This window comes from Bos taurus, chromosome 29, assembly GCF_002263795.3.
Source record: "Bos taurus isolate L1 Dominette 01449 registration number 42190680 breed Hereford chromosome 29, ARS-UCD2.0, whole genome shotgun sequence".
NCBI lineage: Eukaryota > Metazoa > Chordata > Mammalia > Artiodactyla > Bovidae > Bos > Bos taurus.
Genome location: NC_037356.1, coordinates 32,013,600 through 32,301,957, shown reverse-complemented (window position 1 = coordinate 32,301,957; position 288,358 = coordinate 32,013,600). Strand labels below are relative to the sequence as shown.

General features: G+C 47.6%; 3 protein-coding genes across 8 annotated transcripts; 1 reads left to right on the top strand and 2 right to left on the bottom strand.

The window, feature by feature from the left end:
• Positions 1–11,251: 11,251 nt before the first annotated feature.
• KCNJ5 (potassium inwardly rectifying channel subfamily J member 5) lies at positions 11,252–39,540 on the bottom strand. 3 transcript variants are annotated; one of them, XM_010820964.4, is made up of 4 exons: positions 39,304–39,540; positions 20,438–20,513; positions 19,028–19,966; positions 11,252–15,619 (listed from the first exon to the last, which is right to left on the bottom strand). In XM_010820964.4, the coding sequence occupies exons 3-4, from the start codon at positions 19,962–19,964 to the stop codon at positions 15,297–15,299; spliced, it is 1,260 nt and encodes a 419-aa protein (XP_010819266.1). In that variant the 5' UTR covers positions 19,965–19,966; positions 20,438–20,513; positions 39,304–39,540; the 3' UTR covers positions 11,252–15,296. The 3 variants fall into 3 exon arrangements, with proteins under 3 accessions (XP_010819266.1, XP_005226885.1, XP_002699270.1); XM_005226828.5 differs by having other exon boundaries at positions 20,449–20,513; XM_002699224.6 differs by lacking the exon at positions 20,438–20,513.
• A 17,692-nt stretch (positions 39,541–57,232) lies between these two features.
• On the top strand, positions 57,233–89,069 carry KCNJ1 (potassium inwardly rectifying channel subfamily J member 1). Of its 2 annotated transcripts, NM_001192207.1 has the most exons (3): positions 57,233–57,442; positions 70,250–70,410; positions 86,380–87,519. In NM_001192207.1, the coding sequence occupies exon 3, from the start codon at positions 86,401–86,403 to the stop codon at positions 87,517–87,519; it is 1,119 nt and encodes a 372-aa protein (NP_001179136.1). In that variant the 5' UTR covers positions 57,233–57,442; positions 70,250–70,410; positions 86,380–86,400. The 2 variants fall into 2 exon arrangements, with proteins under 2 accessions (NP_001179136.1, XP_005226881.1); XM_005226824.5 differs by lacking the exons at positions 57,233–57,442; positions 70,250–70,410 and adding an exon at positions 83,281–83,674 and having other exon boundaries at positions 86,380–89,069.
• A 28,629-nt stretch (positions 89,070–117,698) lies between these two features.
• Positions 117,699–249,564, bottom strand: FLI1 (Fli-1 proto-oncogene, ETS transcription factor). 3 transcript variants are annotated; one of them, XM_059882942.1, is made up of 9 exons: positions 249,474–249,564; positions 178,884–179,095; positions 170,059–170,213; positions 165,881–166,084; positions 156,932–156,997; positions 125,455–125,520; positions 123,699–123,758; positions 120,944–120,991; positions 117,699–119,693 (listed from the first exon to the last, which is right to left on the bottom strand). In XM_059882942.1, exons 1-9 carry the CDS (start codon positions 249,525–249,527, stop codon positions 119,164–119,166), a joined length of 1,395 nt encoding a protein of 464 aa, XP_059738925.1. In that variant the 5' UTR covers positions 249,528–249,564; the 3' UTR covers positions 117,699–119,163.
• Positions 249,565–288,358: the final 38,794 nt, after the last annotated feature.

Here is a 288,358-nt window from a genome sequence, read left to right as displayed (position 1 = left end):
AATGCACCTTTCTGCCCACCAGCTATTTCAAAGAATTCAAGGATCTTTTCTCCAGTTGATGTGAAAAATGCAAATCTGTCAGGAGAATATGGAAATTCACTCTTTTAAGCTAGCTACATGTCAGACATCACAATAGAAAGCAGAGAGGTGACATGGAGCTTAAAAGGATGCTTCAAAAATGAAAATAGGGCATTTAAATGGGCAGTGGAAATCAAAAGAAGTTGCAAAGCTATAGTGTGAAGAAGAAGTAATTAGGAGAGAAATTCAGAGCAATCTACATCATGTGACACACAGGAAAGAAAGAATAACAGGCCAGATTCAGAGGGAAAAGAAGAGGTTATCAGCTTTGCAAACACATCATTTGTACAATTTTCCTAGATTCCACATATATGTGTTAATATACAATATTTGTTTTTCTCTTTCTGACTTACTTCACCTGTGACAGTCTCTAGATCCATCCATGTGGATGGATCTGCAAATGGCATAATTTTGTTCCTTTTTAATAGCTGAGTAATATTCCACTGTATATATGTGTCACATCTATACCCACACCTCTGAAAAAAAGAGGGAAAATATAGGAGTTTTGGAACAAAGCGTAGGTAGTCAAGAACATCAAAAGATTACCATTAATCAAAGAAACCGGATATGTCAAGTTAGGAAATTTAGCATTTTTATATGTATGGGAAGATGTAAGAGTCTGTGCGTGTGTGTGTGTGCACGCACGCTCAGCTGTGTCCAACTCTTTGTGACCCCATGAACTGTAGCCCTTCCGGCTCCCCTGTTCATGGGAGTTTCCATGCAAGAATACTGGAATGGGTTGCCATTTCCTATTCCAGGGGATCTTCCCAACCCAGGGATCGAACTCACATCACTTGAGTTTCCTGCATTGGCAGACAGATTCTTTACCACTAGTGCCACCTGGGGTTGGACCATCTGAGTCTGGGCTCATTGAAATCATTCGTTTGATATGCACCTCACCTATCTGGGGCCAATATTCTGAGTTTCCTCAGGGTTGACCAGCTCACACAGATGACTGTGGTATCCGTGCTTACTGCTATGGCAGGAAATATTTCATTTCTCAGTCCCATCCAAAACCATTTGGCATGGACCCTATGTGCTCATGAACGTTTAGATAAGACTGAATTTCAAGGACCTTCTGGTATGAACCAAATGGCTCATGGGGATTTTCGACACGATGCAAAGTCCCGCAAGGGGCCTCAAGGAGCAGGCTTCCACCTGCTTTTCTTTCTACCTCTTCTTGCTTCAAGGACAATCTCATCTGTGAACCCAGCTCCAACTCCCACCTTTATGCTGACAGAATCTACTGTTCTCTGGGCTCCAAACGTATATGTTCAAATGGCTAATTTTGAGTGTCCTCAAACATGCCTCGAACTTCCCTGTAGCTCAAACAGTAAAGAATGTGCCTGCAATGCAGGAGACCAGAGTTCGATCCCTGGGTTGGGAAGATCCTCTGGAGAAGGGAATGGCAATCCACTCCAGTATTCTTTCCTGGAGAATTCCACGACAGAGAAGCCTGGCAGGCTACAGTTCATGGGGTTGCAAAGAGTTGGACGTGGCTGAGTGAATAACACACACAAATATGCCTCAAAAAAGGCAAAGGCACAAATGTAGTGGTTTGGTCTAAACTCCTATTCATCTGTCCCTTTCCACCACTGCCCAGGTTAGTTGACTCTGAAAGCCAGAGGCCTAGGGCTCCTTCCTAACCTCCGTCTCCCCCGGGTCCCAGCCTTCTGTTCACTATTCCTCTTGTGTTTTCTCAAGTCCACTTACATTGTTTCAGACCCTCTGCTGCCTTGTTAGTTCAAGGCACCACCATTTCTCACCCCACTGGCTTCCTAATACATCCTCTTGCTACTCTCCACTCTTAATCAAGAGTAATTACTCTAAAACTGATCATCTTTTGATAGTGTTGTTATGGAGTCTAAGTTCACTCTGCTCACTACATGACAATGAATTGGAGACGAGGTGTTGAGGCGAGGAATATGACTTTATTCTCAGAGCCAGCTGACTGAGAAGATGGCAGACAAATGTCTCAAAATAGCCATCTTATTGGGGTCTCGATGCCAGGTTCTTTTGTAGATCAGAGATGAGAGGAGATGAGGAAACAAAGCAAAAAGGCCATTATTCTTGCAAATATCTCTTACAGATAGGTAGGGCCTGGCATGCTACAGTCCTTGGAGCTGCAAAGAGTCGGATACAACTTGGCAACTGAACAACAACAATATCTCCTGGAATGACAAGCCTCGGGTAGGAGATGTGTTCATTTCTTTCTTCCTGCCATCTACAGGTGGACAGGGTTCTGAACAAAGGCGCTTTAGTTTAACAGTCAGGCAGAGGGGCAGGGTCCTATGAGGCAGGCCATTATAACAGTTCAGTTCAGTCGCTTAGTCATCTCCAACTCTTTATGACCCCATGGACTACAGCACGCCAGGCCACCTGAAAATCACCAACTTCCAGAGCTTATTCAAACTCATGTCCATCGAGTCGGTAACGCCATCCAACCATCTCATCCTCTATCATCCCCTTCTCTTCCCTTCTTCAAGCTTTCCCAGCATCAGGGTCTTTTCTAATGAGTCAGCTCTCCGCATCAAGTGGCCAAAGTATTGGAGCTTTAGCTTCAAATTCAGTCCTTCCAATGAATATTCAGGACTGATTTCCTTTAGGATTGACTGATTGGCTCTCCTTGCAGTTCAACTGCTCCTTGAGAAGACTCTCAAGAGTCTTTTCCAACACCACTGTTCAAAAGCATCAATTCTTCGGTACTCAGCTTTCTTTATAGTCCAACTCTCACATCCATACATGACTACTGGAAAAACCATAGCTTTGTCTAGACGGATCTTTGTTGGCAAAGTAATGTCTTTGCTTTTTAATATGCTGTCTAGGTTGGTCATAACTTTTCTTCCAAAGAGCAAGCATCTTTTAATTTCATGGCTGCACTCACCATCTGCAGTGACTTTGGAGACCCCCCAAAAATAGTCTTTCACTGCTTCCATTGTTTCCCCATCTATTTGCCATGAGTGATGGGACCAGATGCCATGATCTTTGCTTTCTGAATGTTGAGTTTTAAACCAACTTTTTCACTCTCCTCTTTCACTTTCATCAAGAGGCTCTTTAGTTCTTATTCACTTTCTGCCATGAGGGTGGTGTTGTCCACATATCTGAGGTTATTGGTATTTCTCCTGGCAATCTTGATTCCAGCTTGTGCTTCATCCAGCCGGCATTTTGCATGATGTACTCTGCATATAAGTTAAATAAGCAGGGTGACAATATACAGCCTTTAACGTACTCCTTTCCCAATTTGGAGACAGTCTGTTGTTCCAAGTCCAGTTCTAACTGTTGCTTCTTGACCTGCATACAGATTTCTCAGGAGGCAGGTCAGGCGGTCTGGTATTCCCATCTCTTTAAGAATTTTCCACAGTTTGTTGTGATCCACACAGTCAAAGACTTCGGCATAGTCAATAAAGCAGAAGTACATATGTTTCTGGAACTCTCTTGCTTTTTCGATGATCCAACGGATGTTGGTGATTTGATCTCTGTTTCCTTTGCCTTTTCTAATCCAGCTTGAACATCTGGATGTTCTCAGTTCACGTACTATTGGAGCCTGGCTTGGAGAATTTTGAGCATTACTTTGCTAACGTGTGAAATAAGCACAATTGTGTGGTAGTTTGAACATTCTTTGGCATTGGCTTTCTTTGGGATTAGAATGAAAACACCTTTTCCAGTCCTGTGGCCACTGCTGAGTTTTCCAAATTTGCTGGCATATTGAGTGCAGCACTTTCACAGCATCATCTTTTAGGATTTGAAATAGCTCAACTGGAATTCCAGCACCTCCACTAGCTTTGTTCATAGTGATGTTTCCTAAGGCCCACTTGACTTCGCATTCCAGGACGTCTGGCTCTAGGTAAAGGATCACACCATGGTGGTTATCTGGGTCATGAAGGTCTTTTTTGTATAGTTCTTCTATGTATTCTTGCCACCTCTTCTTAACATCTTCTGCTTCTGTTAGGTCCATGCCATTTCTGTCCTTTATTGTGCCTATCTTTGCATGAAATGTTCCCTTGGTATCTCTAATTTTCTTTAAGAGATCTCTGGTCTTTCCCATTCTATTGTTTTCCTTTATTTCTTTGCATTGATTATGTATGGTTATACTAACAACAGCAACAAAAAAGCAAGTCAAAGAAACAGTTCCAACTGTTTGGAGTCAGAATTGGCTTTTCCCAGCAACACTGTTATCTGCATCACCCTGGAGCCTTGTTCAGCCCAGATCCTGCCACCCTCCAGCTGCCGACTCCCAGCACCTTCCCTCTGCCCAAGACAATGCCCTCCGCCTTCCCTTTAGGTCTTCCAGAACATTTTTCTCTCTTCACAGTGTGAGTCTTCCTCAAAGCAATCCCGCCCTGAGGGCTTTTCTTCACTGACTCTTCCTGATTAAGTCCTTCTCATGCTTCAGATCTCAGCTCAAATGCCGCTTCTGCCAACCAGAGAAGATCCCCTGGCATATGTTTTTATTATTTGATTGCAGCATATACACAAGACAGACAAAAGAGTCACACTTTGTGTGAACTCATTGGATGAGTGCCTGCCTCTCTGCTGGAATGGAAGCTCCTTGAAGACAAAAGTTGTGTCTTTTGCACAGTGTGGAGACTCCAGCCTTGAGTGCCGTGCTGGGTCCACGGTGTCCTCACTGCCTGGTACGGGTGCTCAGTGGAGTTTGCTCAAGTCTGGGTATGTGAGAGGACTGGCTCCCTCTGTGGCCTTGAGGTTCCTGTTGGGAAACACTGCCTCCCTCTGGCCGTCCTCAGGGATGTGAAGGAGAGAGGCTGCAAGGCAGGGAGCAGGGTGGCCAGAGCTTTTCCTGGTCTGTAGAGGAAAGGCTGTCATTCCTGTTTTCACTTGTAGAATCAAAAACAACCTAGAAACTGTGCTCACAATCGTAACATCAGAAAAAGAGGTGCATGGATCCAGTCCATGCCAATGTGTTAGCCTGGCGGAAGCCAAGAAAAAGCCCAATACTCAGACTTGTTCCTTATAGAATAAACTGAAGACAGTGACCATGATCTGAAAGTGATCGGTGTGGAGGGTATGAAGGTTTGGCATGGAATGCCTTTTAATAGCTTATTCTACATGTGCTAAATCATTAATACTCATTTGATGGCAAATCACTAATTTTATAGCCAACTCCTGCATTTGGAGTCTTTCTATAATTTTTCAAGAATGTGTTCATGTATTTCACCTCGTCCTTTCCTCTAGTCACCAACATGGGCATTTCTGTGTCTATAAACAGATTTGAGATGAATGGTCAGTGAGATGAATCTGAGAGCAACTTCCATTTAACTTGGCTGTGGGTTTCTAAAGGGCAGAAGCTAGTTCCTGGCAGGATGCTCAGAACATAGGAGGTGCTCATAGGAGGAAGTGATTATGAATTGTGTCTGGCCTGAAAGGATGCCTAGAAAGACTTCTGGGGATATCCGAATTCCACTAGTATAGAGGCATCTCCTAAACCCTTTCATCTGTAAAGGTTTCAGTTTAGTTGCTGTTTTAAATGCAAAGTTATCGGAATCATCATAGGCAGAGAAGGAAGTAAGTTTAACCTGGGGCCTAATATCCTTGGAGGAGCCTTTAGAGAAACAAATCTAGGGAGCAACTATGGAAGGGGGTGGGGAGGGTGGGCAGAGGGTGGGCGTCTCTGTATTCAGGTTTGAAACTGGGGAGGGAGAGCCTGCAGAGGGGAGGGATCTGGAGAGAGTGAGAGCCAGGTTTCTGTGGGCGTCACACATGCCAGTTTCTGAGGTGTTGCACGCATTTCATGCACGCGAGCAGCCCTTTACGGAGTGAAATTTCCTTCTTTAAAGTGGAAACTTTAAAGGCTTTGAAAAGAGGCAAGTTTTCCCTTTCGGATGCTACCTGCAAATGTTGCAGAGAAGAGAGCCTGCTGTGTGCGTGAGATGAATGGGAAGAGCTCAAGGACAGGGCCATGCAGGAGGACGGCTTTCTTCATGTTCTCTTTTTTCAAAAATTATTTATTTGTTTTTTTATGTTTGGCTGTGCTAGGTCTTCGATGCTGCGCGCGAGCTTTCTGTAGTTGAGAGGAGCAGGGCTAACTCTCTAGCTGTGGTGCTCCTCTTGTTGCGGGCCAAGGGCTCTAGGGGTGGGCTCAGTGGTTGTAGTGCATGGGCTGGGCTTAGTTGTCTTGCGGTAGCCACGTTCCGGGAAACAAACTCACTCAGAAAGACAATGCAGATGATGGAGTGCGGTTTATTACACCGGTGGGCCCGAGGCAGAGTCTCCTCTTAGCCAAGGACCCCAACCAGTTTTTGTGAAAACCTTTTATATACCCTAAGTGTACGTGCTCAAACCCACCTCCCCAAATTCCTTGAAACTAGTCTGGACAAGGTAAAAGAGAAATACGACCAAAGTTAACCCATGATTCATGTGTCATAAGCCTAGATGGTTAAACAGTGGACATTTATCAATAGGCCTGTGGTCATATCCCGATAAACATAATGGAATTTATGACTTTGTTCTGTTACAGAGGTAATTAGCATATTCTTTTAGGCGACAGAAAGTCCAAGTACAAGTCCTGAGGCTCTTTTATCTGGGGGGTCTGGTTTTCCATTGATATGCCATTTCTGTAGACACTGGGCACAAAATTCAGAGTCCATTGGGAGGATGACCATGCGTGTAGCCTAATGTTCACAGCCTGGCCTAAAATGGAGTCCAGCTCTGTCTGTTTCCTCCTTCAGTCCCTTAGCATGTGGGATCTAACCCTGGACCAGGGATCAAACGTGTGTGTCTGGCATTGGCAGGAGGATTCTTTACCACTGAGCCACCAGAGAAGCCCTGATGCATAGTTTTTAACCTCTAACCGATGAGATGGTGTTGGAATGCCTGGCACACCTCCCCGGAGCCTGGAGGGAGTGGTCAGGATGGGCCTGGGTCCAGATTTTCCTGCTCTTGTGGACCCACTGGTACTCTGGGAGGCTTGTGGAGAAGAACAGCTCCTCCACGGGATTCTCTTCTTTCCTAGTGGAAAGGCCACTGGGACCCCTGAAGGTAGGGCATGTCCACAAGGCAGAGTTCTCATCTGGCACTTACCCTGAAGAGAAGGAGGCTGAACCCGCACTGTCCCCGAATGGGAGCCGCAGGCAGGTAAGCAGCCAGGTTTCTGCCCATCAGGTACATCTGCGTTCGGCAAACATCCTTCCCCTGGTTCCCATCTGTCTCCGTGGGCCAGACCCAGCTGGACTCTTCCTCTGTGAGCAGACAGATGGTGGGTGAATTCCTAAATGACCACGGCTGATTGCCTCCTCAGCTTAGGAGAAAAAGCGGTCACTGCTGAGAAGGGTCACATCACACAGGGCTGACTGCATCTGTGAGTGGGGTTAATACTTTTTAATTTTAAATTTTTTTTAACTTTCCTTTTTTTAAAAAAAAATTATTGGCATAGAGTTGATCTACAATGTGGTGTTAGTTTCAAGCGTACAGCAAAGTGAATCAGTTATACATATCTACATCTCCACTCTTTTTTAGATTCTTTGCCCATTTAGGTCATTACAGAACATTGAGCAGAGTTCCCTGTGCTATACAGTAGATCCTTATTAGCTCTCTATTTTTATATATGTAGTGTTACTCACTCAGTCATGCCCGACTCTTTGCGACCCCATGGACTACAGCTCACCAGGGTCCTCTGTCCATGGGATTTTCCAGGCAAGGATGCTGGAGTGGTTTGCCATTTCCTTCGCCAGGAGATATTCCCAACCCAGGGATCCAATCCAGGTCTCCTGCACTGCAGGGAGATTCTTTGCCAACTGAGCTACCAAGGAAGCCGTATTTTGCATATAGTAGTGTGTAAATGCCAAAAGATGCTCAACATGGCTAATTATTAGAAAAATGCAAATCAAAACTACAACGAAGTATCACTTCACTGGTCAGAATGACCAAAAAGTCTACCAACAAGTGATCTAGTGGTTAGGATTTGACACTTCCACTGCTGTGGCCCTGGGTTCAATCCCTGGTCAGGGAACTGAGATCCCATAAGCCATGGAGCACAGCAGCCAAAAAAAAAAAGATGTGAAAAAATAATCTACAAACAAATGTTGGTGACGGTGTGGAGAAAAGGGGACCCTCCTACACTGTTGGTGCAAATGTAAATTGGTAGAGCCACTATGGAGAATGGCTGTGGAAGTGCCTTTGAAAACTAAAAATAGAAATGCCACATGATCCACGGGCATGGTTATTTAAGAGGAGATTCGGAATGTGAACACGACATTTGGAGTGTGCGTGCAAAGGGATCCTTAATGCATGTACTTATCAACCACGTTCTTACGACCAGCAGCCTCACCCATCATCCCTGGATTTCTCCACTTACACTGTTGCACTGGATAGACCAGTGATGCTCCAAGTACCGTGTACCCAACCCTCATTAATTCCTCCCTTGAGATTTCCGATGTTTGTCTCCTCTAAGGGAATCCAGGTTATTATACCAGCAGCTTCTCAGTGAAAGTGAAATAGTTCCTAAAAGAAAAAGTCTTTTCTCTCAGTTCCTTAGAGAAAAATGTTTCTGTTTCTGAAACTCCTTTCTTGACACTGATCTGCCGTCAGAAACCCAGAACCCTTTATGGCTGGCCTAAGGGACTAAAGGGATGCGCGGGCACACATCTCACACTGCTGCTCTGACTGGTACAAGCAAAGCCTGAACCTTCTAAACAAAGGTGAGTTTTTGGAGCATAATGTTCAGATTTTTGCTTTTTACTAGAAACGGGTGTGTAGTCCTCCTTCCCCAAATTGTAATCCAAGCTGTGAGTGGCAAATGTGTCTACTGAAGGTTCTTGCCCCACCTGACTTGGAGTTTTTAAATTATTTATTTTGGGTTGTGCTGGGTCTTTGCTGCTTTTGCTCAGGGTTTTCTCTACTTGCGGTGACTGGGGGCTGCTCTCTTGCTGCGATGCGTTGGCTTCTCATCATGGCGGCTTCTTTTCTTGTGGAGCACAGGTTCTAGGGATTTGGGGCATGTGGAATCATCCCGGGCCAGGGATCAAACCTGCATCCCCTGCATTGGCAGGCAGATTCTTATCCACTGAGCCACCAGGGGAGTCCTGCAGTTTCCCTTCTGATGCGAACAATATTTACAGTACGATCCCCAGTGAAGAGACATCCCCACAGCCAACAGCCAATGGTTCCCAGGACTTTCTGACTTTTGTGTGTGTGTTTTATGTCACACCATCACCACAAGGCTGTCTCAGCCTCAGTCTCACCGGGTGCTTTTACCCAGGGTTAATTTAGAGGCCCTGCACTTGCTTTTGTCTCGGTCACACGCACTAATCTGCTTGTGCTTTGTTACAAACTGAATATTTGTGTCCACTCCAGATTCATATGTTGCAATCCTAACCCTTAATGTGATGGTGCTAGGAAGTAGGGCCTTTGGAGCTGACTAGGTCATGAGGGTCTGTAAAGAAGCAGAGCACCATAGAATCGATGCCTTTGAACTGTGATGCTGGAGAAGACTCCTGAGAGTCTCTTGGACAGCAAAGAGATAAAACCAGTCAATCCTAAGGGAAATCAACACTGAATACTCATTGGAAGGATGGATGCTGAAGCTGAAGCTCCAGTGTTTTGGTCATCTGAATCATTGGAAAAGACCCTGATGCTGGGGAAGCTTGAGAGCAGAAGAAGAGGGCAACAGAGGATGAGATGGCTGGATAGCATCACAGATGCAATGGACATGAACTTGGACAGACTTCAGGAGATGGTGAGGGACAGGGAGGCCTGGCCTGCTGCAGTCCATGGGCTCACAGAGTTGGACACGAATGGGCGACTGAACAACAGGTCATGAGGGTGAAACCCTCAGTAATGACACAAATGCTCTTATCAAAGAGACCCTGAGGAGCACCCTCGCCCCTTCCATGAGAAGATATAGTGAGAACACAGCTGTCTGTGAACCAGGAAGCAGCCTCTCACCAGACACCACATCTCCTGGAGCCTTGATCTTGGACTCCCCAGACTACAAAACTGTGAGAAATAAATGTCTGTTGTTTAAGCCACCCGGTCCGTGGTATGTTTGTCAGAGCAGCTGGACCAGCCTAAGTCATGCCTGATCACCACAGGCGGGCCACAGAGTCAGACCAGCGAGATGCCTCTACACATCAGGGTTGCCCTGGCTCCCACAACTTTCTTGTCTTAAATCAAAGCCCCAGAGAGCGGTTTTATCCTTTTGGAATGGTTTAAGTGAGGAATCTTTTTGTTAACCTCCTTTGTAGATCTGAGCTGTTCAGCTGCCATCCAGGGGACTGGAGCAGAAGAGAAGGCAATTCTAAATCCTCTAATGACATCCTCAGCAGAAACTGTTTCCTTCCCTTGAAAATCCTGAAGTCCTTTGCCCATAAGACACATCCCAGCTTCCCCCGTCCTTCCCCCATCATTCAGTGGTATCAATCTGTGCTAATTAATGCCATGAATGCAGTCAGTGCAGGGACTCTCTAAGGTCGATACTTCACATTGTTGCTTAGTTGCTAAGTCGTGTATGACTTTCATGGACTGTAGGCTGCCAGGCTCCTCTGTATCCATGGGATTTCTTTTAGACACTCATTATTTAGGTAGTGTAGTCTGAATATTTAACGTAAAAACATGTGTGAGAATGATGTGGGGGATGGAATGAATGATCTAATAGGAGAAGGCACATAGCTTGCACGCTCTGGGTGATGGCGACCTCGCCCTGCTCTGTGTCTGGAGGTGGGGCCCTGATTCCTGTCTCCTCCTCCCCGCCTTGTCCAGACTATCACCTCCACTGCAATTAAGCTACTGATACCCCTGGAGAAGGGCAGGCAACCCATCCCAGTATTCTGGCCTAGAGAATCCCATGGACAGAGAAACCTGGTGGGCCAGGGCCCATAGGGTTGCAAAGAGTAGGACACGATTGAAGCAACTTGACATGCACACAGTGTCTCTAGGGGCTTCCCTGATGGCTCAGCAGGTAAAGAATCCACCTGAAATGCAGGAGACACAGAAGATGTGGGTTTGATCCCTGGGTCAGGAAGATCCTCTGGAGGAGGAAAATGGCAACACATTCTAGTATTCTTGCCTGGAGTATCCCATGAACAGAGGAGCCTGGAGGGCTACAGTCCAAAGAGTTGGCTCAAAGGGTCGGCCATGGCAGTGCACGCACTACTGAAAACAGGAAGGACAAGTTTGCTTAAACTGGCAGTGAATTGAACACCAACCAATGGCTATCTACTTAAAATGAGGAAGAGTTTTGTAAGATCAAATCCACTTTATTGGATGAATTTTCAGCAGTGCAATGCTGTTCTTTTTAATGAGAAGATTGACAAGTCTTACACAGGGAGGAAGAGATTTGACATAGGAGTTTAAGGAGATGTGTTTAGCAAAAACCAAGTTGAGCAGTATAAGTGGCTTCTTCCCCAAAGCAATAATTCCCCATCTAATCTCTTTTCACAGCTCATTAATTCCCTAAGAATCAGAAAAAGGTGTTTCCCAATTGTCCTGCCGTGGGAGAACATTGCTGGTGGATGGAAGCTGACGTCCACAGCACAGCACACAGGGGCGGCCAGGAGAGGTGGGGCTGTCTTCCTTCCTTCCTTCCAGGGAGCTCGGGAGCTGCCCTGGGGGCAGGGGTTTATGCAGGATGTTGGCCCGTCTGTGTTTGGGAGGCTCTGCTCTGGGCCCCATGGTCCTTAGACTATCTATGGCCTTGAGCAACGGAATTAACATCTCTGAACTTCAGTTATCTCTTTGGCAGCAATGGGTTCCTAAGCGTTTCTCAGCAGGCTTTTGAGAATCACACACCATCTTCCAGGCAAGGACCTAACCCACGGGCACAAAGCCAGTGCACAGTAAAGGGTGTTTGCTCAAAGATGTGTTCAGGGCATATTTTTAGGCGACAGCAGGCAACTTAAGAGGGAGGGGGAGTTGTTTTAGTTTGGGGTAACTTCAATACAGAAATTTCAAGTGTCTGTGGCTTTCAACACTCGGAAGACCCAGGGCTGAGGCCTGTATGGAAGGCAGGCATGGGGCCAGAGTGTGACAGAAGGTGCTGGCTATTACTGATCACGAGCAGCAGAGCTCTCTCCAGATGGATGAGGGCTCCTTCTCCTCCGTCAAGGCCAGCTGCTGCAGCTAGGACCTCGACCAGCAGAAGGAAATGACAGGAAGTGGGCTGACTGCACAGGGAGGGTGGCGTCTGGAGGGTAGAGTCATGGGCAAAGCTTGTTCAACCTGACCTGGGAACGGGCGTCTTTGGGCAAGGCCATGGAGACCTAGCAGGTGTCGGATGGATGCTGCAAGCATGAGTGGAGGGGACTTATCTTCTTTTGAGCTCCTGGAGGCTTCACCCTTACAGGGGACGGTTCCAGAGCACACAGAAGTTGAAGCAGGAAGTTAGCTCCCAAGGCTTTAGGGTCTGACCGATGAGAATGTTCTTTGGGATTTTGGAAATGCTGAGGCTTGTGAGTAGCCACCTCGCAGCCAGCCTGGCTCCCCTCTCTGTGACCCATCAGAGGTGATATGTGGGCTAAGAACCGTGTGGCTAACGGCTGGGACTCATAGGTGGCTTGTGGGTAGATTCAGTATTTTTAAAGTGATCCACTGAGGTTCCAACCTTCATCAGACTCTACATTGAGTGAGTTTTTGTTGATAGAAGAACTATCAGAAAATGACTTGTGGAGTGTTTCAGACTTTAGTTTGATCAGTTGGTCACCAAGAAGGATTGCCTAGGGATACAAAAGGCAGACTTCTTGCCTTTGAATTTTCTTGAGAAACAGCAGCTAAGGTGCACAGTGGGATTGCTACCCGATTCATACCAGTGCAGGGGGCTCTGGCCCCTCTGGGGACTTTTCAAGAGGATGGTGCTGATCTCTTCTTTTCTGAGGCTCCACCATGTCTGCAGTTGGCTGAAACATGATGTGGCCTGGATTTGTGGGGGCTACCACAGAGCTAGGACACAGGGGAGTGACTCATGTGGCCACCTGGGGTTGCTAGGTGCAGGCAGGTGTGAAATAGCCCAGACCCAGCCCGGCTGCAAGGCCTGCTTCTCCTGTGGTTTTCCCATCCTTGCTAACCTGCCTCACTGAGCGCTCTAAACCTGCAGGCACTGATGGGTTTTGACGAAGGCAGCATTTAGATCTGGTGGCGTGGAGGGGAGGGAAACAAAACAGTCCTGCAGTGCAAGCCTTGGATCTGGTGGGCTGAGGATGGGCAGGCACTTCACAGTTCCAGCTATAGCTCAAGACCCCAATGCATCTAATCTTAGTGTGCCAGGCTGCCTGCTCTCCTTTCCCTGGAGGACAGGATTCCAGCCCATTCCTGGTTCCCTTCACGACCTGCTTCATTACAAAGGGATGCCTGCCTGGAGTCAGGACTCAGGGCCAGCCTGTAGGAACACCCTGCTCCTCCCTGCTTCCTGGCGCCCCCTCTCCAGATCCAGCCCCTTGCCTGAGAACTGGGTCCCCTCCCCTGAGTGTGGCCGCCTGCCTCCTCTTCTTTGCAGCCCCAGCACCTGGAAAACCCAGCCTGCGATCCAAAGCCAGTCCCCCTGGCTCAGCCTTAACTTCCTACTCTTACTCCCTGGGGAGGTGCTTTGCACCCGGGGCAGAAAGAGGCTTCCCTTTCCAAAGGTCAGCCGAGAGCTCTGCCATGGTGGTGGGGAGGCCTCCACAGTTCTGTGGCCGGAACTTCTGACATCTCTCCAGGTCTACGTCAGCTGACTGGAAGCCTGTCAACCTCCACACACCAGATGTGCCCCATCACCATGACAGCTGCAGCGTCTGTCCGTCCTCTTCCTGCGCCTCCTGGCTGAAAGGGAAAGCCTTCTGCCATTGTTGGTTTTTTTGGCAGCACCACTTGGCCTGCGGGATTCTAGTTCCCCACCAAGAGGGATCCAGCCCTCAGCAGTGAAAGCGCAGAGTCCTAACCACTGGGCCATTAGGGAAGTCTCATGCCTTGCTGTTTTTAAGACTCTTCTCCATTCAGCGCTCTCTTAATGTTCACCCCTTCTCTGATTCTCCGTGTTTGCAAGGTGGGGATAGCACCCACCCCCCTTTTCTGGCCATCCTTCCTGCCCTCCCAGCCCAGCCACCTCATTAGACCCCCACCTGTCGGAGAGGAGACCCAGGGCAGCAGCATCAGCTCAGAGTCCCCCACCTCGGCTGGAAGGTGGCCCCAGCCCTGCAGGCACTTCTCCCTGGGCTTCACGTCCCTGCTTCACCTGGTAGCAAAGCTTGAAGTCAGCGATCTTGGTGACAGCTGGTGCCACTGCTCATTTTAAAATTCAGGTTTTGTTTGCCTTTCTCTGTGTGTCTTCCCTCCCCCTCCTTGCTTCAGCACCGACTGGCTCATCTTGCCCTCTGGCCACAGCATTCTCCCTGGATGGATCACACCACAGGCTCCGAGACTATGCGGGAAACCACAGTGAAGGTGAGAAGCACTTTGAGATTCTTGGGGCCAGATGTTCTAGCACAGGTCCAGCTGCTGGGGTTCTCTCTTTGGTGGGAGGTGCAGGCACGGTATGGCTGGGGCGGCCAGGAAGTGACCCCCGACTAAACATCACCCTAAGGAGAGCAGTGGTCTGCAGGCTACATCGGACCCGCAGAACACAGCGGGGAAAGCACAGACTTCACAGGTAATGCTGAGATCCAGCGGTGAGGGCCTTAGCGCTCTGAGTGGTCACTGGTGGCAGATTTGCAAGGAATTCTATGTGACCCGAACCACTGAGGTCTGTGAGCTCCCCTGGGAACCAAGGATTGGAGCCTCCAGATTGGAGAGTCTCCCACCCTGAATCCACAACAGGCTCCACGATGGCTGGAATGAGGGGAAGGGGGCAGCAGCCTTCTCTAGGTGTCAGCCCTCGGCGGGAGGGGGCTGCCGCTTGGTCTGTGAAACCCCAAGAGGAAGGTGATCTGGGCCAGTTGGCAGAGAGAGGTGTGAGGACAGAGGTCACCTGGATGTTGCACTGTGAGACAAGCCCTCCTGGTCTGGCCCTTAGCCCGTGTGACAGAGGCCAGGGAGGAGAGACAGCACTGCCATGGGGACCAGCTGGAAGCCACCTGCTCCAGTAGATCCTGGGCTGGGAGGTGCCAAGACTCGGTTACTACTCCTCCCTACAGAGCCTTAAAGGCTCCTGGCTACCCCCACCCCCAAAACAGCACACTCAGCACATTCACACAACCCAGCCCACTCAGCCCTTCGACCCCAGCCCCGCAGCCTCTGTGCTCGTGAGAAGGGAGCACAGAGGGGAATGAGGGGAGGTCACGGGGAGAGTGCCGTCCTCACGCAGAGTCCTTGGTCTCCTGGGACCCACTCAGACCCTCAGGCTCTTCCTCTCCTTCCTGCTCCGCCTCTGCACCCAGCTCTGCTCCAACGCAACCCCCTGGCAGTGGGGGGCTGGGGTGGTACTGCAGGAGCCGGCCTTCCCGCTTCATTTCTGCCAGTTCCTTGGCACAGCAGCTGGGCGTGTTGGTTTCATAGGTGTCGTGGAAGGTGTTGTAGTCCACCTCATAGAAGCCCTTTTCCAAGGTGAGGACTGGTGTGAACCGGTGGCCCCAGAGCACCTCGGTATCCATGTAGGAGCTCCGTGCTTGGCAAGTCATGCCTGGGTGCACAGAGGGCACATGTATTAGGAGTGGCCACAGCCTTCCATCCATTATCCATCCATCAGCCCATCATTCATCATCCTTCTATCCATCCATTCAACATCTTTCATCCATCTGTCCATCTGTGCATCTATCCATCATCTATCCATTCATCCAACCATCCATCCATTCATCATCTTTCATCATCCATCCATTCATCCACCCATCCATTCATTCATCACTGATCCATCAATCCACCCACCCAATTATCCACCCAATCATTCATCAAGCATATGTTGAATATCAGCTTTGTGCTAAGCACCATGGAGACGTAAAGCTGAATAAGATACAACTCTTGCCCTAAAGAGCTCAAGGTGTGATGGAGGCAGAAAATTAGAAATTAACAATGCAAGATTGTGGAGTAGGTTCCTAGAGACGGGAGTGAATAATTCAGGAATGGACATGGTTCCTGAACATGCATTAAGTTCTAGAAGACCGAGATAAGAAAAGATGAGGAAAGTTTGAACAAAGATAAATTCAGAGTGGCTCAACCCAGAGAAGCTGACAGGCATTTAGAATACACGGGGTTTGGGGTGGATCCATACGGGCAAAAGCCTACACGTGTGTACACACACCGCCCCCCACGGATGTGTGCACACACACACACACACAGCATGGCTCCTTGGTTGGAGCATGCTCCAATGCCCCCATTCCCTGTCGGCTCAGCCCTGGCTTGCCTATGTTATTTTTAGGTGCTGCTTTCTCTCCAGAGAGGACAGCTTTGTTTATGGATGAGGACGCCTCTGTCCTCAGGGTCACAGGGAAGCAGTTTTCTGATATTTAATCTTTCGGCTGAGGAAGGTCCTGGCTTGTGCTCTTTGAAAACTGAAGGAAATGTCTGCTCAGCACCCCCTCTCCCCAGTTTAAGTGTTCTCTGGCAGGGGTCTCATGCACCCCAGACCCACAGACCGCCAGGTAACCCCAGTGGACCCCACGTGCTCTTGGCTCGCGGGGTCCCGCCTGCTCCAGATGTCTTCCCTCGGTCCTTGGACAACCCCCAGCTCAGCAGAGGTGTAGAAACCGATGCTGGGCACTGACCAGTGCAGACACAAGCCAAAGATCTGCAGGCTTGAGGAATTCAGGAAACACAGCGAGACTGGACTCTGTGGGCGCTTTGGACCAAGCCCCCTGGGGTCTTCCTGCCCTTCTTCCATCCCACCTCTTAGAAGGGGGCTGTTCTATGACTGGAAACCCACCAGTGTGCCTGGCAGTCAGCTTGCAATGCATTTGGAAAGGACAGAAGCCGCTCTGGGTGGCAGGCATTGTGCTTCACATACACCCCTCCGTTTCATCATTTAACCCCTTCCCTTGTGAGCCTCTGAGGTTTGTTATCTTCATCCTGCTGTTGAGTTGAGCAACCTGCCCAAACTCACACGTGCAGGCTGCACAGAGCTGCGCCGGTCAAACCTCGGCCTGAACGCATAGCCTGTGCTTGGTTCCATGAATGTGGCAACCAAGCTCCTAAAGTGGCTGAGATCAGAGCCCATGTGGGTGGCAGTCTCCCTCTCTTTCCTCCCTGCAGAACTAGAGTAACCCAGGCCATGGGAAGAGAGGAGGGCAACCAGATAGGGCAGGTCAACCGAGGGACCTGACTCTGAGGAGCCACGCTGGGAGAGGTCAGTGAGTGGCAGTGACGGGCCGGCGGAGAGGAGAAGCATGGTAAGGCACTGCTTTCCTACCTTCCCCACATTCCCGAGCTGACCTTTGTGGCCTCGCAATGGAGCTCTTTTCCAGAATCTCAGCCCATGTTCTGGTCTGACCCTGGCTCCAAGGATGGCGTGACCTGCAAGCTCCCAGCGGTGGGAGGAGAGTCCACCCCCCGTCCTGTCCCAGGGGTTCCCCGGCTGCCACCATATGCCGCCTGGCCAGCCTGGGTCCCCGGCAGATGGTTGAGCAGCTCCCCTTGCCTGGGTCCCTGGAGCCTGTTCACACCCCAGAGGTTTTGCTCCACTCAGGAAGGTCTGTCTGTGGCTGCCCCATCTGAGCTGCCCACCCAGCCCCCCGAGAGGCCAGGAAGGCTTGTTTGGCCACCTTTACGCAAGGCCCCCAACCTTATAGGGGGCAGTGTGGTGTGGCTGACAAACTCTAGATGCCTGAGTGACAGCCCCAAATACAATAGACCCTCCTGTCTGCATGAAGAAGCTTCCACATCTGTGAAACAGGGTCGAAGCCAGCCCTCCAGTGCTGTTGCCAGATTAGAAAAACATATATATTCTCAGCTCCAGTGAGTTTTCTATGAGTCATCCTTAGGGCCAGGCCAGGTGCTCAGATGCCTCTGTGAGTGAGAAAGGAGGGCAGGAAGAAGGGGGAAGCAGAGGAGGGCCCACAGTTAGTGGGGCTCCCTTGCCCAGGGAGTGTGGTGGGGATATGGGCTCCCCCAGGCCTTGGCTTCCCTGAGCCCCACACAGAGCTGGGAGGCGGGAAGTGCTCAGCTGCCATGAGTCAGTCGCTGGGCAGGGAGGTGCTGGCCAGACACGTGTGAGTGTGATGCACTGTCTTTTGCACACACCCGTGTTCACAGAGCCACTTCCACAGGGAAGCTGAGGGACAGCCTGCCCCATAGGGGCCTAAGGGTGTGGGACTTGGGAGTCTCTCCCAGAAGAGGATTCTGTGACTTTGGGACTCACCCTGTCCTTGCCTCAGGTGGCGATTCACATGTAAAGACCTGCACATCCTCCTGTAAGAAGCCTGTTCACCTTTGTTCAACTCAGTTTCTCAAAGTCATGTGCTCACAGAACCCCCTTTGGGTGACACCTTTGGGTAGGGAAGGACAGGTGGTGTAGCCTGTTGGAAACCAGGCTTTGGGTCACCTGGCTTTGGCCTGCATCCTGGTTCAGTGACTTAGGAGCGCTTACCTCTGTCTCTGTTTCTACACCTGTACCTGAAGGAAAACCATCTCACTCAATGAGTTACTGTGCACTTAGAGTCTAGACCATGCCCAGACATTGGGGGGGAGGGGGTTCAACACACATTTTGTGTGTGTGTGTGTGTGTGCACGCACGCTTGGTTGTGTCTGATTCTTTGCAACCCCATGGACTGTAAACCACCAGGCTCCTCTGTCCATGGGATTTTTCAGGCAAGAATACTGGAATGGGTTGTCATTTCCTTTTCCAGGGGATCTTCCCAACCCAGGGATCAAACCCACATCTCCTGCACTGGATTGGGTTCTTTGCCATGGAGCCACCAGGAAGTCCCGACACACATTATCTGCTCTCGTAATTCCATCCTGAAGATCACCATTTGGGGGGTGGGGCTGATTGAGCTGCCGCCTTCAGGCTGCACCTTCTGGAATCAGCAGGGGTCTGATCACCAGGGCTGGGGAGGGGATGGGGAGGGGCTGGGGAGGAGAAGGAGCTGGGGAGGCTCACCTGTGGCCTCCACCATCCCTTCCAGGATGACCACGACCTCGAACTCCTCCTGGGTCAACTGGGCCCGCGACATCTCCCAGAAAGGGCTCTTCTCATTGATCTCGTGACAGATGATGAGCGGGGAAACCAGGAAGAGGCGGTCGTCCCCCGTGTCGAAGCCCACGTTGATGTCGGTCTGGTTCAGGGGGATGAACTCGCCCTCCTTGGTCTGCCGGGACTTGATGAGCTTGGCGCGGATGGAGGCCTCCACAATGTGCGAGTTGCGGAGGTCGCCCACCCGGAACATGAGACAGAGCTTCTCGTCTCGAAGTGAGATGACAGCGTTGTTGGAAAACATGAGGGTCTCAGCTCTCTTCTTGGGCTGGCTGATCTTGACGAACATGCACCCCACCATGAAGGCGTTGACGATGGAGCCGAGGATGGCCTGGACCAGCAGGAGGACGATGCCCTCCGGACACTTCTCCGTGATCACCCGAAAGCCGTACCCGATGGTGGTCTCCGTCTCGATGGAGAACAGGAAGGCAGACACGAAGCCGCTGAGGTTCTCTACACAAGGGATCCACTCCCGGTCCCCGACATGGTCCAGGTCACCCCGGATGTAAGCAATGAGCCACCAGATGAACCCGAAGAACAGCCAGGTGATGGTGTAGACCATGGTGAAGACAAGCAGGTTGAAGCGCCACTTGAGGTCCACCAGGGTGGTGAAGAGGTCGCTCAGGTAGCGGTAGGTCTCCTGGACGTTGCCGTGATGGACGTTGCACTTGCCGCTCTTCTCCATGTAGCGCTGCCTCGGCTTCTTGCCCTCTGACAGGAGGCGCGTGCGGTCGGTGGCAATGGGGATGTAATCTCGGGCCTGTTTGGGAATCTTCTTAGGGTCCCTGGGAGTGACCCCAATCTCCATATCCTGGTTCATGGCATTCCTAGAATCGCCAGCCATGACTGGGATGCATTGAATTTAAAAAGACATTGTCAGATGGCCAATAAGCAATGAAAAGATGCTCAACGTTGCTAATTGTTAAAGACATGCAAATCAAATCTACAAAGAGGTACTACCTAACACCAGTCAGAATGGCCATTGCCAAAAAATCAATAGATATTAATAATAAATGCTGGAGAGGATGTGGAGAAAAGGAAACCCTTCTACAAAGCTGTTGGTGAGAATGTGAATTGCAGCCACTATGAAAAACAGTATGGAGTTTCCTCAAAAAACTAAAGAAGGAGATGTCATGCGATTCAGCAATCCCACCCGTGGGCATATACCTAGACAAAACTAGAACTTCGAAAAAGTACATGCACCCCTATGCTCAAAGCAGCATTATTTACAATAGGCAAGATACAGAAACAACGCAAATGTCCATCAAGAGATGAATAAAGAAGATGTTATACACGCACACACACGCACACACACACAGGAATATTACTCAGCCGTCAAGAGTGGAATACTCTTTTGCAGAGGGTAATACCATTTGCAGCAACATGGACGGACCTAGAGATTATCATACCAAGCAAAGTAAGTCATAAAGAGAATGACAAATACCATACCATATCACTTATCTGTGAAATCTAAAATATGATACAAATGAACATATCTGAAACAAAACAGGGTGGTTGCCAAGGAGAGGTGGCGAGAGAGGGGTGGAGAGGGAGTTTGGGATTAGCAGATGCAAACTTATATATAGGATGGATAAACAACAAGGTCCTACTGTGTAGCACAGGGAAATATATTCACTATCTGGTGACAAACCATAATGGAAAAGAATATATATGTATATAACTGAGTTATATAACTGAATATATATGTATATAACTGAGCTGTACAGAGGAAATTAGCACTCCATTGTAAATCAACTATACTTCAATAAAATTTTAAAAAGACATCCTTAGTGAAGTAGACTGTTCGAATTCACAGAAACCCTAGACTTCAAGGACACTCTGCCTTTGTGCACTCAAAGGGCTCCCCTCTACTGTACACTGGACCAGAATATGTGCACCAGAGGCAGCCCGGGGAATGCTCAGGGCAGGGATCCTCTTTTCTGGATCCTATATTTGTTTTTATTCCAGGCGCCTAGTGCGGGTTCTACCATACAATGGAAGCTCAATGGTTATTTACTTAACAAATAAATGAACACATTCTAGATGCAAACTTCATGCTTACTGTTTAAAAGCTTTAAAGAAACCTGGGAGAAATTATTTTATTTTATTAATATCTATTTATTTGGCTATGCTGGGTCTTAGTTGCTTAATGCAGGATCTAGTTCCCTGACCAGGGATCGAACCTGGGTCCCTAGCTTTAGGAGCAAGAAGTCTTAGCCCCTGGACTACCAGGGAAGTCCCTGGGAGCAATTTTTTTAAAGAGTAATTGCAACACTTTATTAAATGCCTGCTGTGTTCCATGCTGGATAGGTACAGTCACTTGTTATCACCACAACAACCTGTTGAGAGCTTGTAATCTCCATTATAGAAACACCACTCAGGCATCAGGCTTATTTCTAAGTCTCTCTCCCTCCTTTAGAATGTGAGCTCCCCATGCCTCAGGCTCAATTTGGGGCCTGTTTTGTTCCCTGATACATGCCAAGTACCCAGAGCACAGCCTGGCACGTATTATGCACTTAAAAAGTAGTTACTGAATAAATGGATGAACAACTAAGAACTGTGAGTCCCAATAGTCCCATAGAGCGAAGGACAGGGAAGCCTGGTGTGCTTTGTGTCCATGGGGTCACAAACAGTTGGACATGACTGAACGACTGAACAGCAAGAACAACATGAGTCCCAAACAGGATAAGTGACATCCAGGTGGAAGAGCTGATATTGGGTTCCAGCCGGTCGGGCCCAAAGCCTGTGCTCTTTCTTTTATCCCTCCCTATCTCCTTTCTTCGGAGAAGGCAATGGCAACCCACTCCAGTATTCTTGCCTGGAAAATCCCACGGACGGAGGAGCCTGGTGGTAGGCTGCAGTCCATGGGGTCACTGAGGGTCGGACACGACTGAGCAACTTCACTTTCACTTTTCATTTCACTTTTCACTTTCATGCATTGGAGAAGGAAATGGCAACCCACTCCAGTGTACTTGCCTGGAGAATCCCAGGGGCAGGAGAGTCTGATGGGCTGCTCTCTATGGGGTCGCACAGAGTCGGACATGACTGAAGTGACTTAGCAGCAGCAGCATCTCCTTTCTTGTCATATGAGATCTTAGCAGCAGACAGAAAGGAAAAGGCAGCATGTGTCTGATTCACCCTGTGGTCACTCGAACCGTCTGAGTGGGAAGTCAGGCTGTCTGAGCACTTACCAATATAACAAATTGCTGTTTAGACTTGCCATTATAAATTCTGATACAGTAATTCCCTTCTCTGTGAGAAATCGAGACAGGCACGATGTTAATGCCCCAAGGCTTTCAAAAGGGTTGTAAAATATTTTTGGACTATATCTAGTGCTAAGTTGCTTCTGTCATGTCCGACTCTTTAACCCTATGCACTGTAGCCCACCAGGCTCCTCGGTCCAGGGGATTTTCCAGGCAAGAATATTGGAGTGGGTTACCACTTCCTACTCCAGGGGGTTTTCCAGACCCAGGAGTTGAACCCAGGTCTCCTGCATTGGCTAGCGGGTTCTTTACCAGTATGGTGCACTTTAAAGAAACACCTAGAATCCTGTAGAACTCCATCTACAGTTTTTCTGATATTTTGCTCGCAGACATTAAAATGCTCTAACCCAGATGGGAAGGAAATCTAAAAGAGAGGGAATATATACATATGTAGAACTGATTCACTTTGCTGTACAGCAGAAACTAACCCAGCATTGTAGAGCAATCATATGCCAATAAAATCACACTCCATCTTATTTTAAAAGATGCTCAAAGACTCTGATAAACCTGGGCGGGACCATAAGACTCTGTAGCCAAGAGCAACAGCTTCAGTTCCTGCCCAGTCCTGAGCCAGTTATGAAATCAATATTGTTTGATTTCATTTAATCCTCACAATAGAGTCTTACACTAGTAGTGTTATCATCCTCTGTTTTCAGACAAGGAAAAGGAATCGCAGGTGCTAAGTGGCCAACTTAGGTTTTGGATCTAGGTCTGTCTGGCTCCAGCCCAGGGGCTACAGTACCCACCAAGCAATGGCCTGCAGTCATTGAGATTCTAAGGCTCTGGCTTAGACGAATGGGCTGTTCTTTCTAGAAAGTTCTAGGAGCTTCTAATTCTGGGGATGCCATCACTCAGCCCTTCTTCTTTCTAAGCACCTTCTTGATTTTGCAGTAACTCTCCTTCCCAGAGAACCAGGTCCCCGATGGAACAAGCTGGACGTACGTTCTATAAGTCATGAGCTAACTGCCTCACTGACTGGCTGAGGAAGTTCTCACTGCTGCCTGGGTGGCTGCTGCAATTTCAAGATGACCTTTCAAATATCATATTGAAGGGTCCTCGGAAGTGCTGTTTGTCAGAGACATCCGCTGGCCATTTCCTATTCCGCACAGGCCACCTGCTCCCTGTCCTCTGCGTGGCAGTTACAGAGATAAATGAAACGAGAAAGAATGGTTGGTGCCGCTTTGCAAAAACCCAAGCATGATCTCACTCTGGCCCTTAGCTAGGAGACTGTTTGCTAAGTCCTGACCAGAGGTGCCCAGAAACAAGGAGAAATGCTGCTGATGCTGAGGTTCCAGGTGCTCCTGGGGACCCCAGCGGCTGGAACCCAGATGGGGGGTCCACTGGGAGTGCTTCCTTTGGCTTCCCCAGCCTCTGACACTGGGCAGGGCGGGCTCAGTACCCGCGAGAATGAGTCACGGACAAGAAAGCACACTCTCTGCCCTCAGCTCTTTCAGGAGGGCAGCCTTCCACTGATTTTCTGCACTGTTTCCTTCTTTATTTTTAAACCTACTTTCATACATCCTCGCAGGAGAAAGCCTTGTCTGTACTGGAAACAGAAAAAAAAAAGGCTTTCTGGGACACCTCTACCCAGATCGGAAAACTTCTTGGGTCCAGCAGATAGGAAGAGTGGTCGATTTCTGATGTGATGCTGGCACCCATTCTCCAGGTGAGCGAGAATCATCACAGGAAGGATCACCCGCTCAACCCAGGGCGAGACCTGGATTCCAGCCTAACATCCAACACACCTGCTCTGAGATCCAAAGAGAAACAGCCTTAACTTTGTCTGCCTCAGTTTCTTTTTTTAAGTTGTTTATTTATTGTTGGCTGCGCTGGGTCTTCGTTGCTGTGCACGGGTTTTTCTCTAGTTGTGGTGAGCCGGCTTCTCATTGTGGTGGCTTCCCTTCTTGCACAGCATGGGCTCTTGGGCTCTTGGGCTTCAGCAGTTGCAGCTCTCAAGCTCTAGAGTGCAGGCCGAGTAGTTGTGGTGCACAGGCTTATTTGCTCCAGCGCATTTGGGATCTTCCCGGACCAGGGATAGTACAAGTGCCTCCTGCACTGGCAGGTGGCTTCTTTACCACTGAGACCAGAGGAAAGCCCTGCTTGCCTCAGTTTGATCATGGACACTCAGGGAAAGAATATATGAAAAAAAACAAGTGTAAGCACAAACTTTCCTTGAATTGAAATTTAATGCAATTGCACAGTAACCTCATTTTATTTTATTCTATTTTTAAAGATTTTTTTTTAATATGGACCATTTTAAATGTCTTTATTGAATTTGCTACAATATTGTTTCTGTTATATGTTTTGTTTTTGTGGCTGCAAGGCATATGAGCTCTTAGCTCCCAGACCAGGGACTGAATCCATACCCCCAGCATTGGAAGGTGAAGTCTTAACCACTGGACCACCAGGGAAGTCCCATAACCCCATTTTAAAGAAGAGAGAGGCAGGGAGCATCTGAGTCTGATACTTTAAGGACCTGTGTGCGATCTGTAGGGCAGGTGTCAGGCATGGAGCCTCAACTACCTGACTCCTACTTAGTGTTAGTGGCTAAGTCATGTCAGACTCTCTGCAACCCCATGGACCGTAGCCTGCCAGGATCCCCTGTCATGGGATTCTCCAGCAAGAATACTGGAGTGGGTAGCCATTCTCTTCTCTAGGGGGTCTTCCTCACCCAGGGATCAAACCTGGGTTTCCTGCATTGCAGGCAGATTCTTTATCGTCTAAGGCACCAGGGAAGCCCCAAATTACTTAGAGTAGGCAAATTGCCCACAGTAGAAATCTCAGTCTCCAGTGCTGTGGGCTCAAGTCGAAAGGGTTTTCATGGACAATGAAGATTCTTCAATCAGATTTTCAAGATCCTCTGTATTAATTTATGCATTCACGGAACAAGCACTAATTGAAGAGCTATTTGAGTCCAGCTCCTGCGCTCAGAGCTGGTAATAAAGCAGGAAGGTGAGTGCAGAGCCAGGCCTTGTATGCTTTGTATTCTAGCCTTGCCTCTTTGAACCCAGATGTCTGTGGAGAGAGAAGCAGGGAAAGCGTGGGCCTGGCCAAGGCAAGCCGAGTGTGGGCACTGCTTTCTGCAGGGCCAGGGAGAGGCCATGACGTGAGCAAATCCTACTCAATCTCATCAAGGCCAATATTGCTCTTCATCTTTCATCCTCTCCTACATCCTGAATGGAAAGTTGTGCCCAGACATGATTTAAAGCTCCTGGGAGAGGCAGAGCTTCAAGTCCAGCAAAGTGGTTTAGTCTCTTTGATATAAAAACACAAGTGGAGAAAGAATCAAAAGAAGAAAACTCAAAGGAAGTTGTATTTCAGAGGATGCATTCGTTAATCTGACATCCATTTAAATGCACCTCTGTATTAAGAATTTCAAAAAATATCTCCCACCCAACCCCCAGTGAAGAAAACTCCGTGTCATCAGGTGTTTTAGGAAGTCGTGGACACAGCAGCTTGACAGAAACTGCCAGTGGGGACCAGCAGGGTATCCTGAAGACAGCACTGGCCTGGGAGCCTTGTCTCAGACTCAGTTTCCGACTGTGAAGTGGCCATAGCAGGCACCCTTAGCGATATCCTCCTTTCTCTCTCAGATGTGCTGGGTCAAAGTCTGAGTTCCCTCGGATTTGGGATGAGATTGGAGGAAGAGTATTGGGGGTTTCCCAGGTGGTGCTGGTGGTAAAGAATCTGCCTGCCAATGCAGGAAATGCAAGAGACACAGGTTTGATCCCTGGATCGGGGAGATCCCCTGGAGAAGGGAATGGCTACCCACTCCAGTATTCTTGCCTGGGAAATCCCAGAGGAGCCTGGAGGGCTACAGTCCATGGGGGTCACAAAGAGGTGGACATGACTGAGTGAGCATTGGAGGAACAGTATTGGAGGGGAATATGTTCACTTCTCAGATTGAGATAACTGCATACTATGCTATATGAATCTATACAATTGTACTGCTTACTAAATATGAAAAGACTCCTAATTGGCTGATGAATAAGTTGCCCCAGTGCCCTCAAGGACCCTCAATGTAAGCAGGGAGAATAAAAAGTCTTATCAGCAGAGTACGCACTGGGAACAGAGAGGGCACATGAAAGCAGGCAGAATTCTGAGAGGGCCCCACGATTCCTGCCCCCAGACACTCCCAATGCATCCCCGGGTGTGGGGACAGGATTCTCAGTCCAGTGATAGGGCTGTGTTCTGGTTCAGTTGACTCTAAGCAAGGAGGATCATCTGGGGTGGACCAGACCTCATCAGATAAGCCCTTAAAAGGACTGGGCTCTTCCTGAAGCAGGAGCCTGAAAGCACAAGAAGAATTAGATGGGCAGACATTCCCTTTGTGGCTGTAAAGATGGAAGAGGCCACATGGCAAGGGATGTAGGTGAACCCCAGGAGCTGAGTGCATCCCCTTGTTGGCAGCCAGCAAGGAAACAGGGACTTCAGTCTGACAACCACAAACAAGGAAATCTTGCCACAACCACAGGAGCTGGAAGAGAACCTGAGCTCCAGAGGAGATGCGCCTGCAGGCTGCCTGCCTGGAGCCTGGTGCAGAAACAGCAGTGAGAGAGGCTGGGGCCAGCAGAGAGCAAAGTCCAGGGGAGCCTCGGAGGGGTTGAGGGGTAGGGTGGTGGTGGCACTGGCTCAGAATCTGATGGTGGAGCCCCTCTTGGCCCAGAAGGAATCGGCCAGTGGTCCCAGCCAGTCAGAGCCTGGGCCCAAACTGCACGGATGGGCTGGCTCCTCCCAGGGGGCCAGCCCTGGTTTCCCAGCATTATAATTACTAACCTTAAAAGCAACAAACAAAGCTCTATTCAGTGCATTCTGAGACTTAATGGCAAAGAACTCAGAAGTAACACATTTTAAAAATACCCATCAGGTAATTTGTTTAAAAATCCTCTCATTTTGTAGCTATTTTTTTCTTATCAACTTAGGTGGTAGTCTATTTTTTATTTCCTGGATGTCTGGTGGTTTTACTCATTGAGTCCACGTTCAGAAAGTATCTGGGTGACAACATATGTGATTCCACACGTGTGAAAGCCCATTGGAAACTGTGACGCACAAGACTCATTCATTCATTCATTGATTCGTTCAGTGAGTCAGTGACCCTCCACTGAGCATCACCTACAAATGTACATGATGGCTCAGGAGCAGAGGTTGTAGGGGATGGAGCAGCACATCACCCCTTTTCTTTGCTTTCCACGCACAAATGTCTTGTTAAAATGCAGATTCTGATACAGTAGGTCTGGGGTTCCTAGACTCTGCATTTTTTCCCAGCAGCTCCCAGTGACCTTGAGGCTGCTGGTCCTGAGGCCAGTCTCCCCCTGCGTGCCCCCTGTGATCAATTGGGAGCTGGATGCCATGCTGACTGATGCCTGGGTCCTACACCCTGGGAGCCCAACCCAGGCCATTCTAACGGGCAACAGAGACTGCGAACCCCTGCTCGACATTCTGTCCTCGTGGAGCTTACGCACTGGTGGGGACACACAGGCAAAAGACACCGCAGAGAGTGACAGAGGGGCGAAGGCGGGGTTCCTGACTCAGCTTGGCCTGAGCGGCTGAGGAGGGCTCAGGAAAGGCTTGGTGAAGAGGGTGCCCAGTGAGTGGAGTGAGGTGAGCCTTCTTGACATGAGATACAGGAGCAGACAATCACAAAAGCTCACGCACTGGGACTTCGCTGGTGGTCCAGTGGTTAGAACTCATGCCTCCAGTGCAAAGGGTATGCATTTGATCCCTGGTCAGGGAACTAAGATCCCACATGCCATGTGGCATGGCTAAAGAATGAAAATAAAAAATTGGATCTTTAAGTAAAAATAAAACAAAAAAAAAAAAGGAAAAGAAAAGCTCACGTAGTAAACCCCCGTGACTGGCCATCTCCATGCTGCGTGCCTTTTATGCAGAGTCTCATTTAATGCTCAAACACATCTATTAAGTCAGTTTTAGCAGCTTCATGTTCAGATCATAAAAGCAGAGTGATTAAGGAACTTGCTTAAGGCCGTTGAGTTATTAAGTGGCAGAACTGGACACATTTGATTCCGAAGCCTCTAAACAAAGCTCTGAAACACCTGGCCGAGGAGGAAGCTGACGACACATCCTGATCCGTGCTTGGAAACCAGTTCATGATTTTGCCCAGGCGTAGAGCTGGGGCCAACACCCCTCTCCTCCATCCACCCTCCAGCTTTTGTCCCCAGCTAAAAGCCCCCTGTTTGTGCTTACAGCAGCTCCTGGACTTTTTCTCACTACAGCAGTATCCGCTCACACAGGTCTCGAATCGCTCCAAGGAGACAGGGTGCCAGGCAACACATTGTGTCCTGACATAGTCCCCAAGAGCTCCTTTGACTCCCAGAAGCATCTCTGTCTGGACGCCCTGGTCCCTTCCAGACCAGAGACCACGAGCTGGCAGTCACTGATCTCACCTTGAACGACTCTGGCTGGATGTTCCTTCATTTCAGATGTGCCTGCCTCTGCCAGGAGTGGGGTGAATACCTGTCCCTCCTGAGTGAGAAGGGCACACTGTGGTGACCAGAATCCAGGAGGCTGGCACCCAACTTTGCTGCCTCCAAAGGCAGGTGAGTGAGGTCAGTGAGAGGAGCTGCTGCTTCTCTGACCACAGACACACTGCAGGTGCATACTGACCAGACAACCCGCTTGCTCCTCCTTGTTTTTGTCTCATCGTGTCTGACTCTTGTGACCCCACGGACTGTATGTAGCCTGAGGGTAGGATCATCTCCTTAGAAACCAAGAACTCCAAAGTCAGGGAGGATTCTTACTGGCTTGCATGCATGCACGTGTGCTCAATCACTTCATTCATATCCAACTCTTTTGAGACCCCATGGACTGTAGCCTGCCAGGCTCCTCTGCCCATGGGATTCTCCAGGCAAGAATACTGGAGTGGGTAGCCATTCCTTTCTCCAGGGGATCTTTCCAACCCAGGGATTGAATCTGGGTTTCCTGCATTGCAGGCGGATTCTTCACCATCTTAGCCACCAGGGAAGCCCATGGTAAATGCGATCACCAGGGAAATACATGGTAAATGCAACCAAAACTTCCTCTGGGTTTTGGGGACACTATAGGGAGTGGTGGGGACTGCGGTGAGTACTCATGCACAGGGGGCAGCCTTACTCAGCTCCAGCTAATACTCTCATGCAAGATTGTGGAACTACTGCAGCAAGATCTTCTTTCTTTTTCCAGAAAAGCTACAAATGAAGACTTTTAAACAAGAAATCTGTTTTTCAATGTTTACAACTAATTGAACAATTTTTGAAACAGCAAGCGAGCCAAAGAAAATCCATCTGTGAGTCAGATTCAGTCTGTCAGCAGCCAATTCATACTCCTGGTTTCCCCATTCAGAGAGAGGCTCCTCCCCATATGGACACGTTGCCTTGGACTCTGAGTTAGGCTGATTGTGGTGTTAAGAGTTGTGGTGATGCCAATGAATTCTCCTCTGAGCTCTCCTGTTTGCACTAACGATTCTGCCGTGAACACAGCCTGTCAATCCTCAGTACAAAGGAAGCCATGAGGCCAATGCAGGTGTCACACGGGAGAAATGAGGCACTGGCTCAGTTCCCACCATGCTCCTAACCAGCCCCATCTCCCCGCCCACAGCTTTGCTCCTCCTCAGTCCCCTCTGTTACGCAGAGGGTTGCCATGGCCCTGCTCTTCTCACCATACATCCTCTGTCTATATCCCTTCTCCTCCCAATCACACATCTTGAAAATATGCTGCAGGGAGCAGGGACCCAGGGAGGCATTACATCCTCTGCTTCACTTATGGCAGAAGTGGCTCCCAGTGGGAAGAGATTCTGACTATAGATGCTTCGAGAAGGTGATGGGAGTGTCCTGGGAGGGTGCTATGGCAGTGGGGTATGAGGTAGTTTCTGGCTGGGCTGTAGTGGATGCTGATTACCAGCCACGAGGAGATCCTGGAATAGGAAGCCTGTAGGGCTCTGCAGGAGGAGTGGGGGAAACCCAGGTGCTGGTTTGTGCCTAGGACGTTCCTTGCTCTCTAGGGCTCACGGCAAGCGTGTTCCTTTTAACCCTGCTCCAGGGTTTCCCTGGTGGCTCAGGTGGTAAAGAATCTGCCTGCAATGCAGGAGACCTGGGTTCGATCCTTGGGTTGGGAAGATTCCCTGGAGAAGGAAATGGTAACCCACTTCAGCATTCTTGCCTGGAGAATTCCATGGACAGAGGAGCCTAGTGGGCTACAGCCCATGGGGTCCCAGAGAGCTGAACCTGACTGAGCGACTAACATTCTCACTTTACATTTTCAGGCCCAATGCCCAGGAAAGAGGATGCCACAGCTCACTGGATGTTGGCACCCCTCTCTCTGGGATGCACAACTGTCCTGTGACTGCACGGGGGGCAGGGCACGTGCCAGGAGAAAGGCGGGGGGCTTCCAGTGGGGTAGGATGGAGGAAGAGGCCCTGCTGAGTGGGACCCTTGGTCAGTGCGATGACTTGCACACCGCAGTCCTGACTGCTGAGCTGCAGAGGCCACTGCAGAGGGGCTGCTGTGAAAGGTGGGGGCGCTCAGGTGGGGAGCACCCTGCTGCATCCGACTTTCAGGATGACCTTCCTTGGATAGCTGTCGCAGACTCCCAGGTCCCACCTGCTCAGGCATCCCTGCCTCCCTCCCAGGGGAGCCCTTGAATCTGGCCCCTTAGCATGAGATTAAGGGGACTTAGCACGGGACCACTGTTTAGAGCAAAGTCAAGGTGTGTGTGGTTGCAGGGTGGGGCTGCTCCCAGGGTAAGTCAGCTGTCCCTAGGTTTGACTCAGACACACCCTGACCAGAGGCAGCTCCTTGGAGAGCATGTATCCTGTGTGGGCTGCTTCACCTGTGCCCTTCATACTCATTTTGTTTTTGTTTTAAATATCTGTTCAATTTATTTCCTGCAGTGGGTTACACTGACTTGTTTCTTTGGGGACTCTCCCTGGAAGTGATATGTTAATGTGTGTGTGCGTGTACTCTTCTCTGAACCAGGAACCTTACATGTATGAACACACCTAATCATCTCCACAGCACTGTGGAGTAAGCGCAATGCACCTGTTATACAGACAAGAAGACTGAGACTCAGAGAAAGTAGGGGACGTGCCCAAGGTCACGTGGCTGGGAAGCTGTAGGACTCACACTCTCCCATTCTTCCACTTGATGTCCATCCAAGCCTGGAGCACCAGACAGAGTGCAATCTTGGTCCTGAATTATAATCCCAGCTCCCCTGTCCACACATCTTTCCCTGAATTACACACTGTTTCATAGATCCCAACCCTGGGTCTCTTTTCTGTATGAGAAATGAAAATATCCACAGGAATCATGATGTCAATGAAATACCTGCTATTTGACCAAGAAAACTGTACACCACCAAACACAAGTATAAGGGACTCAGTCCCCTAATCCAAACTGTAACTGGCTGAGGACAGGTAAAGGCTTCCCAGGCGGCACTGGTGATAAAGACTCCACCTGCCAATGCAGGAGACGCAAGAGATGTGGGTTCCGTCCCTGGGTTGGGAAGATCCCCTGGAGGAGGAAATAGCAACTTGCTCCAGTATTCTTGCTTGGGGACTGCAAAGAATCAGACACGACTGAGTGAGTGAGCCAGAGAAGGAAGGGCAGGTATGAAGTATGAAATAATACCAGTATTGTTATTACATGGACTTATTATGGGATAATGATGGTAATAGGCATCTCCATGGGGCCTTTTCAGAACTCTTGGGCTGGCTCAAGAGAATCTAATGACTTTATTCCCACTTTGTGTTGGCTAATTGTCCAAGGACACACACATGCTGGTTAAGTCACTCCCACGATGATGATGCTGTAGACATGGAAACGGCCTGCAGTGTTTGGGGTAACACAAATGCTGGAAGGTTTAACAGTAGGTCTAGCAAGTGACCCTGGCTCTTGGCTGCACAGAGAAGCAGGTATTGGGTGCAAAATGGGTGAGCTGGACCCTCAGAACCTCGGGCAGCCCAGACTCGCATCTCATTCAGACTGTATCCTTGGTTTCGGGGTGGGGGAGGAGGGTGGGACTCCACGATTCCAAGGAAGAAATAAGCTTATGCATTAGTTTTGGGTAATTGGAGAGGAACATGTACCTTATTTGAAGCACAGTAGACTAATTCTAACTTAATTGGTCATTAAAGACACAAAAACACGAGGAGTTCATGATACAGATAATAATTAAAGAGAAAAAGATTAAATGGTGTTTCATTGAAGGGTTTTTAATGGAAGATGGAATTCTCATCTGAAATGAGAGTGGCATTTGAGTAAGGAGTTCAATCCTTTGGCGGAAATAGAGACAAAAATACATTCATTAATTTTTAAAAGGGCAAAAATCAGGACAAATTCGATGTATGGATTATGGATTTGAAAGGCTTAATCACATGTACCTCTCAAGCAATTTAACATTTTGTAAGTACCTAACTGTTGGGCTGTGCATCTATGGAACCGCAGTGGTAACTGAGGTTCTCATTTGCTCAAGATGGAACATTTGAGCCTCCTTGGCTTGCGGCTGTGGGCCCTTGTGGGTCCTTGCATCTGTGTGTACTAAGTTGCTTCAGTCATGACTGACTGTGACCCCACGGACTGTAGCCCGCCAGGCTCCTCTGTCCATGGGGAATCTCCAGGTAAGAAGACTGGAGTGGGTTGCCATGTCCCCTTTGGGGGATCTTCCCAACCCAGGGATTGAACCTGTGTCTTACAGTGCAGGAGATCCTGCATTGGCAGGCAGGTTTTTTACAACTAGTGCCACCCAGGAAGCCCACCCTAACATCTATTCATCCTAATGCTCCACCATGGTTCACTGGTCACAATCCTAATTCACCCTCCCCGCCCCCTGGAGTAGATGTATGAAAAGTCATAAATAAAAGCCATGAAAATCAAATTAATTGCTTTTACATTTTCCCCACATTTGTGTCTGTCCAGTATTTTCCCCTTTTAAGCTGGCTAGCTCTCTAAAAGTTAGCAGAATCGTGATAATACATCCTTTTCACCATAAACCTGCACTGTGAGGATATTGTCTGCATTAAATAATAAAGCAGATTAATAATTAAATCAAAATGAAAAGCCACTTGTTTCCTCTCAACAACCCCAGGGACAGATTTCCTGGGTTGGTGCCAATTTATCAATGACGATCAGACAATGTGAGATACAGTCGGAGAAGACGGTATCAAGAAAGCAATATAATGTGAATACAAATAGACTTATATACAAGTGAAAAAGATAGGACCATGACAGAAGGTGAGAGGACCACTGAGAAAGGACCAGAGACTCAGAGCGAGACAATAACAATCGTTGAATCCCACTGGGGGCGTATTGTGCACCGGATTGTATTCTAAATGCTGCATGCTCTGTTGCTCAGCCTTGTCCAACTCTTTGTGACCCCATGGACTGTAGCCTGCCAGGCTCCTCTGTCCATGGGATTCTCCAGGCAAGAAAACTGGAGTGGGTTACCATGCCCTCCTCCCAGGGATCTTCCTGACCCAGTGATCGAACTCAAGTCTCTTACATCTCCTGCATTGGTAGGCAGGTTCTTAACCAGCTGAGCCACCTGGAAAGCCCTCTAAATGCTTTATACTCATTTAACCACTTCAGAAAAGATGTGACATAAGTCCTGCTTCCCCTGTTTATAAATGAAGAAATACAGGCATAGATAGGGGAGAATGAATAAACTGCCTCAAAGCTAGTGTCATACATCTGGACGTGAATCCAGACTGACTGGCCATAGGATCACTTGTTATGTCTGAGGAAAGCAAGGAAAAGTGAGCTCCCACATGATGCAATAAAGAGGAACAAGAGGAACATCACAGAAGGATTAGTGACCAGGAGAAGCAGCGAGAATAAGAGAGACAGAAAGTGCTGCAGAGTAAGGAGCTGAGCACGAAGGTGGCTAAGATCACAAAGGATGAAAGGGAAAGACGCAGTGATGAGATGAGAATGGGTGGGGGGCGGGCATCAGAACAAGAGTTGGGAAGAAGAAAAGAAAGAACAGAGAAGATAATCAGTCCGTGGGAAATAAATCTGTCTTACTTGCTCTTTGCCATGTCATTATACCCATTTCACAGAAAGTAACATGAAGGTCTGAGTCACACAGTTAGTTGCTGGCAGATCAAAAAGAACTGTGTTAACTACAAAATGGGCTTCCCAGGTGGCGCTAGTGATAAAGAAACCGCCTGCCAATGCGGATAGGTGTATGAGACACGAGTTTGATCCCTGGGTCGGGAAGATCCCCTGGAGGAGGGCACGGCAACCCACGCCAGTATTTTTGCCTGGAGAATCCCATGGACAGAGGAGCCTGGCAGACTATGGTCCATAGGGTCGCAAAGAGTTGGATGAGACTGAAGGGACTTAACACGCAGCATGCACAACTACAGAATACCAATGCAAGAAACCAAAGAACATCTGAAAAAAATGGAGACACATACAGTATCCACTGATGAAAAGACAACACAGTAAAGATGTCAATCCTCCTCAAGCTGACATATAGATTTCATGTCACTCTTAGTCAACATCCCACAGATTTTTTTGTAGATACAGAGAAAATTATTCTGAAATTTAGACGGAAGAGTGAAGGAACTAGAATACAGAAAACAATTTTGAAAAAGAATAAAATGCAAGTAGCTAGTTTACTGAATTTCTCAACTTACTACAAAGGCACAGTGATCCAGACCATGTGGTTTGTGGAGCCCCTTGGAAAGCTCTCCTTGGCCCTGTGGGCCCTCTTGGCCCCTGTATCTGTCTGGGGGTGCTTCCCCTTGTCCCCCTGCCCCGGTGCTGTGGCATGTCCACCTCCCCCAGTTAGTCCTGGGAGAGAGAGAGCTCTGGCCAGGGCAGGCAAATGAACCACTCTTCCATCACCAGTTCTTCACAAGGTCTGGCCTGTGACAGGAGCTCCATACACAGTTTTGCAGCAATCTATGACAGACTTTTTAAGTCCATACAATAAAGGGCACTTTCCAAAGTGACTGAGGCAACCTGACTTGGGGCTGGGGAGATGGGGGTCTGTGTCCCCTGATGTCTGACAGGGTCATCTTCAATAGCCCAGGTGTGCCAGCTGTCATAGCCTTGCTTGTAAGATGTCTTGCACCTGGGCATCCGTGGACCTGATACCCCCGCTGGAGGGCAGCTTCCTTGGGCAGAGGCGGCACCTCATCCCTGCTGGTCTTATGACTCTCCTCTCAGCCAGGCTCTGGCTATCAAGCACTCAACAGCCCAACCTCGGGAGGGGAGCAGAGTCTAAGCACAGGACGAGGGGCACAAGTTCAGCCCCGGATGGCACTTCGCTCTTGACTTTCCCTCCCTTCATTGATGAGCAGCAAGAAATAACAGAGGATGGTAGCAGTAGGGTCTTCCTGAGTTTACAGCTGGGAACCTGAGATGCAAAAGAGGACACAAGGGCAGGCAGAACACGCAGCCCCAAACAAGCAAGACTCAGGGCGTGAGAACGGGAGCCTGAAAGCTTGTCCTTGCCACCATCGCTGTCTGAACCCCCACTAACCTCTCTGGCCACCATACGGGTTGCCCTTGTTGACCAGGAAGTGCTGTTACCACCTGCCAGACCGATCAGACATCCCCAAACTCTGCCCCTCTGCCTGCTCTGGTCTGGAGTGATGATGGAACCTAACATGGATGCACAATCCAGGATCTCCAGGGTCATGTGTTAAAGGTTTGGCTCTGACATTTAGCTCAGCACAGCCCTTGGCAAGTTTAACTGCCGTCCTGGGCTCTGTGGACTAGAATAGCTCACTTATCAGAATGTCAAGGTAGGAGGCACCAGATAAGCTGGGGTGCCCTGGCAGAGGCCAGTACCCAGTCCCTCAGCAGCCAGGGCTCAGCAAGGGGAAGCTGTCCCCTCTGTTTTAAAATTAGCCCAGAGAAAGCCACTCCACAGGTCTCTTAGAGAAATACATTCAGCTTTTTTTCTTTTCCAAATGTCTCCTTGCAATCCTTCACGTTTGAACGCCCCTTCTTCTAATCTTTAGGAAAAACAGAACAATTCCTTCATGGCTGACCAGTCTTCTAGACATCTGAGGATGGTCTCCCGGTTCTCAGCGACCCGACTGTAGCTCCGACACGGTGAAAATTTCATCTAAAAATGGCTCCTTCCAACCACCTAATGGTTTCCTGTGCCCCACCCTTCTCTCCATCACCCTCCCATCTGCAGCCTAAATATTCAACCAGAGTTGCTCAGAAAATGCAAACTTCTGCTAACATTCTCCTAAGTGGAAAGCACAACCCTTCCTGCCCGAATGATCATTTTCCAAGGTTTTCAAAAATTAATTATTCCTGGCACATGCTAGGAGATCAAATCAATGGTTGCTGAACTGATTTAAAAACAAACAAACAAATAAAAAACAGACCTGGGTGCAGTTTTCAAGTATGTGAATGCATAAGATGTCGCTGGTGGTTTTGACCACCTGAGTCACCGAGAGCCTGGCCATTTAGGGAGCAGACAGGAGGGAGGAAGACGGTGCCCCCACTGTCTGTGTTGCGCTCAGCATTCTCACAGGCCAGCTTGGCCCGTGTCTCCTGGACAGGAAACCCAGGCAGACACAGGGAGAAAGCCCCCGAGGGTTCCCGCGGTACATCCTGCTGGTGACAGGACCACACTGATTCTGCTGGACCCACAGAGGAAAGAGCTCTGCCTGGCTCAGGATGTGCCCAAAGACTCAGGGGAGCCCAAGGCGGAGAGTCCCACTGGGATCTGACTCTGTGGTCAGAGAAGGCAGCAGGGGGCTCCCGGGACGCCCTGGGACAGTGCGGGGCCCTTCTCTCCCTCCTATTTCATCCTCACCTCCTCCTGCTGCTGCCAGCCGGAGCTCGCCCATCTCTGCTTAATGCCGGCGGGCTGCTGTGCAGACAGGAGAGCCTGTATCTGAGTGATGCCCTCTCTGTCCAAGAGCCAGACAGGGAATCTAGAACACAGTTTGGGGAGGTTGGGAGCCCCGTGCTTTTGTGGAAAGCACAGACCATTTCTCCTTGGGATGCTTCCTCTTTCATAAGTGGCTCTGGTGCTGTTCTAATCGATACTGTTGTAAAAATTTATTATCAATCTAGTGATTAATGAAGGGAGCCTGAGAAGTAGTGGACACTCGATAAAGCCTCCAAACATCCCTTCCCAGGTAAGAGAGTGCTTGTCTTTTTTCTAGCCTTAGGTTCTAAGTGAAGTTAGTTTCAGATTGTGTGGGTTCAGAATGGTAGAGGGGGGTGGGATGCCGTGAGGTCAGGGGAGGCTGGGAGGAATAGTGCGGAAAGCAATGAATGGAGAGAGAAAAACAGAACCTCATCACGCACCTAAAATGCTTCAGGTCACACAGGAAGTGTTCCAGACTCCCTGATATTATTGCCAAGAAGCATCCCCCACCTGCATCCCAGGACTTCCTCTGAGGTCCCTGCCTCGCGCCTCCACATTGGAGTAAGCCCATTTCAGGCCAGATCAATAGCTGAAAATCACAGTCAGGCCCACCAGGCTTCTCACATCAGAATCCAGCCAAGGGGCTTTCTCTCCAAGGCCCACTTCGTTCTCCCACCAGATTCTAGGAAGCCCCAGGGCCTCAGCCAGTCAGTTGATGGGATTTACTCCTGGGTTTTGAGAAAAGTGTGGATGTGGGAAGGCCAAACACCTTTCAGGCTTTGTGTTTGACAGTGGAAACAGTCTGGATTTGAAGCCAGGGGACAAGCATCTAGAGGTTAACGGCTCTGCTGCTTACTAGCGCTCCGAGCACTCGGTGCCTCAGCCTCTCCACTAACACAGGTGAGATGAGCACGTCAGAGGACTGGAGTCCAGGAGAATGCACAGGAGTCTGTCTAGCTCAGGACTTGGTTCCTAAATATTAGCATCTTTTCACTGACTCACTCCCACATGGAGAAGTACTTTGTGAAGCAAACCGCCCTACAGTGCATAGCTTAGTGATGCAGTGGAGATACACGTTGGAGTCTCTCACCTGAAGGCGTGTACCTTTGGTAAGCTACGCGGCCTCGCTAAGCTGCCTTTTCTCACCTGTAGGATGAGGATGTTAGTACCTGCTCCGTTAAAAGGTTCAGAAGAGGGCAGACAGCTGGGCACAGAGTGACATAAAGCCAACACCCAAGGGCCTGTGGATCTGCTGGCATTTGAAAGGACTCCCAGAACAGGTGCTGGGCTGGCCTTGCCTGACCCAATGCCTGGCACAAGCCCTGGAACTTTGGGGGCCAGAGCTGGTCCAAGGGGCTGGCAGGGCATAGGCTGCCCCACAGGCCGGAGAGGAGAGCCCTGGTTGGTGGAGGTAGGGGATGCGCCACAGGTCTTCAGGGAGACACTCAGGGTTGGGGAGCACAGGAATAATGATGCCACTCTCTAGTCCCTAAACTTGACCTTGAAGCTTTGACCCCTGGCCTTTCTGAACAGTTTGAAAGATGTTTAAAAAGAGACAGGCAGGCACACGGGAAGTGACCAGGGCGGCAGGCGGGTAGAATCAGCAAGGCCCTGTTGCCAATTTGGCCAGAATTGAAAGAAAGCAAGATTAAGCCAAGGATCTAAGGCTGGGGGGCTCACTGGCCCGCCGCGGGGACTCTTCACACCCTCACTTTAAGGCAGAGCTGCTCCCTGGGATGTGGGAGGAGAGATGATCCCTTCCCACTGCCCCAGCCTCTCCCCTACCCAGCCCATGGGGGCTTTAGGAACCTGGGTATTGTGCTCTAGAACAGAACAGCCAAGTTCACAGCCCTCTGAGGGCTAAGTTGCCAGCCTAGGCTTGCCTGCCCGTTCTGGGGAGCTCAGCTCTCCTGGCTGAACTTTGGAGCCACCCAAAGCCCTTCCCAATCCCTGGAGCTGGCTCCCAGGACCGCCAGGTGAGGGTGAAGCCAGCTCCTCCCAGACAGTGGGCACCCTGGGAGCGTGCACCCCGCCTTCCAGAATCAGTGAGCTGGGGAAAATGGAGGAGGAAAGAAGACAACTTACTTGTTGAGATCGGAGCTTCCAAGTCCCACTGATGCTAACTTCTAGGGTGTCCCTCCGAGGCGGTGCAGGGACGCTCAGGGCCCTGGAGGGGACCCTCCAGCACCAGCCATCACGGGCTGCCTCGGACTCTGCGGAGAGCCTCTCCCTGCGTGGGTCCTGTGGGCAGAGGCTTCTAAGCCATCCCGTCTCTCGCCAGCCCCCTCCAGTCTCAGCCACTAGTCACTCCCTTTCTCCAGCGACAGCGACGGGAGGCGCTCAGTCTCTCTCCCTCCCTCCCTCCCTCCGTCCTTCCCCCCGTCCCTCCCCTCCGCCCTCTTCCCTCCGCGGCTCCTCCTCCCCTTCTGCCCCCTGTACAATGAATCTGTGTAACAATGTGTAATAACCTTTGTAAAGGACCACAGGCGACGCGGTGGGGGGTGGGAGGGCGCGGCAGGGCGGGGGTTCCCTGCGACGTGTTGGGGACACCATCAGTTCTGAATGAATCGGATGGGGAAGGCGGAGCGAGACCCGGGGCGGGGGGCGGCTGGCGGCTCTGCGCTCCTTTCCCCGCCGGCCCCTCTCCCTCCGTCCCCCCACCCCCGCCCCCCAGACTCCCGCCACCTCCCTGCCACCCCCACTGGTGGTACGGGGGCGGGGGGGCGGGATTGTGCTTCTGGTCGTGCAGGTGCCCAGGGCCGAGATCCGTGCGCGCGCGCAGGTGCGTGTGTGGGAGCGTGTGCACGCGTGAGAGCGCGCGTGTTTAGTGGGTGCGGTGCAGCAGACCGCAAGAAGGAAGAAACTAGGTGAGCAGAAATCTTGGTTCAGCTTTGGAGGGGCTGCTCTTTCTCTCCCCGGTGCGTTGAGGGGGCAGCTGGCAAAATTTAGTCGCACTTCTTAGATGGGAACCTAGCAGGCGGGAGGCTTTCCTTGGGATGTTGGAGGGGCCAGAGTCCTTGGCGCAGCATCCACAGCCCGGAGACCTTGCTCTGGTGGGTGGAGTGAGGGTCCGGGGGTCCCCGTGACTCCACTGGAGATGGAGCGGGTCTAGAAACAGCGAACAGCCTGCTCATCCCTGGCAGTTCTCTCGCCCTGGCTGGAGGCAGGTGGCCTGTGGCCTGGTAGGAGTAGCAGGAAGTACAAAGTAACCTTTCTTTGGAGCAGATAAGATGAAGAGCCATCACTTGACCGCCTCCCCCCTTCCCTCCCTTTTAGGTTTCTCCTCACCTTGGGCAAAGATGGGTCCCTGCCTTCTGTCTGTAACTTCTGTGAGTTGTTGGGAAGCCCCCTGGGAACCTCAGACCCCCTGGAAAGGGAGGGCTGCTGTCTGGGCAGGGGTGGCAGGCTTCTCTCAGGACTGGTCCATGGAGGTGGTGTGGGGAAGGGGGGGGGCCTCCCTGGCCCATCTCTGCCATTGCCCAGCCTTTGGGGACTCACGCCCCTGCCCTAGACCCTGAGAGTGTCTCCCCACCGTGGGGACAGGTGCACCCGACCAGGTGCATGAGACCAGCGTCTACCAGGGCAGGGACTCTGTCCTGTACTTTGCTGTGACCCGCACCTCTGACAGCTCTTCCATGAATATTTATTAAGTGAATACTGGCAAAAACAAGAAACCTGGTTTATTAATTACAAGGAGGTGACAAATGCTTGGGGCTGGATGCACCAAACCTGTCCCCTCTTGTAAGCATAGCAACACGGCAGCGGCTGGACAGTTTAGTCTCACGATAGCAACCTGATGGGGGCTCCTCTTGCCTTGGATCAGTGTGCACACCGCCCAGGCACCCTCCCCAGGAACAGAGCTCAGAGCAGCCAGGTAGGTTTCCTGGACCTCCCTCTCCTCTCTCCACACAGGGTCGTTATTGAGTGAGGCTGCAGTGATTCTGACTAACCAGGAAATCTCATCCCTTAGGGGATGTAACCTGTCTTCCTGCTCATCCATCACAGGTTGATCTTATGGTTTATCGCTCTGAGAAGAAAATTCTTCAGTCCTTCATTTTCTAGTTCTCCAAGAGGTCTTGATGGTGCACTTCTGTGGACCACATGACACACATTTTAAGCATGTCCTGAGCCCAGGAGATGCTCTGTCCTGGGTTCAGCATAAAGACCATGGAATTTCTTCTGCTCTGATGGTGGAAGCCTGGCTGATTGTGAAGCAGAATGTAGGGTAATAACATTTTATTTTGAAAATGTTCTCAGAGTGATAGACCTTGGGCCAGGAGGCAGAGAACCTGAGTCCAGTTCTCAGCCTAGACCTGAAAAAAAGAGAAATAGGATTCTATTCCTGACTGCTTGTTACGGATTGAGGTGAACCTTGACTTTTTCATGCTCAAATCCTTCAAAGAGCACAGGTGGCATTTGAGCACGGGCGACACAATTGAAGAACTACTCAGGGGGCTTGGAAGGTATAAGTGCATCCTTCATTGTCTGAAATTCATGAGGCCAGTGTTCAAAAGCAATGGAAAATTCTCGTGTGTCGTCATGGTAATTAGTGCACAGAACCACTGCCTCTGTGCACCCTTCCTTGCTTCTTACCTACCTCCATCGAGCAATAGATGAATTCACAATTAAAGTTTTCTCTTCAGAGTATGACACACAGGAAATTATTTTTTCTCCTATTTATAGAAATTCCATTTGCATTTATGAGGCTGGTAATGTCTCATAAATATTTCCAGCCAGATAAAATATTAATTAAAAGAGTTTGTTGAGTTATACTCTGAAGTCCTAACTAAGACTCTTCTAAGACAAATATTTTAAGTATTTTTCTCTCACGTCAGGAGAATTCTTCTTACATTAGTTGTGCATCCAGCCCATCCACAAATAGCAGATATGTATCAGTCAATGATACGTCTCTTTCTCATGGTTTCTTTATGTTAAAATCACCACTCCCCATATATACATTATATGTGTGTGTGTGTGTGTGCATGTGTACTTAGTCACTTCAGTCGTGTCCAACTCTTTGTGACCCTATGGAGCCCACCAGGCTCCTCTGTCCATTTTCTTTCTCCAGGCAAGAATAGTGGAGTGGGTTGCCATGCCCTCCTTCAGCAGATCTTCCCAACCCAGGGATCAAACCCAGGTCTCCCACATTTCAGGCAAATTCTTTACTGACTGAGCCACGAGGGAAGCCAAGGAATACTGGAGTGGGTAGCCTATCCCTTCTCCAGAGGATCTTGCCAACCTAGGAATCGAACTGGGGTCTCCTGCATTGCAGGTGGATTCTTTACCAGCTTATATATAATGCTTATATATATATATATATATATATAATGCTTATATATGTGTGTGTGTGTATATATATATATATATATATATTCAGTGAATGAATATTGACTGTATGTAAGTTAAGGTCCACTTCATTTGGGACACTTTGATAAGCACTAAAAAGTATAATGATGAGCTTTGATCTAAAATACCTAACAATCTAATTGGGAGCGTCAGCCAATGTGCAGACAAATTAACAACTTGGGATTTTAATTCCCAGGTGCTAATTGATGGAATGGTGTGTAGAATTGATCGTAACTCTACCAGAGCCAGGGGGTGGAAGGCTCTCTGACTGCAGCGAGAAGTGGAGCATGAAGAAGACTAGAACTGGAATATGAGGAGGGGGCTTGAATGAAAAGAACCTCGGGGAGGTAAGTGCTCAGGGACCCGCAGCGAGGGAGCGATTGCTACTGGGATGAAGGGCCGGTGAAGTGTGGGAAGTGATGACGGGGCTGTAATCGACCGAGTGACTACTATGTGCTAAGCTCTTCTGCCTCACAGAAGACAGTGCTTTTAAGCTTCTTAATAACCTCCTGAGGGGGGTAGTGTTATCATCATTCTCAGATGATAACAGGATACTTCTCTTGTTTGAGCCTCCTTTTCTCAGATGAGAAAAGGAGGCTCAAACAAGAGAAGAATCCTCTCATTGGCACAGAATTTTTTTTTTAAAAAAAGCAATATATTTTGTAAAGCCTTTATTGAGTTTGTTACAATATTGCTTTTGTTTTATGTTCTGGTTTGCTGACCCTGAGGCATGTGGGATATTATCTACCCCACCAGGAACTGAACCTACACCCCATGCATTGGAAGGCGAAGTCTTAACCACTGGACCACCAGGGAGGTCCCTCATTGGCACAGTTTTTAACAGTGAATTTCAGAACCCAGTTTTGTCAGGTTACGCAGTCATATTCCCAACTGCTAGGTGCTGAATTGTGTGTCTCTGCCCCAAATTCAGATGATGAAACCTTAAGCCCCAGTCCTGCAGACTGACTGTCTTTAGAAACAGGACGTTTGAAGAGGTGATTAAGTTAAAATGCATCTGTTGTAATAGGCCCCAATCCAGTGGGGCCTGGATCTTTATAAAGAGAGGAAATTGACACACAGGGAGACACACAAGCATAGTCAAGGCTGTATGAAGACTCAGGGAGAAGACAGCTGTCTGCAGGCCAGGGAGAGAGGCCTCAGGAGAAACTGAACCTGCCCACACCTTGATCCTAGATTTCTAGCCTTCAGAACTGTGGGAAATTTCTTTTGTTGAAGCCCCCAGATCTGGGGCTTTTTGTTAGAGGGACCCTAGCACACTAATGCCGTAACATGATGGATGGAACGCTGCTTCTCACAAGGATGTTGCATGCCAAGCTATGGAATTTGAACTTTACTCCACAGATGGGAAGTATCTGTTGAAGATTTCTGAGTCACAGAGAATTATGAAAGCCATTTCTGTGAAGATTTTCCTGGAGGTGGTTTGCATATTATTCACTCATTTCAGTGAGCACCTATTTGGTGACCCCCACCATGGCAGAGACCGCATTTGCCAGGGTCACCTCTGAGCACCACTGGTTCCCAAGCTTGCACAGCTTCTGGCACATAGACAGTAAGAAACTAATAGTTGTCAAATGAAAGAAGGTTAGATTCTAAGAACAGGAAAAAAAAAAAAAACCACAGCAAGATAAATGCAGAACTTGCCTTCAAATGGCTTCCAGTCTGGTGAGGAGAGCGGTATATAACTAGTTTCACAGTGTAATCAGTTTAGGTGGAGCAGAGATGAGACAGCATCATTCAATACAACTTTTGCAATGCAACTGATGTTGTGCATGTGTTCTGTTGTCTCTGGCCCATGTTGAATGTGTAAGATGTGGTTGCTGCAGATAAAAAACTGAATTTTTAATCTTATTCCATTTTCATTGAAATAAGCAGGATGGTTGGCGGCTACCATGTTGCACAGTCTAGGATAAGGGGCTGGAAGCACGTTTGTAGGCTCCACCCAGATGCTGCCCTGTGGTGACAAGGGCAGTGGGTGATGGGACCTGAGGAGGCACAGTGTCCTGAGGATGCACAGTGTGGTGCAAGTCCAGCCGCATCAGCACCACTCCCAGGACCCAGGTAAGAAACACAGAATCCCAGGCTCCACCTTAGTCTTGCTCTAAGAGAAGTTTCACTTTAACAAGATCCCCTGAGTGACTCCAGTATTTTTGCCTAGAGAATCCCATGGACAGAGGAGCCTGGCAGGCTACAGTTCATGGGGTCGCAAAGAGTTGGACATGACTGAAGTGACTTAGCACGCAACCATACACACACACAGAGACACACACACACCCCGAGTGACTCTCATGCACACTAGAGTTTGAGAGAGAGAGAGAAAGCTCTAGGTAGAAGATGCAGCCGAGAAAGATTCAGCAGACGTCAATGCCTATCAGGGGACCAGGGGGCAGAGCTGGGCTTGGAGCTGAGCCGGGCTAAGCTTCCTAGACTCTCTGGGGACCTTCAGACCTGCCTCTTCCTGAGTACACGGTACCCCTTCTACTCCCCTCCCTAAGGCTCTGATCACGTCTGCTGGGGCTTCCGTTTCCTGGCTTTCCTCTCCACCTGCAATCTACAAGTTCCTTGTATAGGTGGGACGACCTTGCTTTTTCAAGTCCTTGAAATTCCCAGTGCCTGGCATCTCTCATTCAGCAAACGCTGACTGAATGCAGGTGTGTCTGCTGATGGTAATACTAAAGGCAGGAGGAGCAGGGTGCTTGGAAAGCATAGATGCAGAGCTTGATTTCAGACCAAAGGCTGGGTGAGTTGCCCACTTGGAATTGTTGAGAAGAGGAGGGAGTGAGTGTCTGGGGTTGAGGGAGTTGGGAACAGAGGCGTGGATTTTGATATGCCATCTATGGAGAGGAGCAGGGACTCTGAGGCCAGTTTAGACACCTGAAGGAGGACAGAGAGGCAAAGAAGTCAGACCTGGGACCATGCTCATGCCTAGGGGTTGGGGAGGATGACTGGGTAGGGTTAATTTTAAATTCCCACTGGATCCGCTTCTGTGACTTTAACCCTTTTTCGTTATTATAATGCCCTGCCTCAGGGAGATAACCTGAGCCACCCACCTGTGAAGGACTGTAAGGAAGGGAAACTAACACATTCCCCTGCCATGCTGGGGGACAGCTGCAAAAATCAAGTAGTCTTTTTGCTTTGTTTCTTCACCTCCCCCCACTCTTATCCATAAAAGAACCTGGTAACCAGGCCCTGACACGATGGTTATTTTGAGGTGCTAGCCTGCCATCTTCTTAGTCAGGTGATTCCTAAATAAAGTCCCTCCCTGACCCTAACACCTCGTCTCAGATTCATTGACTTATCTTGTGGCGAGCCGAGAGAGCCTGGACTCAGTAACAGGAGGAGGTAGAGGTGGGTCCAGAACTGGATGGAGAGTTCTGATCAGAATGACCGGTGTGGCGGCCCCACCCTGAAAGGATGAGGGTGTCAAGAAATCAGAGTGGGTGCTGTACCATATTCCATCTTTAATAAAGTATTTATCTAATGGTACTCATGAAAAGTGCTTGTGCTCAACACTGCAGGGGGATAAGAAACATGTGCCCACAGCTCCCTGCTTATGCAGAGCCGGAGAAATCAAGGACAGTGGAGCCGAGGGGAAAAGCCACTGCTCTGCCTACCAGACACACTAGCGACTCTGCAGGTCCTGCTGTGTGCCTCCTGCTCCTGCCTGATCACCACACCTGTGGCCCTGCTTCCCCAGGTAAGCACTCACCTGTTGGATAAGAATCCCAGAACACCTTTCGTGGATGTTCATGGAATTCCAGTTGTAGCACAACTGTAGCTTCAGCTTTTCCAACACCAGCTTCCCATTCCTGAATTTCCTACTCCTGAATCCAGGCCTAGGTGCCCCAGGTCAACATTTACCACAATTGGCTACACAGTCGATTTTATTGAACCAGCACCTGTGCGCCTAGGAGCCAGGGCACTCAACCGCCAGAGGAGTCTGGGTTTTGTACCCAGCATCCAGCTTTCAATTATTGCAACACTAGGAGTGAATGATTTATTTTTCTCCTGCTCCACAAAGAGGGATATTATTTGAAGATAAAAGAGAACAAACAACTTTACTTCTTTCTTAACTTTATTGATCAAATCTCACTTTATTCTGTTTGGGGGAAAACCCAGTAGAATTACTGACCAGCAAGCCCTGGACCGGCAATGGCAAATTCCACAAGGGGCCAATAGCACCATCTAGTGGTTGAAAAGGATTTCTCGGTAGATAGCATACATTATTGCCTCATTGATCGCAACCTTCGGTTTTGGTTTTATTCAAGTTGCAGATGTCTTTATTCAAAGCATCACATTGTTCTAACTAGTTTGATATGAAAAAGTCAGATCTCCTCCTCCCCCTTCTCCCAGAAGCTACCATCTTTCCTCTTTTTTGGTTTTCTTTTCCCCGTGGTTTTACCCCTGTGTAAGTGCTGCCTGCGTGCTCAGTTGCTAAGTCATGTCTGACTCCTTGGGACCCCATGAACTGTAGCCCACTAGGCTTTTCTGTCCATGGGGTTTTCCAGGCAAGAATACTGGAGTGGGCTGCCGTTTCCTTTTCCAGGGGATCTTCCCAATCCAGGGATGGAACCCAAATCTCCCGTTTGGCAGGCGGATTCTTTACCACTGAGCCACTTGGAAAACCTAAGTGCTTCGTCTGTAGTAATACTTAGATGCTTCGCTCTGAGAGACTACCACTGGAGATGGAACTTTTGAATAGCTCTCTCCTCCCCATCCCTACCACCTGTGCACCCTCTTCCCATCTTCCATGCTCCCAATAGGTATTTTTTCAATAAATATTCAGGTTCAATGTTATCATGACTATACAATTCTACTCATAGCTGATCCATGCAGTAAATCAGATTACTTTTTATTTTCTGCACAACCTTTTGTTGGCATCACTAATTTTCTTGGTTTTCTTTGCTCTCATCATCAATATCAAGAAAATGTCTTCACCTACAACTTCAGTCTCTTCTCAAAATGTCCAGTAATGTGAAGTGAAGTGAAAGTCAGTCATGTCTGATTCTTTGGGACCTGGGGGACTGTAGCACACCAGGCTCCTCTGTCCATGGAATTCTCCAGGCAAGAATACTGGAGTGCGTTGCCATTTCCTCTTCCAAGGGATCTTCTCAACCCAGAGATCTAACCCAAGTCTCCTGCATTGCAGGCAGATTTTTTACCATCTGAGTCACTCTGTCTCTTGGAGAGATCTCGCCAGGAGCCGTCCACTCCCTTTGGTCCAGATGGGTTACTTACTCTCTGCTGGAGCACAGTTGGCCCCTGGCATCTCTTTTCCCTCAACCCCTCACCCTCCCACTGCCCCCACCCCCGACTGCATCCCCTGTTTCCTGTGTCTCCTGCATTTTTCTTTCTTGGTTCATGCTTCCACTTTGGAGGGACACATTCTGCAGCTGTTTCTTGGGAAAGAGAGCATTCAAAGTGAATTTTTTGAGACTTTGCTTATGTGAAAATGACTCTGCTCTACTTGATTGACAGCTTGGCTACATATAGGACTCTAGATTGGAGATCGTTTTCCTTCAGAACATTTCACGGATGTCTTGGTTTCCTTTCACCTTTCCATCGTCTTGTTGAGGTGTCCACAGCAGGATTCACGCCTGGACCTTTCACCCGTCCTCTCTTTCCTTTCTGAAAACAAGCGAGACCCTCCCTTTGTCCATGGTGTTCTGAAATTTCAGAGAAATGGGGCCTGGTTGGTGGAGAAATATTTATACCTGTTGTGCTAGACACGAAGCAGCTCTTTTCTTTTTTAAGTTTTTGGCTGTTCTTCCTGGCATGTGGGATCTTGGTTCGCTCAGAACGGATCAAACCAGCGCCCCCTGCGTTGAAAGCATAGGCTTAACCCCTGGGTCACCGGGGATGTCCCCGCGAGGCAGTTCTTTTCATCATCGCCTTGCATTCTGGGAAATGTTCTGGCCACATTTCTTTGACGGTTTCCTTCTTCCTGGTCCATTCCCTCACTCTGAAATTCCTCTCACTTAGAATTTGAAACTCAGAAAGCCCTCATTTCTTTATCTTTTCTCTCCCAATTTCATCTTTCTGTGTTTTCGTCTATGCTCCTGTAGATTTCCTCAACATTTTCTTTCACACTTTCTTCTGAGATTTTTGGTTTTGCTTTCCTATTTTTAATTTCTGAGAACCCCCGTCTCTGATTCTAAGTCTCACTATTTTGGAGCGTCCTTTCATTTGCGGTTTCTTCTCCCTGTGTAGTCTCCGTTTCCTCCAAGATGCTTCGTCATGGCTATTTGTTTTATCTTCATGTCTATTTGTTTTCGCTCCTCAGACACCTGGTAACCTGGGCCCCGAGAATGGGGTCTGACAGCTCTCAAGCTCTCTGGAGGATGCTCTGTCTGGACCATTTCAGTGCAGGACCCTCTGTTAGTACTTTTTCCTTTTGGAGATATTCAGGTTCCTCAGGACCAACTCTCTCAGTCTCTGGTTTGGAAGGTCAAGTCCTGAGTGCTGGTGTCTGGAATCAAGTTGGGGACTAGATCTGGGGGCTTTGATAGCTGGGTGTGTTTACTTAGCTTTGCTTTTCTCAGATGTTAAAGCCCATCCCAACTGGCGTCATGTCAAGCCCTCTCCACCCAGAGGCACTTTGCTTTATCCTAGAGAATAAACCTCCAGTCTTGTGCCAGGGAAGCCGGGAGAGACTTCTTGCCTGGGGCCAAGTCAGGGAGAGGATCCTTCTTAAGCAGACTCAGTCGATCCTCCTCCTTCTAGCTGCCTGTTCACCCTTCACCTCCAGTGGTGGACTGCGCTACACTTTTTTGAATTCTGATGTTATAACTGTGCTGGTCCTGGTTTCTTCCTGTCCAAGCATAGAATGAGTCAGTTTTCTGGTTTTCAAAATATTTCAAAAATATTGCTGCTATTGTCTCCTCTCTGGTTCTTTTTACTTTTGATGGCTAACAACTGTTGAAGAACTGTTATTGGATTAGGATTTCAGATGAGAGTACAAGCAGAAGCATTTCTTTAAATCACTCTCTTTAACTCAAGTCATTCATTCATTTTTAATCATCCATCCTGCAGACATTGGTTGACCCCTTGCTCTGCAGCAGATACTGTGCCAGGTTCTGAATGTGCAGGAATGAATAAGATCATAGCCCCTGCCCAGAGCGATGTCTCCCCTTGTGGTAGCAGATACATAAATAGTGATGCAAGTTTATAGAGAAAGGATACACAGCTAATGGTGATGCTCAGGTGTCTCCATGGGTGTAAAGTCGGCTGTCTTCCAAGAGACCCCAGAAAGTGACATCACTTACTAAGTGGTCCCCAACCTTTTGGGCACCAGAGACTGCTTTTATGGAAGATAATTTTTCCACAGACTGGAGAGGGAGGATGGTTTGGGGATGATTTAAGTGGGTTATATTTATTATGCACTTCATTTCTATTCATATTGCACCAGCTCCACCTCAGATAATCAGGCATTCGATCCCGGAGGTTGGAGAGCCTGACTGAGAGCATTTGCCAAGACCCCCACTGCAAGTTCAGTCACCTGATTTTTGAGCACAACCATCTCCCCAAGAACACTGGTTCAGGTCTGACTTCCTAATGTCAACTAACGCATTAATTTGCTGTGACCACTCTGTGCTGGGAGGTAGAATTCACATCAAGTCAACACATCTCTCCCTACACACGGGAAGCCAGAAGGGAGGCCAGCTCGTGATGGGAACCTTGCTAGGTGAGCCTGGAATCCAGCAAAGGGCATGAATTGTAGATCAACTAGGTGATTATTGGTCTTGGCTGTTGAACAAGAAGCAGGTCATGGTCAATGGACTGGAATGTGGGAGTCTATTGAATGAGCTTGCCCTTCCCTAGAAGGTGCATGTGTGACAGTGCACCTGGGGATGTTCTTTCATTCACATCCATCGGCTCGCTCTTTGCATGAAGATTTTTCTCGAGGAGTTCAAATTCTCCCTGTACTCCTCCTCTCTCTGGCCGCAGCTGCTCAAACCCTCCCCAGACACCCTGGCCACATGAGATTGTACTGAGCCAGGGAACCTCGTCCTTTGCTAGATGACAGGCTCTGAATGAGATGTCCTGAACCTCTCTGATGATGGTCACACCTTCTGTGGGATTGAAGAATCATGTAAGGTGGCTGTTGAGCTGTCACAGAAAAAGACTGCTCTGCCTCCTTTTCTAGTGACCTCAGAAAACACCCACTGGGCACTTGTTCCCAGAAAATTCACCTCCCCTTATCCACAGAGAACCTGGCCGTCATTTCGCTCCAGTGACTTTTTGTAAAAGAAGAAACCAAGCCCTGAAGCTGTTGGAGAGTGGTGGGTGGGACCTTTCTCCTCCACTGAGGATTTGCAAGTGAGGACTGGAGGGCACCTGGGGAGGGCACTCATGGCTTCTGGTGAGAGAGCCGGGGAGGAGGGACAAGGTCAGGACGGGGTTGGGGAGGGGAGGTTTGCATAGATAGTGGTGGTGATGAGAATAGACCGCATCACCTCTATTCCAGGGCAGCTGCCATATCGAGGACATGATTCTTAACCGGACACAGAGACGCGAGGCCAGGAACATCACTTGCCTTCTTCTGTAGCTTCTTGCCCTTGTTTAAATGATCACACAAGGCCATGTTCACAAAAGTGCTTTGCAAAGGATCAGATTGAAAACAGGAGGCTACTGTGATGGTTGTTTTACAGGTAATGTGGAGATGCTTTTAAAGAGCAGAATTCATTGGGATTCTCTCTTTTTTTTTTTCATTTTATTAAGAAAGGGCAGAAATGGTATGGACCTAACAGAAGCAGAAGATATTAAGAAGAGGTGGCAGGAATACACAGAAAAACTATACAAAAAGATCTTCATGACCCAGATCATCATGATGATGTGATCACTCACCTAGAGCCAGACATCCTGGAATGTGAAGTCAAGTAGGCCTTAGGAAGCATCACTATGAACAAAGCTAGTGGAGGTGATGGAATTCCAGTTGAGCTATTTCAAATCCTAAAAGATGATGCTGTGAAAGTGCTGCACTCAATATGCCTGCAAATTTGGAAAACTCCACAGTGGCCACAGGACTGGAAAAGGTCAGTTTTCATTCCAATCCCAAAGAAAGGCAATGCCAAAGAATGCTCAAACTACCGCACAATTGCACTCATCTCACACACTAGTCAAGTAATGCTCAAAATTCTCCAAGCCAGGCCTCAATAGTATGTGAACTGTGAATTTCCAGATGTTCAAGCTGCTTTTAGAAAAGGCAGAGGAACCAGAGATCAAATTGCCATCATCTGTTGGATCATCAAAAAAGCAAGAGTTCCAGAAGCACAACTACTTCTGCTTTACTGACTGTGCCAAAGCCTTTGACTGTGTGGATCACAACAAATTGTGGAAAATTCTTAGAGATATGGGAACACCAGACCACCTGACCTGCCTCCTGAGAAATCTGTAAGCAGATCAAGAAGCAACAGTTAGAACTGGACATGGAAAAACAGACTGGTTCAAATCAGGAAAGGAGTACATCAAGGCTGTATATTGTCACCCTGCTTATTTAACTTATATGCAGAGTACATCATGAGAAACGCTGGGCTAGAAGAAGCACAAGCTGGAATCAAGATTCCCAGGAGAAATATCAATAACCTCAAATATGCAGACGATACCACCCTTATGGCAGAAAGTGAAGAGGAACTAAAGAGCCTCTTGATGAAAGTGAAAGAGGAGAGTGAAAAAGTTGGCTTAAAACTCAACATTCAGGAAACAAAGATCATGGCATCTGGTCCCATCATTTCATGGCAAATAGATGGGGAAATGATGGAAACAGTGACAGACTTTATTTTGGGGGGCTCAAAAATCACTGCAGATGGTGACTGCAGCCATGAAATTAAAGACACTTGCTCCTTGAAAGAAAAGTTATGACCAATTTAGACAGCTTACTGAAAAGCAGAGACATTGCTTTGCCAACAAAGGTTCGTCTAGTCAAAGCTATGGTTTTTCCAGTAGTCATGTATGGATGTGAGAGTTGGACCATAAAGAAAGCTGAGTGTCAAAGAACTGATGCTTTTGAACTGTGATGTTGGAGAAGACTCTTGAGAGTCTCTCAGGCTGCAAGGAGATCTAACCAGTCAATCCTAAAGGAAATCAGTCCTGAATATTCATTGGAAGAACTGATGCTGAAGCTGAAATTCCAATACTTTGGCCACCTGATGCAAAGAACTGACTCATTGGAAAAGACCCTGATGCTGGGAAAACTTGAAGGTGGGAGGAGGAAGGGACGACAGACGATGAGATGGTTGGATGGCATCACCAAATCAATGGATATGAGTTTGAGTAAGCTCTGGGAGTTGGTGATGGAAAGGGAAGCCTGGCGTACTGCAGTCCACGGGTTTGCAAAGCGTTGGACACGACTGAGTGACTGAACTGAACTGAACTAACCATGCATCAGCATTCATGTTACACAATTGTTCCCAAGCCTAGGTCAGGCCCTATCTGTGCTCTCTGTTCACTGATGAGTACCCCAGCCACCCAGCACCTCCATTCCCACAGCCCTGAAGCCCCCCCAACCCCAGACCACCAGGGACAATGGTCTCTATTCACACTTCACAGTGTAGGGACCATGGCGTGACCTCTTCTGTGCATTCATTGGTGCAGGACTTACAACTAAACCAGGATTCCTAGTTTCTCCTTCTATTTGATTTTAGTATTATGCATAATGATGAAATAGTAAGTGGTGTTTATACAGCACTTAGCAATAACAAGGCACTTCCACTTATAAGGTGAGTGCAATTTGTCTCTTTTTCAGATGAGGAAGCTGAGACTCCGCAAGGTTATGTAATCACCCCAATGTGACAGCCAACCTCAAACTCAGATTTTCTGATTCCAAGTTCAGTGTTTTTCCTACAACCTGAGCTCTCTGAGGCTACACCCCGAACTTGAGGCTCTTATTCTAAGGCCCGTTTCGTCCTCCTGAATACAATCCTCATGACCTGGCACCCAAAGTTGCTGTGGGGCTGAGAGACAGCAGGGACCTAGGCTGGAAGGCCAGTGCCACCTGCTTTTTGGAATCCATATTTTTGAAGGCTTCTCTGGCTGGCCAGTGGTTAGGACTCTGCGCTTTCACTGCCGAGGGCCTGGGTTCAATCCCTGGTGTGTGCATACTAAGTTGCTCAGTCATGTCCGACTCTTTGCGACCCCATGGACTGTAGCCTGCCAGGCTCTTCTGTCTGTGGGATTCTCCAGGCAAGAATACAGGAGTGGGTTGCCATTTTCTACCCCAGGGTCAATCCCTGGTGGGGGAATTAAAATCCCACAGGCTGCATGGCACAGTCAAAACAGAAAAACAGTGTTGGTGAGTGGAATCCAGGTTCTTTACATGCTGGGAGAGTTTGGGCTTCATGGTCTGTCCTGTAGGTACGACAGGTTCTGACAACCATGGACATGCGTCGTGGGTGGATCTTTGAGCAATGAGGTGCAGGGCTGGTCACCCATGGTATGAAATGATTGTCACGTCCGCCACTTTGGCCACAAAGCCATCAACTTCAAGGTCGCTGGACTGGCACCTGTGCTGCATCACTGCAGAAGTCGGCAGTTTCCAGAGCCAGGGTTTGCGTGCCTGAGGCAAGAAGCTGACCCCCATAAATGTGCGAGCCTGGGAGAAAGTGCATGCCAAGTCCTGGCTTGAGGGGCATCTGCTCCCTGGGCAGCCCTCCCCGCCTCCCCTGGGCATTCAACAAACACAGGGGTGACTGGCTGGGATCGTGTGAACTCATTTGTCTTGACTTCTGATTTTATGGCCACACGTGTGAGCAACTGAGAATCTGGAACAAAATGTCCAGGACACTGGACTGAAATCCTAGGAAACCTCAGGCCAGTGTTGCTGCCACGTCGAATGAGGGGGTGCTTTGGGCCCTTCCCTCTGGGCTTCCAACAGATCTTGGAAGGACCCCTGGTCTTATGCCCACCCACATGCCCCCAACTCACCTTTGTTCTCCAGCCTCCAAGCTACTTCTCCTTCATCCACTCCCCACCTTCCAAGACCACCTGGTATAATCCTACCCCACTCCCGCCAATAGCATCCTGCTAAGCACCACCAGCTCTTGGAGGCTCCCTCAGCTAAAAGTAAAACTCTTCTTCCATTTATTCATGATGCTTCCCACGCATTTATGCCTTATTGTGCCCGTGATGTCTTTTCCTCTATAAAGCCTTAAACTCTTGAGGGCAGGCACCATGATTTATTCATGTTGTAATTCGCCAAGTGCCTGGTGCTGTGGCTTCTACAGAAAGGCCCTCAACAAGCCTTTAGTGAATGAAACAGAACTGTCAAAATTCTCCCTTTGTTCCACCCTATTTTTTTTTTAATGTCCCTTGACCTGGAATTTTTCACAGGGCAGTGGGGGTGCTACCCTCTTCAAAAGGCAGTCAGTGTTTCGGAGGAAAGCTTTTCATCTCTTGCACACGGGCTTCTCAAAACCATTCCTTGGGAAGCCCGTGTGACGGTGCTCTTGCTTTTTTGTCACCTCAGTGGGATAACCTACTTCTCTTCTGGGGCAGACATGTTCACATTGTACCATCTCTTTCACCAGACACTGGTTCTCTTAAAAGAAAAAAAAAAAAACCGAGGCACAAAGATGAAAGAACATCTTCCAGCAGAAGTCCCTCTGTCCTGCCCACTCAGGAGCTGGAGGCTGGTCTGAGGGACAATGTGTTTGCTTGTTGTGGAATGGCCTTTCCTGCCCTTCCTGAATCAGAGGACGCCAGCCACATCTGTAGAAGGCAGTAGCCTGGGACACAGGGAATCCCCTCCCCATTATGTGCAGGGAGACAGCTTGCAGGTTTATTGCTGCTGTTGTTTAGTCGCTCAGCCGTGTCTGACTCTTTGAGACCCCACGGACTACAGCCTGCAAGGCTCCTCTGTCCGTGGGATTCTCCAGGCAAGAATACTGGAGTGGGTTGCCATTTCCTCCTCCAGGGGATCTTCCCAACTCAGGGATCAAACCTGGGTCTCCTGCATTGAAGGCAGATTCTTTTACCCACTGAGCCACATGGGAAGCCCCTCCAAAGACCTACTGTTTATATAAGTTGCTCCCCTTGGAATATTAGTCATGAATGGAATAATATCTTCGCAATGCTCCAAATTTCTTTAAAGAAAAGGAAAAGAAAAGCCTTCCATGAGCTCTGGTCCCCCAGCTCAGGTGTGGAGGTTGGGGCTCCAGGCTGTGTTTGAGGAGTTAATTCCTGTGAGCACCAGCAAAGTGGGACCTGGGTAAAGCCAGGGAGAAAGGCCCTCTGCTCACTGTCCCAGGCTGCCAGGGCAAGGAGGACTGTGTCTGTGATCACGGAGGTGGAAGAAGCAGCAGATGGGGGAGTAGGAGCAGGACTTCCCCATGAAGGCAGGAGGAGAGACTGAGAAAACGATCCATGTTGGTTCTATGGAAGATGCAATATTCCATCTGATTCACCTTCCCTATTATGAGCAAGATGCCTGGAACTGGGAGAGTCAGCAGCCCTGCCCTCCAGGTTGCCTAGCAACACCCTCTTTCTAATTCCCAGCTGGTCCCCAGGGGCTGGTCTGAATGGGGGGCAAGGGGAGAGGGGGAATGGAGGTAAAATAGCTACCTGTTCTCCAAAATAATGAGATGCTCTGGCTCCATCCTGCAAGGGACCTGACTTGCAAATGAATGAGGCACTTAAGGAACCCTTTGTTTTCCTCATTTTGAGTGGTTCTGCACTGACTGGAGAATTAGCGTTTAGCTTTGCAAGAGGTGTGTGTTCGTGTTTTCAGTTATCTGGAGGCTGATTGGGAGAATGAAAGGCATCTCTGTGACTCATGCTGACCCGGGACTCTGTGGCTCCTTGGCCTCCTGCTCTGAAATTGAAGATGAGAGCCCTGGTGCTGAATTGTGGAGGACAGAGGAATCGGACAGGACTGAGTGACTGAACAACAACAGTCTTGTGAGGTGTTGAGTGGAGACCAGAGGGTGAAGGGTGCCTGTATTGACCTCCCAATACTCCACGAGTGCAGAGTGATAGTTTACTAGGGGAACCGCTTTCTGATTCTCCAGTGGTGACCCGCAGTGGAGTGAGTGAAGGCCCACAAAGACCACCAGGGCAGGGGGAACACTGACCCCTGTGTCACACCCATAAGAGAGTATAAGACAAGATGTGTGAGCCAGAGATGACCCTCGAGGGTGGGATGGGAAGAAGGAAAGAAAGCAGACCCTGGGGTGTGCTGATTTCTGGAACAGTCACTCAATGCCAAGTGCTTGCCCAGTCTGTCACCTCCATGACCTCGCTCTCTACTCTAGACTCCAGGGAGAGAAGCTAGGACCTTGTCCCCAGGTGAAAAGTTGGTCCTGTAGGGCTTCCTTCCCAGTCAGCTCTACTGTAAATCTTTGGCTACAGAGTTCTACACTGAACTGAAACTACGGTGGGTGATGATGGCCAAGGGACAGTCAGATCAGCCTGAGCTGTGACCACAGAGGAGTCATGGAGCAGAAGCTTTGAAGGGCTCCTCCCCGACCCGGCAGCATCTAGCCTTCGTGCGTGTGTTTGTCTGGGACACTCAGCCGCAGCACACTGGTTCCAGTACAGTTCCATAAACAGATCCCTCATAATTAGCCCTGGCGGCTCAACACCTCTGCTGTATCCTGCCCACTTACCCGCCACGCCTCCTCTTGTTGGATCCGGTTCTAAGTAAACTGTGTTCTTTGAGAGCCATTGCATACAGATGAGTTGGCAGCTGGTCTGAGCTGACCCACAGACTCATAAAAACCAACAGGGCCCTGGGCCCCTTCACCCGTGCCATCCAAACTCTTGGGACCAAAGGTGCAAGGACTCACTCACATCAAGGACCTGGCTGCTCTCTCGGGGACCAAGGAACTGAGCTTTTGTCTCTGCATTCATGCTGGCAATCCATGAGGTAAGCGGAGAAATGCCATATTGCCCTTTTGGGGAAAGAAGAAGTTAATTCTGGTGGAAATTTAGTCTTCATTTCCCCATTTCAGATCTAGACAGGACTGTTCTCTGTTCCCAGATTATAATGGTGTGATTTTAACTCCCTCACTTGATGCTGTGGGTCTTCTGTTTGCAAATGAATGATGAGCCATGAGCTCCGTCCTGGCCGCCCTTCGTGGTTCCACAGCCCTGAGTGTCATGCCTAGCTTCACTGCCTCCTCATGGTGGTGGAGACCTGCATGGACTTGTGTCCCTGACAGCGTTAGCCCCTGCAAGAGCAGACCTCTCTCTGCCTTTGCTGTCATTTTGGCAGAGGGTAAGGTGCTAGTCCTGGAGGAGGGCATGGCAACCCCCGGGCAGACCTCTCTCTGCCTTTGCTGTCATTTTGGCAGAGGGTAAGGTGCTAGTCCTGGAGGAGGGCATGGCAACCCCCTCCAGTATTCTTGCCTGGAGAAGCCCAAGGACAGCAGAGCCTGGCAGGTTACAGTCCATAGGACTGCAAAGAGTCGGACACGACTGAAGTGCCTTAGCACGCATGCACACAAAGGTGCTAGCGAGGTCCACTGTGCAAGAGGCTGAAGCCTTGTTTGAGTGGAACATGTTAGTATTAATAAGACGCTTGGCTTACCTGCACCCAAATGCCTTTCCTTCATTTGATGAAATGTTGCTTGATTCCAAGTTAAGTCATCTGGGATCCTCCAGGTTTGTTCAGCGTCAGCCGTATGGGTGCTCTGACAGTGCACGACACCTGTTCCCTGTGCTCTGCTTTCTACGAGCCTGAGAACAAGCAGATCTGCAGTCCCCTTCTCCAAACAACCATGTTGTACAGATGCTGTGCATAGCGGCTCCAAAAATATTTGTCTTTAGCAATTGGTAAGGTTTAGGAAGAACGTGTTTGCTTTTTACTGTAGCTGGGCATGCAAATGGAGCCAGGCACGGTGACGGGAAGCGTGCTGTTTTTGACAAGGACTTAACTTAGTCCACTGCCTGATGCCCTTCAGTCGTGGGCTTAGCTTGTCTTGCCTTACTCTGGCCTGTTTTTTGAAAATGTATTCTCACTAAGTTAGCTTCAGTTTTTCCAAACACGGTGGGGGGCGGGGGAAGGGTGCTTTGTGAAGTAATGAACCATTAGGAAAGAAAATTTATTTTAATATGTAAGGCACGAAGATGCTTCCTGTCCCCTTCCCTATCCCTCAGTAAGGAGGACCTCAAGTCAGGTCAGGTGTGGGCTGAATCTGCAGGTCAGCACAGGGGGCGGATGACTTGTAAATGGTTCTCTGAGCTTTGATGCTGTTGGTGGCATTTTTTCTGTATGTGTTTTTTTTTTTTAATACATAAGATGCTGTAATTGCCAAGAAATGCTCTGCAGAGCTGAGAGTCAGGATTTCTCATGCATGTCTTCTTTCCTTTTCCCAGCAATTCATTTTTTTCTGTGCCAGGTTACAAATCTACCCTGGACCTTTTCACAGCTCAGTGATTTCCCAAGGAATCAGCTTTGATCACATGCTTTGCCTCTTACTTGTCCCGTGGTTTCCATGGCGTGAATGCTTCTTAATTTTTCCTCTTTGAGTTCTCCCTGGGATTGCTTATAGGGCCTGAGTTTGACCCAAATCCTACTCCTCTTGGTTCTAAAATTCAAGATGCTCATCCTATTTTCTTCTCTTCATTATTGCCCTCTTCATTACTATTAGTCTTAGACATACGGGTATTTTTTCCTCATTTGCCTTTCAACAAGCTTAGAATGAGCACCCATTGTGTTCTGGGAGCTCTGCGAAGTCCTGGGTATTATTGAATAGCCCTTGTTCTCATGGCAGTTACTGTTCAGGGCTTGGGTACATGGAGATAGACTGTTAAACTTGAGTGGGGCAAGTGCCCAATGTAGTCATGATATAATCACTGCCTGTGTGGAAGGGTAGTCCTCAACTCCCTAGGTGGGCAGGATGGGACTGGTGGGGGCGAGAGGAAGGACATTCCTGAATACGAGGTAGTATTTACAAAAACACAGAGGCATGAGAAAATGTGACATCTTCAGGGGATGTGGGGCTACTGTGGCTGGAGTGGGTGGACAGGGAGGGGAGAAGAAAGACGAGGCTGCAGGGCGAGCGCCCGTGATGAGGGACCTTGTGTATGATACCCACGAGAGCAGCACAGTCTTGAAGGCAGTGGGAAGCCATGTAAGGTCATATTTACAACTTAGAAAAGCTGCTTTGTGTGCAAAGTGCCAGGTGAGTTGGGCTGGGATAAGACAATTTCTGGGAAACCAGTTGGGAAATTACTAAAAGGCAGAATGCACAAGATTTGGGGCACGCTGGCTGCGAGGATGAAGTATAGCCCTGAACATGGGAACCTGAGGGTTAGCTGGTCTCATTCTGGAAATTTCCCCAAAGTCCAAATGATGAGCAAACTTTGAGTAGAAAAAAGCATTTTCTCTATACTTACCCTCAAGCCACATGGCCTCTTGAACCCAGAGAAATAAGTTAACAGGCTTGGACCTCATGGGAGGTGGGCACTGTGTAGGCTAGGGGGCTGGCCTTTCAGGGACCCCCACCTCAGAAGTGAAATCCCTGGTCATTTGTTTTCCTCCATCACCAAAATGAGCAACTGCCTGTCTGCCGAGAAAGCACGTCTTCAGCAAAGTGAGCCTGTGTTTCCTTCTCCTTGCCCCGAGTGCCCAGCCCTAGACAGGGCATTGCTCTAGGTCTCTGCTGAGCCCCGCTGTCAACCCTTAGGAGGCAGGGCAGAAAATGTGTCCCTCCCAACTGTGGAGCAAACAGCTGAGACAATATTAGAAATAATAACAGAATCACTGAGCATTAGAGGCCTCTGTGAAGGTTCTAAAAAGATTACTCTATGCACCATTAATTGCTGCAAAGCATTCCCCACTCACACTGAGCAGATGCTGAGATGTCTTCCATGTGGGTTTTTCTATGCATGCATGTATACTAAGCCGCTTCAGTCATGTCCACCTCTGTGTGACCCTATGGACTGTGACCCGCCAGGCTCCTCTGTCCATGGGATTTCCCAGGCAAGAATACTGGAGTGGGTTGCCATGCCCTCCTCCAAGGGATCTTGCTGACCCAGGGATCAAATCCATGTCTCTTATGTCTCCTGCTTTGGGAGTCAGGTTTTTTAACCACTAGCACCACCTGGGAAGCCCTATTCCTATGAGTCAGTCTATTTTCAGGCCCATTTTGCAGGGAAGTATTGGCTTCCCTGGTAGTTCAGCTGGCAAAGAATCTGCCTGCAATGCAGGAGACCCCGGGTCGATTCCTGGGTCAGGAAGATCCCCTAGAGAAGGGATAGGCTACCTATTCCAGTATTCATGGGCTTCCCTGGTGGCTCAGATGGTAAAGAATCTGCCTGCAATGCGGGAGACCTGGATTCAATCCCTGGGTTGGGAAAATCCTCTGGAGAAGGGCATGGCAACCTACTCCAGTATTCTTGCTTGGGGGATCCCCATGGGCAGAGGTGCCTGGTGGGCCCCAGTCCATGGGGTCTCAAAGAGCTGGACACAACTAAGTGACTAAGCACACAGCACAGCAAAATGATGGAGAGAAAGGGAGGGTAAGTGAAGTCAGAATTCCTGAGTTTCTTTCCAACGGGCTACAGGGAACAGAATGACACTGATAAGATGATTATCCCTTGCTGGGGTCAGTGGAGGCACTGACATCTCAGGCATGGTCACTCACTCTGGGCCCTCCTGGCCATGATGGGGAGAGGACAGCATCTGAGTCCGTGTGACCCCCATCCTATCACAGCATCTGAGATGCTCAGGGCTGGTCCCACAGGCAGTGAGTCCGTCTGACCCCAAGATCCACCAAACGTCCCTCCCCCTTCCACTCAACAGGCGGGTGACAGGCTGTGGACTACTGAGATCTCACAGCTCAAAATACCTGGAGGAAACAGCACACTGGACTTTAAGTGTGGACGCACTCATGTCAGAGTAGCCACCTTCAGGGGCCCCTAGGACTCCTTTTCCTGGAGATGAAGTAACTCCTGGGGTCCCCACAAGGACTCACAGTGTTTCAGCTTAGTTTCTGTGAGGCCTGAGAAGAAGACTGTGCCAGAATATACTTTGTGTTGCAAGTTCAAGCCCAGTTGAGTGAATTTCTTCGCATAGAAATGAAAGTTTGTTCAATAGTTAACTGAGGATAGTTGACTACGTTAATCAGTTGTAATGGCTCTATTTGCCAGCATCACTTTCCTCCACATCAGCTCAGCCTTTTCAGAGGTGGAGGTGATGCTCAGCCTGATAAAGGCGTTAAGGAAGAGCTCCAAGGGACCCTCCATCTACCTTCATCTCAAGGCCAATAAGGTCATTAAAATTACATAGGTTGAGAAGACAGAGTACCAGGCAGTGATGACTTAGTCTAAAGCCAAAAGTAAAGAGAAAGAACCAGGGACCTCCTGGGTGATCCAGTAGTTAAGGATCTACCTTCCAGTGCAGGTGATGTGGGTTTGATCCCTGGTTGGGGAACATGCCAAGGGACAACTAAGCCTGCGAGCCACAAGAGAGTCAGTACCAGGAAAAAAAAAAAAAAATCTAAAAAAAGAGAGAAAAGGATCAGATCTTCCCAGTCTACTCTATCTCCTGGATTATGTATGATTCACGAGTAATTCTAGCTCTGCTCCAGACAGCAAAAGTGATTTGGCTTGATCAGGTATTAATAGTTCATAATCTTCATGAATAAACAGGGAGCATATGTGGGAACTGGAAAAAAAAAATGGAATAAAAGCTGCTGCTACTGCTGATAAATTGCTTCAGTCGTGTCCGACTCCGTGAGACCCCATAGACGGCAGCCAACCAGGCTCCCCCGTCCCTGGGATTCTCCAGGCAAGAACACTGGAGTGGGTTGCCATTTCCTTCTCCAGTGCATGAAAGTGAAAAGCGAAAGTGAAGTCGCTCAGTTATCTCCAACTCTTAGCGACCCCATGGACCCATCAGGCTCCGCCATCCATGGGATTTTCCAGGCAAGAGTACTGGAGTGGGTTGCCATTGCAAAAGCAAATACCTTCAAAAAAAAAAAAAGATGAAGGAAAAATTCATGGGAGACATGTAGGAGGTAGACCTAGAAAAGTTAACAAGAAACAAAACATAACCCAAGGTCATGGGGCTCAGAGAATTCTATTCCCTGCTGCATATGGAGGGTCCTAAGCCATCCTTGCTGGCTCTGTGATGAAAGATGTTCAGAGAATTCTCCCCATCATTGCCGATGCCTTGTCAGAATCCATGAGCAGACAATGGGAGGGAGGTCCTCATCCCTAAAAGTCCCTGGTTCTGTCTGAAGAACACAAAGAAGCCAAGAATAATGCAGACAATGGGCAAATTCAAGACCAACGAGCATCTAAAGATGATCCTATCAAGGAATAGTTCCTTCTCAAAAACTCTAAAAGGATTTTGGCTGTTATATAAAACCCAACCAGTGCCATCCCATTAAAAAAAAAATCATGGGAGCTAAAATTTTTTTCTTTTGGCAGATTTTAATTTTGTAGTGGTGTGTAGTTGATTTACAATGTTTTTCGTTTTAGGTGTACAGCAAAGTAATTTACTTACACACATACACATTTTAAAGAGTCATCCTAAGGGTTCAAATGCTCCAGCTCACTCATGGTAGGAAAGAAGAAACTAAGGCCTAAAAGAGTCCAAGACTTTCTAGAACCCACAGGAAAAGCAGAAATCTGAATTTACCATGTAGGGCTTTAGATTGATGACTTCCTCCCTCAAGGTAACCTGTCATTTTTTTCCTAAATTGGTCTCCCTGTGTGTGGTCTGCTCTGGTGGCCGTGTGTCTGCCCAGGCTCTAAGCTGCAGTTACCCAGACTCCTAAACACTCACAGAGGCAGGTCACCCCTTAGGCTTTAATAGAACATTCGTTTTGAGTACTCTGAAATACAAACCAGAAATTTTCATATATTCAGAATTTTCCAATGTCCATCTGCGGCCCCTCTCTCTTTTCTAACTGCACAACCATCAGTGTTTCTTGGGTCAGGTTGGGAATTTCATCTATGGGGGGCAGGGCGGTATACCAATGTGCTACTGTATCCCTAGGGGCAGATTTAAATATGCAACACAACACCACTGAAAGCAACAGGCTAAACCATCTTTGCAGCTGGAACCAGCACCGCTCTCTCAGGTGACTACCCTCGGGGGAGACTCATGCTTTGCTGCCCTTGATTAAATTCTTGGGAGCTTTCTGGCTCTGTCCAGATCTGCCACGTGTCCTTGAGGGGCTTGACAGAGCTCGGAAAGTATGAAGAACTGTTGCTAGCTTCTCACAGGAAAAGAATTCTGTGCGGTGTGGCCTTTTGGAGTCCAAGTCACTGGTGAGATGCTGGGAGAGATAACAGTAATCCCAGTCTTGTGCTGGAAGGCATTCGACCAAGTCAGGGACCAGGGGATTCAGAGGCTGGCTGGGAAGGGTGGGACAGCTGATGAATCAAGCATGGAGTGGAGACAGTCAGAGATAAGTCACAGGAGTGGTCAGAGGATCACCTAGGAAGACCTCTGGGGAATTCCACCATGTGCCCGACTTTTCCAAAGTGTGAGCACCCTGTCCCTTCCTTGCAGAAATTTCAGGCTCCTGGGAGTTCAGACAGGAAAGAACAAGGGAAGCATGAGTGGGGGCACATTCTGTCTGAAGGGGCTGGGCTTTCCCCTCCCACCCAGTCTATTTCCTGGGCTGCCCCAGTGAGGTGGGGGTGAGGGGGTCAAGGAGAGAAGACTTATCCACTCTCCCAACTGCTCCATCCCTTTTGATGGAGTAGAGAGACATCTGATGTGAAGAGCTGACTCATAGAAAAGACCCTGATGCTGCAGGAGGAGAAGGGGGTGACAGAGGATGAGATGGTTGGATAGTATCAGCAATTCAATGGACCTGAGTCTGAGCAAAGTCTGGGAGATGGTGAAGGACAGGGAAGCCTGGTGTGGTGCAGTCCACAGGATTGCAAAGAGTCAGACACGACTGAGTGACTGAACAACAGCAAAAGAGGGTACCTCTGAGAGATTCTAACTCAGAGTGCTTACCTGCACCCATCTGAGCAACCCTTTGAGTCTAGGTTCTCACACTCCTTTGTCCTAGACCACTGGGAGTGAGAGCTGTGCGGACGCTCACCACTGTCAAGACAAGGACAAGATGAAGTCTCCTGGGGAAAGGGGCTGGCTGAGAAGTAGAAGTGTGTTGTAGGTTTGGATTTTATTTACCTTTTTATCGCACATGCCTTCCTCTGGCCTCTGAAGCTGTTTGTCGTTTTGGATTTTTACAGACAAAGATGCTTCTTTAAGGAACTTGTGAGTGGGAGTGTGGGGAGGGGAGGGAAAAGGGCCCAGGCCAGGCTTGTGCCCAGAGCGATGTGAGCAGAGAGATTCATCACTCGGCATGGAGTGGGCAAATTCCTTCCAAAGGATTTGAGTCTAGTGACAGTGAAGGGAAGCTGAGAAACAGGCTGTCATTTGAGAAGGTCGATGAGAGATGTGGGCTAAAATTGCTTTCTAACATGGAGAGGGCTGGTTTTCTCACACCTGCTGAAGGTTAGGTGACAGTAGATTCAAATCTCAGCCTGAGGATGTGGGTTAGGCATCAGGAAGAAGCTGGGTGTCCAGGTGCTGAGTGGTAGGGATGGGTTTCAGAAGGAAGTATTTCTTTACACAGACAGGAACTCACACCTGGCTCTCAGGGGAGGGGTTCGGGGGCAGAAGGCAGTCACGAGCCCCTCACTCTTGATCTCATGTTCTTGAACCAGGTAGGTGAGTCCTCCACAATCCCACTCTCTCTGGTGTTTTGAAGGTGCAGCTATCTGCTTCTAAGTTTAAGCCTGGACCAGGGAGGAACAGCCACTTCTGACCATCTCCCCTGGCTAAGTTTTTCTTCAAGCAGCCTGGGTCTACCCCATAAATGAGCCACCTCAAAGCTTCTTTCCTGTCCTAGAGCTCCCAGAGATGCTTTATCCCCTCACCAGCCCCTCACTGCCTTCTTACTGTTGCTGTTCAGTTGCTCAGTCGTGTCCTACTCTGCAACCTCATGCACTGCAGCAACCAGGCTCCCCATCCTTCACTACCTCCTGAAGTTAGTGTGCTCAAACTCATATCCATTGAGTCGGTGATGTCATCCAGCATCTCATCCTCTGTCGGCCCCTTCTCCTCCTGCCCTCAATCTTTCTCAGCATCAGGGTCTTTTCCAGTGAGGCTGCTCTTCGCATCATCTAGCTGTTACTCTTGTTCTATTCCAAAGGCTCTGGGGCACTTCTCCCCAGGGTGCCAGCCCTGCAGACCCCACCCTTGCCTGGACCGTCGTCCCCCTCCTCAGCTCTCTGGGGATGCTGTTCTGGGAAGCAGGCCTCTTTAATCTGCTTGTCCGCCTGCTTCACTCTGGACAGAGCTTGGGCGAGAGCTGACGGTGCAGTGGGTGCTGTCTTTGCCAGCTTAGCCCTGCGGATGAGGGGACTGCAGGGACACCAACAGCCAGACCACAGACAGGCTAATTTCCAAATGCAGACACTGTAAAGGCCATGCATATTTTGCTGGTGACTAGTGTCCAGATGCTGAACCATTTCCAGGCCCGGCTGTGTTGGGGGACGGAGAGAAGGCAAGCACACACAGAAAGATGCTAGTCTTGCCTCTGCGCTGTGGACACTCCCCAGTCCCCCACCCTGGAGTTCATGAGGATAACCCTGGGCAGTGGGGCTGTGGCAGGTGGGGTGGGGAGGGGCCCAGGCACATCTCCACGGGTCCTGTGTAACACGTGGTCCGATGGGCAATACCTTCACTGTTGCTCATATAGAACCTTCTAGAATCCCTGATGTACTACTAGCAAAGAGACTTCCTGATTTCTTTATGTTGCCTCTTCCTGCAAGTCACGTCTACATTGAAAAATTCTTCTGTTTCTTTGAAAAATTCTGCATTATTTTATTAAAATTTTTCATTGAAATATATACTTGATTTATAATGTTTTGTTAATTTCTGCAAAGTCTGTCAATTTCTGCAAAGTGATACAGTTACACACACATATATATGTGTGTGTGTGTGCTCAGTTACTCAGCTGTGTCTGACTATTTGGCACCTCATAGACTGTATCCCGCCAAGCTCCTTTGTCCATGGGATTTCCCAGGCAATATTACTGGAGTGAGTTGCCATTTCCTTCTTCAGGCAATCTTCCTGACAGAGGAGCCTGGCAGGCTACAGTCCATGGGGTCCCAAAGAGTCAGACACGACTTAGCAACTAAACAATAACAACATACATAAGAACATTTAAAAAGAAATATATATACATACATTTCTTTTTAAATATTCTTTTCCATTATAGTTTGTCATGGGATTTTGAATATAGTATACCATAGTATATTATACTATATATATATATATAGTATTATAGTATAATACTATATATATATATATATAAAACATATAGTATATATACTATATATAGTATGCTATACAGTAGGGCTTTGTTGTTTTTCCAGTCTATATACAATAGCTTACATCTGCTAATTTGATTGCTTTTATTTTCAATGGTCCATATGGAGAAGATTCTTCATTGGAAACCTGATGCACATCATATCACCCTTTCCATCAGAGCTCTTCTTGTGTCTAACTGAACCCTCTCTTAACTACGATTCTAACTCTTATACAGCTCATCACTCATCCACGTGGACTCTCCCAAACACTACATCATTTCATTGCTATAATGGCCCGGAAGGTAGGTGTGCTATGATTGTCATTTGACAAATGGGAAGACTGAAGCTGGGTTTGTGCCCATCCTGGAGTGGAGGTAGGCGAGGTCTCCTGGTTCTGCCTGAAATGTGTCCGAGCAAAACCCTGGGCTGGAACCAGCAGGTGAGGTCAGCACCCCCCAGCCTGGGGAGGACCTGCCCCCTCTCCTCTTGGCATTGCTACTACCCCCACCATCTTGGGCTTTCAGTGGCCTTCTACTCGCTGCTAATGTCAAGGTCACCCCTTGTTGCCGCAGCTTTCTCAGCCCTTATCTCCATCTATAATGACCCTGTTTATTTAGTTCTTTTTGTTATCTGTCCTGCACTCTCCACCTCCCTGAACACCAACCTTGTTGATGCTTTATCCCCACTCCCAGCCTGGAGCCGGGCATGTGATAGACTCTCAGTAGATTATTTATTGACCGAAGGAAAACAAGGAAGGAATAAGCAAAGGAAGAGCAATCGAGGAAGGAAAGAGAGAGGGAAACGGAGGGTCTGTCTCTCCCCAAGCTCTCCTGCCTCTCCTTCCTGACCTTAGATCAGAACTCACTCAATCTTCATGGAACTTCTGGTAGGAGGATCCAGGAAGGCTTGGGTTCCCATCTCAGCTCTGCCCACCTGAGCTGTTTAACCTCTCCACACATCAGTGTCCCCACCCCATAAAATAGGGACCATTATACCTATTTCATGGGGTCACTGTGAAGATCGAATGGACTGGTTTCTGCCAAGCCGCCACCGCAGGCTCTTACATGTGCAGACATGCAACAAGCATGTATTCTTTTCCCTCTGGGTTGGTTTCAACCTTCCCACCCCCATTCTGTAAAGCAAAGTCAAACCCTTCAGTGCGCCTCCAACCACATTAGAGAGGAGTGCTGCCTGGCTGGAATGGAGACCTTTCAGGGAATACACTGCCAGCTTTCCATCTGTGCCACAGAAAGTCACAGTGAAAGAGATGCATTTTAATAAGTTTCTTCTAATTATTAAGTCAGTGGACACATATCACAACAGAGAAAGCTACAGTGAGCTGAATGCACACTTTCTAGGTCTGTGAACTCTGGTTTCCTCTGTGGCTCATTGTTAAAGAATCCACCTGCAATGCAGAAGAGTCAGAAGACATGAGTTTGATCCCTGGGTTGGGAGGATCCCCTGGAGGAGGGCACGGCAACCCACTCCAGTATTCTTGCCAGGAGAACCCCATGGACAGATGAACCCGACAGTCTATGGTCCATGGGGTAGCAAAAAGTCAGATACGACTGAAATGACTGAGCCCAGGACAGCTCTGTGAACTTGGGGTGATAACTTGGCTTCTCTGATCTTTTTCTCCTCTACCTGGGGAAAGTTGTCAGAGTGAGGAGAGAGAGAGACAGCAGGCAATTTCTATAGCCAAAGCAAGAGTGATGGTGGTTTGGAGTATGGTGGGATTGGAGAAGATGGAGCCCAGAGAGCAGGGAGGTTCTGAATGTATTTTGTAGGAAGAGCAGAGAAGACTTGCCAATGGATTGACTGTGGGGATGAGAGACAGAGAAGAATCAAGGTTGAATGAAGTTTTCCTTGATAGTTGTGCCATTGACAGAGCTGAGGAAGGCACACATTCAACAAGATAAACATATAATAAGCTGTGCTGGTGCTAAGAAAGAAAAGGGGATTCTAGAGACATTCTTTGGGAAGTGGAATTTAGCCCAAGATGCCCAGTGGAGATGCACTCACATGCCCACCCGGGGGTCACAGGACTGACCCCCTGCTAAGAGTGTTCGGAAGAAGGACATGCCAGGCGTCAGTCACAGCCCTGCACCCCAGCTGCCTCTGCTTCTGGAAAGCTGGTCACGCTAACCTCAGAGGAAATTCAATTGGCCTGGCATAATTAGATCTTCGTGGTCTAATCTAATCTGATCGTTTTATGGGTAGTGTTTTTCTTTTTGATCTTCAGTCCTTTCCCCCCAGCTTTGTTATTTTTCCCAAGCAGCCAAATAAACAAAGTCTTCTCCCTTTGGGCTTCTTGTGTACAAAAATGCTCCTTACAGGCCCCCTTAAAGCAACCCAGAGCCCACTGCCTCCTCCTCCCAGAGATTCTGAGGGGAGAGACTTCTTGAAGAGCCAGGGAAGACAGGGCTAGCAGAGGCAGAAGAACACTTCCCACGGCTGGCATCTCCCCCAGGCAGCACACCCTCCCGCCCCTGCATCTCCTCTGCAGTTCAAGGGGCCCTTCCGAGTCCGTCCTTGGGTCTGGCAGGAGAGCCGGCCGCCTGCTCAAATTCAGACCTGGGAGTTCCAATTTTTCCCCAAATGCCAAGTCAATCTCTGGCCGTCTCTTCGAGGAGGCTCCTCATTTCTGCCAGGCACAGAAGGAAGCTGACCTCATTGAGGTTTCCACGTTCTGGATCCGCTATGGGGTGCTCTTACCCTGGGTCTCGTCTCAGCCTGAGAAACAGGCGTTCTTAACTCCACGTTCACGGAGAACACTCTGGTTCAGTGAAGCAAAGCCGTTTATCCTGTTCACAAGTGGAAGGAGTAGGCTTTAAATCAAGTCCACATCACCTTGTAGCCTGACCTTCACTACCACAGGGACACCTGTTCATCCCCATCTTTGCTTTGCCAACCCCACCTGCTGGCCTTCTGCAGTGATGCTCTCAGTCTCAGCATTCACGGCTTGGGCCCCACGACCCCACAGACCCACAGCCCGCCAGGTGCCGGGGAGCTGGCATTCTGGTCAGTGCTAAACCCCTGGTCCATCTCTGGGCAATTCCTAGTGGCAGTCCTTCTGGCTGATCCCGGGGGCAGTGCAGGGGAACCCCAGTGAGGGGGACCAGACCAGAACTAAAATGATGCATGAAAACCCATCGATGAAAAAGGGTATAGCTCTTGGCAGTGTCATGGACAGGAAGAGTAAACCAGAAAACAGAGGCTTTGGCTCTGCAATTCAGGGCTAGACAGAGGAGCAAGACAGAAAAAAAAAGAAAAGAAAGAGAGAAAGGAAGGAAGGAAGAAGCAAACATAGCTCACAGTAAGCCCCAGGGTCTGTATGACTCCTAAACTTCTCTTAGTGACTTTCTGTTCTGATTTTTTCCAGGTTTAATCGATTACCTTGGGAAATTCGCCCTGTAAAAATACAGGCAGTCGGCTCAGACGGGCATCCAGGCATCCAGGCATCGCAGAGCTAGAACTCAAGTCTGACTCCAGATCCGGTGTTTCAAGCTCAGAGAGTCGGGGACACCTGCCCGTGCTCTCCAGGTAGACTGGCCCCCCTTTTGGTTAGGAATTAGCATTCATCACAGGACAGGGGCTGTGCTTTAGTTTCTTTGTCCTCAAAACATCGTTTATTTATCATGGTCCAGGCTTGGTCCTGATGGTACGTCATCAAAGAGGTCATTGCGATCTGTAGAGAGAGAAATGGCCCGTGTTCAGGAAGCATATAGAGAAATCCCACCTGGGGCCTGAGAAAGGGGCCAACCGCCAGGTCTCCACAGTAGGCAGTTTTCTGTCTCTTCCTTGAGAGGCCCCCTGAATTTGGATTCCACGCAGCTCTCTCCATAGCTGTCACCAAGAAAGCAGCCAAGAACCCCACCCATGCTTCAGCCCCACTTCTCCACCCTCCTTCATGTGTGTGCGGGGCGGAGGGAAGGACTACTATGGGAATGTGGGGCCAGGAGGGGTTTCTATGGTCCCATGGGCTTCTGGCTAATCTGTGAGGTCACCGCGTCTCCAGAGAGGTCAATCTAAGTAAGAATTTTATAGGTCAGGTTACTGACTCCAGGAACAGAGCAAGGACTATGGGCAAGGAAAAAAGTTCCAGAAAACAATGAAGATTAAAAACGTACCAAGTGAAGGAGAGGGCGGGAGGGAATGGAGCTGAGTTCCTGTGAGTGTGAGAGAGAGGGTCAGGGAGTGGGGGCGGGGGTGGCCCACACTTGCAGCCTGACAAGTTCAAGGCCCCGTGCATCCCATCAGACAGCATGAGTCCGTGCGCCTTCCATGCTTTGAGGACAGCAGACCCGGCTCCCAAGCCAAGTCCTTGGCTGGACTTCCAGCCCTGAGCTGTGCGGCAGAGTGGACAGAGCTGACGGGCTTCAGACTGAACTGCCAGGTCAGGGGCATGGTGCGGGGAGCCCAGGTCAGGGTGGACGGTGGGGCGGTATCTCACTGTACCTAGGCTGCTCCAGTGGTCACCACTGGCCGGGGTGGCAGGGGCCGAGGATTTGTCCCACACATGCTGGGAGAGGCGCGGTCCCTCTTTTTGCCACCAGAGCCTGTGTTGAGGGGGAGGATCAGCAGAAGCATCTTTCTGTACCTCCAGGCTCTTGTGACCAAGGAAATATTTTGGGTGTGGTATCTCCAGAATCACCATGGCCACTTGCTATAGGAGGAAGGGGCCAAATTCAGCCAAGGACCCCATAAAGGCCCAGGGGGTGCTTTTGTCTGGTGCTGGAGGAGGGAGGAATAGGATTAAGAAATGGAGAGACGGGACGTGGATGGTGGACAGTTTCCTGAGTCCCCGCTGAGCAAGAGGTCCTTGACGTGGATTTTTCCTGTACAAATTCTATTGAAATAATACAATAGGATGTGATAGGATATGTTACGATACAATACAATACGATACGAATGCATGCGTGCTCAGTCGCTTCAGTTGTGTCTGACTCTTTGCAACCCTATGGACTGTAGCCCACCAGGGTCCTCTGTCCATGGGATTCTCCAGGCAAGAATACTGGAGTGGGTAGCCATGCCCTCCTCCAGGAGATCTTCCTGACCAAGGGATCAAACACATGTAAGATGTAAGATGTCTCTTACATCTCCTGTATTGGCAGGCAGGTTCTTTACCACCTTGGAAAGCTGAGCCATACAGTACAATACAATAATTCCCATACCATGCAATCCATCCCTCTAAAGGGTTTCTGGTATATTCACAAAGTTGGGCAACCATCACCACCAACAATATTAGAACTTTTTCATCACCTCAAAAAGGAACAGGGTACCCATTAGCAGTCACTCACCACTTCCCTTCACCAACCCTACTGAGAGCTACCAATCTAACTACCTCTGTGTCTAGATTTGTCTATTCTGGACATTTGTACAAAGGGAATAATACTATATCTGACTTCTTTCACTTAGTACTATGCTTTCAAGGTTTTTCTACATTGTAATATGTATCAGTAATTCATTCTCTTTTTATGGTTGAATAATATTTCATTGGGGGCTTCCCTGATGGCTCATATGGTAAAAATCCTATCTGTAATGTGGGAGACCTGGGTTTGATCCCTGGATTGGGAAGATCCCCTGGAGAAGGGAACGGCTACCCCTTCCAGTATTCTGGCCAGGAAAATTCCATGGACAGCAGAACCTGGCAGGCTACAGTCCATAGGGTCACAGAGATATGACTGAGTGACTTTCACTTTCACTTTTCAATATTTCATTGTATGGACAAACCTCATTTATTTATTGATTCACCAGTAGATGGACATTTGAGTTTAACTTTCTGGCTGAGACGAATAATGCCCTACCAACATTCATGGAGTGGTTTTTGTATGGATGTGTGTATTTTCCAGTGAATCCCCTGGGCAACAAATAGGTGTTATAATCACTGATTTATTAGGAAAAGTTGCAGCTCAGAGTGGTTAAGTACCATTTCTGAGATGGAAAAGCTTCTTGTGATTGGGTTTGATTATGCTAGAAGGGCAAATAAGAGGAAGTAAGGTGGAATTTCACTTCACCTTTTGCAGGACATTATACACACCAGTGAGTGAAAAAACAAGAGAAGCCTGGGGGGACATGCGTCAGCAGGGCTGCGTGGGCTCCTGACCTTCTGGGGCGCAGGTCTGGCCGGGCTCTGAGTCTGGGAGATGCTCTCCTCATTCTCTCATTCACCTTCTTGTTTCGGAGGCAGACTCTAGTCAAGAGCAGCTCAAGACAGCTGCCAGAGTCGCCTGGCAGTCTGTTAGGAGGCAGATGGGAGGTCTCTGCAGCCTCATCCCCACTCTGGGAGGGTCTCCTGGGATGGGCCCTGCCCATGACAAGAAGAGCCCCAAAGAGAGGAATTCAGCAGGGGCCCAAGGGCGGTTCTAGGGCAGAGAGCACCCCGCTGCTGGCTCTGCTTCCCTCTGCCTCCAGGGCTTTCCCAGAAAGTTCTTGGACGTGGGAGGCTGGCATGCAGGCGTGCCGCCCCATTAATGCAACTCCTGTGCTTGGCGGAAGCCAAGCCCATGCTGGTAATCATTGACCCTCCAGGCTCCCTCGGGCGGAGCCACGGCTTCCTATGGTAGAGCTTTGCCCTCCTCAGCACCTTTATGGGAAGCGCAGTGCTACTGCAGCATGGATGCTGGGGCAGAGAAGCCCAGGATTCAAGGCATCACAGACAAGGATGTGTTGGATCTTTCATTCAACATCTGGCTGTAACTTGAGAGAGAAATCAGAACTGGAGATCGCCTTCTTGAAGGTATTAGTGGCTGGATCACTTTCCAAGTTCAAGGGCCGTCTGAGCTCTTTCTGTTCATCTGTAATAGACATGGATGGGCCCCTTTTTCAGATGAGGAAATTGACACACCGAGACGCTGGGTGGTACCCAGTGTTAGGGCCACAGAATGACTGACCAACTCCAAATTCAAACCCCACACACCCACCTCTTACATCCTGCCTGAAAGGCCCCTCCCCAGGGCTGTGACAGGAAACATAAGCTAGAATATGGGGCTGGAAGGCATCCAGATGCCCCCTCCAAACTCAGTTCTGTGCCTTCTCTTTGCGTGTTTCTTGGTGTGAGGCTGGACCCACAGGAAACCCTTCACCTGTGGTACCGCTTCATGACTACTAGTCCCGTAGGGCCAAGCTCAAGGCATCAGTTGAATTACTCCACTATTTTATGAGGCATTGAGGTTTGGGGTTCTATGTGTTTTCGCAAAAACAAAGTGTACTTTCTTGATGCAGACACTCAGTAAAGCATATTCAAGGCCCCTAGTCCACATAGAATCCATTCCTTTCTGGGCTGGAAAGACTGAATTGATGTGATACCAACCCAAACCATAGAGAACTAGAAGGATCAGACTAATAACAGGGTCTCTGGATACATAATAAATAGAACTCTTGGTAAACATTAAAATTCTTTTATTAAATGCCAGTGCCATTTGAGTTGGGTACTTGAGAGAGGTGACTTAAAAATCATTTTATCACAGATGTGTCTAGTTTTCAGACAAAACAAACTACACATCCCCACAACACACGGACTTGTACAAATCACATAAGTGAGAGGATGATATTTTCATTTGCAAAAATGATTCTTTTCTTTATAAACTATTATATATATAACATACGCTGCTGCTAAGTCGCTTCAGTCATGTCCAAATCTGTGCGACCCCATAGACGGCAGCCCACCAGGCTCCTCCATCCCTGAGATTCTCCAGGCAAAAACACTGGAGTGGGTTGCCATTTCCTTCTCCAATGCATGAAAGTGAAAAGTGAAAATGAAGTCACTCAGTGTCCGACTAGTATATTATATATTAATACATATGATTTATATAACATATATAATGATATGTATAATTATGGACAGAGGAGTCTGGTGGGCTACAGTCCATGGGATCTCAGAGTCAGACACAACTGAGCAACTAACACACATACATGTATAATAAAATATATTATAAAAACAAAATACATATATAATCATATAAATATAATGTATAATAATTCAGTAAAGGAGTCCTTTAAATGTCTAATATTCTCTGTAATGGGCTACATGGGAAAAGAATCTAAAGAAAAGCGTGGATGTATGTGTACTTACAGCTGATTCATTTTGCTGTAAAACCGAAACTAGCACAACATTGTAAATCAACTATAGTCCAGTAAAAAATTTTTTTTAATTCAAAGAAAAAAACAAACACATATCTATAGTATCCTAGTGCATACATCATATGTTACATGACTTACTATATGAAGCAATTTCTGTTCACATACTGTCTTTGTTTTTGACTGCTCAAAACATTTTGGGACATGCGGGATCTTACTTCCCTGACCTGGGATTGAATCTGTGTTTCCCCCCGCAGTGAAAGTGCAGAGTCTTAACCACTGGCCCACCAGGGAAGTCCCTCACATACTATCTTTTGAGAACACCATCTATTGATTTTGGTTTCAGCAAAAGATTATATTGGTTTCCCAGGCGGCTCAGTGGTAAAGAATTCATCTGCAATGCGGGAGACTCCGGTTTGATCCCAGGGTCAGGAAGATCCCCTGGAGAAGGAAATGACAACTCACTCTAGTATTCTTGCCTGGAGAATCCTGGGGACAGAGGAGGCTGGTGGGCTACAGACCATAGGGTCCCAAAGAGTTGGACGTGACTGAGCAGGCACACACTCATGGGATTATATACCTAGACTTGTATAATGATATTTTCATTGTAATGAGTTTCTTTTGAATAGTAATTAGAATAAAAGGCTATGAGACCAGAAATCTCTGGATCCTCTGGATTCTGAAATCTTTGGATCCTTGTGTTAATGTTCAGCTATAGGTTCACCAGACTAGAATCCAACATTTGGGACAGTGACTCTCAGGAGGTGTGGCCCGAGTGCATGAAGGAGGTCTGAGAACTGACCTTTTCACCCCATTTGTCCCCTGTGGTTCTGGGACAGACTGAAGGGAATTTCACCTGGGATTCTCTAGGGACCCCTCCTCCCTCTAGACAATGACCATGCTTCTTGTGCGTTCAGTTCAGTTCAGTCGCTCAGTCGTGTCCGACTCTTTGCGACCCCATGAAGAGCAGCATGCCAGGCCTCCCTGTCCATCACCAACTCCCGGAGTTCACCCAAGCCCATGTCCATTGAGTCGGTGATGCCATCCAGCCATCTCATCCTCTGTCATCCCCTTCTCCTCCTGCCCTCAATCTTTCCCAGCATCAGGGTCTTTTCAAATGAGTCAGTTCTTCGCATCAGGTGGCCATTGTATTGGAGTTTCAGCTTCAGCATCAGTCCTTCCAATGGACACCCAGGACTGATCTCCTTTAGGATGGACTGGTTGGATCTCCTTGTGTGTTACTAGGTATCTTCCCTACTGTGCTTTCACCCCCAGTCTGGAACCCAGCAAAGACAACTTGGTGGATTCCAACTGGAATCCCAAAACCAGCGACTCTTGGGTCACTGCAAATTCCAGTCACACACGAAGCTTTAAAATCACCTTCTGCACTTCTTTAGAGTCAAGTGGCTTCACGTCCATACAGGCTTCTCAGTAAACAAGCCAATGGACTATTCAGGCTGCACTGTGGGCTTCCTGGCCCCAGAGGTCTTGCTTCAGGGCAGCGTTTTAACTGTGCTCTAGAGGGCGCTGTTCGCACGGGATGCCGATAGGAGTTCCTCCACCCAGTTCTTAATGGCCATCGCGCACTTTGCAGAGGCTGTTCTCATTACTGGGCTTCTCTTCATTCATGTTGAGCTGTGCATCCTCACTTCCCCCTCAGTTTATCCTCTCAACTCTGACTCAATCCACGCATACCCAGCAAAGCAATGCCTTCTCTGGGTAAAGTGCAGAACTCCCTGAAGTTGAGAAGATAGACTAAGATAGACTACTTAGAAAATCTTTAGCATAAAAGGCAAGAAGACCCAACTCTGTGACTGTGAGTTCCATGAGTTCCTCTCATCCTCTAGGGCTCTCTTGCTCTGCCCACCCACAGCCCCCAGGGGTGTGTGCTTTCCCTTCAAAACTCTGAGCCAGGCAGAGATGAAGCAAGCCCCTTTAGGTCTTTTTTTGCAGAGCTGAGACATACTAGTGTTTCCAAAACACTTGAAAAAAAATTTTTTTGAAGGACAGCAAGAAAACAAAATTGAAATTGCGCATAAAATTAATGTCAGCTCCCAAAGTGCAGGTTTCTGACTCCACAGCAAAGGCAAGTTCCCACCGAAGATGGGAGAGACACCTGGCTCGGGGTGGGCCTAACAGACTCCCAGGATGGCTGGGAAATGTCGCATCTCCTGACGCCTCCTGCTGGGTCCCCATCCAGGTGCCAGGAAGTGATGCAGGTCTTTGTGGGAAGAGCGGAATAATCTTAAGATGACCAGCAGCCCTTATAAACTAGTTAGCTAGATAGAATTCAAAGCCTGAACTTGAACATTTTAACTCCTTTTAATAACTTTTTTTTTTTTTTTGCTGAGCCATGAGGCATAGGAGATCTTAGTTCCCTGACCGGAGATTGAACCTGTGCTCTTTGCTGTGGAAGTGCAGAGTCTTAATTACTGTCCCACTAGGGAAGTCCCTTAATGACTTTTCATATTTAAATTTGGTCCTTCATTTTCACATCCTGATACAAAAGCATGCACTGTGTACATATGTGAGTGTGACTTCTGGAAGCAGTAGAATGGAATCACTAATTGTTGTAAAAGTGGCTTTGTGACCTTCTCTTCTTGTGCTGTTCTGCCTTTGGGGGCATCAATGTCTTCCAGCCAAAGATCACCAGGCATACTGCAGTAGTTGAAAAGGTTGGCTTGTTGCAGCTAGTGAGAACACGCACCTCGAGGAATGGTGAGGAGCTCCGCGTGAAAGAGTTTTAGAAAGCACATAAACAGAATTTGGGCTTAATCTAGGTGATTTGGGAGAGTAAACGGAGCAATACTCTGCTCAGGATTTGATGTTAAGAAGTAGGGGTAATTCCGTGATTATGTTAATAAGTCTCATTATCAAGAAGGAGAGAAGACTTGGTGTAGGGCTAACGCTAGGAGAAGGCAAATGGCACCCCACTCCAGTACTCTTGCCTGGAAAATCCCATGGACGGAGGAGCCTGGTAGGCTGCAGTCCATGGGGTTGCTAGAGTGGGACACGACTGAGCGACTTCACTTTCACTTTTCACTTTCATGCATTGGAGAAGGAAATGGCAACCCAATCCAGTGTTCTTGCCTGGAGAATCCCAAGGACAGAGGAGCCTGGTGGGCTGCTATCTATGGGGTCGCAGAGATTCGGACGTGACTGAAGCGACTTAGCAGCAGCAGCAGCAGGGCTAACGCTGTTATTGGCAAAGAAGCAGTGATCACTCATAGTGCCAGGATTGGGGGGACATTTGGTCGTTTTTGTGGTTTGGACCGTGTTCATGTTTCTGTGTATTCAGACATGATTCTGATGTTGATGTCTTGTGAAGCTGTGTTCAACAGGAGAACACAAGACCCAGCTGTGAGCCCCAGGACAGCCCTCAGCAACAACCAGGCCAAGATGTAGTGCCAGGCTGGCTCCCATCTGTCAGGGGCTGCTTTCTCCTCTTTGACTGCATCTGTAGATTGTCAGTGATACGATCGAATCCTAGTCAATGTCTGTGGTAAGAGAAGCAGAGCATCACCCCTCGTTGCATGCCTCTCTTCAACCCTGCCAAGGAAAATTCTCTCCCTCTCCTGTTCCCAAGGCTTCCCAGATGGCACAGTGGTAAAAAAAAAAAAAAAAAATCAACCTGTCAATGCCGAAGACTAGAGTTCAATCCCTTGGTCCGGAAGATCCCCTGGAGGAGGAAATGGCAACCCACTCCAGTACTGCAGACTGGGAAATCCCATGGGCAGAGGAGCCTGGTGGGCTACAGTCCATGGGGCCACCAAGAGATACAACTTAAACAACTGAACAGCAACAATGACAACAATTGTGTCCTCACTCTTCAAGATAAGTCTTCTGCCCTGAAGATGGACAAATCCTTTATAGAAATGCTAGGCTTTCTATAGGTCTTCTGTTCCACCGGGCAGGACAGGTTCTGATGTCAGGATGCTTCACAGACATTGACACGTGGTCAGAACCTTTGTCACCCTCTATCCCAGGAACCTTGTCCCCCACCTGGCTGTCATCTCCCCCAACACTGCCCATTTGATTCTACAGAGCAGACCCTAAGTAGCCTAGCTTGGTGACGCCTGATTAAGCTGCTGTGCATGTTTAAATTTCTGAACCAGTAATAATGGTTGCTACTATTATTACATAATTGCTATGTTCTAGGAACTTTACATATGGGATTGCATTTAAAACATATGACAGCCTTTGAGAATATTTTACAGCTGTTTCACAGGCGAGGAAGTTGAGACTCAGTTAGCCCAAGTGGCTTGCTCAGGTTGCCTGGCCATCAAGTGACAGAACTGGGGTTCAAGTCCGTGTTTGCACTTCCCCGAGATGGATTTCCTCCTCTTTCCTGCTGCCTTTGCTTCTTCCCTGTGCCATGAACATCCTGCACCAGGGCTCCCACCCGCCCTTGATCCCCATGCGTGGCAGATCTTTGCAGTTATTCAGGAAATGATGCTGGACCAGTAGGCCACAGAGAAGCCCATGGAAGGCGATGGGCCTTAAGAGAGTACCAACACTCCCAGACCCTGTGATTCCCTGGCTTTTGTTCCCAACCTTTCTTCTGTGGAAGGAACCAGGCGCCCCGGATAGTCTGTGCCGCATTCCCACTCTGAACACAAAGGATGAGGTGGTTGGATGGCATCACCAACCCAATGGACATGAGTTTGAGCAGACAGACACGGGGCTTCACAGAGAAGAGGGTGTGTATTCCTCACACGGGAAAGGTGAAGTGCAGCCCCAAATCAGGCCTGGAAGTGTCCTGAGGCGCATGACCTTTCACATGCCTATGAGGCCGGAAAAATCCTTTCCAATGGCCTTGGTAAGTTCTACGTAAGAAGAACTCAGACTGAGCCCAAGTGAGCAACCTGGTAGAGCTAAAGATATCTGAGGTGACTTCTCTGGGAATACTGAACAGGAAGGCAACGATGCCCTCTGTCAACAATAGTTCTAGATGTCAGCATCCTGGGAACTGGCTGACTGGACTCTCCTTAGGCACTGAAGGTTTGCAAATTTAGCTGGGTGGCCATCCTCCAACAGCTTGAGGCCGTTTTCATAGAAAACAGGAAGTTCTCTGCGGTACCAGTCAGATGCATTTTGTGCTGAAGAGTATAAACTTGACCTTTAGCCTCTTTTATCTGCTCTCTTGTGTCCTCAACCCCTTCAGGGCAGCAAAGGTGCTGCCCTGCAATGATTGGATAATGACTAAGTTACTCTGTATCCCTGAGCAACTCCACAGTGGGAACTGTTGCCTCTTTTGCTTCCTAGGGTAGCACCTGGCAAGTAGTGAGTTCAATCAGTGGAGAGTTTGCTTGATTTCATTAAGAAGGCAGAGACCTTGGCCATAATCCCTTTCCGTGCCCTGCTACCCACAGGTCCTCAGGAAATGTTGGTTCATGTGGTTGACCGGCAGGCTGAATCCAGTGAGAATGAAAGTTGCTCAGTCGTGTCCTACTCCTTGTGACCCCATGGACTGTAGCCCGCCAGGCTCCTCTGTCCATGGAATTTTCCTAGCAAGAATACTGGAGTGGGTAACTGTTCCCTTCTTCAGGAGATCTTCTCAACTCAGGAATCGAACCCAGGTCTCCCACATTGCAGGCGGATTCTTTACTGTCTGAGCCACCAGGAAGCCTGGCTGAATTCAAGCTGTCAATTTTCATGGAAGCTTGAATTTCTTCTCCAGCAACACTGCAAAGGGTCTACAGAAAGTCACTGGACTTCTGTTCTCAGGCGCCACAGCTTCTATTTTCTACCTCTGATAATCTTGAGTCTCAGGAATGTCCTGAGGGAACCCAGGCTGTGTGTGAGCTGTGAGTGGTTGGACCAAAAGGCAGGCAACAGCTCTCTTTTCATCCACAGAGAGTAGTGATAGCCTTTGTAATTCTAAAGAATTCTATTGAATACAATAGAATTGTAATTCTACTATCACAGAAGCGATGTCTATTTTGCCATCTTCTCTCGGGTACAGTGGCTGCTGAGCCTTCTGGGGTGAGACAGAAGCAGCATTATATCAACCATGGGGAAACCCCCAGCTCCCAATGGCTTCTCCTTAGGGGGTTGCCTGCAAAAGAACAGCCTGGGTCCTGGCTCTTTGTCATCCAGGAGCCCAGAATGCAGACACCTCACTTAGAAGGCAGAGGGGTTTGGTGACCAGCGTTGTTGTATGCAAATAAAGCCTGTATTTCTATGGAGAAAAGGAGATGCAGGAGGAAAATGTGTTTATCTTCAAAACTTTGCACGGTTGTTCCCCAGAAGAGGATGACACTTATTTAGAAATATCATGAGTGGTCCTTGAGGCAGAACTAGATCAGAGTTCTTGGTATCAGTTTCTCCTCTAGACGAGAGGAGGTATAGACGAGAATATCTCGCAAGGCACACGGGCGCTGAGTGCACTGGCCCTTGCTGTCGGCCAGCCAGGTGTCTCCCCCAGCTCTCTGTCACCTATGTACCCAGCAATTCTTTCAGTTCCTCTGTGCCCCTGCCCTGGTCACAAACACAACTGCAGTTACAGCGCACAGAAATGTCTCTTCCAAATTATGGTTGGAAGGGGAACCATGTGAGTGATGGCACATTCATCACCTTTGCATGCATTGTCTAACTGACTTCCATTCAACAAATATAGAGTTCCTACTATGTGTGACTGTAAAGCCATGTCCAGGCTTTGGGTCTCCATGGCACTTCTCTGCCTTTCAAATAAGATGCTCCCAGAACATCTGCTACCCTGGCAGGTATCATACTGTTTTTGATGGTTTATCAGCTCATTTGTATCTCCCACCTCGACTAGAAGCTTCTTCCAGATGACAGGGACTGTATCTATTTGGTAAAGGATTGTCTGGCACACAAGTTAGAATCCACACATCCCTGCTGCTTCATTGTTGTTCAGTTGCTCAGTCGCATCTGACTGTTTGCGACCCCATGGACTGCATTATGCCAGGCTTCCACGGCCTTCACTGTCTCCCGGAGTTTGCTCAAACTCATGTCCATCGAGTCGGTGATACCATCCGACCAGCTCATCCTCTGTCACCCCCTTCTCCTCCTGCCTTCAATCTTTCCCAGCATCAGGGTCTTTTCCAATGAGATAGCTCTTCCCATCAGATGGCCAAAGTATTGGAGCTTCAGTTTCAGCATCACTCCTCCCAATTAATATTCAGGGTTGATTCTTTTAGGATTGACTGGTTTGGTCTCCTTGCAGACCAAGGGACTCTCAAGAGTCTTCTCCAGCACCACAGTTCAAAAGCATCAGTTCTTCAGCGCTCAGCCTTCTTTATGGTCCAACTCACATCTGTGCTACTAGAAAAACCATAGCTTTGACTAGAGGGACTTTGGTCAGATAAATCAATTAATGGACACAAAAGTGAGTTTTCTGTTGGTTGAGGTATTTTCACAGGGCGTGGATGCCCATCTAGGTGAGACCTTCAAGCAGAGATGAGCCCTTTGGTATTATAGAAACCACATGACCCTGTAATTGCTCATTTACTGAGCTCACTTCCCCCTTAGATTGTGAGCTCCTTGAGAACAAGAACAGATTTCTATTTGTTTTTGAAATCCTACACAATAAGCATACACTCAATGTTTGGAAAGTTCATACAAAGTCTGTTTTTTAAAAATGCACTGTTGACCAAAAAAGAATGCTGGAGCCCTGAAGAAAAAAAAAAAAAATGACAATAATATAATCCACTTGCTTTGCCAGGCCATTAAGAAGACCTTGGTAAACATTAGCTAATGGACAGCCCTATGCTTGCTATTAAGATTTACTGATTTATTAGAAAGTAACCTAGAAACTGTGCATGTTGCATAGTCTGGGGCCAATCTCTAATAACTCAATAGTTAAAAAAAACACATATTGGTTCTGTCTAGGGTGGGATTAAATGCCATTGTCTACTGAAAGGAGGATGTGGGCTGTGTATAATGAGTCTGCCATGAGAAAGATAGGGTTGGTCAGAGGAAGAATTTATCCTGTATTCTCACATTCTCTAGGTAGAATTCCTCTTACTGTTTGAATACATAAATCAACAGCATTGACTAACTCAGTGCATATACAAACTACTTTCAGTAAATGCCAGATTTTACAAGATCAATCCAACAATAAAGGCTGCTTTTAAATCTCAGTTTCTTACATAACAGTGAATGTTGTGTAGAGAGATTAACGGGGTATCTTGTTGCTTCCTGGTGTGATCTTATTTTTGTCTTACAAATCTGTACTTATCTTTGTCTATATTATCCGCCTGTATGTTTGTGAACACTTGGAAATCTCAGTATCCCAGTGTTTCTGAGATAGGCTGGGAGATTGACAATAACTGATTGTTTCTGGTGAAAGGCATCAGGCACAAGCTAGGAGAAAGAGCGAGAGGGCTACAGAGGGTGGCAAAGGAGAAGAAGGAAATGCTGGAACAGAATCCATGCCTGCTGCTCAAGGACCTTAGCTGGCAGCTCATCATGTCTTAGCATGACGGTATTCAAGCCATGTGACGTCTGGGAAAAAAACACATACCCAGCTTGGGGCTTGGCCTGAGAACAACCAATTGCCTTAGTTTAAATCGCACAACTCCACTATCAAATTAACGTTTTAAGGCTAAAACAAATTATCATCTGTTCACTGGCCGAAGCATACATTAAATTAAGCTGGGTTTAGAAGAAATCAGCCTGCTTACGGAGACCAACTCCCAAAACTTCTTCCTTGCTTTTCTCAGCAGTGGACGCTTCAGGACGGAATATGTTTAAGATGATGTTGGTAAGTGCAGGCCATGTGGGGAAAGCTTTTTAAGATGGTTGCTTTTTGTCTGGCTCTTTGCATGGCCAGGCAGATAATATTTTTTTAGGAGGGCAAGCATGGAAACCCCAGCTTATCTGAGAGAGTAATCAAGGGGGATTCACTCACTCTACAGAAATACTCTCATCAAAATGAAAATGAATTTAGGTGGACCGGGAGGACAAGAATGGTTAGGCAGAAAAACTCAGAGGTTGGTATGTTAGGAGCTACCACTGGAATTATAATGCATGACAAAGAGGCTGTGGATTTGACTGATGAATGTTTACTTTAAAAGAAGTTATTGTTTTAGGTGAGATCTCAGATGGTAAAGTGTCTGTCTGCAATGCAGGACACCCGGGGTTCAATCCCTGGATTGGGAAGATCCCTTGGAGAAGGAAATGGCAGCCCACTCCAGTATTCTTGCCTGGAAAATCCCATGGACCTGGAGCCTGGTAGGCTACCATCCATGGGGTCGCAAAGAGTTGGACACGACTGAGTGACTTCACTTCACTTCACTTCACCCTATGAAGAGCTTCTGGAAACAGTCTGAGCTTCCACAAACCTGGGAAAGGGAGAAAGTCCCCAGTGGATAGAAGCAAAATGAGATGAGATGTGTGCAGAGAAAGGGAAGGATTGAGGAAGAAACAGACCATTTCCCTGGCTGAGTTACTCTTGGGACCATGTACTTGGGACTCTTTGGGGGCTTGAGGTCAATGAATATTGGGTGGGATGAGAGCAGGGCCCTCAGAGAGAGTGAACTTCTGTCTGCTCTCCTGGTAATATTTTCTTTTATTTATATATATTTGTTTTTTTCTCTTTACCACTTTTACTTGGGGTCTTCTTGTGTTTTCACATAGTTGAAGGCCATGGGCAAGACGCGGTAGAATATCACTTTTGTTTAACTTTTATCACTAAGTTGGTTTCGCTTCCTAGTTTGTATGAATAAACACATTTTTGAAGGGGGATTTTGAAATCTATTTTAGAAACGTGTTTGCATTTGATTAAAAATACCACGAAGACACTGCTAACCACAACAGGCACACCTTGGGAGTGGGGTGGGCACACCTAGGGGAGGGGGCCGTCTAGTGTTATGACCCCGGGATATTGAGCTGTGTTGGCTCTTTGGGGGAAATCCCTTCAGTGCTATGCTGTAAAATGGAAGCTACAATTATGTTTTTAATGAGACCTTTGCCCACATAGTATTTTGAAGCTCTTAATTCATTCACAGAATGATTCCATTGATGCTCATTGAATAAATAGTAACCCCCATGGTCTGTGCTAACAGCTAGGATAGATGAGTGAATAAAACATGGTTCTACCTTATGTAGGATTTGTTAAATCATAGTGCTCCGTCTGTCAGCTTGGGAGCAGGGAAGAAAGTGGGAGGCACTGACAGTGACCACCTTACTCTTCCCTTTGGGAATTTTGGCATCCCAGGCTTGCCATCCATAGAGAAAACGTCTCAGATCTTACGATAAGACTTGACTAAACAGTGCTGAGGACCTCTGTTTCAAGTAATGTTGAGCACAAAATAAGGAAGTTGATCAAAGCTTGTGTTAAAATGTTCCAGAGAAATCTCACTTTAGAATATAAACAAAGTAATAACTGAGACACAAGTGAAGTAGAGATTCCTCTGACCTGGGAGCAGAGAAACTCATGTTCTGGTTGTCATCCCACCACTGGTCAGGTTCCTGACTTTGTTGTTGTTTTTAATTTTGATTGAATTATAGTTGACTTACAATGTTGTGTTCATTTTTGCTAGGGTACCTGACTTTGGATATGTCACTGAAATTTTCTCAATTCCTTCATTAGATAAATGAGAGAACTGAATTGGATTATAATTTCTCTAGCTACAAGGTGATTTAGGTAATATGTTGTGAAACTTTTCCCCATGGTTATTTATTTCTGTATATGAACCAAAAATGTAAATAGTGCATCAAGTTTCTGCTGTCACAGATATTTTTGCTTAGCATAAGGCTAAATTTATTAAAGAAAAAAGGAGAGTCAGTTTAAAGAATACTATCAAATAAATCAGAGTACAGGTCATAATTTGTTATCATAAGCATTTTTAAAATTTTATTTTATTGAAGTAGTTGACTTGCAATGTTGTGTTAATTTATATTTCACAGAAAAGTAATTCAGTTATACATACATATATAGATAGATAAATAGATGGATTTTTTTTTTTCTATGCCATTATGGTTTATCCCAAGATACTGAATAGTTCTCTGTGCTATTCAGTAGGACCTTGCTGCTTATCCATCATATATATACTAGTTTGCACCTACTAATCCCAAACTCCCTCTCCATCTTTCCCCCACCTCCCATCCCCTTGGCAACCACAAGTCTGTTCTGTATGTCTGTGTTATAAGAAACATTTTTAAGGTTGGGCGTGACTAAGGTCAGAAAACACGTGGATATATATTCTCTTAGATTCCTCTACATGTCTATCTCCCTGTAATTAGTTTTCCTCTTTATCTTCAAGCCATATGGTCTTAGAGTAGAGAGTTTTTACTGGAAATAGCATTGTGGGATGCAGAATAAAGTTGTCAGCTTGCCCAAGTGATCAGTCACACAGATTGTACTGAATGGCCTTTTCATAGACAGCTCTTCATGTGAGTCACTTAGCTCATTAGTGCAATACACATAATTTTCTTCTGTTTTGTCTTTCTCTGATGTGTTTTCAGATCAGTGTGTTGACAGAAAGAATGTTCAAGCATCTTCGGAAATGGTTTGTCACTCGCTTTTTTGGGCGTTCTCGGCGGAGAGCGAGGCTGGTCTCCAAAGACGGAAGGTGCAACATTGAGTTTGGCAACGTGGAGGCACAGTCGAGGCTGATATTCTTTGTGGACATATGGACGACCGTGCTGGACCTCAAGTGGAGATACAAAATGACCATCTTCATCACAGCCTTCTTGGGCAGCTGGTTCTTCTTTGGCCTCCTCTGGTACGTGGTCGCCTACGTCCACAAAGACCTCCCTGAGTTCCATCCCCCTGCCAACCACACCCCTTGCGTGGAACACATTAATGGCCTGACCTCAGCTTTTCTGTTTTCTCTGGAAACGCAAGTGACCATTGGCTATGGATTCCGGTGTGTGACGGAGCAGTGTGGCACTGCCATCTTTCTGCTCATCTTCCAGTCTATACTCGGCGTTATCATCAATTCTTTCATGTGTGGTGCTATTTTAGCCAAGATCTCCAGACCCAAAAAACGCGCCAAGACCATTACTTTCAGCAAGAACGCAGTGATCAGCAAGCGGGGTGGGAAGCTTTGTCTCCTGATCCGAGTGGCTAATCTTCGGAAGAGCCTCCTTATCGGCAGTCACATATACGGAAAGCTTCTGAGGACCACCATCACTCCTGAAGGAGAGACCATCATTTTGGACCAGATCAATATCAACTTTGTGGTTGACGCAGGGAATGAAAATTTATTCTTCATCTCCCCACTGACGATTTACCATGTCATTGATCACACCAGCCCCTTCTTCCACATGGCAGCAGAAACCCTTCCCCAGCAGGACTTTGAACTAGTCGTGTTTTTAGATGGCACGGTGGAGGCAACCAGTGCCACCTGCCAAGTCCGGACATCCTACGTCCCAGAAGAGGTGCTCTGGGGCTACCGTTTTGCTCCCATAGTGTCCAAGACCAAGGAAGGGAAATACCGAGTGGACTTCCATAACTTTAGCAAGACTGTGGAAGTGGAGACGCCTCACTGTGCCATGTGCCTTTATAATGAGAAAGACGCTCGAGCCAAGATGAAAAGAGGCTACGACAACCCCAACTTTGTCTTGTCAGAAGTTAATGAAACAGACGACACCAAAATGTAACGCTGAGTTTTCCACACGAGTAGAGTGAAATCTTGAAGATACCTAATTGACTAGAAACATTATGAAACAATCAACAATGTGGGGTATGACAGTAGGAGGAAAGCCTTTAAAGTCTCCCTGCACAAAGCCCCTGAACCCTCAAACCATGATCCTACAAGACACACAGCTCTACACGTTAATTGCATGAGAACGTGGGATGGATTTACAGGAAATTGAAATATGGGAGCCATGTGCTCAGTTGCTCAGTCATGTCCAACTCTGTGCAGAGCCCTCCAGGCTCCTCTGTCCATGGGATCTCCCAAGAAAGAGTACTAGTGTGGGCTGCCATTCCCTTTTCCAGGATGCGAGCCATAGGAGCTCACATAAACTCTCTAATAGGATTATTTGAAATCATGCAGTGTTGATTGGCACAGACAAAAATGACTGAAAGCCTCATGGACAGGCCAAATGAGATCTTTTTAAGAGTCTCCCTAAAGCAGTTATGAGCTTTATTGAAGATCAGGGGAAAACTATATTCTTACTTTGATTCTACTGATAAGAAAAAAATCACTTTTATTTGAACATTGGCTCTTAAAGGAAAAGTTGCCTCCTGAGTTGGGGGAGATGAACCAATTAATGACAGTGAGAAAAGACAGATGCCCAGTGAACATTTGTGAAGCTCTGATCTTCTCCAGCCCTGGCTGTTGGAGCTTTTGTATTAGTCTGGGTCATGCTGCTTTCCCAGAGCAGGGAAGACCCAGTCCATGGACCCCACATCTCTAAGTACCCAATGAGGAGAGGAGCGTGGGACACAGCCTGCTCCACGCCATCCCGACATCCTGCAGTGAAGCCAGGGCTTTGGCCCATGTACTTTTAGACAGAAGCTAAAGCACCACTCTGGGATCTCAATGGACTCTCTCCTGTAAGAAAGGATGCTTGGTTTGAAAATAGGTTTGATATTTCTTCTCATTTGTGTTCAATGGGAGAAGGCGCTGGCTTCAAATCTGTTAAAACAGTACTTGCTGATCTTCCAAGAAGGCAATGAGGAGTCTGACAGTGGAAAGGCAGTTTAGAACGGAAAACACTGCTAACACTTCCGAGAAAAACGTCTTATGTTTTTCGCCTGAGGGTTTGTAACTGAAATGCTGTTTCAAAAGGAGAAGCATGGAAGGGTGGGGAATGGGATGTGACTTCCCCATAAGAAAAGTGCTAGGTCTTCCTGCCTCTGAGAGCCAACACCACATCTTCCTCAAAGAGACCACTGTGATATCCTTAAATTATGCGTGTGTTAGTCGCTCAGTCTGTGTCCAACACTTTGCCACTCCATGGACTGGAGCCCGCCTGGCTCCTCTGTCCATAGAATTCTCCAGGCAAGAATACTGGAGAATTCCATGGACAGAGGAGTATTTTATTTTGCTCTGAAGGAGGGGATTTAACTGTGAATGTCTTGTTCAGTTCCCCACCCCCCATGTTATTTTGAATGTATTCTGGAGCGGACGGTACCCAAAACTGCGTAGGAATCAAAATGTTTTCAGTGTGTTGATTAACATATTAAATCTCTGACGTTGTGACGTCCTTTCCCCAAGTGTCAGTCATTGTGCATTAGTGTGAAAGACCAACCAGTGACAGTCTTCTTGGGGAGGGCGGGCTTTCTCCCGGGAGGTGTGAGGGGTGACCTGTTGTCTTGACTCCAGCGTCCCCAGGACATGACCTCTGGTGCAGACGTGCCCCCTTCCCTAGTGGCCCCTCAAAACTCTCCGTGTGAGTCTTGGCACAAAGTTGCAGGTACTGGTGGCGTTGTTTTCCCAGGCCTGGGGTGGAGTTTGTTCAGATGCACACACAGTCTCTGGTCCTTCTGACGAAGACGAGTGAGGAGTCTGCTGGGGTCAGAGTTGTGCACTTTGTCCGTGTCCGTAATGGTGGACCCAACCGGTCCATCACTCCGTGACTGTAAGCGTGTGGCGTTGCCATTTAATCTGCTGACAGAGCAAAAGGAAATCAGGGATAACAAGCTTGAGGAAGCTAGAATTCTCTGCTGACCCATTGCTATGAAGGTTTATGACTCCAGTGTTTCTATAGATTGGAAGGTCTGTTCTGCTCCTTAGCAGATGCTAGGGGATGCTGGCAGTGAATAGGCAATCAATAGGTCACCATAGGCGATCCATTCCTCTTGATAGTTAGAAGAGCAGAACAACCACAACCTTTGCGAATGACCTTTCTTTCCAGGTTATTTGATGGAAGACTGTCTGCTTCCAAGGACTCCTTCCTTAGGATTAAGGCATTCTACCTCTTGAAGTCTACTTTTTAATGCAAATTCCCATTGAAACTTTTGTTGTGGTCGTTATTGTTTAGTTGTTAAGTTGTGGCTGACTCTTACAACCCCATGGACTGTAGCCCACCAGGCTCCTGTGTCCATGGGATTCTCCAGGCACAAATACTGGAGTGAGAAGCCATTTTCTACTCCAGGGGATCTTCCCGACCTAGGGATTGAACCCACAGCTCCTTCCACATTTCTTGCATTGCAGCTGGATTCTTTACTGCTGAGCCACCATTGTAGTCACATTGACTCTTTAGCAACTACTTACACGCAGATGAAATAAGTCCCTGAAGGCACCTAAGGGGTGGCTGGAACCCCAAACCAGCCTAAGAATCGTGGACAAACGGAGAGAGAGAGTTATAACAGGCACAGGAGCCCATTGAGTAAATAAAATGCATAGGAGACAGAATGTTCCAGAGGGCCATCTTGCCCATAGTTTAATGCCAGTGTTAAAGGCATTAAACATTTATTCCAAGGTGGTAGCAGGGTTCCCAGCAAGGCCTGAACATACAGGGACTGCTATTGCTACCGGTGTGCTCTATGGTTCTATTTACTGATTTATCCATTTTAAAAGGTATTCAACATTTCTTAGTCCTTTCGAGAAAAACTGAACCGCATGGTGCATCACCATATTCAAAGTGTTCTATTGGCGGGGTGGGTGGGGACTGATTCCCCCTGAATGGCCTGCTTAGCTCTGCCGCCCTGTGGTTTTGACTTGCAGAGTCTGATCCTGGTTTAACCTTCCAGGTCTTAGGGTGGTTCAAGCTCCAATATTTGGAGTTAAGACGTGGGGGACTGTCTAAAATTGTATTCTTCAAGACAGAAAAGGTGGAAGGAGAAGTTCCTCTCCAAGTTGCCAAATTTAAAGAGCAAGAGGCTTGGCCTGTCTGTTTCCATGGACAGCAGAGAACTTCCCTGGTGGATCATGGGGACAGTTGAGGAGGTGTCTTCCTTGGAGATTTTACATGAAACAGGAGATGGGTCCTCAACAGGGTGACTGTGACTAGTATGGGGTCCGTCCCCTGTGCTCCGATGATCAGAATGCAAATAAGGCCTTGGCCCCGCCCCCGGGCCGTTGTCCTCCCCATTCCAGGAAGTGCATGTCAATCAAAGCTTGACAGGGGAGATAGAGCTTTTTATTTTGGAAGCCAGAAGTTTGAGAACAATGACTGGAATTTCCTCTTTCTGTCCAGCAAGGGCTGTTTGTCACTGGGGAGATAAAAGTCCAGGGGTAGGGAATAAAGGTTATCGGAATTTGCGCTGCACAGAGCCGCGTGGGGGGCGCCACACGAGGAGGGGTTACGGAGGAAATCTATTTCAATGCCTGTCATTAAGTTTCCATTAAAAGAACATTCAGTTAGGAATTCAAAAATAATTTAATCTCCCCAGCCAGATGCACCCAGCTGGACTCCTTGGAGCTGCGCCCTGCGGAGATGGAGACTTGCAAGGGGGCTGAGGTTGGGGGGGCGCGAGGCGCGGTGAGGGCGGGTGTGGGTCCTTCCACAACTCCATTCCAAGCAACTTCCACAGCCCTGGGTGTTGTTGAGGCCAGAGCGTCTTTCAGGCGAGAGAGGAACCCCAAATATGTCTTGTGCTATAGTAGGAGAAGCTTAGTACAGGAGCTACTTCCTGAGTTCTTACTATGTCTGGGGTTCCGTTTAAAGCAGTTTGTACACACTATCTGGTCTTCCCTGGTGGCTCCGATGGAAAAGAGTCTGCCTGCAATGCAGGAGCTCCAGGTTCGATCCTGAGTTGGGAAGATCCCCTGGAGAAGGAAATGGCTACCCACTCCAGTATTCTTGCCTGGGAAATCCCATGGACAGAGGAGCCTGGCAGGCTACAGTCCATGAGGTCTCAAAGAGTCAGACATGACTGAGCAACTAACACTTACTTATACACTATCTAACTTAATTTTCCCGATGATCCAGTGAGGTGCTATTATTCCCCCTATTTTCCACAAGAGACAGCTCAGGTAAGGAACTTGTCCAGAGTCACTAGCTAGTCAATGGCAGAGCTGAGACCCAAACCCACATCTGTCTTGAAAGCCATGGGTTTAAAATCACTCAAGTCTACATCCTCTAACGTGGGTCACCCTCTGGGAGGACTCGCCAGGGCTGCCAGACATCTACCTGGGTCCAGTGGATAGTCAGCACCCGTTTCTGGTTCTGTCTCATGCTTTGGGAGAAATCCCACATTGCTTGGCACTGGACTGAGCCCCTGGCCAGTGCTTGACAAGCATCTCTGGACTTGGGTGTTCTAGGAATAGCGGTATGTATCTCTTAGGTCTACATACACCCTAAGTATCTGTACTAACTAGATATATGTTGGTTTATTTCAGTCTGTCAGTAATCTGTCATTTGAGGTAGAAACAGATATTTTCATTTTGATCGATGGGGAAATGGAGCTTTGGATACCCCTGGAAGGCAGTGTTTATATTCCGTATTCACCTCTGTATACCTATAGCACCAACACATTGCCTCATGTGGTCAGTAAGGGGGTTTTGAATCAGTAAATGAATGAATGAATGATTTGCTCAAGACAACATGGGTAACGGTGGCTTTCATCCTACATCTGTCCAAAGAATTTTTGACCAAGCTACATTATTCATTTGCAGAGGGTCCTTGATAAATGACTTAGCTTCATTGAATCTCGGTTTCCTTATTAGTAAAAGTGAGCTTTGAAATAGGGTAAGGGGGAGGATTAGATAAAATAATAGATGGAAAATTTTTCTTTGTAAGAAGTAAATGACTACTGATGTATATAGTTGGGTAGGAGCGTGGGTTTGAAGCTGGGAGCCCTGGTACCCGGGGTAGGCCCCTGGCCACCTGATGCTTCATGGGCAAAGGATGCAGAGAGCTGAGTGGGGCTGTGACAAAGACCAGAGGCCTCCTGAACATAGCACAGGCTATGAGTTGGGGGAATTTGAGTAGAACCTTGGTACCCTGGACTTCATTTCAACCCAACAGATGTTTGTTGAGGACCTCTTGTGAGTCAGGCACTGGGGATGAGAGTGAGGATGTAAGGATGGTTTCTGTCACTGGGATAAAGGATCCTGAGGGGCTTAAACCAGCCTGGGGACCAGAGCTAAATGGGAGAAGTGCTGAGTGTGGAGAAAGTTTATTTTTTTGCCTTATGAAACATACTTATGTTTCCCAAAAATGGTGTTGACATTACTGCTAAGACTATTGATTATGGAACGTATAATTATTGGGAATTAAAAAAAAATTCTTTACAATATATTCTACTGGAGATGTACAGTCAGCAAAGTGCTTGTAAACTCACTTGTGGGAGTTCTTTTCTCTGCATGACCATGCAACAATCTGACACAGAGTTAGGTCCTTTTGTTCAAGTTTATTTCCATTTATTATTGTTGTTATTTAACATTTTTTGGCTGCATGGTGTGTAGGATCTTAGCTCCCCAAGCAGGGGCGGAACTTTTATCCCCTGCATTGGAAGTGCAGAGTCTCACCCACTGGACTTCCAGGGAAGTCCCTGCCTAAGCTTATTTCTGGGGATGAGAGCTTACGCATTGTTTTCCTCGATGGCTTTAACTGTTTTCTTTGATTAATCATGCAAAGACCGGTTCTATGGTTCCAAAATCATGGAACAGGATTTAGAACACTCACTCTATTCCTGTGGCCTCTCCTTTCCTTGCCTCATATCAAGCTAACCATTCTTTTTTTTTTTTATTATGCTGCTGTTTCTTTTTGAAAAATATAAGCGGTACACACATACCTATATCCCACTCCCATTCTTAAACAGAAAGGTAGCATTCTAAAAACACTGTTTACTTAATAATTCATCCTGCAGATTATTGTGTAAGGGCCATTGCTGATAGATAACACCAGCTCCTGTGGGCTCTCCCACCACCACTTCCCTTCCCCCCACCCCCTCCCCCCACTCCCCCCTCCTCCCCACCCTTCCCACCACTTGCCTTCACTGCTCTGCCACACTTGCTGGGATCTTGCTCCAGAGGCCCCCTACTCTGCTGTTATGTGCCAGAGAGATTCTGGCTGTGCCTGTTTTGCATTCTTCTTCCATTGCAGAGTGCCTCCAGCTGCCTGGAAATGAGCTGGTCTCTTGGAACCAGGGTTCTCAGTGGAAGCCGATCTGCTTGGATGAGCAGCCCTTTAAGAATCAAAACTCCCACGATCTTTGGTGAAAAAGTCAGAACTGGTGTCCTCGAGAGAAAGAGCCTTGCTCCCATAGTACCTAATCCGGGGTCTCTGCTAGGACAAGGGGGGATTGTTCCCAGGGCTTCTGGGTCATCACCTTTTGATGAGCATCCAGGGACCCTGTAGGGGATAGAAGTTATGGAACCCATCACTGTATGTGAAATTTTGTTCATAGGTACTGAGTTCAATGAATGAAATAAATAAGATGCTACAGTGGAAGTATAAAGAACATGCCAAGGGAGACAGAGAAAGGGGAAGGCTTCCCAGAGGAGATGGCAGCTGACCTGAGCTTACTGAATGGATAAGACTTAAAATAGGGAAAGGACGGGACAGAGAGCTGGGCACCAGGTGGGCACATGTTCCAGACTGACAGAGCAGGATGCATGGTTGTCTGGGGCCCCTGGGAAGTGACATACTACTTCCATGACCACAGCACAGGCACAGGAGGGCAGCATGACTCTATGGTCAAAGAAGGCTCATCGTGGGACCCAAGTGTGCACCCTGGCTCTGCCAGTCCACCACTGGAGTCCTTGAAGGACAGTGACCTGATTACATGGGTGTTTTAGGAATCTGTCTCTGGTGTCGATGTGCTGGGTAGAGTGGAGAAATTAGAGGCATAAATGAGCTTCCAGGGACTGGGAAGGGAAGTGTTAGCATTCGTTTTCCAGGAGGGGAAAACCTGCTCAGAGACCACACGCCGAGGTCACTAGCCATGCAGGGGGAAGCAGGGGCAAGGGCCCTGGGCTTCCGCTTTCGAGTCGCTCCAGGGCTCTTTCCTGGAGTCACCATATACCTCATGCCTGGGGGTCACCGTCCTTGAAGGAAAACTCACCAGGAAGGTGGAAGCCAAGGACTACTCACCAAGACCAGAGGGAGTGAGTCTGGGGACTGGAGAGGCACATCCTTTAACTGCTTTCCTGGGGACAAGGAAGCCACATGCATCTACTTGGCACTGAGCAGCCAAGGAGCCTGAGAAGGTGAGTGGCTTGTCCACTTCTCAGGGTGATGTGAAAAGTAAGTGGTCCACTGATGAGTGGGTTCTGCACCACCAGCCCATCTGGTTCCGGCTGCACTCTGAGTGGCAGTGAGAGGCCGCCATGATCCCAAGGGCTCTCTCACTTGCCCACGTTGGTAGTGGCGACCACACCCCACCTGAGCCCAGGGCTGCCTCTCAAGGACATGCCCTGCTGATAGCATGGAAGAAAAGACAGAGGTGATGAAGAGGAGAGGTGAAGGCGGCAAGGCCAGTGTGAAGTTCAGAGGCTTGGAAGACAGACATGCTTGGTCAAACACAGCTTTCCCCATTGGCCGTGTCGTCTATAACTAGTTCTTTGTTGTTGCTGAGTCACTCAGTCGTGTCCGACTCTCTGTGACCTCATGGACTATAGCCCCCAGGCTCCTCTGTCATTGGGATTTCCCAGGCAACAATACTGCAGTGGGTTGCCATTTTCTCCTCCAGATCTTCTTGACCCAGGGATCAAACTCAGATCTCTTGCATTGCAGGCAGATTCTGTACCACTGAGTCACCATGGAAGCCCCAAACTAGATCTTAACCTTTCTGAAGCACTTAAAAAAATTTTTTAATTAATTTTCACTAGAGTAGAGTTGATTTACATGATCCCCCATCTTAGAAGGTCCCTGTAAGGACAACTATATGAAATAATACATAATGAAATAGCATGTAAAGGATCCAGCAAAGAGCCTGATACAGGCTCCCAGGAGATGGCAGCTTGAGTGATGCTGCAGCCAAGGTGATGATTCTGATGATGAAGGTAAGGTGCCTGGCCCTGTGGTTGGTCCCGCACTGTGCCTTACTCCTTTAACATGAGCATCACCCCTGCCCTTTGCTTTCTTGGTCTTAACTGGAGACAAAAGAGCTCCCCTCCCTCCCATCACTGCTTCTGCTTCTACTGCAGATACACTAAATCCTAGTGGTGAAAAGACCCTATGAAAACCCTGCTGGACCCAGTCATATGTGGAGAGACTGAAGGTCACGGGAGGAGATGGTGTGTCCAGTGTGTCTTGATGGACCTCAGAAAGTGTAGGTTTCTGACTCCACCTGTGTTTCAGACACTCTACCAGGTGGCCAGGGGAGTAAAAACAGGTGTTATTACAGACCTACCTGGAGAGGAAGGTTATAGGGAGGGGAGCATACACAGGAGGTCAGTGGGTCAGTTATAAGCAAGCCTGTACCTTCCAGTTAGTGCAGCGTGCTTCTGGCCAGCAGGTGGCGCCATCCACTTCCAGATCACAAAAGTGAAAGTGAAGTCGGCCTCCAACAGTTAGCCGGTGGAGGGAGGGCTTTGGCCGACCCAGAAAGCTCTTTAATAACCATTTTGTTGTTTAAACATTGAACAGAGAGACATAAAATATCTGGGTCATCTAATCATTATTGGGCTGTTAAAACGACTGTGAAAGCCTTTGAAAAAATAAATGTGATAGAAGCAGTTTATAACTCTAGGGAGGTTATGGTGGCAGAAAAGAAAGTCATCATTTATGAAGAGTCTCCTAGAGTCCAGTTGCTTTCCATTTTCTCTACAATAAAGCTGAAATAATATTATTATCTCCATCTTAAAGATAAGAAGACTGAGGCTCAAAAAGATCAAGATATTTGCCCAAGGTCCATAGGTGGCTAGTGAGGGCTGCTGCTGCTACTGCTGCTAAGTCGCTTCAGTCGTGTCCGACTCTGTGCGACCCCATAGACTGCAGCCCACCAGGCTTCCCTGTCCCTGGGATTCTCCAGGCAAGAACACTGGAGTGGGTTGCCATTTCCTTCTCCAATGCAGGAAAGTGAAAAGTGAAAGTGAAGTCACTCAGTTATTCCCGACTCTTAGCGACCTCATGGACTGCAGCCTACCAGGCTCCTCTGTCCATGGATTTTCCAGGCAAGAGTACTAGAGTGGGGTGCCATTGCCTTCTCCGGGCTAGTGAGGGCAAAGCTTGGTATCTACATACTAAACACCTATGTCTATTTACTCATTTAATCCTTTTAGCAACACTAGGAGGTAGGAACAATCCAGCCATGCAAGCACAGGTCAAGTTGTGTCAAAATTCATGGCTTTCCTGTCTCCAGGGTCCAATCCTGACCCTTCTGGTTGCTTTCCCATGAATTTGGCAAGTCACTCACCCTCTCCAACTACACAAGGCTATGGAGATCAATGGGTATCTTCAGTGTTCATTATAAAGCATGATTCTATTTTACGGGATCATTTTTCCTGCAGCCATCCAATGGCTCAACTGACATAAAAACGCATACACAGACGTTTGTCACAGAATTATTTGTAGTGATGAAAGAGCTCAACATTCCACAACAGGGAGGTGCTGTGTGGACCAGAATACGGTGAGATGCTAGCTGCTTTCAACAGACATCTGGGCACACAGCGGAGCCCTGGGAACGGCTGGAAACAAAACGCACTTGGAGCACCATGCAGCTCAGAGTCCAGAGGCAGCAGACAGGAGACACAGTTGTCCAAGGGGAGACCAGACACAGGGGGTCCTAACCTTGTTGGGGGCACCAAAGAGAGCTGCCCGAGGAGCAGACACCAAGGTGGAGCCTGTGTGGTAAGGAAAAGTTAGTCAGGTGATGGGGGGTGGGTGAGGAAGGATCATGGTGAGGGAGGGGATGCTCCAGGGATGCATCCAGAGTCCCAGCTGTTACACCACGCTCGTTACCAACCACATTTAACAAATGTAATCATTTTACACAATCTCTGAAAAATTTCTAATGAAAGAAGTTTTAATCAAAAATGATAAAATTTTATAAAAATTGATTCATTAAATTTAAAAAATTAGACTTGAAATACTTTTTAAAAAACATACAATTTTGTTGCATATATAGAGAGACATATACACACACACACACACACACACACATATGGGACATATATACATACATGTTGCATATATATACATTGGAGCTTCCCAAGTGGTGCTAATAGTAAAGATGCCACCTACCAATGCACAGACATAAGAAATGGGAATTCAGTGCCTGGGTTGGGAAGACCCCCTGAAGGAGGTAATGGCTGCCCACTCCAGTATTCTTACCTGGCAGGCAGCAGTCCCTGGGTCACAAAGAGACAGACGTGACTGAAGTGACTTAGCACCGAACACATACACTGTTCGTGCACACACATGAAGGTGAACTCAGAAATACCCACAGATCCTCATTCACTCATTCGTTCGCCAAATGTGCCCAGAAGGCCCGAAGTTCTGAGACTCTGAGGGTCAGGGTTCGGGTGGGATGCACAGCCAGGAAGACGATCATCGTCCTCACCTTTAGGGACTTACTTTCCAATGGAGGTAAGTGCAAAATGAACAGTGCATGCATTCCTTTAGGAAGATTCTGCGTAATGATACAGGTCGCAGAGCACATTCAAGAGAGTCAGGATAGAGAATGACTGGATGGGAAGAAGGGGCTTTAACAGAATGGGGACAAAGGCCTGTCCCAGAAGCCAACGCTGAGAAATGGCCAAAGGGAAGGAGCCAGTTATGCAAAGATATGGGAGGAGAATAGTCAAGGCCAGTGGTCCTCACCCTGGGGCACTTGGCAGCATGTGGGGAGCTTCAAAAAATACTACTGCTTGCCACTCCCAACCCCCAGACTCTGACTTAATGCCTTAAGGGTGCAGCTTGGGCATTAGGATTTTTCACTTTCACTGTGAATTTTCTAAGCTTTCCTGGTGACACTAATACACGGTGAGGCTGAGGACCACTATCCAGGTGGCAGCAAGTGTATCTGACCATCTTTAGATGGTAGCATAATGGTCATTTTTACTGTCATTTTTTAATATCCTGTACTCTACAGATTTCTATTATAGCCACGCATTTCTCTCATAATAATTTGAAACAAAAGGTAACTCAGACAGTAAACAAATGAATATAATAAAAAAAGAAGCAGACTCACAGATATAGAGAAGAAACTAGTGGTTACCAGTGGAGAGAGGGAGAGGGGAGGGGCAAAATAGGGGTGGGAGATTGAGACCCACAAGCTATTATGGATAAAATAAATACAGGGATATATGGTGGAGCACAGGGAATATAGCCAATATTTTATAAACATTCCAGTACTCTTGCCCCCAAAATCCCATGGACACAGGAGCTTGGAGGGCTATAGTCCAGGGTGTCACAAAGAGTCGGACATGACTGAGCGACTGAGCATCTGAGCACACACACACACACACACACACACACAGATGGAGCATAACCTGTAAGAACTGTGTAGCACTCTATTGTACACCTGTAACTTATATAATATCATACATCAACTATACTTCAATTAAAAAAGGATAACTTAGAGGTAGTACATTGTAATGTCTAAGCTGCTGCTGAATGAATAGATAGCAGTACAATCTTGGGCAAATTCTGTTACCTCTCTGGGCCTCAGGTTTTGCTCATCTCTAGAGTGAACTCTACAATTTCATGATTCTAGGAACTAGAGTTCTGGAGGAGGAAGAGCTAGCAGACACCTAAACAATTACAGACCCGACTTCATATACGTTAACGTCTCCAAAAACAGCCAACTCCGAACCTTCAGAGTTTGGGAGAATCTCGTCAACTGCTTCTTCTGTTCTTTCATGGACTTTGCATTTGAACTTCGTTTCTATTTTCTTTTTTTAAAAAAAATTACTTATTTGGCCACATCAAGTCTCAGCTGCAGCACACGGGGTCTTTGTGGTGGTGCACAGACTCTTTATTGGAGCACGGCTTAGTTGCTCCTTGACATGTGCGGTCTCAGCTCCCTAACCAGGGGCTGAACCGGGTCCCCTGCATAGCAAGGCAGATTCTTACCACTGGACCACCAGGAAAGACCCTCTGCTGTTTTCTTATGTCAGCTTGAAGGAAGCTCTAAAGGATGAACTATACCCTTCTCTTCATCCTGTCTCTCCCAGCATGACCTTACTCTGCTGCCCACCCCTCACAACACCACCGACAATGCTTCTGAGGCCCTGGTTAGAATCATCTGAAGCCAGCTGGCAAAGTGCCTTCTATTCGGCTCCCATCTTTAGCAGGACTCTACCCACACTTCCCAGAATCACTGTCTTGCTTCTTTTGCTTTCCCCCCAGAGAACAGGATCCCCAGGAGTCGGGCACTCAGACTCTTCCCCAGCCACCCTACATTCTTAGGAACTTCATCATCACAAGGTGAAGAGGAAGGAAAGGCAGGAGGCGACACTGTTTGCTTCTGGTTCTGCTTCCTGGTTTCGTTCTGGCTGTGGTCAAAGGCACCAGGGTGTGAGGCTCACCCCAGGGCTATGTGGTCAAGATTTCTGCTGACTAAGGGGACAGCCAGGCTCTGCTGTGGGCAGAGCCCTGAAATCACATTCCTCTCCTGACTCCAGCCCCAAGGGGCCGTCACTTCATTGCTGTGGGTCTCAGGGGAGGTCCAAGTGACAAGAGCCGATGGGGAGCATCTCTTCCCCGGCTCTGAGTTCAGAGTTTTCACGCTGGTCACCTGAAATCGGCCACATAAAGTCTTTATACTCTGGAGACCAGCAAATGCTACGCATCAGGGCCCCTGCCGTCACCCCGCCCTCCAATGCAGGGATCCCTGGTCGGAGAGTTAAGATACAGTGTGCCGCAGGGCAACGAAGCCTGCAACTGGAGAAGTCTGCACACAGCAGTGAAGACACAGCACAGTCAAAAAAAGAGAACACAAGTGCAGAATCATTGGACCACACTGCCTACCTCTGGAATCAGAACTTTTAGATGCCCCAGATGATTCCAAACACCTGTACACTGGGGTTCTAGAATCCACAGATTACACATCCTTCGAGGTTATTTTTTAGCTCTAAAACAATCTGCTTCTGGTTTTCCCCTGTTCACAGACTGGAAACTGCGACTGCAAATATTAGACATGTCGACTATGCCATCTTTTTCTTGCAATTCTGGAGACTGCCTTGCCTCGGTGGCTTGAGTCGTGGTGAGATCTCCACCTTGACCAGTAATTCCTGCTCGCTAGTCTTAAGTGGGTCTGATCCTGGGATGGGAGGACTTGTAACTAGCCTGTCCTCCTGAGGCTTAGAGGGGGAGCAGGAGAAGTTGCCAGGATTTCCTTCAGAAGAGGCTTCCCAAGAAAAAGCTGAAGGAGCACAAGGCCCGGTGAGGCCCCCAGCATGTCCTCCAGGCCCTAGGAAGTGGTCCTAGCTCTATAGGGGCTGGTCTGAGGACTGATGCTGATGCCACGTTGGGCTTCAACACAGCCCTTGCTGTGATCTGGGGAGCGAGAGAATCAAAGACACACAGAGATGCCCTGGAGCAGACACCATTATATTGAAATTCTACATGAGCACTCATGGTGGCTCAGACGATAAAGAATCTGCCTGCAAAGCAGGAGACTCAGGTTCGATCCCTGGGTCAGGAAGATCCCCTGGTGAAGGAAATGGCAACCCACTCTCTCAGCATTCTTGCCCAGAGAATCCCATGGACAGAAGAGCTTTGTGGGCTACAGCCCATGGGGTCGCAAAGAGTTGGACACAACTGAGTGACTAACTTAGCACACTAGAGCAAACAGACCACTAGCTGAACAGCAGCCCCCAGGAATGTATCCTTCATTGACACGAGGGGCTGCTTGGGTTAGGGAGGGGTCTATGGCTAAGCAGGAGGGTAGCAACGGGTCTATACCCACCTCCATGGCTGTGGAGTTCTTTCTGGACCCCTTCTGGTCCCGGTCAGAACAGCAACCTGTCCTCCTGTGATCTGACCTTAACAGGAAAGCCTTATTGCATCTTATTTCTATGTCCTTAGGTTATGCCCTTGTCTCTCTTTTTCTGCCCCTAGCTGTTCTATCCGCCCTCCAGATTCCTCTGAGTTAGGCTTTTCCTGCTTCCTACGGCCCAAATTTTTTCCAGCCTCCAGCCCTCCACCCTTGGCTTTGGACAATGCCCTCTGGATGGCCAGGGGCACCTTCCCCAAAGCCTCTTCAAGATGCTGGTTATTACCCCAGGCTCTGGTCTCCCTACACTAAGAACTGGGACCCTTTCTGCTTGCTTTAACCTTCACCCACCCAACCACCCCTGACGTTGAGAAGCAGGGGAGGTTTGGGTTCTGACGATGTAGGTAAAGACTACTCAGAGCCAGGAGGAGCACTCCTGGTTGGGGTGGGGAGATGTCAATGCTGACCCTGGGCGGGATGCAGGGACCTCATTTGCCCAGAGAATGGGGAGAGGGGACCCAGTAAAGGTCAGACGAGGTTTCAGCTTCCTTCTGATCTATCCCCCAGGTTTCACCGCCAGTCACCATCGTCTTTCCAAGAAAGCCACATTATCACTGCCAGGTCACATAAGGCGGGACCGGTGAGGGACTCGGAGTCCAGCCCGATCCCACCGGCCCCACCGGGCATGGGTGCAGCCTGGCACCCGCGCCCTTGGCCGCGCCTCCCCGAGCGGCTCCCGCTGTCTGCGTGCCGCGCTCCAAGGCAGCGGGGTGGATGGCCAGCATGCAGCCCCGACCGGCAACTTGAAAATACAAATAAAACAGAGGGAAAAGAAATAAATAATAAGGAGAGCGCCAGAAAGCCAAAGAAAATACAGTTCCCAGGCTCAGGCAGGCTTGGGGCCTGCAGCCTGGCCCGGCCTCGAGCCTTTGGCACGGGAACCGGGGCCCTTTGTGCAGCCCTCGGCCACCCCCTGCGCGCCCCTTCCTAATTGCAGAAACACAATCCGGGTTTGCGCCCGACGCGCCCGGCGGCCGCGGGGCCGGAGGGGCCGGGAGCGCCCCGCCCGCAACAGGGCCCGGCTTGTTCTTTGTGCGGCAAATATTTATTTTGGTTCGAGTGGACCCCTTTCCACAAAGACCACCTGGTTGTGATCAATAACACCTATTTTCAGATAATCTGCCGCTCTCTAGGCAGAGCCCACGGAACTCACCCAAACAGAGACCTTTTCAAAGGGAATTGTAAATGGGCTGGATTCACAGCGGCCTGGAGCGGGGGGCCGGGTGGGGGCCCCGGGTGAGGGGAGGGGGAGCCCGCGGACCTGGGTGGTCAGGCCAGAGCCGGGTGAGGCTGCCAGGTGGCGGGCTCCTCTCAGGCCTGGCTCTCCACCCTGGGTAGGGGGATGGGGCTGCCCGGTGTGGGCGGGATGGCTTCCTGGGACCTTTCTCAAAACAAATTGCAGACTTTTCTTTGGTGGTCAAATGTGACTAGGGAGGTAAACGTCTAGAAACTCTGAGAGCAGCTTCCTCTTCCACCCCCAAAGAATATCTCACTTGTCAAATTAGGATTCAGGGTTGAGGTGGCTGTGGGACTTCCCACACTTAGGTGTTAAGTGGGCCTGGTCTCTCCAGACAACCACTCATACAAAGATGCGTGCCCATCCCCCAGGGGATCCCAGTGGTGCAGCAGGGGACAAAACACAGAGACCCTGCCCTCGTGGAGCTGACATTCCAGCAGGCAAGTGGGCTCAGTCATTAAGTCGTGCCTGACTTTTCTACCCCATAGGCTGTAGCCCATCCCCCCCTCAGGCTCCCCAGTTCCCAGGATTTCCCAGAGAAGAAAACTGGAGTGGGTTGCCATTTCTGACCCAGGGATGGAACTCGCGTCTCCTGCATTGGCAGGTGGATTCTTTACCACCCAGCCACCTGGGAAGCCTTCCAGCGTGGAGAGACAGACAAACCAACAGGTAAAATATTTAGTGATGCACAGGGAGAAGAAAACTGGTGAACAGGTGTTTTGAAAACTATAAAGTCCTCTGTGTGTCCCCCCTAAGGTGGAGAAGGTGCTGCCTGCGGGCTAGCTGGTCCCCTCTGCAGGTGTCAGATGAGTTATGCAGATGAGTGGCAAGAAGACTCAGAAGGTGCTGCACACTCCTGAGGTCTCAGGTAGTGGGCCCAGCAGGCTGGAGTCCAAGTCCAGCTACTAGCAAATGAATTTCAGAACCTCTGAATCCTCAAGAGGGAATTGGGCTCAAGCCCATCTCATGGAGTATTGTGAGCTGATATGAAAATTTAAATGAAAATCAATAGCCCACCTCACTCAATGTCAGTTCCTCCCAGCCCCAAATGCCATGGCTCCGTTTGGGCTCAGTAGAGGTACAGTCCCTTCTGTAATGTGACAGTATTAGAGTGTCTGGAACAGAATTTAAGATTTGGGGGGTACAGGTTGGAGATCAAATAAGTCCTGGACACTGGGCCTTGGCATCCCTTCCACTGGAGATGCTATTTAAGGTGGTCCTGCACTCGGGTCGTCATCACTCTGGCATTAGGATGGCCCAGGCTGGCCCATCCGGTTGCCCGCTGTGCCCGCAGCCCCACTCGCTTTGGGGAAGTCTGGGCTGCTGAAACAGGTGACCCTTCCCCTCCCCGTTGCCACCCTTGGGTCCTGAGCTGAGGACAGTCAATCCATAGACTTCAAGTGAACTGTGAGGGGTCAGAGTCAGGTGACGGCAATTTGCTTGGTAAGCCTTCTTTCTCAAACATTAAAAAAAAAATGAAATTCTCTCTCTCCTTTTAAAAAAACAACATTTGTTTGTTTTTTAATCTTTGGCCACAGCCTGTGGCATGTGGGAGCTTAGCTCCCTGACCAGGGATCAAACCCGCACTCACTGCACTGGAAGGCGGAGTCTTAACCCTTGGACCACCAGGGAAGTCCTCTCAAACACTTCAGCTTGGTTAAATGGAGAGGTTGAGGCCTGTGCTAGTGGGGTGCCAGGTGGGAAGATGTGGGGAGGGCGTCTTAGTCATGGGGATGTAGGATGCTCTCTTTCACACCTATGGGACCCCAGTGACTTTCTTGTTGGGACTCTACGAGGCTGTCTGTCCACTTTTAGGAGGTCCCCATCACTCCCATCACCGTGGGTGTTCTACAGTCAATTTCCAGTTTTCCAGGAAGCCTGAGTGAGCGCCTGCCTCTTACAATGCACAGAGCTCACCTTCCCTGAAGTCTGTCTCAACAGCACACAGACGCTCTTCAGCCCTTTGTGGCCAGGCTGGAGACAGGCAGGGGCAGACCAAGGGTACGATGATTGTGAACGACTGTGTTCAAACGGCAGCAGGTAAAACCGTTTCAAGAGTGTTGCTTCTTTGTAAGGGCCTCCATCTGTCGAGGGACCCGTGTAAAATTCTGAAAAATCACTTCTTGTATCCTAATGCTTTCTCCACTCTGGGACATGGCTGGAAAGAGTAGGCAGGACTGACATACGTCATCTTTGTGCTGGTTGGGTCAGGCTGGGGCTACATTGATGTCACTGGTGACATCACGATTGTGGCCTTCTTGACGTACAGATGGCCAAGAGGCACGTGAGAAGATGCTCACCGTCACTAATTATTTGTCGCTGTTGTTTAGTCACTAAATCATGTCTGACTCTTTTGGGACCCCATGGACTCTAGCCCACCAGGTGCCTTTGTCCTTGGGATTTTCCAGGCAAGAATGCTGGAGTGGGTCGCCAGTTCCTTCTTCAGGGGATCTTCTTGACCCAGGGATCAAACCCATGTCTTCTGCATTGGCAGGTGGATTCTTTGCCCCTGAGCCACCAGGGAAGCAATACGAATCCAAGCTATAATGAAGTATCACCTCACACTGATCAGAACGGCCATCATCAGAAAAATCTGCAAACGATAAATGCTGGAGAGGGTGTGGAGAAAAGGGAAAGCTCTTACACTGTTGGTTGGAATGAAAATCGATACAGCCACTATGGAGAATCGTATGGAGGTTCCTTAAAGAACTAAAAATAGAGCTACCATATGACCCAGCCATCCTACTTCTGGGTAGATACCTGAAAACTATAATTTCAGAAGATACATACACCCCCGGTGTTCACTGAAGCACTGTTTACATTAGCCAAGACATGGAAGCAAGCTAAATGTCCATTAACAGAGGAATGAATAAAGAAGATGTGGTATGTATATATAGTGAAATATTACTCAGCCATAAAAGGAATGAAATTTTGCCATTTGCAGAGATATGGATGGACCTAGAGACCATCAAAAAAGCAAAATGGCTGTCTGGGGAGGCCTTACAAATAGCTGTGAAAAGAAGAGAAGCGAAAAGCAAAGGAGAAAAGGAAAGATATAAGCATCTGAATGCAGAGTTCCAAAGAATAGCAAGAAGAGATAAGAAAGCCTTCTTCAGCGATCAATGCAAAGAAATAGAGGAAAACAACAGAATGGGAAAGACTAGAGATCTCTTCAAGAAAATTAGAGATACCAAGGGAACATTTCATGCAAAGATGGGCTCGATAAAGGACAGACAAGGTATGGACCTAACAGAAGCAGAAGATATCAAGAAGAGGTGGCAAGAATACACAGAAGAACTGTACAAAAAAGATCTTCATGTCCCAGATAATCACGATGATGTGATCACTGACCTAGAGCCAGACATCCTGGAATGTGAAGTTAAGTGGGCCTTAGAAAGCATCACTATGAACAAAGCTAGTGGAGGTGATGGAATTCCAGTTGAGCTATTTCAAATCCTGGAAGATGATGCTGTGAAAGTGCTGCACTCAATATGCCAGCAAATTTGGAAAACTCAGCAGTGGCCACAGGACTGGAAAAGGTCAGTTTTCATTCCAATCCCAAAGAAAGGCAATGCCAAAGAATGCTCAAACTACCGCACAATTGCACTCATCTCACACGCTAGTAAAGTAATGCTCCAAATTCTCCAAGCCAGGCTTCAGCAATATGTGAACCGTGAACTTCCTGATGTTCAAACTGGTTTTAGAACAGGCAGAGGAACCAGAGATCAAATTGCCAACATCCACTGGATCATGGAAAAAGCAAGAGAGTTCCAGAAAAACATCTGTTTCTGCTTTATTAACTATGCCAAAGCCTTTGACTATGTGGATCACAAGAAACTGTGGAAAATTCTGAAAGAGATGGGAATACCAGACCACCTGACCTGCCTCTTGAGAAATCTATATGCAGTTCAGGAAGCAACAGTTAGAACTGGACATGGAATAACAGACTGGTTCCAAATAGGAAAAGGAGTACGTCAAGGCTGGATGTTGTCACCCTGCTTATTTAACTTATATGCAGAGTACATCATGAGAAACGCTGGACTGGAAGAAACACAAGCTGGAATCAAGATTGCCGGGAGAAATATCAATCACCTCAGATATGCAGATGACACCACCCTTATGGCAGAAAGTGAAGAGGAACTCAAAAGCCTCTTGATGAAAGAGGAGAGTGAAAAAGTTGGCTTAAAGCTCAACATTCAGAAAACGAAGATCATGGCATCCGGTCCCATCACTTCATGGGAAATAGATGGGGAAACAGTGGAAACAGTGTCAGACTTTATTTTTGGGGGCTCCAAAATCACTGCAGATGGTGACTGCAGCCATGAAATTAAAAGACGCTTACTCCTTGGAAGGAAAGTTATGTCCAACCTAGATAGCATATTGAAAAGCAGAGACATTACTTTGCCAACAAAGGTCCGGCTAGTCAAGGCTATCTATGGTTTTTCCTGTGGTCGTGTATGGCTGTGAGAGTTGGACTGTGAAGAAGGCTGAGCGCTGAAGAATTGATGCTTTTGAACTGTGGTGTTGGAGAACACTCTTGAGAGTCCCTTGGACTGCAAGGAGATCCAACCAGTCCATTCTGAAGGAGATCAGCCCCGGGTGTTCTTTGGAAGGAATGATGCTAAAGCTGAAACTCCAGTACTTTGGCCACCTCATGCAAAGAGTTGACTCATTGGAAAAGACTCTGATGCTGGGAGGGACTGGGGACAAAAGGAGAAGGGGACGACAGGGGATGAGATGGCTGGATGGCATCACTGACTCGATGGAGGTGAGTCTGAGTGAACTCCGGGAGTTGGTGATGGACAGGGAGGCCTGGCATGCTGCGATTCATGGGGTTTCAAAGAGTCGGACATGACTGAGCGACTGAACTGAACTGAACTGAAGTCAGAAAGAGAAGAACAAATATTTATATTAACGCATATATGTGGAATCTAGAAAAATGGTACAGATGAACCTAGTTGCAAAGCAGAAAGAGCAATAGACGTAGAGAACAAACATATGGACACCAAGGGGGGAAGGGGCTGAACTGAGATGAATTGAATTGGGAGATTGGGATTGACATATATACACTACTGTGTATAAAATAGACAGCTAATGAGAACGTACTGTGTAGCACAGGGAATTCTACTCAATGCTCAGTGGTGACAAAGAGGTGATAAATGGATGCGTATGGCTGATTCACTTTGCTGTACAGCAGAAACTAACACAACATTGCAAAGCAACTAAACTCCAATTGAAAGAAAAAAATAAAAGAATGTGGCCTTCATCAGAGGGAGCTCTGATGAAATGTCCTCTCCTAGCTCTGAGTTTGCTGAGATTAAACTTGGGCTCAGACCAGCCAGTGGGGGTTGATGGCCCAGGAAAGATTATGATAAGCAAGGGGTAAGGGACAGGAAGGAGGGGGGTGTGTCGGAATTTGGGATAATTGAATTTGCTGCACAGCCAGCACAATTATGACCTGGGTCATCTGCTGCTGCATCGTTGGTTGTAAATCCACTAAGACCAGGAAATTCCACCATTAGGCCAATCTTTCCATTTTTTCTCAAGAGACCAAGAAGCTTGAAGATTTAACTAGGGATGGTTTTTATGTCTGTAAAGATACAGACACTGTGTAAACTAAGTGTTTTTACACTAAGCTTATTAAACTCATGTCCTGGAAACCAAGTGTTTGTCCCTCTATCTTTTTGTCTCAGTTTCTCCCAGGAAATCCAGCAGACACTCATAATTAAAGGACATCCATCCGTCCACCATGATTACCCAAAACGTTGGAGTGGGGAAAGTCTTCCTCCAGGGAACTACTCCGTGTGCCGTAGTTTTGACTCCAGGTTCCCTTCCATTGCCTTTTGGACATTTGTTAATGCAAAGCTGTGGGGTCATTTGTAATTAACTCAACAAACTGAATAACTGATCTCCTGAAAATGATTATTTCTTGCAAAGCAAGATATAACTTATATGCACATTGAATGCAAATATGATGTTTACGGCACCTTGAAAGTTTTCTGGAAACTCTGCAAATGCTCAGGGTTTCCTTCTTGGATTTAGCCAGAACCCACAGAGGTGAAGAGCTTGTATCTTTAGGAATACCATCTTCTGAGGTTGAAGTTCCTTAGAAGAAAAGCTACGACAAACCTAGACAGAATATTAAAAGCAGAGACATCAGTTTGCCAACAAAGGTCCATATAGTCAAAGAGATGGTTATTCCAGTAGTCATGTACGGATGTAAGAGCTGGACCATAAGGAAGGCTGAATACTGAAGAACTGATACTTTCAAGTTGTGGTGCTGGAGAATACTCTCGAGAGTCTGTTGGATAGCGAGCGAGCAGATCAAACCAGTCAATCATAAAGGAAATCAACCCTGCATATTCACTGGAAGGACTGATGCTGAAGCTGAAGCTCCAATACTTTGGCCACTTGATGGGAAGAACTGACTCATTAGAAAAGACCTCAATGCTGGGAAAGATTGAAGGCAGGAGGAGAAGAGGGCAACAGAGGATGAGATGGTTGGATGGCATCACTGACTCAATGGATATGAGTTTGAGCAAACTGTAGGAGATAGTGAAGGACAGGGAAGCCTGGCATGCTGCAGTCCATGGGGTCGCAAAGAGTTGGACATGAGTTAGTGACTGAACAATAGCAATATATATACATACATACATGTGCATATATACATATATATATTCCTTTACATATCCTTTTCCATTCTGGTTCATCACAGCATATTGAATGTAGTTCCCTGTGTCATATAGTAGGACCTTGTCATTTATCCATCCTACATATACTAGCTTGCATCTGCTAATCCCAACTCCCAATCCTTCCCTCTGCCACCCGCCTTCCCCTTGGCAACCACACATCTGTTCTCTATGTCTGTGGGTCTGTTTCTGTTTCATAGATATGTTCATTTGTGTCCTATTGTAAATTCCACATAGAAGTGATATCATATGATATTCGTCTTTCCCTTACTGACTGTATTTTCTTGGTTCTGTTTCTCTGGAGAAACCTGACTCACACAGCCAAACGTATGTCTACAGAATTCTATGTGTGTGGACACGGTGTTTATGCGTGTATACACACAGGCTTCCAAGTTCTGTCTACTAGAGAGGACGTGGAAGCAAAAACGCTGCAGTAGCATTGAGCTGATTCAGCACCCCGATATTGACTTCTGAATAGCATTTTCTGCTAAAAAGAGCCAGTGATCCTTGGAGAAGGTACTGACTCCAAAGCTGAAACTAGGAGCCCCAAATATGTGGTTGCTTGAGAAAGATTGAGAGGAACACATCAAGGCACACAGAGGCCAATGTGAATGGTGTCTTACTCAGACAATGTAATCATCAAAATAAATAAGAACTATCATACCCACTGAGTAAAATAGAAAACAGCAGACTTTAGAGATACATGAGTGAATCCACTGATGTCTGATGATGAATGGCGTATTTATGTAATTTCAAAGTACCTCCTCGCAAGATAGTTAATTACAAAGGGGGAAAGTGTAAGTTTACAATGGAGAAGATTGGCAGACACCATCCCTTAGTCACATCATCGAAATGAACATCATCAACCCTGGGGTAAATATCTGTGATGTCAGAGATGCCTAGGCTACATCTAATCATGAAGAAACATCAGACAGCCCCAGATTGAGGACCATTCTGCAAAACAGCTGGCCTGTAATGGTCAAAGTTGTCTGGAAGTTGTTTCCTGGAAGTAAGAAAACTTTTCTTGGAAGTTAAGGAAAGTTGGGAGTATCCCAGACCAAAGGTAAGTGATAGCTAAATACAAGATGTGATTTTTAAATTTTTTAAAAAATTTTATTATTGGAGTATAATCGCTTTACAATGTTGTGTTAGTTTCTGCTGTACAACAAAGTGAATCAGCTACACGTATACATATATCCCCTCCCTCCCACTTCCCCATCCTCCCACCCCTCTAGGTCATCACAGAACAGACGCTTTCCAGCAGTTTCGCACTAGCTCTCTGTGTTACACATGGTGGTGTGTATATATCAATGCTACTCTCCCAATGCAGTGTGTAATTCTGAGGGAGATCCTTTTGCAAAGGACTAGACACTCTCAGATGGTTCCCTGAAAATGTTCTTTGCGCTGTCCCAGCTTATTTGTAAGTTAGTGACTGTTACAAACTTTTACTCTTTTATGGTTAAAAAACGATATGCTTGTAACTGGTGAAAAAAAAGAGAGAAGTGTGATTTACCCCTCTGTCTTAGGATGGCAGAGAAGAGACCAGACTTTTGAGTGACTCAGGGGGACTGCTCATCAACCAAGACAGTATCTGGCATTACTGTAGGTCTTTTCAACATACGGAGTATTTTCTGTTACTCATACTTAACTCTTATGATAACCTTGCGTGGCTGTGGCTATAATCATTGTACAGATGGAAGTCAGGCTCAAAGACAGTAGTTATAATTAGTGTGGTGGAAATGCTGGGTTTGTGTCCAAATTCCCCCGACTCCATCCCTGGTTTTTACATATTCACTCAGCATATAGTTAATGACCAATTGCCGTGTGGTCAGGAAGGCAGCAAACGAAACAGTCTCTTCTCAGGAGCTGAGAGGCTATTTGGGTCTGCAAAAAAATCTGGATCCAAGCTTACTAGGAATGAAATCCCAGCTCCCAGCCTCTGTTTCTTAGCTCATTTGAAAACCCAACCCAGCATTTCTGACAAAGTGCATTTTTAGCATTCCTTCACAACAGTCTCAGCTTATTTGCAGCGTCCTGCCGCTTGGAAGCCTGGTGGGCTGACTGTAGGTGTACACGGAACCAGGGAAAGGGGGAAGCCCACGTGGGACGCGACGAGGACTGGGGACCAGAAAACCCGGTTTACTCCCACTTTTCACGCATTTGGACAATGCCTTTCTGACTGTAAAACAAAATCCATACTGTATAGAACTCCCTCCTAAACAGAGTGCTTACTGATTACCAAGGACTGAATAACAGTTCTTGGAAAAACTTAACAAATACTAACAGATAACAGTGTCTATGTATCTATGTACATAAAGAGTGTATACATATGTGTGTATGTATATAATATATATTATATATATATACAGTAAGTCCCCTAGATCCGAACCTTCAACTTATGAACTTTCAAAGATGTGAAGGTGCGTTGGCATGTCCAGTCTCGTAAGGTGATTCACATGCCTGCATCCTTTACAAGTGGTTGTGCTTTTGTGTATTCACTATAGAGTACTGTATGGAGCACGGTAGTACAGAGTCTTTATTTCAAGTCCAGGATGTCCAGAACCAAGTGGAAAAAACGGTGCTATATAGCTGATTGTGTTAGTTGGGTATCTAGGCTAACTCTCTTGTGCTTATGAAAAAAATTAGACTTAATGCGCTCTCAGCATGGAACTCATTTGGGTGTAGGGTACTTACTCTACTTTACTTTTTATATAAAATAATATTTAATAAAAATATTATATATATATATGATTATGGGCTTCTCAGGTGGCACTGGTGGTAAAGAACTGCCTGTCAGTGGAAAAGATATAAGGGACATAGGTTCAATCCCTGAGTCAGGACGATCCCTTGGAGGAGGGCAGGGCAAACCCACTCCAGTATTCTTGCCTGGAGAATCCCATGGACAAAGGAGACTGGTGGGCTACAGTCCATGGGGTCACAAAGAATTGGACACAATTGAGCAACTTACCAAGTATATATATATATATATATATATATATACACACACACACACTTATATATATATACACACACACACATACATTTTGTACAGTATTTTATAAAGGGTTTTTCATGTGTATCATCTAACACCTCACAGGAATTCTGGTGGGAGGTATTACTTAGCTCCCCAATTCGTAGGTGGGGATAAGTTGCCTGGTAGGTAGAAGGGTCAGAATTTGAACCCAGGGCCTCTGGAGTTACATCCCTGGTCACTCATCTGCCTAAATTGCCTCTCTCCTCCCACTAACAAAGCATACAAGGTCACGGTTAAAATCCAGAGTGCTAGTTGAGCAATGGTAGGTGAGTGGTCTCTCTGGAAACTTTTTCAGCTTCCCCCTAGAGCTTGTAAGCAAAGTGTAAATTGACTCTGTGCTTAGGAATTTACCAGCTCAGACAGACTGAACCAATTAGACAGGAGGCCAAGTAAGAGTGAGACAGGGAGGCAGACCCCAGGCATGTGAGCTGAGCCCACATTCCTTTTAAAAGCTTCCCTTGGCCCCTTTCTCGATTGGCTGAAACCCTTGAGGGTTGACTGGCTAAACCACTTCCTCTCAGAAGTGTCTGTCCTCCCCAAGGGAGCTTGGGATGTGTAGTCTTGAAATCAGCTGAACTTTCAGAATCCTTCAGCCAGACTCCCTGGGTGAAGAAGTGCAGACTGGATTTCAATAGCTTTTCTGTATGATGAAGTGACCAGTGTGCTTTTTGCAAAACACAGAGTTCTTCAAGGCTAAGAGTTGAAGCCTCTGTTTATGGATCAGGATCCCTCCCCCTGTCCCCTATTTCAGTTCTTTATTATCTCCCCTCTCCTTCCAAAGAGACTAAGCACCGCTGACAGCCTCATCAGTGCTGCTGATGGAGGCAGATCCCCTGACAGGCGTGGAGCAGTTCTCAGCAGCAGAGGAACCTTGCCCAAGGGTTGCTCCCCAAAGCGGTACCTTTTCAGTAGTTTCTAAGGTGACCTGTTTACATGATGGCTGTTAATAATAGATTTTAGAGGAAGTAAGAGTGCGAAACCAAGCCCACAGACCACTTACAGAAAGCACTGCATATGGTTTGGTTTGGTTTTGTTTCTAATTTCCTCCCTCACTGTTGCCTTGGCCTGGCAGCTCCTTGGCTTAGGGCAGTCAGATTTTTTTTTTTTTGCCCTGGCATTCTGAAACCTCATGCCCTCATTTGGTCTAAGCTAGTAACAACCCGTGTGAGGGTCCACACTTGATGCATTACTCATGGACTAAATGAACACTGTACACATGGATGGCTCAGGAGCATGTAGATTTCATTGGTTTAATAAAATAGCAATCATCTTAGGTGTCTTTGAACTTCCCTGGTGGCTCAGATGGTAAAGTGTCTGCCTACAATGCAGGAGACCCGGGTTCGATCCCTGGGTCGGGAAGATCCTCTGGAGAAGGAAATGGCAATCCACTCCAGTACTCTTGCCTGGAAAATCCCATGGATGGAGGAGCGTGGTAGGCTCCAGTCCGTGGGGTCCATGGGGTCGCAAAGAGTCGGACACGATTGAGTCATTTCATTTGGACTAGGTGTCATTACATTTCTAGTGGTCACTGACCATTAAGAATGTTGCAAAACAACAGATATTGAAAATATAGCTTCCCTTGCATGGGAGTCAACAACATTTTTTGACACCCCACCCCCCACACACACAAAATGACTTCTTATTCGAAAGGGCTGTTGAGAGCTTCTCAAACTATGGGGAAGACAGTTTCCATCGGAACTTCCCACAGGCTTGCCATGCTCCTCTCTGCTTGGCATGTGCTTTTGCCCCCTTTTAATTGCTTTCTTTTCTTTTTTCTGTTTTCCAATGTTGTGTTCATTTCTGCTGTACAATGAAGAAAATCAGCTATATGTACCCATATATCCCTTCCTTCTTGAGCCTTGCCATCCCTCCCACCTCTTTTGGTCACCCAGAGCACCGTGCTGAGCTCTCTGTGATGTTCAGCAGCTTCTCACTAGCCATCTATTTTACAGATGGTGGTGTGTATGTGTCGAGGTTACTCTCCCAGTTCATCTCCCCCAACCCTGCCATGTCTACGCAAGCGTTCTCTAAGTCTGCCTCTTAGACTAAGACTCAAAGCACTTCATGACATCTGTACAGAACGGTTGAGTAGGGGAAAGGTTGGATTAGTAGCCAGGATGGTGAAGTTCCTGTTTGTCTTTCGTGTCCAATCAGCCAGCTCCCTTGTAGTAAGTTAGTAAATCGTAAATCTGAGCACTGCAGGGAATAAGTGCCAGCCCTCACTCCATGCGAATGCTTCTAAGGAAATGGTGTCCTGGTCCTGTTATGAGTGGACCAGGTTTCCAAGCGTGGAATAAATGATTGGGAAACGAATTCTAGGGGCAATTGCCAAGTCGCTTCAGTCGTGTCCCACTCTGTGTGACCCCGTAGACGGCAGCCTACCAGGCTCCTCCGTCCTTGGGATTCTCCAGGCAAGAACGCTGGAGTGGGTTGCCATTTCCTTCTCCAGGGGCAATATTATATCAAATTCTAAGACTTTGTAAAGGTGATGGACCTTAGCCAGTGCTTGAATAGCCAGGGCATATTAAGAAAACCTCTTAAAAGGATGACCTCCAATGCCTCACCATCCCATCTTTCTCACAGAAGTCAGAAGTGTGTGCCTTGATTTTCCCTAATGAATACTTAGCAGATTTCAGAATGGGTGAGAAAACTGCTTGCCTGAGATAGAGATTTGCAAGAAAATCCAGCTAGACTATTCTTAAACATCCCTGGCCTTTATCATTTCTCTTTCTATGCTTAGGCCACTTATACTAAATTTTTATTTTCTGCTTTCTTAGAAGTCCACTAGGAAATCCCTATAGAAGTATACATACAAACTTATTCCTCTAAAGACTAATATCCTTGTTGAGTATTGACAGTGGGAGAAATGCAGTACAATGAGAATAGGAAGAAACAATTAGAATTTCATCTGCAATTTATTTTTCTATCACTCCTAAAATGTTTATATTTTTGTGTTTGTTTTATAAGCTAAATAACAACATAACAGTTTTATATATGCTTTATAAATTAATGTGCATATAATGAGAACGGTAACTCAGCTGGTTAAGTATCCACCTGTAATGCAGGCGACCCCGGTTCGATTCCTAGGTTGGGAAAATCCCGCTGGAGAAAGGATAGGCTACTCACTCCAGTATTCTTGGGCTTCCCTTGTGGCTCAGCTGGTGAAGAATCTGCCTGCAATGCAGGAGACCTGCGTTCAAACCCTGGGTTGGGAAGATCTCCTGGAGAAGGGAACGGTTGCCCACTCCAGTATTCTGGCCTGGAGAATTCCATGGACTGCATAGTTGATGGAGCTGCAAAGAGTCGGACACGACTGATTGACTTTCACTTTATATATACTTTATAAATTAATGTATATATAATGAGAATACTTACATTTTTTAATGGTAGGGTACACATTAAAAAATTTAGACACATCACTTCTTAGCCTTTTGGCTAAGATCAAGTGTCAAAAATTTAGACACTAAAATTTGGAACATGTCTCCTTTCGTTTTGTTGTTGCAGTTGCTTAGTTGTGTCCAATTCTTTGTGACCCCATGGACTGCAGCACGCTAGGCTTCCGTGTCCTTCTCTATCTTATGGAGTTTGCTCAAATTCATGTCCATTGAGTCGATGATGCCTTCCAACCATCTCATCCTGTCACCCCCTTCTCTTCCTGCCCTCAATCCTTCTTTCCTTTCGTTTAAGTAGACAAGTTGTCTAGAAGGTACTCAGTGTCACCCTAGGAAGTCTACTGGGTGACCAAGGCTGTGAGTCTAATTTTTTCTCACAACATCAAGGACTTTCCAGGGCTCATTCATTTTCATTATGAAATAGAGGAAATGAAAATGAGCCAACTCACAGTGAAACGACTTGAGGCAAATTTCTTCCCTGGGAAGAAAAAAGATCTTAAAAATCTGCATGAGCCATAAACTCCTGGCACAGGACCAGAGGAGGCTGGACCATCTTATTCTCTGCTGGAGTATCGATTCCAGCAGGATTCTCTGCTGGGGGAATGGCCACTTGGGTTGGAGATGCTCGGAGGATGCACGAGTGAAGTCCAAGGTATGAGGTCTACCCTGGATGAATCTGCTTGTATGGATATGTGTTCCTTGACACATATCCATGGCCTTGGCTCCCTCCTTTAAAACCTTTTTCGGCTGGAGGAAGATTTAAATAATATTTTAAAAAATCTCTGCAAGCATCATCAACAATGTAAAGGTTAATTTTAAGTATCAGTTTGACTGTGGCCAAGATTAAACAGTATTTCCGGTATGTAAGTGTGAGTGTTTCTGAATGAGATTAGCACTGAATATGTGGACCCATTGAAGAGGACTCCTCTCCCCGACGCAGGCCAGAGGGCCCCCTCTAATCACGGAGGGTCTGAATAGAGCAAAAAGCAGAGGAAGGAGGAATTCACCCTCGGGGCTCCCTCCCTGCCTGCCCAAGCAGGACTTTTCTCCTGCCCTTGAACTGAGATCTACACCATCAGCCGGTTTCCCTGATTCCCCTGAATCCCACACTACTGGTTTCCCTTGAGGGCTTCCCAGGCAGCGCAGTGGGTAAAGAATCTCGCTTCAGTGCAGGTGATACGAGTTCAATTCCTGGATTGGAAAGATCCCCTGGAGGAGGGCATGGCAAACCACTCCAGCATTCTTGCCTGGAGAATCCTTTGATGAGAGGAGCCTGGTGGGCTATAGTCCACAGTGTCGCAGAGAGTCAGACACGACTGAAGCAACCGAGCATATGCTACACATGGCTTCCCTAGTGACCAGCTTCAGACCGGGTGAATTCTTCAGCCCTCACAATTGCATGAGTCAAGTCCTCGTAATAAAGTTCCGTATATATATCCCCATTGGTTCTGTTTCTCTGGAGAGAGCTAATACAAACAACACTAAAACCCACATAATTCTATACTTTCTGCTATATGTACATGTGAAAAAGTTTTCACGGTGCCAGAAGAGGTCAGTAGGAAACTTTCCCTGGGAAAACCCTTGGACCTGGGGCGGGGGACAGGGGACAGAAGGTTGGTTGTAAATAAGAAAACGTTCTCTTCAGTTCTGAGAGAAGAAGGCACAATTTATTTAGTCAAATTATTTTACACCATAGTCTTCACGGACAGTTGTCAACTTAACACTTAATATAGTTTAAAAGAGTCAATGATTACCTGCAAAATTATATATATTTTAATATCTAAAAAATATATTGTATATATAAGGCAGAAAATCCCTCGTATCCACAAGGGAAAGTTTGGTTGCTGTTTTCCAAGTTGTTATGATTGCAGTTCAGTTATTTACAAACATCTCCAAAGCAGTTAACGGTTTAAAGGGGATGCCTTGACTCGCTTCTGCTCATTTGTTAAATAATTACAGTGATTCTCTTTCGGGTAAGTCAGTGACTTCAAAGCCCTGTTCTCTTTTCTGCAACAAGTCACATTATGCTTTTTTAAAAACCAGCTATAAAAACGTACAAGCAGCCCAAATGTACAGATTGACAAAAAGATGTACAAATTACATTTAAAAAAAATAACGACTGATTTGATAGGAACACTGTATCTGTGACCGAGGTCAACTCGTTTCTTTACTCTTTTTCACTTTTTAATTATTTACTTTTAACACTGTGAGATATAGGAAAATAACTCTGCATAATTTATACAGTAAGTTGCCTTGTGGTTGGTGGACCCGGGACTGATCGTCTGACAAGCGCACAGCACTTGCGAATCTGTTTGTGTTTAGAAATCCCTAGGACTTTTCAAAGTACTGGGACCCATGGTCATTATTTCTTTTTTTCAGTTATTTACTTCTCTGGCTTTTCAGGAATGTCTGTATTTGCATTAACATCTCTTAGTTCATATTTTGACTACTTCTAGACAGAATGGTCAGCCTAGCGCATATTTACTGCCCACTGAAAGGGATTCTGCAATGCCCGTGGCTTCTTAAATACACACTTGTTTCTTTCTGTTAAATTCCAGTTGGGTGAAAACTTCACTGGCCTTACAACCAATGTTCCAGTTGCCCTCCACTGAGTTAGGTCTTCCTAAGATAAGATGATAAGCTTCCTGCCTCTAGTTCACTAAGCCTCAAACCAGAGCATAACTGGTTAAGTCCATGACTCTTTATCCTACTGAACCCTTCAAGGTTCAAGATGAGACCCGTGTGTCTGTAAGAAACTGTTTTTGGTCCTAAAAATATAAATCTACATACAGTTTCTTTCCCAGAACCATGACACAACCATTCCAGTAATCTAAATATTCAACTCATAGGTTGACAGGAGATTGGGACTCCAAACTGGCATACTGGCCCATGGAATTATCCACCTCTTTGTTCAAGGTAGAGAAAAGCAGGAGTTACCAATGTTAAAAAAAAAAAAAAAAAAAAAGAAGAGTTGTTTTTAAAGAACAGGTACAAAAGTTCTATCCAACAAGAAAGAGCATCCAGTTTTGTTTTCTCTCCAAGGCCACGTAAGTCCAAAGGGAGGTGTAAGGGAGGGGGCTTCAGCGAGAAGGCCACCGATGAGGAAGCATCTAGTAGTAGCTGCCTAAGTGTGAGGGCACGTGGGTGTTGGGATGGCGAGGGACGTTGGGGTTGGGGTAGATGCCCCCCGTGGGGGAGGTCCAGTATTGTGACGCCGCTCCGAAGAAGCTGGAGGACGTGACGGGCATGGAGGACGGGTGGGGAGGGACAAAGTTCACCTTCTGTTGGTGGGTGTGGTAGGAAGGCACGTAGGAGATGTCGGAAGGGTACTTGTACATGGACGACTCGGTGGGATGCGGCTGCAGAGCCTGGGCGATGCCGTGGAAGTCAAATTTGTAGGCATACCTCTTGCCGTGCACTTTGGTCATAATGTTTTTATCGTAGTAGTATCGGAGGGCCCGGCTCAGCTTGTCGTAATTCATGTTGGGCTTGCTCTTGCGCTCCCCCCAGCGCCGGGCCACCTCATCGGGGTCCGTCATTTTGAACTCTCCGTTGGTCCCCTCCCAGGTGATGCAGCTGGCGTTGGCGCTGTCCGAGAGCAACTCCAGGAGGAACTGCCACAGCTGGATCTGCCCGCTCCCTGCGGGAGACAGAAAACAGGCTCCACCTGAGAAATCAGAACCTGATCCTAAGTGCAAGGGTCCACTCACCCCAGACAGGAACCCCAGGATCTCCTTCTACAGTCAGAATCCACTTCTCAACCAGACTGGCATAATCATCAAGGTTAGATCTTTATATAAGCCGCCCCCAGCCTGGTGAAATTCACCCAGAGCCAGCTGTGTGGCTTGGGGCGAGGCACGCCCCATCCCTTTGGGGGAAGATGCTTGCCTCTCTTCTTCTGTCAAGGCCTGAACCACTGTCTACTCCTTATTCAGTGCTGGCCTCCCTCAGAGTCCCAGGGGAACATGTGACAGCACTTTAGGCTGAAGCAACCTGAACTGCTCCTTAGCTTTTGTGCTTGGCTCTCTGCTCTAAGTTCCACAGAGAACATGGGCACAAATTAAAAAAAAAAAAAAAAAAGAGGAGAGCGAGCTGGTGGCTTTCTCACCCTCTGAGCAGAAACGGCCTGGAGACAGGAGCAGTGGGACCTCCCTGGTGGGACGGTGCTGGCCTCGCAATTCCAAAGGGCCTATTAACTCACACAGGAGGTGCGCTTGGTTCAGAACTCACTTGAGTTACCTGAATCACAAACCCTTAAAATACACTGTTGAGTTTATTTTATCTGCAACCTCTTACCTAGGAAGCCAAGTAATGCTGCAATACCACCTAAAGTGAATACTGAGACAGCTTTAGAATATGTATTCACCGAGAGCTTGTTCCTTGCCCTTCCCACACCTACCCCCTCTATCTTTCCCTGCTGAAACTTATCTCAACCTCAGTGCACATACATGGGGCTAAAATGTTTGTGGTCCAGAGGCATCTTCAGCTTATGGATATCATCACCGCCTAATGACAAGCCCTGTTCTCTCCTTGTGCACTAGAGAAACAGGGGTCAAACAGTTCAAGGAAAGGCATACATGTCCCTCCCTGGTCAGGTGTCTGAACTGAGGACACCTTGAAGTGAAGTCGCTCAGTCGTGTCTGACTCTTTGCGACCCCATGGCCTGTAGCCTACCAGGCTCCTCTGTCCATGGGATTTTCCAGGCAATAGTCCTGGAGTGGATTGCCATTTCCTTCTCCAGGGGATCTTCCCAACCCAGGGATCGAACCCGGGTCTTCCGCATTGTAGACAGACGCTTTACGTCTAAGCTGCCAGGGAAGCTTCCCTTAGTGATCTCATAAAACTATGGAACATTCTGGAACACAACCTCTCAGGCCAAAGTAAACTCACCAGGATTGGCTAGGCGACTGCTGGTTGGGCCCAGGATCTGATATGGATCTAAGGAGACAAGAAAAGAAATTTGCTTCACTGTTATGAAAAATATAAAAACAACAGCATTAACAATAAGAATACCCCTAAGGGTTTCTACTTTTATTTTGAGATCATAGGAAAGCCTGATTTCAGAAAACTGCACTGCTTTTACTTGTAAACCTTAAAGATCATGATCAGAGTTATGGTCTATATCCCCATTATTACAGAAACAACATGTAATTGTGATAGTATCATTTTTTCATATTTAGTGTCTACAATTTATAGATAATACCTACAATAGAATAATAAAAAACATTTGGAAAGGAGCTAGCTGATATCCAGTCACATGAATAAGAAGTATGGCTTATTAAAAGAGCTTAAAGTCTAACAGTGTCTTTGTAAAGGTCCTACAACAGTCTTTGTAAAAATTTATTTATTTATTCCTGACCATGCCATGCAGCCTGTGGGATCTTAGTTCCCTGACGAGGGATTGAACCCATGGCCCTGCAGTGGAAATGCTGAGTCTTAACCACTGGACCACCAGGGAATTCCTTTGTTGCTGTTCAGTCACTCAGTTGTGTCTGACTCTGTGATTGCATGGACTGTAGCCTGCCAGGCTATTCTGTCCATGGGACTCTCCAGGCAAGAAAGCTGAAGTGGGTTGACATTTCCTTCTCCAGGGGATTCCTGACCCAGGGATCGAATCCATGTCTCCTGTGTCTCCTGCATTGGCAGGAGGACTCTTTATCACTGAACCACCTGGGAATCCCTGACTGGCCTTTAATAGCTCTAACTATTACTAACTATTACATGTCTCTCTTTTTCTGATGCAGCATAGAAGACACATGCCTGAAAATCAAGTAGCCTGGGTTCTAGCCCAACTAAATTATCAGCTAAATAACTCAGTGGACAATCTCTGGGTATTGCTTTTCTCCTCTGCAAAATGATAGGTTTGGCTCTTGGATTTTTCAGTTCCCTTCCAGTACAACCTTCTATGATTTTAAGCTTGGAAATGTTGACACCAACCAACCACAATTTGTATTTTAGCCATAAAATGATTATATATTTATATACACACACCCACACACACACATATATATTTGAATTTCTTTTTTTAAAATAACATCTCTTTATTTACTTATTTTGGCCTTACCATGTGGCATGTGTGATCTCAGTTCCCTGACCAGGAATCAAACCCCTGCCCCCTGCCGTGGAAGCATGGAGTCTTAACTACTGGGCTTCCACAGCAGTCCTTAAAATGATTATTCTTAATATCTCAGTTTACATAAAACTTACATGATAGTTTAGCCATAAAAGAAACCTTTGCAATACTGACATAGTGAGGATTGTCTTCTTCTTTTCAGCTGAGATAGATCATGGGAGAGAGCTGGATCACAGCTTGGTGATGATGTCATATGTTTGATACAATTTTACAATTTCTATATAATTATAATTTTAAAAAATCAACATGATTCAGGGGTTTTTGCTCACAACCACAAATTAACTTGAAGAGTCCTTAAGACCTCTCAATCTACCCCTTTCTATCTATACAGTGACAAATATTTGGGGGAAGGTAATTTGGCCACCTGATGTGAAGAGTTGACTCATTGGAAAAGACCTTGATGCTGGGAAAGACTGAGGACAGGAGGAGAAGGGGGTGACAGAGGATGAGATGGTTAGATAACATCACTGACTCAATGGACATGAGTTTGAACAAACTCCCAGAGACAGTGAAGGACAGGGAAGCCTGGCGAGCTGCAGTCCACGGGGTCGCAAAAGTCAGACAGGACTGAGCAACTGAACAACAATGTCTAATTTTGTTGTTGGGGACTTTTTAAATCCTCCATGTCAAATCCTCTCTGACTTGTGTTTCACAGTCAGCAAGTTCTCAGCCTTCCTGAAGAAATGCAGGTCAACTTTCTACGCTTATCTTCAATGGAAATGGAAAACCAAGTATGTTCACCCAAAGCAACAGCATGTTCAGAGCTTACTCTAAGCTGTGTTCCAAGAGAGACTGAGCTGGGCTTGGGAGGGTACACATGGCGGTCTTCAGATTCATGAAGAACCTTCACAGAGAACAAGAAGACCTTTCCACGGGGCAAACTGGGAAGCTTGAATGGAAGATACAGCATTGGGGGGACTTTGGCTCAAATGGTGGAACTGAGCCTGGTTAGGTATTGAGCTCCCATAGCTGTAAGTATTCAAGTGGAGATGATGCAGTCACAAGACTGAGATGTTACAGGATGTTGTAGACCTCCTGAGATGTTGCAGGAGGATGTTGTAGACCTAGATGTCTCTAGGTTCCCTTGCCATACGAAGAGTCTCCAATTCCATGGTTTTCAAAGTTGCTCTGCCTTAACTGTTAAGGAGATTCATTACAGGGATGGAAGAAGGTGAAACAACTTGGGAGTCTGGGATGATAGCTCTCGTATTCCCCAAATCCACCTGTGTGGCTTCTGGCAAATCACTTCACCTCTTGAGATCTCGGTTTCTTTATTTTACAACATGAAACATGTTAATCTTGAGGTTCCTTTCACCTCTGATATGTCATGAGTCTCTCCACATTCCAGGGCTGGGTGCGCCATGGACAGATCTAGCACAGTGTCAAATACAGGACTCTATGAAGAACAGTGCTGACAAACACAAGATACTGTCTAAATCCTCCTCTGCTGACCACGTGGCACCAGTGGCCGCACAGGAAACAAAGGAGGGTTCGAACATCATGGACAGGTACCTGGTTGGGGCCGCTGCTCAGTATTCTTACTCATCGTTTGTGCTCCAGCAAGGGGGGGACCTGCGGCAAGAAGAGAAATATGGTAAGTGGAGCCATTCTCCACGAAGGGGAGGGAACGTCTCGTCAAGCACATCCCCACCGAGCGGGACAATTGTGCTTTCCCATTCACTCACTCCCTCACTCGGTCACTCTACTCATTTATTCATTTTATGTTATAAATATTTATCCAGAATCTATGTACTGGCACTGTTCTCGATGCTAAGGACCCAGCACTGAGCAAGGGGTTCCTGCCAGAGCTTACATTTTAATGGAGGAGACAATGATAAACAGCAATAAATACGGAGAAGGAGCATGTCTGATGGTATTGGGGCTGTGGATTTCATTTTTAAATAGAAAACTGAGAAAGGTCTTTAATGAGAAGGTGGCATTTGAGCGCCAGTCTCCTGCTCCTGTGTTTCCACATCTTGTGAGCTCCCCTCTTTGTGGCATCTCTTAGTACACCCTTCCTGCTCCTGCCATCATGTCACATATCCACGTTAGAGCTGTGTTGCTTCTTGCACTGTCTTTGGCTTCATCTGACTGGCATCCTCACCACTCCTCTGTCTTCTCACTGACCCTTCAAATGCTATTTAGCCAGTTTAATCTCCATAAACCACTTCACTCCACCATCCAAAAACCTCAGTGACTTGATGTTGACTAAAGCACTGAGGTCTATGGTCCGAGCATCTTTGAACCCCTTCCTCACCCTTCCAGACTTTTCTTTTCCTTCGTGCACCCTAAACTCCAGGAACCCAAGTCCTCCCTGACTCTCAGACATGTTGACCTTGATGTCTTTGCCTGAACCCGCCTCTCCTGGGAAGGCATCTTTCCCATCTCTCTGGGTCCAAATTCTGCCTCTTTCTAGAACCAACTCTTATGACTCCAGGTCCCTAAGGTGTTCCTGATGCCACCCGGAGAGAAAGGGGTGTGTGTGTGTGTGTGTGTGTATGCGCGCGCGTGTGCTTGACTCCTCTTCCCTCCTGGAGAGACTGGTGCATGCGGGTTCACCATGTGAAACCCACACTGCCCAGGGCTGGAGGCAGAGTAAACAGATAATACATATTATTAAAAGGGCTTGTGGCTATTGCTTGGGCATTAATTTTCAGTCCTAACTTCTTTCTTGAAAGAATTCCCTTCACCATCCATTTCTGTGCTTGATATTTTACCTCCTAGAGACAGCAAGATTGACACGTTCTGGGTCAGGACTTTATGAATCATTCTTTCCCCTGCACTCTTCACAGGAGATTCTGGGTCAGATTTCAACACAAACTGATGTCATATCACTAGCATCTCCTCATCCGGTTACCACCCCACCTCAACGTTCCACGAAATGAGGTAGAGATGTTGGGAGGATTCTATCCTGACAATTAGGGAAGCAGGTGAAGTCATGGAGGGTCATTATTGAAACCTAAATGGCAGAATCCAAATCCAGGGATTTTTCATTCATACAGAAACTTGTCCTAAGAAACTTGACAACTTCAAACATTCTAAAGCCAAATGCTGTGAAACAAAACTCAAAGGTCTGAGTGAAAATTCCATTATCTTTCTGGGACTAGGTATCACTGACAAGTTCTACATTGGTAATTAATTTTGATGTCCATTCAAAAAGCAGAAAAAGAAAATGCTCACTCTTCTCTTCCTTTCGCTTATGACCCTGTTCTCCGCCCCACCCCAGAAAAAGGTTTTCCTCCCAAAGAACAGAGTGACGTTTACTTACTTTTGTTGAGGCCAGAATTCATGTTACTGCCCCAACCTCCTCTCCTGACTGAGTCATAGGAAGGGTCTAGTGGAAAAAAACAGAGATACATCAGCCTCAATAGATGTGGATTTGAGCAAATGCCAGAAGATGGTGGACAGGAGAGCCTGGCATGCTACAGCTCATGGAGTGGCAGAGTCGGACACAACTGAGTGACTGAACAACAACGAAAGCATCTTCTGCTCTTCAGAAAGGTTGCCTGAAGATTATCTTTTAGTGATCCAGAAAAATTAAATTTAACTTAGCAATAACCTCAAGCATCACTAAATTCCAGAAGTGCATTTCCCTGGGGCAAATGGGGACGGACGGAAGTAACACTGCCACACTGATTGGGAGTCAAAGGGGTGGAAAGAACCCTGAATTTGAAGTCACAGGGTTGGTTCAGGTTCTATCCTTCCATCATTTGTTGTGAGACCTTGGATGAATCCAGACATCCTTGGGCCTCAGCTTTTCAAAATATGTAATTAAGAGTCTTCTCTGGTGGTCCAGTGGATAAGACTTTGTGTTCCCAATGCAGAGGGCCTGGGTTCAGTCCCTGGTCAAGGAACTAGATCCCACATGCTACAGCTAAGAATTCACATGCTGCAACTGAAAAAAAAAACAACAAAAAGATCATGTATGCTGAATCTGAAAGTAACCCTGCATGCCACAGTGAAGACTGAAGATCCCATGTATTCCCACAAAGACACGGCACTACCAAACACTTTTTAAAAAAAATATGGAAATAAGATTTTACACGATTTAATCTACCTTAAAGGGTGTGCAAATGCTATCAACTGCATATCTGTGTCCTCCTCAAACTCATATGCAGATGTCTAATCCCCAATGTGATCGTGATAGGAGGTGGAGTTTGGGAGGTAATTAAGTCTTAACCGTGGGGCCCGTAAGAAGAGGGTTAGTGCTCTTATAAGAAGAGGTCACAGAGGTAGCTTGCCTGTGTGCCTCCTGCCATATGAGGGCACAAGAAGAAGACAGCCATCTGCAATCCAGACGGGAGGGCCTCCAACACCTGACCATGCTGGCACATGACCTCAGACTTTCAATCTCCAGAACTGTCGGAAGTTAGTGTTGTGTATAAGCCTCCCAGCTTATCATTCTTTGTTATAGCAGCCCCAAGGGATGAAGACAGGTAATGATCAAATGAGATAACACGTGTGAAGCATCTTATAAGGCATTCTACAAACATAATCTAGGTTTAGAAAGAAAAAAAGTGTCCAAAGCCTGTGTTGCAAAACCCTTTAAGCAGCTCTGCGGAGATGGTCATGTCTAGATTAAAGGCTCATGGACAAACTCTCATAGCAGTGCCTTGAGGCCCCAGCAGTGATTTCAGCCTCTCATTCCAGCACATGTTTGGGCACATTCTGGACTCTCATTGGCCCCTCAGCTTTTCTGTTGATAGTGGGGAGCTGGGTGATGACCACAGCCAAAGGAAAAGGGGCAGAGGTGTGGCTGGACCATAAACAAGGGGCTGGAGAGACGCTTCCCACCTGGACTGCAGAGAGGCTTCCAAATCACCTTGGTGGACACTCCATTGAACCTGAACATTCATGATCCCAACCCTTTTCTTGAAAGAATCCACACACCTCTCTAACCTTGTGCAGAAACTGCTTAACCGACTGGCTGGAAACATCTTTTCCTTTCTCACGCTGTGAGTCCCGTGGAGACACGGAGCAGGAATAGCAGAAGAGCTTAAGGATATAGAATTATGACTTTCAAAGTCTTTCCATGGACAACAAAGAAACCATAAAAACCATCCGGACAAATGGAGTGCAAACCTCATCAAACGACTGTCAGACGGGGTGAAACGCAAACCATCCCCCTCCACCCCTTCTGAGCCTCACAAACAAATTAGAATAAGAACTGTGAAGATGGGCTGGTTGGTCCCATGGCCTGTTCTGATTGTTTCTGGCTAAGAAGAACCAAACTACAGGACCAGATTTTTGGTGGAAAAATCCACGTGCAGATGCTCATTCCTCCTAGTTTTGGAAATTACAATCTTCAGCAATTGCCATGAAAAGCAAAACAGAAAGTGAGGGGATGGAGATGGGAAGAAGGGGAGGGACGGGGCAAAAGAGACAGACCTGGCTCATTTGAGTTGTCTGTTTTTATTTTTGACTCTTTTTTTCACAATTCCTTCTGCAAATAGATTCCTGTGCTTGCTTAAAAACAAAGCAGAACAGAAACAAACAAAGAACCTAACTTGTTTACAAGCTGGGGTATGTGGTTGAAGGTTCTCATGGGTATTTTCTGGACTGTCTGGCAGGGGGCAACAGTGTGTACAAGGCTGGGGTGGGGGACCTTTGCGGAAAGGCCAGGTTCTTCCAAACTTCTTCTTTGGGGTTGGGGTGCTGGTTAGGCCTCCAGGCATTTGTCTGGGACTGATTTCTGCAGTGGATTGTGTATTTGCCTATAGAGTGCAAGTGAAAGAATATGAAACAAGTCCACTATTCTTGCCTTTATTATTTTTATTATATTAATTAGTTAGCTAAAATTTTTATTGGAGTATGTTGTGTTAATTTCTGCTGTACAACAAAATGAATCAATCATGTGTATACATATATCCCCTCTTTTTTATATTTCCTTTCCGATTAGATCACCACAGAGGACTGAACAGAGTTCCCTGAGTTGTAGAATAGGTTCCCATTAGTTATCTATTTTATACATGTGTGTGCAATGGCACCCCACTCCAGTACTCTTGCCTGGAAAATCCCACGGACGGAGGAGCCTGGTAGGCTGCAGTCCATGGGGTCGCTAAGAGTCAGGCACGACTGAGCGACTTCACTTTCACTTTTCACTTTTCACTTTCATGCGTTGGAGAAGGAAAGGGCAACCCACTCCAGTATTCTTGCCTGGAGAATCCCAGGGACAGGGGAGCCTACTGGGCTGCTGTCTATGGGGTCGCACAGAGTCGGACACAACTGAAACGATGCAGCAGCAGCTGTGTGCTTAGTCGTGTCTGACTCTTTGCGACCATATGGACTATAGCCCACCATGGGATTTTCCAGGCAAGAATACTGGAGTGGGTTGCCATTTCCTCCTCCAGGGGATCTTCCCTACCCAGGGATCAAACCCACATCTCCTGCACCCCATGCATTGGCAGGCAGGTTCTTTTACCACTGAGTCACCTGGGAAGCACCATTTTATATGTAGTAATGTATATATGTCAATTTCAATCTCTCAGTTCATCCCACCCCTCCTCCATCCCCCTTGTATATCCATACTTTTTTTGTTCTCTATATCTGTGTCTCTATTTCTGCTTTGTAAATAAATAAGATCATCTATACCAATCTTTTCATATTCCACATATATGCATTAATGTACAATATTTGTTTTTCTCTTTCTGACTTCATTCTGTATGAAAAAAACATGATTCAAAAAGACACACCGCAGTGTTCACTGAACTGTTAACAGTATCCAGGACATGGAAACAAAGTTGTCCATCAACAGAGGAAAAGGATAAAGAAGACGTAGGACATATACACAATGGAATATTATTCAGCCATAAAAAGGGACACAAATGGGTCATTTGTAGATGACCCTGTCCTTGCCTTTAAATAGGAGAAGATAACAAATAGAAGACTGTGAGGCTGTACAGGTCATGTGCCAAAGGAATGCTGGAGATCCTGGGGGTGAAGGAGGGAGAAGCCAGTCTAAGTGGGGCCGGGTGGCTTGAGTGAGGCCTCTTTGGAGAGAAGAGAGCATGCATCAGAGGTGGGCATGTGGCAGATGTGAGCAGTGAGATGTGAATGTGTCAGTGGGAGACAACCACCTGTGGGTCTGCAGTTGGGGGGATAAGGTCAGGCTCAAGACCGTGTCCACAGCTGATCAACAAGCTTAGTGGCCCTGGGTCACAGGCCGCAGAAACCAGGAGAGGCCCCTGCTACTGCTGCTAAGTCACTTCAGTCGTGTCCGACTCTGTGCGGCCCCATAGACAGCAGGGATTCTCCAGGCAAGAACACTGGAGTGGGTTGCCATTTCCTTCTCCAATACATGAAAGTGAAAATTGAAAGTGAAGTAGCTCAGTTGTGTCCGACCCTCAGCGACCCCATGGACTGCAGCCTACCAGGCTCCGGAGAGGCCCCTGGCAGGTGGCAATACCGTGAACACACGATGTGGTGGAGCAGGCAGCTCGTGGTGGATGGATGCAGTGGGTACCGGGGGGACGAGAGGTGAACCTAACAGGAACGGAATAGAAAGTGGAATAGAAAGTGACAAATTCATGCAAAGAGAAATAGCAAATCACCGAGTTCCAGGAATTGGTGTGTGTTATCTGAAGTTTTGACTTGACTTGTGACTTACTCTGCACTGATAAGATCTCTGACTCAGAGTTTTCGAAGCAGTTTTTTTTCTCGATCTTAATTTACTGGAGGAATCAATCCATTCTCTCTGAAAGCTATGTTATATTCATTCAGAAGAAACTTTTTTTTTTAAGGCCCACCTTAAGGCTTTGGCTATAGTTACCATCGACTTACCAGCTATTCCTCCTATTCTTTTTTTAATTGAAGGATGATGGCTTTACAGAATTTTGTTGTTTTTCTGTCAAACCTCGACATGAATCAGCCGTAAGTATACACATATCCCCTCCTATTCTTTTATTCTAACAGTCAGATCAGATCAGTCACTCAGTCGTGTCCGACTCTTTGCGACCCCATGAATCGCAGCACGCCAGGCCTCCCTGTCCATTACCAGCTCTCGGAGTTCACTCAGACTCATGTCCATCGAGTCAGTGATGCCATCCAGCCATCTCATCCTCTGTCATCCCCTTCTCCTCTTGCCCCCAATCCCTCCCAGCATCAGAGTCTTTTCCAATGAGTCAACTCTTTGCATGACGTGGCCAAAGTACTGGAGTTTCAGCTTTAGCATCATTCCTTTCAAAGAACACCCAGGGCTGATCTCCTTCAGAATGGACCGGTTGGGTCTCCTTGCAGTCCAAGGGACTCGTAAGAGTCTTCTCCAACACCACAGTTCAAAAGCATCAATTCTTCAGCGCTCAGCCTTCTTCACAGTCCAACTCTCACATCCATACACGACCCCAGGAAAAACCATAGCCTTGACTAGATGGACCTTTGTTGGCAAAGTAATGTCTCTGCTTTTGAATATGCTATCTAGATTGGTCATTCTAGCAGTAGAGGCATGCAAAAGTTACAGGACACCCGGATGAATTCCCTGTAACCAACAGAGGGCAGGTCGTGGCTGGATTTTTCTCTAGTGGTTGATACTCTATCAGAGGAGTGTCTGACACCTCTGTCTTTTCCTGTGATGCCCTGGGGGTCTGGGGGAAGCCTGGTTGAGAGAACTTTTGAGGTCCCCACCAACCCTAAAGTCCTATAGTAGGTACCAAAAAAAAAGTGACAGAAACAGAAAGGCCACGAGCAATCAGCCTGAAGTGCTTCCTCCAGCGAAGGTAACAGAGCAATAAATAGCATTGGTCATGCCTACAGCCAAGGGTCCTGGAGCAGAGTGTGAAATCCGAGCAGCAGAGGCCACAAGGCTCCCTTCCCACGTGCTCTTTCATTTCCACCCACTTGCATGGAAAACCCGCCCCTGGAATCTGAGTCCACGGAGGACACCTGGGTCCATTTACTGAGGACTTTAACAAATGCTGTCAGTGGGCACTGGGGTACGTGAGGGCACCTACTAAATGGAAGTCTGAAATGAAAGCCAGTGTTTTTGGATTAAGTCCTACTGCAAGGATAGAGCTGAAGATGGGGAAGGCCAAGATCAAGAGCTAAGATCTGGCATTCTGCCTTAGAGGTTGGAAGCACCAGGGCAGCCCTGCAGATTAAATGAGATACCCAGGCAAACAGCTGGCTTGGTGCCTAGCACAGAGTGAAACTCAGTGAACATTAGCAAGTAATATTATTGCAATTACTGCTATATTTGCGTCATTAAATACCTTATGAATGCTCAAACCCAGAAACAGGTTGGCCAGCCCTACCAAATATACATTAACCCGCCTCCCTTTGCTTCCATCCATTGTACTTTGCTCTACTTATTTTTCCATGTATTGCCTAATTTAATCAAGTAGGCTATGGTTTTTCCAGTGGTCATGTATGGATGTGAGAGTTGGACTACTGGTCATGTATGGATGTGAGAGTTGGACTACAAAGAAAGCTGAGTGCTGAAGAATTGATGCTTTTGAACTGTGGTGTTGGAGAAGACTCTTGAGAGTTCCTTGGACTGCAAGGAGATCCAACCAGTCCATCCTAGAGGCGATCAGTCCTGGGTGTTCACTGGTAGAACTGATTTTGAAGCTGAAACTCCAATACTTTGGCCACCTGATGTGAAGAGCTGACTCATTTGAAAAGACCCTGATGCTGGGAAGGATTGGGGGCAGGAGGAGAAGGGGACAACAGAGGATGAGATAGCTGGATGGCATCACCGATTCAATGGATATGGGTTTGGGTGGACTCCAGGAGTTAGTGATGCACAGGGAGGCCTGGCGTGCTGCGGTTCGTGGGGTCGCAAAGAGTTGGACACAACTGAGCGGCTGAATTGAACTGAATTCATGATGGTTATTGTCTGCATCTCCCACCTGAATGTCAAGTCCATTAGGATCAGGACCCCTCTTTGGTTCTCTGATAGAACCAAGCACCCAGCCCAGAGCACGCACACAATAAATATTCATTGAATGAATGAATGAATGCCCGGCCAACATTTTCTCCTTCTTGCTAAATAGACACACTTCCTCTTGTTGTTGACTATTTTCCTAGCTGATGGGCATTCTAAGCCTCTGCCCAGACTTCTCCCCACTAAATGAAGTCACCAGGTGATTCCAGTCTGGGTGTGTGCCCAGTCACTTCAGTCGTGTCTGACTCTGTGACCCCACGGACTACAGTCAGGCTCCTCTGTCCATAGGGCTCTTCAGGCAAGAATACTGGAACGAGTTGCCATGCCCTCCTCCAGGAATGCCATGCCCTTCCTGACCCAGGGATTGAACCTGAGTCCCTTATGTCTCCTGCACTGATAGGCAGGTTCTTTACCACTAGCACCACCTGGGAAACCCATTCCAGTCTGGGTGATGGGTGATATATGAGTGTACACAGTTAACCCGGGCTGTCCTCTGAGCAGAATGGCCTACAGTCCTCCTACAACAAAGCACAGGCAGAAAGCTGTCCCCACAGGAAGCCCAGGACTAGATGCCACTCATTCAGGTGACCTGCTGTGTATCTTATATATATTTTAACAATGTCAGTGTTCAAATGAAGACTTGTTTTTTATTCCTAAAAGGCATACAAGTGAGAACTCAGCATGATGGTCAGTTCTGGTACCAGACACTCAAACAGAAATATATCTACAACCAAAATGGAAAAGCCTGGACCCAGGAGCTACCCAACAACTCAGAGTCCTGCACACTCTGCCTCCCTGGTACCCAGCTGCCCATCAGCATGTGGGCCGTTCTCCTGTGGGGTGTGCCTGGCTCAGGAGGCGGCCTTGAGTGTCCCCTGGGCACTGCTGTCTGCTTTCTGAGAACTGACTTCTGAAAACACACACTTAAGCAGGCGACCAAGGGTGCGTGTGTATGTGCCAAGTCACTTCAGTCATGTCCGACCCTTTGTGACTCCATGGACTGTAGCCTGCCAGGCTCCTCTGTCCATGGGATTCTCCAGGCAGGAATACTGGAGTGGACTGCCATGCCCTCCAGGGGATCTTCCTGACCCAGGGATCGAACCCACAGCTCATGTCTCCTGCATTGGCAGGTGGGGTCTTTACCTCTGGTGCCACCTGGGAAGCCCCTGACCAAGGGTACAACAGGTGTAGCTGGTCTCAGAACTTTTGGGTGGCAGCAGATGCTTGATCAGGAGAAAATCACTTTTTACTTCAGTGATGCCTTCTGCCCCCGGCTTGATAATGAATCTTATAATAAGCTTTTTCAGAGGATCTTCCCAGAAGGGCTCTGCCTGGAGCTTATGGTTTCAGGCAGTCCTGACATCCACTCTGGCCAAAGCTGAGAAAGACTGAGCCTCATTCTGGGCACTGCTAGGCATTGTGGATAATTTAGCTTCACGTATATAATGGTCTGAACAGTATCTTCATTATAGCATGTCTGGTGTGGCTGACTTGACCTTCAATGGCCTCTTAGATTCCAGGGGAGCCTCCTGGGGTGGAGAAATATGAGCATGGAGATTTTTTTTTTTTTTTTTCTGAAAACTCCTTGTGGGAAGGGGAAGACTTTCTCTGGACGTGACCTTCTCACAGACATCCCAGTGTTAACTCAGCTTCTGTGTGAAGCTGTTAAACGGGTCCTAGAAACCTGGCCAAACATCTCAGGAAAGCTTTCTTTCTGCTCTGATGCCGACGGTTCGCTGTCTGAAGGCCCAGTGTCCCAGGCAACACGCAGCTCTACATTCTGTCATGACCTCACCCGGGGGCCAGAGATGCAGGAGACGCGGGCACAAAAGCCTCTCTCTTCCTCCCTTCCGGCATGAGCCCGTGCTCTCGATTACTTGATGGAAAAAGATGAATATTCCCTGAAACTTCTCTTCGAGTTTCTGGTTGGCAGCACCTCACCCTGTTTATCCTTGGAAAGCCCGGCTTCTGAATGCAGACCTTTCAGCAGGACAGGCAAGGCGGCTCCAGCTCAAGGTAGAGGCTTCTCTCAGTCTGATCCAGACCTTTCTTGGGAGAGCGAGGTTGCCCAAGGAAAAAGCTCTAAGAAAGGGAACCCCTGAGTCCAAAGCCCCAAGCTTCCCAAGAAAGAGCCAAACCCACCAGGAGGAAGACCCATTGCCCAAACGCCCCCATCTATAGGTAACATGTCTTTTTTGTTGTTGTTGTTTTATTGGGGGGGGGAGGGGGGTTCATGAGGCCTGTGGGATCTTAGTTCCTTGACCAGGGATCAAACCGGCACTCCCTGTGTTGGAAGGTGGATTCTTCATCACTGGACCACCAGGGAAGTCCCACGTACAGGGAAGACTGTACGTGAAGACAACATCCTTGCTGTTGGCAGAGGACTCAACGATATGGTCCTCCATAACCCCCATCCCTCTGAGGCCCTGGGGTATAAGAGGTCCAGCCTAAGAGGAGGAGCAGGTCTGGCTTGGCCACCAGTCCAGCTCTGCTTCTCTCTGGGCTCTTTCTTCTGCCCTGCCCAGCATGCCGAACCTTCCAGACTCAGGACCAGCCCTGTGCCGGCCACCATCGCCATACAGCCCCTGCCAGCCATCGTAGCAGACATCTGACCTGCTGGCCTGGCCTCCCACTTTCAAAGTTGTGCTAAGGCAATGGGCACCTGGGCTGTGCAAGGTCATACAGGGTGTGGGCCCCCTTGGGCAGACACCCTTTCTCTCCAGAAGGTCGGTGGTTATGCTTCAGATCCCAGCCCTGGCAAACGATCATCGTCAAAAGGTTACTCTGCCTTTTTGAACCCCATGTTCTGCTTCTCTAAAAATATCAGTAACAGATGCTGCATAGGATTGCTGGAAAGATTAAATAAGGATTCGCTCAATGGCAATTTAAAAAATATACACAATATACACGTAGTCTATACAATCTTGCTTGCACCTCTAAGATGTTGGTCTTGGTGAAGTGAGGTTAGAAAGCTCACCAGGGAAAACCCTGAAAAAGAAGAGAAGCTGTAAAGGAGGAAGGAGAGTCCCATTCCTGTGCTCCGAGATCAGTGATTCCCAAACAGGAATAAAGTCTCGCTCTCTTTTAGAAGAATGGATGACAGCAAGTCTCCTACATATGAATGAGTTCCTTTCTGAGAGCGCGTTCGTAAGTCCAATCTGTTTGTAAGTCCAACACACAGTTAGCCTAGGTACCCAACTAACACCATCGTTATCCCTCGGTGCATCTTAGCAGTACCGGCCACATCACTGCTGCTCTTACTCTTCTTTCTGGACATCCTGGGCTTGAAATAAAGATGTTGTACCACCATATTCTATACAAGACTGTAAAGAACATGAAAACACAATTACCTGTAGAGGATGCCGGCACGTGAACTAACTTATGTGACTTGAAGTACAAACGCACGTTCACATCTTTGAAAGCTCACAACTTGAAGGTTTGTATGTAGGAGACTTGCTGTATCCTGGATCCCAGTTTAGAATTGCTGGCCTAGAAGCTAGTGAGGGCCCGTGGCTCTGGCTGCCTACTGGTCTACTACTAGCCTAGGTTTTACCCAGCATTCTTTCCGCCGCCCCCGACTGTCAGCTCCCCCAGCTTCCTGCCCAGCCAGCGCTTGAGCTCTGAGCTGGGTCCTCACCTCTTGGCAACCTCACCTACAAGGACAGCTCAGCCTTAGCCTTGGAGGCATCCTATGTTCTAAAGGGCATCAGGGGGTCTTGGCTTCCACGGAGACCTCAAGAAGAGGGAAAAATCCAGGCAAGGCTTGCCTCAAACTTGGAATGCATGGAGAAGAAAAAAAGAACAAACATCCTGGATCAGATTTCTTTTGCTCAAGGATCTGTCCTGGAATCCAAACAGCCTCGGAGCCTCGGAGCCAGCCCTGCTGCGTGGAAGAGAATGAAGCTACTGTTTCAGATATTTCACGTGAAGAAATATCTGAAAGGACACATGAGAGAAATGCTTAAAGAATGGTCAGCTTTCAAAGATGATGGCTGGAAAGGCCAGTGGTACCTTCTCTGCACAGCCTCACCCCGGTCCCACGAGGCTGGACCTGCTAAGGCCAGCCCCTCTCTGGCTCCACTCCTCCCACGGGGCTCTGTGTCTGAATGACACATAAGCCTCAATGACCTCTTTATTTTGATAAGGCCTCCAAGTGGGATTTGGAGGCCAGCCTTGTGTGGAAAAGCAATTCATACTGACTCCATTAGTTGGGTGTTTGCCAGAACTCCCCTCTACGTTAGGCAGTGTAGACGCAACTAAATTGCAGACTTCTTGGGTCAAATCTGTCTCAGGTTTAAGACTATTTCAGGTCAGAACAAGAAAACCTAACCGGTTGCTCACTTAGGTAACAGGCTTGAGATGAATGAGTGGCCATCTGTGTTCAGCCCCCTGGGTCCTCTGAGAGCCGGGATCTGATGTGCTCCTGTCCGCTTCCTTGGGGGGGTTGCCCTCACTCTCCCTAGTTATTCGGGACACAGTCCTACATGTGATGCATGACTCAACTTTTGCATCTTTCCCTCCCAAAGTTCTGCGAAGGCTCACTGGTGAGGGTCTCATGGTATCACCCTCGTTTTGTTCAGCCTCCTGCTGTGATCCTTGGTGCACTTATGCCTCTCGCCTGGTGAGCATCTTTGGGAAGGGAGGGACTGTATCTTATCACCTGGTTTTCCTTTCCCACCCCCAGGTTCCTCTTCTCTTCCAGCATGAGCTATTGGGCCTAGCTGATATCTCATACTCCACAAACATTCATTCATTCAGCAACGTTTTAGTGAATGCGTATTATGGTGCTGGACCCTCTTCAGTGTGTGCAGAATGCATTGGTGGCCAAACACACAACCTTGCTCTGGGAGCTGACATTCAGAACACACAGTGCTGCGCTGTGCTTAGTCCCTCAGTCGTGTCTGACTCTTTGCGACCCCATGGGCTGTAGCCCGCTAGGCTCCTCTGTTCATGGGATTTCCCAGCCAAGAATATTGGAGTGGATTGCCATTTCTTCCTCCAGGGGATCATCCCAACCCAGGGACTGAACCCAAGTCTCCTGTGTCTTCTGCACTGCAAGCAAATTCTTTACCCACTGAGCCATCAGTGAAGTGAAAGTCACTCAGTCGTGTCCAACTCTTTGCGACCCCATGGACTATACAGTCCGTGGAATTCTCTGGGCCAGAATACTGGAGTGGGTAGCCTTTCCTTTCTCCGGGGGATCTTCCCAACCCAGGGACTGAACCCAGGTCTCCTGCATTGCAGGCAGATTCTTTACCAGCTGAGCCAAGGTTCAGTTCAGTTCAGTCACTCAGTCATGTCCGACTCTTTGAGACCCCATGAACCGCAGCACAACAGGCCTCCCTGCCCATCACCAACTCCCAGAGTCCACCCAATCCCATGTCCGTCAAGTCGATGATGCCATCCAACCATCTCATCCTCTGTCGTCCCCTTCTCCTCCTGCCCTCAATCTTTCCCAGCATCAGGGTCTTTTCAAATGAGTCAGCTCTTTGCATCAGCTGGCCAAAGTTTTGGAGTTTCAGGTTCAGCATCAGTCCTTCCAATGAACACCCAGGACCAATCTCCCTTAGGATGGACTGGTTGGATCTCCTTGCAATCCAAGGGACTCTCAAGAGTCCCAACACCACAGTTTAAAAGCGTCAATTCTTCGGCACTCAGCTTTCTTTATAGTCCAATTCTCACATCCATACATGACCACTGGAAAAACCATAGCCTTGACTAGACAGATCTTTGTTGGCAAAGTAATGTCTTTGCTTTTTAATATGCTCTCTAGGTTGTTCATAACTTTCCTTCCAAGGAGTAGTGTCTTTTAATTTCATGGCTGCAATCACCATCTGCAGTGATTTTGGAGCCCAGAAAAATAAAGTCAGCCACTGTTTCCACTGTTTCCCCATCTATCTGCCATGAAGTGATGGGACCACATGCCATGATCTTAGTTTTCTGAACTTGAGCTTTAAGCCAACTTTTTCACTCTCCTCTTTCACTTTCATCAAGAGGTTCTTTAGTTCTTCTTCACTTTCTGCCATAAGGGTGGTGTCATCTGCATATCTGAGGTGATTGATATTTCTCCCGGCAATCTTGATTCCAGTTTATGTTTCCTCCAGCCCAGCGTTTCTCATGATGTACTCTGCGTATAAGTTAAATAAGCAGGGTGACAATATACAGCCTTGACGTACTCCTTTTCCTATTTGGAACCAGTTTGTTGTTCCATGTCCAGTTCTAACTGTTGCTTCCTGACCTGTATACATGTTTCTCAAGAGGCAGGTCAGGTGATCTGGTATTCCCATCTCTTTCAGAATTTTCCACAGTTTATTGTGATCCACACAGTCAAAGGCTTTGGCATAGTCAATAAAGCAGAAATAGATGTTTTTCAGGGAAGCTCCCAAAATACATAGTAAACTGCATCGTAAATTAGAAGCTGGTGAGTGCTATGAGAAAAAGAAAACAGGGGAAGGAGAGGGCCTCACTGATGACACAATTTTGAACAAAGAATTGGCCTGTCTAATGTTAGGAACATAAAACTCTCCATAGTGCCATGATTTTCCTATGAAAAGTGACTGGGTCACCCTAATTGATCTCAAAGCCCTTCCACAAAGTTAATCCCTCAGTGTCAGTTCTTTAGATGGTGAGAATTATTTTATGATAGAAGATGAAAAAAAAAATTAGCTAAAAAAGTCAATAGTATCTTTTGTATGTTTGGATGAGAGCTAGTAAAAGGCGAAATAAGTCTGCTCTATTAGAGTCTGGCCACCTAATGTGAAGGGTCATTGGAAAAGACCCTGATGCTGGGAAAGATTGAAGGCAAAAGAAGAAGGGGTTGGCAGAGAATGAGATGGTTATATAGCATCACTGACTCAACGGACATGAATTTGAGCAAACTCAGGGAGATAGTAAAGGACAGGAGAGCCTGGTGTGCTGCAGTCCATGGGGTTGCAAAGAGTCGGCCATGACTTAGCAACTGAACAACAACAATTAAAGAGTTCACCAATTTTTTCATATTTAGAATCAAGGTATTGTCAAATCTATGGTCCCAGACTCATACTGACATAGGAAAGCCATTTAAACGAAGAAACTTAAAATCCCACACTTCCTATGCCTTGCTTTTGAGCCACCTCTAAAGTGGACTGCAGGAAAGGGCATTTCTCTGGGGTCACTGTGAATGAGAAATAGACAAGTGAGTTCTCCCCAGTGGAACACTCAATCTTTGTGGCCAGTGCATGAGCCCCAGAACACCCCCACCTCTGTGTTCTGCATTCACACATCAGAAGCACCGGGATTAGGGTTTGCCTGGTGGTCCAGTGGCTGAGACTCTGAGCTTCCAATGCAGGGGTCATGGGTTTGATCCCTGGTCAGGGAACTAGATCCCACATGCCACAACTAAGTGTTCGAATGCTGTAACTAAAAAAGATTCCTCGTGCTGCATATAAAAGTGGCAACTAAAGATCCGGAGTGCCACAACTAAGACCTGAGGCAGCCAAACAAATCAATATTACAGGAAAAAAAGCACAGGAGTTAAAGACAAAGAACCATGAGCAGGTGGAGTGTGGTCTCACTTACATAATAGAATCTGAGGCTTCTTTTCAGGCTGGAAGGGACTTCAGACATTATCTAAACCAGACATGCAAATTAGCACAGGCCTGGAGGCCCAAAGCCTGAGAGAAAGCATATGCGACCATATAAGAATTTTAATAGAAACTGAAAGTATGACTCACAGCAGAAAAAACTGCCTTTCTCTAAACTCCAGGATATTGGGCAGGACGGACCATTCTTTTTACAGGCAGGCCAAAGACTTTGGAAGCTCAAGGAGTTTTCAAAGTCAGAGTGAGAACAATTTTCATCTCTTTGGAAGAGGGATACCTAAATCTTATGGAGTCTAAGGTCACATGTGATGTAATTAAGGACTCTTAGGGATTTTCATGGGAAGGAATTCCGTGATTCCTCTTTTATTCATTCCCATTAGGGAAACAGTTCATTGCCGTGGAAGGAACACTACATGAGGCTTCAGAACTTCTGGGGTTGTTTTCCATCTCTGCCAGTTACCAGCTGTGTGAGCTCGCGCAGGTGACAATCTCTCTGAACCTCTCAGGCCACCTATCTGTAACAGGGGAGAAATGATTCTCCTAAAATTTAAGAATTTGGAGACGCAAATGGCCTATTTAATCCTCCCAGAGTTCTTTTGGGAATAAATGAGATCATGCATGTGAAAATGCTTTCTACACTCCAAAGTATCATTTAAGATTATAGCTGCTATTCTTTTCCAGAGTTTTATTCCATGGAAATAAGTTAATCTTTCCCATGTCAACCAAGGCTAATTTCTTTTGGTTCTTTGTTTAGGGAAGCAGAAGGATGGAGTATATATTTAATTAAATTGACAAACCAGATTTTCCCTCCCCAGTGAATCCATCAACTGTCAATGGTATTTACTGAATATCTACAGGGCTGGGAAAAGGGATACAGAACAAAACTCAGAATTAGAGATGATAAAGTAATCTGTAGTTACCTTAGCATGGTAGTTAGGTCCATGTACGGCTTGTGATTAAGGTAGGGTCCTGATAAGTGACTGCATGTAGTCTTTGCAAATAAAGAAAAAGTTATCTTGAAGAGGATGGAACTTGAATTAGTCCTTGAAGGATGTGTTGGATTTTGATAAAGTAGTAACTCCATTTAATTTACCACTCGCTCTTTAGAATATGCCTAACACAAGAATTTGAACTTCATCAGCGGCATGTTAAACTTTGTATTGATCCTCATATGTGATTGCTTACAGATCCCTGAGGCTGGAGGGGAGATGCCCACATGGGTCCTGGTTAGTGTTTCTAACTATAGCATTTCTTCCTCAAAGACGTTAACTTCTCCCAAAAGGATGTTTCACGAGAAATAATTATTATCTTAGACATGGACTTCTCTGAAGAGGGTTCGTTGTTACATCTTTAAAAAGAATTTGGGAAAGTTTTTACAATAAAATAACAACTGATGCTATTTTCACCTTGGCTTTTCACTAGAAGATTTCCCAAGTCCCTTCACCTCTGTCTGGCATAAGAGAAGCTTCTTTTTTTCCCTATTTTTTAAAATTTAAATATTAAAAAAAATTGTTACAATGTTGTGTTGGTTAAGAAGCTTCTTTCTTGAGAGAGAGAAATTTGGTTTATGAGCATGAGAATAAACAAGCACCTTTTAAATACTTTTCAGCAACTACTGTCCCTCCAAACAACCGCTGCGATTTCTAAAATCAGTGTATTTTGCAAAACAAAGGCATTTGGAATGTTCCATGTGGAGGCGCAGCGATTTATCTGGAGCACTTGTGGACCTAGCCTTTTCTTTCCAAAGTACCCCGTGACCAGACTCCTCAACAGAGCCAACAGTGGTCACTTCTAGTTTCTATTACAAACCAAGACCCCGTGGTCGTGGAAATACAGTGACATCAACGGAGGCCAATTTCATTCTGAGTCTTAGCTCTGCTATCTGGAATGGGATGACACGTCTGAGTCAAAGTGAAACCTGGTAGAGATGGGAGGTTTAAAATAGTAACAGTTAAGACTCTGGAGATGAATTGGAAATGCAAAACCTAAACGGCCCACTCACTAAGTTTGAACCGCCTGAGAAGTGGGCGGGGCTGGGTGGTGCTGCGCCCCGCCCACTGGGCACCCCGCCCGCAGGGGTGGGCGGAGCAGTTTTATGGCTGAGCCCAGTTGGAAGGGTGCTCTGGAGGTCAGTTCTGTTCAGTTCAGTCGCTCAGTTGTGTCTGACTCTTTGCGACCCCATGAATCACAGCACACTAGGTCTCCCTATCCATCACCAACTCCCAGAGTTCACTCAAACTCATGTCCATCGAGTCGGTGATGCCATCCAGCCATCTCATCCTCTGTCGTCCCCTTCTCCTCCTGCCCCCAATCCCTCCCAGCATCAGAGGGACTCTCAAGAGTCTTCTCCAACACCACAGTTCAAAAGCATCAATTCTTCGGCGCTCAGCTTTCTTCACAGTCCAACTCTCACATCCATACATGACCACTGGAAAAACCATAGCCTTGACTAGACGGACTTTTGTTGGCAAAGTAATATCTCTGCTTTTCAATATGCTATCTAGGTTGGTCATAACTTTCCTTCCAAGGAGTGTCTTTTAATGTCATGGCTGAAATCACCATCTGCAGTGATTTTGGAGCCCCCAAAAATTAAGTCTGACACCGTTTCTACTATTTCCCCATCTATTTCCCATGAAGTGATGGGACCAGATGCCATGATCTTCGTTTTCTGAATGTTGAGCTTTAAGCCCACTTTTTCACTCTCCTCTTTCACTTTCATCAAAGGCTTTTGAGTTCCTCTTCACTTTCTGCCATAAGGGTGGTGTCATCTCCATATCTGAGGTTATTGATATTTCTCCCGGCAATCTTGATTCCAGCTTGTGCTTCTTCCAGCCCAGTGTTTCTCATGATGTACTCTGCATATAAGTTAAATAAGCAGGGTGACAACATACAGCCTTGATGTACTCCTTTTCCTATTTGGAACCAGTCTATTTGGAACCTTTCCTATTTGTAACCTGTCCTGCATATAGGTTTCTCAAGAGGCAGGTCAGGTGGTCTGGTATTCCCATCTCTTTCAGAATTTTCCACAGTTTATTGTGATCCACACAAAGGCTTTGGCATAGTCAATAAAGCAGAAATAGATGTTTTTCTCAAACTCTCTTGCTTTTTCCACGATCCAGCGGATGTTGGCAATTTGATCTCTGGTTTCTCTGCCTTTTCGAAAACCAGTTTGAACATCTATTTCCGTTCACCATTCACGTATTGCTGAAGCCTGGCTTGGAGAATTTTGAGCATTACTTTACTAGCATGTGAGATGAGTGAAATTGTGCAGTAGTTTGAGCATTCTTTGGCATTGCCTTTCTTTGGGATTGGAATGAAAACTGACCTTTTCCAGTCCTGTGGCCACTGCTGAGTTTTCCAAGTTTGCTGGCATATTGAGTGCAGCACTTTCACAGCATCATCTTTCAGGATTTGAAAGAGCTCAACTGGAATTCCATCACCTCCACTAGCTTTGTTCATAGTGATGCTTTCTAAGGCCCACTTGACTTCACATTCCAGGATGTCTGGCTCTAGGTGAGTGATCACACCATCATGATTATCTGGGTCATGAAGCTCTTTTTTGTACAGTTCTTCTGTGTATTCTTGCCACCTCTTCTTAATATCTTCTGCTTCTATCACGTCCATACCATTTCTGTCCTTTACGGAGCCCATCTTTGCATGAAATGTTCCCTTGGTATCTCTAATTTTCTTGAAGAGATCTCTAGTCTTTCCCATTCTGTTGTTTTCCTCTATTTCTTTGCATTGATCGCTGAGGAAGGCTTTCTTATCTCTCCTTGCTATTCTTTGGAACTCTGCATTCATATGCTTATATCTTTCCTTTTCTCCTTTGCTTTTCACTTCTCTTCTTTTCACAGCTATTTGTAAGGCCTCCCCAGACAGCCATTTTGCTTTTTTGCATTTCTTTTCCATGGGGATGGTCTTGATCCCTGTCTCCTGTACAATGTCACGAACCTCCGTCCATAGTTCATCAGGCACTCTGTCTATCAGATCTAATCCCTTAAATCTATTTCTCACTTCCACTGTATAATCATAAGGGATTTGATTTAGGTCATACCTGAATGGTCTAGTGGTTTTCCCCACTTTCTTCAATTTCACTCTTAATTTGGCAATAAGGAGTTCATGATCTGAGCCACAGTCAGCTCCTGGTCTTGTTTTTGCTGACTGTATAGAGCTTCTCCATCTTTGGCTGCAAAGAATATAATCAATCTGATTTTGGTGTTGACCATCTGGTGATGTCCATGTGTAGAGTCTTCTCTTGTGTTGTTGGAAGAGGGTGTTTGCTATGACCAGTGCATTCTCTTGGCAGAACTCTATTAGCCTTTGCCCTGCTTCATTCTGTATTCCAAGGCCAAATTTGCCTGTTACTCCAGGTGTTTCTTGACTTCCTACTTTTGCATTCCAGTCCCCTATAATGAAAAGGACATCTTTTTTGGGTGTTAGTTATAAAAGGTCTTGTAGGTCTTCATAGAACCGTTCAACTTCAGCTTCTTCAGCGTTACTGGTTGGGGCATAGGCTTGGATTACTGTGATATTGAATGGTTTGCCTTGGAAATGAACAGAGATCATTCTGTCGTTTTTGAGACTGCATCCAAGTACTGCATTTCGGACTCTTTTGTTGACCATGATGGCTACTCCATTTCTTCTAAGGGATTCTTGCCCACAGTAGTAGATATAATGGTCATCTGAGTTAAATTCACCCATTCCAGTCCATTTTAGTTCGCTGATTCCTAGAATGTCAACGTTCACTCTTGCCATCTCCTGTTTGACCACTTCCAATTTGCCTTGATTCATGGACCTGACATTCCAGGTTCCTATACAACATTGCTCTGGAGGTCAAGGTGGCCCCATATACCTTTCCCACAGCCTCATGCCTCGTTCCCCGTCCTGAGGTGTACTGAGAGCATTTTTCTTTATTAAAACGCATCAGGGCTCACGCCTTCACTGTCACCTTCACTCATGTTGCAGAGCAAGGTGGTGCCTATCAGATTCTCGATTTCTCAAGGAAGCATGTAGGAGCAGCTTTGACAGACATGACTACAACAGATGAGCCCAAGCGGGGTGGGGGCAGGAAGGGCAAAGCGCACATTTCCAAGCAGCCCAGAATGGTATCAGGGGCTAGAATGCCTGCGGGCACAGGGATGAGGAGAAAACAACACTGCGGAATGATGCTGATACAGAGCAACGAAAACACGTTGCATCTCCATTAAGTATTCAAGTAAAGCCTGGGTCGGTGGCGGGGTGATGGAGGGGGAGAGGATTTGAGAAGCAGTGGGAACACTCAGCTCCAACCTCACCCACCAAGGATGCCTATGGACTGAGAAGGGGCTGTGGTCTAGAATCCTGGGGCAGGTGGCTTCTGTCTTTAAAATGGTCCAGGTGATGCCGACACCTTTCCTTCTCTTGGAGAGCCATGGGTCAAGGAAGCTGACCAAGGCAAGGCCTTGGTTAACTCCTGTAACTGAGGAAATCTCGCAACTAGACTTATCAAACAAACATCCACTATCCTTTTTTTTAAGTTTACTGCACTCTTTCTTGATCAACAGAGTGTTACTCAAGATAGTGTGTCATTTTCTAAATCTCTTCTTTTCCTCTTTAATTAAAAAAAATTATTTTATTTCGTTTTTTTGGCTGTACTGGGTTTTTGTTGCTGTGGGAGGGCTTTCTCTCTAGTTGCAGTGCATGGGCTTCTCGTTGCGGCGGTTTCTAGCGCAGGTTATAGAGCTTGGGCTCGGTAGTTGAGGCACATGGGCTTAGTTGATCTGAGGTTCGTGGCATCTTCCTGGACCAGGGATCGAACCCGTGTCCCAGGCACTGGCAGGGGGATTCTCAACGACTGGACTACCAGAGAAGTCCTTCTCTCTGATTTTTAATAATGTCATATTAAACACACATAAAATGTGTAATGGTGTGTAAATTATCAAGCACAGTAATGAAAAGAATATCTGTGAGGTCATCTAACATGCTTCGGGAAATGCAAGATCTGAATACCCAAGTGAGGGTCCTAATTTGGTGGGGGGGCGTAGTGGATATCAGTGAATCTCATCATATCATCTTAACAACTAGATGATGTCAGCTTCCTGAAAAATACGAGCCATGCTATGGGGTGGAGGCTGGAACAGGGAGATGCGGCCATAGAGCCCGTCACTGCTGGGTGGGGAGGGAACTGCAGAAATGGGCTCCAGTCTGCTTTAATTCCTACCAGGCTTTGTGATTTGGGCTTCATCTATCCGTGCCCCAGTTTCCTCATGTGCAAAATGGGAAGAATAATTGTGTGTGTGCTTGGTCGCTCTGTCGTGTCCAACTCTTTGTGACCTTTTGGACCGTAGTCCACCAGGCTCCTCTGTCCATGGGATTTCCCAGTCAAGAAAACCGGAGTAGGCTGCTATTTCCTTCTCCAGGGCATCTTTCCAACCCAAGTGTTAAACCTATGTCTCCTACATTGCAGATGGATTCTTTACTCACTGGGTCATCAGAGAAGTCTTAATAATAACTGTACCAACTACATAAGGTGATTATGAAGTGTAAAGATGAAGTGCATAGAAGAGTTCTTAGCACAAGCCCTCAGTGAATGGCAGCTATTATAGTTATGGGGCAAGGGGAGGGGTGATAATAAAGGTCAGGAAGGGAGGTCTGAATGAGCAGGAGTTAACCTTTCCTGCAACATGACTTTCCCTTGTTCTGGTTCTGCCCTTGGCCTCCTTCTCATCAGCACCTATAGCAAGAGGACCGAGATCTGAAGGGCCTCCAAGGGGAGTCTAAGCCAATAAAAAATGGGGCAAAAGCGTGACATGGAACCACCACCTTGTGACTGAAATCGGTTCTCAGTAGGCTCTTCCCTCTACTTCTGCCTGGAAGGACTCACGGTGGAGTCAAATGAAGGGGAAATTATGGCAAACAGAGAAGGAAAGGCAGTCCTGAGTAGAGTTCTTCAGTGGCCGAGGCCAAAACCTCGCTCTTGTCTTTAGAAACATCACAAAGGGTGAGTTTTACAGTAAGTTCTTGGGGAGTGGTTTAAGGCACTTTGTCTGCAATTTTCATCCATCCATTCATCCATCTACCCATCCATCCATTCATCATTGATCCATCCATCCATCCACTCATCCATTCATCTATCCATCCATTCATCATTGATCCACTGATCCATTCATCCATCTAGCCAACGGCCTTTTCTAAGGCATAGTCCCTGCCTACAAGATGCTTTAAGACTTATAAGACCAAAAGATGTTGGATAGACTATCGGGATGCTGTCCTGGGAGGACAGTGGGCACAAGGAAGGCGCCATGGGGCAGAGTTGGTTGAGGAGACATCATCTGACCTGGACCATCAAGCGTGAGTGTAGCTCATAGAGTGTGGATTGGGTGGGGGTGACACAACCAAGGAAAGTTTACCAGGCAAAGCGAGAACAGGAAACACTCAAAGTTCAGTTTGAAAATAGTCTAGACAGGAATCCACTCACATTTGAAGGATACAATGGGGGCGGGGGTGTCAGAACTTAAGCGTGCAAGACTTTTGCTGGCCAAGCTGTCATGCCCTGGACCCTGAATTGACTTTGGCCATATTAGATGATGCCTCTGGCCATCCTGCATGGCCGGACCCAGATGGCCTGCAAACATACACAGCCTGGAGAAGGTGGGGTTTGCCTCACAATCCATCAGGCGACTGTGGCAAAGTCAACTGATGTGAGCGGCTGGGGGACACAGGACAGCAGTGGCTGCTGGGCTCCCGGTGGTTATCCAGTTGTGCCTGCCTGGCTCCCCACCCCCAGGGCTCAGGGCTGACGTGCTCCTACCTTGGAACTCTCCTCTGCGGTGAGAGAGACCTATGATGGTGGATTTCTTTAAAAGTCATCAATTAATCAATCAAACAAAAACGGAAGGGAATGTTCATCAGAAGTCATCTTTGTTTATATGTTCGTTTCAAAAAAAAAATCTTCAAAGGAATAAAATGTGCACAATTAGAATTATTCCTGAGATGGAGAAGCTCCTTCAAGTAAGTGGGTTCCTGCCTTAGCTGAAACTAAAAACGCCCCAGCGAAATCCATCTCTACCTGCCTCTAACAGCGATGGTGCGACACGGAAAGTTGCTTGCTTCATTATCCTGGAACAAATTTACACTTGTCTGAGGAAACGGGCTAAGTGTTTCCAATCATTTTAGAGAAAGCGTGTCCTCGTCGCTGTGGAACCCACACGTGCGATAAGAGCGCACACAGCACACCCACGGAACAAAAGAACAGTTCTTTCACTCAGAGAAAGGACGGGTAATGGTTACTTAGAAAGTGTCCCAGACAAGCTGTCAAACTGAATTCAGAGAGCTGGAGTCTGACTCCAGGACAGGGCTGGCTGGCTCAAGTCTCTGGGGACTGGGGTTTCCTGCCTGCTCCAGCTTACAGACAAAGATTCTTTGTTTCCAACCCTCTCTCTCTCTCCTTCTCCCTCTCTCAATCTCTCTCTGGTGAACACACACACACACATACAACATGCAGCTCTCCAAAGAGGGTCAGATCGAAAGTAGACAAAACATTAACTCTGGAATTTCAAAGGAAAACAATTAAAAAAAAATAAAACAGAGAGAGCAAGCTACCGTCTGTTCTAGAATCATAAATCTTGCCTTTGGACGCAGAAATAGCACACACTCACACACACTCACACACACACGCACTCAGCAATCATCCTTGCTAAAAATGGATTAGGCCTATTTCATCATAAAGGAAAACATATAATGACAAAGTTCTTAACAGGCCCTCCCAGGAGGCCTCGATACCCTCACGTTTTAAGTGCACGTTAGCGGACACAGACGGAGCCTGTGGAGCCACATAACCTGCTCCATGAGAGATGTTATTTACTCCCTAAAAATAACAGGCCATTACCTCACAGCATTACTGGCCTTTTCCTTCAGGCACACGTGTTCCAGACCAACCCCGTGCAGGCAATGCACACAGGCCCAAGGCCCCGCCAAACACACGCTCACTCCGCCTAGACTCTCACTCAGGATGCTGCCTCGACCCCACCCCCTACGCTGAACCCCTAACCTGCTACCCTTGTTCACGGCCACACACACAGGGCACAGGAATCAATATTCTGCATGCATGCACATCTTCTCCATCAAAGCAAAACTTCTTGCAGCATCTTTTAAATCATGGAAAATGTCAAAGATGTAGGAAAGCAGAGAGAAAGATGTACTGCACCGGAGAGGGCCCTTCAGCTTTAACAGGCATGAACTCATGGCCAGCCTGACTTCAGCTCTCCCCCGCATCTACCCATGCCCCCTCTCCACCCCAACTACTTTGAAGCAAATCCCTAGTTCCTTTGCTAAGCTTCCTTCTCACAGAGTGACACTGTACCTGTCTATCGGTTTCATGAACACCACCAAGAGTCCCCCACCAAGCCTCCCCTACCATGCACACACATCACAAAACCGGACCTTGGCGCTCCCACGGGGCACATTAAGGTGTACCAGGGGAGAGCACTGGGTCTTGTCCCCCAAACTCAGCCCGTGCCAATGCAGCCCTCACACAGGACAGACCCAGATGCGGTGACTGGTGTCTTTGATGCCCACCTCCTCTTCTTCAATACCCATTTCCAGTGCCACCATGCTGGGTCCTTCCAGATCTTCTCCCATCTTTCACTACAATCTCTATCATTAAATCATCAAGGACACCCCGTAGGGGCTGAAAATGCAGGGGGAAGTGGTGAGACGTGGTGTTGTATCAGCCATAAACAACACATAGCATTGACTTAGCGGCCCATCTGTCTCTGACTACAACCCCTTGAGGGCAGCTGGCTGGGTACCACATTTCTGAGGCTCAGTCTGGCATTCCATACATAGTGGGTTCTTAATAAATGAAGAGACGTGTATATGGGGGGAGGAGGGCACAAGTCCTGACTAAGGTCTCTGGTGAAGCTCTTCACCCTCTGTGTGGTCGTGGGGGCACCCACGCCTTCTCTAGCCTCTCACTGCCTCTGTCCCATAAAAGGTTCAGAGTGAATGGTCCACTTTAACACTGAATGATTTTCCAACTCTTCATTACTCTTAGGGAGCTTCTTGTAGGTCGCATGCAATTTTCCATTTGATCAAAGTAGTTTCATATTATTCCTTAATCGTTCCACATGCGAATATCCCTGCTGAGATTTTAAACAACTTGTCCATCTCATCTACAGTGTTACCATGCCATCTAATATGGTGTCCTTCACAACCCTGGGCATTGTGTCAAAATGTAGTAAACCGGGAAGAGTATTCTAACGATTTTGGGATAATACTACCAATTACTACTGTAATTCATGGAGCTAAGACACTGAACACTTACTGCTGTGTCAGACAGCTGGTAAGACATTTATGCAGATGATGTCACCCCTGAAGGGGCCTAAAGCCTGTCCTCATTCTACCCATGAGAAAACTGAGGTAGAAAAAAGTAAATGACTTGACCAAGTTCACCTAGCTTGAGCCCAGAGCCTGAGTTTTAAACCAATATGCTATAAGGCTGAAATATGAGATGAACACCTGCTTTAGGGAAATTAAAAGCATCAATTAAAGAAAGTTTAAAATGTCAGATGCTTGATGCAAACTATTACATAAAGAATGGATAACCAACAAGGTCCTTGCATATTGCATGGGGAACTATATTCAACATCCCATGATGAATAGTAATGGGAAAGATGAAAAAGATTGTATAAATGTGTATAACTGAGTCACTATGCTATATAGCAGAATTAACACAACACTGCAAATCAATGATACTTCAATAAAATAAATTTTTTAAAAAGACGTCAGATGCTTAAATGCTGAGATGAGAAGCAGACCAGAGGGAGGAAAGAACGATAGGGACGTGTGTTTGAGTCCTGCTCTGTCGCGAGACGTCAGTGACTTCAAGTGAACCCTGTAACCTCTCCGTGCCTAGTTTCCATGATCTGCAGATCCAGGGTGATAATAATACCAGCCCTGCCAGCTCACAGGGATGGAGGGTGAGAGGTGCAAATGAGATAACAGACCTGCAAATGCTCAGCAAACAATGAGGGTCTGCAGAATGATGGTGCTGGCTGTAACACAGGCCCCACCATCTGGAAATCTCCTCGAGCCAGCAGAGTTCTCCTTAGCATGATCTTCAGCACTGGTTAGGCATTTCACTCTGAAGGACACGGAAAGCTGGTTTCTCCCCCTCTCTCTCCCACACTCAGCGTGCGAGCAGACAGACTTTTTATCCATCAGCTCAGGTGACTGCAGGCCAGGGTTGTTCCGCAGGCCGCCAGCGACCCACATGGAGGAGGAGCAGTTTGCATTCCACAGCAGGTCCTGAAAGGCTTCCCGGGCTGAGGGTAGAGGCTCAGGCTCCACAGGCTGGGCTTATGGTTTATGAGTTCCAGGAGTTCATAAACAACAAGCTCAGTATCCTCCGACTTTTGGAGAGTCAGAGGCATTTAAATGGATCCCGCACGAGGAGCTGAGGACATAAGGTTTAGGATGCAAAGCAGCATTTCAGGGGTGTGCTGGAAGGGCCCAGGGCAGGGCTGCAATGACCTGCATTCAGGACGGTCACTCGCCCCTGGGCGTAGAGATCAGAGGATGAGGCTGAGCGAGCCCTTGGTCACTATGTGCTCGAAACAGCCATTTAACGTCCAGAAACCCCAGTGCCCTCCTGATAAAATCAGGTTGCCAACTCCAATCCCAATTACTAATTTTTTTTAAAAAAAATTTTTGGCTGTGCTGTGTGGCAGGTAAGATCCTAGTTCCCCAACCAGGGATCGAACCCTCGCCTCCTGCATTGGAAGCATGAAGTCTAAAGCAATGGACCATCAGAGAAGTTTCCCAATTACTATTTAGATACACATGGTGAGAACATATAAGAAAGAGATTTCTGAGGGCTGAAGTGATGGACTCAGGTAAAGCTCAGGTCAAGATTAATAAAGATTAACCTCATCAATGACAAGGATGAAACAGAACAAATATTCCTGTAGTCAAGTCAACCTGTTCTTCCATAAGTACACCAGGAGGTCCTGCCCTTCCTTTTTGAGGCTGGTTTGGGGCCAGGAAAGATCAAGATCAACCATCCAATGTGTTTCCAAGAAAATCTGGGTGGCTAGGAGATGGGTCTCCCTTCCCTCTTTCTGGTTCATGTCTGCCCAGTAGGACAGCACTGCTCAATTGTGGCTGCAGGTTTAAGAGTAACCTGGAGATCCTGAAAAAATTCCCAATCCCACCTGTCACCCCTAGAGATTCTGAATCAGTAAGTTGTGTTTGGGACCTGGGCATCAGTATTTTAAAACATTTTTTATGTTGACTTTTCCAGTATTTTTTTTCAGTTATATAATACATATTCAGATTATTTACATACATATATATATATATATATACACATATATGTATAATTCATAGGCAAAGAAAACAAACTTATGGTTACCAAAGGGGAAGGGATAAATTAGGATTATTATACAGTAAATCCCTCTTGCTATTTTATACACAGTGGTTATGTATCTGTTAATTTCATACTCTTAATTTACCCCTTTCCCCTTTGGTAACCACAGTTTGTTTTCTATGCCGATGAATCTGTTTCTTTTTTGTAAATAGATTCAATTATATTATTTTTAGATTCTACATGTAACTGATACATAATATTTGTCTTTCTGTGACCGATTCACTTCACTTGGTTGGATCATCTCTAGATCCATCCGTGTTGCTGCAAATGACATTATTTCATTCTTTTTTAATAGCTAATATTCCATGGTATACATAACACTTCTTTTTTATTCATTCATCTGTTGATGGGCACTTGGGTTGACTCCCTCTCTTGGCTATTGTAGATAGTGATGCTATGAACACTAGGGTATGTGCATCTTTTCAAATGCGTGTTCTTGTCTTTTCTGGGTTTATGCCCAGGAGTGGGATTGCTGGATCATATGGTAGCTCTGGATTTAGTTTTTAAGGAACCTACATACTGTTTTCCATAGCGGCTGCACCAATTTGTGTTCCCACCAACAGTGTCGGAGGGTTTCCTTGTCTCCACATCCCCTCCAGCAGACACAGACTTTTTGATGATGTCCACTCTGATTGTTGTGTGGTGGTACCTCACTATGGTTTTGATATGCCTTGCTCTAATAATTAGCAACGCTGAACATCTTTTCATGTGTTTTTGCAGTTTTCATTGCGGTAAAACATACGTTACATAAAATTTACCATTTTGCTTGTCTTTCGGTGTACATTCCAGTGGCATTAAGTACATTCACATTGTCCAACCATCATCACTATCAGAACTCTTTCATCTTTCCAAACTGAAATGCCGTGTGCCCATTAAACAATAACTCCCCATTCTTCCCTCTTTCTAGTCCCTGGCAACCACCCTGCTACTTCTCTAGTCTCTATGAATTTGTTGACTTAAAGTTCCTCCTGTGAGTGGAGTCATACAATATTTGTCCTAGGGCATCAGTTATTTTACGAAGTTCTCCAGCTCATTCTCTGCTCAGTTAGGACGAGGGAGTAAGCCGAGCGGGGGCTTTGTATGAAGTCACTTTTGGGAAGAGAGGACAATGCATGGATGTGGTTGGAGATGAAGTGAGAAAATTGCAGGGACAGAGAAACATAATGGAAACAATTCAAGTCTCCACCCACGCTACAGTTAGACAAGGTGTCGCTTTCATGAAAAGCCAGCTAGAAGGGAAATGCTGTGTATGTCAGGAGGACGATCTGAAGCAAGGGATTCTGAATCCTACAACTTGGGTTTGAATCCTTGTTCTGCTATTAAATAGCTGTGTGTCTTTCAAGTAACCACTCACAGTCCTGGACCTCAGTTTCTCTGTCTGAAAAACAAGACTGATTCTGTCTACCTCGCAGGACGTTGCCAGACTTAGAAGCAGAGGCAAAAGGTTGTGAGAGTGCCTGGGGCATTGCAGAATCCTGTACAGGTGACAGCGGAGGCTGCTCTTGCCAACGGGTAACAACTGTTGCAGTTGTTCAGGAGCTACGTCATGTCCGACTCTTTGTGACCCCATGGACTGCAGCATGCCAGGCTTCCCTGTCCTTCACTGTCTCCTGGAGTTTGCTCAGGTCCATGTCCATTGAGTCAGGGATGCTATCTAACCATCTCATCATCTCAACAATTGCTTCCATTCTAATCTATTTTCTAACAGCATTAGGCTTGGAAACAGGTAGAGAGAGGATAATTGTTCTAGCTGGGTCCAATCTGTGACCACAGAATATTTAATTTTAAAAAGCTTAGGGACTTCCCTGACGGTCCCCTGGTTATGACTTTGCCTTCCAATGCAGGGGATGTAGGTTTGATCCCTGGTGGGGGAGCTAAGATCCCACATGCCTTGGGGCTAAAAAACCAGAACATGAACAACAGAAGCAAAATTGTAACAAATTCGATAAAGACTTTACAAATGGTCCATATCAAAAAAAAAAACTTAAAATAAGCTTAAAGACTGTTACAAATTGATTTTTAAAAGCTAGTAGTACTTCCTGGGCACCAATAACCCTTAGCAAGTATAAGGGTTTTCAAGAGACAAGCTGCAAGGGTGATTATGCCATTTTAAAGTAAAAAGGCATTCTCACTGGATAAGCACAGTGAAGATGCATTCACAGAAGCGTTCACCTCCTCAACTTCTTTCTTTTGTGCTTGATGCCAGCACCTGTCCTTTGTGAAACACACACACACACACACACACACACAGAGCTCCAGATCTCTTGAGGGGCTCTGGGTTTCTTTGGGGCTGTGCGTGTGCCTTATTCAAAGAAGGCGGAGCCAAGGTTGCACCATGCCTTCTCTTTATTTTTCCATTTAAAATTTTAAGAACTCAAGATTGCTCTTAGAGAAAAGCAGAAGAGAGAGGGGTGGGGTGGAGGGTGAAAGGGAGGGAGGGAGGAGTGTGACTAGCTTTGTCTTGCTAATGTACTTTTGTTTTGTGGACCAAGGGCCGTTTAGACAGATTTGGACCACCTCTTGAGGGGGGAGCCGCTGGAGCAGCAAGACATCTCAAGTGGAAAGCTTTACGGGTGGACAAAAGATGCACCTGCAAAGCGCAGACGTCTCCGGAGACCAGGGCCAATGCTGGGAGATAAATGCCCGGCACCACCTGACTGAGGGTCTGGCAGCGCTCGCTTGCCTGGAGGCTGCAGTTCATTCATTTCAGAAGAGGAGCAGCTCCTGCAGAAGCCCCAGACAGCCCGGCACAGCACTGTACACACACAAAAGAACCCAGGAAAGGAAGGGGAGTGGTGCAGGTAGAGGACAGGCTGAGAGCTAAGACCCCTGCAGGAGTCATGAGTCAATAACCAGAGCAATAATAATCAGCCAATAATCAGTTCAACCCAGACACACTTGCTTCTTAACAGAAATCTGTATTTAAAGTCCAATATCGGATACCCTCTCACTGCGTCCGCCCCACAGTCTCACTGGTTAGTCCTTTTGTCAGCAGCGGGTCTCAGCCTGTAGCCCTGCATGAGCTTCAGGGGTCTCCTGCCTGCCTTCTTTCACTCTTTCCTTCCTCCCTCTCTTCTTCCTTCCTTGCAAGAAGTGGATCCCTACCTGCAGGTGAAGTGAAAGCTCAGTAAGCAAACCAGATCAGAGCGGAGGGGGGACTCTGGATAGAAGCAGAGCCTCACCTGAGGCTGCAGGGTCATCTCCTTAAAACCCAAGAACTCCAAAGTCAGGGAGGATTCTTACTGGCTTCTGTGTGTGTGTACTCAGTTGCTTCAGTCATGTCCGACTGTTTTGAGACCCTATGAACCGTAGCCTGCCAGGCTCCTCTGTCCATGGGATTCTCCAGGCAAGAATACTAGAGTGGGTTGCCATTCCCTTCTCCAAGAGATTTTCCCAACCCAGAGATCGAATCCCAGTCTCCTGCATTGCAGGCAATTCTTTACCACTGAGCTACCAGGGAAGCCCTCTTACTGGCTTAATTTGGCCCTTTTACTTGACAGGAAGTTGAGGTTCGGGGCATGAAGTGATTTCCCCAAAGTGAACCAGAGGTGTTCCGACCTCAGTCTCATGTGTTTGTCATTGTAGCACATTCTTTCTTTCATGGGTGTCTGCAGCGCGATGGTTAAGTGGGTCACCTAATAAAATGCAGCTTGGACTGTACAATGAGTCAATATGACTTCAAGTTTTTTATGCCAAAAGCCAGTAACTCTGATTTTGAAAGAAAACAGTAGCATAAATAGGACTGGCCCAGGGTGGGGTAGGAGGTTAAGAAAGTTGCAGAAAACCAGCAAAGTTCACAAAACAGATTCATTATGTTGACTACTTCCTCCACAGAGCTGTCTGGTCATCATCTGATTATAAACTGTTAACAGGAAACAGGAAGTCTCATGTGATGGAAGGTGTGAACTTGGTCAAAACACCCAAGCTCACCGAGTCTCTGTTTCCTCCATGGCAATTTTGAACTAAATGGTCTCTAAGATTCTTCCCATAGAAGAGCCTTATGTTTCTCTGCAATATTATGCTGTGCTAATTCCGTGTAACCAATATCGACAGCTTCTGCCTTCATTCATTCTATGTGGCAGGTGTGCATTAAAGAAAAAGTATTAAAGGAGAGAGAGCCAAGAAGAGAGTGCTCATCGTACTCCTACTCATCCTTCAAGGCCCCACTCAAAATGCCCTTCCTCCACGAAATTTTTCTTTTGCCTCAGGCAGAAATTTTTTCACTCACATTTTCTTCTCCCTTAAACCAGGTACTATGAATTATTCACTTGTTTAAATGCCCAGAATCTAACAGTATCTGAAGCAGGAAATCTCCACAATACTGTTTCCCAAATAGAGATGATAAGAAATGTATTATAATGCTTGCTAAAACCCTCACCAGCGAAAACCATTTTCTGAGATGATTTTCTTTCTCTCTCTCAACCAAACCAAACCAAACCAAGCAAACTAGACCATATCCCCAAGTCAGCACTTTAAAAATGAATTGGTAGTGCTAAAATGTCTTACCAAAAAAAACCCTGAAAATGTGACATTGCAAGAATCCTCGAAATCTTCACTTTGTTTTCTTCAACAGAGAAAGCCCCTGCCTTTCGGCTTTGAAAGTGAGTAGCATCCATTTCCTTCCAAGAGCAACATGCTTTCTTTCATGGAGTAACAGCCTCAGGTCATATTTTTATGATATTATCACAAGGTATTTTACACCCCTGTCATGTTTTTGCAATGAGCAGCACAAAGGGGATCAGCTTAGGCTTCTAAAACAGCCGAGTGGGCAAGAGACTTGGGGCCCACACTTGAGGCTCCCCACCCCAGTCTTCCCATCACAGTCCTGGACTGGTAGAGGGGACACTTCTACAACTCTACATGCCTGAGAGAACACACTCACCTTCCTTGACGTTCAGCCGTGAGGACGGGTCCGTGTGGGAGGTTGTGTTATAGGGCAACAGTGAACCTGAAAGGCGAAGCAAAAACATCAGGTTGTGTCTCAGACTAACTTCCGAGATCAAGACCAGGAAATGGGATGGATGAGAATGAACAGGGGAGGGGAGGAGACAGTGAGAATGGAGGGACAGATGACTCCTTGAGAGAAGGGAAAAGTTAATGCCAGCCATTTGGGGGGCCAACGTGCAAGACTGTCACGGGTTCCTGGGGTCCAAGGCAGCTAGGACAGAATGCTCGTGGGTGGGTCACACACAAGCCCTCGCAGTGGCCATGATTAAGGATCTGGAGGTCTTGGGTCCACACTACAACCCAGCAGGGACACACGGCTGCAGACAGTGTTCTGGTCCTGTGACCGACTCCCTGTGTGACGATGAATGAGGGACTTTACTGGTCTGCACCTTGATTTCTTCATCTTGAACTGCAAGAAGGACTGGCAAACGTTTTATCAAGACCAGATAGTAAATACTACCTCTGTGGAACATCTCTGTTTTGTCCACGGGCAAGTGCTGGCCAGATCCAGCTGCTGCTTGGCACTGACTGCCATGCCCTGGAGGAGGACAGGCCTGGCCAGGTCCTTCCTGCTTTGATGTCCTTTGGGTTGACAGGTCGGCGAGGTGCTTGGATGGTCACGTTGGTGGAGGGAGTGCTGGGAGCTGGGAACGGGGTTGGAGTGGCAGCGCTCCTCAGAGCAACTTTTGTCTCCCTTTACTCAATTCTAAGAGAACACAACTAGACATAAGCCGTAATACACTGAATTTCCTGTCATCGAAGGCTGCTGATATACAATCTTTTAAAATTAAATGTTCATGCAGAACTACTCTTAGCAAACACTAGTCTGGGCATTTTCTAGTTTTCTCTTATCTCGCATGTAAAAAAAATTCTCCCCTCTTTCTTAAAACCTAGGCTTCCCAGGTAGCACTAGTGGTAAAGAACCTGTCTGCCAATGCCGGAGAGGCAAGTTCGATGCCTGGGTCAGGAAGATCCCCTGGGGGAGGAAATGGCAACCCTCTCTAGTATCCTTCCCTGGGAAATCCCATGAACAGAGGAGCATGGAGGACTACAGTCCATGGGGTCACAAAGAGTTGGACATGACTGAGCAACTGAGCCCATTCCTAAAACTGGGCTTGTTCCTCTGTTTCCAGCAAGCTCAAGAGCTTTATTTTGGAAATGTAGGCATTTTTGCCCTCCGCCTTGAGGCTCTGAAGTTTGATCCAGAGGGCTAGAATCTGTTTTTACAAAGGACGCGAGAGGCTGGACATGAGTGTTGGAGGCTAAAAAGTCTTTCTAAACAATCCTTTCCCTGATCCCTGGGACCAAGTGGACAGACTTAGGTGCCAGGGCTCCGGAGCAGGGAATGGACTGCCAGACATTCCTATTTTTAGCCTCAAGTCACGGAAGGGACACGGAGTGGAGCGCCTGCCTCACCCAGCCGTGGGCGTTTGGTTGTGTGCCTCAGAGAAATTGTGGGCCCTTTCAGGCCGGGCGACCAAGAGAACTTTGGAAGAACCATCCAACTGGCTAGAATCACTGACTCTGGGCTTGGGCGACTATGCCTTTCAGCTCTTAAACAGTTCCAGGCAAAAAAAGAAAAAAAATAAACAGTGCAGGGATGCTGGTGGGATTGAGATAGTTTTGTGCCAAAGTGTGGCTAGGTGGAGATACTTTTAGAAAGAAGGCAGTCACATGCCTGGAATATCCGAGAACCGGATGCATTTGGTTATTCCATTCTCCAAGAAGTTGAGCACAAAGTGATTTTTACACTTCATTTAATATAGATCTTTATGATGAGAGTTCAGAGTCAGACCTCCCTCTCACCACTTGCCAGCCTGGTGACCTCCATCAATCTGCCTCATCTCTCCAAGCCACGGGCTCCTCTTCCATGAAACAGGATAATAATAACACCTACCTGATATGGTTGTTGTGAAGACTGAATACACACAACTGACTCAAGTAATACATACAACTGTTCACAACAGACCTTGGCTCACAATGAGTGTTCAAAGCACGCTAGGCACTACCACGATTATTTTTACATCCCTGCTCCCACAGACACCACAATGACACACAATAAACTCTTTATAAAAGAGCTCGCTGGGCATTTGTCTTGTCCTCTGAAATTAGAGTTATGAATGAGTTCTGCTGCAATAAGAAGTAACCCTCTATGACTGGGAGGAGGTTACAGAAAGGAAGCAAACGTTTCGAGGGAAGCGAAAACAGTCTCCGGAGTAAGACCAAGAATGTCTGCCTCTCTGTCCCCGACATTCTCTGCCTCGGGCGGAAACCTCATGGCTGGAGCAAATAAAGAAAAATGATGGTCTCAGAGGACCGAACTGCCTGAGTCATTAGCGCAGATGCAGCAGAGAGCACGAAGCTTAGATAAACCGCATTTATTAAATTCTCCCCTTGGTGAAAGTTCTTCTTTGGGCACACGTGAATTCCACAGGAAACTCCCAGAAAGCCTACAGAAAGGGTCATTTGACCTTGGCAAAGCCTGCGTGAAATATATATTTCATGGTAACCCCGGAGAAGGATTCTACCCTGAAGACTGTTCTTGGTTCAAGTTTCCCCCCTAGAAGGAGAGGCTGCCTGCCTGCCCGTGGAGGGCTGACTCGGGGAGAGTGACCTCCTTCCCAAGGGACCAACTTTTCCTTCTCTCCTCCTGTTTTTATTTAACCAGTTTATTTAGCCAGTTCCTCAGGCTACAGAGAGTGGCAAGGCACACTCTTTCCTTAAAGAAATTCATTTAGAGGCAGAAAGGTACCCCCTGGAGCCCGGCCTTTCACTCCGTGGCTTGGGACTGTCTCTCTCCTGCTTTCGGGTCCCTTCTGTGTGCGGTGAACGCCACCTGGTCAGAGGAAACAGGCTGTGCAGCGAGAAGGGAAGCCTACGCTCTGTTGTCCTCTGCCAGATGCTTTCTCTCTGTTTTCTCACTTAATCCTCATACAGATGAGGGAATCAACATTCAGAGAAGTCAAGCAATCTGCCCAGGGTCACACAGCCAGCAAGCCCAGGAAAGAGGATATCCATTCTGGTCCACCTACAAAACCTGCTCTCAGTCCGCCTCCAGGCTTCATCTAAGAGACAGGCAGCACTCACTTAGGGTGCTGGAATCAGGGCAGTGGTTGCTTTGGGGAAAGAAGGGGGGCGGGGTTGATGGAAAGGGGACACACGGGGGCTTCCAGCCTCCTCCCTGACCTGGGGGTGCTCATGTGAGTGAGTGGCTTCACACTGTGATAATTCCTTGACTTGTGCATTTATGATTTTTGCACTTCTCTCTGTTCAATACTTTAATTAAAACGTTTGTTGCCTTCTCTGTTGATGTCTTTATTCATGCATGCGAGCATCCACGTTTATCTATGTACTGGGGGCCCTGGAAAGCGCGGAGGGGCTGCTAATGGAACAGGCTTCCCCATGTGAAAGCACCAGGACAAAATCACTTCCCATTGTCGAGTCCATCCGTCACTGGTACAGTATTTGGGATCTGAAAGAGGATGGAAATGAACAGAGGGAAGCTCGCAGGTGTGGGGAGTCCAACAATCGGGCTTTCTTCAGCCCCTTGCCCCCCACCCCCCGCCGACAACGGACCTGGTCTTCATCTGGGGCACCTGCAGCCGAGACAATGACCGTCTGAGCGCCAAAGGCTTTGTCTCCCGCCTTGCAGAGACCCCGCCAGCCCCGCCGCCAGCCTATTGAAGCTGGGCTCCCTTTTCTCTGCGTTGCCATCAATGGCTCTGGCTGGAGGGTGCAGGTGGGGAGGGAGGAGGAAGGAGGCTCTGTGCTCGAAACAGCCTGGCTGATGGCTGAGTCTGGGGAAACCCGGCCTTTTGTTCTCCTTCACCAGTCAGACCCGGCCTGGAAGGGGTAATACTTCACCCACTTAATTGCCGGGACCCATCACCTTTGCCCGAACATCTGAGGAGGCCGGTGGGAGCGCCACAAAACGCAAAATGTGTTTTCCATTAAGTTTAAATTAAAAATGGGAATCAAGATAGATACCTTTGCTGCGGTCTCCCTGTCACCCAATATATTTCATGTCTCTAGCGCTGCCACTATTTCAAAACACGATTTCTTAGCCTGTTTCCCAGGTCAGACGCAGATAGACAGACAGAACACGACTTGCCGTAGAATGGAAAAAGGCTCTTCTTCTGCCTCCAGCCACCCCGCTGGGGACCCTTCAGGCCCAAACTCCCCCCAGTGGCCCTGGGTCTGAATTGCCATTGGGGACAGCTCCCACTTCCTCTGAGGTCCGTCCCAATCTTGCCGTATGACACCCAATCTCATTTCCCGCAGCCCGAGACTGTAAATACAGCCTCTGCCAAACGAGGTATGCCTGCGAGAGATACTGATAGGGCCGCCTGGCGGGTCCAGGGTGTGGGGCACCCCGCGGAAGGCAGAGGGGCAGGACTGGCACCCAGATAGGTTTGTCCTAAGTGGCCTCATTCCAGGAGGCCACAGGGAAGTTTTTCAGAAAGCATTTATCTCTAGGTACAAATGAAAACAGAAAATGCTGTGGGGAAAGTGGCCTAGCCCTCCAGGGGTGTGTCTGTGTGTGTGGCCAGGGCCTGAGGCTAACCCCACAGCAGGAGAGGGAAGACCAGGCGGCCCAGGTAAGCAGGCACTCTCTATAAGGCCTGGCCTCTGACTTAGAGTGTGAGGTCGTGAGCCTGGCTGCAGCCTGGGACTCAGGAAACCTGGGTCTTAGATACCAAGCTGCTCTCTACAGGCTGGGTGCCTTTGAACCAATTTCTGAAGCACTCCAGGCCTCAGTGGCTTTGGCTTTAAAATGGGAATTTATAATCAGCTGTCCACGGTGTCCACAAGGGGGCATCTTGTCCCCGTAAAGTGGATGACACCTGGGCAGATGCGGTGTGAGCCCTGGTGTCCTCAGGGGACAGTAGAATGATCCCAAGCACTGTGGGCATCTCTCCAGACCTGTCCTCCTCCCATTTCAAGAGCAGGTGACATTACGGAGGGGCGGTATCAGGTACAAGCCACGTCGCCCGGGCTGGCTGAAAAGCCAGGGTAAGGAGAATAGGAGCCTCTGGGCAGGCCAGGCACATCCTAGCATGCTAGCCAGTGCTTAGGACACTGATATTTCTTCTCCATCATGGAAAATACATTTTAATCTGAAACTTGGTTTTTGAAATTTGAAAGTATAGCTCCTCTCCCTGACCACCAAATAAATACTCAAGCACCTTTTGTGAAAGTGTAAATATTATGTTGTTGTTGCTTAGTCACTAGGTCCTGTCTGACCCCATGGACTGTAGCCCACCAGGCTCCTCTGTCCATGGAATTTCCCAGGCAAAATACTACAGTGGGTTGCCATTTCCTCCTTCAGGGGGTCTTCCCAACCCAGAGATCGAACCTACATCTCTTGCACTGGCAAGCGGATTTTTTGCCACTGAGTCACTGGGGACCTTCTTAATTCAACCTTGTCTTTTTTTCCATTAAAGTTCAGAAAGCTCAGAGACTTCTGAGAGGTTCGACTGTTTTATAGTCTTCTGACCGAGGCTAAGTTACAAGGACTCTGACTCTCTTCCATCCACTTTCCTTAGCCCTGCAGTACTTCCTCCCTCTGTGCTGAGAAGCTCAGCTGTTTTCCTTCCACCTCCTCACCAAAGTGGAACTGTCTGAACCTTATCCCCTCCTCCATGAAAGAACAGATGACAAAACAAGAGGAATTAGCACCCATCTCCCGGCCTCTATTCGGCTGCCCGGGCCTCTCCCCTGAGGGCTGGCCTCCTTGCCTCCGCACAAAACATCCGCTGGAAACAAGACGGGGAAAACAAAGCAGTGTTTGAAGGCAAGTTGCAGGGCCCTGGGGAGTTCCCCATAGTACCGAAAGGGCATAGTCACCACAAACACGACCTCCTGCGGGGGTCTCCGTGGACCACTCACCACCAGGGGTCCCAGAGACTAGACACCAATGAAAAAGAGGCAAGAATCAAAAGTTATTTCCATGATAGGGGATCATTTTAAGCCTAAAGTCCTCAAAAGGCCTCCAGACTACAAGGCTATGCTGGGGCAAGTTTTTTTGAACCTTAATACAAGTATTTTAATTTTCACTTTTGCAGGCAGACGTGGTTTTCTATTTCTGCACAGACTCCTTTATATTTTGCTGTTTCACCCAACATTATATCCTATCTGTGGTTTGTTCATCTCCACTCAGCTCTGGGAATTTGCTCTGCTCCTAAGTTCTTTTCTGGAAATTTCATATTTTTGTTGCTTTGGGGCTATCTTTTTTAATGTCTACAAATATTCTGAGAAGGAAAGAAGAAATCCATCCTTTTTCATGCCCCGCTACCTACAACCCCCAAACCAAACTGTCTGGCCTCCACTTCTCCTCAGGCTGCTCGGCCCTCTGCTCTTTGTTATCTGCTCTCCTCTGATAGGAAGCCTCCTGAACGGTTTATCCACGACCACCATGTTTAACTCCTGGGCCTTCTGAGCAGAGGCTGGTTTTGCTTCAGCGTCTGTGGCTTGGGTTCTTCTGTGAGACGAAGTCCTAGCGAGGACCTGGGTATGTTCATGGACCCACCAGAAGGCAGGGGCTGGGATCACATGGCATGAATGGCATCTCCCCACATCAGTCAGGCCTTCCCAGGTGGTACTCGTGGTAAAGAATCTGCCTGCCAATGTAGGAGACAGGAGAGACCTGGGTTTGATCCCTGGGTCAGGAAGATCCCCTGGAGGAGGGCAGGGCAACCCACTCCAGTATTCTTGCCTGGGAAAACCCAAGGATAGAGGAGCCTGGCAGGCCACAGTATAGGATCCCAAAGGGTCAAACACGACTGGAGTGACTTAAAACGCACAGCACTCGCGTTAGTCAGAATGTGCTTACACACTCCCCATCAAGGGCATCTGAAAACTGGGCCCTTTAAGGGCCCCACAGTCACCGTCCTCACCTCTGTCCATCTCTTCCCCCACAAACAAAGAAAAGGGGCCAGCGATTCCTAGACCATCCGCTGTATGAGGCCAGGAGGTGCAGAAAGGCAGAATGGGTCAGTGTTTCTGTTTCGCTGGTGGTCTCTCCTAGTCACGCATCACGCTCAGCTTCCGTGTGCCCACTTCCACCCCTGCCCTGCCCAGCTAGCATCGCTGCAGGACTCTGTGCAAAGATTCTTTCTTAAAAAAAAAAACCCTATAAACACTTACAGAAATACGGATTGTTAGAAAATGCTCATTCTCCAAAGCTCAGAAAGACTGGGTGGAAAATTGCCCCCGTTTTTGAAACGATCGTTTCTTGGGCTGACCTCATGTTGCAGCAAGACTCAGACATGAGGTAATTCCTCTGCTGTTAACATACACTGCATCACCCACACAATCCCACTGCCTACCAGACGCATTGGAGGGGTGACCGGGGAGCCCGGAGGCACCAGTGGAAACTTCCGAAGGCATTTTAAAAGTTCTTCGTTTTTACAGCCAGTGTGTGTTGCCCCCCAGCCCACCCCGCAGAGTGCACTGGTGCAGAAGGAGATGGAAGCTCCCAGGACTGGCGAGCTGAAGACACACCGAACATGGAAAACAAATGAAGAACTAACCCACCAGAGCCCAAGAGACCGGGGAAGCGGCCTTTAAACGCTGTCCAAGGACTTCAGTTGTACAGGGGCTTTCAAACCACCAACCTCCCTCACTGTAAGGCTGAACTCCTGCAGCCTTGGCCACAGACAGCAAACCCTGCATCCTGAGGCTGCCGGTAGATCTTCGGGCAGGGCTGACTGCTAGAAAACCCCTTGTAGAATGAACCACATCTGTTCTCCTGTATCTTCTGCTTCCCCATCTTAGTACCATCTTTTCTGGTCACAGAACAATCCTTTGGTACTTGGGGTTATTGATGTTCCACCTGCTTGGGGCTTTCCTGGTGGCTTAGATGGTAAAGAATCTGCCTGCAATGCGGAAGACCCAGGTTCAATCCCTGGGTCGGGAAGATCCCCTGGAGAAGGGAATGGCTACCCACTCCAGTATTCTTGCCTGGAGAATTCCATGGACAGAGGAGCCTGGTGGGCTATACAGTCCAATGGACTCACAAAGAGTTGGACATGACTGAATGACTTACACTTTTCTGGTAAAGAGTTAAGGCTGAGGTTATTAGTGGGTTTCAAAAATTCTGTTCCTATCTCTGTGTATATTTCATATCAGATGAAATTCATATCAAATTGACGGGGCTTGGTTTTAGAAAATCCTTGTACTGGATAAATCCTTTGGACAACTGTGCCTTTTCTTTTACAAATTCTCCCTTTCCAAAGCTCTTTTCCTTCTCACTCTGCCAGGAGAGTCTCCAACAGATCCTAACCCATCCGTAGCATTTGCTACTCTTCCTGTTTAGCTGAGAAGAGTGTATAGGTAACAGCGGGCAGTGCCAGAGAAAACCCAAGAATAAGAAGAACTTCATGTGTAAATATTCAAAAAAGTAAACCCGTGAACCTAGAATTTTGTAGAAACTTGAAATCATTGCTCAAGATAGAACCAGCCAGGGCATCCATCTATTTCTAATGTGAGGCAAAGTAGTTTCCAGAAAGGGATTCTCATGGGAAGGGTGCGACCAGCCTCCAGCAGACTTGCCCTCAACACACACACACATGGCTGCAGTTCCCTAGTTTTTCTTCATATTTTGTTTTCCTTCCTTTGACATGGCAGGACAGGGTCAGCCCCCTCGCAGGGTCCCTGGGAGCCAATGTGACCTTAGCAACTTGACACCCAGAGGTGTCACTACTATAGCACCCACCCAGCATAAACTGAGGCAGGGACCCTATCTCCTTGCCCTGGGCTGTCACTATGGGAACCAGTCTGCATCCTGAGCGGCCAGGCAGAGTTCTCTCCAGCCCTGGGGACTTGGCGCTATAGCCTCTGGGGGTGTTTCGCTACCCAGAAATGTTAGGGACCGGGCACTTACTTTCCCTGAGGTAGGTGAGATGTGACAATAGCACTTCCGTGTTGTAGAGGGAGGTGGCTCGGAGGAAGTCCTCCTTGTTCAGTTTACACAGTTCCTTGCCGTCCATATTCTGAAAGAAAGACGTGTCGATCTCCATCAAACCGTACTCCTTTATCGCCCACTCCAGCCACTGCCGCACGTGCTCCTGTGTCCACAGCGTGGGGTCTGCAGGAGAGACAGGCTGTTAGCAAGGCTGCCAGAGGCAGGGCTCCTCCCCTTCTCTGTCTGTCTCTTCTCTCTCTCCCCACCTCCACCTTTCTCCCATCTCCTCCCTCCTCAGTGCCCCTCCTACAGAGGGAAAGCGGTCCCCCCACCCCCACCCCAGATGGTCCTCCCAGAACACGCATCTGGCGCCATCGCATCTGGTGCAGCCTGAACCACTTAGCGCTCTGAAAAGGTTCTTAGACGGTAACTATGCACCCAGATAGGATGTTCTCTTTCAAGTCTTTGGAGGGCAACTGAAACCTCTGCCTGAGAAATCATGGCATCAGAATGAAAATAAGCCCAGTTGCCTAGAGCAGGGACCAACGGCTCTGGAAAGGGCCACCATCCATATCTTAAGAACATCAGTGAGTTCATGAAGCAACAGCAATCTCTTCTATGGCTGCAGAAAAGACGGGCCTGCACACTTAGACTGCAATTCCATCTGTGCAGGTGGAAAACCCAGTGGTGTTAAGTCTTCAGCTTAACTCCAACCCGGATTTTCTCCTTTTAGGGACAGTGGTACTAAAAGCTCTTTAAAATCATCCCCCCAGAGTTTTTAGGATATTTGAATCCCCAAAGAAGGGAAATGGTGTTGGACGGAGAAAATGTTTTCACTCTTGAGGATAAACAATGTAAGCGCTGAGGTCCTAGAACCTCAAGGTATTAGATCTCCACTTGGGACCCTCAGACTCTTTCCTAAACAGGTGTGTGTGTGGTAGGGGGAAACGTGTGTACTCTGAGCGCCGTGATGAGTTCTAGCAGGTTCCACAGTAGGTGGAACCCTTATATCTTGTCACATATCACAATTTGATAACCAGCTCTCTCCTTGGCACCTAATTATTAGAGATAATTAGCTAAACCAACAAATAGTTAAACATGCTCATCACAGGAAGACCCATGCCCAGGAAAACTCAGGCAGGAAAGCACAGAATTAAGCAACAGATTTTTGTGGTGGCAGTTTGAGGACTGGTCGGCAGAAGGGGTGACTGTGAATTTGCAATCATGGAAGGTTTCCTGGAGGAGGGGAGGAGACTTAATAGTAGCCCCTAGCTTCTACTGAACCTGTTTTATTAGCCGGCTATTTGGTAGGAATATCTGTGCTACCACCTCACTTTCTCATTCTAAGGGTCTGTTAAGGCTCTTGGTAAAAATGGGAGCAGGTTTGAATGATTAGGAAGGGCCGTGGGGAGAGAAGCAGGGTTCATGCTAAGCACCCAATGCCCAGAAACTTGTAACAGTCCAGACTTTGAACACCTCCTAGGTGCCCGCTGCTTCAAGTGTGCTATTTTTTACTCATCAAGAATACCCTGAAAAATGGCTATTTTCATTTCGAAGGTGGGAAGTGGAGTCCTGAAACATTAAGTCCTCAACCTGACCTTTAATCCTAGTATGAGCCAGGGTTCGACTGAAAGCCTCCCAGGCCTGCACTTAGCTGAGGGTCCCTGCACCCTAAGTCTCCTCCCCTCTCACCATCCTGTCTTAGTTCATTCAGGAGGTGCTTTGCCATCACTTCCAAAAGCAGAGCCACTCAGGGCTACATTGTACAAGTCTGGATCTCTCTCCCTCTCTGAATCTCACATAAACTTCTTGCTTTGTTTCACTCTTTTACTCTCCAGGAACAATTAGGCATGGACCATTGGTAAATGGACATGATTTTGCACCATTTCAGAATTCTAAAGGAAAATGTCCTGGGGGAACCTGGATTATGTCACATATTATTTCATCAGCTCGCCTCTGCTTCTCCTAATTTCTCACTTTGAATATCCAAGGCCTCCAATTCAATTTTACACTGTAGGCTTTATTTATTTTATTATTTCCGCCCTTGCTTTGGGCTCTATCACAATATTATTTCTCTCCCTTTACAGCACAATGAATTATAAATCTTCCACTCCGGAGCGTGCTAAGCTCTTCCAAATGTATTTCCTGGATGATTTAGTCCTAGTTTCTTCCCATCTGAACTTGGAACTGGTGATGAACTAGGGCCCTCGTTTATGCTTGTCTTCAAATCCCACCATAAATCCAATGGGTTGTTCCACCGATGTTTTATGGCCTTGATTTGTGAGACTTTCTCTTATGTCTAGGAGGCTGGCCAGGAGGAAGCCAAAACGTGTGAGGATAATGCTGCAAGATCCCGCCAGGAGTAAAGTAATGAAGTGAAGCCCTGGCTAGGAGATCCATGACACGAAGTGCTTGGAACATTTTTTGATGGGAATTTATGCTATTTTCACTATTACTGCTCTGGTGACCTTGGCCCCCTAAGACTGCCACCTTGATTATCTTTTCAAAAGTACTTCAACACTACTTCAGAGTTGAAGGGTCAACCAGTCTGGTCATTCCCCTCCCTTCTTTCCCCTATCTTCTCCCCAAAGTGACTTCGGAAATGAAATGCTGTCAACATTTGGTTCAGAGACAACCTCTGGCCCCCTAACTCTTCTGTCTTCAAGATTTCCTCCCTATGTTGGCCACTGTTGAGAGAAGCGGGGGGCGGCGGGGGGGGGGGGGGCAGGGAGAGTTTGGTTCCAAGTGAGCAAAGGCTTGGAGAGGCTTGGCTCCATGTGGGGAGTCCAGAAGTTTCTCTCCAGGCCAGTTTTAGTTCAGTTTCATTTCTGCCTTCTCTCTATGAGAAGGGAAAAGGCACAGTTCTCTTGGCTCTCACAGATGCACCTGAGCTAAACATTCCTAGCTGGTGTCCCGAGGGAGGGGAGATCAGCTACAGATGCTTCTTTCTCGATGTTAGAGACAGAAGTAACATCACAAGGATGAAGCTGTTTGCACGGTGCCCAGCACCAGGAGGCACTCAGTATACGGAGCTATTCTTCCTCTTCCTCTGGGAGGCCACAAGTTTATGGAAGAAGGAAATAAACATGCTTTATGAGCAGTTTTCAAGTCCTGCAGGGCACAGAGACGTTCCTAAGAGCCCAGCCCTCCCGTCTCCCCTGTCCCCACCCCTCCTGCCCCTGCCACCTGGAGTCTGGCCTGGAGCACAAGCATGTGTCTGCAGTCCTAGGAGATGGTGACACACAGCTTCCCATGGAAAGGAAATACAGAGGGCCGAGGACGGAGTGGCCTGTTACAGAACCACACCTTCTAGACCGACCCGCAAATTCCTCTGGATTACCTCAAAGGGACATCTAATCCTTGGCTTTCATTCACAACTGCATTTACACGTTCCCAAATGGAAGGGGTTCGCCTTTCGGGTAAACTTATTTTGGTAAGTCATTGACTGCCTCAAATTTGAACACTCTGGCTCCTTCTACCTGGCACGGACTCTACACGGGGTAGTTTCTCCTCCCTTTTCAACAGGCAGCTGAGCTCGCCAGCCGAGGCCAGTGTCCAGCCAGCACACAGAAGGCCTGAACAATGATTTTATTTTCGGTGACCAACAGCACCGATACCTAGGGAAAAGAGCCTATTTTTACAGAATGACAAAGCGTGCTGCACACATGTTCAGGCACTCCTTTTGTTAAATATAGTCGTTTCTATTTTGGGCCTGGAAGAGATGGCTGTAATTCTGGAAAGGTGGGACCCTGCGGATGCCAGGAAGTGCATGCCCGATGGACAGGACAGACCTCCGGGCCACTCTTGTCCTTAAAGGCAAGGGTGGGCACGTCTGGGTGTTCCCAGGATTCCTCTGGGGTTCAGAAGATCTTGCCTCTCCTCTCTCGGCAGGCCTTGTCCGTGGAACCAGGCACTGAGGGTAGAAAGTGTGATGTGACCTGTTGAGGGCGGGGCTTCCCGAATCTGTGCGTCAGGGTTCCGGTGACGTTTGGGAAACTGTCATGGAGGGTGGCCAGGGAAGAAGGTGCAGCTTTCCCAGGTAAGCATTTCCATAGAGAACAGGGTACCAGGTGAAGATGTAGATGCCCCTCCCCAGGACGACGAGCTCAGAAGGCTGAGGCCGTGGGTGGCACCCAGTGAAAGGGTTCCCGAAGTACCTGCGGGGACGATGACCCTCCTCTCGTTGGTGGTCATGTTGGGGGGAGGGGGGCCGTTCTTCTCGTCCACGTAGCTGGTGTAGCTCATGGTGTTGGACTCGCCTCCGCCCACGAGCTTGCCGCATTTGCTGACACTGCAGTCCACCGGAGACTCCCTGGAGCGAGAAGAGACAAAGCTCAGGGGAAGGCATCAGTGTCGCCGTTGCCACTGCCACCAGAGCATCCGTGGAGCCTCTGCCCAGCCCTACCGGGTGGGACGAGGGCGATGGGGGTGCTGCTGACGCTGCCTTATTTCTATCCACACGGCCACTAGTTTTCTCCAAATCCCAGCCCAATCCTATAATTACGGTACTTAAAGACTTTCTGGCAGCGTCACAGCCCTCAGACTGGAGTCTGGACCTCTGAGTTCGGCTCTGCCTGCAGCTGACACTTTTAGCCTTGTTGCCAGGCGACCTACCCTCCCCAGGCACAAGCACTGGACCTAGCTCCCGGACAGGCCTCTCCCCACTCCCACTGCACCCTGTTTCGGCCATGGCTCTAGGACTTGTCACACTGTGGGATGGTTAGCCTGGCAGGTGCCCTTCCCCTGGCTGGATCAATGCCATGGCTTTTTTTTTTTTTTTTTAACCTCAAGTATCCTGTAATAGTGGGCTTCCCTGGTGGCTCAGCAGTAAAGAATCTTCCTGCCAGTACAGGAGACTCAAGTTCGATCTCTAGGTTGGGAAGATCCCCTGGAGAAGGAAATGGCAACCCTCTCCAGTATTCTTGCCTGGAGAATTCCATGGACAGAGCAGCCTGACAGGCTACAGTCTACGGGGTTGTACAGTCAGACACATGTGAGCGACTAAACAACAACAGCAGTCCTCAATAGTGCCTTCCAGAGGGGCTGAACAGTCATTGAGCCCTGAATCACTCTTTACTATTGCATGTGTATCATTTCAATGTGCTTCTCATAGAGTGTTTGAATCTCCCCATCACTCTCCAGGTCAGACATGACAAAGGTTAACACCTCTTTCCTATGGTTAAGAAAACCAGAGAAGTACATGGTTAGCCCCTGCTATTTTGCAACATGGGAGCATAGGGCTTCAGTTCAGCAAGGAGCATCTATCTGTCTGGAGACAGAGCTGACATCTCCCTTGTGGCCACCTGGTGCCTCAGCAGGCTGGCAAAACACACCACCTACCCAGAGCCTGGGGTCACAGACTCTCCTGGTGTGCCTAGGGCAGTGCTATCCTGCCCTGCCACTTCCGCTCAGCCACTCCCCCAGTGCCAGGGCCGAAGGAGATGACTAGAGACCAAGGAGAGGCTGCGGCTTTCCCACCCACCCTCCCGGTTGCCCAGAGCAGGAAGCATCAGTTCTGGCAACCTGGGAGACAGTCAGTCTTCACAAGAGCTCCAAACCAGGCCCTCAGACCCAGGAGTTCAGATAAGGTTCAGATTACAGCCGGCCAACTCTGGGCTGCAGAACCTACAACGGTTTTCCAGAGGTCTGGCCGCTGCCCTCCCTCTCTCTGCTGTGGGCAGGAACAGACCATGCTGAAGCCTAAAGGAGCAGGCGAGGAGCAGGGTTGTGCCAGATGGACCCGCCCATCCTGAAAAGGCAGCAACACGGAGGGCATGCAAGCAATGGTCCCTGAGCCCGAGAGGAGAGGGGAAGGAGGGTGGGGACACGGCAGGGGAAGGGGGAGGCCAGAGCACATTCAATAAAGAAAATTAAATGAATTTGTTTCTTAATCTGAAAGGAAAAAAATATTGAAGATCACTTATCATAGCTGGGAGATAAATGCTCCACTGAGATATTAGAAGTCAGACGGTAATTTTTTCCTGATGTCTTACAGAGGGGAACAAGGGCTGAAAATGAAAATAAGATGTATAACTTACACATGTTAGAATTTAAGGTTTTACTATTCGCCTACTGTTTTTCCAGGCAGAGAACCAAGAACCAGCCGTCGGAGCCCCAGATTGTTGAAGGTTTAATGTCCCCATGGCAGTCTGAGGGGCGGCAGTAGCACTTCGGGGCTTTGCACCAGGGTTTGGCCCTTTGGCTTCTGCTGGAGCAGGACTTGGCCTGAGATGAAGCAGTCCCGGAAAGACCCCGGTCCCGCGTCTGAGCTGAGCTCTGGTGGAGCTGGCCGGGTCCCCCCCACCCTAGTCCAAGCAAACCACAAGTGGGCGCATGCGCACACAGGCGCCGACGCCACCGGTGCAGGCACACGCACACCGGCACATACGCTAGCCGTGCAGGAGCGCACACACACATGCACGCATGCACAGGCCCGCAGCCGCACACACACACCCCACCTCCACCACGGCCTGGCAGCCTTCCCCAGCATACTTGTCCACTGTGAAACAACCCAAGTGCAGCCGAAGTTGGGAGGATTAAGTTGGCCTTTAACCAAGACAGCAACGTTTTCACTGGCTGGAAGAGGCCGTGCAGAGGGTGGGGCTGCACACGCTTCCCCCGGCTGGGCAGACGGAGAGCACTTTTCTGTGAGGGGGCGGTGTCTGGGGTTGGGGGGAGTGCTGGGGGGCGGGGGGGGGCGGGCGTGGCGGAAAGGGACTTGCCCTCCGTGGGCTGCATCTCTCTTTGGGAACAGCGGAGAAATAGATGAGTTGTGAACATTCTTTTCCACCATCAGCTGGGCCTCTGAGGATTTCTTAGCCCAGAAAAGAACTCTGGCCACTCAGAGGTGAGAAGTCGAACCTCAGAAAGCACCGCAGTGAAATGGCCCCTTATGCCATCGGCGCCGCAGGGCAGAGCCAGTCACTGGTATCAGGAAGAGAGAAAAATAAAAATGTGAATAAAGGAATCGTTTAGTAAAAGCTGCCTGGTACCTCTCCCGGTAAGGAGTCTGAGCAGCGTGGTGAGAAAGGCGCCTGCTGGGTGGGGGGTGGGGGGGCCCTGGGGAGAAAGTCTGAACAGCGTCAAGCCTGGCCCTTCCAGCTAGGGGCACCGCTGGGGTCGTCCAGTGGTGGGGCCTCTTCGTTTTGGGCCCACAGAAGTTCCCACAATTCTGTGCCCTCCTCTCTCTCCTGCTCCCGGGCAGGGCAAGGTGATCTGCTTGCCCACTGCCCACCTGCTTGGGTGCTTGTCCTCTGGAACAAGGCTCTGTCTTTGATCCCAGACTCTGCAAAGGGGCACCCTAAGGGAGACGTCCTGGCCGTCACCCTGGACCTCTGCCTTGTGCAGGCCGGCCCTCCTCTGACTCCTAGGAGAGAAGGAAGGAAAGCCATGCCTTCCCCATCCACCTGCCCACCCCACCTCCACTCTGGGGTTGCGGGACTCTGCGCCTGGGCAGACAGCACAGGCCTCCCAAGAGCCGAGCCAGCTACTGGAAGGAGCCAGGAATACAGGTGAAGCACAGCATAAAGGCTGCTCTTAAACGAGGCAGCTGGCGCCTGTGGAGAGGACTGATGAAAACAAGGGGGGCACGCATGGAGCGGGGAGGCTTTGCCATTCAGCCCACCCACTCTGCTGCTGACTTGTATTGAGACCTGCTTACAGCTAGCATGGGGCTGGGGTCTGCAGGCAGCTGACAGCATTGGGACAGGTGACAGGAGGGCCAGGGGCTGCCACATGGAGCGAGGAGGAGGTGGTGGCTCTGAAAGTGTAACTCAGAGCATGTCCTGCTCAACCATGGCTTAGAAAGCCACACTTGGGAGGCCACAGCAAGGGCATGTGGGCCCTGCAGCCTAGTCCTTTATTTTCACCGAAGGATATAAGGTCTTTGCTCCTCTGGTTTTATTTCTGTGTTCAGGGATCATTGCTTTAAAAAGACGGCTGCTGGTTTCCAAAAGTGCCTCATGGACTGTCAAGCGATTTAAAACACAATGAGAAATCTTGAGCATTTGGATAACAGGAGATTTCAAAGACCTTGCCTAAAGATTGTTGTTGTTGCTCAGTTGCTAAGTCATGTCTGACTCTTTGTGACCCCATAGACCGTAGTCTGCCAGGTTCTTCTGCCCATGGGATTCTCCAGGCAAGAATACTAGAGTGGGCTCCCATTTCCTCTCCCAGGGGATCTTCCTCACCCAGGGATCAAGCCTGCGTCTCCTGTGGCTTCTGCATTGGCAGGCGGACTCCTTACCACTGAGCCACCAGGGAAGCCCAGTTACCTGAAGATAATCCCATTCAAATATGTAAACATCTTTTCTACCTTCTGGTTCAACTGAGAGCAACTTTACTCAGAGTATGGGATCTAGACCCACAGGTCTGCAGCCCAGGCTTACAGTCAACGGATACCTAATGTTCACACAGCTAAAAGGAGGTCCCCAGGGCTATTGGAGCATTAGCAATATCTGGTGTGCCTTCTACATCACGTGCATACTGCGGAAATTGCGCCAATCTGTGTTGTCTTTAGGATTTCTGTAGGAGCCATGCAGAGATGTGTGTATGTGACCTTTTTGCTTTTGAAAAGGAGATGCAAAAGCAAACTTCAAGAAATCACCCATAGCAAAGCTCTCACTCTAACCTGTACTTAGTAGATGCTCACAGCTTCTCCAGAACCCTGAGTACCCCTCCCACTCAGCTTTCTGCCTGACAGGCTTCTCATTGCAAGGTGCAGAGTGTTAGGAGGCAGTTTAGCATGGGACTGTGTAGTCAGAGGCAGAAGTGAAGGGTGTGTGAGGCTCGTCCTCCTGTGTGTGGATGTTAAGTCTGTAGGTGTCTAATAAGGGCATTGGATCCTGCTGGCCAGGCTAGGCAGCATCAGGGCAGACTAACAGTGAACTCTGGTCCAGCAACTCTGGCAAGCGAGTCTTGGCCATTCCCCTCCGTAAGTTGATATTTTTTTTTCCTTCATGGGATGTTTTCCCCCAAACCCGTGGTTGAGACAGGATGCAGCTGAGAGTTAGTTGCAGACCACAGCTTGGATCATCTTGCTGAAGTCTACATCCAGCACAGAGCCTATGGGTCACACCGTTTGAAGAACAATTCATAGTAACAGATTCAACCACAAGCGGAAGGTAGGGAGAAAGGGGGCAAACCTGCCCCAACGTGGGCAAGATCGAATTTCTGTGAGCTCCTTGGATCTCGGTCTCTCCACCGGCGTGGATGACTTACTGGCAGCATCAGAAGCAAGAAGGACCTTGTAGCGTTCGGCGCACAGAATACCTCCTCTAGAGACATAAATATCTGTAGGGTCTCTGATAAGCATCAAGTAACTCAGAATTCCAAGTTATCGAAGAACATGGGGAGAATTCACCGTGAATCATGAACAGAAGAGAGAAACACATCTTTGGGTACTTTGTTGATCTGCTAGGGCAGCTATAACAAAGTGCCACCAATGTGTTAGTGGCTCAGTCGTATCCAACTCTCTGCTACCCCACGGACTATAGCCCACCAGGCTCCTCAGTCCATGGAATTCTCCAGGCAAGAATACTGGAGTGGGTTGCCATGCCCTCTTCCAGGGGATCTTCCTGATCCAAGGACTGAACCAGGGTCTCCTGCATTTCAGGCAGCTTCTTTACAGTTTGAACCACCAGGGAAGCCCTGAGTCGGTCCAAAACATTCTAGCCCAGCCCTGTCCAGTCGAAGGGGCACATACATAATGTAACATTTTCTAGTAGCCACATTTTTAAAATAAAAAAGGTAAAATTAATTTTAATAATATATTAAAATATATTAATTCAATACAGCCTGAAGATGATCATTTCAACATCATCAATATAAAAAAAATAATTAATGATGTATTTCACTTTTTTCCTACACTAAGTCTCCTAAAGCCAGTGTATTAACACACACATCAAGCACATGCCCATTTTGGATAGGTCATATTTCAAGTGCTCCAAAGCAGCAACTGTGACCAGTGGCTACTGCCTTGGACAGCATAGATTCAGTGTATGAGCCAAGAAATCCCAAGTTTTATACTCTGTTTTTTTTAATCTGAAGTTAGGAATTATCTTCTGCATTAAAAGCACATCATCAGTGCTACTGAGAGGACAGAAGCACAGCGTGGCAGGTGAGAGATTTAATTAGGGAGGCATCTGCTTCATCACGCTGGTTCTTTGTTGCGTGATCCAAGAATGTGATCTGACCGGGCTCCATCCTAAGCAGAGACATTTTTTTCTGAAAACCCTGGCTCCCTGCTGCCCACTCCAGCTTCCATGAGAGCGCTTAGGAGATGTTTATGAGGTGCTGGTGATGTCTAGACCTAGCCTGCCTGATTCTCAAGGGTCCACTGCATCATCTTGGTTTCCCAGAGGGACGAGGGGACATCAGTTTATGAACCTATGCTGTCACCAGCTCCTGGCCCTGGTCAAGACCGGCAGATCAAAAGCAGGGGCTGCTTTGTGAAACCAGAGCCAGGTAAATACTACGTGTGGTCTCTGGGGTCTTCACGCAGCTCCCCTCCAGCTGGTGTCTGGTGTGATGGGAGAAGCCTCGGTGGAGCTGGTGAGGAGGTTCTGAAAACTGATTTCTCTGGGCGGGACCTCCTCTGCCCAGGATTCATATATGGCAGTGCTTGAGGCTTCCCTGCAGCATAAGCCATTAAAGGATTTTGAGCAAGACAGGTAAATGTTTTGAAAAGAAGACTCAGGCTGCTGTCTGATGAGGAGACGTCAGAAAGGCAAGAGGAGGAAGAGGAAGAAGGAGGAGGCTCCCAGATGGCCTAGAAGGAGAGGTGCTGCTGGCATTGATGGGTGGGCGGTGGAGGTGAGTGGTGCTTGGACTCAGGCTCCGGCTTGTCCAAGGGTGAGTCTGGACTGTCAGCAAGCACTGGGAGTGCCGTGGTCAGGCCCATGTGGGAGGCCTTGCTGAATGCTGTCCACATGTGGGGTGGGTGCAGGTGGGTGGGGAGGGGATAGAAAGAGTGGCCACGGGGCCAGGATCAGAGAGCTGGGATGCAGGGCCAGCTCTACAACTTTGAAAAGGATTCACTGCACCTTTGAATCCTTAGGCAAGTCATTTACCCCCTCAAAGCCCAATATGCCTCTCTAGTTGTTCAGTCGCTAAGTTGTGTCCGACTCTTTGTGAGCACATGGACTGCAGCACGCCAGGCCTCTCTAGGTCAAGATGTAAATACAATATGGACCTCATGGGAGGCAGATAGACAGCAAATGGTGATGTGGAAAGATTGACAAACTCTGACTTCCCTCCACAGAGAGTGAGTCAGTACCCTCGTTATCTCTGTGGAGGGACTCACCAGACGGGCTCCTGGCTCAGAACCCCTAAGCCTCCCTGAAATCCTCTATGCCAGAAAGGTGGCTGGGATCCCAGGGGCTGGTGTTGCTTAGTGGGGTTGTAGTGTGGTGGGGCCAGGTGTATTCACAGGCAGCTCTGAGACCAGGACCTTCTGGGGGGGAGTTCCCACCACACAAGCACCCACCCCCTTCTCCTGCTTTCTCTAGTCTTGTCTGCTCCTTGACCTCATCTGCCAGCACAGGTAGAACTCTTTAGTGATGATGCCCAGGTCTAAATTCCAACTGCATCCCCTAGTAGTATCTGATCTGTTTCCAGTAACTCATAGTGTTTATCCGATGTCCTACTTACTGATGGCTCCTGATGCATCTCACAGGGTGCTGACATCCTTTCTCAAAGCACTTCCTCCTCCCACTCCTCTGGGTGCCACTGGCACCATCCTTCTTGGAAAACACCCAACCTTTGCTAATCTTCGATTCTTTCCTTGCACAAACCCCCTTCCCACCCACCCCCTGTCCCCAGTGCAATATTTATCAACCTGAGTCCTGTTAATTATCCCTTTGATATGTCCCTCATGTGTCTTCCCCTTTTCGTTTCCACAATCAGTGCCATGACTCTAGTTCCGAATTTTTGTAATTTTCTACCTGTAATATTTCACTAACTTCTTATCTTTCTGACTCTCCCCTCCCCACTCTCTGTATACAATGATGCCCAGCTTTCAAGTGTTCAGTCACAGGTCTGATGATGTTCAAATGTCATGTCAAATCGGCATCTGCACATGGAATAAATTCCCTGTTTTCTTAGCCAGCCAATCAGGGCTCCCTTGGTCTCTGTTTTTATCTCCCTGTGCTTGCCTGATGTTTCGTGAACTAGACTAAGGTTTTCTCAGCTTTCAAACTTCACTCGTGACAGTCACCCTCAGAATAGCCAGCACTTTCTGAGTCCTGGGACGGGTCACTTCCTGGGCCCTGCCCTGGGACACTTCTACAGTATCAGGGTCAACCCTCGTAACAAGCCTATGGGAAACTGATGCTCCAGCCGTGCAGAAAGGAGGCAGCTGGTCCTCAGAGGGAGCAGTGACTGGTCCACAGGCAGAGCCCGGACTCCAGCCTGGGCCCCCCTGGCTCCCCGGTGTGCTCTCCCTCTCTGTGGTCCTCTCCTGTCCATCTCTATGATCAAAGTCTTACTGGCCCTGGGCAGCACTGAGTCCCAACCCACTTTCCAAGTGTGCCCTCCCTCGCACAGGGAGCCCTCAGATTTGTTCATCTTTGTCATCATCCTAGACTTTAAATCGAAGGATGGTTTGTTCATCTTTGCTCTGATGAGACCCACCCAGAGAGGTCAAGTATCTTCAACAAGAAACAGAAGAGTATCTTATTACTGAATTATCCCCAAGAGGGGCAGTGCCTGGGCCTGACATAAAGCAGGTGTTACAAAAGTATCTGTTAGTGTCATGGGCCTGAGGGCTGCTTTGGGGCCCAGAGAACCAGAGGCCTTCCTGGCTCTGTGCCGCCCCACCTCAAGGAGCCCTCTCACCCCAGCTCACTAAAGCCTGGCTCAGTCGCCCGGCCCAGCACCAGAGGTCCGTCTGCCACAGACACACTTCCCTCCAGACCTCTGACTCAGGCCCAGGCTTCCAGCCTCCCCCGGCCCCATCCCGGCAGCACGGGTCCAGCGGGCTTACCTGGACCCATTCATGTGGTCGTACTCGCGCTTGACGTTGACCCTCACTGGCTGGTTCATCCACTCCTGCTGCGGGGGGAGGGGGTTGATCTTGTGGGGCTGGCCGTAGTCGGGGCTCCCGGAGGCGGTCATGTCGGCCTTGGGGAGGTGGGCCGCCGCTCCGTACGCGGAGTCGAAGAGGGACTGGTCGTCGCTCACCACCGACAAAGCCTCCTGGAGGGCAGAGAAGGACACAGAGCCCCAGGTCACTCTTTAGCCGGTGTCACTCCTCACCACCCTCCCTGGGAACCCGCGGGCTGGTCCACAATTATGCAAGCTTGATGTGTTCTTTGCAGATGACCCTGGGTGAGGAGGGAGTCTGGGCCGTGGAATGGGGACCCCTAGGAGTGTGTTCCTCCGTTGGTTCTGTAGGCTGGGACCCCCAGAAAGGAGGGTGGGGAGGCTGAGGCAAAGAAGAATGGTTACACAGTACACACGTGATGCTGGAGTGGTGCTTGGAACAGATAGACGGACATGCCCCTTCCTGGCCAGGAAGCCGCCAAGCTACAGGGCATATGAGAGGGAGCATTGCTCTTATAGGTGAGGCCAGTGAGACCCACCCGGAGAGGTTAAGTATGTGGCTCAAGGTCACACAGGGGAAGGGTGGGGCCCCTCTCATTTCAGTTTCCTTCTCTGTAAACAGGCATAAGAATAGCTTTTTCAGAGGTGATGGGTGATTAAATGAGAAGACCTTGGTACAGGTGTCTAGCTTGTTTGTTTAGAGGTGCTCCAGGATGTGCTGAGCTTCTTACATATCAGAGATCTGGGTAGGGGACTGCCTGCTTCCCTGGCACAGAGTGCTTCATCATCCCTTCCTGTCTGACTCCTTGAGATGACAGTTTCCAGTCTTAAGTGGGATGATTCTGCCCACCCAAGAAAGAGGGTGGAGTCTCAGCTCTGTGGATGTTGTGGAGGGGGGGTCAAGTCTGTATTTCCCACGTGTGCTATCCCATCACCTGCTGGGATGGGGGAGATGACAGATGGAGAAAGGCAGCGTCGCACTTTCCAGACATCTACCAAGCAGAGCAGGGTAATGAAACTCTCCCTTCCATCCCAGTCACAGCAGATCACAGGGACCAGGTCATGGCCTGGGGTGTGGTGGTCACTAGGTCACACAGTTCCACCAAATTAAGTTGATCGCACTTCAGAAAGGAGGTCACAGTCTATAATCTAGGATTAATTATAATCGATATCATCTGTAATTATGCAATCTGTAATCTTGGAGATGAGATGTAATATTATGGGAGAAATGCCCAGAACTGTCGCTGCCACATAGTGACACCCAATAAAGTTACCTTTGATGGTTATCAGTTTCAAATAAAAGTTCTCTTAGGCCAGCAGGTCTCTCTCAGATCTGATAAGGTCTGAACTGTTCCCTTAAAATTTGCATGTTGACACCCTAACCCCAGTTCCTAAGAACCTGTGTTTGGAGATAAGATGTTTAAAGAGATGACTGAGTTGAAACAAGGCCCTTTGGGTGGGTCCTAATTCAATATGGCCGGGAATGTAAATTGGTACAGTCACTATGGAGAACAGTATGGAAGTTCCTTAAAAAACTGAAAACAGCACTATCATGAAAGTGAATGTGATGCAATCCTATTCCTGGGCATGTGTCTGGAGAAAAACATGATCCAAAAGGATACATGCACCTCAGTGTTCATTGCAGCACTGCTTACAATAGCAAGACATGGAAACAATCCAACGTCCATGGACAGAGGAATAGATAAGATGTGCTCCATATATACAATGGAATATTCCTCAGCCATTAAAAAGAAGGAAATAATGCCATTTTCAGCAACATGGACGGACCTAGAGACTGTCATACTGAGTGAAATATCAGAGAAGGAAAAATATCCTATGACATCCCGTATATGTGAAATCTAAAAAGAAATGATACAAATGAACTTGCTCACAAAACAGAAAAGATACTCGCAGACTTTGAAAACCAATTTATCGTTGCCAGGTGGAAGGGATAGTTAGGGAGTTTGGGAATGTCACATACACACTGCTAAATTCAAAATGGGTAATGAACAAAGACCTACTGTCTAGCACATGGAACTCTGCTCAATGTTATATGGCACCCTAGATGGGAGGGGAATTTGGGGGACAATGGATACATGTATATGTATCGCTGAGTCCCTTCACTGTTCACCTGAAACTATAATAACATTGTTAATCGGCCATACCCCAAAACAGAAAGTTTAAAGTTTGAAAAAAAAATTTTTTAATAAAAATTTTTTCTATGCAAACAAAAAAAAAAGAAGAAGAAGAAGAGAGTATCTGGACACACAGGGGACACCGGGAATGGTAGGCACGGCAGGACCACCAAGTGGAGAAACAGCAAGAAGGCAGCCATCTGCAAGCCAAGGAGAGAGACCTCATAACCTGCCAGCACCCCAACTTGGGACTTTCAGCTTCCAGAACTGTGAGAAAAAAATACATTGCTATTGCATGAACCCTGTCAGTGGCATTTTGCTGTAGCAGCCCTATGACACTTTTGCCCCCAGACCTATAAAATTACAATCCACTCTACCAGCTAACTTTCTCCCAGGGCCATCCTCAACCCCAGCAGGAGGATAGCCATACTTCAAAGGGAAAGGCTCTTCTGTGGCTGTTTCCGGCTGGGATCAGGGAAGAATTACTGGAACACAGTCCAGGAAGTCTGCTCCCGCACAGGAGGCTTTGCAGAGTATAGACATGGCCAGAGACGGCAGTTTCAAAGCTGAGCTGCTGGCAGAGTGTGGAAAGGACAAGGGGGTCCCTTGACTCAGACCTGAAATCAGCTGGGTTCCTTCAATTTCCACCAGCTGTCCTATGCCATGCTGTCTTCTCTTGCAACCTCTTTGCTGTGAACCCTGGTTTTGCCATCTGCTTGGTCTGCTGACTTGACAACCTGCTTCTCTCCTTCCTGACCTGCCCTCTGCAGCGATAATGATGCTTGTTATCTTTTGGCCCTTACCAGAGCATCACGAGCCCTGGTCCTGCCTCCCAGGCCTCCTGGCTTCCATTATTTCTTCATCTTCTCCCCTAACCCAGAGGAAAGGAGATGGAACGAATGCTTTAATTGGAAACTCCTAGATTTGTGCATGATCAAGAATGCATGTGAGCCACTCTCCACGCAGACAAAGATACCTGGTTCCGTGTTCAGAGGAAAGCTGTGCTTCCATCTGTCAGCAACCATTTGTCTGTTGGTTATTTTATCCATTGTTCTTTTCAATTAAGGATCCGCCCTGACTGCACATCCCAAACCAGGGGTACGGATAGCCAAGCACATAGTGGTTCCAAGTTGAAAAGTGTGGCATTGTTATTTTGCAGAGGGCTGAGTGTGAGCCCATGAACTTCCTGGGGTTCTTTCTACACCAGGAGCCAAGATGCATTACCAGCTAGAAACTATAAATGCCCTTTTGGTGATAGAGGTGGTAAACATTCATTAGTTCTGCTACAGAAAGAGACTATACACCTAAGGATTCAGGCATTGTCTTTGGCCATGGAGAGTGGCTCACATGCATGCTTGATCATGCACAAATCTAGGAGTTTCCAGTTAAAGCATTTCTTCCATCTCCTTTCCTCTGGGTTAGGGGAGAAAATGAAGAAATAACAGAGGCCTGGGAGGCAGGACTGGCGATAGTGATGCTCTGGTAAAGGGCGAAAGACACCTAGCATCATTATCCCTGCAGAGGGCAGGTCAGGAAGCAGAGAAGCAGGGCTGTCAAGTCAGCAGACCAAGCAGATGGCAAACCCAGGATTCACAGCAAAGAGGTTGCAACGGAGGACAGATAAGACCAAGCCAGGGTTTCCAGAGGCTGACCATGGACAGACCTCTCAAGTAGATGAGAAAGAATACTCTATAGAACAAAGTGCAGTGTGGTAAACGGTACAAAACTGGTTAAAACTCATTTTGGAATAGAAGTTTCCTTTAGTTCACAAAGAAAACTCCAGTCAAGGGGCCACGTCATGGGAGGAGAGGACCCTGGTTTCCTCCAGGACATATGTCCTGTCCTCCGTCCAGTCCTGCCAGCAATTTCCTCTGCTTTTCTCTTTCGGCCTCTTTCCTCTGTCAGCATATGCCCCCTCACCAAGTTCACCCTGCTCATTCCCCTGCCAGAACCAGCTCCCTTGCGAGCTGTAGACAACCAGAGCTCAGAACCCTCCCAGAGCATCCGTGACATCAGTCATCACAAGTCTGTTCTTGTCTGCTGTGATCCCAGCACTAGGGGTCGTCGCAGCTGCCCACCATCCGTGGTCCCCGCTCATGACTTCCGCACGCAGCTCCTGCCCCCAGGCTCGCTGTCTCCACGGCTGCACTAAACAGGCCCTCAGTGCCCTCCTGTGTCTGACACTGTGAGTCCTTGCCCTCGGAGCATCCTTTCTTTGCCCTCTTGGCCGGGCGCATATCCAATTCTACCCATTTTGTAGGTGAATGAAATCTTCCTTACTCCGTGAAACCTTCCCTGATAATAATGCCCTCTGACTCACTTGAACTTTTAAAGGCCTAGTGAGAATACAGCTTGGGTAGACATACATGTGTGCGCGGGCACGTGTGCGCGTGTGCACACAAACACACACACACACCTGTTTGCAACCATTCATAGCGAAATGGCTTTTTTAAACAAATTTCATCAGAGTGTGTAGAAAAGAATTGGTGACTGGGAGAAGCTGGGAGAGAGAGAAAATGCAGGAGAATGGTTCCTTGCCTGGCCTGGACTGAATCAGAAAACCGAACACAAGCAGGGGGGACATGAGGACCATCAATGCGAATCATACATGTGGGGAGACCAGGGCCCAGGCAAGCTGATTTGGGATTCAGGTGGAGCATGAGCGCTGGGGTGATTTGCGTCTGAAATAGCAGCGCTTTGCCACACAAGGCTGAGTGCAGGGGCTTCCTGGTGGTCCAGCGGTTAAGACTTTGCCTTCCATTGCAGAGGGCCTGAGTTCAATCTGTGGTCCCTCAAACCTAGGGCCAAAAAACCAAAACATAAACAACAGAAGCAATATTGTAATAAATTCAATAGAGACTTTAAAATGGTCCACCTGGAGAAAAAAATCTTAAAAGAAAAGAAGCCTGAGCGCTTTGAGGGTGTCCAGAGACCACACCCGCAGTACAGTCTCTGTGGCCAGTGGCAGGTCTCCTCTACACTGCTTTGGGGGTGGCGGGTGCATTTCGGGGAGACAGACATAGAACAGGAAGACACCGCAGGGGCACAGTGTAGACTGATGGCTGCCACCGTATTGCGCTACAGCTTCGTGTCCCCACTGGGGGTCCCGGAAGTCCCTGGGGGTGATCTGATGGGTGCGGGCACCAAGGGGCTGCTTTTCTCAGCTGAGAAGGCAGACGGATCAATGACATGCTTGTAACGTATTACCTATGTGTAGCTGTTGCTATTTACTCCATGTCTTAGAAGCTGTTTTGTTTGTTTTTGTTGTTGCTTCTTGTATAGTCTCTCAATCATGTCTGACTCTTTGTGACCACATGGGATATAGCCCGCCAGGCTCCTCTGTCCATGGAATTCTCCAGGCAAGAATACTGGAGTGGGTAGCCAGTCCCTTCTCCAGCGGATCTTCCCAACCTAGGGACTGAACCTGCGTCTCTTACGTCTCCTACATTGGCACGTGAGTTCTTTACCACTGAGCCGCCAGGGAAGCTCAGAAGCCATTTACTTTTACTTAAATACTTAAAGCTTATAAACGTTTCAATGTGAAAGTCTTTGCTGCTGCTAAGTCGCTTCAGTCGTGTCCGACTCTGTGTGACCCCTGAGATGGCAGCCTACCAGGCTCCCCTGTCCCTGGGATTCTCCAGGCAAGAACACTGGAGTGGGTTGCCATTTCCTTCTCCAATGCATGAAAGTGAAAAGTGAAAGGGAAGTCGCTCAGTCGTGTCCGACACTGAGCGACCCCATAGACTGCAGCCTACCAGGCTTTTCCGTCCATGGGATTTTCCAGGCAAGAGTACTGGAGTGGGGTGCCATTGCCTTCCCCGGTGAAAGTCTTTACTAGTACTTAAAACTCTTTACAGGAATGAGTCCACAGTTGGTGTTCCGTTCTTTTACACTGAGGGATGGTTTCTAAATGTTTAACTCTGGGAGGATGGGCTGAATATAGAAAGAGTATCAGCATGAAAGTTCACACACTACTCTCAGAGTGGCTGGGTTCCTTCAGTTCTCCATTTGACCTTGGGAATGACACTGATCCCTTCATTCAAAGGGAGACAAGTGGTTCTTCAAAGACTTGTTGAGTCTAGGTCGCCATAGAGCACCCTGCAGGGAAACTGCCCTTAGTGGGAAGGACAGAAGCAGGGCCCTAATCCCGGGTGTGGCCTCAGTCTGAGGTCTCTCATGGTCCCCATCACTGTCCCTGCGAAGTCAGCCCTGAACTGCTTAGTAACTGGATTCTATGAAGCACATGCCTTCTCTCTGCTGCATGCTGGGAACAAAACGCCTGTTCATCAGGATGCTCTGGCCCCTCACCACTGCATCCTAGAGCCAGAGGGAGGTCCTAGAGCCAGAGGGAAGCACAGGGCTCCTGGGCTCCAAATAGGGAAACAGTCGAGCACATCAGTATCCTACTTGACCCATTTACTAGGGCACTCAGGCAAGGGCAACGTCTTGGAGCGGCAGCTTGAGTTCCAAGCTAACAGGATGGTAACACTGGCTGTAAAAATGCTGACCAAACCGTGTCAGCCTTCCTTCCCAGGATCTCCTGCTGGCTCTGGGAGCCTGCAGACATGCACAGCCAGGGGGCACTTGTCTTGGTGCAGATTGTCCTTTTTACCCAATTTGGGTAAGGTTGCCTTAAATACACATCACTTCTAGTACATCTCATTACAGAAGAAAGATCAAAGTAGCAGATGATTATCATATTATTTATTAAGTGCATGTTTCTTTGAGCGATCTAATTTAATTCTCCCTGCAATTCTATAGGGGATGTGCTGTTATCACCTCTGTTTTTTTCTGATGAGGAAACAGATACTCAGAGAAGTGAACTAACTAGCTCAGGTGACGCAGCAACTGAATGTGACCTGGGATTCTAATTCAAATCTGCTGTCTGGGCATTGAACCACGACCATCCACCTCCTGGTTAGACTGTCACCTCTTTGAGGGTAACTCTTATGTTTGTTGAAACATACCTAGAGCCTGATCTTCGGAGTCAGAGATTTGAATTCCAATTCAAGTTCCATCAATTACTCACCAATACACCACCCAGTGCAATTCATTTACAATTTACAAACGTCATTTTCTCATCTGTAGAATGGGGATAATAACAGTCCCTAAGCTGACAGATTTAGAATAAGTATAAAATGAGATAATATAAATGAACTCCCTAAATCAAGTGTCTAAAGTTCTCCCAGGTGGCTCAGTAGTAAGGAATCCACCTGACAATACAGGAGACTCGAGTTCAAATCCTGAGTCAAGAAGATCCCCTGGAAAAGGAAATAGCAACCCACTCTAGTATTCTTGCCTGGGAAATCCCATGGACAGAGGAGACTGTCAGGCTACAGTCTAAGGAGTTGCAAAAGAGTCAGACACAACTGACATGTTACTAAAGTTCTTAGGACATAGCAAACAAACAAACAAAAAAATGTTTTTAGGGACTTTCCTGGTGGTGCAATGGCTAAGACTCCACACTCCCAGTGCAGGTGATCCAGGTTCGATCACTGGTCAGGGAACTAGATCTTGCGTGCCACGACTAAAAGATCCCGCATGCCACAACTAAGACCCCATACAGCCAAATAAATATAAATAAAATTTTTTAAAAATTCAAAAAGAAGTACAATGCTGAGAGCTTCTATAGGAATGCCATGGGAACCTCTGGGTTGGAGATGCAGTTTGGAGAAGGGAAACAGATAAAACCAGAGAGGTACCTCCTTCTCAAATGTGTTGCCTACTTAAAAGCAACCAAGTTTGCCTAAGGTTCAAAACAAGCAGGTTTGGAGATAACAGATTTGTAATGTGGATTCCACGGACTTCTAGAGAAGAGAGCTTACTTCTTACTCTGTGCTTCTCCTCCATGCAAACCATCAGATTGTTTCCTTGCAGCCTCAGTCTGCTCTCTCTTTCTAGTTTCTGAATTCAGGCCTCTAGGAGGCACAGACGAGGCTCAGAAATCATCCTGCGAAAGACAGGAGGCAGTAGCAGCACCCACTCATCCCGCTGTCCCTATATCAGTCCTACAGTATCAGAAGAATGCCAGGTGCATGACTGTGAATTCATAAATAAATAAACTTCCCTTATTTCGGAATTTGTCATGTATACATTTTGTTTCTTCTCTTTTCCTTTTTTTTTTTAAATACCAGCAGATGTGTCTCCCACCATTTGTTTTCCTTAGATTAAGTCCAGGCTTATTTTCCACGCTCACATCAGTTGAGCGATGGGGGGGATGTGGTCAGAGCCTGGCCACATGACGGCCTGGCTGACATTAGTGATGAACCGAGGACCGCGTCCCCAGACAGCTTAGCAGAGATGGAGGCAGAGAGGGAAAAGCCTCTGGAGCAGCCAGCAAAGGCTGAAGAGGGTGATGTGAGATGTCCCCTATTCCCTGCAGGAGGGCAGGAAAGAAGTGTCTGCCATAGTCCATGTGCAGGAAGGACACACAGGAGCCACAGCGATGGGCCAGATGGAGTCAGAGAAGGAAGAGACCCTGATTCTTATAATGAGGCTGAGTGTTTATTTCTAGCACAGGGAATGACCCAAAAGACGGGGCCCCAGAACAACCAACCCTACACTGGTTCGCTGCCCACCTCTCCCCGGTGCTGCCCCAAATCCTGTAAGGACAACTTTCGGTGGCCAATGAGCTGTGCTAGAGGCAATTTGAAAAGATGTCAAAATCAACCAGATTGACTTCCCTGCCGCTCGCTGCCTCTGCTCCAGGAGTCCAAGACTCCCAGACCAGGCCTCTGGAAAGCTAATCCCTGGGTCACCACAGGAAGCCACGAGTTGTGGCTTTTTATTACATTCTTTGCATAATGACATAAAGTCCCTTCTCCTGGCAGCCAGAGAGCATATACAATGCAGACAGGATTCCAGGGAGCAAAGTCCTCTGGCTTCTCTGTTTTTGGAAACCAGCAGGCTCTGCAGCAGTGTGTGTAGGGGCAGGGCAGGGCGGGGCGGGGGGGTTGTGGGGGGGTGCGTGGACGATGCTCAGCACAGTCTCATCTGACGTGTCAGGAGAGGTGGCTCCTATGAGATTGCTCAAACCTTCGGCTTCCCCCTCCTTTTTAACAGCCAGCCCTGTGCCTGATTCTGGCTCATTTTTTTCCAATACAGGGAAGGCAGGTGCGAAAGGGAAGAGGAGGCACATGTTTGGCAATGATGGATCAGGAAGAAGGTGAAGACATGGATCAATCACCCAGATTGATCTGAAAGCTCTTTAGCACAGAGCAGTGGAGGTGCTCCCACTCAGGTCAGGAAGGTTGTCTTTGCCCCAAGACGGCCACAGCAGTATTTCCAATCTTGGCCACTCCCCACCAAGAGGCCATGTCTATTCCCCTCCCTGTGAACCCAAAGGAAACTTTATGATACCTCCACAAGTGGAAGGTGGCAGGGAACTTCCCTGGTTGGTCCAGTGGTTAAGAATCCACCTTCCAATGCAGGGAATGTGGGTTCAATCCCTGGTTGGAGAATTAAGATCCCACATGTCACGAGGCAACTAAGCCCACACGCCACGACTAGAGAGAAGTTCGCACACCACAGTGAAAAATGTTGCATGCTGCACCTAAGACCAAAGGCAGCTGGGTAAATTAACTATGATACGTATGCACGCGTGCTCAGTTGTGTCCGATTCTTTGTGACCCCAGCCAGGCTCCTCTGTCCGTGGAATTTCCTGGGCAAGAATACTGGAGTGGGTTGCCATTTCCTTTTTTCAGGGGAATCTTCCCGACCCAGGGATCAAACCCGCGTCTCTTGTGTCTCCTGCCTTGGCAGGCAGGTTCTTGACCGCTAGCGCCACCTGGGAAGCCCGAGGATGTTAAGATCTTCCCATTATTGAAAAGAAAACGAAGTGTCCAGAGGCTCAGCGCTTGCCTTAGGTCCTTCAACTAGCGATTCTCCAATCTGTAGCCCAACTGCAAAGCTCTTCCCCCAAACTGTTCCCAGTTTGGCAACTCGGTCTCGCCCCATCCTGGGTTGTGTCGCATAGCCAAAATGCCCCTGGAAACTCAGAGTGCCAGGCCGATTTCTAAAGTAGCTTATTGAAATTTCTAATCCCGTCCCCACCCCCACCTCCAGTCCTCCACCAGCCACCTTGTCACTTAAATCTTCACTAACTGGGGAAGAGGGGGGCTTCTGCCATGACTGGCCCGGCGAAAGGCAGTCAGCCAAGTTCCTAGAAGATGGAATTGGAATCCTTTGCAGATGAAAGTACTTTATTTAATGGAGTTTAATAAATTAAGGGAATGAACCTAAGTGCGTTCAGAGGAGAGGGGTTCGGCGTTCCATACAGGCAGGCCACGTAACAGAATCCAGAGCCGGAGGCCCCTGTTAATCATAGTCTCCCATTAGAGGCTTCTCCACGTCTCCCGTGGGTCTCTACCTTTGCCTGTTGACATTGAGTTTTCACAGTCACTTTTTTGACCATAACCACATTTAAAGGGCATCTCTAAAGATCAAAGTGAAAATCTCCTCCCACGGAGAACGAGTCTACTGTTGAAAAGAAGAAAAGTGCTGAATGTGGAAACTAACAGGAAGGCGGATTGAAGGTTAGTCTGAGCTCCAAGAAGGGAACATTTTACAGTATGTTGACCTTTCTGTGTCTTTACAGTGGGTCTGGCCACACTTCAAGCTGCTTTTTCTCAATGACAATGGGGAGCGCGAAAAGGCCAGCCATGATCTGCTGTGTATAATTTGACAATCCAGGGACCACACCCCTCTCCAATAATAAAGAGTGACCGGATCACAGAGGTGGACCCCAACGTGCCCAAGGGCAGGGCAGCATGAGGGTGGGATATGAGGGCTCACCCTGGTTGGAAAGCTTAGACGGAGCCCGTGAAATCAAGCCTGTATAATCAAGCCTGTGTTCTTCTGCCAGTTTTGATGGACTGGAAGGGTTAAATAAAGCCCTGCCAGGTACAAAGGGATGATGATGAAGAGGGAACTGGCAACCATCAAAACACAACCACAGAAGCCATGGGAGACTCTGGTAAGGAAGGCATTCATCCTGGATAATGGACCAGACATAAGGTCCCAGTAGATTTCACTGCTCATCACTTGCACTGGGACTGTCCTGCCTGGCTGCACAGCGGTGGCTGCACTCGTCATTAACAATACTGGAAGCTTCCATATCGGTGGCTGAAGGCCACTGCTCTGACCTCTTCCTGCTCTCTTCTGCCCTGGGGATGAACTAAAAGGTCAGGATTGGCACAGCAGGTCCTCCAAGACTCAGCTCCAAGACAAGAGGTTGATACCCTGGTGCCCCTATGGCACATGGGTGGTTCTCTATCAGAATGTTTTCCCTGCCCTGGAGTGCGTTTTTCTGACTGCGGAGGTGGTGGCACAAGAGGACAGTTGAGGATCTGGGTGGGCTGGGAGCAGCCTTGTCCCCCAGAGGATCCCTGAGCAGGTTTGCTGCAGGAGAGGTCAAAGGTGAATGGGTAAAGGAAGCAAACCACTTCACCACTCTCTTCACTCCATAGTGTGATGCTGTAAAGTCTGTTTCAATAAAAGACACAGTGTGCCAGCTGCGACAACGCGGGGTTTTATTGGCTGTGCAACTTCGGGCAAATTACCTAACCTCTTGGTTCCTGGAAAATTTTAACTGTCTTCCACTGAACGTTTAATGCTCTTTGACGATGATGAATGGCTGCAGTGCCCTGACCACAGAAAGCTGAAAGCTTGGAAGCAGCAGCCTGGTGGGGGTGGCTGCAGTATTTCCTTGAAGCGTCTGAATTCCCCCACAGTGGGGGTGCTGGAACGGCCTGGGAGAAGGGACATGGTCCCCTTGGGCTTGGTCTTCGTGGCTCTGGCCTGGTAGCTGGACCAAGAGGATCTCAGTCTGGTCTGTGATGACAAGGGAAGAGGGGGCAGAGGCAGCTCAGATCTGAAACGATGGGCTCCCCCAGGGGGAAGCAGACTCTCAGTCTACCAGCGGTGATGAGACTTTCTGCCATTGTTTGCAAACTCGAGGAGAGGAGGAAATGTAGGCAGTGTGTACCCTCAGGAACTTTTCCAATTCTAGGGGTCCTGAGACCTTTCTCATCCTTTCTCTCAAAGACCAAGAGAAGCAGCCCAAAGAGAGAGACCACATATATCGTAATCACTGCTTGCATCTAGCAGCTTGCACAGTTCCTGGCACACCTACTAGGTGTGCAAAAGATTTTTCGGATGGATAAGAACCCCAGAGCATGATGGGAACCCCAGAGCACGATGAAAAACACCGACAGCCTCGCTCCCCACCGCCAGTGCCGCTGCCACCAGCCAGACTTCCCACTCGCTCTTGGCCATGAGACATTAAGCCTTGCACCCAGGCTTGTCCATTTTTTTAGCCAGCCACACCCAGTGACCGTTTCTTGTTCATGTTTAAATGTGAAGCCACTGACCGCTCCCCCAACCCGCCACCCCCAACAAGGACTTGAGGTCCTTTTCCTAGAAGCTGTGATATTATCCGCTGATGTCCTCATGTGATGGTTTCCATGACAACGGGTGCCCTCATAATCACAGGAAGCCCAGGAGGAAACAAGCACACAGGGGCCCTTTGCTCTGTTCTTTCAGCTACACCCAGGGAGCGTCCTGGCAGTAGGACAAAAACAAAACCAGCCTCAAGGAGCAGGCTGTCGATGTCTGTGAGCCCTTCTGGCCCCGTCCAGGGAGAGAGAGGAGTCCACTTCAACCTTCACCTAGACCTGGGTCCTAGCACAAGACCCCTTTTGACTTCACTTCCCTCAGGGCACTGGGCAAAGAAGAGCCCAGATCCATTTCTAGGTTCTTCATGGCTGTTTCCTCTTGGTGACTCGTGCCCAGGAAGCCACACTGGGTGACCTTAGGCCTATCCCATCCTGACTGTGCAGGATCTCTAACTTTCACATCTGCATGAGTCACTCTACTCAAGGTGTCTAGTCCTTCTGTGGTCCCAGGGCATACGGTTACCAGGTTGCTGCAGGCACAGGAGAATGCGAGTGACCAGAGGAGGTGCCCATGGAGCCTGTCTTCTGGGCTGGCTCAGATGCCCCCGCCCTGTCTCTGCCCACCTCTTAGGTTGGCTGTCCTCTGCTCCTCCACTCCATTTGTCCCCTCTATTCCTTCTTGCCTTTCTCATTTCTTTTGCTGCATTTTAATGTCCTTATTAAATGGTTTCTCTTCAAATAAGACCTTTTACCTGTTTCTTCCCAGCACTCTTGTCCTGTAGATGTCTCTATAATACACATTTCTGGATTGTTCTTTGGGTGTCTGCAAACATATGGGCTTTACAGGTGGCTCATAAAGAATCTGCCTGCCAATGCAGGAGACATGGGCTTGATCGCTGGGCCGGGAAGATCCCCTGGAGAAGGAAATGGCAACCCACTCCAGTATTCTTGCCATGGGAAATCCCATGGACAGAAGAGCCTGGTGGGCTACAGTCCATGAGGTCGCCAAAGAGTAGGACACAACCGGGCAACTAAACAACAACAAAACACCTTTGTGAATTCCAGCTTTCCTGTCCCTTTGCTCAATCCAGACATCCCATAGAGCTGCCTTCCTCATCCCCTTTGTCTCACTGAATCTCAGCTCTTCACCAAACCTTTCTGGAGGACATACTCCATGCCAGCATTTGGTCCAGGGGATGCAAAGATAAATGAGCCCAAGGTGCTTAGTCTGGGGAGAAGGCTGATACGGGTACAGGGGCTCATGTCGGTGGGTAGGGGGCAGTGAGTAAAGGCTCAGGGGAGGCCCTCCTGGGACAGGTAGAGCCCAAGGTGGGTGGAGGGGACCTTCCAGAACACCTGGAGTTCCATCACCTCCTCTAGGAAGTTTCACCCTCCTGCAGTCCCCTGCAGTAAGCTCTCACTTTGCTGAAATTTGTAGTACTTTTTTTTTTTAAGATTTTTTTTTTAAATGGATCATTTTTTTAAAGTCTCTGTTAAATTTGTTACAATATTGCTTCTGCTTTATGCTTTGGTTTTTTGCCTGGAGGCAGGTAGGATTTTAGCTCCCTGACCAGGGATCAAGCCCGAACCTCCTGCATTGGAAGGTGAAGTCTTAACCACTGGACCACCAGGGAAGTCCCTGTAGTACTTTCTAACTCATCACCGATTCAATACTTTATTCTAGACTGCATTTTATTTTTGTTTAACTCTTTCTGGATATGATAGTTTGTCGTACGCTGATATTCCGTCTCTCCAGACAGCAAATCCCACATGGGTGGATTTTCTTCGTGTTTTCTGTAGACATTATTCACGCTTTCAGACACCTTGGCTTCCTCACCCGTCAAATGAACACAATGACAGAAATGACTGCAAAGGGTCCAGCTGAGCACAAGTTGAGGCGAGGGGCTCCTCACTGTGTCCCTGCTCTGAGCGGAACCATGCCGTCCCCTTTGAGATTCGGTTTCTGACACCACTTGTCAGTCCTGAGATGCTGTTATTCAGTCACTAAGTCGTGTCTGACTCTTTGTGATCCCATGGACTGCAGCACGCCAGGCTCTGTCCTCCACTATTTCCCAGAAAGAAAGTGAAAGTCGCTCAGTCACGTCCAACTCTTTGCAACCCCATGGATTGTAGCCTGCTAGGCTCCTCTGTCCATGAAATTCTCCAGGCCAGAATACTGGAGTGGGTACCTATTCCCTTCTCCAGGGGATCTTCCCAACCCAGGAATCAAACCCAGGGTTCCCGCATTGCAGGCAGATTATGTACCAACTGAGCCACCAGGGAAGCTCACTATTTCCCAGAGTTTGCTCAAATTCATGTCCATTGAGTCAGTGATGCCATCCAACCATTTCATCCTCTGTTGCCCCCTCCTCCTGCCCTCAGTTTTTCGCAGCATCAGCATCTTTTCCAATGAGTCAGCTCTTCACTTCAGGTGGTCAAAGTATTGGAGCTTCAGCTTCAGTCCTTCCAATGAATATTTAGAGTTGGTTTCCTTTAGGATTGTCAGTCCTGTGACTTTAGGCAAATTCTTCCATCTCTCTTTGCCACAGTTTCTTTTTTGGTGAGATAGAGACGATGACAAGACATTCTAACTGATGCCTGGCACATTATAAGCACTCCCCAAGCTTAACCTTCTTATTCTAAGTCACAGGTTCTAAGATAGGAAAAGCACTTCATTTCTCTAGGCCTGTTTCTTTTGTTTGTTCTTTAGTCACTAAGTCGTATCCCACTCTTTTGTGACCCCATGGACTGCAGCCTGCCAGGCTCCTCTGTCCATGGGATTTCCCAGGCAAGAATACTGGAGTGGGTAGTCATTCCCTTCCCCAGGGGATCTTCCCAGCCCAGTGATCGAACCCGGGTCTCCTGCATTGGCCGGCAAATTCTTTACTATGGAGCTACCAGGGAAGCCCTGTATCTTTATCAAAACACAGAAGACTGAACTAGGTAGAGCAAGATGCCTATCATCGATTAGCAGATGGATCCAACAGCCCTGTCTGTCTGGGACTGTCCCAGTTGATGGCTTTTGTTCCAGAAAATGCTTAATAATGCCTCCTTTCACTCTCAAAATTATCGCGGTTTGGCTGATGCACAGTGGGGCCGCCCCACCTGCGAGTAACTCAGAGATGGCAGTGTGTGCCTCAGCTCCATGGACCCGCTGCTCACCATCCCCACCCTCCCCTCTGAGATGAGGTGAGGGGATCCGAGGACAGCCTGCTCCCCACACAAGAAGCCAAGCATCGCCCCTCTCGGGGCTCAGACTCTGTCTCCGGTACACAGCTGGCCTCTCGGCTGGCAGCCACCCTCAAAGCCGTCGCCCACTGGGTTGGCCTTCATCCTCATGTGACTTGAGTGCCAAGCCCAGGCATTCTGGCCCCAGGCCTCCTGTCTCTCAGCGTCCATCTATAGGAAAAGCAGATATTTTGTGAACAAGTCCTGCCAAGGGCTTCCAATGAAAACATCTCCATGGGGTTACATGGTGGTATTTCCTTTGTCACTCTCAGTAAAGTTGGTTGAGCAAAAACCCCAGCTGAAGCCCCCTGACAGTTCCTAGGGCCTTGGGACTGATTTGGTTACTCTCTCTATAAAAGGTACTTAGTGTTCGATTCTTGGAAGCTTCAGGAGGGGCCAGCCTTACCCTGCAGGAGCCAGGCCTCTCTGTCTGTCCCAAGGACAGGAGTCATGATGACTGTGAAGCTTAATCCTTGACGTTCCAAAACCTTATGGGAAATAGGAAACTACCCTCCAAGATGGTGAAGCCATGAGGACGTGTCCAAACCTCATTAAAAAGCCTCTCGGCTCCTCTCCCTGCTTGGGTCCCTTCACTCCAGGATCCACTGTCGACAGCTGTCAGTTCTGGTGCTGTGACTTCAGCTTGGGTTTCTGCACCAATGGGGTGTCCCACGTTCTGTGGGGCTGGGTGATTCTTATGAAAAGGCTAAACCCAATGATGTCAACTTTGCCCTTCTTGGAACCTGTGGTCACCTTGCTCCTTCTAATCCTGAACCAACAAAGGTTTCAGGTCTTCTAGCCTGAGTGCGTTTTTCCTTTTATATATATATATATAAAACCACTTTTATGTCAACTTGTTCCCCCAAATTGTTTTTTCTCCCTTTTTTGGCCTGGTTTTAAACAATGTTGTTACAAACATTTACAGCATTTTCTTCTGGTAGATGAATATTCTCATAAACTGAAAAAGGGAATTTTATGAATAGACCACATAAAACACGAGACAATGTCCTGAAGGACTTTCTGAAAAGTGTTAAAGATTGTGGAAAAGAGCAATAGGTATACATATACTCTTCAACCTCAGTCTTGTGCTAAACTCAGAATTAAGAAACAGGGACTTCCCTGGTGGTCCAGTGGTTAAGAGCCCATCTTCCAATGCAAAGATCACAAGTTCGATCCCTGGTCCAGGAAGTAAGATCCCACAGGCCATGGGGCTACTAAACCTACACAGCACAACTGCTGAGCCCATGTCCTCCAAGGCCGATACTCCTCAACAAGAGAAGCCCACACACCACAACGAAGACCCAGAACAGCCAAAATAAAGTGTTAATAACATTCTAAAAAAAGAAGAATTAACAAACAAAGAGCATTTCTATAAAACCTATGATCCTTCAATGTAGAAAGAAACTGAACTCTTGCATTTGGTCCTTCAGACCAGCTCCGTCTAGGAAAACTTTCCGCTACAGGAAACCATTCTCCAATCTACACTGTGCGATGCAGAAGCCACTAGCGCTGGGTGGCTACAAACTCTGGAAACGTGGCCTGTGTGACTGAGGAACTGACTTTTTAAATTTTAGTTCATTTTAGTTAATTTAAATTTACATAGCCACATTGGCTAGTGGTTACTATATTGACCAGCGTAGGTTCTAGACATGCATGCTTGGTGGCTGGACTATATGCTACTCAAACCATGTGACGGTCACTTTGGATATTTCTTGAACATGTCCTGTCTCATTATGGGATTATGAAACGTATTTGTCACAAAAAGCATTCTTTCATTGAGGCATTCATTCATCTGACAAATATTGACTAGAAACATGCCTTGTACTAGGCACTATGATAGAAGTCGAGAACGAGTCCGTGGAAAATGGCAACAGAGAGTTTTAACAGCACTTGCTGATTACGGTGGAATTAGGAGACGGGTAGAAACTTTCCCCCACTGATCTGGTGTATCTCTGCAGTGAAGTATCTCTTGCAGGTGATTCTGTGAGCAGAGGGTCCCCTGACAAGCAAGCAGCCTCTCCAAGTCTTCTGTGGAAATCACTGCCCAGGGCGGGGGGAGTTGGTGGTAGGAGAGAGAGGAGGGAGGAAATCCTGAATTAAATAGGTAGGAATTACCGTATGTTGTGAGGATCGAATTAAAAAGGAACAAAGTCTGCAAAAGAAGTCTGGAAAGTGTAAAACACTGCCTTTCATACAACAATCCGAGCCAATGGCTTTCCCAGACACCCCGGTGTAGCATCCTCAAGAAAGTACTAGAACAGCGGAGGAGTGCCTCCTGAAAAGGTGGCAGCTCGTGAAGCACAGAGATGGCCACTGCGGAGGCAGGGGGATTTCAGGGGAGGGGAGAGCAGTGAACTGAGCAGGAATGTGGTGAGGGGAGGGCGTTAACACTTCATTGCCTGTCAACAAATGTACAGCAGGGACTTTCCTCGTCACAAATAGCCAGCGAGGACCTCCCGAAAATAATTCATCTCGTGTCTAAAGAGCATGCTGCAGGGAGAAGGGGGTACAGACGCGGCACCCCCACCCCTGGGGGCTTCTTCCTAAGGATTTGGAAGGATACTGCCTCCCTTTAGTAGAAGGTGGTAGCTCTCACGGCAGGGTCCTCAAGAAACACTGAGATTTTGAGCACTCTGGAAGCATGATGGGGAGATGCCGTGTATCCTGGCAGGTTGCTCAGCTCCGGAGCCCAAGTCCCAGTGGGCGGGTGACTGTGCTTTAAGCCAGAGCTTCACACTGTGCACTCTTGGCCCCAAGACACTTCACAGATGCTTCTCAAATGCTCAGCCTTTAGGAGAGCGGCAGCTCTGATGGGTGCAGCCTGGGACTCTGGGTGCCTGCTCTGCCTGGGAGTGCCTCTTCCCACAAAATCAACATTTGCATGAAAACAGGATCTCTGTAGCCACACCTTCTCTTCCTCCCTTCCTCCACTCCTCCTTTCTGGCCACCTTGTCCCCATCCCTCCCAGGCTGTGGCCCTACATCAGCTAAGCCACTATCCACCACCCCAACTTTAAGACGTGGCCTGACCATTAGGACACCTACAGAGTGGATTCACCCCAGGTCCCCAACTGTTAACACAGTTCTAAGCTCATTGAACAAGATTTGATCTAAAATATTCACTCTTGTAATCCAAAGAGATCTCTGAACTACAGTTTGAGAGGGGTTTCCTCTTCCCTCTGAGCGGTTTAACCCTCTTAAGTATTTTTAACTTAGACAAATGTTTTTTTAAAAATGCATTCCCTAAGCACATAGAGGACTTCCCTGGTGGTTCAGTGGTAAAGAATCTGCCTGCCATGCAGGCGATGTGGGTTCAATCCCTGGGTCAGAAGATCCCCTAGAAAAGGAAATGGCAACCCACTCCGGTATTTTTGCCTGGGAAATCCCACGGACAGAGGAGCCTGGTAGACTACAATCCATGGGGTCACCAAAGAGTCGGACAGACATGACTTAGCAATTAAACGACAACAAAGCACGCAGAAAGCTAAGCTGAGAAGGGGAAGAGCGGGGAGTGAAAGCAAGATGGGGCCACAGTCAGGCCAGCGGACAGGAAACCAGGTTGACCACATTCATGGGTCTTGGTCTTTGACAACCCAACAACGTTCAAGGATTTCTGGACTTAACTTCAGGATGCCCAGTGAGCCAGTGCTCCTGTAAGCATCAAGCGTAAGCTCCAAGTGAAAAAGATAGGGAAGATATTGTCTTTAGACACCAGTATTGGAAAAGACCCTGATGCTGGGAAAGATTGAGGGCAGAAGAAGAAGGGGGTGACAGAGGACGAGATGGGTGGATGGCATCACTGACTCAACATGAATCTGAGCAAACTCCAGGAGACAGTGAAAGACAGGGAAACCTGGCATGCTGCAGTCCCTGGGGTCACAAAGAGCCAGACACAACTTAGCGACTGAACAACAACAACAATTTGATATGATCACAGATTTACTCTTTCGGGACCTCTGTGGGTCGGTCCCTTGAGAGCTTTCTGAGCACACCTTACAGATAGAGACCTCCGATCATGCCCTACCTGTATGTGTATGCATATTCTTGAGTATTTATTTCACTATCCAGTGGCTCTTCCCACTCCAGGACAGAGGGTTTCTTGGGAGGTTACTCTCTGCACTGCTGGAGCACAGACACGCATAGAAGTCGATAGCAAGGACACCTCTACTTCCCTGTAACATCAGGGCAAGTGACTCAAAACCCACGTGTCCCTCACATGTGGGGACAAGAGGCGTAGCAGCCAGAGGGTCGGGCCAGACCTGATGCAGCTCAGACATGGCCCCTTGCTCCTGCAGCAGGAGGGAAATCCTGTCAAAATGGCTTAACGATCTTCTAATATTTCCATGCAATTAAGGCCACATCTGCCTCCCAGGCCCCCGCACTTCTCTGCCGGCTCACAGACATGAACCAAACAGTCTGTCTTGTCGATCTGGAAGGTAACAAAGAGCTCCATTCATAACTGGAGGCACTTTCACCATTTTTTTTTTTTTCAAAGTAAAATAGAGTTTTCACTTTGAGAATAACCTGTGTGGCAAGCAAGCGAAGGATTTTTCCCCCCTAATAAATCAAATTCAACAGCCTAATAAAATGCTGCCTTCCCCTTCCCCCTCTCTCCCTCCTTCCCTCCCAGGGTCCCCCTTGGCTGACCACGGCTCTGCCTTGAGAGTAGTAGGTGCAGCCAAGGAGGTAGGGGATGGTAAGCTGGGAGCAGATGAAGGGAGTTAAAACACCTTTTGAAGGTGTGATGGGTTGTTTGGCAGATTAAGGGCTGGGGTGGGTGGGGGTGAGGTGGAGTTGCGGGGGTGGGGGGTGTCGGTAGGTGGAGGTAGCCTGCCTTCCCCTCCCCAGCTTTACCTACTTTTTCAGCCTTTCAGAGCTTGTTTAAAAATATTCCTTTTTTTACGCAGCTCCCTCTACCCCACTACCCATCCTCAAACATTGGGTAAACCCCCTGCTTCCTTCTTCTGCACTAGGAGGAACAAGAGAGCCATGTTCCAAGGATGGAGCTAGGGCTGTGGAGCCACACCTGCAGCTCCAGCCCTGCAGGAGCTCGCCTTCCCTCAGAACAAGGCTGAGAGATCTCCCCACTGCTTTGAAGCCTCCAGAGAGTGAGTTTGCAAGAGATAAGTGCTGATAAACATCGGGTTGGGTGCTTATCCACAGCGAACACAATCTTTTGAGGTTCTCTCTGTGCTCACAGGCCATAGAGACGCTAATCAGAAAACAGAAGGGAAAATGCAAAACCCAGCAGTATTTGCTGCTGCTTTTTCTTCTTCTTTTTTGTTTTGCTTTGTTTGGTTTCAGTCTACTCACTGGAAAGCCCAACATAGATACTGTAACACAGGGGACTCCAGAGCAGAAATGCAGCCCTGGGGCTTGGCTTTGGTCAACGTGTTTTGTTCTGACATCAATGGAAGAAATATTTTCAGTCCTGGATATAAGAGGATGAGTCAAACGTTGATAATAATGGCAATCTATCTGCAGCATTTTCTTTTCCAAAGCGCTTTTACAGGCGCTGTGTTATCTGGCCCTCATGACAACCCTCTAAGGCAGGGCAGAGAGTTTGTGTGTAAAGTGGGCCTGTGCTGGGTTGTGTGGTTTGTCCAATGCCACACAACTTGAGGTGTAGTGGCAGGGGGAAAACCCAGGTTTTCTTTGGCTATCAAGCTGGGTTCTGTTCATTCCATCCCATGCAGTGGCTCAGTGGCTAGAAGATGTTCAGAAATTAGAATGGCCTTGAGCCTGGGCGTAGCATCTAGAAGGATTTGGAAAGCTTGGGTAGCAGTGGATGAACCAGGGTAGAGGGGAACTCTGAGCTTTGCAGCACTTGAGTAACGCAAGAAAGGTAGGGCCGTCCTAGATTTCCCTGTATTGGTAGTGGCTGATTTTTTAGTATCAGATGTTAGCGAGAAGCCCACATGGAAGATGTGGTGAGAGTAGAAGGAATCCTGGAAAAAGGGATCCAGAACTCTGGCCTCTGCTCTATCAGTGCTCAGCTATGGTGGTCTTAGGCAAAGACCGCTCCTCTGATTTTCCACAACTCCTTTCATAAAATGAAGGAGTGGGTCAAAATGGTACCTAATGCAAGAAGGTAGAAGCTAGTGAGGGTAGCATGGAGCATGTTGGCTTCCTCATGAGCACATTCTCTTAAAAATTATACAACCACGTGATACAGTTGAACTTACTTACAAAACAGAAAGAGACTCACAGACTCAGAGAAACGGACTTGTGGTTTCTGGTGGGAGGGATGGGGGGGAAGGGATTGTTTGGGGTAGACATGGACACACTGCTATGTTTGAAATGGATAACCAACAAGGACCTACTGTATTTCACAGGGAACTCTGCTCAATGTTATGTGGCAGCCTGGATGGGAGAGGGGTTTGGTGGAGAATGGATACATGTATATGTTTGGCTGAGTCCCTTTGCTGTTCACCTGAAACTATCACAAAACTGTTAATTGGCTATACTGCAATACAAAATAAAAAGTTGTTGTTTTTTCTTTTTACAAAATTATACAACCACAATAACAACACTAGAGTAAAATACTGAGATGACTTACTAGGACTAAGATGGGAAGCACAATGGTAGAAGTTTGCCACCCGTCCCAGCTCCCAAGTTCTAGGGTGCTGATGTCTTTTACTTAAGGAACTACAGATGGCTATTTACTTCCATAAAGATAATAAGTTATTTCCACGCAAACTTCAATTAAGCGGTTCTGCACCTGACTGCCAAGGCTTCAGCATTAGACATACAGTGTAGACCATCTGCATTTGGATAGAAAGTAAACTCTCCACAAAAGCCTCACAAGTCACATCACAGCAAAAGTAACTGGAACTCAGCCAAAAAGAAAGTTTCCTGCGGGAAAAAGTGATGCATCATTCAAACGATCTATCTTACGCCCTCAATAAACCCTCCATGGCCACTTGTAGGATGGGAAGTGAGACTGGGTGTGGTCTCACCTCAGAGTCAGGGGGCTCTGACTTTATCTCTATTTGACTTTTTTTTTCCCAATAATGTATTTGTATTATTTATTTGACTAAAAATCAAATTGAAAAGAAGGGTAAAAAAAGGAAGATCTTGTTCATGGTTGACTTCATGGTTTGGAGACGGAGTGCTGGATGAGATTCCCATGTAGGACTGAGTAAAATTTAAGTTCACTGACCCTGGAAGAAGCCCAGCGCAGAAGGCCAGTGAGCCGGCATAGTGGGAGTCTGGAGAAATGCAAAATAGGCCCAGGTTATGTCTATCCTACCAATCTCACTCATGAATACTTGACTTTGTGCTTCATAGTCTGGTTTTTCAGCTCCAAGTTAAGACATGTGTGCATGTGCTAAGTTGCTTCAGTCTTGTGTGACTCTTTGCAACCCCACTGACTGTAGCCCACCAGGCTCCTCTGTCCATGGGATTCTCCAGGCAAGAATACTAGAGTGGGTTGTCATGCCCTCCTTCAAGGGATCTTTCTGACCCAGGAACTGAACCTGCGTCTCCTATGCCTCCTACATTTCAGGCAGATTCTTTACCACTGAGCCACCGGGGAAGCCCCAGTTCAGACAGACCTGAGGATAATGCTGGGAGGTGATCAGAGGGTCCCCTCCATCTACAGATGTGGGGACAGAGCTGTGCTGGCCCTGGGCTCTTTCCTTCCCTCTGTCTCTATATTCTGCTCCCATCGAGAGCCCATACCATCATCACTAAGAAACTGGCTAGATTCAACAAATTCAGTTAAGGGTTTTCAGAAGTCCTCATCTATTTAATGAATTAAGTGTGCACCTAGAGTGCAGATGCCCATGTTCTTTACACTGACGGGTCCTTTAGAATATGTTTGTTTGGGGCTTGGACAGGGACTCATCTGGTTCGTATCATCCTTTGGAACTCAGACTGGGCTGGACTGGTCTGGGGTGCTGAGTCAGGTTCTACCCCCAACGACGAGAAGCCCTTGTCTTTTTCACTGTCCCCCGCACACACACCTGCACACACTCAGATACCCACAAATTACAATGCATTTGGAAAACTACTAAAAATTGAGCTATAAATATTTAATGTATGCAAATAGTGTTACAGAAAAAGAATGCACATAGGCAATCATCTGTCTCATCTAGAATTTTTTAAAAAAGCAAAACATTCTTTCTAGCTGTCTTTTGATCATATAGTATTTGCTGAACATTTGCCCCAGAAAGTCAGTAAACAGTTTACTGGTGGACGATTAGCCATAGGCTTCTGGTTTTAGATGAGGTAGCTTCAGATGAGATTTTTATATGGACCTGGCATGTTTTGGGAGTGTCTGAAATGGATGTGTCTCAAGAAGTCTCTCCAGGTTCCTGCCTCTCCAAAGTCAATCAAGTGACAAACCAATTTAGGATATCAAGTCAACGATCAGAACTTTAAATGTGATGTGCCCGCTACAAGTACGTGCCCCCAAAATTTCTAAATATCAAGAGCTGCTAATATCACCATCAAAAGCTGTAGCTTATCAATTCACAGGACCTCTTTGGTTGGAAGTTTCCTGAAGGCAAGATATCTGAGGGTAAGAATTATGACCCAGTCTTCTTTTTTCTAACAACTTCTAACTGATTGCCCTGCATCTATGAAATGAATGTACATAGCTCATCAAAATGAATGGAAAGCAGAGAACAAAGTACTTATGCTGGGTGGGGTGGGGGTGGGGCCCAGGGGGGCAGTTGCTTGTTCAGCTCAAGTGGTTTGCATTTCCTGTTTAGTGGGGTTGGGTGAAGGATTGAAGGAGAAAAGTCTCAGTCTTAACGCAGTCTCAATGCGTAAGCAGATAGATGGCTGCCTTGGAGATGTATGAGGAACTGACATTTGGCCTCTGATACCAAATGTTAGTATTAGGAATCTTCAGGATCAACCAGTCCCTAATTCTAGCTGCTTCTTTCAACTGGTCTTTGTCTTATTCCTCCCAAGGTCCTCCCTTTAAAGTGGGATTAAACAATTTCTCAGACCAGCACATGAGATCCTTAAAGGAAAATTAAAAAAAAAAATTATTCTCAGTATTATTTTCTGTTTGTGGGAATCATGTGAATTTCCAACAGGACCTAGCATATAAGGGAGGAGAAGACTCACAAAGGCCTACGAAATTCATTAGCATTTCACAATTAATTCTCCAACCATAGCCAAATACAGTCTCCTGGTTCATCTAGCTACCTGTGTGCTCTGTGCTAAGCCACTTCAGCTGTGTCGGACTCTTTTTGACCCCACTGAATGTAGCCCACCAGGCTCCTCTGTCCATGGGGATTCTCCAGGCAAGAATACTGGAGTGGGTTGTCACGCCCTCCTCCAGGGGATCTTGCCCATGCAGGGGTCAAGCCCGTGTCTCCTGCATTGGCAGGTAGATTCTTTACCACTGAGATACCAGAGAAACCCATCTAGCTACCTAGGAAATGACAATCACATAGATGTCATAAGGACACCTTATATTTGCCTCTCTTATCTATATATTTAATAATACTCATAATTACTATGATCATTTTTTAGTCATCAAATGGATCTCTATGGAATTTACACAAACTGCACAGTCACAAAATTCTCCTAAATTGAAGGTAGCTCCGTAAAATTAAAACCAAGTGATAACTTAGGAAGTACAGGCTTTTCTTGGATTTCTTCAAATCTTAGATGTGATAAGTTCATCTTAAATCTTTCAGTACAACTGGTAACCATGATTAGCTTTCAGTAGTGATACAGAAATTCCGAGCCAAGAATGACGGGGCCAGAACAGAGTACTGGGCTGGTTTAATCCCTATACTCAGCTCAGTCTCTGCTCCTCTCTCGCTTTTTAGGGGAAATGGCTGATGATGCATGTTCTAGACTGATTGCCCTCCATGCTGTTACTGTAGCAATAATAACAACTGAACTTTTAGACAATTTTATAGTGTAAGGCATTTATCTTAATGGAAGCCCTCCCATACCTATTTATTGCTGTTTAGTCCCTAAGTTGTGTCTGACTCTTTATGACCCCATGGACTGTAGCCCACCTGCCTCCTCCAATCCTGTCCATGGGATTTCCCAGGAAATAATACTAGAGAGGGTTGCCATTTCCTTCTCCAGGTTAATCTTCCTGACCCAGGGATCCAACCTGCGTCTCCTACATTGGTAGGTGAATTCTTTACCACTAAGCCACCTGGGAAGCTTCCCACACCTATAACCTTGTTTAATCACCAGAATAAATTGAACAGGTAGGTAATATTATCACCCCCCCTCCTCATTTTGTTGACGAAGAAAGGGAGATACAGGAAGGCTCAGACCTCATTTCTGGTCACACAGCCCATCAGTGAAAAAAATGTGAACCCATGTTCTGGACCCCAGACACCCTGCCCTCCCCATGGGCAGCCCTTTCTCTGACTCACGCTTTGCCCTAAAACACTGTAGCAGTGAGTGCATTTACTTTTTCTGTTGATCCCATCTTTCTCTCCCTTTTGATCATGCCCTCGGTTAGATAGTAGGCAGTCTTGAGGCAAGATCTTTGTCTGTGCGCTACCGTTTTAACTGGCAGCAGGCTCCTTGGGGGTCCAGAGACATTGCTGATTGATGGCAGGCACCGGACAGGAGGCTGCTGGCTTTGACATTTTAAAACTGCACACTTCCCGCACTGATACAGTGTGCCCGAGCGACCGGCCACACTGCCATTTTCGCAAAACCAGGAAGCGAAACTGGCCTCCAAGAGCAAATGACCACCAGCCAAAGGATTAGTGCAAACCAAGCAAAACACACTAAGATGCAGAATGTGTGAGTCAGAAAGACAAGCAGTCAGTATGCAGTCATCTTGAAGGAAAGGTACTTCTCTCACCGTGGTTTCAGTCACAACCATCCTCAACTTTTAACCTGGTTCTTTGTCTGTGTTCTCACACAAAACTCATCTTTAGACCTGCCTCACACAAAAGTTTTATATGTGTGTGTGCTCAGTCGTGTCTGACTCTTTGTGACCCCATGGACTGCAGCCTGCCAGGCTCCTCTGTCCTTGGGATTCTCCAGGCAAGAATACTGCAGTGGGTTGCCCTTCTTTCCTCCAGGGGATCTTCCCAACCCAGGGATCGAACCTGAGTCTCCTGTATTGGCAGGCGGATTCTTTACCACTGCACCAACCTGAGAAACCACACACAAGTACAGATTTCTCTAAATTTTTTCAGCTGCTTGCTCTGAGAAGGACAAGGCAGGGCTATTAAATGTGCAGGAAAACACGATTTTTCTCACATGTTTCTTTCTGCATCTCCTCTTCCCATCTCCAGGCTATCTTTTAACCAACTCAGATCACTGGCACATTGGTCTTTGGAATGCTTTCGGAGTGTAACACCAAACGAGTTTTCTATCTGCAGCCGTGGAGTACTTGGAGCTCTGGTGGGTGGGGGTGGGGAGTTACTGGGACCCAGGTGAGTAATCTGAACCTTGCCTCTTAGCAACAAGCCTTGTCTGATCACGTGCTTGGTCCTCCCCCCTCCTCTGGATGCTGAATGCAACCCAGATAGAAGGGGCCAGGGGATTCCACACCCTCTGCAAAGAGCCCATTTCTCCAGCCTGTTTCCTTCTGGTGGCCAGGACAGAAGGGAGAGAATAAAAGACACAAACTTCTGTGCATATGAATGCATCCAGAAGGGTCTTTCTGAGTACCCGTGTTTCTTGGAAAGCAAGGGAGGTAGCTAAAGAGATGGAGCTAATCAGACAAAGGCAGGTGGGTATATGCTGCAGAAGAAAACTTCTGATGGACCCAGTATTTGCACAGCTTCAGGAATTTTTGACGCACAGCATCTCATACCACACGTGATGCTCCTGCCAACCTGAGTCCAAATGACCAGGGTGGCCTTTGTAACCCCACACGGGACGCCCAGCAGATTCTAGACCAAGGGTGAAATTGCTGTCTGTAACTCATTTACTTATTATTATTATTACTTTAAAAAAGTCTATGCTGGGACTTCCCTGGTGGTCTATTGGCTAAGACCCCGTACTCCCAATGCAGGGAGCATGCGTTTGATCCCTGGTTGGGGAACTAGATCCCACAGGCCTCAACTAAGATTCAGCACAGCCAAATAAATAAATAAATGATTTTGTAAAAAGTCTATCCTGGCCCAATAACTTAGCTGTGTCCACTCAGCATGAACCAGGTTTAAAAGAACACAGAAGAGCCAGGGAGGCCAGTCATGGAAATGAGCAAAGATATGGAGATGCTCCGTGGAATTCTAGTCCTATTAGTTTTTCTTGAAGTATGGTTCCTGGATTTGCTGCCTCAAAATCTCTTGAGGTGTTGGTTAAAAAGGAAGCTAGTGAAGACCATTCTAGATGGAGAGAACCAGATTCTTGGTTTCACCATCTGTTATTCTCCCCAAGAGGGTCTTAGGCAGAATCATATTTCAGAACCTGGTTAGGTGCTCATGGAAAAACTGTGCCACCATGACATATTTTTGGAAAACACGGCAGACCGTATCAGCCCTCTCCTCCCCTTAGAGATTCACGATCTATGTCAGCATGTGTAAGGTTATCTGATTAAGTCCTGAGACATGGGCCTCTGGATATGTGCATAAGCCAGTGCTTCCCACACTAATTTGATCAGATTCCTGTTTGCATAAAGCACCTGTGAACGTCCCCCAGACTCACTCTGGAAGCAATCAGTGCCCTAAGAGAACCTTCATCATGAGTTACCAGTGGACCCTATGTCCCTGCGTTTCATTTTTTCCCCTTTGTCCTGCCATAAACCACCTCCACCACTGGGAGGAGGAGCCATGGTTCCCTCAATAGAGATAAATGCTCTTAAGCTCAAGACAGCAATCCACCCCCAACCCTTTTCTTCTTTTTGTGGTAACTAGTTGCTTCTTAGAATCATAACTGGCTTTGGTTTTGTGTTGAAAGACTGGGGATGCACGGTCCTTCTTTCCATCTTTGTCATTTACGTATAAATGTCCTATCTTCAGAGGGTCTTGCTTTGAATCTTCAGACTAACTTACATCCAGCCTTGAGTTATTCTCTCCACCCTGTCGTCATCACACAAACCATATTTAGAAATACATGTGCAAAATTAAACTTTATCTGTTCAAAACTGGGATAGTGTCTCCTCCACTAGAAAACTCTTTAAAGCAGAATCATTGGTCTAATCTGTTCACTTCTGTATCCAAGACTCAGCATCAAGCCCGCAGACAGTATGCACTCAATATTTGCTTACTGCCTTGATAAATTACAGCATTCTAGTTTAACAATTCATGTAGAACATGTCAGGCCAAGTGATTAAGACCCATGGTGATTCTGTCTGCACAACAGAATTTCCTGAAAATTTTTAAAATGCCAAACTTAAAAAATGACACTTTTGAAAAATGCCAGTTTCCATCCTGGACCTCCCACAAGAGGAGAGGGGCAGCACCTGGGAATGGGGTGGCGATCCCTGGCTTAGCAGATGGAAAACTGTGAGTCTTGGTGAATTTTACTCCAGTCTCTTCTCCTGACTTGCTCTAGGTGTGGGGCCAATCTCTGCATTTTTGGTGCCTACATTTCACTGCTTAGTAAAGTGGGACTCTGGTCTGCAAATCCAAAATTACACTGGGAGATGTCTACTCAAGCATTTTGAAATCCTAAGATGAGAGGCCACTCTCAGAGTCCAATCATGGTTGCTGTTCCTGGCATTGTGGGTTTCTAGCACATGGGCTGTGAGCCCTAGGTTTCACCAAAATGATTTTTAATACAACTTCGCTAAGGGTTTTTTTTTTATTTTACTGAAGCTGCCCCTTTAACGGAACAAGGGCCGCTCATCTGTTACCACCCTTTCTTCCCAGACCTCTGGTTCCGTGGTGCAGAAGTTACACAAGCAGACCGTTAGACATGCATGCCGGCTGCTGGCTCTTTGGTGCTTTGTGCACTGACATCTCTCTGCACAAAGGCAGCCGGTACCCAGGGAGAATGGGAGTGCACCTCACAGACACAGACAGACACCCCAGGTCAGACCTCAGGGGCTCTCTGCCTGTGGGCAGCTCTGAGCAGTGCCAAGCTGGTCCCCTTAGGGCGATCAGCAGCACAGGAAGCAGAGGGCACGGCTAATGTACATGTCACCATGCGGCTTATGGCCGCAGCCTCACCCCACCTTCGTTGTACAAGCTGCAGAGCAACAGGAAACGACCATGGTATATATATATATAGCCACATTGTGTTTATCCAGAGGTGCTGTTTTGCACAGATTATTACGTGCTTTTTCACCGGGAGACGACTTGGCATTTGCATTTTCCTCGGGGTCTCCCAGGTGCTTGTAAAACTAATCAGTCCACCTGAGAAGGAAGAGGGACCTTTTGCCTCTTTGGTTTCTTCATTTTCAAGGTGAACAGACCCATGCATTTTCTTTCCCAAGGGATTTCCGGATCCATTCAGCCGAGGCTTGGAAAGGATGGGAACCAGGGGTAGAAAAACGCAGGATTTCCAGGAGTCTCTAAATACAGCCCATCTGGGAAAATCATTGATTCCGTAAATTGAAACTCACTAATTAGGCTTTACTTCCCCTCACTCCCCACTGCATCCTCCTGGCAAATAACTAAGCACACTCTCCACCCGCCCCACTTCGTGGTGTATTCATCACACAGGCTTGGTCTAGTCCCCCTGAACTCTATCAGAGGCAGAGTCAACAGGGCAGCAGTGGTGTCAAGACTCAGGGAGTCACCCCTGTCCTCACACGGGAGTGGCCAAAGGGAAGGAGAAAGGCCTCTCACCCTGGGTCTCTCCTCTGAGAAGAGCCCTTCTTCATCACTTTGGAAGTGGCTTCCTGGGAAGGCCAGCTTATTTATCAGCCTTCTAGTACATTCTAGGCTGTAGTCCATGGGGTTGCTAAGAGTCGGACACGACTGAGCGACTTCCTTTCCCTAGTACATTCTTGAATTGGGCCATGGCTTTAGTAGTAGTGGTCTGCCCTTTACCACACTCCTCTCTCCGCTGAATGAACACCGGATGAGTGTTAGGACAATGTATGTGTGTGTATGTGCATGCGCGTGCTTGTGCTCAGCCGCTAAGTGGTATCTGACTCTTTTGCCATCCCATGGGCTGTAGCCTGCCAGGCTCCTCTGTCCATGGGATTCTCCAGGCAAGAATACTGGAGTGGGTTGCCATTTCCTCCTCCAGGGATCTTCGAAACCCAGGGATCGAACCCGTGTCTCCTGCATTGGCAGGCGAATCCTTGATTGCTGAGCCACCAGGAAAACCCCATTAGGACAATGGAGCGACTGAAATACTGTTTCCACAAAGTGAGAACGGAAGTATTTTGGTCTAATGTGTGCACTGGCAGACCTTGGGCAAGTTAGGAGACATTTCTGAGACCTGGGTTTTCATCTGTAAGATGGGGATCATGAGGTGGTGAGGATTAGATGAACGAGGATGGGTGAAGTTTTCAGCACAGTTCCCACACAACCAAAGACATGCACGGCAGGCAGAATGGAGATGGTGAGAGTAAGAATCAAAAGAGGGACTTCTGAGCAGGAAGAATCCTGCAGAATACAGACCCTGATTCCAAGATCATCAAGGTTTCTATGACCCCTTATATCTAAAACTGACTTAGTTGGCTTGGCCAACACGAATGAACTCTGTGTTGGAAGATGAGAATAGCTTGGAGGTCAGTAGAGCAGAGGGTTCCTGAGCAGCGTGCCGCTCCATAAAGGGACCCCTGAACATCTTGATTCTGCCTGCTCTGAGAAGATGCTGAAGTTAAAGATGCATTTTGGGGGAAAAAAGTGGGAGGCATCCTTTGAGTGCAAGCATTCTGGAGAATGCTTACAAGTTGTTACAAGTTGTTTACAAGTTTACAAGTTGTCCTCACATCCCAGCCCTCCCAGCTAATTTTGGGGCATGCTCTCCAGCCAGTTCAGAAGAAACCAGCTTGAGAAGCAGAAGTGACTGCCTCTCGTTTCCATCCTTTAAAAACAGGCGGTAGGGATGTGTTTCTCTTTTGTATACTTTCTCTTTGGTACAAGGAGGCCAAGGGTGTAAAAGAGACCTTGCTTGGACCGCAGCCAGTGTTCCTGCTTAGCGGGCCGCATCTCCCACGGGAAGCCCTGCATCCCTCCAACCTCACCCATTTCTCTTCCCACCTCTTTAATTGTCCCATGGCCCGAACCATTGTTCAGTCTCATTACTGAAAGTCGAGCACACGGTGGCAGGGCCCAAGGCCTGCGGCTGTGTGTGCCTGAGATTAAGACTTTTATCTGATCTTCGACAACTTGCAGAGGAAATCCTGTTCCAAAACCCGGAGCCCCGAGCGAAAGGTTGCCAGCAGTTCCTCCCTCCCACCTGCGAGATGAATCAGGACACCTGAAATGTGAACATGGGCTCATTGTTTATAAATATAATAAGCTCACTTCCTGTCACTCTATTAACCCCTCCCCCTCCCTCTTTTCTTCTAAACTCAGAGCCTAATAAGGCCTCTGGGCAGAGCCCGGTCAGGTACCCTTTGTGTCCCCATCCACACCAGGTCACAGGGCGAGGGGCCTGGGGGAAGGCAGGTGCTCGCTGCAGAAGCGCCACCGCGGCCCATCTCTAGTGCACTAGGCTTCCCCCAGGAGTCCAGCCAGCTCCTTATAGACCTAGACAGGCACCAGCAGCTCAGCGTCACCGTGGAGCCCAGCGTGGGTCACCTCGAGGAATGAGAGAGCCGCAGGCAGAAGGCGTGGCTCTGGTGGTTGGAACAGAGGTTTGGGGAGTCGTGGGTTTTCCCCTCAGCCCACTCCCCAGCTAGGGAGCTCACTGACTGTGGTTGGTTTTACATGGCATGCTGTATCCCTCAGCATGGTGTAGGTTGTACAGACCCACCTGATATCCAGGTGAAGTTGCCCACTGGGGTAAACAGGGAGTAGAAACAAGATATTAATATTTCTTGTAACTGAAGAAGGGAATCCAAAGATGGAATTTGCCAGGGGAGGTGCCCCAATTTTTTTCCTTTTCCCACCACTCCTGTCAGTTCCTTCATTGCAAATAGGAGCAGATCTATTCATCAGTTAGTCCAGCGGTTTGCCCAGCCCTGTGCTGGGTGCCTGTGGGGAACACACAAAGAAGAGAAGGCTTGCCCGAGGGAGTTCACACCCGCAGGGACCACAGGAATGAGGAAGAAATGGTTGAGGAAAATGTGTGCACATCAGCACAGGCCAGAAAGGGAGCGGGGTGTGCAGACCTGCCCCATCTGAGGGGCTCGCCCCCGTCCGACCCTCACGGCAGTCAGTGGGCACCCAGACCATCCCTAAGATCTCCTGCAGCTCCATAAGCCTGTGCTGGATGCTGCTGGATAATTCAGAGGAAGAAGGCAGATGGTGCAGCCACTTCCCAAAGGACGTGAAGCCTCATCTGCTCCAGGGGTGGCCACTCCACCTCGGAAGGACCGCAGCTCCCAGAACGAGGGTGGTAGAGCTGGAGGCTGCACCTGCTGGTCTTTCTTAAAGCAGAGCTGGAGAGAGCCCTCAGTTTGTTTTGTCCTGTTTTGGCTTGTGAGCAAAGTGAACTTGCTAGTCAGGATGGAAGTGGCCCAAGGGGAAGTGGGTCCTGGGAGGGAATCTTTACTTCTACCCAGGGGAGGATGGAGGAGACGGCAGGGATGCTCTCTTCCTTTAACGCTCACCCTCAACAAACAAACAAGAAGCAAAACCAGGCTGGCCCGGGGGACAGGCGTCCTTCCCCACGTCTGGACGGAGCCGCGGGAGGCAGCAGACGCTGGTCCAGGGTTACGAGGGGAGACCTCACGGCACATGCCTTTTCCCAGCCCCAGATTCAGGTTCAGTATCACTGGCAGCTTCCAGTTGGCCACTGTGGCAGTGTTTATACCAGGGAAACAGGTTACGTACATCAGAGAGCTGGTTGTTAAACAGTTAGAAAGGCTTCCAAGGTGGCTCGGGGTAAAGAATCTGCCTGCCAATGCAGGAGACGCAGGAGATGTGGGTTTGACCCCTGGGTCGGGAACACGCTTAGAGAAGGAAATGATAACCCACTCCAGTATTCTTGCCTGGGAAATCCCATGGACAGGGGAGCCTGGTGGGCTACAATCCATGGAGTTGCAGAGTCAAATGCGACTGAGCATGCGTGCAGGTGGGTGGGTGTGCCTACTTCTCAATCAGACGGGACTTGAACCCATGCCTCGAGGCCTCTGGCTGCAGCAGGCCAATGTTCGAAGCTGATGGGTCAGCCCTGTCCACGACCACTGCCGTGGACCCAGCACTCAAAGCTTGGCTGACTTCATCCCACTAAAAGGATGACACAGGCCTGACCTGCTGAGACCCGACGTCAAGAATCTGAAAGCCTGACACTCTAGGGACCTTAAACAGTTTTCGGTGGCTGCCTTGCTAAACTGTAAGCTATAAAATATATAGTACTGACCACTATCGATTTAGGAGCTGCTCTTGGCCAAGTACAGAACAAAGCACTTTGTGTAAGTTATTTCATCTCATTTCATTGTTGCCAATTTCCTCATTTTATAGTTCAGGAAGGTGAAGCTTGGGAGGTTCCCCAGCTTATCAGCAGCAGAGCTATGGTGTGAACCCAGATCTGTCTGATGCTAAAATGTGCTTCTTCCCAAGTCTACATCTTTGCCACCACACAGCACGCCTGTTATAAATCTTATTCTTCCTCCTTAAGAATACAACCAAATGGGACTTCCCTGGTGGTTCAGTGGTTCAGATTTCGCCTTCCAAATGCAGGGGGTGCAGGTTCATTCCCTGGTTGGGGAGCTAAGATACCACTTATGCATACGTACTTAGTCACTCAGCTGTATCCGACTTTTGCAATCCTATAGCCCGCTCAGGGATCGAACCCACATGTCCTGAGTCTCCTGCACCGATAGGTGGATTCTTCACCACTGAGCCACCTGGGAAACCAAGATCCCATATGACTTGTGGCCAAAAAACCAAAACGTAAAACACAAGCAATACTGTAACAGACGCAACAGACTTCAAGAATGGTCCACATCAAAAAAAATACATATATATATATACCCAAATGATATCAACTCTAAGTGGGACCACCAAGTGGTCCAACTCTAAGTGGCCAGCTCCCAGGGCCAGCAGGAGAGCACATTCACCCTTCCCAAAGGCCAGCCCCTCCCCCCACAGGACACACTTCCTCTTCCCCCTCCTCTGGCCCAGCCGTTGTCCCTCCCCTCCTTCAACCTCTACTCAGAACTTACTTCCTCCTTGAAGCTTTCTGTCATTAACCCCACCCAGTGCTGATCACTTCGCCAACTTGCCTCTCAAATACTGACACACTTACCCTAGATTCCTCTGCCTTGCTTTCACAACCGGAGTCCACTGGGCTCTTGTGCATTGAGCTGTGTCTTGTCCCCCCTTTTGTCTTTCCCCACAGGGTTTGGCAACGGGTGTGCTCCACGAGGGCCTCCTGGGGTGGCCTCCGTGCTCTCTGTCTGCAGGTCTATGAGTGGCCTGCCTGGCCATCCACAGATCTCCCAATGATCTGGCCGAATGACCTGAGCATCCTCTGTGTTCTGGTCAAAGGGGATAGTCATGTAGAGTTTGGGCAGGAGAAGTAGCCCAGGCCTGTCGAGGTCACTCAAGGAGCTCTCCTGTCCAGCCTGAAACTTCTGAGGACTTCTTTTTTCAAACCTGGGCCAGACCAGGACTCAGTTTCCTCCAAGAACGTCTGAGGATCTCCTGTCAGGTCCTTCCTACTTCTTACCTTGAGTGGCAGGCTGAAACTAGCAACGGAGTCAGAGTTTGAGGCTGGGTTAGGGGAGGTCCCAAAAGGTGTGAACACACTGGTGAGTGTGAGTGGGTGTTAGCTGGGGACAAGGGGACTCAGGATGCAGGTACAGGTGCTTCCCCAGCTCCCGAGTGGACCCAGGATAGAGGTCAGACCTTGGGTTTTCGGGAGGAAGACGCCAGTGATGTGGTGGTGACAGCGGGTGTGATTTGCATCTGGGAAGCCAGACTTTCAAACATCTCCTCCAAGGCGGACCGTCATTCCTGACAGGCTCCCAGCCTGCGTGGAGTCCACCCTCCTTCTCTCCTGCCTTGTCCCCCACACCCCCAGGCCCGGGCCATGCTGCAAGTCCTGCCTCAGTGCGGACCCAGTCGTGATCCCCATACCCTGGCGGCTAACACGTGAGCAGGCTCTCCTCCCGCACGGCCTGCCACTTTTAGACTGGCACACACGGTTTTCACAAGACGGGTTTTTGTGGTTTGGTTTTTTTTTTTTTTTTTTTCCTTCATAAGTTTGCAGCTGCTAGTTTTGAAACCACCAGCGCTGAGGCAACTCAGTCAGAAAGAGAGCAAGAAGAGAAAAAAAAAAAGAAAAGGAGGGCAAACACATAAAGGGAGGACAAGCTATCTTTCTATAAACCGGGCACTGCAATAGCTAGGTCTGGGCTCAGGCTTGGCCTTGCTCTGCCAGCCCCCGCAGGCTTCTCTTCAGACAGTCCCCTGGAGGCATGCGCAGGATAGATTTGAGGAAGTGAGTCTGAATCCCCTGCCTCTGCCTGCCTGTGGTCACAGGTGAGTGTGAGGGGCCGAGATGTGGGTTATGATCTGAAGGGGACCGGCCAGCCCCCTGGTACTGCTTGAAGACACGAGAGGGTGTGGATATGGCATGATGTGCAAGCTGGGACTGGAAGGGGAAGGAGGAGGAGGAAGGCACAGGAAGACCCTGATTGAGTTTCCCAGGAGGGGATGCTATTCAGGCCTACCTAGGGGGTTACTTTGCATATGCAAACTGAAGGATTTAGCTGAACACAGACTCCAGATCAGAAGAGCCAGAAATAAAGGAACCCAGAAACAACTACTCACATTTAAGTCTTCCCATCCCCCCTCCCACATCCACCAGCAATTGTGGCAGCTAATTATAGTTTTTATCTAAACCAAACACCTCGAGTCACAGCCTGGAGTCATAGCCCTGGCTACTTGTACTGAGTGGCTTTGGGGAGTCCCCCATTTGCTGACAGTCCGACCTGAACCCCACAGTTCCTTCTGGGGTTAATAAATGCAGTTTTCCTGGAGGAAAGAGGGTGAGTCCTAGGGATAATTACCAAGGAAAGAAATGAGAAATGGTAGAATCTCTGAATCGGGCCTGAGTAGGGTTCTGGGGATCTCTGCCTCCATGAACCTCTGCTTCTTCCTCAACAATCTTGCATTAGTTGTTTGTGGTCTTTTCCTCACTGTCTCCATTGCTCCTCCCCAGATTTAGAGGGTCCCTGAGGGCTAGGAATACCCAGCACAGTGTATGCTTTGCTTGTAGTAGGTGCCCTATAAATGCATAGTTAATGGAATTGAATGAATATTGCTGATCCGACTCCCTTACAAAAACAAGTATTGATTTTTTTTGTTGGCCACGACATAAAATTCAAATTCTCTAGAATCTGATATGAAAGTGATAGCTTTGGGGGTCAAGCCCAAGCTCCTTTCCAGTTTCCCCGCCCGTTGCCCTGTAAATGTGGCACACTTAACTGACATCCTTCTCCCCTTCATGCTCCCTCATCCTGGAATGTGTGTGTGTGTGTGTGTGTGCGCGTGCTCAGTCATGTCTAACTCTTTGCGACCCCATAGACTGTAGCCCGCCAGGTTCGTCTATCCATGGGATTTCCCAGAAAGAATACTAGAACGGGTTGCCATTTCTTTCTCCACAGGGTTTTCCCAACCCAGGGATCGAACCAGTGTCCTGGAATATCCTGCCAAGTAAATCCGAAGTCACTTGAAAAAGCCAACTCCATCATGAGCTGCCCTCCACGAAGCCCTCCCCAGCTCTCCCAGCTATTTCCAGCAGAGTTGGTTGTTTCTTCAGTTGGTCTCTTGTGACATTTAGTACACAGTATTGTGAAAGAAAGCACTTGCTTTCCTTCAGAGTCTGCCCGTGTCCATCAGGACACTGTTAATCAAAGACAGGAGCCACACCTTATACATCACTGCATTCACAATGCCGCACGGTGCTCAGCACGCCTCTGATGATGACTCTAATGAAAGAAAGGATGGGCTCCGTCCACCCCTTCCTTGGAAATCTCCAGCAGTCTTTCTGTTCCCATTCTCCTTCCTTCCTTCTCTTTCCCCCACCATGCCCGCTCCTGGTGCTCAGCACATAGATGGCACCAGGAACACAATTCTTTGCTTTCCACCTCTGAAATATCTCGACCCTTGTGCACAAACTCCACAGAATCCCTCACAGCCATTGCTACTCACCACTGCCCACAGGCCGCCAACGCTTGTAAAGATGCTGATTCTGCCTTTTGTTTTCCAGTGATGTGGACAGGCATGAAGATGAACCTTTCTGGATCACAGCACACCTCCTCCAGGAAGCCCTCTTGCACTAGTTTGAACCCACAGGGACTTTCCTTTTCTTCTGTTTTCTTTTTGGCTTATCCACATACACTGTCTCATCCCCCACTCGTTCCTCTGTTCCCTTTCATAGTTCCACTGTTACTTTGAACTTGTATGCAGTTGTCAGCAGATATGTTTTTATCCTGGTTCTTCAGAGACTTCCACCACCATGGTTCACAATACCTAATACACGATCAAAATACAAAATAATGCTCCTGTATTGACTTTGTGCATTGACATTCACATTCCCTGGACTATGGGTTTTCCCAAGGGAACTTCACCTGGTCCAACTAGCCGCTGGTCAGGAAGCAGTAACCAGCAATATCTCAATGACTGTAAGTTCTGTGATGGAATAAATCTTCAATAACTGACTACCTTTTACAAAGAGCCGACTCTTTTCTTTTGGAAAAGATCCTGATGCTGGGAAAGATGGGGGGCAGGAGGAGAAGAGGGCGACAGAGGATGAGATGGTTGGATGGCATCACTGACTCAATGAACATGAGTTTGAGCAGACTCTTGAGAGATGGTGAGGGACAGAGAAGCCTGTAGCGCTGCCATCCATGGGGTCACAAAGAGTCAGACATGACTTAGCGACTGAAGAAGGAACAACAACTCACATAGTTCGACTTTCATATGTAAAGCCACACTACTTAGTCCCTTGGTTCAAATATTGATAAAACTGTGAAATCTTTCCCAGCAGAGAAAGCGCTTCTCCCAGAAGCTTCATCAGGTACAGCTCTGCAAGGTGTGCTGGAGTCTAGGGGCCACAGAGAAGAGATAGAATGTCCCAAATGAGGGCCACCTGTAGCCAGGTGGATCATGGGGCTTTCTGGAATCTACACTCAACCAAACTGGTGTCACTAGACTGTTATGCTCCGTGTCTGAACATCCCCATCCTGCGCTCCCTTCTCTGGGTTGGGCTTCTCTGAGAAGCATCCTCGACGTCATCTCCTGTCCTGCCCTCCCTTATGCCCTGTTAAAACTTGCCAGATTTGCCATATTCACAGGACCTTGCTAAGGTTAGCTCAGACAGTCATGTCAATAAGTAAGTTGCATTTTGACACAAGCTTCCCAGGGCTCAAAGGAATCAGCTCATGGTGATCATTTCAGGCAGATGGGATGCTGGGGCTGGATCTTTCAGAGCATCCCAGCTAAGCTACTTGGGATACCCGCTTCTAACGCCAGCTGTGGACAGGGGAAAGGTCCCCCCACCCCTGCTCCCTCCAAGATGATCAGGGAGTCTCCGACCTGAAGGCCACTTGGCAGGAGTTCAGTTTGGGAGGGTTGGAAAGGAGCCCCCCCCACCCCCACCCCCAATAAATACCTAGTCTGAGTCATCTGATTTGGAACTCAGGGTTTGGAAAGTCACCCGAACGCCTCATTCCCAAATCTGACCTTCTAGAGAGTCTGGAGCTGGCAAGTTTCAGATTCATTTGCGTCAACATGTTGTTTGGTTAATGCAGCTGAGCATCTAAGCCCATTTTCTTAGAAACAGGAAATCCCAGTGTGCCAAGAGTAAACAGATCCCAGCCCCCAAAGTTCGAGTTCATTTAGGAACTCTCTGACCACAAGGGTCTGTGGGGCTGTGTGCTCAAGCCAGGCTCCTTTCCTGCCCGTAACTGATCTTACCCAAAGCAATAGTCTCTCTACAGCTCAGCGGCTGGAAGAGCTGTGTGCTCAGCAGAGGCTGGGGCTGGACTAAGGGCAGGATTCCACTGTCAAACCTAAGACAGGAGTATCAAGGGTCTTACTTGGGAGATATCTCCCCCGAGACTCCCACCATCGACTCTTCGATTCTAGTCACTTCCCTTTATATTTTTTGTGTCTTCCATGAGAGCAGGGGTGTTAGCTGTTTTATCCTCCATCCCATCATTAGCCCTGCAGTGCGCTGCATGCCTGCTAAGTCACCTCAGTTGTGTCCGACTCTTTGTGACCCCGTGGATTGTAGCCCACCAGGCTCTTCTGTCCATGGGATTCTCCAGGCAAGAATACTAGAGTGGGCAGCCATGCCCTCCTCCAGGGAATCTTCCCGACCCAGGGATGGAACCTGTGTCCCTTATGTCTCCTGCATTGGCAGGCATGTTCTTTACCACTAGCGCCACCTGGGAAGTCCAATCCTGCAACAGGAGGCACTAAATACCTATTAATGGAATGAATGAATGGTTGACAAAGCGGACCATGCGAGTTCAGGCTTTGATGAAGGGTTTGGCTGACTCAACTCTGCAAGGTATCATGCCGGGATAAACGCACAGCTGCTGGTCCTCCCAGAAAATTCTCCCTCACAGACTTGCCAGCACTCAGTTGGGAAAGACAGATTCTCTCGAAGCTACCAGGAGGTTCCAGCTTCTCAAGGCTGGCCAAGTGAGCTCTGGTTCATGGGGGCTGGAGGAGAAGAAGGTCATCAGCAGGGTGGAGGGGGACAGGCAGGGGGTGGCCAGAGGGGCTCCCACTGCAGAGAGGTTGGGCTCCCTCACCAGACAAAGAGCCCTCAGAAGTCTACCTCCCCCACCTCCAGCACACACGGGGTGGGCAGGGAGGCTTGGCCTCTTTCTGACAAGCAGACCGGCTGACCCTGCTGCTGGGAGGGCAGAGGTGTGGCAGACAGCCGCCGCCCCAGACGCCAAGTCGCTGAGCAGCCACGGCCGGGCCTGACGACGGAAGAGGCAGCTCTTCTGTTATTAGTGGCTGCTTTCCACGTCTGTGCAAGTCAAACAGCCTATGCAAAAACGAAGCCTTGTGGTAGCAGCAGACTCAGAGATGTAGGTGTCCTGGTGCCACCAGACTGGGCCCTGGACTGGCCTGCAAGTCCTCAATCCCGCCTCCCTCTGGGTGACCCAAAGGGGTGAACCCAGGCCCCTGTGCCTCCCGATTTCCGACTGAAGGGGGATCCTGTAGCTGCTTCAACATCCCTTTTTCAGCACTTCATGTGAGATCATTTCTAAAGCCCATAAAGGATATTTTATTAAAATAGAAAAGAAAGAATTCTAGCCCTGTTGGGCTTCCCTAGTGGCTCAGACGGTAAAGAATCTGCCTGCAATGCCAGAGACCTAGATTCGATCCCTGAGTCAGGAAGATACCCTGGAGGAGGAAATGGTTACCAACTCCAATATTCTTGCCTGGAGAATCCCATGGACAGAGAGGAGGCTGACAAGGTACAGTCCATAGGGTCACAAAGAGTTGGACATGACTGAGCCACTAACACTTTTCTAGCCCTGTTATAAAACACCACCCCAGCTTCAGAAGTTGAAGAGTAGCAAGATGACACATACTGTCCAAAAACGCGGCACTTAACATTCATGGAGGGTTTATCTGGCAGTCCATAAGACACAGTGACCTACCACAACGCCTGATGATACAGGGAAACAGCCATAATTAAATACAAAGAGAATAAAAGGAGATTGCAAAACAATACGATTCTGGTTATACAAAAACCAGACGTGGATGTATATATATCTGCATTAAAAAGATTGGAAGGAAATACACCCGAATATTAATAGGTTGTTTTCTGGGTTGCTATACTGCAGGCGCTTTGGCATTTTCCCAGGTTTTTCCATATTTTCTAAATTTTATGCGAAGATAATGTAGTACTTTGGAAATTGCTATTAAAAAATACTTAAAAATAAGCAATAGATTTAATGAGTAAAAGAAAAATGTAAGCCAAAAAACAGAGAAGCAAAGAAGTCACAGTCTATGCAGTGTAGGCTTGCCCAGGGAATGGATTAGCAGCATAGGGTGGGTTAATGCACCTCTCATTCTGGTCCCTGCCTCTTTGTGTCTCTCCTCTCATTTCACACCCCCACCCACCTCTGCTCCTTCCAGTCAATGCCTGGGCAGGGCTCTGCTCACACCTTGCTTTCCTACTGCACCCGCCAGCCTGGCATTCCTGCTAGCTTATTGCAGGAGAGCAAGAGACCCTAGAAGCAAAAGAGGATGTGATGAACATAACTCAGCTCCCAAAGTGCAAGGTAAGTCTCGCTTCTTGTTCTACACCACCAGAGATTTCTCCAGCCTCACAGAGTCTCATCCTTTCTGCATGCAGAGCCCTCGGTGCCTGTGTGTGAGGTGCCACTGGACAGTGAATCAGGGAGATTTCACTGACTTCTACATGCAGCTGCTGTCAGAAACTGGCTGCCCTAGATCCCCAGGGGAACATATTCAAGGTAAACATTAATAATACATAAACATACATGCACACACACCTCTATTTGGTATGTGTGGGTGCAGAGATAAGTATGCACCATACAGACATATATGCACACATCATACACAAGTACATGGGCAAAGAGGGGAGAGTTTGAGAGCGCGCACACACACAGAGAATTCTGTCCTCACATTATGAAATGGTATATTTTCTTCATCCAACTGATGAAGAAACTTAGCATCCAAGAGGTTAAGTCACGGCCGGAAGTGGCAGGGCTACAATTTGAACACCGATCTCCCCAACCTGGACCCTTCGGCAGAGGGCCCTTCCCCCTCCTCTATGGAAGTCCTGGCAGGCTCTTGTGGTGTTAGTGAGCCCAAAAGCTCCATAATACCGGGTTGGACTTGGCCTCCAGAATAACCATGACAAAATTTGTGGAAATGTTCACAACAGCTCTTCACTTCCAGGTTCTGAGATCAGAAACGGAAGTTTCAAAATACCGAAAGTTCGTTTATGTTGAACATACTGCTTGGGCGAAAAGCAGGAAGTCCAAGAAAGCCTGATCTCATGAGATTTTTCAGCCCAATTTGGATCCACATCTGCACTTCTGGATTTTCCACTGAGTCCAACCTCAGCTGCTCTGCAGCTTCTCCCATTTCACTGACTCTCCACCTACGGGGGTACAGATAAATAACACAGTCTGTAGCCACTAACTAAGATTTATCCAGCAATCGGCCGGCGGCGAGGTGGTCAGCTGGGCCGGGCAGCAGACAACAATTGAAATTTGAAAAATCTGCACAATTCTTTCTGTAAAGGTTTCTTAAAAACCAAACCAAAATAAACAAAAGCTCTAAACAATAAGTCATCCAAATAATGGCCTCTGTGCTTGTTTCCAGGTGCAGGAAACAAGTGGAAAGGAATCTTGCCACCTACTCCTTCCCGCAGACCTGGCCTCCCCATGGGTCAGACCCTGGCCGGGCTGGGAGAGGATGGGAAGGAAGCGGACCAACAGCGGGCCTGGGTCGCCAGCTTTGGGGGAGCCTCAGAAGATGGGGGGAGAATCATTACTGTATCCCATTTAGTTGATGGTGGGAACTGGGATTAGAATCCGGTGGATGGCTTCTGGCTGCCTCTCTTTCTAGCTGTGTTAGCTGCCCTGGCCACCTCTCTGCATTCAGATGAGTTCACAGCATCACAGAGTTTCTAACTGACTGGGTATAAAGTGAACGTTAGCTGTTACAGTGTTTACAGAAGGATGGTTACTACAGCTGATGCTATTTTTAATTGGAGTCCCCTTCCATTCCTGAGTTCCCTGGGCAAGTCAGTATCTATGAGGCTTCCCTGCCAGAGGATTTAGAGGGTCCCAGGGACACCCCACTCCCACCATCCCAGCACCACCTTAGATGCCCCCACATCAACATCTGGAAGATTTCTGCAAAGCAAGAATCTGCAGCGCCCTGTGGTCTGGCTCCTCTACTCACAGACTGGAGCACGTTCTCTTGCAGGGCAGCTTTGAATCAGCCACACCCAACTGAAACAGTCCAGGAGAAGGGCAGACCGCACCTTGCAGACCCCTCCTTCACCCTCTTTTCACTCTGAGGAGCTCAGGCACACGTGGGTTCCTGCCTCGCCTTGTGAATCTGTGCACACTGTGCAAAGGAAGTGTAGCCGCTGTGTGGCCTTGAGTGAATCACTGAACACCTCTGGGCCTCAGTCTCCCCCTCATAAAAGCTAAAGACAACATCTGACTCGTGGGTGGGTGTGGGCCCAATAGGGACGTTTCTATAAAGCGCCAGGGCACACGTGGGCGCAGGCACTTCCGGCCTGCCCTGTGGTCCAAACCTGCCCTTTGGGGGGTAAACCCTGGGGGCCTAAATGTCTTAGAAGTAGGCCCTCTGAGCTCCAGAAGAACGGCCAGAATCTAGAAGCACAAGTCCTCAAATCTGCAGTGCAATTTTCAGGGGAGGGCAGCGGAATTTCTTACACTTAACAGTCATTAAATAAATGCCACCTTAGAGCAGAACCTTAAATGAGACGGCTCTTCCATTCGAGACGGCCTTCTGGGCATCGCTTCATGCTGACACAGGTCCTGCTCTGTTTCCTTGGCCATCCTGCAGGTGCACATGCTTTACTGGGTACCCTGGCTGGGGTGCACTTGGAGCAAGCCCCCCCCCTCCCCATTGCTGTAAGCTGCAGTGGGAGGACACGGGGCCTTTCATGTGGCAGGGGCGGGCGTTTGTGCCCCGGAAGCCAAGCTGGTGGGCAGAGGCCACGGCCGCCGCCGCTTCCTCCCCACCTTGGAAAATTACACAGAGTGCCGCTCTGCCCACTGGCTGCCAGGAGATGCCCTGCTGGGTTCTGAAACGATCCCACCTCCTTAGATTGAAAAACAATAATGTGCCCGCAGTGGCCAGCTTGCCCTTTCCTCCCCCTCCTCCTCCCTGCCCTGGAAAAAGTACAGGATCTGTAAACAAGTCATTAGATTCGAGATCCTGCCCAATATAGACCTTTGTCTCAGTTTTCTCCAGAGTAAACTCGTGGTCACACCCACCCAAACCAAGCAAAGCCCAAAAGGAATGCAGAGTCCTGCGGCCAGGCTAACCACAGCTGACCCCACCATGCCCAGGGCTCGGCGCGCTCCCGGGGCTGGGAGGGGACTGAGGGAAGGCCCAGCGCTGGCCTCCATCAGGGCCAACGGCTAAAAGCTCCGTCTCTGGGTTCAATTCCCCAAAGCAGTTTTCATTTTGCAAATGCCTCCCCAAACTATCAGAAAACCAAAAGTCCACCTCCTTTGAAGTCTGGCAAGAACCCCCACCCCCACCCCCACCCCAGATCAGCTTCTCTTTATTCCTGTACTTCCCGTACAGGCAGGCTTCTAGAAAACAGAGGTTGGAGAAAATGAAAGTCAATGCCAAATACTAACCAGACAGAAGAATAACTGCTTTTCCCCACAGCCCCCCACCCCCAGCTCTGGCATTACGGGCTGGGGGACTGGGCCCCTCTCCTGCCGCCGTAGATCTGTTTATTCTGCACTCCATAAAGGGAAACCAGGCCCTTCGCTGACATTTTGGCTTGGAGGGGGTGGGGAGAGAAGGAGGTCCAGAATTTAAACTCAAAACCAGATCAGCTTCGCTAAATCTCCTAGTGCTTTTTTCTGTGATTCCTCAATGGGCCACATTGTACGATTTGGGCTTTTAACTCTCCCAGCCTGTGCGCCCCCATCACTAACAGTCTGGCTCTGAGCTGCGACGAACGCCATAAACTGCAATGACCTCTTTTTGACTTCCAACCCCGCCGGTGCTCCCCAGATGAAATTAGGGAGCAGCAGGCACGCGAGGGGCTGGGCTGCTCCCCATTCCCACCACACTCCTGGCTTTTCTCTGCCTCTTCTGTCCCTGCGGCAGAGAAATCTGTGTCTATGCCCCAAACCTGGCTCTCCCGAGTGGACCGGGGCTTCCTTTAAACAATGAAGCAGGGAATTTCCTTTGTCCTGGAAATGTTCCGCTTGTCATCCATGTTATCCTTATCAGCAGACCACAGTGCACCGAGCAGAGGCCCTTCCATGCTTGGGACCCAGGGGGTATCATTGCAAAATGTTTTCTTCGCTTTTTCCTCTGCCTCGAATTCAAAGCCTGACCTTTATGGGCGGAATTCAATCAGGTCATCGCTCAGATTCCCCAGTGGGGAAATAAAAGTAGCACAGGCAAATCCTATTGTTTCCATTTCAAGAAGGTTAGAAATGCGTTCTCCTCCGTAGCATCCAACGAAACGGGACGGGGTGGGGGATAGAGGAGGTAATAAAAAGACCCTCAGAAACAGTTTAAGATCGTGGGAACAAAATGTAGACTAGAATCCCCCGCTCTCTATTTATACAGTCTGTTCTTCAGTACTGCTTTTGCTAGTTTTCAGGCAGTTCGTTTGTACTTGAACAAGTTCGGGAAATATTTTTCCCCTTAAACAACAGAAGAGCGTACAGGCGTACCTTGCTTATTGGGCTTCGTAGATGTCGCATTTTTGACACATTGAAAGTTTGCGGCCACCCTATGTCAAGCACGTCTCTTAGTGCCATTTTTCCAATAGCGTTTTGTGTCTCTGTGTCACAGTGGCAATTTTCACAATATTTCAAACTGTTTCATCATTATCATATTTGTCATTGGGATCTGTGATCAGTGATCTTTGATGTTGCTTCTACAACTTGCTGAAGGCTCAGATCCTGGTTAGCATTTTTTAGCAATAAAATGTTTTTTAATGAAGGGTTTCAGACGCAATACAGTTGCACGCTTAATAGACTAAAGTATAAATGCAACTTTTCCTAAGAAAAGTTGAAAAATCTTGTGACGTGCTTTATGCTGATGCTGGCTTTACTGCAGTGCCTGGAACTGAACCACTATCACCTCGGAAGTCTGCTCCAATACTTAGGAAGAGGGGTGGAGGCGTGTGGGAACGCCAGAGGCCAAAGGAATTGCAAAAATCAACTGCTAATGTTAACACTCTTGTATTCTGGGGCAGAAATAATTAATTGTATATGTTTAGTCACTTAGCAACCCTGAGCCCTTATTCTGAAAAGTTCAAAATATTTCACATATGTAGGGAGTAAAGTCTCTGAAATCAGACAGACCCTATGAGTTGCATGCACTTTGACAAGAAACTTGGGTTTTCTGCACTTGGTTCCTCTCAGGTAAAGTCTAATGACAGATGTAACCCATGGGCTGTGCTAGAAATGAAGTGCCAACGTGCATTGAAGGGCTCAGGACAGTGCCTGGCTCATCTGTAACTACTTAATTAATATTATTATTATTATTGTCATCATCATCTTTTTTTAGTTGCAGCATGCGAACTCTCAGTTGCGAATGCAGGATCTAGTTCCCTGACCAGGGATCGAACCTGGGTCCCCTGCACTGGGAGTGCTGAGTCTTGGCCACTGGACCACCAGGGAAGACCCCACCATCATTTCTGACATTACTGAAAGCTCCTGGAAAGTTGTTTTAAAGTAAATAAATAGGTAGAGGACACAGCCACTCCAGAAAAGACCTTAAAAGCCAATCCCAGTCTTAACCTCTGTAAAGTTTTAGACCAGATGGCTTTCTCTGAAATTCTAGCAAACACTCGATATAGAAAGCATGCGTCTTCAGCAGGGGTTTTTATTTTCTTCTTTTTGTTTTTGATCTTACAAAATGCACTTACGGCCATTTTTATTACAACATCACTTCGAGGTAAAATTATCATTGGCAGAATCTCTTTGCTCTGAAGTTGAGGAAACCAAAGCATGAGGAGGTCCAGGACCTGCTGAAGGGCTGAGGGCAGCTCACACTGAAGCCAGTGAGCATGACTTCCAGAGCCCTGTGTGCCCAAGAGCAGCCTTACTCTGCCAGTGAGGAGGTCTGCCAGGCTGAGAACAAGTCCAATCCATATGCTGTGGAAATCATCAAAGATGGAAAGAAGCCTTAGAGAATCTTCCTGCCCTTGACATTTCTGGATGCACTGCATATTCAAAACATATCAATCCTCCACTTAAATACACTTTTTAAAAAAAGTCTATAAACCAATACAAAGGAACTCTTATGTGCTCAGTCAACTACTACTCTGATCATGTCTTTGAAACCTTTAAAGTCATTGTCCTCTTGGGATATTCTTTATTCACTTACTTGCCTTTACTGAAGAAAATGGCTTACAGACCCACAGACAGTGCCTAGAGGCACTAAATGTAGCAGAGCAGTAGGAAGGCAGTATTTCATTCATTCATTCCGTGAACACTTCTTGAAGGCCTGTTCTCCTTCATGCCTACTTGTGCTTATCTTTCAGGGTTCAGCCTAAATGTCACTTCCTTGGGGAAACCTTTGACCTCTGAGACTGGTTAGGTCCCCATAGTACACTCTCCTGAAGCATCTTCTACTTCCTTCTTCACAGAACTCTTTGCCCTTATAACAACACACTCAGTATCTCTTTTCCCATCTTGACTGCAATTTCTGTACCAAAACTGCCTTGCCTGTCTTTTTTCTAACCACTGTATCCCAGGACCTGGCACATAGAAAGTGCTCAATAAATACACAAATATCACTACCATATTTAAAATGGATAACCAACAAAGACCTACTGTACAGCACAAGGAACTCTGCTCAATGTTATGTGGCAGCCTGGATGGGAGGGGAGTTGGGGTGAGAATGGATACATGTATACATATGACTGAGTTCTCTGTTGTCCACCTGATACTATCATTACATTGTTGATTGGCTATACTCCAATATAAAATAAAAAGTTATAAAAAAATAAATAAATATACAACTATGTGCAGGGAGCTGAGGTCTCAAAGACAAACTGGTGGGGTGTCTGCCCTCAAGAAGCTGACAGCAAACACTGAAAACCCACAATTCAGTGCTTGCCATGATGTACCAGGAGTCACTGAACTATCACCATCACAGAATTATATTCTGCACACACATCCTTACTTTATTCCAGATGCAATCTGAAAAGAACAAGGATGGAAGATTTCAAACTGCAGAGATTTTTCTGAAAATGCATGAGCCATAGAAATATCGACTCTTGATGGATTCTATACATAATCAGCATGAGATGATCCAAGACTTGAATTGGGCACTCACAGGTGCCCCGGAGTTGATTTGTACTTTCTCCTTTCTACAGGGCAAGTGTAAGAAAGAAGCAGAACCACAGTGGTTCATCACCCCTAAAACCATCGTGTAGTTAGTTAGCCTGCAGGGAGCTCTGCTCTATTTTCTCTGTAACATCTGTCCATCTTGATTTTAAACAATTCAGCTCAGAAATGCACGCCACTGATTCAGGGGTAGACACAGGATGAACCTTCTCAGTGATTCCAGTTGAAGACTTCCGAAGCAAAAGCTACCACAGCTCTGCTCAAGAAGAGGCCTTAGGGGGACTTCCCTGGCAGTCCAGTGGTTAAGAATTCTCCTTCCAATGCAGGAGGTGTGGGTTCAATCCCTGGTCCAGGGCACTAAAGATCCCACAAGTTGCGAGGCAACTAAGCCTGCCAGACACAACGAGAGAGCCCACACAGCCAAAAAAAAAAAAAAAAATCAGGCGTTAGGAAGGAGGTCAGATCTCCCCAGAGAAGAACTAGATGTTTATTCCTCACGGTCATTCCAAATCCACAGCAGGTAGAGCATGTCATATGATCGATTTTCCACGGGTCAGGGTCATGAAGGAGGGAGAGAAATTGCTCCATGCCTTGGACAGATCAAGCACGTGGATCCCGGTGACTGAGAATAACACAAAGCAATGGAAGTCCAGGGAACACACACTGGAGGGACACTGGGGTTCAAAGTCACCATTCTACCTACCCGTTTGCTAAATAAGTTACTTTGCTCACATTTAAACTTAAGAAGAAATCTACTTACAATGAATTAAAGGGATCTTGGAACTCAGAAAGCCAAGTCTCTGTTAAAAGGATGGAATCTACTGTCAGAGAAAATCATATATTCGTGGAAGGACACAGCATTAGAACTGAAAATGACCTTAAAAACAATTGATCATCATCCAGCATTTTACAAATGAGGAAAATGAAATCACCTTGTTCTGGAGGATTCCCTGTGGCTGAGGTCATTTTCAGTGAAAAGGTCTACAGGAAAAGCCCACACCTTTCTTTGACAAGCCCGATATACATTTAATCATCTTTTGTGAATATCCCGGTGACAGATTCCGAGTGCATCCATTTTATAGATGGGAAAAGACAGCATTATACTCTTAGAGGCCAGTGTAGAATTGGCAATGAAGCCAAAAGACTAGATGGTAGCCTTAATTCCAGGCCCAGGCCAGCACTGGTAATATTTGGGTAAAGATGGATATCCACATTTCCTTTGATTTTGCTTTAATGTCAGTCATAAGAATCAATGGAAATGTTAGTATCTATGTGGAGCACACATTGCTGACTCAAATAAAAATAATCCACATAAATATACTCTCCAACTGAATTCAGATTTTAAGACCATTTTTGACCTGAAATATACAGACTTGCATGGTCTAATACGGGAGCCACTAGCCACATGTGAATTAAATGTAGATTAACTAGAAGGAAATGGAATGAAATTAAAAACTAAGTTCTTCTTTGCACCAGCCACATTTCAAGGCCTTAGAAGCTACCTCAATAGTTAGGTTAGTGGCTACTATAGTGGATGGTGTAGAATAGGGCATGTCCCTCCTTTGTAGAAAGTTCTACTGGACATCCCAGATGAAGACAGTTTGCTTAATCTTCCACTTTGCCTTTAAGATCAGGTTAAGAAAACTGAGAAGTATTAATGAAGTTTCCCAAATCTCTTATCCTAAAAGTTATATAAGAACCACATCTCTCATGAGGTTTCCAATGAATTAGTCTTTTCCAAAACTAGATGTTTAAGCTTTCTACAGACCAGGAAAATAACACTATCCCTTCCACTCAAATAAATTTAAAACCAGAACGTTAACAGTTATTTGAAAAAGATGAGAACGTGTTAATTAGCAATTTCCAAATCTGTAACATCTTCAGGCAAGACACTGGACGTAGCTAAGATGGTAGGATATTAAGTATGTCTAGAAAACCTTTATACAATCTAACCGCCCAAAGATAGATACCACTGTCAAAACGAATTTTCTGCAAGGTGAGTTAATTTCCATGTGTGAGATGTTCTTCATAGTTTGAAATATATATTTGAGATGCTCTCTAGTCGCTTTACCTTTACTCCATGGTTTCGGTGTAGAAAAAACACAGAATACTCCTTCAATACAGCCTACAGATCTTGGTGGTCATTTGCTTTCATGGAGAAAGAAACGGTGGGGTTGATCTTAGCTGGACTGCGGTTCCTGAAGAACTAATAGATAAACGTCTGAGGAGCTCAGTGTCCACCCTGTGGACTTTGAAATCCCAATTCTGTTGGCGAAGAAGAAAGCCCTAATACCTGTTCAGAAAAAGATGTCAGGAGAAGCTTTTCATCAGAATCCTAAATGTCTGGATGAGCCTTTTAAAATGAAAAGAGCCAACTTCATTTTCCTTTTTTGTGTGTGTCTCATTATCACTTAGCTGCTTCAGTGTGGGTATAACGGCGGTAAACATCCTTCCCCTTCATTCCACCTCTGGTCACACAGTCATACTGGTTGTGTAGGGTAGCACGGAGAGAGACAAGCTTTCCTAAAATGTTACTGATGCAGGATGAGAACAAAGACACAGCTTGCCTGTTGAGTCTCCATGCCTGGGGGAAGAGCCACCATCATCTCTGCCTTCTGCTCCAGCAGAGGACCATCTTCAAAGTAGATGACTTCTTCCACATTGTCACCCCTTCACTCACACTCAAGTCAGTTTAAGCTTTCAGTTACTTCCACACTTAAACCATCACATCCCAAACCAATCCAGATTCCTGGATCAGGAGCGTTCAGTCCTACAGTTCCTACAGGCTGGAAGACTCTTCTTTTTGGAAGTGGAAGGTAAATCAGAGCCTATGAAAGGACTGAAATGTCAGCTCCCACTGAGTCAACCCACTTCAGTCCTGGTCCTGTGTTCCCACAAGGACAGGGAGGAGACAGACGAGGTGGTACAACTGGTGGGGGCAGTGGTTGCTCACTAGATGAGCATCGAAAAACCATTCGCAAGGGGAAGTGGTACAAGATACATGGCTTATATTCTAGGAGGGTTTTTGACTCTTTAAAGGCAGAGACAAAAGTTAAAAAACAAAACCTGAGTAGCATAGTTTGGACAAGGGAATTTTGTTTCACTGGTGTTTTCAGTTGGACACAACTCTTTATCAGCAGCACAAGCCTGGAATTCCTGAAGCTGCACTCACATCCTGCCATCGGGTTTTACGTAAAACCCCCATTGATGGGGATGGGAGTTTCACGAGGAGAACAATGGCCGGATATGAGGGAGGGGAGAGGAGGAATATGGGATGTTTGGTCTGTTCTGGTGCATTCGTAGGGGAGAGTGTCTCTACTAGCAAAGAGATATGAATAAATAGCTGACGAATTTTACCAAATGCAAGTAAGTCTTGGGAACCATGAAAGTCAGAAAAAAGTAACCCATGGACTCCATTTAAGCAACAATTATTATCTCTTAGGGCTTCCCTAGTGGCTCAGATAGTAAAGAATCTGCCTATAATGCAGGAGACACGGGTTCCATCCCTGAGTCAGGAAGATACCCTGGAGAAGGGAATGGCAACCCACTTCACTATTCTTACCTGGAGAATTCCATGGACAGCCTGTTATGTTCAAACATCCACCTGGATGAGAATAATAACTAAGATAATAATAACCAGTATTTACATTGCTGTTTACTCACTAAGTCATGTCTGACTCTTTGCAATCTCATGGACTGTAGCCCACCAGGCTTCTCTGTCCATGGGATTTCCCAGACAAGAATACTGGAATGGGTTGCCATTTCCTTCTCCAGAGGATCTTCCCAACCCAGGGAATAAACCCACGTCTCCTGCTAGGCAGGCAGATTCCCATAGCTCTTTACAAAGTGTTTTTTCTTCCACTTATTTTGATTCTTATTATTGGTCAGTATGGCAGTAGAAAACTTCATATTACTTACGACTGGTTTTATTTTACAGACAGGAAGGGAGGAGATGAGAGACTATCTAGCCCAAGATCACACAGCTAATCAGCTGCTTTCAAACCTATATTTTCACACTTTGAATTGCACAGGAGCCATTCTGCCAGCATCACGGTAATCTGCAAAACACTATAGCATCTCACTGCCCACCAGAATAAAGGTTTCTGTCACCTTTCTCAGCCAAGAAGCCCCACACCGCATTCCCACATGACACTGTGCGAACATGAAGTTACACTGTGTAACTCCGGCTTAATAGGGCTAACCAGCCTGTAACAATAAAGAGAGAAGAGTAAGTTGTCCAAATAAGACTCAGAATTGGAAATGACGCTTGCTTGACAACTGACAACAAGAAGCACCATGTAAGGAGTCGCTGAGTTGCTTGGCAAATGGCAGTAATTAATTAATGCTTTTCTTCAAGAAATTCAAAGCAATCTAGCAGGCCAGATTTTCACCAAAGTCAAGACAGAAGAGGACTGACTATTCCTCTTCTTTATCCTTTTGGGTAGATGGAGAAGAGAAGTTAAGAAAAGGGGAGAAACTTGTCCAGTGTCACCCAACCAGCCAAAGGCAAAGCCAGGAGCAGAAATCAGATTACCAGATGCCCCGTGCCCTTGTAAGCACTTCAGAGGGACCGGTACACAGGCAGAGCCTGGGACTGCTTCCACAGGTCCTAGGGGGCCTGCTGCGTTGGTCTCTTTTTCATTTAGCGCAGAGGTTTGTGCAGGTAGGTTCATCATCAAGGCTTTTTATCAAGTATGAAGAAGGAGGCAAGGGATGCACTTGCTGTCACTGCAGACAATGGACTGCCTCCAATAAGAGGGATCAGCATTAGCATTGGAACACCAGTCCACCTGGTCCATCTCTGGTGAGACTGACCATCCCATGGATAGCCTGTTGATGCTGACTGGCTGCATTAAGAGGGACTCCTGTGTTTCCCGTAACATGCCCCTGACCATTCCGGAGGAACTGAGCTCAGAGCACCCTGCCCTCCCAGCGGTGGGGACACCAAGTTGTCCACCTTCCGTCATATTCTTTATTTTCCCATAAGAGTCACCTTCACCAAGGCATCTGGCTCATAAATATCCTCGTTTTGTGCGCATACAGTAAACAGTCTCTCCTGTTTCCAATTATTTTAAACAATTAAGCATGCAAATGCCTGAGCAACATTTATTAAACTTCTTTGAGGAGGAGAAAGGAAAAAAAAAAGATCAACCAACAAGAATCTGAATCATCAAAGCACTCTTACAAAACCAGCATTTTGAGCCTTTAATTGGAAGTGAATCAAAAACAGGCGTGTGAAATTTTCCATGAAATACATACAGGGCCTAAATAGTTTTTTAAAAAGGTGCTCTGGGCGGAACAGAATCTAGATCCTGCCCAGTCCAAACTGATGAGAAGAAATGATTAATTCCAAGGTGATCCAAACCCAGCCCCACTGACTGATCGTGGCTTGCCTGTAACACCTTGCAGGGCAAACTCTGAGAAGGCAGAGAAGGAGGACTGCGATTTCCCTTTACAACAGTACAGATCAGAAAGTAGATAGGGAACCACAGATCTGCAGAACCAAGGACTTTAGAGGCCCCAGTGCCCAGAGGGGCAAGTCTGCATGCCTCGATGCCTCTTCCATGAGGCACCCTGGGAAAACTCTCTGCACACCAAATTTCCTGAAGCACGTTTCCAGACAAGCAGTCTGCCTTTTCTCTCTCTTTCTTGAAAAGTGCAGAAAGTACAGGTGTCCCTCGAGTCCTTGACTTCAAAAGAAGTCCTGTGTTGCAGCAAAGACCTTATTTGATCAAGACTGGCTATACTTGTTGCCCCCAATATGCTCTTATGGTAGAGAAAACTAAGGTCCGTACAGTCTGCCCCTTGTTTGCAAGGGTTCCTCATCCCTATATGCAACTGATCACAGACGTTTTATAATAGTATTTCTGATCTGTGGTGGGTTGAATCTGCCGAATGGAGAAGCTGAGGATATGGACAGCAAAATGTAAGCGACTTGAGCATCTGCTGATTTTGGAATCCTCGAGCCAATGCACAGGGTGGTACCAGAGTGGACTGTACGTATATGGTTTTCTACAGATAGCATTTTGGGGACTGAGAGAGATAATGCATGGGTCTTTGTTCTCTAAGATTCCTGACTGGTCACAGATGTAGGTACAAGGCTGGTGGCAGAGCTGGGAAAAGAAAGATCTCATGTTTTTCTGTATCAGTGCAGAAAATTTAGCCCTTTTCTCCTGGCATCCTCAAAGCAGGTTATTTGAGGCTTAGTATCCTCACTGAGCCCTTACCTACCCTCACACACTCACCTCACACCATACAGTTTCTGAGTGACTTTTTTCTCAAGATCACCCCTTTTCAAAGCATTTACATCTAGAAATGATTACACTGAGGATTGGGTTGGGAAAAATCAATGTGAATTATCCATGATAATTCCTGTTGTCTGAAAAATACATCTTTTGCTAGGGGAGCTATATTGCAGTTTCAACTGTTTTCCATTTCAAACCAGTGATCTTTGTAAAGAGAAAGGCTGCATTTGAGTGGCTGCATGACTGCTTAGATGCATCGGCGGTTCCTATGGAAAGTGCCCTGTTTGACCCCACAGGAGAATTATACAATGGCCAGGAAATAAGACTGAAAGGCAAAGAAAGCAGGTTCACCTGTGGATCCGATGAGGCTTGATATCTTTACTTGTGGAAACACTCTTATCGTGAAATGTAGGGAATGGATACCTGCGTTCCGCTGTCCAGTTCTCATCTTTAGACACATCACACCTTGAAACCTAGATACTTCTTTGGTATGATGGCCTCTTATCTTCTAACAATCTCAGGGGTGGGTACTCAGTGCGATGTCTGCCTTGGGCAATATGACAAATACAAGCAACCTTTTTTAACTTGACTGTTTTGTGCAGCCTGTGGGATCTTAGTTCCCTGACCAAGGATAGAACTGGGGCCTGTGCCTTGGAAGCACAGAGTCTTAGCCACTGTATCACCAGGACATCCCCAGGCAGCTCTCTTAGTAGTGTTCTCAAAGTTATGACCAACCTAGATAGCATATTCAAAAGCAGAGACATTTCTTTGCCAACAAAGGTCCGTCTAGTCAAGGCTATGGTTTTTCCAGTAGTCATGTATGGATGTGAGAGTTGGACTGTGAAGAAAGCTGAGCACCAAAGAATTGATGCTTTTGAACTGTGGTGTTAGAGAAGACTCTTGAGAGTCCCTTGGACTGCAAGGAGATCCAACCAGTCCATTCTAAAGGAGATAGTCCTGAGTGTTCATTGGAAGGACTGATGTTGAAGCTTGAAACTCAATACTTTGGCCACCTCATGCAAAGAGTTGACTCATTGGAAAAAGACTCTGATGCTGGGAGGGATTGGGGACAGGACGAGAAGGAGACGACAGAGGATGAGATGGTTGGATGGCATCACTGACTCGATGGACCTGAGTCTGAGTGAACTCCGGGAGTTGGTGATGGACAGGGAGGTCTGGCGTGCTGCAATTCATGGGGTTGCAAAGAGTCGGCCACGACTGAGCGACTGAACTGAACTGAACTGAACTGCTTACTGGGAATTAAGCTAAAGCCCTTTCAGAAATAAGGTGTAGAGTAGGAGGTGAAACCAAGTGGTAATGGGTAATATGGAGTCCTCTAAGCGAAAGAGAAAAGAAACACCTTTATCCCAATTTCTGGAATTTCCTCTTCAGTGAACACCAGTGATCCTTGGGATACAATTTGAAGTTTCTTTTCTTATATGCATGTTTCTAGAGTTAGAACTTCAAACAAAGATAAGCTGACATCTCTAAGTAAGAGATTCTTTGCTGACAGATTATGTTGAATTAGGGTGACAAAAACATAAACCCTATACACAGAGGTCTTCATGTGACTCCCAGAGGCATATGTGTGTATGGGGTGGAGGAGGTGCTCAGGAGGAGAATGGGTTAATTTTCCCTCTTGGAGTAAAACCAAACTACAACTGCGATGAGTTCGAGTGCCTCCTTGACCCCTGAGAGTTGCACCCGAGGTCCACCGTGACGACGCACACAGGGCAGGGGGGTACGCCGCAGGCGGTAAGAAAACCCAAAGCCAAGCACACGGCCTCCACATTGAGAATAAAACATTTTAAATAATAGGTTCTTCAGTGCTAAATGATGTTTGGTTCCAAGGATCCTTGGAGCTATGGTTTTCTTTGTTCTGCCAAAGGAAAAAGGAAATACATCAGGAAGCTGGGCCAGTCCACAGGAAGTCTCACTTGAGCTGATAAAAGGAATTGATGTGAGGTGGCTGGGGATGCAGTTATAAGTCAATCAGCCTTGAAATAACAAGAAATGCTATTCGGGAGAAACTGGAGCCTGAAGTTAGCCTTTCTTGACGACTCCCTTTTAACCTTGCAAAATGTCCCCTTCTTTGTCTTTCATAGAAACACATCCCCCATCAGATTTTTTTTTTAAGTGTGTGTAATTTATGTGTGTGTGTGTAAGTGAAAGAGAATGAAAAAGACAGCCAGAGTTAGATCCAGAGAGGAGAAGAGAAAGCATGAAATTGTATAAGAGGAAGCATCAGAGTCAAAGAATATGCTATTCTCTACTGAGCTACAAGAGCTTTTTTTTTTTTTTTTTTTCACATCAAATCATTTTGATAGCTCGTAGAGGGTGGGACGATCTGAGAGAGTGGCACTCACATATAGGCACTGCCATGTGTAAGATGGAGAGCTGGTGGGAGCCTGCCATACAGCACAGGGAGCTCAGCTTGTGCTCTCTGAGGATCTGAGGACCTAGAGGGGTGGGTTGGGAGCAGGTTGGAGGGAGGCTCAAGAGGGAGGAGATATATGTATACATATAGCTGATTCAGTTGTTGTACAGCAGAAACAAACACACATTGTAAAGCAACTAAACTCCAAGAAAAACAAATTTAAAAAGTAAAATGGAACCTATCAGTTTCCCCTTCCCTTGCCCAACTGCTACCCAGTCCATCTGCCAGCAGAGTCAGGCAGGGACTCTTAACCTGGGGAACAGAGGGCTGAACCCTTCTTAAGGACAGGATGTGGAGGATAGAGCGAGACCACAGACCCGTCTAGAGCAGAGGGGTCACGCAGACAAACACTACTGCCTGCGGGCTCAGTTGCTCAGTTGTGTCCAGTTCTTTGTGACCCCATGGACTGTAGCCCACCAGGCTCCTCTGTCCAGGGGATTTCTCAGGCAAAAACACTGTAGTGGGTTGCTGTTTCCTACTCCAGGGGACCTTCCTGAGCCAGGAATCGAACCCACATATCCTGCATTGGCAGGTGGACTCTTTACCAGTGAGCCACTTGGGAAGCCCACCACCACCTGCAAGGCCTCCATAGATGGACTGAGTTTGGAGCCTCAGTTTTATGGATGTGCATGTGTCAAACTGGCAACGGATCACAGAGGCTAAACTCTATGAACTTCGGAGGCAAACAGGATAAGGTTCAAATCATTGCCTTTCCACTTTCTGTCCTCTTGGCCTCGGATAAGCTATTTCACATCTCCAAAATGAAAACAGTACATACAGCATAGGGTCGTTACAAGGATCAAAAGGGACTATGTCCTAGAGACCAGACTTGTGGTTGCCAAGCGGAGGGATGGATTGGGAGTTTGGGATTAGCGGATGCAAATTATTACATAGAGAATGGATAAACAAGGTCCTATTGTATAGCACAGGGAACTATATTTGATATCCTGTGATAGACCAAAATGGAGAATATGAAAAAGCATGTACATATATGTATAACTGAATGACTTTGCTCTACAGCAGAAATGAACTATCCTTGCATAAAATAAAATTTTTTAAAAAGTGAGCATGCCCATAAAGGCAAAAACAGCTATTGGTACACAGTCAGAGCTCAATGAATTGCTCCTTCTCTTCCTTCTCCTGATTCTGATCGTCTGCCCTCCACACTCTTCCCCTCGGGTGGAAGGTGAGTGTGTCTGTTACTCTCAGGTGAGGAGTAGGAAAAGAAAGGCCTTAGTAAGGGCCACTGGGGCTCATGCAAAATGGTGGCTGATATGGTTTCAAACTGAATTGGGGCTTTTCAGGGTTGACTGTGTTTGCCCAAAGCCTAGCACCACTTCCTGTTTTAAGAAGAAGAAAAAAAAAAGCCTCCCAGAAAACTCACTAAGAGGCTCAAAATCCTTCCTGGACATCAAATATGTCCTCAAAAAAAAATTTTTTTTTAAGAGTTAAGTGTAAATGAATCAAAACCAGACGAATTCAATTTCCCTTCAATTAAACAGAATTTTTTTTTTTAATCCAAGGAAAAGGCACTTGGGACCAAATGTGTTTTGGGTTTTAAATGAGACCAAATTTTGGGAAAGAGCGTAAGACCCCCAAAACAGAGTCAGGCCCTATTCTTCATTTACATTAATGCAAAGGGATTAACACAGCTCCAATGTCGCTTGGTAAGAAAAACACCAGCTCCCAGAAATTCAGGAAGGCCCTCGTGAGACCCAGCCCCTCCCTGCCCAGCCTCCAACCGGCTCCCAGATCATTCTATGAATTATCCTTGGATTATGAAGAAGAACCACATAGGCTAGACAGAACTTCTGTGAGAGCTTCAGTCATCCAAGCCCTAAAATGAGAAATGCTTTTAAAGTCTGCCTGGGATTAGAGTCTTATAAACATGGGAGGTGAAAGGGACTTTTGAAATCATACCTTCATTTTATACATGAGAAAACCTTTAACACGAGGAAATTTACACAAATACTGTTGCAGGGAAATGCCTTGTCTAAGCTCCCAGAACTCCTTTGGGGTAGAGCTGGGGCTACAATTCAGGTCCCCAGACCCTTGGCTGGACAGTTTTTCTCTGTATTTTACTGCGAAATGGAATCGCAGAGTCTCTGAGAGCAACACATTGGGGATAGAATGACAGTGTTCAGCTTATTCTTTTTTACAAATCTATTTCTAGTCCCTCTTTTACATCAGTTTTTAAAAGGATAAGAGTAATATATACTAGTGATTTAAAAAGTCAAATACTCCATGTTTATAGTGTGAAAAGTAAAAGTCCTGCCCATAAGTAGCGGCTGTTAAAATCAAAACACAAACACACACACACACATCTATCTATTATGATTATTTATGCATAGACAACCTCTGGAAAAGTATATCCATAAATAAAAAAACAAACTTTCATCTTTTTTTATAGAAATGGAACCACACATTTTGTGATGTTTTTTTCCATGTATTAAGATACTTTGGAGAATTTTCTAAGTCAGTGTGTATACACAATTGATTTTATTCCACTTAACGACTACATGATATTTTTTACCTGAGTCTTCTAAAATCAATTTGTCTAGTACCCTATTGATGGATATTTAGAGTTTTCCCAATTCTTGCCCTTACCAACAATGCTACAAAAGACATCTTGTACATTTATCTTTGGTATTTGACTGAATATGTCTGATACATTTTTAGAATTGGAATTATCATCAAATTTGTATATAAACACTTAACATCTCAATAAATGTTTCCAAATTGCCTCCTAGAGTGAGTGTACCAAGTTAGAGTCCCACTAGCAGGAATAGTGAGACATTTCCCTTTACTCTTTCTGCCATGAGGCAATAGTAAGCTGTTTTCATCTTTGCTATCCTCATAGGTGATAAATGTTGGAATTTCATTAATTTCATTTGAATATATAGATGCCTGAGATTCTTTTCATATGCTTTCTGACCATTTATATTTCTTTTTCTAGCATTTATTTATAGCATCTTTGGTCTATTTTTCTGCTATGTGGTCTACCTTTTTCTTACTTATTTGTAAACAGTCTTTATTATTATTTTTTAATTGACTTTTATTGGAGTATGATTGCTTTACAGTGTTGTCTTAATTTCTGTTGTTGTTTAGTCGGTAAGTTGTGTCCGACTCTTGGCGACCTTACAGACTGCAGCCTGCCAGGCTTGGGATTTCCCAGGCAAGAATACTGGAGTGGGTTGCCATTTCCTTCTCCAGGGGATCCTCCCAACCCAGGGATCGAAACTGCATCTCCTGCATTGGCAGGCAGATTCTTTACCACTGAGCCACTAGGGAAGCCCTGTATCAGTTTATATATTAACACACACATATATCCCCTCTTTTTTGGATTTCCGTTCCATTCAGGTCAGCACAGCGCTTGAGTGGAGTTCCCTGTGCTATACAGTCGGTTCTCATTAGTTAATGTATTTTATACACAGTGTCAATAACGTATATATGTCAATCCCAATCTCCCAATTCATCCCACCCCACTTCCCCTTTGGCATATTTGATCTTTATGTCTGTGTCTCTACTTCTACTTTGTAAATAAGAGCATCTATACCATTTTTCTAGATTCCACATAATCTTTGTGTTTTAAGACATGTGCCCTCTGCTTGATGGATGGGAAATAGTCTTTCTCGGTTTCTCATTTGTCTTTTCACTTTACTTACGGTATTTTTCTTGATGTCAATATACAAAAGGAGGAACTAGAGCTGAGAAAGGGAGAATAAGAAGAAGAAAGAGTTTCCTTGGCTGAAACCCTGGATTTCCAAAAATGTCCATTCCAGGACTAGTATCACCCCGAGTAAAAGGGCAATTAAAAAATTATAGGCTGGGTGTTACCCTTGGGAAAATGTGCCTACACTTCCTTGTAATACAAAGCCATGGATAAAGAGGCCCTTAGTGAGTACTGCTTCTTTTGGAAACTTTAAAATCAGTGAGCAGAGAAACCTCTACCCTCTAGATGCCTAAAAGAAGCAGTAAAGACATCCGGCTCTTGTTCATTTATATAAAGCTTTGTGCCTGGCAAAAGTTTTCAGTGTTTAGTTGAATGAGTAAATGCATGAGTAAGAATTAAGTGATAAATCCCTAAAGACAAAAGAACTCTTCAAGCATAAGAATTTCAACCTAGGGAACTTCTCTGGTGGTCCAGTGGCTAAGATTCCATGGTCCCAGCGCGGGGGCCCTTGGTTTGATCCCCAGTCAGGGAACTAGATCCCACACGCTGCAACTAAGGGTTCGCAAGCCACAACTAAAGATCCCGCATGCGGCAACTAAGACCCAGCACAGTCAAATAAACAAAAATTTAAAAAATAATTCCCCCTAAATACATGCATCGATATATATTGTAACAGCGTTGACAACTCACAAACTGGGTAATTTTATATCAACCTGTTTGTTCTCACATTTCTTCTACAGTCCTGCCAAACTGTTCACTCTCAGACTCCTTCTCATGGAAAATCAATGAATTCCCATATATGAGACCTAAAAAGTCTCTTCTTGGATTGTTAGATTCCAGTAGACACCTGAAACCCACAGCGGTCTAGAAATGCAGAGTGGAAGCTCCCACGGCACCTGTAACACTGATCACCTACACGTGCACACTGGGGTGTGACACGCGGTCTTTTGTTCCTGGGGACACCTGTCGCCATCTGAGAAAATGGGCCCTGCCGTGGGGAATGCATTTCACATTTCAAGTCTGCATTCTCTTGGAAGTGAAAACTTACATACTCTGGAATTTTGATCATGACCTAAACGGCAGGCACACTGTTCCCCAAAGAGGGAAAATATCTCAAATATTCAGTATTTTGGTTCATTTTTGTGGGTAGAAGCCATTTTTAAGCTGTTGAGAAGTAGATCTGAAGGCTCTGAAAAGGCGTCTGAGCACCTGATTTCTGGTTGTCCTTGGAAAGATAGTGATAAGTCACATAGGTTTTGGTTTGCACGGGTGAAATCTCAGTATTTCTAAGTGAGATGATGGGCCCGGCCAGTCTATGAAAGTATGTCAGATCTGTCTGAATTTCCATAGAAATTGGATTTGCCTTTCAGGAAACAGCTTTTCCTTTTGTCTCTTCTCATTTACTATCTGCTGACTCATTCTAAAAAGGAACTAAGTTGGTAGCCCAGGATGGATGGCCTGGTTGAAAAGACAGCTTGTGGCGAAGTCTCTAGAACACTGTGAAAGAAGACACAATCAGAGAAGGGAAGGAGAATCATATTTTTATCAGATCTGGTGAAATCGAGTTTCTCCTCTCTGCCTTGACTCCATATTTAATAATCAAACAGCTGACAACATAGTCTGGTACCCTGAATCTATGACTGGTTGTCTAATCCTTTCTGCTACTTAATTCTTGCGGCCTCTGATAAGTGATAGAGCCACTTCCATCTCCATTTCTTTTTCGTTTTTGTTTTCCATCTCCTAAGGAGCAGGATAAGACTAGGATGAGATTCCATTCCTGACAAATTTTTACAGTTATATAGATCAGCCCTCTACTAAAAATTTTGTGATTCCTCCTTTCCACATGTTTTGCAAGATCCAAATGCTCACTTACAGTATTTAAGATCATCCATAATCTATTCCATCCAATATTTCCACTTTACCTTCTCCTTCATATGCCCCACCCCCACAGTATTCTACTTTCCTAGAAAGCCCTTGACCCATATCTTCCTGTGCAAGTCCTACCCATCTTTCAAAGTCAAGGTCTACCTGGGCCAAGAGGCCTTGCGGCTGGTGTGAAGAAAAACAAACAAGCATTCTGGAAACAGAAACACACTGGGCTTGAAAACCAAGTATGTCACCTATTCGCTGTCATCTTAGGGTTACTTAACCTCTCTGAACTTTCATTTCTCCCTGATAAAACAGAGATGTGACGATACTACCTCCCAAAGGGTTGTAGTGAACATTAAATGCAAGGATGAACATGAAAATGCTTTGTAAACAGAAAGGGGCAAACACATGACTACTTCTGTCTTTTCTGTGTCTCTCCAGTTGAAATTGCTCTTTCCTTCTTCTACTGCACACACACTACTGCATTCTGCTGGGTGTGCATGCACACACACACACAGCTTCTCCTCCTGCTGTGTCTCTAGGGCAGGAGCCCTTTTGCCACCAGCCTGGTGTCTTGATAGCATTTAGTACCTAGTTCAGCCCCTGCCTAACAGCCATGCAGCAGACCTCCTGACCTGCATTAACACAGGTGGCATCAGCTTATGATGCCCATGAGACCAAGGTGACAAGTTCCCATAAGACCAGCTCGCTCTGCGCAGAAAAGGGTTAGTCCATAGACTGTCTAATTCTGTCAAATGTCCAAGCCATCTGTTAAGATGGCCCTAAGGGTGACAGTGCGGGGACAGACAAACTCCATCCATTGCCTCTAGGGGAATATCTCAAAGTCTGGGCCACTGACGTTGGGTCTACCAGGTCAGTAGAAAAAGTAGAGTGATATCATTTAGCAAAACTGTCCCACTGCTTTGCTTTCCTGTGAATGGGAAATATAGATAAGCATAAAATGCATCCCATGAATGGGATGAACACCATAGATAAATATCATTGAAGCCACAGAAAATGAAACAGGGTGTCATTTTCTGCAGAGAGAAAGACACCTGCATAGCTCTGAGATTTCAAAAAAACCTATTATGGCTGGTTGAAGATTTTGTGAGACTGTGTGTGTGTGAGTGTGTGTGTGTGTGTGTGTGTGTGTGTGTGTGTGTGTGTGTGTGCAGGTAGAGGCCAATGTCCTTTAGTCTTCTCCATTTGTCACAAAGCAACAAACAAAAGATAAGGCTTAGAAAAACTGTTTCAAGACAGGCCAAAAAAGAAAGACTTGTTATTCAAAACAAAACAAAAACATTATTCTCTACCTACATAATGCAACTGCTTGTCTCAAATAAATGAAAATAGTAGATGTTTTTCATTCCAACCCTAAATAGTTAGGTCCTAATCTGAAAATCTTTTTTATCAAGCTTCAAGCAGGATGAGACTTTTCCCAAGAAGACAAGGACCTTGCTGAGGGCCTGAGTGTTGACTTACAACATAGGGATATTTTCTGGTATTTGAGGGATGATAAAGGCCTCAGACCATTAGAAATCCAGCCTGGTGGTTCATCATTATAAAAAATTTTCCAACTTTTTCTTTTGCTGGGGCAACTCAATGCTAACATTTGTCTAACGTTGTATTTCTTTAAAAAAAATAGATTTGGTTTAAATGAACCACTTTTTAAAGCCAGTGCCAAGTTAACTGTTTGACCCCAAATAAAAAGAGACATTGAAATTCTAAATCTTATATAATGCAGCTGTTATTAAAAGACCTACTTACTACACAGACTGGAAGGTAGACCCATAAGATACATTCTAATGCATCTGAATACATTCTATTTCAATAGTCAAATATTCACTTATTAAAAGAACTGAAATAGTAATTCAGCCCACCTGTCCCTGGTCTGTAAAGGGGCCTATTTAAGTAAAATACTCTCTTTCTTTTTGTCTCCTGGTAGTGGAGACCTTGTTTGTCTACAGAAAGAGGAGGATTTGTTTTGGAGAACAGTTATGTAAAAATCCTATACAAACATTTGAGATTTTTTTCTTAAGTATGGAAATACATTTCTATTAAATAAGAGAAACAGTCTTTAGTCCAAACTGTCAAGATTCTCCATAATTTTTTTAATGGCTTATCTGCCTCCGTCTCTCTTTCTCACACATACACACCACTTCCAGGATCCTACAATTCATAATAATGTAATGAAAGCAAATGAAATGTTCCTAGGAAATGGAAAGAACACTGGCTGAGGGTAAGGACCCTCATTCTTACCCTGACTCTGTCGCTAGTCAGCTGTGTGATCTTGGATAATTCAGCAAACACCTCTGGGCCTCAGTTTCCCTCCCATAAAACAAGGATATGGAGCTAAATAACCACTAAAGCTCTAAAGTTGCAGTCCTGAAAGCCTGAAGTGGAACAACAGCAGACGTGGGAGGAAGCTTTTTTGGTAGAAATTATTCAGGAACAAAACAGGATTCACCGCTTGGTGACTCCTCAAGGGAGGCAATTCTCTGTGGTCACCAGACAGAGACACAGCTTGAGGTGCCCTGAGTTTGCATGAGTCCAGGTGCTATGAAGGTTAATTAAAGGCACAGGTAGGGGAACAGTTCACTCCCAGAGTGAAGGCAGCATCCATCTTTAAGGACAGAAGTAAAGTCTTTGTTCCCGGGTACCCCTCACTCTCAGAGAAGGCAATGGCAACCCACTCCAGTACTCTTGCCTGGAAAATCCCATGGATGGAGGAGCCTGTTGCTTTCTTCCAGGGGGCTCATCCTGAAGTTTTCCAACTGGACACGCAGTGTCCGTGGTGACTTGCCGCCTGGGCCAGTATGGCTTATGGACTCTGATGGTTTTCAAAGCCCAGCTGACACTTCAGCCCTCCTTTCCCATTTTGTTCTCCCCACATGTACTGTTGTGTGGTGCGGTGCTTTCCCGAGGTAAATGATGAAAACTGACTGTATTTATGCTCAGCTGGGACTCTGTTGGAAGCACCGTCCTGACCATCCTGGCTATCTAACCACATCCCTGTCTATTCCCTAATCCGCTTTATTGTTCTTCAGAAGACGTATCAGGTTGGGCACACAATTATTTATGTATGTGTCTGTCTCCTCCACCAGAGCATAACTTCCAGCAAGGTTTTGATTCCTATCTTGGTGGCTCAGACGGTAAAGAATCTGCCTGCAATCTAAGAGATGCAGGTTCAATCCCTGGGTCAGGAAGATTCCCTGGAGGAGGGCACGGCAACCCACTCCAGTATTCTTGTCTGGAGAATCCCATGGACAGAGGAGCTGGCGGGCTTCAGTCCATAGGGTCGCAAAGAATCAGACACGACTGAGCAACTAACACTTTCACTTTAGCCTCAACACATAAAGCAGAGCTTTGGAACATAAGAGACACCTAATTAATATTTGTAGAATTAATGAAGATGTATATAATAAATCCAGACCTATGAACTAATTTTCTGGCCAATTGATCCCCACAAGCCCTGTCCCCAAGGAGAAAGTCAACTAACATACAGTCAATGAAGGTACCAAACTTTATTGAATCCTTACTGTGACTTATGGCAAGAAGGTACTTTGGCTCCACTTTACAGATGAGAAAACTGAGTCTCCCAGAATGGAGACTGAGCCTGGGTTCTCTGACTCCAAGTCCCCAGTTCATTTCCCTATTCCATTCACCACATCTAGATTTTCTCTGATTCTTTCCCCATCTTTAATGGTAGCATACGCACTGACTGAATCAAGCTTCCACAGATGAAATAAACAGATTCAATTGAAGACTTCCTAGATCTAAGATGCAATATTTGAAACCAGGTCATTCTTAAAGCAGCAACCAGTATCACGTGCTTTTCAACAACTGATAACATCACCGTGGGGGAGCAGGGCGGGGTAAGGTGTTGTTTAATATTTAGACGGACTTGCCTGTGGCAAATGAAGAGTGGAAGGGCTCCAGCAAATGTTGGTGCTCCCAACGTGATGTGCAGAGCCTTCCCAGGAGACATTATTGGAGAGAAGAGAGCATGATACAGAAGGACTTATTATAACAAGAGCGATGAGGTTGAGGTTTTGTAATCACAAAATAAAAAGCTTCTGCAAAAAACCTCCCTGGCAAACTAGACCAAAGAGCTTCCCCAGTGATGAAACCCAGAGGTATTCTGAAATATCAACATGCTTTATAGATGAAGAAGAAATACGCAGGTGCATAAAAATCACATCCCCAAATCAGTCAAAGATGATGTGTCAAGGCCATTCAAACTACAAATACACATTCTGGATTTGTGTCTACAAATTCCACATGGTACGTGCTGTCTTCTGAGCTCTCTCAATCTAGAACTGGATTTCCTGAACTTGGAGTTCCATGTTCTTGCAAGAGCATGTGAGCAAGATATCCTAGGAACTGAAATGATTGGAAAGATACTATTGCAGAGGTAATTCAGTCCCACTGTTTCACTTTTACAGAGTCTGAAGCTCAAACTGGCTTCGTGGACTGTGCATCCTCACACAGAGACCAGAAGTCCCGGGGCCTCTCCTTGTCCACGTCCTCTCCACACATAGTGTTGGAACCCCTGTGGGAGTGGGGTCTGGGAACCCCAAGATCCGAAGGTCACACATGAACAGGAAACTGTGGTTTTCACACAATTTAAATACCAAAGTATACACTAAAGACTCAGTCCTTCAGAACGATGGGCAGTTCTGAACGCTGGGCAGAAGATGACGACCTGAAAAGCCGCTGCTCTGCTGGTCGGTCTCATATTCAGGCAAGCTGGATGGGAGATGGAAGGTGCCCCAGGGGAAGGTCTGGATGGACTGATGGGCTTCCATCACCCCTGCAGCAAAGAAGCCTGTCACCCCCACCAGGGTCCTGGCCTAAGCTTGCTCTCACTGCTGGCCATGCCAATCCCTGCGTGTGCATCTACAGAGGTTAGCACATTCTGGGTACACAGACCACAGCTTCCTCCCTACCCTCAGGGCCTGTGCTGAGAGGTCTGAGCACTGGGGAGACATTGCTTCACTTCTCCTTAGGGTGTCCACATCAAGACCCTGGAGCCATCTTACCACCCTTGCGGGTCAGAGGGGCCTTCTGGGCCAGTGGCAAGTGTCCCGGTGAGGGGAGTTTTCTAGACTGGAGCATCTTATTACTAAACCAGACATACCGAGACACTTGCACACATCCACCAAAAGAAGGGAGAGAGACATTAAATGACCAGTGACAGGACCCCCATCTACTGGTTCCCCCCCTACAGCAACCTCATCTCCTCAACTGACACCTCACCCACACACTTTAAACTGGAGGAACCCAGACTCACAGAGGCTCCTTTTAACCCAATACAATCAGTAATCTCATCTCCAGATTTTCAAGTTCCTGCTGTTGGTGCCTTTTACTTAAGTCAGCATATTTCAAACTCTCAGAAGAAAAAAAAAAAAACAACTTAGAAAATAAAACCACTACCCCACCCAAATGATAAAAATCTCTTGAATTCTCCAAGCCCAACATCTGAGCCTCCTCTTACTCAACCCTGAGCAAAGATTTGATTCCTTTGAGTTCGGGGAATGGTGGGCTCTGCCAGTCCCCTCCTCACCAGCCTAACAGATTTTCCAGACCGGCTCGGGCTTGCAGTTGTGGGGTAGCCTCGCAGCCAACTCCTGGTCCCATTCATTCCTCTCGGTCCTCTAAGGCCCGTCACATTAGGGGCTGTCCCTCCTCTCTGCTCCTGACCCCACTTCCCCCTTCCAGAGGGAGCAGGCAGTGAACCCTCCTGAAGTCTGCGGTGAAACCCAGACCCTGACCCGTCCCTCTGGGCTGCATTTGGCAAGCTGGACCCGGGCGCGAAACAAGAGTAGGAGTGGGAGTAGGAAGGATCTGGCCACCTGGCATCCCCCAGGGCGGCCGGCTCAGGGCTGCTCCCTTTAGGAGGAGCGGCTCCGCAGGCGAGGGACCCTCCTCGAGAGGCGGGAGGGAGTCCTGCCCCGGAGCTGGCGCAGCCCGGGCGCGGAGTGCCGGAGCCGGGCGTGCGGAGAGCCGCGCGAGCCGTCCGGGAAAGTGATGCCGGGCGGAGGAAAGGCAAGGAGAGTCCGGCCCGTTAGTCCCGGGGAGTCGGCAGCTCGGCAAGAGAAGTACCAAGAGGAAGGGAAACCGGCCCGCGCTGACATGTAAACAGGGCTTCCACCCGGAGGAGCCCGCGCACACAGATCCCCGGACACACTCACTCGCACCCCGATCCGCCTGCAACCAATCCACTTGCCCGCCCCTGGGCCCACCCGGCAGGAGACCCGGCTGCTGGCGGCTGCGCGCCCGCCCCCGCCGCCTTCGGCCTCGGGGGAGAGGAAGCCGCCGGCCGCCCGGCGGGTGCCCAGAACCGGGACCGGAGTGCCCGGCTCGCCGGGTGGGAGTGGGGGCCCGGGAGGTCTCCGGCCCCCGGCTGCGATGGGCGCCCGGCTCCCAGGGGTTTCACGCCGCCGGCCCCACCCGCACGCAGTCCGGCCGGCAGCGCCGTGGGAGGGGGCCGGGCTCCGCTCGGGGGCAAGGGGTGCGGGGGAGATCGCCCTCTCCGCGGAGCCCGGCGGGTCGCGCCCCCGCCTTCGAGACTCGCCACCGGAGCGCGGGAGGAGACGGCGCGAAGCCGGGGTGCGGAAGGAAGGGAGAGTGGCCACGTCTTCCGGGACCCCGGCGCCCCGCGCCCAGCCTGCCCGCCGCCTCGCCGCCCCAACCGGCTCCGCGCCCACCGACCGGTCGCTTACCTTAATAGTCCCGTCCATTTGGCCAAGTCTGCAGCCGAGCCCCCCAATATTCCACACATTGACCCGGTTACAGCCTGACCTCGCAGCCCCTTCGGATTAGCCCGGCGCGGCCTCTCTGGCGCCCTGGGCCCTCCCTGCGTGCCCCCCGCGAGCGCCCTGCCCTCGCTCCCCGGTGCACGTTTGTTGTTGTAGCGGAGCGAAAAAGAGACAGTTAACCGGATGAAACTTTTTTTTAGCTAATTTTGGGAAGTGACTTCACTTTGCGAATGGGGAGGAAGTCCTATCTCTCTCTCTCTCTCTCTCTCTCTCTCTCTGTCTCGCGCTCTCCTCTCTTCTCTTCTCTCCCCTCTGCTCTCCCTCGTCTTCCCTCCCCCCACACCCCCTCTTCGCCGCTCCCCCCCCCCCCCGCCGCCGCTCCTGCTTTTCGCATCACACACACTATATAAATATACGCGGAGATGCCCAGATACATTCATGCGCTGCGCACACAGGATACTTGTTCCCGGGAGATAAGGGCGAGCTGGGAACAATGCCGGGGTCCACGCCCGGCGCTCGCGCCCTGATTCCCAAAGTCTGCACGAACCCACCCCGCCGCCCCCCTCCCCAACCTTCCCCCAAAGTCCAAGACCGAACGCCTTTGGCCTCCTTCCTTTTCCCGGGGCCGTTGGCCGAAGGTGGCCCTCCTGACTCATTCACTTTCCGTTTCTTCCCACAGATACGTTCATTAATGTCTTTTCCAGCCGGAGTCAAACTTTTTTTGGGGGGGCGGGGGGCGGAAGAGTTTACTGGGGCTAAGGATAACCTGGAGCCTACCGCCCGGGAAGATCCGGACGCAGACCGAAGCCGACAGACCATTCGAAAGTGCATCCAATGGGAAGTTTTCCACTCCGGGCGCTCGGCTGCGGAGTCGCACAGATTCGCGGAGCACCCGCTCGCCCAGCGACGCGGACGCCAGGCGGTTTCGGACGGACCCCGGCCGTCGGGGGCGTGGACTCGGCTCTGAGCGCTGCGAGCTGAGGGACGTCCTCGGGGCGGCGCGCCTCTGCTCTGGGCTACTGGAGAGCTCCCGGCGCCCGCCGAGGGCCGGTCCTTGAGGCACCCCAGGCCACCTCTCCGCGCCTTCTAGGTCAACCCCCTGGCGCATACCCCCGACCCGATGGCCCAAGCCCTGGCGCCCGGGTCTGAGCCGTCCAGGCAATGCCACCTTGGGCCCCAAGAAACCTACGCTAAGACGAGATGATCCGTCCAGGCTGGCCGGCGGGTCTGCAAAGCCCAGCAGGCAGCATCCATGAACCGCCCCAGACTTCTCGCGGGGAGACCCCCGGGGCCGATGCTCCAGACCGTCACCCCGATCCAGTCCTGAGGCCAGCCTCCCCTCGGCCCGCCTTGCAGGGCCCTGCGACCCGGAGGCCTCCCGGGTCCCCCAGCACTGCCCCCCTCCCGCTCTAGCTGGGGCACGGAGGGGACCCTCGGGTGCTCTCGGCCTGACTCCTCGCTTCTTTCTCCCCGACTTCCGAAACAGGTTACCTTGTCCACGCTCTCCAGACCACGCTTTGGACTTTCCCACTTTTATTTAAGAGTCCATCCGGAGAAGGAGGGGGAAAAAATCCAGAGGAGATCCGAGTCAATTGGAAAGAAAAAAATTCAAAAGGGTGTCCACAGCGGCGAAAAAGGTGACTTATTAATTCTTTATTTCTTCAGGAGCACTTGAGCCCGAGAGCTCGTTGGCCTCCCTCCCTCCCTCCCCCCACCCCCCTCTCGAAATTAGTCTCATCAATTCAGCTCCAATTTTGGGTTCGAATACAGACACGGGTCTGAACGTGACCAGACCTGGAGTGGCGGGTGCAGCTTGCCAGCAATTGAGACTTGGTGTGTGTAAGGGGGAGTGGGGTAGGGGGATGCGGTGGGGGTTGGATGGGGGCCGGGCCGGCCCCCCCCACCTCCTGTCTGCTTCTCAATCCAGGGGTCTGCTCGGGGGCTCCCCTGGGACCGCCACATCTGGTTACCGCTAGCGGGGTCAGTCCCCCCCTTGCCTGGGGCCACCAGTTCTGGAGTTCAATTAAAAGAAATCAGGCTTAACCCTTTCCTCCCCTCGGCCCCACCGCCCGCCCTCTCACTCTTCTCTTCAGCGTTTCCACATGCTTTCCAGAGAGGAAAGAGGTTAAAGGGAAAGGAAGAATGAATTACATCCTTTCAAACCCCAAATTGTTTCCTTTTCAGCCCAGACTCTGCCGACCTTCAAACGACAACAAGGCTTTCAGGAGGGCGCGGAGAGACCGCTTCCCACCCAGATCCGACCAGAAACCCGGCACCCTCGGCCACATTCCCCCTCTTGCAGGCAGAGAGAACTCCACTCTACCACCGGAGGCCCCCTTCCTGGCGCTGGGCAAACACTCAGACCCTTAATGGCCACCGCAGGCCAGCCAGCGGCTCCCCTTTCTACACCCAGTCCTCCCCCCAGTACTTGAGAAGCTACCCCTGTGACAAAACATTGGCCAGGCAGCTCTTCCCAGCTCCTATCCCAACAGCTAATAACAGACTGCATTCACTGCTTTGGTCAGTAAGTCACCCCAACATCCCTCGTACCCCCTTAACTCCTTTTAGCAGAAGCTGCCTCTCTCCTTGGGAGAACTCAATGGGGGACGAGATTAAAATGAAGACTTGCCCTCCTGACTGAGCTGTGGAACTCAACAGCACTTTCTTTTTCTGCCTGTAAAACCAAAGCTTCTGGCAATTTCGTAATTTTGAAGGTGGCGGGGAGGGGGAAGAGGCTGGCATTGGCATAGCTGTCATCCTTTAGTGAGTCACTGACTGGCACTGATGCCCTGGCTTTTGGAATTTACCAGCCCCTCCATGAGGAGCTCCTGTCGGTTCACAAGCTAGTCTTCCCAGAAAGAAGAGCCCCCACCCCAACTCTGAAAAGCCTTCAGAGAGAATCTGAGCCTCCTTGCAACCCGTGTTGGCATGGTGGTGGGCAAAGCTGCCCACTTATGTAACTCTGGGTTTGAAGTCCCACTCCATGGCTGCTGCTGCTTTTTTAAATCCCGAAGGGGGAAAGAAGCCCTAACCAAACACAACAGTAAACAAGTCTGCCCTGTTTAATGTGGTTACCACCAGACATCTGGAAAGATGGTTTGATCCTGGCAGCTCACATTGTTTTCACGAGCAGCCAAAGAGAATATTTCGAATGTTTGCATTGAGACAAATTGATAGAGAGCCTGTGGTGAGGCGGCTGCAGATGAAAACTGTCTTGGAGCTAGGCAGGGGGGAACCTCTCCCCTTCTCTTGGCTCTCCCCACCGCTTCTCTATTTTGACCCCCTCTTTTGCCCTCTCCCCTTTCCCTCTCCTCTCCTTCCTCCAGGCCCAGCTAGGGGCTGGTTGGTTATCCCAGCCCACACACTTGCTCACACCCTTTTCCTGGCTCACCAGAGACTGCCCTGCCTCTCCCTTTTCCAGACTGGGCAGGGTTGGTGAGCAGCACCTGGTGCCCGCTACCATCCTGCCCACCCCACCAGCCCCGCTGGCTTTCAAGTCCGAGGAAGCTCACAGCCGAGGGAGCCCTGGACCAGCGCTTAAAACAAAAACTATCCACTGGGGGAGCGGGGGGAGTGGACTAACCAACAAACAGCCCATTACATGGTTCTAAGGTCACTTGCAGAAAGCATGCCCGGGGGGGCGCATATTCTGGAAACCTTAGGACTTGGGACCTTTTTCACTGCAACTGTGGTGGGGTGACTTGCCTCTAACCATCCGCACGCACTTGACAATATTTTCAAAGATGCGGAAGTCCTGCTTCCCCCGGGAGGGGAGCGGCGGGGGTGAAACGTGTCTTGGCTCGCTCAATGTCAGCCCTTTTGACCCGGTCAAGACTTTTCCAGACGAAGCTTCCCCGGGTTTCTTCGGCCCCGGCCCGGGTTGGGGGTGGGAGGACGCGACAACCGGAGCCGGGTCCCTGGGGTGCCTCCAGACCTCGGGACGGCCGGTCACTTGAAACCCCTGAAAGATGCCAGGCTTGGCAGAGCGTGTGGGGCGGGTCCTTCCCCCTCCGGCCTCCCTCCTCGCGGCCCCTCCCGTCCGGCCGCCTCGGCGGGTATTCGAACTGGCAAGGCGGGTGGGGGAGGGGGACGCGGGGGAGGGATGGGCGAGCGAGCGCCAAAACTCCAGACTGCACAACTGCAGCTTCAAGTGTCTGGCCCCTCGCTCGAGGCCATAATTAATTTGAGATTTATTTTTATTGGAGAACTCGAGTCTCGTCTGACCTTAGCCAAACAAGGCAGCTCGAGCCGCCCCCTGGACGCGCTTGAATGCCGGGGAATATTTCTGCAGGAAGGCTCTGCAGGCGCGCCTGCTTTGAATTTGTTTCTCAGACTTCATCTACTCACAGATTGAAGGAAGATTTAGAGCCTCTGCCGGCCCGGCCCGCTCCCCACGCTCGTTCTTGCCTTAGCGCCAAGAGGGTTCAAAACGCTACGTGGGAGGCCGCGGCGGCGGGAGGGCCCAGAGGGGGAGGGTCTCTGCGCCCCGAGCCCGTGGCGCTCCCGGGCCGGGTCCCCAGACCACGCGGCGTCGAGGAGGAAATCCCAAGGGAGTCGGAGACTGACCAGAGAGCGCAGGCTGACAAGAGGTGGAGACCAGCCAGGTGCCAGGACCCTCACCCGGTGGCGGCGCCTGGATGGGGGGCTTGGGGGAGGGGAGAATTCGGCCTCTCCCAACCTCCAGCCGCCAGCCTCCTGGCCACTCCAAACAGCGTTCAAAGTACAGACCTGTGTCCTTGAAGCGCCGTTTCAGGACCTGCCAGCCAGATGCTGCCCCTGGGCCGTGCCGCGGCGAACATTCTGGGGCTACCAGCCTCCTCTCCTCTGATTGAGGGGGGGTGTCTCCCCCAGAATGCGGGGTGGGCTGAACCAGCAGGCGAGTTGGTGGGGGAGCGAAAACTAGGAGTCTGAGACGGAACGTGGAGGACCCTGCCAGTCCCGAGTGGGGCGGCTTGGGGCCTTCAGGGATGGGCTCCCTGCGCTCGGACTCACAAGTGCCTTGTCCCTTGCGGGCACCTCGCGAGGACCGGGTCCGGGTTACTCCACTGGGTCTCCTGCCCCTCCCCGCTATCAGCAAGTGGAACGTCCTGCTCGGACGTTCGCACTGGGAAACCCAGCTCTGTGGGGTTTGTATTCTGGCTGTGCACTTACCCGCTCTGTGGCCTTGAACTGGTTGCCTAACCTCTCTGTGCCTCAGCGTGTTCGTCTGTGCGTCGGCGTTTTAAGAGGTTCTACCTCAAAGGGCTGTTGTACAGCTGAAGTGGGTGTTTAGACCTCGCCTAGCAGTCAGCACAACTTTGCCCTCCTTGTTTGTATCTTGGCTCTGTCCCTTGCAACCCATGTCACAGTCACCTCCCAATGCCTCAGTTTCTCATTTGCAAAATGGACCACCAACTAGGGTTGTTATTAGTATTCAACAAGTTAGTACAGATACAATGCTGTCCCCCTTTCCCTTGCTCTTTCCAGCCTCAAGCCCGCAGCACTCTCTTGAGCGGTCTTCCTTAAGCACTTGGAATCTAGATCGCTGCCCGGTGCAGCGGACACCCTTGGTTCCCCAGGGCCCGGCTCGTGTCCTGACTCCTGGGGCCCGGGCGCCTGGACCCCCGGGGTTTGTCAACAAGCTCGGAGCCGAGTGCCTGAAGCCGAATGGCAGGGGCTTGGCAGCCGGGGACTGTTTGTGCCCCTCTGGCGAATGGCAGGCGTAGGGAGCCTGCGGAACAGACCCAAGATTGTCCGCGCCACGCGGACCTCTCGCACTCATCAATGCACCCCTTTGTGCAACAATACAAACTTTGTGGCTGCTGAAAAATCCATTTTTTCCCCTTGAAAAGAGCTCCTGCGGCGAGCGGCTACCCTGGCGGCCAGAACTCATAGACTGCCGCCCCTAACCCCTCCCCAGCGGCCCTCTCCCAGCGGCCGGGCCCGTTTGCTGTCTCTCTGACTCTTGGCCCGGGGTCAGGCTCCCGGGCTCCCTGAGGTTTTGGGTCCCCGGGTGTTTGCACACTCGAGGGGTCCCAGAGGATGGGAGAGAGACGACAGCTGCCCGCCCCGAGGCCCTTTGCAGCCTTCGGGGCAGAGCCGGGAATGAGAGCTGGGTCAGCCGTGCCCCGCATCCCGGGATCGGCGGGCTGGGAGGGGTGACCGCGTCCTTAACCTCTCGGGAAAGCTGGCGAACCCAGCACGCGGTAGTCTAAGTATGCTCTGCCACCTCCTGGGAGACACTGGTCCACCCAGCCGTAGCATCCACTGATTCAGTCTTTCATTCATTCATCACGGAGAGATTAAACACCCCTTCCCCGCCAAGGCTCCACAACCTGGCTTCCCCAAAGTGCCTAGAGACACCTTCAGACCGCAGGCGGGGAAGACGCTACTTGGTGTGAACGGATTTCCCTTAAGAGAAACAGAAACAGCAATGGACGCATAACTGGCGCCCCCGGATGAGACCCGAGAGTGCCCACGCCATGGAGGTTCCGGATTCCTTCGAACGGTCACTCCACGGGCATTAGCGGACGCTGGACGCTGAACCGGGCGGGGTGGGGGGGGCGGTGAGGGTGGAAACTCTAGGGGCGGAGTTTCGAGAAGAAGGGGGCGGGGCCGAGACCCAAGAAGTTGGGAGTACTTTTGACGAACCGCAGTGGTCCTTCCTTTTCCGAGCGGGGGAGGCTCTGGGCAGCTACCTGGAAGGCGGGAGGTCGCGCCTGGGCTGCGAGAGGACCTCCCCGCGGTCCCCACCCCGGGCGGGTCCTCACCCTCAGCCCCGCCCCGCCGGCGAATTTTCACTAAACGTGTAACCCAGATGTCCTGGCCTCGGTTTGTTTACATTCTTGGGAACTGTTGTGGAAAAGGAAAAAAAAAACCTAACTCCCTTCGACATACTGTCAAATATAGGAATCTGAGCTTTCGACAGGCCGGGGGGGCCAAGGAAGCTGGGCTTGAGGACTGGGGACTATCGAGCTCGTAGGAGGAGCGCGCCGAGGTCACTCGCCTGCATCCGCACGCACACAAGGGCACGCCCACACCCTCACACTCGCGTCCGCGCACACCCTCGACTGGGGGAACCTGCTGTGCGCGGCGCGGCGTGGGGCGCACGACTTACAGGGGCCAGACGCTGGCCCGAGGGTCCCCGTGCGGGTCTGGGCTTCCCTGCAGGGCCCTCGCACACCATTCTCCCAACCGAAGAGGCCAAGAGTCTTAGTCCTCAACCAGGGATCCCCCATCCGATTTAGTTAGGGCCCCTAGTCTAGACACACCTGCAGAGAGAGCGGTCCGTGGCCCCCACCTCTTTAACCGGAAAAGGAGAAAGGGACTCTAGGTCTGGGCAGAAGGTGAAGGGCGGGCTGGGGTGGGGGTGGGGGGACATTACCTGTTTAAAGACGCTGTCATGTCTTACCTTGACGTAAGACGACGTGTCAGGGACTGTCTGAAACATCCTGGGTTGGTGAGGAAGGGTCAGGAAGGCCCAAGAACCAACCTGTGTGGAAGGAACCTCAGTCACTGTCGAGTGGAGCAGGGTGAGTCCGTGGGGGGTATGAAGGGAGAAGGAAAAAAGAGGACAGGAAAGCTGCTGGGTGGGGGGGTGTGACTCCAATCCCCCTGGACCATCGAGGGAGGGTGGGACGCAGGTACCCTTGCCCTTCCTATGCGTCTATCCCCCAGGCTGCATGCTAAGGCGTGTCTCTTTCCTGCAGTCCCGTAACCTTCTCCTATGGGCAATTGTAGACACCCTTCTCCCCCAGGACCTTCCTAGTTTGGTACCTGGAGGTGCAGGGGGGTGGGGGGGGTGCCTTGGCCAGAGAAGAGGTGGCAGCTAGTATAGGGGGAGACCTCCTCACCAGTGCCACTGAAGGCCCCAGGAAACAGATATTTATAGAGTTGCCAACCCTGGGGCCCTGGCAGCACAGATCGTCTGCTTGACCTACCACCCCTAGGGCTCCACCAGTGACCCTCTGTCTCCCTCTTCCCTGCTGGGGGGCCACTTAGAAAGGTACCCAGGCTAAGCTTCCAGAGGTCTACAGAGGCCCCTTTCCCAGAGTGACTCCCTCCATCACTTTCAGAAAGAAAATAGGGTTTCCTGCAGAGACAAAGACAATGAAGGAGGGGGCCTTGTTTCTAGTGGCAGGGGAGGTGCTGTCTGAGGCTTGAATATTTGGACTGAAGGGAGTGAAAACTCCTCTCGGGTGCCAGGTGCCTCTGCGTGAGTGAGTCTCTCTCTTCTTGGCCAAGTCTGGCCGCTGTCTGTCTCCTCTTTCTTCCCTTCCTCTCCTAAACCATCTCTAACGTGGCAGGGTGCAGCTTCTACGGCAGCCAATATGTTTCTGATAAAACACTTTTCTCCCCACTAACAAATTCCAGCTTTTTGGCTCCTGAAGCCACAACAGACATAGGCGTTCAGGGACCAGGTACGTCTCTCTAGGCTCCTACATTCCCATCCACGGTTCTCTCCCACTGCCCGCGCTCCAGATTCGCCCCATTTTCTTTGAAAGTTAGAGTGAAATCTGCAAGAAGAGAGCAGGAGAGGGGAAAGGACAGAAAAGAAAACCCGGGAGATAATGAGAGAAAGAAAGAGCCCAGAAAGCCTCTTGGATGCAACTCGAGCAGGCAGCTGGGACACTGCATGGCCCCCAGAGATCCTGAACCAACAGACACCCACCTTCGATACCTCATCCTGCTCCCCTTCCTGCTCTGCCAGCAGGAGCCTGACTCCGGCAACTCCAGGGTGTTCAAGTTCTTGGTGCGAATCCTCTGCCCCTAGACTCCAGACCCTTGGCAGAGTGAAATTAAATCTGCTGGCTGTGACTTGTGCCTTTATTTCCAGCGTACCCAGACAGGCGCCCTCAACCCCAGCACATCCTCGAGGCTTCAGGAACCACTCAAGTCTATGCGTCTCCTCCCCTCCAGCCTCTCTCCAGCTCTCCTGGTCCCACTCCTGCTTCCTCTCTCTTTTCTGTCTTTTAATTTGATTTCCGTTTTCTTATCAATATCTCAACTGCTGTCTGATAAATTGTTCTAATGGACAGCCACCCATCTGCCCCCAGCTGCTTTTCCAGAGACCCCCTCTGTGTTACTTGGAAATGTCCAGGATCACCATAAACCATCATGTTTCAAAAATGTAGAGACACACAGCTGAGTCCAGCAATGAGGAGAGGTGAAAACCAGGACCTTCTTTAAGCTGGCTGTTTACTTTCAAGTGATTGCAATGCAAAGAATTAGTCTTTACATTTAAACCAGACGAATGACCTCTATTTTGGTTTTTCAAGCCTTTAGTTACTTCTTTCTCTTGTTTGGTCCTCCCTAGATATATCCCTCCTGATTCACATTTTCTAGGCGGCATCTCTAAGAGCAAAGTGGATTGTGTTAGGGAACCAAGGCTATTATGGGATTTTGATTTTAAAATACACATTTTAAAACACTCTTGCTCTAGCACAACATTGTAAATCAACTATACTTTAATAAATAAATAAATAAAAGATACTCTGGTTAAGGAGTGGTTTCTGGGTCCTTAGATTTGTGTTTCCTTGAAATTTGAAGGTTGTTCAATCCTTGCCTTCCAGTGGTAGACCTGGGGGTCAAATTTGTGGGTTCATGCTCACAGAGCATTTCAGTTGCCCCATTCCAGGGCCACTCTCCACAGACCTGGCCTGGCTAATGGTCCCCTCCAGCCTGGGCCATTTTCCACATCCTGGGCTCCTCTCTCCAGAGCCTCCTGTAAAAGGGAACACAGCTCACCGGGCCCCAGACCAGAACCTTGGGGTGGGGGTGCGAGTTTCAAAGAAGGGAGTAGAGGTGACAGGTAAGAGTAGAGACTGTGTCAATTTGTAACAGCAAAACCTCCAGCTCTGTGCACCTCTGAGAATTAGTTTCTTCAGCCTTCCCCTCCTCTTCCTTCCTGGGGTATCCAGATCGGAGGCTACTTCGGTACATTGAACACTGAAATTTTGTTTAGTACCCGCTCCCTCGTCTCCGCCTCCCCGCTTCCCCCAACTGACTCTGGAAATTTCTGACCAAAAGGTAATGGCTTGGATTCCGTTTCTGGAGAAAGCACGCTTATCACCCAGATCTCCCCATGTGGGGGGTATGGACACCGGCGGCAGGGTTATTCATTATTTCCTTCTCAACAATATCCCGATTTTTCTCTCCATCCCTCCCCCAAAGCTCAACATATTGAAACATTTTGCTGCTTAATAAGAGCGGCCGGGGAGAGCTGGGAGGTGAAAGGCCAACCCTGGACCGTGACTGGGGCTGCTGGGTCTGCCCGGCTCTGCGCAGACGGCTGGGCTGCCCCCGCCCAGCACATTCCTGGCCACGGCTTAGGAAAACATGACAGCACTGGGGAGGGGAAGGGGCTGAAGTACCAGGGCCATGGCCCCGTGCTTTGGTTCTTGGGATTCTTGGAGAGCTCGTCTTCCCTTCCAAAGGGAATAAACACTACTGCACACAGCCATGAATAAAACAGAAGGTGCTTCGTTAGGTAATAATTCTACACTGATGTCATGCATTTTAAGGTAAGTTCTTTTTAGGAAAGTTAGAGATTTGAAAATGAAGAATGAAGACTTCTGCTGTCATAGAGGAGATGAAAATCTAAACAGATTGTCTAACTAATGCCTCACCACCCAGGTTAGGTTTTTCCATCGTTGGTTCTTCCTTTACTTTCTTTTTCCCTCCCTCCCACTCTTTCTCCTTCTACCTTCCTTTTATTGAAGGTGATTTCTAAGAGATCCCTTGAGTACCTGCCCCTAGATTTTTAGCCCTTTTTTCTTTATGTTTTCACCATTGGCATTACATCTTTATTTGTAAAGATCCTCTGGAGTAGGAAATGGCAACCTGCTCCAGTAGTCTTGCCTGGAAAATCCCATTGACAGTGGAGCCTGGCAGGCTACAGTCTATCGGGGTGCAAAGAATCAGACACCACTGAGCAACTGAGCACATACATACACACATACTATCTAAGATTTGCTCCCTTCATTAGACTATAAGTTTCCTGAAGGCAGGAATTGAGTCTGTTTGGATACTCAGTTTCCATACTGCAATTGACCAGCAGAGAAGTAGAACAATTATTTAGCTCATGCAAGCTCAGTAGCTCAGTCGTGTCTGACTCTTAGCAACCCCATGGACTGTGGTCCGCCAGGGTCCTCTGTCCATGGGATTTTCCAGGCAAGAATATTGGAATGAGTTGTCATTTCCTACTCCAGGGGATCTTCCCAAGCCAGGCATCAAACCCATGTCTGCTGTGTCTCCTGCATCGGCAGGTGGATTCTTTACCACTGAGCCACCTGGGAAGCCCAATTTTTTTAGCTACAATCCTCCTTTCTGACCAAAAACTAAAGAACAAATGCAAAACAAACAAATGAAACCATCACATTGTTATTAAGGAAAAACTAACAGGAAAATTATACCTGAGTGAGCAATCCTGATTCATTTTCTGCTTTGCAGGGTTACATGAAATCAATGCTCATGTATTGGTTTCATTTTTATATAAATGGCTTAACCAAGGAGCATGTGATCATCCCTTTCCCCAAGCGCTCTGGGTATGGTCAGCTGGTGGAAGTATCCCATCTCTGGGTTTGGTACCAAACTCATCAGGGCTGTGTGTGTGCATGGAGGGTAGGGATAAGGAGGTACATACTCATGGCTTGAGCATGTTGTCCTATTTTCTACTTTTCTGGTACTTTTAAGAGCCAGCAATGGGCATTCATCCCAAGGGTCATGCAAATAATAAAATCTTGTTGGTCCTGGGGAAACAGATGAATTGAGAACGAAGTGAAGAATAATCTGGAATCCCTTTCAGAAAGGGTTTCAGGGCTGGATGTAGAGCTGGAAGCCTGCCTTGTTTGTGCAGGTATGGGGGTGGGGTGGGGAGGGTTCGGGATGCCCAGAGGGGAAGTGCCTATGGCCCTAACCATGCAGTCTGGGAGCAGAGGTGGAATGGAAGTAGACCCAGGTTCCCTTATCTTCCTGGAGGACATGACCAACTCCCTTTGTCACTTGAAGCCTTCGACTGGCCAGAAGAAAATTGCTGAAATGGGTAACAGCTGCCTTAAGAAGCCATGAATGAGAGGAGCATGAGGGGGAAGAGGCAGGAAGACTCAAGAAAGCCCTTATCCTTTCAACTGTTTTCAAAGGAGAAGGGGTGGGAACTTTCTTGCTCCGGGTACCAGCCTGCACCAAGCTGCTTCCTTGGGCTGTAGATTTGCAATCCAGAGCTTTGGTGGCGGGTGACTCTGGTGTGGAATTGAGAGATCAGGCCTACCACACTGGGCCATCCATGGGTTGTTAGCAAGGCAATTCAGACCAGCTTTCTTATTTGGCAAATAAGAAGGATACGATTAGATCATCACCCGATGCCTTCCAATCAGAGCACACTATAATTCTGTGAGATAATTTAACCCCGGAAAGGCTGTGAATCAAAGGCAAATTCACACACTAGGGTTAAAAAGTCAGTTCCAGTCCTGGTTCTGCTCGTGACGACTGGTGTTAGGAGCTGAATGGTGTTCCCTTAAAATTAATATGCTAACACTCTAATTACTTTTCAGAATGTGACCGTATTTGAAGATGGGGCCTTTAAAGAGGTGAATAAGGTAAAATAGATGGGCCATAATCCAAAAGGGCTGGTGTCTTTATAGTGGGACTTCCCAGGTGGTACTCGTGGTAAAGAACCCGCCTGCCAATGCAGGAGATGCAAGAGACAGGTTTGATTCCTGGGTTGGGAAGATCCGCTGGAGGAAGCATGGCCACCCACTCCAGTTTTCTTGCCTGGAGAATCCTACTGACAGAGGAGCCTGGAAGGTTACAGTCCATGAGTCGCAAAGAGTCAGACACGACTGAAGTGACTTAGCACGGACACAGGTCCTTACAGTAGAGGAGATTAGGACACAAAAATGTGGGAGCGCAGAAGGAAGACCAATTGAAGACACAGCAAGGTGTCCAACTGCAGACCAAGGGCAGAGGCCTCAGGAGAAACCCAACTTGCCAAAACCTGAGTCTAGACCATCTAGTCTCCAGAACTATGAGAAAAGAAATTGTTTAAGCCACTAAGACTTTGGCATTTTCTTATGGCAATCCTCCCAGACTAGTACCACTACTGCCGCTGCTGCTAAGTCGCTTCAGTCGTGTCCGACTCTGCGACCCCATAGACGGCAGCCCACCAGGCTCCCCCGTCCCTGGGATTCTCCAGGCAAGAACACTAGAGTGGGTTGCCATTTCCTTCTCCAAAGTATGAAAGTGAAAAGTGAAAGTGAAGTCGCTCAGTCGTGTCTGACTCTTTGGGACCCCATGGCCTGCAGCCTACCAGGCTCCTCTGTCCATGGGATTTTCCAGGCAAAAGTACTGGGGTGGGTTGCCATTGCCTTCTCTGAGTACCACTGAGGAATGGTATTTTGCTATGATTTGGTTTCTCCAAGCAGGTAAAAGGAATTGACTATGTTGATTCAATGTTTCTAGAAACTGCTGTGATGATCAATATCTGTTTATTGTATATCCCCTCTGTTTGGGGCCATGTAAGGCCTTACGTATAAAGCAATGTTCTTGTCTTTGGGGTTCATTCTGCCCTTGATAAGGTCCAAAACCACACTGAGTTTCAGTGTCCTGTATGGATTTTTTTTTATTGCCTTTGCTCCTAATAATGAGGAAGAAAGGAAGGAAGTTGCTTCCTGCTCTTCCAAGACACAACTTCAGATTTTAAAGCATAGCCAGTGAGGGATTCTGCCCCAGATAAGATCCAAAACCACACTGAGTTTCAGTGTCCTGTATGGATTTTTCTTGTATTGCCTTTGCTCATAATGATTAGGAAGAAAGGAAGGAAGTTGCTTCCTGCTCTTCCAAGACGCAACTTCAAATTTTAAAGTATAGCCAGCGAGGTGTCATGCACCTTATCTCTCAATGTCTGTGTTCTCTGGTGGACAGACTGCAAACCTAGATTGAGCTCCTACAAATTACAAGGAGAGAGAAGGGGCGGGAAATCTGCCCAGGGAGATAAGTGCAGGAAATAGAAGCAGTGAGTTGAACAGAATGCATGAGTAGAGCAGTCAGACTGACCGGGGCTCTTTAGGTTTGTGTGACCTGATTGATTCTTTGGTTCCCATCACATAACAACACATACATACATTCACGCACAAAGGCACATTTGTACATATTCTCAGTGTAAAAGAACATCTACCTCAGCGTGAGCAGTGTGGGATGCACAGCAGGGAGCATCCAGAGCCAGGGTGGAGGATGACTGGGGCTCAGCCACATGAACAGGTATAAAAGAAAGCTCCTCCCCCAGCTGACAGAGTCACCCCTCACTCTCACTTATACATCAAACATGTGTAAAGCTTCCCAGGACTGGGGATGAAGAGGTGAGGTTATTGGAGAATGAATGGGACCATGCTTTAAAGCAAAGTGGTGCTCAGAAGACCAAAGATTTTTTGTGTAATTTAGATTCATTCTTCTACAACCCTAAGCAAGTTTTCCCTCCCTTTAAAGTTATCTCTTCGTGGATATCAGTTAACTAATTTTATTTTAGTAGATAATCCCTGAGGTCTTTTCCACCTTAAATTTTCATAACTCTAAAAACCCTGGTGGCTCAAACAGTAAAGAGTCTGCCTGCAGCGTGGGAGACCTGGGTCTGATGCCTGGGTAGGGAAGATCCCCTGGAGAAAGAAATGCCACCCGCTCCGTATTCTTGCCTAGAGAATCCCATAGACAGAGGAGCCTGGGGGGCTACACTCCATGGGGTCACAAACAGTAGAACACAACTGAGAGACTAACTTGCACTTTCAAGGGGTATATTACTAATCCCATCTATGGTTATATTTTTCCAGGTTATTGGGAGATGGTCTCCTTCCTTGCTTCTGTTTAAAAACTGTAGAATGTTTCCTTTTTCTAATAATGCCAGTGTGATTCCAGGTAGGGTGATGTTTATTCGTCACAATGAATTAAATCATTCATTCATTTGTCAGGGGTGGGAGAATGAGTCATAAAAAAGACCTGAGTAGTATCACTTTGCTATTTCTGAGAAGGCAAAGGCTTGTAAAGACTATGTCATCTTTGCTCTATCAGTCTGGTCTCTGCTGCTGCTCTCTCGTGCCCGACTCTTTGTGACCCCATGGACTGTAGCCCACCAGGCTCCTCTATCCATGGATTCTCCAGGCAAGAATATTGAAGTGAGTTGCAGTCTGGCCTTACTCAACCCTAAAAAAGAGGAAAGAGAACAGAATTAAAAGAAAGCATCAGGTTCAGGACCTCTTGTGAAAAGAGTTGCCTTCATAATTTAGAGGGGAATGAATTGGTAACTAAAGGGTTTGAAACATAATTACACAGAGTAGGGCAGCTGGTCCATCTCCTTGCAACTTTGAAGTAGAAGATAATTGTGTTGGTTGAAAAAAAAACACCTTTGGGGTACCCTCTGAACTCCGGGAGTTGGTGATGGACAGGGAGGCCTGGCATGCTGCGATTCGTGGGGTCGCAAAGAGTCGGACACGACTGAGCGACTGATCTGATCTGATCTGAGGAAAATGCCACAGAAATGAGAGTGGACTTACCCTGACTGCCTAGGATAGGATAGAGAAATAGGATTCCATATTATTTGCCCTCTTCCTTCCTTAATGACTCTAATTTAATAAAAAGAAAAGATACGTGTATATGCATAACCAATTCACTTTGCTATACAGCAGAAGCTAGCACACCATTGTAAATCAGCTGTACTCCAATAAAAATTAATTTTAAAAAAGAGAAGAAAAAAACACAGAAAAAGCCAAGTTGGGCCAAGGCCAATACTATTTGACATGAAGGTCTTTGGCTCTTTTTTTAATGAAGATGATATTAGTGGGGTGATGAATAGAAAATTGAGGAGAGATATGAACAGTATTGGGCTTTCCAGATGGCACAAGTGTTAAAGAACTCACCCACCAGTGCAGGAGACATAAGAGATATGGGTTCAATCCCTAGTTCAGGAAGATCCCCTGGAGGAGGGCATGGTAACCCAGTCTAGTATTTTTGCCTGGAGAATCCATGGACAGAGAAGTCTGGTAGGCTACAGTCCACGGGGTCCCAAAGAGTCAGGCACGGCTGAAGCAATTTAGCACGCACGTATAAACAATATTCCTCATATTTTAACACCTAAGGAGAGTCTTCTAAGAACTGAGAGACTTTTAGCCAAGCGCTTCCAACTTCCAGAGGAAAAAGATACTATGTAAATACTTGCCTGATCAAATACTGGTCTGAAGTGTCATTATTATTATTTTGGTGACCTTCAGCTTTGACGGACAGTGGACATTGGGGTCCTGAAGAGAGTATGGCCGCTCAGCATCACTTCAATGCACACAAAACAATGAACCCCACTAAACACAATGAACACTGGTGACCCACTGCCTGCCTTGTGAGTTCCTCTAGGGAACCTGGCTCTCTTAGATAAGAGATCAAAAGTGGAGGGTATGTTTTCATTTTCTTGGTGTGTGTTTTTAAGTCAGACTTTGTAAAATAAGATGTCTCCTAGAATTCTGGCTGAGGGCAAGAGGAGCATAGATGTATTCCAAATCCTATTTTATCTTTGTAAAAGATCAGACTGGTGGGTGGCACGTAGATGAACTGAGTATTTGATTCAGGAATTCTCATTGTTTCGAAGGGATCTGTAAGCTGGCTTTGGAAAAAGAAAGAAATTATATGTCACTCTCTGCGCAGCTTGCGTGATGCTACCTTGGCTCTCTTTTACAAGAATTGTCCAGAACACAACAGGGTGGGGTGGAGTGGACCTTGAGGACATAGGGCTCCCCTTCAAGTGGGTAGTGCTCCCTCCTGCCCCCTCTCACCCTCTTCCCTGAGCTCTGACCAGAGAGTGAGATGGCCTGGGTGCAGCAATCAGAACTTGCTTGATTTCAGTCCAGCCAGTCCCAATGTCCTTTGTTAACTCAGCTGGCCACCTCTGCTGGCTGGCTTGTCCTTTGAGGTCCCTACCTTTTTCAGTCCAGGAACATTTTTATCTAAGGGCCACCAGCAGCAAAAAATCAGAACCAGGCAGCAGTGTCCCCACCAAACATTGCTCCAGTTAGCTGGACAAGCGGCAAATGGACAACATGTCTTCAGCTACTAGCTAGGGGGGCAGGTACCCCAATCTTTTTACACAGCCCCAGGTGATTGCAATGTGAAGCTACATGGAAGCCAGTCTCTTCATTGCCTTAGGAATTCCTCAGGTCAGAATACCAGCCAGGGCGACCATTCAGCAAGTTGTTTGGCTTGGTTTCCTTGCAAGGACTGACAGGGGTGGGTGATGGTCACATTTTTTTCAGTTGGGCAGTCCTTTCGATCTGGAACCAAAATAAATTTTGGCCTGCATCTCGAGCAGAGAGACTAGTCATAGCTGTGGGGCCCAGGACCCAGTGACGATAAGGACTAGTAATCTTGAGTGCTTATCTCCTCCTGTATCTGGCCTTCTTGCTTCTATAAAGTAAATTGGGAAATCTCACCACAACAGGCTTTCCTGTGAGGAGGCTGGCATTTCCTGCCTGCCCCAAAGGGGACAAGGATGGAGGGAACATATTGCTGATGCTGAGGCCACGAACTAGGTGATTTTCAACTGCACCCACTGAGATCAACAATGGTGTACGTTTGAGCTACAGAGGTGGTTATTTTCCAGACACATTTTCCACATAGTTTCCTATACATGGAATAAGAAAAAAAGAATCCATAGTTACTTGCTTGAATACAAACACACACACACACACACATAAGCTCACTCATACATATGTACTGCATGGATATTCATCTGACATAAACTAATAAAACTGACATGCTCCGACAAACTTCACACCATTAAATTGGTGATATTAAAATTAGGTCATATTTTAATGCACTGGGGAAGCTGTTCTATAAACGTCACGGTTTAGCATTTTTTCAAATTTTATAAACAAATATTGCTTCTGCAAAGCGAATTGTCTCTCCTCACCTCTATTTTTATTCCAATCTTAACAAGAGTGCTACTGAAAGGTCATTTATGCTAATAAAGATTTCACATATTACTTCTATCAAAGAGACACCAGTGTACGTAGGCAATTTGATTTTGTTCTACTATCAGAACATTTACATGACATGTTTTATGCAGCCTTTAGAGTCATATGCTATTGGAAAGGACTCTAGAGAATTCAAATTCAATTGCCAAATGAAGAAACAGAATCTGAAACAGAAATTACATTTTTATGCCAATTTTTTTTTTGGCCAATTTTTAAATATGCTCTTTCAGTACATGACACGATTATTGCTATCATCATCCTTTACTTGTACTTGATGAAAAGTGAATCGCAAGTGAGAAACCCGAGTCTCTTAGAATCATCTTTTACACATTACCGAAGTAACTTGTTTTAGACATTATCTAAGTAATTACATAAGCAGTTTGTCAAACTTTGCAGGGGGAGCCGCAGGGCCTGGCTAGAACCCAGATCTTTTAACCTCTAATCTCATATTTCCTTGTTGAGTTTCTATCGACGTGACCCATGAAATAAAGTACTTTTCCATCTCCTTTAGGTGGTGTTGGGGGCTGGTTTTTCACTAACAATGCCAGTTCACTGCCTTCATCACTTCCTTTTCTCTTTCCATGTTTAAGGCATCCAATGTGACCTTCCACTTCCCTTCCCTTCATCCCTAAAGGAAGAGTGCAAAGATAGCAGAGTTGAGCTTGCATAACCTTCCCCAAATGTCCCTGAATTACGTAAATAACCATCAGTTCAGATCAGTTCAGTCTCTCAGTCGTGTCTGACTCTTTGCGACCCCATGAATCGCAGCACGCCAGGCCTCCCTGTCCATCACCAACTCCCGGAGTTCACTCAGACTCACGTCCATCGAGTCAGTGATGCCATCCAGCCATCTCATCCTCTGTCGTCCCCTTCTCCTCCTGCCCCCAATCCCTCCCAGCATCAGAGTCTTTTCCAATGAGTCAACTCTTCGCATGAGGTGGCTAAAGTACTGGAGTTTCAGCTTTAGCATCATTCCTTCCAAAGAAATCCCAGGGCTGATCTTCAGAATGGACTGGCATGACTACAAAAATTTAGCATCAGCATAACACCATTCACAAACTACAGACTATTCCAATTTCATCGGTTTTCCTGCAGTGTTCAGGATCTGCTCCAGGGTTCAGTCCAGTACCCACATGACACTGACCTGTAGGGTCTCCTGAGCCTAGTCCCTCTGTCATAGTAACTCAGTCCTTCCTTCTAGTCCATGACCTTGACATTTTGGAAGAGCGCTGGTGAGGTTTTAAGTATGATGTCCCACTGTGGGTTTGTCTGACGTTTTCCTCAAGATTAGATTGAGGTTATGTATTTTGGGGAAGAACACATAGATATGCGGTGTCTCCCACAGGTCATCATTCTGGGGGATCCATGCACTGCTGGTGATGCTGATCTTGAGCACCTTGACCAGCAGCCCCCCCCCACCAAAGTTACTATTTTTTTCCTCTGTAATTAATAAGTGTTTTTTTTGGGGGGGAGAATACCTTGAGATCTTACTTTTTGCTCATTAATTTTAACATTTCACCTTAAGCAATAATAACTTTAGTGCCTCTATGAAGCCCCAAGTCCTCATCATGGAATACTTGACCAAAGGCAATACTGGCCACAGAAAGGAACATTCGAGTGAACAATGTTGATAAAAGTTCTCTATCACCGTCTCACCATCACAAGATTCTGTTCTTCTTCCCAAAGAACTGTCCTTGGAGCTGGTGAACCCTGGTGACAAAAATGAAGCAATTTGCATTCAGATGTTTTTGTTTGATTGGGAACCAAGCTGGAACCACATCACCGGATTCTCAGTCCAAAACGAGGTGCATTCCTTGATCCTATGGAGTCAGTTTTTCAGGAAGCTGAGGACAGCCCCTCAAAGGGTGACTGGGCAGCATCAGTGAGTGGGGGCCCCAGACACAGACTCACAGGAGTCCAGGAAATGCAGGAGCCCTGAGCTCGGGAGATTTGTTCAGGTGCCAACCTGGTGGGGCTCAGGGATCTGGAAGAGTTGAACCACCCGGGGCTCTCCATGGTGGGTAAGTCTTCATCTTTCTTCTCTGATTCCATTTCCTGCCTCTAACGGCCACAGCTTGATCGTTGAGACTTAGCCACCCGTGACTGTTGAGGGAAATAGAGGGAAAATTGAGCCGCTGCATTCATCTCCTCCTGGCACAAGGGGCAGGGCGCAGTCAGAGACCATCACTCACTGTCACCTTCCGTTTTAAAACTATTCTTTTAGGATCTGGGAAAGAGACTCTGAGAATCTCACAGAAGAGATCCTTTTGCATTTTTCTTTTTTGTCTTTTTTGAGCTTTAAGGATGAGGAAGTCTGTCTCTGATGGAGAAAGACAGAAGTCATGCCCAACCAAGGGGCAGTGTTTAATTCTAGGGAGGGAGCCAGAATAGCAAGCAAATATTGAGAAATGGATTTGAAGAATGACACAAGTTGGAGTCCTAGACCTAAGAGCTATAGTTATCAAGGAACTATCCTGTCTAGACCATCATCTCTGCTATTCAACCACTGGAAAATAATGCTGATCACTTCCCTTTCATCTGGGCCTCTGTTTTCCCAGTCTTTCAAGTGGGGATATCAGGCACTGTTGAATGAGGTGAGACTAGCCAGGGGTAGCAGAGGTCCTAAAAAAAACCCTACCCTAGGTCCATGTACAGAGCACCATGCCTTATGACTTGATTCTAAAAATTCACTGATAGCTAAAAATACCCTGTTGACACAGGCCTGTCTGCACCCTCTGATTTTTTACTTTTCATGCAAAAATTTATGTTTTTCCATTTTCCTTGGCCAAGGTTCTGTTATTTGAAGGTAAGGTGTGGGAAGTCCTTCAGAGGTTCAATAGGAGACAGAGAATCGGATATAGTTTTTCTCTCTGGAAGGAACTTTCATCGAGACTAAAAAAAATGTTTAGGCTCTGCTTGCTACTGTAACCTCTAGTCTTCTGCCAAATGGCAATACAACAAAGAAATCCTCCTTTTCAAGTTCTGGTTAATAAAACAACACAAGGCAAGACAAATAAACAGAAACAGAAGGCTTGAGCTCGCAGAACTTCGTGAGTCCATGTGTGCAGCGAAAAGGAGCCACTGTGCCTGGTTGGGCAGGCAACGTCTCCAGGAGACAGTGATCCCAGACATGGGCTCAAGGTCTGAGACCCACCGTGCATGCACGCGGTCCCCAAGCCAACAATATGGCGGCCTGGAAAAATCTCACCAACAGCATCCCCTTTTCTCTCTCTTGCCTCCTTGCTCTTTAGCTTTGGTTCTTCTGCTCATGGAGACTTGAGCTCATGGCTTAGTTTCTGGATGCTGTGGCTCCAGGCTTGTTGACTGAGTGGATAGTGCTCAAAAGAGTGGATGTCCTGCAGGAGTGATGATGACTTATCATTTTGAGCGCTTTGGATAGAACTGAATGGGTAACTGAGTTATTCAAACTCTAAGCTCAGCCTTCTCAGGCTGCTGGTCTTTCCTCTTCATGATGCTATTTCTTAGGGCTCAGCTGGGAGTGGGTGAGGGCTTGTGTTAGGTGAGAGGTGAGGGGCAAGGTGCAGGGGAGCTGGTGGCCTGCAAGTACCTAGAGGATTCACGCAGCACTTGCAGTGTGAGCTAGGGGCAGGAAGGTGGCCACTCAGGAAGCAGTGTAGTAACAAAACCCACCCGTCACTTCCATGCTTCTCTTTTCTCTTCGACCTGTGAAAATGCTCTCTCCCTTCTGCCTGCACTGGACTCCCTCTCTCCGCCTCCCACCAGCGGCTTTCAGCACAGGATTGAATGTAAGCCCCAAACCCATGAGGAAAGCATTTCCTAGTAGCCGTCTTTCCTCGGCTCACAGGGAAGTGGTTTCTCAGCTCCTCATCCCTGTTCTCAGGGGACATCTTCGGGCCATTAGGAGGCCGTATCTATGGATCAGCTGCTGCTAAAACCTGGAAGCAGAGTAAACCCAGCACTTGAAGAACTGCTAAGGATTTATGATGTTTCAGAGGAGAAACTGTTCATGAAAAGCCAGCCAGCCAATTTCTCTGCAATGTGTTAAATAACAAACCGAGGATGGAGAGCTGTTTTTTGTTATTTGGAGCAAATTAAATCACAGGAGAGACCATGAAGCAGTTGGTGCGATGTCCTTTGGAATTCAAGTACATGGAATGTTCACGTTTGGGGGGCCTTCACGCATTCGGTTGCTCTTCTTTCAGACTCATTACTTCTCCTGTTTTTGATAAAAGATCTTCTGGGGTATATGATTCTTGCGGATCTTGCAGAACTATCTCCCAATTTCACTTTCTTGCTGAGTGTTTTATTGTGCTACATGCTAAGTTGCTTCAGTTGTGTCCGACTCTTTGCAGCCCCATGGATTGTAGCCCGGAGGCTCCTCTGTCCATAGGATTCTCCAGGCAAGAATACTGGAGTGCATTACCATGCCCTCCTCCAGGGGATCTTCTTGACCCAGGGACCGAACCTGTGTCTCTTGCGTCTCCTGCATTGGCAGGCAGGTTCTTTACTAGATTCGATTCATCTAAAACTCTGTTTTTGTGGAGGGCGATCACCACAAAGAAAGCAGATCTGGACTGTGCCCTCAGTAGGAAGCACTAAGTTTTGGACACCATAAAGGGCTTGCTTGATGGCTGCTTACATGCCTTCCTTTCCCCCCTCCTTCTTTGGTACTGGCCATATGCTGCTCTGTTGAGCCACCCTCCACTCCAGGGATGGGCCACGGCTTGACTCCAGGGTAGTTCCCTCCTTGAACACGGTTGGCTCAGGAGTGGTCATAAGACCTTATCCTGTTTGAGGCCAAGATCGCAGAGACTCCTAGGAACATTGTTTCTTACTTTTAAGACAAGCAGCAAACACCCCTTTTCTCTCTCTGCTTCATTTTCTGTCGATGGCCTTTTTAATATCATGAAGGAAACTGGTCTGAGAACAAGGCTGATACCCCAAGGAAGGCAGCTTGAGGGCCTCTCAGGGAAACGTAGCCAGAGTCTTGACTACATGTTCTTAGAAGCCACCCAACCTCTGGACATCCTGCTATAGGAGCAAATAAAATTCTTTATTGTTTAAGCCATTTAGCTGAAATTATCTTAGCTGATCTAGGGGAGTAGACTCTTAGCACAGAGGGCTTCTCCTATGGCTCAGACAGTAAAGAATCTGCCTGAAATGCAGGAGACCTGGGTTCAATCCCTGGGTCAGGAGAATCCCCTGGAGAAGGGAATGGCTACCCACTCCAGTATTCTTGCCTGGATAATTTCATGTACAGAGGACCTTGGCGGGCTACAGTCCAGGGATAGCAAAGAGTCAAACATGGCTGAGTGACTTATACTTAGACTGCACCCGGGGAAGAGAACACAGGAATCTAAGGCTCTAGCCTGGGGTGTGGGGCTACCATGTACTAATTATGGGCCTGAGAGCAAGATGAGTCAAACTTCCATGTTTGATTCCCATGTTAAAGGAATGTGATCATTTTTGCAACAATGTCACAAGGCCACATGTGGGTCAGGTAAGTCAGAGCTTTAAATATATAGAGTCAAATGTTATTACCACCCTTTGTCAGTTCAACTCTATCATTCCATCATAATGAAAATCACAGTGGTTAATTTCACCGAGAGGTGATAATGTGTCAGGCCCTGTGCTAATTGCCTTAATGACTGAGCTCATTTAATCTTATTGTAATCCTATAAAGTATGTTATTATGTTCCCATTTAACAGATGAAGTAAAAGTATTAGAAAAATTAATACTTTTTTCAATATTATTCATCTGATATGTGGGGAACCTTCCTAGTATCTGAGGATAATGATACTTGCTAAGCATGTGTGAAAAGCTATGATCAACTGAGACAGCGTATTAAAAAGCAAAGACATTACTTTGCCAACAAAGGTCTGTCTAGTCAAAGCTATGGTTTTTCCAGTAGTCATGTATGGATGTGAGAGTTGGACTGTAAAGAAAGCTGAACACTGAAGAATTGATGCTTTTGAACTGTGGTATTGGAGAATACTCTTGAGAGTCCCTTGGACTGCAAGGAGATCCAATCAGTCAATCCTAAAGAAAATCTCTCCTGAATATTCACTGGAAGGACTGATGCTGAAGCCGAAACCCCAATACTTTGGCCACCTAATGTGAAGAACTGACTCATTTGAAAAGACCTTGATGCTGGGAAGGATTGAAGGCAGGAGGAGAAGGGGATGACAAAGGATGAGATGGTTGGATGGCATCACTGACTCAATGGACATGAGTTTGAGCAAGCTCTGGGAATTGGTGATGGACAAGGAAGCCTGGTGTGCTGGAGTTCATGGGGTCGCAGAGTCTGACACGACTGAGCAACTGAACTGAACAGAACCATGTGTTGAAGAAATTGTCAATTGCACAAAAGTTGCTACCAGTTCTCCATTCTGTATTAGTCTTGTAGCCATTTTCCGTGCTTTGCCATTGATGCTGTCACATCTAGTTTCCTGCACGGCTCCACAAGTTTTGTGCTCAGTCACTAAGTCATGTCCGACTCTTCGTGACCCTATGGACTATGGCCCACCAGGCTCCTCTGTGTATGGGATTTCCTAGGCAAGAATACTGGAGTGGGTTGCCATTTCCTACTTCCCAACTCCTTAAGTTAACACAAATTTCCTTTTCATGATAACTACTCTATTTATTTACCTCACTTGTAAAATGAATAGTTTGTGCTGGTGGTGTTTTCACCACCCCTCCATGTGTGTGTGTGTTGGAGTATTAATGGAAATAATGGGTCCTTCCAATATTTTAAGACTGTTAAAATAAGTGCACCTATCAAGGTGTCTGAAATAGTGGCTTACTGATAACAAGTTGTATCTGTAAGTGATCGAATATCTTGCTTGAAATCTTGGAGGTGGGTGTAGATTCCGTGTAATAAGGGTGGGGACTTCCTTACTGTCAAGACCAGCGATTTGCAGGTGAGGACACTTTTGCACCTGTCACTCTCTCAGGACAATGTCGGCCACATACGGAGACATTTTGAGCATCAAAACCAGAAGGTGATGCTGTGCTATTGACATCTAGTGGGTAGAGACCAGGGATGCCTTCAAACTTCCTCCAGTGACATGTGACAGCCCCCATAACAGAGAATCATCCAGCCCCACCTGGCAATCGTGCTGAGGTGGACCGACCCTGGTCTAGACTTCCCCAAGGTCCAATGCTAACCTCTTCTTCCCATGCCATTTCTGCTGGGTTAGGAGTCTGGCAACTCATCCTGTTCTGAGGATCTGTATGAATGGAATGCTCACAATTTGATATCCACGTTCAGGCTCAACAAAATCCTGGAGCCTGGTCAAGGGTCCTTCTACTGGAGTATCCACAGTTTTTTGCATAAAACTGATGATGAAAGGATCTTGCCCCAAAGAGTTGAGATCAGCACCTTTTAAACAAAGAGGGCTGGTTTTCAGGCTTTCAGGTCGTACAGCTCCCCTTCACCCTGCCCTGGGCACTGAGCTTCCTACATTCTTGACTGTCTCTTCATAGGCTCCTCCCCTTCCTGCTTGTGCCCTCAGGCTTGCTTCTATCGTCCCAGTCCCTGACCCGTTCCAAGGTCCTGACCTCAGCGCCTTTGCTCCTCTATTGCCAACCCGGGTTCCCATCATCAAATCCCTTTACAGCAAAGTGTATGATCACTCTCCTTTCCTTCTGATTTATACACATCATGATAATACACATGATTTCCCATTTCACTCAGGACCTTCCCTTTTCATTCATAGGAGTTTAAGTTAGATTTTTAAGAAGAACAGGCTATTAGAATGTCTTCTTTTAACCTTACACTGAAGTCGAAATTTTTCTTACAGCCTGTAAATTCCTCTAAATAACGACGAGGGAGTCAGGACACACAACAAAGAAAGAAAAAAAAAATCAAAAAGATGAAAATGTCAAGATCTTATTTCACTGCATTCGAGATTTCATACGTTTTTGCTCCCTGCACTTTGGAGTTACGAAGGAGCTAGTGGTGTAGAAGATAGTTTTATGGGTTTAGCCAGATGTTGTGGACATCTGGTGACTAGATGTTTGTTTTTGAAGCATTTCTGAATGTTATGCTCAGAGGATGGGAACTGGGAGTTGAACAGTGGCTGCTCTGATCAGTTTAATAAACAGTATTTGCTTTGAGAACAGAGATTAAGGAGAACAGAGATTAAGGGCAGAAGTAAGGAGAAGTGGTTCAGGCTAGGCAGAAGCAAATTTTTGCTCCCTGTGCTTCCAGTTATTAATTTGAAGATGAGACTATGTGATATAATAGCCATAGCTATAATTCACAGATTGTTTAGTGTAAGACAGGCACTGTCTAGTCCCTTTGCTTATGTTTTCTTATTTACATGTAGCTCTCATAATGTTCGTCTGTGATACTCCATAAGGATGTCTGTAACACTTCTAGAATTCACATTATTCTTTTTCTCCATTATCTGGATACATGCCATTCTTTAGACTTAAACATGTGGTTCTCACATTTAGGAATTTTACTACTACCAATCCTAATATTTTTTGTTTGCTTGTTTCCCATGTGGTGATGATGGGCTGTCTTAAGTTGTCCATGTTCATTGGCCCAATTTGCTTAGAGAAGTTTCCAGGTTCATGGTGTTAGTGTGAGTGTGAAAGTCTTTATGGGAAATGAAATTCTCCACCCCAAAGTCAAACCTTGGACTTTTGTTTCATAAATTCTAGGGTGCAACTAGTGAATCAATTAATATCTTTGAGGAAAGGGCTAGATTTTTCTGGAGGAATACCTCTTGAACTTGAGCTTTTTGGAGGAATTTCTCTTGGACTTGAGTTTTTTGGAGGACTGTCTCTGGGGCTTGAGTCTTCTTTCTATCAGAGACAGGCTGAGGAAATAGAAGATTGCATTTGGTGCTCAAATTCATATTTCAGAAAAGGAAAGGCTGCTATCGGGTTATACTTGGTGAGTGGATTTGAAGGCTAATAGAGAAGACTGTGAACAGAATTCTACCTCTCCCCAAACACCATGACTGACAACTGTGACTGTCATCCCAATGAATTAGGTTGTCTCCTGATGGGAGATTTTCTAGAGTTGGACCAAGGATGTCAGTGGTCTTAACAAGAAGGTTCTAAGGTAAGTATAAAAAAAAAAAAGGTAAAAACAGACAATATATGCTGAATGGAACAAAAGATCCAAAGAGTCTTTCAAGGAAAAGAGGAGGGTGTTGAGATCAAGAATTCAGGAGGTGGGCAGAAAAGATCTTGATGTGGGAGCCAGAGACTAGAGGTCTAGTTAGAGTCCAGAAGAAGCTGGGAGATGCAGACCCAGCTAGCCCTTGGTGAGGGGGTTAGGGGTCCAGAGCTGGCCTTCCAGACCCCTCACCCCAGTCCCAACTGTAGCAGTGGAGCAACCCTGGAAGGTCAGTGGGAAAGGTCTGGGGAACTGGTGATAGAAATGAGCAAGCCTGTACCCTGACCTAGAGGCTTCAAGAACACCTGTCCATTAGTTGAAGACTAGAGACTTCTCACAGCTTAGAGGACTCACAAGGGATTTGCCTGTTACCTTGGAGTGAGCAGGCTCGGTGTGCTCAGATGCGGCCATGGCATCTTGTTTCACCAAGTTGGTGGAAGGATTTCATTTATCAGAAAAGTCCTCAGCTTCAGAGAGTGAGGAGGGACAGAGTGGGGTGAGTAGGAATAAGATATACACTGGAAGGCAGAATGTTATGGAAGTGTCTCCAAAAGGTGGTATCCTCATACCTCCTCTAATTTTAGGAGCGGAGACAGATTTTAAACAAGCAAAACTAGTGTAGGGAGTTTTCAAAAAGCTTATAAAGCAACTCTGAAGACCATAGAGCCCCCAAATAGTTCACATCTACTTCTCTTTTTCTACAACTTTTGCTTTCAAGATGGAGAAGTCAATGATATCAAGATGGCACTGGGAACCAGGACTCCTCTCTGTCACATTCTGTTAGTTAAGTGCAAAAATAATTGTGGTTTTACATTATTGAACTTTGCCATTTGATATTTGAATACATTATTAAATAAAGGTGATTATGTTATACATCATTTTAATGAACATTTCTCACTTTATGTTTTTTCTGCTAGTGACATTACTTTCATTAGCTTTAATACATTAAAATAAAAAGTATTTTTATTTTAGACTATAGAAATGATATTAGACAAAAAGCAAATTCAAGCGATTTTTAAAATCCAAACTCAAAATGGGTGTAAAGCTACAGAGACAACTAGCAACACCAGCAACGTGGCCCAGGAACTGCTAATGACTGTACAGTGCAGTAGTGGTTTAAGAAGTTTTGCAAAGGAAACAAGAGCCTTGAAGATGAGGAGCAAAGAGGCCAGCCATTGGAATTTGACAATGACCAATCAAGAGCCGTCATCAAAGCTGATCCTCTTACAACTATGTGAGAAGTTGCTGAAGAACTCAATGTCAATCATTCTATGGTTGTTCAGCATCTGAAGCAAATTGGAAAGGTGAAAAAGCTCGCTGAGTGGGTGCCTCATGAGCTGACCAGAAATTTTAAAAAATTGGAGTGTCGTCTTCTCTTATTCTACACAACAATGAACCATTTCTCTATCAGACTGTGATGTGCAATGAAAAATGGACTGCATATGACAACCAGCAATGATCAGCTCAGTGGCTGGACCAAGAAGAAGTTCCAAAGCACTTCCCAAAGCCAAAAAAGGGGTCATGGTCACTGGTGGTCTGCTGCCCATCTGATCCACTACAGCTTTCTGAATCGTGGCAAAACCATTACATCTGAGAAGTACGTTCAGAAAACTAATGACATGCACCAAAAGCTGCCACACCTGTAACCAGCATTGGTCAACAGAAAGGGCCCAATTCTTCGCCATGACAATGCTCAACTGCATGTCACACAACAAATGCTTCAGAAGTTGAACAGATTGTGCTCTGAGGTTTTGCCTCATCTGCCATATTCACCAACCCCTGCCAACTGACTAACTCATCTTCAAGCATTTCAGCAACTTTTCGTGGGGAAAACACTTCCACAGCCAGCAGGAGGCAGAAAATGCTTTCCAAGAGTTCACTGAATCCCAAAGCGTGGATTTTTACTGTACAGGAATAAACCAACTTATTTCTTGTTGGCGAAAATGTGTTGATTGTCATGGTTCCTAATTTGATTAATAAAGATGTGTTTGAGCCTAGTTATAATGATTTAAAATTCATGGTCCGAAACTGCAATTACTTTTGTACCAACCTAAATACAAAGAAGAAAGCTTTTTAAAATTTTGGAAATCTTCAAAATAGAAAGAATAGTTTGTGAATGGATCCTCTCAATAAACAAAAAGAAAGATTACCTTCTATGATATCAAATTTCACATGCAGTTTAAGTCTCTTTACCATACAGGACCAACCAAATACTTTTAACTCTATAAAGTTTCCATTATTTCATTTTGCCAGAGAAATCTTCCAGCAAATAACTTGCTCAGCTCGGAAAAATTTTAACTAGCCCTTTCCATATCGATCAAGTTCAGGGACAATATATTTCATGTATCAGTACTCTATAAAGTTTAGTCTTAGAAATGTGGATTATATTTTTAATATTTATTAAAATTTTTTCTTTGTAGGCTGACTTATTTTAGGTCCACAGGCATGCACTTTTATTGCGTTTATTATAGGCTTAATTCATGTGTTCAGGCGACTCTAGCATCTTTCTGTTCATGAAGATCATTTAAGATGAAAGGCATTAAAATAAGGTATACTCTGGATAGCAAAGCATCTGTTTAATACAACCCTTCTTTATATTACTTATTTCTGGTGCTGGGCATCAAAGAAAAAAAATGAAAAGTCGGCAATGTTCTCTTAAAAATACGTCAAGGGCCCCAACTCTTTAACAACACAGGAAATGTCAAATATTATATGGATATAAATAACTCAGTAAAACAGGGTTACAAGAACATCTGGCTTTGCACAGTTCCACGCACTCGGCTGGCGCAGAGATATTTCAGTAATACTATCCAGTCGCTGGGTTGTGTGAGACTGTGGGGCACAGAAGGGAATTTGAGTGTCGAGTGAAAAATGTGCTTGTAAAAGGGTCTGAACTGTTATCTGTCTAATCCGTCCTAATCTGTTCAGTCATTTGTTCCGGGGGCTCCAAAGAGGGAATACTGACCCCCTCTGGAAGCTACCTTCTTAGATGGACACTCCCAGAGCCCAGTGTGAGGGGTGGAGGGTGGAAGGTTAATGATCCTTAAGACATGCACTGCCCCATCGATAACTGGAGAGATCATTTTAAAAGGGACATCTCAATTTTCAGAGGAAATTGCATTTATTTCAGCTCTAACATTGGGAAACCGTCGGCAGGGAAGGATGGTGATGCGTGTCTCCTTTGTTCTGGTCAGCTTTGTCTCTGACCCCATAGGGCTCTGCTCTGTGTGTTCCCCCCTCTCTCTACTGCTTCTTGGTACCCAGCGAAGGCTTCCCTGGGGTCGGATGGGCTGGGGGAATGGCGGTTTGTCCAGTCTAAACCCTTGGGTGTTCACTTCATTATGCGCACTTAAAAAAGAAAGCAAAATCCTCACCACAAATATACACAAAGCCTCCACACAAGGCACTTACAGTGTATGGCTGTACTCTCAGTTACGACGTTCAGCATTATTAAGAATAACAAAGGGCAATACCATCCATGTCGCTGGAGGGCAAAGACAAATATAAATGACCAGTACGTCTTAGATTTTTCAGGTTCGTTCCCAAATAGCTTTCACTTGTTTATTCTGCAAACATTGAGTAATTACCATGCATCAAGCTCTGTGGTAGGTAAAAAACTCAAAGTCCCTTTGCCTTCTAGGAGCTTGCAGTCTGAAGGGGAAGGCAACACTTGAATGCTAACAGTTTCAATCAGATCCAACCCAATCCAGTCCAATCCAGTCATTCTGGTCCAATACAGTGTATTCTAAACTAAAGTAAACCATTGAAAGAAATTAATTACCAGGTGAAGTACTTGCTTAAATAATTCCTGCCAAACTTTTGAAAATCTAGTTTCTACATCTCCAAGAGTCTTTTAGGAAATGAATCGATCATCTGTTAAAGTCAAGTCTATGCTGGAGAAGCACAGGTGATTTAACTGAGCGGCAGTACTGACCAGTACTGGGACAGGAAGTGTAGGTAAAGCTGATTTCCAGCTGAAGAAATTGTCTTGAGGTGAAAGAAATTCCTTTCTGGGGACTATGGTCAGTAAGTGTGCCAGACAATCTGACTTGTTCAGTGGCTCTTGGGGACCCCAAATGTGTGCGTGCTCAGTCATGTCCAACTCTTTGCAGCCCCGTGGACTGTAGCCCGCCAGGCTCTTCTGTCCATGAGATTCTCCAGTGCCATGGGCTTCCCGGGTGGTGACAGTGGCTTTAAAAAAAAATCTGCCGCCAGTGCAGGAGGCACAAGAGACGTGGAGACCCCAAAGTGCTCACCTTATGGCATAGTTTTTGTTCTTTCTCAAATGTGTGTATGTGTTAGTTGCTTAGTCATGTCCGACTCTTTGTGACCCCATAGACTGTAGCCCACCAGGCTCCTCTGTCCATGGGATTCTCCAGGTGAGAATACTGGAGTGGGTTGCCATTTCCTTCTCCACCTTTCTCAAATAACCTTATTGTATTCACCAATTAATTGGTTAATTCAACCAATGTGTTTCTATGGAGCATCTTTAGGAGTGAAGGTCTGTGAGAGATGCTAATTCTTTGCTTTCCCTAAATTCAATTGGGTGAAAGAGCCATGTAAATGGATACGAGCAACCTTATCCCCCCTGGGGAAAGAAACTTCTGGTTAGAAGGTAAAACCCCAAGGAGGATGGGTCGGAAATCATTGGATGGGTCAGAGTAATTCTCACACTAAATATTCAGAGGTTAAATTGAATTTTTCATTCCAAATTATCCTGATTGGCTGTATACCTTGTTTGCATTAACTGGATAATTTCCCAGAAACCTTTTACTGCTTTTTCTGTAGACTTGACTTGAAAGGGAATGGTCAGTCACCTGAATTACAGGCTTTGCATAGACTGTGAGTTTGGTTCTTTAGAATGTCTGCTTAGGTTTATTTGTTGGTGGGGTCCCAGCCCCCACACACCAGCCAGACCTAGATGAGCACTGTGGAGCAACACTTGCCAACTTGCCCTCCTGCTGGTTTCATGCAAGAAGAAACTGCCCCCTACTCCATTGAGATCGTGACAAGGGCCAGTACATTTCAGGAAATTCAACTTGACAGAAACTCCTGCCTTCTGCTCTTGCCCAAGTGGTGTGGTGTAGCAAGACGCCAGCTCAGAGCCGTGGGCTGCCACCAAAGGTTCTTGACCCTCTCTGCAGAGATGGAAATGCCTGGGGGGCTGAAAGCTTTGTCAGAGTTGAGATAAACACTCAGGTTACGGCATTTTTCATCTGTTTAACCAGATCTCATTATGTTGTCAAACAAGACTGTGGTGCTTGCAAGAAACAGCAATAGTATTCTTGTTGAGAGTTGGGACAAGATGTAAGAATTTATTTTTTCCATGAGGGTTAATTTCCCTAATGCTGGGATGCAGGCAAAGTTTTCATTGGGATGGAAGTGGGGGTGGTGGTGGAGAGAGTAAAGTTCTTAGAGTCTTTAAAGAAAGTTTGGTGGCACTTCATAGAGCCCCCACCTTGCCTGGTGGAGAAATGAAGATTTTAGTGATCATCTTGCTTGAATCCTCTGCAGAGGACTTTCTCAAGGCTCCCTACAGCACCTTCCCCTAATCATGTACTCCCCTACTGTGGCTTCTCTCACACACCCCTTCTGTTGATTCCAGGAAAATGCCACTTTATTTGTATTTAAAGTAACTTCTCTGTCTTTTCCAGGTTAACTTTAACAATTGCTTAGTCCTGATGATGCTCAAAAGCTAGGTAAATTACTGTGCTACGTAGACATTTGTCCGATTTGTATAAGAGTCATATGATCCATGTGAAAATCCTTATCCATAGTCCTATAAATGGACTCACTGAAACAGAACATCTGCATTTTAGAAAATCCAGAGCAAATGTCTGGTAAGTGTATCCTTTCATTAACTGCTGACTTCTAGCATGATGCTCTTTATATTTGGGCCATGTATTTCACATATTAAGCTCATTTTTGTTCTAATCATAAAACTCTATGATAAAGCTTAACATTTCGAAGTTAATTCTCCCTTTATTTAGAAAATATTTGAGTCACTGGTTTGTGAAGGTGGTCTTACGATGTTCCTCTCCCACATTTGCATGACTATTTTAAAACTTCTTCAATGGAGAATGGATACATGTGTATGTAAGGGTATATGTAACGTGTATGTATGTGAGCAAATACACGTGTATTTGCTATCCACCTGAAACTATCTCAACATTGCTGATAAGTTATATTCCAATATAAAATAAAAATGAAAAAAACATAAAAAATCTTTGTATACTTAAAATGGACAAGTTTTGGTGGTGTGGTGGTATTTAGTCACTAAGTCGTGTCCGACTCTTCTGCAACCCCATGGACTGTAGCCTGCCAGGCTCCTCTGTCTATGGGATTTCCCAGGCAAGAATACTGGAGTGGGTTGCTGTTGCCTTCTCCAGGGGATCTGCCTGATGCAGGGATTGAATCAGCATCTTCTGCATTAGCAGGCAGATTCTTTACCAATGAGCCACCAGGGACGCCTTGGGCAAATTTTAGAATACGGACACTATGACTCAATTAAGCTGTTTTCCAAAACCTCAAAAATCACAATTTCACTTATACATTTCTTACTAATAAATGAAAGCAATATGTGTTCAAGGAATTTAACCTTTCAGTTTTCAGATTCTTTCAACAGTTAATGAGGAAAGTGGGTCCAGAAACATGCAATAAGTGTACTTGTCCAAAGAATAAAACATTTCCCACTATGTAGTTTTGGGGGAAAACGAAACTTCTCAGCTCTCCTAGACCTCTAGTGCTCTCCCTTCATCTCCTGCCCTATGGAGGTGGTTCTGCTTCACTGGGAAAAAGGAAACCATCAAATGGGAATCCCTTTAACTTCCTGCCACCAGATCTGCATCTTATATCTGCCTCTGTATTTCCCTTCTTCCTTCCTATGGCAGTGGAGAAAGGCCTCTTAAGTAGCTGTTTTACAAAGCAGGAAGCATACAGCATGACCAGAAGAGCTGTCTAAAATCTTGTATCCAGCAAAGAGCAACAACAGAATTTGAACTCACGTCTCCAGACGCTTTGGTCTTACTGCCCTTTGTTTTTTTTTCTTTTTTCATTTTTAATAGACTTTATTCTTTTAGAGCAGTTTTAGGTTTCCAACAAAGTTGAAAAGTAGCTGTAATTTTCCATACAATATACTCCGTGCTCCCATAAATGCATAGCCTTTCTTAAGAGCAACATCACTCACCAGAATGATACAATTTTTTTTTAAACCAAGGATGAATCTACATTGATACATCATAATTACTGAGAGTCTGTAGTTTACCTAGGTCTTCCCTTGTGGCTCAGTGGTAAAGAAGCTGCCTGCCCACGCAGGAGACGCAGGTTCGATTCCTGGGTTGGGAAGATCCTCTGGAGAAGAGAATGGCAACCCACTCCAATATTCTTGCCTGGAAAATACCATGGACAGAGGAGACTGGTGGGCTACCGTTCATGGGTTTCCAAAGAATCGGACACAACTTAGCGACTGAACGACAGCAACAAATAGTTTACCTAAGGGTTCATTCTGGATGTTGTATGTTCAGTGCTTTTAGACAAATGCATAACGATATGCATTCATCATTATAGGACCTTACAGAGTATTTTCTCTGCCCTGACACTACTCTGGGCTCTGTCTGTTTACATCACCACTGCCTTGCCCTGCTATCTGCCTGCTGTCTGGCCACCGCTGATCCCCTTGGTTTTGCCTTTTCCAGATATCATACCATTGGAATCATACGATATGTAGCTTTCTCAGATTGGCTTCTTTCACTTAGAAATAGGTTTTTAAGCTTCGTCTGTGTCTTTTCATGGCTTGATAGCTCAAATTTTTTTTTTAGCACTGAATGATATTCCATTCATATTCTGGATGGACCACCGTGTATTTTTATTTCTTTATTTTTATATGTACACCTAAGGTTGATTCATGTTGATACATGGCAGAAGCCATCACAATATTGTAAAGTAAGTATGCTCCAATTAACAATAAAAGAAATTAAAAAATAAAAATCATTTGTTTTTAAAAAGAACATACAGAAGACGATAACAAGTGAAAGCACATCAATGAGCATGTAGTTCTTTTATTTCAAAACTCTCCATAAATACTCAGCCAATCTTAATTTCTCTTTCCCCGTAGGTTACATGGTATCTTACTTGTATATTTATAGGGTCTTTTCCTGTTATCCTTATGTTTACAATAAATTTCCATGTCAAAGGGTCATAATATATACTTGCATTTTTGAAGTAGTAGAATAATTTTCCTCCTGTAATATGGAGATTAAACTGATACTATTTACTTTCTTCGTGTATTACAAAAATGGAGATTTCAGCCCAAAACTGGAATGAATAGAAACATTTGAATTGTGGGGAAGACCTGAATTAATGACAGGTTTCTGTAGCACTTTATGTCCACAGAGCCTTTTTGCTTGTATATTGCCACGGTTACTATTTTGAGTATTCAAGACGGTTGGGAGTGAAAAACTCAGTTTACAAGCTTTTGGAAGCAGCTCGGACTCTGTTTAACATGAGGGGTCCCTGTCAAGTCCTTCAGGGCATTGTGGCTTGCTCATCTTCCTGCCTCCAGTTCTGGAATAGTTGATACAGAGCAAATTTTTGCTGAATCGGAAGATCCTAAAAGTTACAAGCGGCAGAGCTGTGAACTCTGTGAGCATCGATTCTGGAGCCAGACCGTCTTGGGTTCCGAGCCTGCCTGTGATGCTAATTACCTGGGTGTTTTAGGGCAAGAACTCCATCACTTCCTGCCTTATTTTTCCTGCATGGAGAATACCAGTATACCTCAGAAGGTTACTGTAAAGATTAAATGAGTTAGTACAGTCAAGTGCACCAACCACATTACACAGGCCAATATTGGACTCAGATATTAATTGAATATCTGTCCTGTGACAGGTTGACTGAGGGCAGATGCATCTCTGTCATGTGCCAGGTGTTGTGCTCAGCTGTGGGCAAAAGTATAAACAGGATCCAGTTTCTACCTTATTTACACAGTAAGGGGTTCAAACAAGTAAGCAGGTGACTGTATGTGCAAGTGTGCTCAGTCGCTCAGTTGTGTCTGACTCTTTGCAGCCCCACGGACTGTAGTCCGCCAGGCTCCTCTGTCCATGGAATTTCCCAAGGAGTGGGTTGCTGTTTCCTACTCTGGGGGATCTTCCTGACCAAGGGATTGAACCTGTGTATCCTGTGTCTCCTACACTGGCAGGCGAATTCTTTACCGCTGAGCCACCTGGGAAGCCCAATCAGGTGATTACAACCGTGATTTTATATATGTATATACATACTGCAGCTAAGTCGCTTCAGTCGTATCCGACTCTGTGCGACCCCATAGACGGCAGCCCACCAGGCTCCCCGTCCATGGGATTTTCCAGGCAAGAGTACTGGAGTGGGGTGCCATTGCCTTCTCCTGGCAAGAGTACTAGATATCATATATATGATACAGATATATATAGAGATAGATATGATACATATATATGGTATCTATATGTTGTTTTATATATAAAATAACAACTGTAGTTATTTTATAACTTGGTCCTGGGAGTTTTGGGAGCACATAGCAGGGGGTCCCTTCCCCAGTCTTGGCAAGGATTTCCTGAAAAAGTGGAGCGAAAACTGACCAAGACCCTTCACGCCTATGGAAGGAAGTGAGGACTCAAGATCCATTCAGCTCATCGCTGCCTTGGATTTCCTGGAATATTAGGGATTTAAGGACAAAGCTATTAGCAGACGTGCTTATTCTCGTCTCAACGCCCTTCCCTGGGGCAACAGCAGTGACTGCTACAAGACCGCAGCCTCTGGGGGCTATACGTGGCGTTTCGGGGATTATTTGTTCTCCTGTTTATCTTAGCTTGTGCGTAACTGGGCACCATGTCTGGGTCCACAGCGTGTTGCTTTATCTTCTGAAACACTTCTTCCTCTTGTGGACACTTCCTCCTAAGTTTCCTGTTGCCATCAGAACTGACGTATCCCTAGAGACTCTGGGCTCGTGGATGAAGCACACTTGCCAGGAGAGCCAAGCTGCCCTGAGCAATCCACAGAGCAGCTCTTTTTTCTTCCCTTTCTCTCCTTGGTTCCTTTCTTCTTTCCACTTATCTCTCCACTCCATTCCCCACTTGCCCCAAATCCTCCGACTTCCTCTGTCAATTCCAAAGGAGGATTTCAGACACCTTGTGATCCAGGGCCTCTATTAGGGGCAGGGAGCCTCTTGAGTCCACTTCAGCTTTGGACGAAGCAATTATCTTGGTCAAAGCAATTATCTTGGTGCAAGGAGATGAACAGAATAAAATCTGCAGGTCATTCAAAACCTCCAAAATCTCCCCTCTGCCTTACAAACCCTTTGCCTTAGCAGAGCATTAATTACCCTTACTCACTGAGGTTAAGGCAATAAAGCCTGTTAAGATTTCAGATGCTAACTAAGAGAAGATAAATATTGGTCACTGATCCCACAGTACGAATTAGTCCTCTGCTACCCCTGCCCCAGTCCTGAAGGCATAAAACCCAAAACGTGGGATTTTGTTTCTTTTTGTTTTCATTTTCATTTTATATTGGAGCATGGTTGATTAACAAGGCTGTGTTAGTTTCAGGTGTACAGCAATGTGATTCAGTTATACACATACATGTATCCATTCTTTTTCAAATTCTTTTCCCATTAACACGATTACAGAATATTGAGCAAAGTTCTCTGTGCTGTACAGTAAGCCCTTGTTGGCTGTCTATTTCAAATATAGTAGTATGTGTATGTCTATCCCAACCTCCCAATTCATCGCTGACCCCCAACCCTTCCCCGCTGGTAACCATAAATTCATTCTCTAAGCTTGTGAGTCTGTGTCTACCCAAACATGTGGTTTTTATAGGAACTAAAAAATATGGAGAATAGGGGGCTGTTACCTGAAGGACAGAGGTTTTGCCACAGCAGAGGCCCTGTTGGCATGGGCTTTGATAATCTGGAAATAAGGGTGCCCAGTTTTCCCCTTCCTGTATTCCTCTCCCCCGCCCCTCCTCCTTCCTTCCTTCCCTCTCTCTCTCCCCTCATCCATCTAGTCAACGAACACCTATCTGTGCACGCCCCTTGCAGGCAGGTGATGCTCTGTCTGCCTTCAGGGAATTTGAGGATGAACAGCTGAGTGCAGCAGGATGACAGAGGAAACAAATCATGAGCCTGAACAGTAAAAAGTGTTACAAGAGCTGGAGGCACTCCATACCCATTCTGGTGGGATCAGAGACATTTTCTCAGGGCATTTGAGCAGGAACTTGAAGATGAAATAAAGATTTTCCATCTGGACTTGGTAGGGGAAGGACTGAAAGTACTTGGACAGCAAGGAGATCAAATCAGTCCATCTTAATGGAAATCAGTCCTGAATATTCACTGGAAGGACTGATGCTAAAGCTGAAGCTCCAATACTCTGGCCACCTGATGATAAGAGCTGACTCACTGGAAAAGACCTTGTTGCTGGGAAAGATTCAAGGCAGGAGGAGAAGGGGCTGACAGAGGATGAGATGGTTGAATGGCATCACCGACTCAATGGACATGAGTTTGAATAAACTCCAGGAGTTGGTGATGGACAGGGAAGCCTGGCGTGCTGAAGTCCATGGGGTCACAGAAGAGTCAGACAGGACTGGGCAACTGAACTAAACTGAACTGATGCGAACAGACGACTCATTGGAAAAGTCTCTGATGCTGGGGAAGACTGAGGGCAGAAGAAGAAGAGGGCATCAGAGGATGAGATGGCTGGACAGCATCACCAATGCAATGAACATGAACTTGGGCAAACTCTGGGAGATAGTGAGGGACAGGGAGGCCTGGCATGCTGCACTTCATGGGCTCACAGAAGAGTCGGACATTGACTGGGTCACTAAACAACAAAAACTCTGGATGAAGCAGTTTGGGAGTCTGAGGTGGTCTGAGAGGAAAGCAGCCCCCTGCGTCTGGGGATGGGATGTGGGTGGGGTGGGGGAAAAGTGGGAGAGAGGGTGACTGTGGGAGATGAGGCTTGAGAAGGGCTTTGTGGACTTTCTCTTAGCTCAGGCACTGTGGGAGTTGGTTAAAGCAGAAAGCGCTGGGTGACATTTTAGCAAGCATCTCCATCGTGTGGAAATGTGCTCAATGGTCCTCATAAATGGTCCTTTTCTTATAAATCCGTGTTTCACAAAGGAGGGCCGAGTGCGCTGAGTGAGGAGAGCGCTGAAGAGGGAGGAGGCCGGTCTGCTGGGAGTTGTGGGTTTTCCTTGGAGCGGGTTTTTGAGGGAAAAGAAAGCATGGAGGACCTCTCCCTCCAACCCAAGGCTGTGTCAACACAGTCATCAAACACAGTGAAAATATGACCAACGGTAAACTCATTGTCAATGTGCTAATTAAAACCAAAATCCATTTGATTTTTCTTAGATTTTCCTGTTTGGCTTTGCACAAGTGAAGTATAATTTGCTGGAGTCTCCCTTCTCTCCAGGTGGCTGGTACCAACCTTGGCCACCTTGAGATTCATCCATTTGTAGGAGAGAAGCAAGGGGAGAGGAGAGATTCAAGGTACAGGAGCTTCTCTGGTGGCTCAGTGGTAAAGAATCCGCCTGCCAATGCAGGAGA

Coding starts and splice junctions, on each gene's coding strand:
- FLI1 (XM_059882942.1), bottom strand. CDS start 249,527: ATGCACTTTCGAATGGTCTGTCGGCTTCGGTCTGCGTCCGGATCTTCC. Junction 125,521..156,931: donor ACGGCTGAACGTCAAGGAAG/GTGAGTGTGTTC, acceptor TTTTTCCACTAG/ACCCTTCCTATGACTCAGTC. Junction 123,759..125,454: donor GAATTCTGGCCTCAACAAAA/GTAAGTAAACGT, acceptor TTCTTGCCGCAG/GTCCCCCCCTTGCTGGAGCA.
- KCNJ5 (XM_010820964.4), bottom strand. CDS start 19,964: ATGGCTGGCGATTCTAGGAATGCCATGAACCAGGATATGGAGATTGGG. Junction 15,620..19,027: donor AGGGATGGTGGAGGCCACAG/GTGAGCCTCCCC, acceptor CTGTGCACCCAG/GCATGACTTGCCAAGCACGG.